The sequence below is a fragment of the Hemitrygon akajei genome, chromosome 7 (genome assembly GCF_048418815.1).
Source record: "Hemitrygon akajei chromosome 7, sHemAka1.3, whole genome shotgun sequence".
In the NCBI taxonomy this organism is placed as follows: Eukaryota; Metazoa; Chordata; class Chondrichthyes; order Myliobatiformes; family Dasyatidae; genus Hemitrygon; species Hemitrygon akajei.
Genome location: NC_133130.1, coordinates 123,439,850 through 123,726,799, shown reverse-complemented (window position 1 = coordinate 123,726,799; position 286,950 = coordinate 123,439,850).

The following is a 286,950-nucleotide window of genomic DNA, read 5'->3' as shown; positions in this document are numbered from 1 at the left end:
CAGTGTTTCATTAGGATTTGGTGTGGGGTATCATTAGGATTTAGTGTGGGATATCATTAGGATTTAGTGCGGGGTAGCATTAGGATTTGGTACGGGGCATCATTAGGATTTGGTGCAGGTTATCATTAGTATTTAGTGTGGGGTTTTATTAGGATTTAGTGTGGGGTATCATTACGATTTAGTGTGGGATATTATTATCACTTGGTGCGGGGTATCATTAGGATTTAGTGCAGTGTATCATTAGGATTTAGTGTTTGGTATGATTAGGATTTAGTGTGGGGTATAATTAGGATTTAGTGTTTGGTATGATTAGGATTTAGTGCAGGGTATCATTAGGATTTAGTGCGGGTTGTGATTAGGATTTAGTGCGGGATGTGATTAGGATTTAGTGTGGGATATCATTAGGATTTAGTGTGGGGAATCGTGAGGACTTATTCTGAGGTATGATTAGCATTTAGTGTGCAGTATCATTAGGATTTAGTGTGGGATATCATTCGGATTTAATGTGGAGTATTATTAGGATATAGTGTGGGGTGTCATTAGGATTTAGTGTGGGAAATTATTATCACTTGGTGCGGGGTATCATTAGGATTTAGTGCGGGGCATCATTATGATTTGGTTTGGGGAATCATTAGGATTTAGTGTGGGGAATCATTAGGACTTATTGTGGGGTATGATTAGCCTTTAGTGTGCAATATCATTCGGATTTAGTGTGGAGTATTATTAGGATATAGGGTTGGGTATCATTAGGATTTAGTGTCGGGTATGATTAGGATTTAGTGTGGGGTGTCATTAGGATTTAGTGTGGGGTATCATTAGGTTTTAGTGCGGGGTATCATTAGGATCTATGGCGGGGTATCATTAGCATTTGGTGCGAGGCATCATTAGGATTTGTTGCAGGTCATCTTTAGGAATTAGTGTGGGGTATCATTACTATTTAGTGTGGGGTATCAGTAGATTTTATTGTGGGGTATTATGAGGATATAGTGCGGGTTACCATGAGGATCTAGTGTGGGGTATCAGTAGGATTTGGTGCGGGGTATCATTACAACTTAGTGTGGGATATTATTATCACTTGGTGCGGGGTATGATTAGGATTTAGTGCGGGATGTGATTAGGATTTAGTGTGGAGTTTCTTTTGGATTTAGTGTGGGGTATCATTAGGATTTAGTGTGGGGTATGAGTAGCATTTAGTGTGTAGTATCATTAGGATTTAGTGTGGGGTATCATTCGGATTTAATGTGGAGTATCATTAGGATATAGTCTGGGGTATGATTATGATTTACTGCAGTGTTTCATTAGGATTTGGTGTGGGGTATCATTAGGATTTAGTGTGGGATATCATTAGGATTTAGTGCGGGGTAGCATTAGGATTTGGTACGGGGCATCATTAGGATTTGGTGCAGGTTATCATTAGTATTTAGTGTGGGGTTTTATTAGGATTTAGTGTGGGGTATCATTACGATTTAGTGTGGGATATTATTATCACTTGGTGCGGGGTATCATTAGGATTTAGTGCAGTGTATCATTAGGATTTAGTGTTTGGTATGATTAGGATTTAGTGTGGGGTATAATTAGGATTTAGTGTTTGGTATGATTAGGATTTAGTGCAGGGTATCATTAGGATTTAGTGCGGGTTGTGATTAGGATTTAGTGCGGGATGTGATTAGGATTTAGTGTGGGATATCATTAGGATTTAGTGTGGGGAATCGTGAGGACTTATTCTGAGGTATGATTAGCATTTAGTGTGCAGTATCATTAGGATTTAGTGTGGGATATCATTCGGATTTAATGTGGAGTATTATTAGGATATAGTGTGGGGTGTCATTAGGATTTAGTGTGGGAAATTATTATCACTTGGTGCGGGGTATCATTAGGATTTAGTGCAGGGCATCATTATGATTTGGTTTGGGGAATCATTAGGATTTAGTGTGGGGAATCATTAGGACTTATTGTGGGGTATGATTAGCATTTATTGTGCAATATCATTAGGATTTAGTGTGGGGTAACTTTCAGATTTGGTGTTGTGGATCATTAGGATTTAGTGTAGAGTATCATTCTGATTTAGTGTGGGGTATCATTCGGATTTAGTGTGGGGTTTCATTAGGTTTTAGTGCGGGGTATCATTAGGATCTATTGCGGGGTATCATTAGGATTTGGTGCGAGGCATCATTAGGATTTGGTGCAGGTTATCTTTAGGAATTAGTGTGGGGTATCATTACAATTTAGTGTGGGGTATCATTACTATTTAGTGTGGGGTATCAGTAGATTTTCTTGTGGGGTATTATGAGGATATAGTGCGGGTTACCATGAGGATATAGTGTGGGGTATCAGTAGGATTTGGTGCCGTGTATCATTAGGATTTTGTGCGGGGTATGATTAGGATTTAGTGCAGTGTTTCATTAGGATTTAGTGCGGGGTATCATTAGGATTTAGTGCGGGGTATCATTAGGATTTAGTGTGGGGTATGATTAGGATTTAGTGTGGGGTATGATTAGGATTTAGTGCGGGGTATCATTAGGATTTAGTGTGGGGTATGATTAGGATTTAGTGTGGGGTATCATTCGGATTTAGTGCGGTTTTATCATTAGGATTTAGTGCGGGGTAGCATTAGGATTTGTTGTGGGGTATCATTAGGATTTAGTGTGGGGCATCATTAGGATTTAGTGCTGGTTATCATTTTGAATTGGTTCCGGGCATCATTACGATTTAGTGTGGAGTATCATTAGGAATTAGTATGGGATGTCTTTAGGATTTAATATGGGATATCATTAGTATTTAGTGTGGCGTACCATTAGGATTTGGTTTGGGGTATCATTAGGATTTAGTGTGGGGTATGATTAGGATTTAGTGCGGGGTATCATTAGGATCTAGTGCGGGGTATCATTAGGATTTAGTGTGGTTGTATCATTAGGATCTATTGAGGGGTATCATTAGGATTTAGTGTAGGGTATCATTAGGATTTAGTGTGGTTGTATCATTAGGATTTAGTGTGGGGTATGATTAGGATTTAGTGTGGGGTATGATTAGGATTTAGTGTGGGGTATCATTAGGATTTAGTGTGGGGTATGATTAGGTTTTAGTGCGGGGCATCATTAGGAATTGGTGCGGGGCATCATTAGGATTTAGTGCGGGGTATCATTATGATTTAGTGCGGGTTATCATTAGGATAGTGTGGGGAATCATTAGGATTTAGTGCGGAGTATCGTTGGGAATTAGTGTGGGATATCATTAGGATTTAGTGTGGTGTATTATTAGGATAGTGTGGGGAATAATTTGGATTTAGTGCAGGGTATCATTAGGATTTAGTGCGGTTGTAACATTAGGATTTATTGCGGGGCATCATTAGGATTTAGTGTGGGGTATCATTAGGATTTGTTGTGGGGTATCATTAGGATTTAGTGTGGGGTATCATTAGGATTTAGTGCGGTTGTATCATTAAGATTTATTGCGGGGTATCATTAGGATTTGTTGTGGGGTATCATTAGGATTTAGTGTGGGGTATCATTAGGATTTGGTGTGGGATATCATTAGGATTTAGTGTGGGGTATGATTAGGGTTTAGTGTGGGGTATCATTCGGATTTAGTGCGGTTTTATCATTAGGATTTAGAATGGGGTAGCATTAGGATTTGTTGTGGGGTATCATTAGGATTTGGTGTGGGATATCATTAGGATTTGGTGTGGGATATGATTAGGATTTAGTGTGGGGTATCATTCGGATTTAGTGCGGTTATATCATTAGGATTTAGTGCGGGGTAGCATTAGGATTTGTTGTGGGGTATTATTAGGATTTAGTGTGGGGCATCATTAGGATTTAGTGCGGGTTATCATTTTGAATTGGTTCCGGGCATCATTACGATTTAGTGTGGAGTATCATTAGGAATTAGTGTGGGATATCTTTAGGATTTAATGCGGGGTATGATTAGGATTTAATATGGGATATCATTAGTATTTAGTGTGGCGTACCATTAGGATTTGGTTTGGGGTATCATTAGGATTTAGTGTGGGGGATGATTAGGATTTAGTGCGGGGCATCATTAGGATTTGGTTTGGGGTATCCTTAGGATTTACTGTGGGGTATCATTAGGATTTAGTGCGGGGTATCATTAGGATTTGTTGTGGGGTATCATTAGGATTTAGTGTGGGGTATCATTAGGATTTGGTGTGGGATATCATTAGGATTTAGTGCGGTTGTATCATTAGGATTTATTGCGGGGTATCATCAGGATTTGTTGTGGGGTATCATTAGGATTTAGTGTGGGGCATCATTAGGATTTAGTGCGGGTTATTATTTTGAATTGGTTCCGGGCATCATTACGATTTAGTGTGGAGTATCGTTATGAATTAGTGTGGGATATCTTTAGGATTTAATGTGGGGTATGATTAGGATTTAATATGGGATATCATTAGTATTTAGTGTGGGGTACAATTAGTATTTGGTTTGGGGTATCATTAGGATTTAGTGTGGGGTATCATTAGGATTTGGTACGGGGCATCATTAGGATTTGGTGCAGGTTATCATTAGTATTTAGTGTGGGGTTTTATTAGGATTTAGTGTAGGGTATCATTACGATTTAGTGTGGGATATTATTATCACTTGGTGCGGGGTATCATTAGGATTTAGTGCAGTGTTTCATTAGGATTTAGTGTTTGGTATGATTAGGATTTAGTGTAGGGTATCATTACGATTTAGTGTGGGATATTATTATCACTTGGTGCGGGGTATCATTAGGATTTAGTGCAGTGTTTCATTAGGATTTATTGCGGGGTATGATTAGGATTTAGTGCAGGGTATCATTAGGATTTAGTGCGGGTTGTGATTAGGATTTAGTGCGGGATGTGATTAGGATTTAGTGTGGGATATCATTAGGATTTAGTGTGGGGAATCGTGAGGACTTATTCTGAGGTATGATTAGCATTTAGTGTGCAGTATCATTAGGATTTAGTGTGGGATATCATTCGGATTTAATGTGGAGTATTATTAGGATATAGTGTGGGGTGTCATTAGGATTTAGTGTGGGAAATTATTATCACTTGGTGCGGGGTATCATTAGGATTTAGTGCAGGGCATCATTATGATTTGGTTTGGGGAATCATTAGGATTTATTGTGGGGAATCATTAGGACTTATTGTGGGGTATGATTAGCATTTATTGTGCAATATCATTAGGATTTAGTGTGGGGTAACTTTCGGATTTGGTGTTGTGGATCTTTAGGATTTAGTGTAGGGTATCATTCTGATTTAGTGTGGGGTATCATTTGGATTTAGTGTGGGGTTTCATTAGGTTTTAGTGCGGGGTATCATTAGGATCTATTGCGGGGTATCATTAGGATTTGGTGCGAGGCATCATTAGGATTTGGTGCAGGTTATCTTTAGGAATTAGTGTGGGGTATTATTACAATTTAGTGTGGGGTATCATTACTATTTAGTGTGGGGTATCAGTAGATTTTCTTGTGGGGTATTATGAGGATATAGTGCGGGTTACCATGAGGATTTAGTGTGGGGTATCAGTAGGATTTGGTGCGGGGTATCATTAGGATTTAGTGCCGGGAATGATTAGGATTAAGTGCGGGATGTCATTAGGATTTAGTGTGGGGTAGCATTAGGATTTGGTACGGGGCATCATTAGGATTTGATGCAGGTTATCATTAGTATTTAGTGTTGGGTTTTATTAGGATTTAATGTGGGGTATGATTACGATTTAGTGTGGGATATTATTATCACTTGGTGCGGGGTATCATTAGGATTTATTGCGGGGTACCATTAGGATTTAGTGTTTGGTATGATTAGGATTTAGTGCAGGGTATCATGAGGATTTAGTGTTTGGTATGATTAGGATTTAGTGCGGGGTATCTTGAGGATTTAGTGTGGGGTATCAGTAGGTTTTGGTGCGGGGTATCATTAGGATTTAGTGCGGGGTATGATTAGGATTTAGTGCGGATTATCATTAGGATTTAGTGCGGGGTATGATTGGGATTAAGTGTGGGGTATCATTAGGATTTAGTGTGGGGTATCATTAGGATTTAGTGTGGATTATCATTAGGATTTAGTGTGGGGTATGATTAGGATTTAGTGCGGGGCATCGTTTGGATTTGGTTTGGGGTATCCTTAGGATTTAGTGTGGGGTATCATTAGGATTTAATGTGGGGTATGATTAGTTTTTAGTGCGTGGCATCATTAGGAATTGGTGCGGGGCATCATTAGGATTTAGTGCGGGGTATCATTAGGATTTAGTGCGGGGTATCAATAGGATATAGTGTGGGGTATCAATAGGATATAGTGTGGAGTATCATTAGGATTTAGTTTGCTGTATCATGAGGATTTAGTGTGGGGTATGATTAGGATTTAGTGCGGGGCATCATTAGGATTTGTTTTGGGGTATCTTTCGGATTTATTGTGGGGTATCAATAGGATTTAGTGTGGGGTATGATTAGGTTTGAGTGCGTGGCATCATTAGGAATTGGTGCGGGGCATCATTAGGATTTAGTGCGGGGTATCAATAGGATTTAGTGCGAGGTATCATTAGGATTTAGTGCGGGGTATCATTTGGTTTTAGTGCGTGGCATCATTTGGAATTGGTGCGGGGCATCATTAGGATTTAGTGCGGGGTATCATTAGGATTTAGTGCGGGGTATCAATAGGATTTAGTGTAGGGTATCTTTCGGATTTGGTGTGGTGGATCATTAGGATTTAGTGTAGGGTATCATTCTGATTTAGTGTGGGGTATCATTCGGATTTAGTGTGGGGTATCATTAGGTTTTAGTGCGGGGTATCATTAGGATCTATTGCAGGGTATCTTTAGGATTTGGTGCGAGGCATCATTAGGATTTGGTGCAGGTTATCTTTAGGAATTAGTGTGGGGTATCATTACAATTTAGTGTGGGGTATCATTACTATTTAGTGTGGGGTATCAGTAGATTTTCTTGTGGGGTATTTTGAGGATATAGTGCGGGTTACCATGAGGATTTAGTGTGGGGTATCAGTAGGATTTGGTGCAGGGTATCATTAGGATTTAGTGTGGGGTATGATTAGGATTTAGTGCGGGGTATCATTAGGATTTAGTGCGGGGTATCATTAGGATTTAGTGCGGGGTGTGATTAGGATTTAGTGCGGGATATTATTAGGATTTAGTGTGGAGTTCCTTTTGGATTTAGTGTGGGGTATCATTAGGATTTAGTGCGGGCTATCATTAGGAGTTGTTGAGGGGCATCATTAGGATTTAGTGCAGAGTATCTTTGGGATTTAGTGTGGGATATCATTAGGATTTAGTGTGGGGTATGATTAGGAATTGTCGAGGGGCATCATTAGGATTTAGTGCGGAGTATCATTGGGATTTAGTGTGGGATATCATTAGGATTTAGTGTGGGGAATCTTTAGGACTTATTCTGGGGTATGATTTACATTTAGTGTGCAGTATCATTAGGATTTAGTGTGGGTTATCATTCGGAATTAATGTGGAGTATCATTAGGATATTGTGTGGGGTATCATTCAGATTCAGTGTGGGGTATCATTTGGATTTAGTGTGGGGTATCAGTAGGATTTAGTGCGGGGTATCATTAGGATTTAGTGCGGGGTATGATTAGGATTTAGTGCAGTGTTTCATTAGGATTTCGTGCGGGGTATCATTAGGATTTAGTATGGGGTATCATTAGGTTTTAGTGTGGGGTATCATTAGGATCTATTGTGGGGTATCATTAGGATTTGGTGCGAGGCATCATTAGGATTTGTTGCAGGTTATCTTTAGGAAGTAGTGTGGGGTATCATTACAATTTACTGTGGGGTATCAGTAGATTTTCTTGTGGGGTATTTTGAGGATATAGTGCGGGTTACCATGAGGATTTAGTGTGGGGTATCAGTAGGATTTGGTGCGGGGTATCATTACAACTTAGTGTGGGATATTATTATCACTTGGTGCGGGGTATGATTAGGATTTAGTGCGGGATGTGATTAGGATTTAGTGCGGGGTATCAATAGGATTTAGTGCGGGGTATCATTAGGATTTATTGCGGGGTGTGATTAGGATTTAGTGCGGGATGTGATTAGGATTTACTGTGGAGTTTCTTTTGGATTTAGTGTGGGGTATCATTAGGTTTTAGTGTGGGGTATCATTTGGATTTAATGTGGAGTATCATTAGGATATAGTCTGGGGTATGATTATGATTTACTGCAGTGTTTCATTAGGATTTGGTGTGGAGTATCATTAGGATTTGGTACGGGGCATCATTAGGATTTGGTGCAGGTTATCATTAGTATTTAGTGTGGGGTTTTATTAGGATTTAGTGTGGGGTATCATTACGATTTAGTGTGGGATATTATTATCACTTGGTGCGGGGTATCATTAGGATTTAGTGCAGTGTTTCATTAGGATTTAGTGTTTGGTATGATTAGGATTTAGTGCGGGGTATCATTAGGATTTAGTGTTTTGTATGATTAGGATTTAGTGCGGGGTATCATTAGGATTTAGTGCGGGTTGTGATTAGGATTTAGTGCGGTATGTGATTAGGATTTAATGTGGGATATCATTAGGATTTAGTGTGGGGAATCATTAGGACTTATTCTGAGGTATGATTAACATTTAGTGTGCAGTATCATTAGGATTTAGTGTGGGATATCATTCGGATTTAATGTGGAGTATTATTAGGATATAGGGTTGGGTATCATTAGGATTTAGTGTCGGGTATGATTAGGATTTAGTGTGGGGTGTCATTAGGATTTAGTGTGGGGTATCATTAGGTTTTAGTGCGGGGTATCATTAGGATCTATGGCGGGGTATCATTAGCATTTGGTGCGAGGCATCATTAGGATTTGTTGCAGGTCATCTTTAGGAATTAGTGTGGGGTATCATTACTATTTAGTGTGGGGTATCAGTAGATTTTATTGTGGGGTATTATGAGGATATAGTGCGGGTTACCATGAGGATCTAGTGTGGGGTATCAGTAGGATTTGGTGCGGGGTATCATTACAACTTAGTGTGGGATATTATTATCACTTGGTGCGGGGTATGATTAGGATTTAGTGCGGGGTTTGATTAGGATTTAGTGCGGGATGTGATTAGGATTTAGTGTGGAGTTTCTTTTGGATTTAGTGTGGGGTATCATTAGGATTTAGTGTGGGGTATGAGTAGCATTTAGTGTGTAGTATCATTAGGATTTAGTGTGGGGTATCATTCGGATTTAATGTGGAGTATCATTAGGATATAGTCTGGGGTATGATTATGATTTACTGCAGTGTTTCATTAGGATTTGGTGTGGGGTATCATTAGGATTTAGTGTGGGATATCATTAGGATTTAGTGCGGGGTAGCATTAGGATTTGGTACGGGGCATCATTAGGATTTGGTGCAGGTTATCATTAGTATTTAGTGTGGGGTTTTATTAGGATTTAGTGTGGGGTATCATTACGATTTAGTGTGGGATATTATTATCACTTGGTGCGGGGTATCATTAGGATTTAGTGCAGTGTATCATTAGGATTTAGTGTTTGGTATGATTAGGATTTAGTGTGGGGTATAATTAGGATTTAGTGTTTGGTATGATTAGGATTTAGTGCAGGGTATCATTAGGATTTAGTGCGGGTTGTGATTAGGATTTAGTGCGGGATGTGATTAGGATTTAGTGTGGGGAATCGTGAGGACTTATTCTGAGGTATGATTAGCATTTAGTGTGCAGTATCATTAGGATTTAGTGTGGGATATCATTCGGATTTAATGTGGAGTATTATTAGGATATAGTGTGGGGTGTCATTAGGATTTAGTGTGGGAAATTATTATCACTTGGTGCGGGGTATCATTAGGATTTAGTGCAGGGCATCATTATGATTTGGTTTGGGGAATCATTAGGATTTAGTGTGGGGAATCATTAGGACTTATTGTGGGGTATGATTAGCATTTATTGTGCAATATCATTAGGATTTAGTGTGGGGTAACTTTCAGATTTGGTGTTGTGGATCATTAGGATTTAGTGTAGGGTATCATTCTGATTTAGTGTGGGGTATCATTCGGATTTAGTGTGGGGTTTCATTAGGTTTTAGTGCGGGGTATCATTAGGATCTATTGCGGGGTATCATTAGGATTTGGTGCGAGGCATCATTAGGATTTGGTGCAGGTTATCTTTAGGAATTAGTGTGGGGTATCATTACAATTTAGTGTGGGGTATCATTACTATTTAGTGTGGGGTATCAGTAGATTTTCTTGTGGGGTATTATGAGGATATAGTGCGGGTTACCATGAGGATATAGTGTGGGGTATCAGTAGGATTTGGTGCCGTGTATCATTAGGATTTTGTGCGGGGTATGATTAGGATTTAGTGCAGTGTTTCATTAGGATTTAGTGCGGGGTATCATTAGGATTTAGTGCGGGGTATCATTAGGATTTAGTGTGGGGTATGATTAGGATTTAGTGCGGGGTATGATTAGGATTTAGTGCGGGGTATCATTAGGATTTAGTGTGGGGTATGATTAGGATTTAGTGTGGGGTATCATTCGGATTTAGTGCGGTTTTATCATTAGGATTTAGTGCGGGGTAGCATTAGGATTTGTTGTGGGGTATCATTAGGATTTAGTGTGGGGCATCATTAGGATTTAGTGCTGGTTATCATTTTGAATTGGTTCCGGGCATCATTACGATTTAGTGTGGAGTATCATTAGGAATTAGTATGGGATGTCTTTAGGATTTAATATGGGATATCATTAGTATTTAGTGTGGCGTACCATTAGGATTTGGTTTGGGGTATCATTAGGATTTAGTGTGGGGTATGATTAGGATTTAGTGCGGGGCATCATTAGGATTTGGTTTGGGGTATACTTAGGATTTAGTGCGGGGTATCATTAGGATCTAGTGCGGGGTATCATTAGGATTTAGTGTGGTTGTATCATTAGGATCTATTGAGGGGTATCATTAGGATTTAGTGTAGGGTATCATTAGGATTTAGTGTGGTTGTATCATTAGGATTTAGTGTGGGGTATGATTAGGATTTAGTGTGGGGTATGATTAGGATTTAGTGTGGGGTATCATTAGGATTTAGTGTGGGGTATGATTAGGTTTTAGTGCGGGGCATCATTAGGAATTGGTGCGGGGCATCATTAGGATTTAGTGCGGGGTATCATTATGAGTTAGTGCGGGTTATCATTAGGATAGTGTGGGGAATCATTAGGATTTAGTGCGGAGTATCGTTGGGAATTAGTGTGGGATATCATTAGGATTTAGTGCGGTGTATTATTAGGATAGTGTGGGGAATAATTTGGATTTAGTGCAGGGTATCATTAGGATTTAGTGCGGTTGTAACATTAGGATTTATTGCGGGGCATCATTAGGATTTAGTGTGGGTTATCATTAGGATTTGTTGTGGGGTATCATTAGGATTTAGTGTGGGGTATCATTAGGATTTAGTGCGGTTGTATCATTAAGATTTATTGCGGGGTATCATTAGGATTTGTTGTGGGGTATCATTAGGATTTAGTGTGGGGTATCATTAGGATTTGGTGTGGGATATCATTAGGATTTAGTGTGGGGTATGATTAGGGTTTAGTGTGGGGTATCATTCGGATTTAGTGCGGTTTTATCATTAGGATTTAGAATGGGGTAGCATTAGGATTTGTTGTGGGGTATCATTAGGATTTGGTGTGGGATATCATTAGGATTTGGTGTGGGATATGATTAGGATTTAGTGTGGGGTATCATTCGGATTTAGTGCGGTTATATCATTAGGATTTAGTGCGGGGTAGCATTAGGATTTGTTGTGGGGTATTATTAGGATTTAGTGTGGGGCATCATTAGGATTTAGTGCGGGTTATCATTTTGAATTGGTTCCGGGCATCATTACGATTTAGTGTGGAGTATCATTAGGAATTAGTGTGGGATATCTTTAGGATTTAATGCGGGGTATGATTAGGATTTAATATGGGATATCATTAGTATTTAGTGTGGCGTACCATTAGGATTTGGTTTGGGGTATCATTAGGATTTAGTGTGGGGGATGATTAGGATTTAGTGCGGGGCATCATTAGGATTTGGTTTGGGGTATCCTTAGGATTTACTGTGGGGTATCATTAGGATTTAGTGCGGGGTATCATTAGGATTTGTTGTGGGGTATCATTAGGATTTAGTGTGGGGTATCATTAGGATTTGGTGTGGGATATCATTAGGATTTAGTGTGGTTGTATCATTAGGATTTATTGCGGGGTATCATCAGGATTTGTTGTGGGGTATCATTAGGATTTAGTGTGGGGCATCATTAGGATTTAGTGCGGGTTATTATTTTGAATTGGTTCCGGGCATCATTACGATTTAGTGTGGAGTATCGTTATGAATTAGTGTGGGATATCTTTAGGATTTAATGTGGGGTATGATTAGGATTTAATATGGGATATCATTAGTATTTAGTGTGGGGTACAATTAGTATTTGGTTTGGGGTATCATTAGGATTTAGTGTGGGGTATCATTAGGATTTGGTACGGGGCATCATTAGGATTTGGTGCAGGTTATCATTAGTATTTAGTGTGGGGTTTTATTAGGATTTAGTGTAGGGTATCATTACGATTTAGTGTGGGATATTATTATCACTTGGTGCGGGGTATCATTAGGATTTAGTGCAGTGTTTCATTAGGATTTAGTGTTTGGTATGATTAGGATTTAGTGTGGGGTATAATTAGGATTTAGTGTTTGGTATGATTAGGATTTAGTGCAGGGTATCATTAGGATTTAGTGCGGGTTGTGATTAGGATTTAGTGCGGGATGTGATTAGGATTTAGTGTGGGATATCATTAGGATTTAGTGTGGGGAATCGTGAGGACTTATTCTGAGGTATGATTAGCATTTAGTGTGCAGTATCATTAGGATTTAGTGTGGGATATCATTCGGATTTAATGTGGAGTATTATTAGGATATAGTGTGGGGTGTCATTAGGATTTAGTGTGGGAAATTATTATCACTTGGTGCGGGGTATCATTAGGATTTAGTGCAGGGCATCATTATGATTTGGTTTGGGGAATCATTAGGATTTAGTGTGGGGAATCATTAGGACTTATTGTGGGGTATGATTAGCATTTATTGTGCAATATCATTAGGATTTAGTGTGGGGTAACTTTCGGATTTGGTGTTGTGGATCTTTAGGATTTAGTGTAGGGTATCATTCTGATTTAGTGTGGGGTATCATTCGGATTTAGTGTGGGGTTTCATTAGGTTTTAGTGCGGGGTATCATTATGATCTATTGCGGGGTATCATTAGGATTTGGTGCGAGGCATCATTAGGATTTGGTGCAGGTTATCTTTAGGAATTAGTGTGGGGTATCATTACAATTTAGTGTGGGGTATCATTACTATTTAGTGTGGGGTATCAGTAGATTTTCTTGTGGGGTATTATGAGGATATAGTGCGGGTTACCATGAGGATTTAGTGTGGGGTATCAGTAGGATTTGGTGCGGGGTATCATTAGGATTTAGTGCCGGGAATGATTAGGATTAAGTGCGGGATGTCATTAGGATTTAGTGTGGGGTATCATTAGGATTTGGTACGGGGCATCATTAGGATTTGGTGCAGGTTATCATTAGTATTTAGTGTGGGGTTTTATTAGGATTTAGTGTAGGGTATCATTACGATTTAGTGTGGGATATTATTATCACTTGGTGCGGGGTATCATTAGGATTTAGTGCAGTGTTTCATTAGGATTTAGTGTTTGGTATGATTAGGATTTAGTGTGGGGTATAATTAGGATTTAGTGTTTGGTATGATTAGGATTTAGTGCAGGGTATCATTAGGATTTAGTGCGGGTTGTGATTAGGATTTAGTGCGGGATGTGATTAGGATTTAGTGTGGGATATCATTAGGATTTAGTGTGGGGAATCGTGAGGACTTATTCTGAGGTATGATTAGCATTTAGTGTGCAGTATCATTAGGATTTAGTGTGGGATATCATTCGGATTTAATGTGGAGTATTATTAGGATATAGTGTGGGGTGTCATTAGGATTTAGTGTGGGAAATTATTATCACTTGGTGCGGGGTATCATTAGGATTTAGTGCGGGGCATCATTATGATTTGGTTTGGGGAATCATTAGGATTTAGTGTGGGGAATCATTAGGACTTATTGTGGGGTATGATTAGCATTTATTGTGCAATATCATTAGGATTTAGTGTGGGGTAACTTTCGGATTTGGTGTTGTGGATCTTTAGGATTTAGTGTAGGGTATCATTCTGATTTAGTGTGGGGTATCATTCGGATTTAGTGTGGGGTTTCATTAGGTTTTAGTGCGGGGTATCATTATGATCTATTGCGGGGTATCATTAGGATTTGGTGCGAGGCATCATTAGGATTTGGTGCAGGTTATCTTTAGGAATTAGTGTGGGGTATCATTACAATTTAGTGTGGGGTATCATTACTATTTAGTGTGGGGTATCAGTAGATTTTCTTGTGGGGTATTATGAGGATATAGTGCGGGTTACCATGAGGATTTAGTGTGGGGTATCAGTAGGATTTGGTGCGGGGTATCATTAGGATTTAGTGCCGGGAATGATTAGGATTTAGTGCAGTGTTTCATTAGGATTTAGTGCGGGGTATCATTAGGATTTAGTGCGGGGTATCATTAGGATTTAGTGTGGGGTATGATTAGGATTTAGTGCGGGGTATGATTAGGATTTAGTGCGGGGTATCATTAGGATTTAGTGTGGGGTATGATTAGGATTTAGTGTGGGGTATCATTCGGATTTAGTGCGGTTTTATCATTAGGATTTAGTGCGGGGTAGCATTAGGATTTGTTGTGGGGTATCATTAGGATTTAGTGTGGGGCATCATTAGGATTTAGTGCTGGTTATCATTTTGAATTGGTTCCGGGCATCATTACGATTTAGTGTGGAGTATCATTAGGAATTAGTATGGGATGTCTTTAGGATTTAATATGGGATATCATTAGTATTTAGTGTGGCGTACCATTAGGATTTGGTTTGGGGTATCATTAGGATTTAGTGTGGGGTATGATTAGGATTTAGTGCGGGGCATCATTAGGATTTGGTTTGGGGTATACTTAGGATTTAGTGCGGGGTATCATTAGGATCTAGTGCGGGGTATCATTAGGATTTAGTGTGGTTGTATCATTAGGATCTATTGAGGGGTATCATTAGGATTTAGTGTAGGGTATCATTAGGATTTAGTGTGGTTGTATCATTAGGATTTAGTGTGGGGTATGATTAGGATTTAGTGTGGGGTATGATTAGGATTTAGTGTGGGGTATCATTAGGATTTAGTGTGGGGTATGATTAGGTTTTAGTGCGGGGCATCATTAGGAATTGGTGCGGGGCATCATTAGGATTTAGTGCGGGGTATCATTATGATTTAGTGCGGGTTATCATTAGGATAGTGTGGGGAATCATTAGGATTTAGTGCGGAGTATCGTTGGGAATTAGTGTGGGATATCATTAGGATTTAGTGTGGTGTATTATTAGGATAGTGTGGGGAATAATTTGGATTTAGTGCAGGGTATCATTAGGATTTAGTGCGGTTGTAACATTAGGATTTATTGCGGGGCATCATTAGGATTTAGTGTGGGGTATCATTAGGATTTGTTGTGGGGTATCATTAGGATTTAGTGTGGGGTATCATTAGGATTTAGTGCGGTTGTATCATTAAGATTTATTGCGGGGTATCATTAGGATTTGTTGTGGGGTATCATTAGGATTTAGTGTGGGGTATCATTAGGATTTGGTGTGGGATATCATTAGGATTTAGTGTGGGGTATGATTAGGGTTTAGTGTGGGGTATCATTCGGATTTAGTGCGGTTTTATCATTAGGATTTAGAATGGGGTAGCATTAGGATTTGTTGTGGGGTATCATTAGGATTTGGTGTGGGATATCATTAGGATTTGGTGTGGGATATGATTAGGATTTAGTGTGGGGTATCATTCGGATTTAGTGCGGTTATATCATTAGGATTTAGTGCGGGGTAGCATTAGGATTTGTTGTGGGGTATTATTAGGATTTAGTGTGGGGCATCATTAGGATTTAGTGCGGGTTATCATTTTGAATTGGTTCCGGGCATCATTACGATTTAGTGTGGAGTATCATTAGGAATTAGTGTGGGATATCTTTAGGATTTAATGCGGGGTATGATTAGGATTTAATATGGGATATCATTAGTATTTAGTGTGGCGTACCATTAGGATTTGGTTTGGGGTATCATTAGGATTTAGTGTGGGGGATGATTAGGATTTAGTGCGGGGCATCATTAGGATTTGGTTTGGGGTATCCTTAGGATTTACTGTGGGGTATCATTAGGATTTAGTGCGGGGTATCATTAGGATTTGTTGTGGGGTATCATTAGGATTTAGTGTGGGGTATCATTAGGATTTGGTGTGGGATATCATTAGGATTTAGTGAGGTTGTATCATTAGGATTTATTGCGGGGTATCATCAGGATTTGTTGTGGGGTATCATTAGGATTTAGTGTGGGGCATCATTAGGATTTAGTGCGGGTTATTATTTTTAATTGGTTCCGGGCATCATTACGATTTAGTGTGGAGTATCGTTATGAATTAGTGTGGGATATCTTTAGGATTTAATGTGGGGTATGATTAGGATTTAATATGGGATATCATTAGTATTTAGTGTGGGGTACAATTAGTATTTGGTTTGGGGTATCATTAGGATTTAGTGTGGGGTATCATTAGGATTTGGTACGGGGCATCATTAGGATTTGGTGCAGGTTATCATTAGTATTTAGTGTGGGGTTTTATTAGGATTTAGTGTAGGGTATCATTACGATTTAGTGTGGGATATTATTATCACTTGGTGCGGGGTATCATTAGGATTTAGTGCAGTGTTTCATTAGGATTTAGTGTTTGGTATGATTAGGATTTAGTGTGGGGTATAATTAGGATTTAGTGTTTGGTATGATTAGGATTTAGTGCAGGGTATCATTAGGATTTAGTGTGGGTTGTGATTAGGATTTAGTGTGGGATATCATTAGGATTTAGTGTGGGGAATCGTGAGGACTTATTCTGAGGTATGATTAGCATTTAGTGTGCAGTATCATTAGGATTTAGTGTGGGATATCATTCGGATTTAATGTGGAGTATTATTAGGATATAGTGTGGGGTGTCATTAGGATTTAGTGTGGGAAATTATTATCACTTGGTGCGGGGTATCATTAGGATTTAGTGCAGGGCATCATTATGATTTTGTTTGGGGAATCATTAGGATTTAGTGTGGGGAATCATTAGGACTTATTGTGGGGTATGATTAGCATTTATTGTGCAATATCATTAGGATTTAGTGTGGGGTAACTTTCGGATTTGGTGTTGTGGATCTTTAGGATTTAGTGTAGGGTATCATTCTGATTTAGTGTGGGGTATCATTCGGATTTAGTGTGGGGTTTCATTAGGTTTTAGTGCGGGGTATCATTAGGATCTATTGCGGGGTATTATTAGGATTTGGTGCGAGGCATCATTAGGATTTGGTGCAGGTTATCTTTAGGAATTAGTGTGGGGTATCATTACAATTTAGTGTGGGGTATCATTACTATTTAGTGTGGGGTATCAGTAGATTTTCTTGTGGGGTATTATGAGGATATAGTGCGGGTTACCATGAGGATTTAGTGTGGGGTATCAGTAGGATTTGGTGCGGGGTATCATTAGGATTTAGTGCCGGGAATGATTAGGATTAAGTGCGGGATGTCATTAGGATTTAGTGTGGGGTAGCATTAGGATTTGGTACGGGGCATCATTAGGATTTGATGCAGGTTATCATTAGTATTTAGTGTTGGGTTTTATTAGGATTTAATGTGGGGTATGATTACGATTTAGTGTGGGATATTATTATCACTTGGTGCGGGGTATCATTAGGATTTAGTGCAGGGTATCATGAGGATTTAGTGTTTGGTATGATTAGGATTTAGTGCGGGGTATCATGAGGATTTAGTGTTTGGTATGATTAGGATTTAGTGCATGGTATCATTAGGATTTAGTGCCGGTTGTGATTAGGATTTAGTGCGGGATGTGATTAGGATTTAGTGTGGGATATCATTAGGATTTAGTGTGGGGAATCATTAGGACTTATTCTGAGGTATGATTAGCATTTAGTGTGCAGTATCATTATGATTTAGTGTGGGATATCATTTGGATTTAATGTGGAGTATTATTAGGATATAGTTTGGGGTGTCATTAGGATTTAGTGTGGGAAATTATTATCACTTGGTGCGGGGTATCATTAGGATTTGGTTTGGGGAATCATTAGGATTTAGTGTGGGGAATCATTAGGACTTATTGTGGGGTATGATTAGCATTTAGTGTGCAATATCATTAGGATTTAGTGTGGGGTATCATTCTGATTTAGTGTGGGGTATCATTCGGATTTAGTGTGGGGTATCATTAGGTTTTAGTGCGGGTATCATTAGGATGTATTGCGGGGTATCATTAGGATTTGGTGCAAGGCATCGTTAGGATTTGGTGCAGGTTATCTTTAGGAATTAGTGTGGGGTATCATTACAATTTAGTGTGGGGTATCATTACTATTTTGTGTGGGGTATCAGTAGATTTTCTTGTGGGGTATTATGAGGATATAGTGTGGGTTACCATGAGGATATAGTGTGGGGTATCAGTAGGATTTGGTGCGGGGTATCATTAGGATTTAGTGCAGTGTTTCATTAGGATTTAGTATGGGGTATGATTAGGATTTAGTGCGTGGTATCATTAGGATTTAGTGCGGGGTGTGATTAGGATTTAGTGCGGGATATTATTAGGATTTAGTGTGGAGTTCCTTTTGGATTTAGTGTGGGGTATCATTAGGATTTAGTGCGGGCTATCATTCAGGAATTGTTTTGGGGCATCATTAGGATTTAGTGCGGAGTATCGTTGGGAATTAGTGTGGGATATCATTAGGATTTAGTGCGGGGTATGATTAGGAATTGTCGAGGGGCATCTTTAGGATTTAGTGCAGTGTATCATTGGGAATTAGTGTGGGATATCATTAGGATTTAGTGTGGGGAATCTTTAGGAATTATTCTGAGGTATGATTAACATTTAGTGTGCAGTATCATTAGGAATTAGTGTGGGTTATCATTCGGATTTAATATGGAGTATCATTAGGATATTGTGTGGGGTATCATTCAGATTCAGTGTGGGGTATCATTTGGATTTAGTGTGGGGTGTCATTAGGATTTAGTGCGAGGTAGCATTACGATTTAGTGTGGGGTATCAGTAGGATTTGGTTTGGGGTATCATTAGGATTTAGTGTGGGGTATCATTATGAGTTAGTGCGGGTTATCATTAGGATAGTGTGGGGAATCATTAGGATTTAGTGCGGAGTATCGTTGGGAATTAGTGTGGGATATCATTAGGATTTAGTGTGGGGTATGATTAGGATTGTGTGGGGAATCATTAGGATTTAGTTTGCTGTATCATGAGGATTTAGTGCGGGGTATGATTAGGATTTTGTGTAGTGTTTCATTAGGACTTAGTTTTGGCCATCATTAGGATTTAGTGCGGGGTATCATTCGGATTTAGTCTGGGGTATCGATAGGATTTATTTTGGGTATCAATAGGACCTCGTGTGAGGTATCATTAGGAATTCGTGTGGGGTATGATTAGGATTTAGTGCGGGTAACCATTAGGATTTAGTGCGGGATATCATTAGGATTTAATGCTGGGTATCATTAGCATTTAGTGTGGTGTATCATTAGAATTAAGTCTGTGGTATCATTCGGATTTAGTGTGGGATATCATTCAAATTTATTTTGGGGTATCATTAGGATTTAGTATGGGATAGCATTAGGATTTAGTGTGGAGTATCATTAGGATATAGTGTGGGGTATCATTAGGAATTGGTGCACGGCATCATTAGGATATAGTGCGGAGTATCGTTAGGAATCAGTGTGGGATATCGTTAGGATTTATTGCGGGGTATGATTAGGATTTAGTGCGGGATATCATTAGGATCTAGTGCGGGGTATCATTAGGATTTAGTGTGGTTGTATCATTAGGATCTATTGAGGGGTATCATTAGGATTTAGTGTAGGGTATCATTAGGATTTAGTGTGGTTGTATCATTAGGATGTAGTGTGGGGTATGATTAGGATTTAGTGTGGGGTATGATTAGGATTTAGTGTGGGGTATGATTAGGATTTAGTGCGGGGTATCATTAGGATTTAGTGTGGGGTATGATTATGTTTTAGTGCGGGGCATCATTAGGATTTGGTGCGGGACATCATTAGGATAGTGTGGGGTATCATTAGGATTTAGTGCGGAGTATCGTTGGGAATTAGTGTGGGATATCATTAGGATTTAGTGTGGTGTATTATTAGGATAGTGTGGGGAATCATTAGGATTTAGTGCAGGGTATCATTAGGATTTAGTGCGGTTGTAACATTAGGATTTATTGCGGGGTATCATTAGGATTTAGTGTGGGGTATCATTAGGATTTGGTTTGGGGTATCATTAGGATTTAGTGTGGGGTATCATTCAGATTTAGTGCGGTTTTATCATTAGGATTTAGTGCGGGGTATCATTAGGATTTGGTGTGGGATATCATTAGGATTTAGTGCAGGGTATCATTAGGATTTATTGCGGGGTATCATTGGTATTTGTTGTGGGGTATCATTAGGATTTAGTGTGGGGTATCATTCGGATTTAATGTGGAGTATCATTAGGATATAGTCTGGGGTATGATTATGATTTACTGCAGTGTTTCATTAGGATTTAGTGCGGAGTATCGTTGGGAATTAGTGTGGGGTATCATTAGGATTTAGTTTGCTGTATCATGAGGATTTAGTGCGGGGTATGATTAGGATTTTGTGTAGTGTTTCATTAGGACTTAGTTTTGGCCATCATTAGGGTTTAGTGCGGGGTATCATTAGGATTTAGTCTGGGGTATCGATAGGATTTATTTTGGGTATCAATAGGACCTAGTGTGAGGTATCATTAGGAATTCGTGTGGGGTTTCATTAGGATTTAGTGTGGGGTATCATTAGGATTTAATGCTGGGTATCATTAGCATTTAGTGTGGTGTATCGTTAGAATTAAGTCTGTGGTATCATTCGGATTTAGTGTGGGATATCATTCAAATTTATTTTGGGGTATCATTAGGATTTAGTATGGGATATCATTAGGATTTAGTGTGGAGCATCATTAGGATATAGTGTGGGGTATCATTAGGAATTGGTGCGCGGCATCATTAGGATATAGTGCGGAGTATCGTTAGGAATCAGTGTGGGATATCGTTAGGATTTATTGCGGGGTATGATTAGGATTTAGTGCGGGGTATCATTAGGATCTAGTGTGGTGTATCATTAGGATTTAGTGTAGGGTATCATTAGGATTTAGTGTGGTTGTATCATTAGGATCTATTGAGGGGTATCATTAGGATTTAGTGTAGGGTATCATTAGGATTTAGTGTGGTTGTATCATTAGGATGTAGTGTGGGGTATGATTAGGATTTAGTGTGGGGTATGATTAGGATTTAGTGTGGGGTATGATTAGGATTTGGAGCGGGGTATCATTAGGATTTAGTGTGGGGTATGATAATGTTTTAGTGCGGGGCATCATTAGGATTTGGTGCGGGGCATCATTAGGATTTAGTGCGGGGTATCATTATGATTTAGTGCGGGTTATCATTAGGATAGTGTGGGGAATCATTAGGATTTAGTGCGGAGTATCGTTGGGAATTAGTGTGGGATATCATTAGGATTTAGTGTGGTGTATTATTAGGATAGTGTGGGGAATCATTAGGATTTAGTGCAGGGTATCATTAGGATTTAGTGCGGTTGTAACATTAGGATTTATTGCGGGGTATCATTAGGATTTAGTGTGGGGTATCATTAGGATTTGGTGTGGGATATCATTAGGATTTAGTGTGGGGTATCATTCAGATTTAGTGCGGTTTTATCATTAGGATTTAGTGCAGGGTATCATTAGGATTTATTGCGGGGTATCATTGGGATTTGTTGTGGGGTATCATTAGGATTTAGTGTGGGGTATCATTCGGATTTAATGTGGAGTATCATTAGGATATAGTCTGGGGTATGATTATGATTTACTGCAGTGTTTCATTAGGATTTGGTGTGGAGTATCATTAGGATTTAGTGTGGGATATCATTAGGATTTAGTGCGGGGTGGCATTAGGATTTGGTACGGGGCATCATTAGGATTTGGTGCAGGTTATCATTAGTGTTTAGTGTGGGGTTTTATTAGGATTTAGTGTGGGATATCATTCGGATTTAATGTGGAGTATTATTAGGATATAGTGTGGGGTGTCATTAGGATTTAGTGTGGGAAATTATTATCACTTGGTGCGGGGTATCATTAGGATTTAGTGCGGGGCATCATTATGATTTGGTTTGGGGAATCATTAGGATTTATTGTGGGGAATCATTAGGACTTATTGTGGGGTATGATTAGCATTTATTGTGCAATATCATTAGGATTTAGTGTGGGGTATCTTTCAGATTTGGTGTGGTGGATCATTAGGATTTAGTGTAGGGTATCATTCTGATTTAGTGTGGGGTATCATTCGGATTTAGTGTGGGGTATCATTAGGTTTTAGTGCGGGGTATCATTAGGATGTATTGCGGGGTATCATTAGGATTTGGTGCGAGGCATCGTTAGGATTTGGTGCAGGTTATCTTTAGGAATTAGTGTGAGGTATCATTACAATTTAGTGTGGGGTATCATTACTATTTAGTGTGGGGTATCAGTAGATTTTCTTGTGGGGTATTATGAGGATATAGTGCGGGTTACCATGAGGATATAGTGTGGGGTATCAGTAGGATTTGTTGCCGTGTATCATTAGGATTTAGTGCAGTGTTTCATTAGGATTTAGTGCGGGGTATCATTAGGATTTAGTGCAGTGTTTCATTAGGATTTAGTGCGGGGTATCATTAGGATTTAGTGCGGGGTATCATTAGGATTTAGTGTGGGGTATGATTGGGATTTAGTGCGGGATGTGATTAGGATTTAGTGCGGGGTATCATTAGGATTTAGTGCGGGGTGTGATTAGGATTTAGTGCGGGATATTATTAGGATTTAGTTTGGAGTTCCTTTTGGTTTTAGTGTGGGGTATCATTAGGATTTAGTGCGGGCTATCATTCAGGAATTGTTTTGGGGCATCATTAGGATTTAGTGCGGAGTATCGTTGGGAATTAGTGTGGGATATCATTAGGATTTAGTGCGGGGTATGATTTGGAATTGTCGAGGGGCATCTTTAGGATTTAGTGCAGTGTATCATTGGGAATTAGTGTGGGATATCATTAGGATTTAGTGTGGGGAATCTTTAGGAATTATTCTGGGGTATGATTAACATTTAGTGTGCAGTATCATTAGGAATTAGTGTGGGTTATCATTCGGATTTAATATGGAGTATCATTAGGATATTGTGTGGGGTATCATTCAGATTCAGTGTGGGGTATCATTTGGATTTAGTGTGGGGTGTCATTAGGATTTAGTGCGAGGTAGCATTACGATTTAGTGTGGGGTATCAGTAGGATTTGGTTTGGGGTATCATTAGGATTTAGTGTGGGGTATCATTATGAGTTAGTGCGGGTTATCATTAGGATAGTGTGGGGAATCATTAGGATTTAGTGCGGAGTATCGTTGGGAATTAGTGTGGGATATCATTAGGATTTAGTGTGGGTTATGATTAGGATTGTGTGGGGAATCATTAGGATTTAGTTTGCTGTATCATGAGGAATTAGTGTGGGGTATGATTAGGATTTAGTGTGGGGTATGATTAGGATTTAGTGCGGGGTATCATTAGGATTTAGTGCGGGGTATGATTAGGATTTAGTGCGGGGTATGATTAGGATTTTGTGTAGTTTTTCATTAGGACTTAGTTTTGGCCATCATTAGGATTTAGTGCGGGGTATCATTAGGATTTAGTCTGGGGTATCAATAGGATTTATTTTGGGTATCAATAGGACCTAGTGTGAGGTATCATTAGGAATTCGTGTGGGGTATGATTAGGATTTAGTGCGGGTAACCATTAGGATTTAGTGCGGGATATCATTAGGATTTAATGCTGGGTATCATTAGCATTTAGTGTGGTGTATCATTAGAATTAAGTCTGTGGTATCATTCGGATTTAGTGTGGGATATCATTCAAATTTAGTTTGGGGTATCATTAGGATTTAGTATGGGATATCATTAGGATTTAGTGTGGAGTATCATTAGGATATAGTGTGGGGTATCATTAGGAATTGGTGCGCGGCATCATTAGGATATAGTGCGGAGTATCGTTAGGAATCAGTGTGGGATATCGTTAGGATATATTGCGGGGTATGATTAGGATTTAGTGCGGGGTATCATTAGGATCTAGTGCGGGGTATCATTAGGATTTAGTGTGGTTGTATCATTAGGATCTATTGAGGGGTATCATTAGGATTTAGTGTAGGGTATCATTAGGATTTAGTGTGGTTGTATCATTAGGATTTAGTGTGGGGTATGATTAGGATTTAGTGTGGGGTATGATTAGGATTTAGTGTGGGGTATGATTAGGATTTAGTGCGGGGTATCATTAGGATTTAGTGTGGGGTATGATTAGGTTTTAGTGCGGGGCATCATTAGGAATTGGTGCGGGGCATCATTAGGATTTAGTGCGGGGTATCATTATGATTTAGTGCGGGTTATCATTAGGATAGTGTGGGGAATCATTAGGATTTAGTGCGGAGTATCGTTGGGAATTAGTGTGGGATATCATTAGGATTTAGTGTGGTGTATTATTAGGATAGTGTGGGGAATCATTAGGATTTAGTGCAGGGTATCATTAGGATTTAGTGCGGTTGTAACATTAGGATTTATTGCGGGGTATCATTAGGATTTAGTGTGGGGTATCATTAGGATTTGGTGTGGGATATCATTAGGATTTAGTGTGGGGTATCATTCAGATTTAGTGCAGTTTTATCATTAGGATTTAGTGCAGGGTATCATTAGGATTTATTGCGGGGTATCATTGGGATTTGTTGTGGGGTATCATTAGGATTTAGTGTGGGGTATCATTAGGATTTGGTGTGGGATATCATTAGGATTTAGTGTGGGGTATCATTCGGATTTAGTGCGGTTTTATCATTAGGATTTAGTGCGGGGTAGCATTAGGATTTGTTGTGGGGTATCATTAGGATTTAGTGTGGGGCATCATTAGGATTTAGTGCTGGTTATCATTTTGAATTGGTTCCGGGCATCATTACGATTTAGTGTGGAGTATCATTAGGAATTAGTGTGGGATGTCTTTAGGATTTAATGCGGGGTATGATTTGGATTTAATATGGGATATCATTAGTATTTAGTGTGGCGTACCATTAGGATTTGGTTTGGGGTATCATTAGGATTTAGTGTGGGGTATGATTAGGATTTAGTGCGGGGCATCATTAGGATTTGGTTTGGGGTATACTTAGGATTTAGTGCGGGGTATCATTAGGATCTAGTGCGGGGTATCATTAGGATTTAGTGTGGTTGTATCATTAGGATCTATTGAGGGGTATCATTAGGATTTAGTGTAGGGTATCATTAGGATTTAGTGTGGTTGTATCATTAGGATTTAGTGTGGGGTATGATTAGGATTTAGTGTGGGGTATGATTAGGATTTAGTGTGGGGTATGATTAGGATTTAGTGCGGGGTATCATTAGGATTTAGTGTGGGGTATGATTAGGTTTTAGTGCGGGTTATCATTAGGATAGTGTGGGGAATCATTAGGATTTAGTGCGGAGTATCGTTGGGAATTAGTGTGGGATATCATTAGGATTTAGTGTGGTGTATTATTAGGATAGTGTGGGGAATCATTAGGATTTAGTGCAGGGTATCATTAGGATTTAGTGCGGTTGTAACATTAGGATTTATTGCGGGGTATCATTAGGATTTAGTGTGGGGTATCATTAGGATTTGGTGTGGGATATCATTAGGATTTAGTGTGGGGTATCATTCAGATTTAGTGCGGTTTTATCATTAGGATTTAGTGCAGGGTATCATTAGGATTTATTGCGGGGTATCATTGGGATTTGTTGTGGGGTATCATTAGGATTTAGTGTGGGGTATCATTCGGATTTAATGTGGAGTATCATTAGGATATAGTCTGGGGTATGATTATGATTTACTGCAGTGTTTCATTAGGATTTGGTGTGGAGTATCATTAGGATTTAGTGTGGGATATCATTAGGATTTAGTGCGGGTTGGCATTAGGATTTGGTACGGGGCATCATTAGGATTTGGTGCAGGTTATCATTAGTGTTTAGTGTGGGGTTTTATTAGGATTTAGTGTGGGATATCATTCGGATTTAATGTGGAGTATTATTAGGATATAGTGTGGGGTGTCATTAGGATTTAGTGTGGGAAATTATTATCACTTGGTGCGGGGTATCATTAGGATTTAGTGCGGGGCATCATTATGATTTGGTTTGGGGAATCATTAGGATTTATTGTGGGGAATCATTAGGACTTATTGTGGGGTATGATTAGCATTTATTGTGCAATATCATTAGGATTTAGTGTGGGGTATCTTTCAGATTTGGTGTGGTGGATCATTAGGATTTAGTGTAGGGTATCATTCTGATTTAGTGTGGGGTATCATTCGGATTTAGTGTGGGGTATCATTAGGTTTTAGTGCGGGGTATCATTAGGATGTATTGCGGGGTATCATTAGGATTTGGTGCGAGGCATCGTTAGGATTTGGTGCAGGTTATCTTTAGGAATTAGTGTGAGGTATCATTACAATTTAGTGTGGGGTATCATTACAATTTAGTGTGGGGTATCATTACTATTTAGTGTGGGGTATCAGTAGATTTTCTTGTGGGGTATTATGAGGATATAGTGCGGGTTACCATGAGGATATAGTGTGGGGTATCAATAGGATTTGGTGCCGTGTATCATTAGGATTTAGTGCAGTGTTTCATTAGGATTTAGTGCGGGGTATCATTAGGATTTAGTGCGGGGTATCATTAGGATTTAGTGTGGGGTATGATTGGGATTTAGTGCGGGATGTGATTAGGATTTAGTGCGGGGTATCATTAGGATTCAGTGCGGGGTGTGATTAGGATTTAGTGCGGGATATTATTAGGATTTAGTGTGGAGTTCCTTTTGGTTTTAGTGTGGGGTATCATTAGGATTTAGTGCGGGCTATCATTCAGGAATTGTTTTGGGGCATCATTAGGATTTAGTGCGGAGTATCGTTGGGAATTAGTGTGGGGTATGATTAGGATTTAGTGTGGGGTATGATTAGGATTTAGTGTGGGGTATGATTAGGATTTAGTGCGGGGTATCATTAGGATTTAGTGTGGGGTATGATTAGGTTTTAGTGCGGGGCATCATTAGGAATTGGTGCGGGGCATCATTAGGATTTAGTGCGGGGTATCATTATGATTTAGTGCGGGTTATCATTAGGATAGTGCGGGATATCATTAGGATTTAATGCTGGGTATCATTAGCATTTAGTGTGGTGTATCATTAGAATTAAGTCTGTGGTATCATTCGGATTTAGTGTGGGATATCATTCAAATTTATTTTGGGGTATCATTAGGATTTAGTATGGGATAGCATTAGGATTTAGTGTGGAGTATCATTAGGATATAGTGTGGGGTATCATTAGGAATTGGTGCACGGCATCATTAGGATATAGTGCGGAGTATCGTTAGGAATCAGTGTGGGATATCGTTAGGATTTATTGCGGGGTATGATTAGGATTTAGTGCGGGGTATCATTAGGATCTAGTGCGGGGTATCATTAGGATTTAGTGTGGTTGTATCATTAGGATCTATTGAGGGGTATCATTAGGATTTAGTGTAGGGTATCATTAGGATTTAGTGTGGTTGTATCATTAGGATGTAGTGTGGGGTATGATTAGGATTTAGTGTGGGGTATGATTAGGATTTAGTGTGGGGTATCATTAGGATTTAGTGTGGGGTATGATTAGGATTTAGTGTGGGGTATCATTAGGATTTAGTGTGGGGTATGATTAGGATTTAGTGCGGGGTATCATTAGGATTTAGTGTGGGGTATGATTATGTTTTAGTGCGGGGCATCATTAGGATTTGGTGCGGGGCATCATTAGGATTTAGTGCGGGGTATCATTATGATTTAGTGCGGGTTATCATTAGGATAGTGTGGGGAATCATTAGGATTTAGTGCGGAGTATCGTTGGGAATTAGTGTGGGATATCATTAGGATTTAGTGTGGTGTATTATTAGGATAGTGTGGGGAATCATTAGGATTTAGTGCGGAGTATCGTTGGGAATTAGTGTGGGATATCATTAGGATTTAGTGTGGTGTATTATTAGGATAGTGTGGGGAATCATTAGGATTTAGTGCAGGGTATCATTAGGATTTAGTGCGGTTGTAACATTAGGATTTATTGCGGGGTATCATTAGGATTTAGTGTGGGGTATCATTAGGATTTGGTTTGGGGTATCATTAGGATTTAGTGTGGGGTATCATTCAGATTTAGTGCGGTTTTATCATTAGGATTTAGTGCGGGGTATCATTAGGATTTGGTGTGGGATATCATTAGGATTTAGTGCAGGGTATCATTAGGATTTATTGCGGGGTATCATTGGTATTTGTTGTGGGGTATCATTAGGATTTAGTGTGGGGTATCATTCGGATTTAATGTGGAGTATCATTAGGATATAGTCTGGGGTATGATTATGATTTACTGCAGTGTTTCATTAGGATTTAGTGCGGAGTATCGTTGGGAATTAGTGTGGGGTATCATTAGGATTTAGTTTGCTGTATCATGAGGATTTAGTGCGGGGTATGATTAGGATTTTGTGTAGTGTTTCATTAGGACTTAGTTTTGGCCATCATTAGGGTTTAGTCCGGGGTATCATTAGGATTTAGTCTGGGGTATCGATAGGATTTATTTTGGGTATCAATAGGACCTAGTGTGAGGTATCATTAGGAATTCGTGTGGGGTATGATTAGGATTTAGTGCGGGTAACCATTAGGATTTAGTGCGGGATATCATTAGGATTTAATGCTGGGTATCATTAGCATTTAGTGTGGTGTATCATTAGAATTAAGTCTGTGGTATCATTCGGATTTAGTGTGGGATATCATTCAAATTTAGTTTGGGGTATCATTAGGATTTAGTATGGGATATCATTAGGATTTAGTGTGGAGTATCATTAGGATATAGTGTGGGGTATCATTAGGAATTGGTGCGCGGCATCATTAGGATATAGTGCGGAGTATCGTTAGGAATCAGTGTGGGATATCGTTAGGATATATTGCGGGGTATGATTAGGATTTAGTGCGGGGTATCATTAGGATCTAGTGCGGGGTATCATTAGGATTTAGTGTGGTTGTATCATTAGGATCTATTGAGGGGTATCATTAGGATTTAGTGTAGGGTATCATTAGGATTTAGTGTGGTTGTATCATTAGGATTTAGTGTGGGGTATGATTAGGATTTAGTGTGGGGTATGATTAGGATTTAGTGTGGGGTATGATTAGGATTTAGTGCGGGGTATCATTAGGATTTAGTGTGGGGTATGATTAGGTTTTAGTGCGGGGCATCATTAGGAATTGGTGCGGGGCATCATTAGGATTTAGTGCGGGGTATCATTATGATTTAGTGCGGGTTATCATTAGGATAGTGTGGGGAATCATTAGGATTTAGTGCGGAGTATCGTTGGGAATTAGTGTGGGATATCATTAGGATTTAGTGTGGTGTATTATTAGGATAGTGTGGGGAATCATTAGGATTTAGTGCAGGGTATCATTAGGATTTAGTGCGGTTGTAACATTAGGATTTATTGCGGGGTATCATTAGGATTTAGTGTGGGGTATCATTAGGATTTGGTGTGGGATATCATTAGGATTTAGTGTGGGGTATCATTCAGATTTAGTGCAGTTTTATCATTAGGATTTAGTGCAGGGTATCATTAGGATTTATTGCGGGGTATCATTGGGATTTGTTGTGGGGTATCATTAGGATTTAGTGTGGGGTATCATTAGGATTTGGTGTGGGATATCATTAGGATTTAGTGTGGGGTATCATTCGGATTTAGTGCGGTTTTATCATTAGGATTTAGTGCGGGGTAGCATTAGGATTTGTTGTGGGGTATCATTAGGATTTAGTGTGGGGCATCATTAGGATTTAGTGCTGGTTATCATTTTGAATTGGTTCCGGGCATCATTACGATTTAGTGTGGAGTATCATTAGGAATTAGTGTGGGATGTCTTTAGGATTTAATGCGGGGTATGATTTGGATTTAATATGGGATATCATTAGTATTTAGTGTGGCGTACCATTAGGATTTGGTTTGGGGTATCATTAGGATTTAGTGTGGGGTATGATTAGGATTTAGTGCGGGGCATCATTAGGATTTGGTTTGGGGTATACTTAGGATTTAGTGCGGGGTATCATTAGGATCTAGTGCGGGGTATCATTAGGATTTAGTGTGGTTGTATCATTAGGATCTATTGAGGGGTATCATTAGGATTTAGTGTAGGGTATCATTAGGATTTAGTGTGGTTGTATCATTAGGATTTAGTGTGGGGTATGATTAGGATTTAGTGTGGGGTATGATTAGGATTTAGTGTGGGGTATGATTAGGATTTAGTGCGGGGTATCATTAGGATTTAGTGTGGGGTATGATTAGGTTTTAGTGCGGGTTATCATTAGGATAGTGTGGGGAATCATTAGGATTTAGTGCGGAGTATCGTTGGGAATTAGTGTGGGATATCATTAGGATTTAGTGTGGTGTATTATTAGGATAGTGTGGGGAATCATTAGGATTTAGTGCAGGGTATCATTAGGATTTAGTGCGGTTGTAACATTAGGATTTATTGCGGGGTATCATTAGGATTTAGTGTGGGGTATCATTAGGATTTGGTGTGGGATATCATTAGGATTTAGTGTGGGGTATCATTCAGATTTAGTGCGGTTTTATCATTAGGATTTAGTGCAGGGTATCATTAGGATTTATTGCGGGGTATCATTGGGATTTGTTGTGGGGTATCATTAGGATTTAGTGTGGGGTATCATTCGGATTTAATGTGGAGTATCATTAGGATATAGTCTGGGGTATGATTATGATTTACTGCAGTGTTTCATTAGGATTTGGTGTGGAGTATCATTAGGATTTAGTGTGGGATATCATTAGGATTTAGTGCGGGTTGGCATTAGGATTTGGTACGGGGCATCATTAGGATTTGGTGCAGGTTATCATTAGTGTTTAGTGTGGGGTTTTATTAGGATTTAGTGTGGGATATCATTCGGATTTAATGTGGAGTATTATTAGGATATAGTGTGGGGTGTCATTAGGATTTAGTGTGGGAAATTATTATCACTTGGTGCGGGGTATCATTAGGATTTAGTGCGGGGCATCATTATGATTTGGTTTGGGGAATCATTAGGATTTATTGTGGGGAATCATTAGGACTTATTGTGGGGTATGATTAGCATTTATTGTGCAATATCATTAGGATTTAGTGTGGGGTATCTTTCAGATTTGGTGTGGTGGATCATTAGGATTTAGTGTAGGGTATCATTCTGATTTAGTGTGGGGTATCATTCGGATTTAGTGTGGGGTATCATTAGGTTTTAGTGCGGGGTATCATTAGGATGTATTGCGGGGTATCATTAGGATTTGGTGCGAGGCATCGTTAGGATTTGGTGCAGGTTATCTTTAGGAATTAGTGTGAGGTATCATTACAATTTAGTGTGGGGTATCATTACAATTTAGTGTGGGGTATCATTACTATTTAGTGTGGGGTATCAGTAGATTTTCTTGTGGGGTATTATGAGGATATAGTGCGGGTTACCATGAGGATATAGTGTGGGGTATCAATAGGATTTGGTGCCGTGTATCATTAGGATTTAGTGCAGTGTTTCATTAGGATTTAGTGCGGGGTATCATTAGGATTTAGTGCGGGGTATCATTAGGATTTAGTGTGGGGTATGATTGGGATTTAGTGCGGGATGTGATTAGGATTTAGTGCGGGGTATCATTAGGATTCAGTGCGGGGTGTGATTAGGATTTAGTGCGGGATATTATTAGGATTTAGTGTGGAGTTCCTTTTGGTTTTAGTGTGGGGTATCATTAGGATTTAGTGCGGGCTATCATTCAGGAATTGTTTTGGGGCATCATTAGGATTTAGTGCGGAGTATCGTTGGGAATTAGTGTGGGGTATGATTAGGATTTAGTGTGGGGTATGATTAGGATTTAGTGTGGGGTATGATTAGGATTTAGTGCGGGGTATCATTAGGATTTAGTGTGGGGTATGATTAGGTTTTAGTTGCGGGGCATCATTAGGAATTGGTGCGGGGCATCATTAGGATTTAGTGCGGGGTATCATTATGATTTAGTGCGGGTTATCATTAGGATAGTGCGGGATATCATTAGGATTTAATGCTGGGTATCATTAGCATTTAGTGTGGTGTATCATTAGAATTAAGTCTGTGGTATCATTCGGATTTAGTGTGGGATATCATTCAAATTTATTTTGGGGTATCATTAGGATTTAGTATGGGATAGCATTAGGATTTAGTGTGGAGTATCATTAGGATATAGTGTGGGGTATCATTAGGAATTGGTGCACGGCATCATTAGGATATAGTGCGGAGTATCGTTAGGAATCAGTGTGGGATATCGTTAGGATTTATTGCGGGGTATGATTAGGATTTAGTGCGGGGTATCATTAGGATCTAGTGCGGGGTATCATTAGGATTTAGTGTGGTTGTATCATTAGGATCTATTGAGGGGTATCATTAGGATTTAGTGTAGGGTATCATTAGGATTTAGTGTGGTTGTATCATTAGGATGTAGTGTGGGGTATGATTAGGATTTAGTGTGGGGTATGATTAGGATTTAGTGTGGGGTATCATTAGGATTTAGTGTGGGGTATGATTAGGATTTAGTGTGGGGTATCATTAGGATTTAGTGTGGGGTATGATTAGGATTTAGTGCGGGGTATCATTAGGATTTAGTGTGGGGTATGATTATGTTTTAGTGCGGGGCATCATTAGGATTTGGTGCGGGGCATCATTAGGATTTAGTGCGGGGTATCATTATGATTTAGTGCGGGTTATCATTAGGATAGTGTGGGGAATCATTAGGATTTAGTGCGGAGTATCGTTGGGAATTAGTGTGGGATATCATTAGGATTTAGTGTGGTGTATTATTAGGATAGTGTGGGGAATCATTAGGATTTAGTGCGGAGTATCGTTGGGAATTAGTGTGGGATATCATTAGGATTTAGTGTGGTGTATTATTAGGATAGTGTGGGGAATCATTAGGATTTAGTGCAGGGTATCATTAGGATTTAGTGCGGTTGTAACATTAGGATTTATTGCGGGGTATCATTAGGATTTAGTGTGGGGTATCATTAGGATTTGGTTTGGGGTATCATTAGGATTTAGTGTGGGGTATCATTCAGATTTAGTGCGGTTTTATCATTAGGATTTAGTGCGGGGTATCATTAGGATTTGGTGTGGGATATCATTAGGATTTAGTGCAGGGTATCATTAGGATTTATTGCGGGGTATCATTGGTATTTGTTGTGGGGTATCATTAGGATTTAGTGTGGGGTATCATTCGGATTTAATGTGGAGTATCATTAGGATATAGTCTGGGGTATGATTATGATTTACTGCAGTGTTTCATTAGGATTTAGTGCGGAGTATCGTTGGGAATTAGTGTGGGGTATCATTAGGATTTAGTTTGCTGTATCATGAGGATTTAGTGCGGGGTATGATTAGGATTTTGTGTAGTGTTTCATTAGGACTTAGTTTTGGCCATCATTAGGGTTTAGTCCGGGGTATCATTAGGATTTAGTCTGGGGTATCGATAGGATTTATTTTGGGTATCAATAGGACCTAGTGTGAGGTATCATTAGGAATTCGTGTGGGGTTTCATTAGGATTTAGTGTGGGGTATCATTAGGATTTAATGCTGGGTATCATTAGCATTTAGTGTGGTGTATCGTTAGAATTAAGTCTGTGGTATCATTCGGATTTAGTGTGGGATATCATTCAAATTTATTTTGGGGTATCATTAGGATTTAGTATGGGATATCATTAGGATTTAGTGTGGAGCATCATTAGGATATAGTGTGGGGTATCATTAGGAATTGGTGCGCGGCATCATTAGGATATAGTGCGGAGTATCGTTAGGAATCAGTGTGGGATATCGTTAGGATTTATTGCGGGGTATGATTAGGATTTAGTGCGGGGTATCATTAGGATCTAGTGTGGTGTATCATTAGGATTTAGTGTAGGGTATCATTAGGATTTAGTGTGGTTGTATCATTAGGATCTATTGAGGGGTATCATTAGGATTTAGTGTAGGGTATCATTAGGATTTAGTGTGGTTGTATCATTAGGATGTAGTGTGGGGTATGATTAGGATTTAGTGTGGGGTATGATTAGGATTTAGTGTGGGGTATGATTAGGATTTAGTGTGGGGTATGATTAGGATTTAGTGTGGGGTATGATTAGGATTTGGTGCGGGGTATCATTAGGATTTAGTGTGGGGTATGATTAGGTTTTAGTGCGGGGCATCATTAGGATTTGGTGCGGGGCATCATTAGGATTTAGTGCGGGGTATCATTATGATTTAGTGCGGGTTATCATTAGGATAGTGTGGGGAATCATTAGGATTTAGTGCGGAGTATCGTTGGGAATTAGTGTGGGATATCATTAGGATTTAGTGTGGTGTATTATTAGGATAGTGTGGGGAATCATTAGGATTTAGTGCAGGGTATCATTAGGATTTAGTGCGGTTGTAACATTAGGATTTATTGCGGGGTATCATTAGGATTTAGTGTGGGGTATCATTAGGATTTGGTGTGGGATATCATTAGGATTTAGTGTGGGGTATCATTCAGATTTAGTGCGGTTTTATCATTAGGATTTAGTGCAGGGTATCATTAGGATTTATTGCGGGGTATCATTGGGATTTGTTGTGGGGTATCATTAGGATTTAGTGTGGGGTATCATTCGGATTTAATGTGGAGTATCATTAGGATATAGTCTGGGGTATGATTATGATTTACTGCAGTGTTTCATTAGGATTTGGTGTGGAGTATCATTAGGATTTAGTGTGGGATATCATTAGGATTTAGTGCGGGGTGGCATTAGGATTTGGTACGGGGCATCATTAGGATTTGGTGCAGGTTATCATTAGTGTTTAGTGTGGGGTTTTATTAGGATTTAGTGTGGGATATCATTCGGATTTAATGTGGAGTATTATTAGGATATAGTGTGGGGTGTCATTAGGATTTAGTGTGGGAAATTATTATCACTTGGTGCGGGGTATCATTAGGATTTAGTGCGGGGCATCATTATGATTTGGTTTGGGGAATCATTAGGATTTATTGTGGGGAATCATTAGGACTTATTGTGGGGTATGATTAGCATTTATTGTGCAATATCATTAGGATTTAGTGTGGGGTATCTTTCAGATTTGGTGTGGTGGATCATTAGGATTTAGTGTAGGGTATCATTCTGATTTAGTGTGGGGTATCATTCGGATTTAGTGTGGGGTATCATTAGGTTTTAGTGCGGGGTATCATTAGGATGTATTGCGGGGTATCATTAGGATTTGGTGCGAGGCATCGTTAGGATTTGGTGCAGGTTATCTTTAGGATTTAGTGTGGGGTATCATTACTATTTAGTGTGGGGTATCAGTAGATTTTCTTGTGGGGTATTATGAGGATATAGTGCGGGTTACCATGAGGATATAGTGTGGGGTATCAGTAGGATTTGTTGCCGTGTATCATTAGGATTTAGTGCAGTGTTTCATTAGGATTTAGTGCGGGGTATCATTAGGATTTAGTGCGGGGTGTGATTAGGATTTAGTGCGGGGTATCATTAGGATTTAGTGTGGGGTATGATTGGGATTTAGTGCGGGATGTGATTAGGATTTAGTGCGGGGTATCATTAGGATTTAGTGCGGGGTATCATTAGGATTTAGTGCAGTGTTTCATTAGGATTTAGTGCGGGGTGTGATTAGGATTTAGTGCGGGGTATCATTAGGATTTAGTGTGGGGTATGATTGGGATTTAGTGCGGGATGTGATTAGGATTTAGTGCGGGGTATCATTAGGATTTAGTGTGGGGTATCATTAGGATTTAGTGTGGGGTATGATTGGGATTTAGTGCGGGATGTGATTAGGATTTAGTGCGGGGTATCATTAGGATTTAGTGCGGGGTGTGATTAGGATTTAGTGCGGGATATTATTAGGATTTAGTTTGGAGTTCCTTTTGGTTTTAGTGTGGGGTATCATTAGGATTTAGTGCGGGCTATCATTCAGGAATTGTTTTGGGGCATCATTAGGATTTAGTGCGGAGTATCGTTGGGAATTAGTGTGGGATATCATTAGGATTTAGTGCGGGGTATGATTTGGAATTGTCAAGGGGCATCTTTAGGATTTAGTGCAGTGTATCATTGGGAATTAGTGTGGGATATCATTAGGATTTAGTGTGGGGAATCTTTAGGAATTATTCTGGGGTATGATTAACATTTAGTGTGCAGTATCATTAGGAATTAGTGTGGGTTATCATTCGGATTTAATATGGAGTATCATTAGGATATTGTGTGGGGTATCATTCAGATTCAGTGTGGGGTATCATTTGGATTTAGTGTGGGGTGTCATTAGGATTTAGTGCGAGGTAGCATTATGATTTAGTGTGGGGTATCAGTAGGATTTGGTTTGGGGTATCATTAGGATTTAGTGTGGGGTATCATTATGAGTTAGTGCGGGTTATCATTAGGATAGTGTGGGGAATCATTAGGATTTAGTGCGGAGTATCGTTGGGAATTAGTGTGGGATATCATTAGGATTTAGTGTGGGTTATGATTAGGATTGTGTGGGGAATCATTAGGATTTAGTTTGCTGTATCATGAGGAATTAGTGTGGGGTATGATTAGGATTTAGTGTGGGGTATGATTAGGATTTAGTGCGGGGTATCATTAGGATTTAGTGCGGGGTATGATTAGGATTTAGTGCGGGGTATGATTAGGATTTTGTGTAGTTTTTCATTAGGACTTAGTTTTGGCCATCATTAGGATTTAGTGCGGGGTATCATTAGGATTTAGTCTGGGGTATCAATAGGATTTATTTTGGGTATCAATAGGACCTAGTGTGAGGTATCATTAGGAATTCGTGTGGGGTATGATTAGGATTTAGTGCGGGTATCCATTAGGATTTAGTGCGGGATATCATTAGGATTTAATGCTGGGTATCATTAGCATTTAGTGTGGTGTATCATTAGAATTAAGTCTGTGGTATCATTCGGATTTAGTGTGGGATATCATTCAAATTTAGTTTGGGGTATCATTAGGATTTAGTATGGGATATCATTAGGATTTAGTGTGGAGTATCATTAGGATATAGTGTGGGGTATCATTAGGAATTGGTGCGCGGCATCATTAGGATATAGTGCGGAGTATCGTTAGGAATCAGTGTGGGATATCGTTAGGATATATTGCGGGGTATGATTAGGATTTAGTGCGGGGTATCATTAGGATCTAGTGCGGGGTATCATTAGGATTTAGTGTGGTTGTATCATTAGGATCTATTGAGGGGTATCATTAGGATTTAGTGTAGGGTATCATTAGGATTTAGTGTGGTTGTATCATTAGGATTTAGTGTGGGGTATGATTAGGATTTAGTGTGGGGTATGATTAGGATTTAGTGTGGGGTATGATTAGGATTTAGTGCGGGGTATCATTAGGATTTAGTGTGGGGTATGATTAGGTTTTAGTGCGGGGCATCATTAGGAATTGGTGCAGGGCATCATTAGGATTTAGTGCGGGGTATCATTATGATTTAGTGCGGGTTATCATTAGGATAGTGTGGGGAATCATTAGGATTTAGTGCGGAGTATCGTTGGGAATTAGTGTGGGATATCATTAGGATTTAGTGTGGTGTATTATTAGGATAGTGTGGGGAATCATTAGGATTTAGTGCAGGGTATCATTAGGATTTAGTGCGGTTGTAACATTAGGATTTATTGCGGGGTATCATTAGGATTTAGTGTGGGGTATCATTAGGATTTGGTGTGGGATATCATTAGGATTTAGTGTGGGGTATCATTCAGATTTAGTGCAGTTTTATCATTAGGATTTAGTGCAGGGTATCATTAGGATTTATTGCGGGGTATCATTGGGATTTGTTGTGGGGTATCATTAGGATTTAGTGTGGGGTATCATTAGGATTTGGTGTGGGATATCATTAGGATTTAGTGTGGGGTATCATTCGGATTTAGTGCGGTTTTATCATTAGGATTTAGTGCGGGGTAGCATTAGGATTTGTTGTGGGGTATCATTAGGATTTAGTGTGGGGCATCATTAGGATTTAGTGCTGGTTATCATTTTGAATTGGTTCCGGGCATCATTACGATTTAGTGTGGAGTATCATTAGGAATTAGTGTGGGATGTCTTTAGGATTTAATGCGGGGTATGATTAGGATTTAATATGGGATATCATTAGTATTTAGTGTGGCGTACCATTAGGATTTGGTTTGGGGTATCATTAGGATTTAGTGTGGGGTATGATTAGGATTTAGTGCGGGGCATCATTAGGATTTGGTTTGGGGTATACTTAGGATTTAGTGCGGGGTATCATTAGGATCTAGTGCGGGGTATCATTAGGATTTAGTGTGGTTGTATCATTAGGATCTATTGAGGGGTATCATTAGGATTTAGTGTAGGGTATCATTAGGATTTAGTGTGGTTGTATCATTAGGATTTAGTGTGGGGTATGATTAGGATTTAGTGTGGGGTATGATTAGGATTTAGTGTGGGGTATGATTAGGATTTAGTGCGGGGTATCATTAGGATTTAGTGTGGGGTATGATTAGGTTTTAGTGCGGGTTATCATTAGGATAGTGTGGGGAATCATTAGGATTTAGTGCGGAGTATCGTTGGGAATTAGTGTGGGATATCATTAGGATTTAGTGTGGTGTATTATTAGGATAGTGTGGGGAATCATTAGGATTTAGTGCAGGGTATCATTAGGATTTAGTGCGGTTGTAACATTAGGATTTATTGCGGGGTATCATTAGGATTTAGTGTGGGGTATCATTAGGATTTGGTGTGGGATATCATTAGGATTTAGTGTGGGGTATCATTCAGATTTAGTGCGGTTTTATCATTAGGATTTATTGCGGGGTATCATTGGGATTTGTTGTGGGGTATCATTAGGATTTAGTGTGGGGTATCATTCGGATTTAATGTGGAGTATCATTAGGATATAGTCTGGGGTATGATTATGATTTACTGCAGTGTTTCATTAGGATTTGGTGTGGAGTATCATTAGGATTTAGTGTGGGATATCATTAGGATTTAGTGCGGGTTGGCATTAGGATTTGGTACGGGGCATCATTAGGATTTGGTGCAGGTTATCATTAGTGTTTAGTGTGGGGTTTTATTAGGATTTAGTGTGGGATATCATTCGGATTTAATGTGGAGTATTATTAGGATATAGTGTGGGGTGTCATTAGGATTTAGTGTGGGAAATTATTATCACTTGGTGCGGGGTATCATTAGGATTTAGTGCGGGGCATCATTATGATTTGGTTTGGGGAATCATTAGGATTTATTGTGGGGAATCATTAGGACTTATTGTGGGGTATGATTAGCATTTATTGTGCAATATCATTAGGATTTAGTGTGGGGTATCTTTCAGATTTGGTGTGGTGGATCATTAGGATTTAGTGTAGGGTATCATTCTGATTTAGTGTGGGGTATCATTCGGATTTAGTGTGGGGTATCATTAGGTTTTAGTGCGGGGTATCATTAGGATGTATTGCGGGGTATCATTAGGATTTGGTGCGAGGCATCGTTAGGATTTGGTGCAGGTTATCTTTAGGAATTAGTGTGAGGTATCATTACAATTTAGTGTGGGGTATCATTACTATTTAGTGTGGGGTATCAGTAGATTTTCTTGTGGGGTATTATGAGGATATAGTGCGGGTTACCATGAGGATATAGTGTGGGGTATCAGTAGGATTTGTTGCCGTGTATCATTAGGATTTAGTGCGGGGTATCATTAGGATTTAGTGCGGGGTATCATTAGGATTTAGTGTGGGGTATGATTGGGATTTAGTGCGGGATGTGATTAGGATTTAGTGCGGGGTATCATTAGGATTTAGTGCGGGGTGTGATTAGGATTTAGTGCGGGATATTATTAGGATTTAGTTTGGAGTTCCTTTTGGTTTTAGTGTGGGGTATCATTAGGATTTAGTGCGGGCTATCATTCAGGAATTGTTTTGGGGCATCATTAGGATTTAGTGCGGAGTATCGTTGGGAATTAGTGTGGGATATCATTAGGATTTAGTGCGGGGTATGATTTGGAATTGTCGAGGGGCATCTTTAGGATTTAGTGCAGTGTATCATTGGGAATTAGTGTGGGATATCATTAGGATTTAGTGTGGGGAATCTTTAGGAATTATTCTGGGGTATGATTAACATTTAGTGTGCAGTATCATTAGGAATTAGTGTGGGTTATCATTCGGATTTAATATGGAGTATCATTAGGATATTGTGTGGGGTATCATTCAGATTCAGTGTGGGGTATCATTTGGATTTAGTGTGGGGTGTCATTAGGATTTAGTGCGAGGTAGCATTACGATTTAGTGTGGGGTATCAGTAGGATTTGGTTTGGGGTATCATTAGGATTTAGTGTGGGGTATCATTATGAGTTAGTGCGGGTTATCATTAGGATAGTGTGGGGAATCATTAGGATTTAGTGCGGAGTATCGTTGGGAATTAGTGTGGGATATCATTAGGATTTAGTGTGGGTTATGATTAGGATTGTGTGGGGAATCATTAGGATTTAGTTTGCTGTATCATGAGGAATTAGTGTGGGGTATGATTAGGATTTAGTGTGGGGTATGATTAGGATTTAGTGCGGGGTATCATTAGGATTTAGTGCGGTGTATGATTAGGATTTAGTGCGGGGTATGATTAGGATTTTGTGTAGTTTTTCATTAGGACTTAGTTTTGGCCATCATTAGGATTTAGTGCGGGGTATCATTAGGATTTAGTCTGGGGTATCAATAGGATTTATTTTGGGTATCAATAGGACCTAGTGTGAGGTATCATTAGGAATTCGTGTGGGGTATGATTAGGATTTAGTGCGGGTAACCATTAGGATTTAGTGCGGGATATCATTAGGATTTAATGCTGGGTATCATTAGCATTTAGTGTGGTGTATCATTAGAATTAAGTCTGTGGTATCATTCGGATTTAGTGTGGGATATCATTCAAATTTAGTTTGGGGTATCATTAGGATTTAGTATGGGATATCATTAGGATTTAGTGTGGAGTATCATTAGGATATAGTGTGGGGTATCATTAGGAATTGGTGCGCGGCATCATTAGGATATAGTGCGGAGTATCGTTAGGAATCAGTGTGGGATATCGTTAGGATATATTGCGGGGTATGATTAGGATTTAGTACGGGGTATCATTAGGATCTAGTGCGGGGTATCATTAGGATTTAGTGTGGTTGTATCATTAGGATCTATTGAGGGGTATCATTAGGATTTAGTGTAGGGTATCATTAGGATTTAGTGTGGTTGTATCATTAGGATTTAGTGTGGGGTATGATTAGGATTTAGTGTGGGGTATGATTAGGATTTAGTGTGGGGTATGATTAGGATTTAGTGCGGGGTATCATTAGGATTTAGTGTGGGGTATGATTAGGTTTTAGTGCGGGGCATCATTAGGAATTGGTGCGGGGCATCATTAGGATTTAGTGCGGGGTATCATTATGATTTAGTGCGGGTTATCATTAGGATAGTGTGGGGAATCATTAGGATTTAGTGCGGAGTATCGTTGGGAATTAGTGTGGGATATCATTAGGATTTAGTGTGGTGTATTATTAGGATAGTGTGGGGAATCATTAGGATTTAGTGCAGGGTATCATTAGGATTTAGTGCGGTTGTAACATTAGGATTTATTGCGGGGTATCATTAGGATTTAGTGTGGGGTATCATTAGGATTTGGTGTGGGATATCATTAGGATTTAGTGTGGGGTATCATTCAGATTTAGTGCAGTTTTATCATTAGGATTTAGTGCAGGGTATCATTAGGATTTATTGCGGGGTATCATTGGGATTTGTTGTGGGGTATCATTAGGATTTAGTGTGGGGTATCATTAGGATTTGGTGTGGGATATCATTAGGATTTAGTGTGGGGTATCATTCGGATTTAGTGCGGTTTTATCATTAGGATTTAGTGCGGGGTAGCATTAGGATTTGTTGTGGGGTATCATTAGGATTTAGTGTGGGGCATCATTAGGATTTAGTGCTGGTTATCATTTTGAATTGGTTCCGGGCATCATTACGATTTAGTGTGGAGTATCATTAGGAATTAGTGTGGGATGTCTTTAGGATTTAATGCGGGGTATGATTAGGATTTAATATGGGATATCATTAGTATTTAGTGTGGCGTACCATTAGGATTTGGTTTGGGGTATCATTAGGATTTAGTGTGGGGTATGATTAGGATTTAGTGCGGGGCATCATTAGGATTTGGTTTGGGGTATACTTAGGATTTAGTGCGGGGTATCATTAGGATCTAGTGCGGGGTATCATTAGGATTTAGTGTGGTTGTATCATTAGGATCTATTGAGGGGTATCATTAGGATTTAGTGTAGGGTATCATTAGGATTTAGTGTGGTTGTATCATTAGGATTTAGTGTGGGGTATGATTAGGATTTAGTGTGGGGTATGATTAGGATTTAGTGTGGGGTATGATTAGGATTTAGTGCGGGGTATCATTAGGATTTAGTGTGGGGTATGATTAGGTTTTAGTGCGGGTTATCATTAGGATAGTGTGGGGAATCATTAGGATTTAGTGCGGAGTATCGTTGGGAATTAGTGTGGGATATCATTAGGATTTAGTGTGGTGTATTATTAGGATAGTGTGGGGAATCATTAGGATTTAGTGCAGGGTATCATTAGGATTTAGTGCGGTTGTAACATTAGGATTTATTGCGGGGTATCATTAGGATTTAGTGTGGGGTATCATTAGGATTTGGTGTGGGATATCATTAGGATTTAGTGTGGGGTATCATTCAGATTTAGTGCGGTTTTATCATTAGGATTTAGTGCAGGGTATCATTAGGATTTATTGCGGGGTATCATTGGGATTTGTTGTGGGGTATCATTAGGATTTAGTGTGGGGTATCATTCGGATTTAATGTGGAGTATCATTAGGATATAGTCTGGGGTATGATTATGATTTACTGCAGTGTTTCATTAGGATTTGGTGTGGAGTATCATTAGGATTTAGTGTGGGATATCATTAGGATTTAGTGCGGGGTGGCATTAGGATTTGGTACGGGGCATCATTAGGATTTGGTGCAGGTTATCATTAGTGTTTAGTGTGGGGTTTTATTAGGATTTAGTGTGGGATATCATTCGGATTTAATGTGGAGTATTATTAGGATATAGTGTGGGGTGTCATTAGGATTTAGTGTGGGAAATTATTATCACTTGGTGCGGGGTATCATTAGGATTTAGTGCGGGGCATCATTATGATTTGGTTTGGGGAATCATTAGGATTTATTGTGGGGAATCATTAGGACTTATTGTGGGGTATGATTAGCATTTATTGTGCAATATCATTAGGATTTAGTGTGGGGTATCTTTCAGATTTGGTGTGGTGGATCATTAGGATTTAGTGTAGGGTATCATTCTGATTTAGTGTGGGGTATCATTCGGATTTAGTGTGGGGTATCATTAGGTTTTAGTGCAGGGTATCATTAGGATGTATTGCGGGGTATCATTAGGATTTGGTGCGAGGCATCGTTAGGATTTGGTGCAGGTTATCTTTAGGAATTAGTGTGGGGTATCATTACAATTTAGTGTGGGGTATCATTACTATTTAGTGTGGGGTATCAGTAGATTTTCTTGTGGGATATTATGAGGATATAGTGCGGGTTACCATGAGGATATAGTGTGGGGTATCATTAGGATTTGGTGCCGTGTATCATTAGGATTTAGTGCAGTGTTTCATTAGGATTTAGTGCGGGGTATCATTAGGATTTAGTGTGGGGTATCATTAGGATTTAGTGCGGGGTATCATTAGGATTCAGTGCGGGGTGTGATTAGGATTTAGTGCGGGATATTATTAGGATTTAGTGTGGAGTTCCTTTTGGATTTAGTGTGGGGTATCATTAGGATTTAGTGCGGGCTATCATTCAGGAATTGTTTTGGGGCATCATTAGGATTTAGTGCGGAGTATCGTTGGGAATTAGTGTGGGGTATGATTAGGATTTAGTGTGGGGTATGATTAGGATTTAGTGTGGGGTATGATTAGGATTTAGTGCGGGGTATCATTAGGATTTAGTGTGGGGTATGATTAGGTTTTAGTGCGGGGCATCATTAGGAATTGGTGCGGGGCATCATTAGGATTTAGTGCGGGGTATCATTATGATTTAGTGCGGGTTATCATTATGTTAGTGTGGGGAATCATTAGGATTTAGTGCGGAGTATCGTTGGGAATTAGTGTGGGATATCATTAGGATTTAGTGTGGTGTATTATTAGGATAGTGTGCGGAATCATTTGGATTTAGTGCAGGGTATCATTAGGATTTAGTGCGGTTGTAACATTAGGATTTATTGCGGTGCATCATTAGGATTTAGTGTGGGGTATCATTAGGATTTGGTGTGGGATATCATTAGGATTTAGTGTGGGGTATCATTCAGATTTAGTGCGGTTTTATCATTAGGATTTAGTGCAGGGTATCATTATTATTTAATGCGGTTGTATCATTAAGATTTATTGCGGGGTATCATTAGGATTTGTTGTGGGGTATCATTAGGATTTAGTGTGGGGTATCATTAGGATTTGGTGTGGGATATCATTAGGATTTAGTGTGGGGTATGATTAGGGTTTAGTGTGGGGTATCATTCGGATTTAGTGCGGTTTTATCATTAGGATTTAGTGTGGGGTAGCATTAGGATTTGTTGTGGGGTATCATTAGGATTTGGTGTGGGATATCATTAGGATTTGGTGTGGGATATGATTAGGATTTAGTGTGGGGTATCATTCGGATTTAGTGCGGTTATATCATTAGGATTTAGTGCGGGGTAGCATTAGGATTTGTTGTGGGGTATTATTAGGATTTAGTGTGGGGCATCATTAGGATTTAGTGCGGGTTATCATTTTGAATTGGTTCCGGGCATCATTACGATTTAGTGTGGAGTATCATTAGGAATTAGTGTGGGATATTTTTAGGATTTAATGCGGGGTATGATTAGGATTTAATATGGGATATCATTAGTATTTAGTGTGGCGTACCATTAGGATTTGGTTTGGGGTATCATTAGGATTTAGTGTGGGGGATGATTAGGTTTTAGTGCGTGGCATCATTTGGAATTGGTGCAGGGCATCATTAGGATTTAGTGCGGGGTATCATTAGGATTTAGTGCGGGGTATCATTAGGATTTGTTGTGGGGTATCATTAGGATTTAGTGTGGGGTATCATTAGGATTTGGTGTGGGATATCATTAGGATTTAGTGCGGTTGTATCATTAGGATTTATTGCGGGGTATCATCAGGATTTGTTGTGGGGTATCATTAGGATTTAGTGTGGGGCATCATTAGGATTTAGTGCGGGTTATTATTTTTAATTGGTTCCGGGCATCATTACGATTTAGTGTGGAGTATCGTTATGAATTAGTGTGGGATATCTTTAGGATTTAATGTGGGGTATGATTAGGATTTAATATGGGATATCATTAGTATTTAGTGTGGGGTACAATTAGTATTTGGTTTGGGGTATCATTAGGATTTAGTGTGGGGTATCATTAGGATTTGGTACGGGGCATCATTAGGATTTGGTGCAGTGTTTCATTAGGATTTAGTGTTTGGTATGATTAGGATTTAGTGTGGGGTATCATTAGGATTTAGTGTTTGGTATGATTAGGATTTAGTGCAGGGTATCATTAGGATTTAGTGCGGGTTGTGATTAGGATTTAGTGCGGGATGTGATTAGGATTTAGTGTGGGATATCATTAGGATTTAGTGTGGGGAATCGTGAGGACTTATTCTGAGGTATGATTAGCATTTAGTGTGCAGTATCATTAGGATTTAGTGTGGGATATCATTCGGATTTAATGTGGAGTATTATTAGGATATAGTGTGGGGTGTCATTAGGATTTAGTGTGGGAAATTATTATCACTTGGTGCGGGGTATCATTAGGATTTAGTGCAGGGCATCATTATGATTTGGTTTGGGGAATCATTAGGATTTAGTGTGGGGAATGATTAGGACTTATTGTGGGGTATGATTAGCATTTATTGTGCAATATCATTAGGATTTAGTGTGGGGTAACTTTCGGATTTGGTGTTGTGGATCATTAGGATTTAGTGTAGGGTATCATTCTGATTTAGTGTGGGGTATCATTCGGATTTAGTGTGGGGTTTCATTAGGTTTTAGTGCGGGGTATCATTAGGATCTATTGCGGGGTATCATTAGGATTTGGTGCGAGGCATCATTAGGATTTGGTGCAGGTTATCTTTAGGAATTAGTGTGGGGTATCATTACTATTTAGTGTGGGGTATGAGTAGATTTTCTTGTGGGGTATTATGAGGATATAGTGCGGGTTACCATGAGGATTTAGTGTGGGGTATCAGTAGGATTTGGTGCGGGGTATCATTAGGATTTAGTGCCGGGAATGATTAGGATTAAGTGCGGGATGTCATTAGGATTTAGTGTGGGGTAGCATTAGGATTTGGTACGGGGCATCATTAGAATTTGATGCAGGTTATCATTAGTATTTAGTGTTGGGTTTTATTAGGATTTAATGTGGGGTATGATTACGATTTAGTGTGGGATATTATTATCACTTGGTGCGGGGTATCATTAGGATTTATTGCGGGGTATCATTAGGATTTAGTGTTTGGTATGATTAGGATTTAGTGCGGGGTATCATTAGGATTTAGTGCCGGTTGTGATTAGGATTTAGTGCGGGATGTGATTAGGATTTAGTGTGGGATGTGATTAGGATTTAGTGTGGGTTATCATTAGGATTTAGTGTTTGGTATGATTAGGATTTAGTGCAGGGTATCATTAGGATTTAGTGCCGGTTGTGATTAGGATTTAGTGCGGGATGTGATTAGGATTTAGTGTGGGATATCATTAGGATTTAGTGTGGGGAATCATTAGGACTTAATCTGAGGTATGATTAGCATTTAGTGTGCAGTATCATTATGATTTAGTGTGGGATATCATTTGGATTTAATGTGGAGTATTATTAGGATATAGTTTGGGGTTTCATTAGGATTTAGTGTGGGAAATTATTATCACTTGGTGCGGGGCATCATTAGGATTTAGTGCGGGGCATCATTATGATTTTGTTTGGGGAATCATTAGGATTTAGTGCGGGGTATCATTATGATTTGGTTTGGGGAATCATTAGGATTTAGTGTGGGGAATCATTAGGACTTATTGTGGGGTATGATTAGCATTTAGTGTGCAATATCATTAGGATTTAGTGTAGGGTATCATTCTGATTTAGTTTGGGGTATCATTCGGATTTAGTGTGGGGTATCATTCGGTTTTAGTGCGTGGTATCATTAGGATTTGGTGCAGGTTATCTTTAGGAATTAGTGTGGGGTATCATTACAATTTAGTGTGGGGTATCATTACTATTTAGTGTGGGGTATCAGTAGATTTTCTTGTGGGTTATTATGAGGATATAGTGCGGGTTACCATGAGGATTTAGTGTGGGGTATCAGTAGGATTTGGTGCGGGGTATCATTAGGATTTAGTGTGGGGCATCATTAGGATTTAGTGCGGGTTATTATTTTGAATTGGTTCCGGGCATCATTACGATTTAGTGTGGAGTATCGTTATGAATTAGTGTGGGATATCTTTAGGATTTAATGTGGGGTATGATTAGGATTTAATATGGGATATCATTAGTATTTAGTGTGGGGTACCATTAGGATTTGGTTTGGGGTATCATTAGGATTTAGTGTGGGGTATCATTAGGATTTGGTACGGGGCATCATTAGGATTTGGTGCAGGTTATCATTAGTATTTAGTGTGGGGTTTTATTAGGATTTAGTGTGGGGTATCATTACGATTTAGTGTGGGATATTATTATCACTTGATGCGGGGTATCATTAGGATTTAGTGCAGTGTTTCATTAGGATTTAGTGTTTGGTATGATTAGGATTTAGTGCATGGTATCATTAGGATTTAGTGCGGGTTGTGATTAGGATTTAGTGCGGGATGTGATTAGGATTTAGTGTGGGATATCATTAGGATTTAGTGTGGGGAATTGTGAGGACTTATTCTGAGGTATGATTAGCATTTAGTGTGCAGTATCATTAGGATTTAGTGTGGGATATCATTCGGATTTAATGTGGAGTATTATTAGGATATAGTGTGAGGTGTCATTAGGATTTAGTGTGGGAAATTATTATCACTTGGTGCGGGGTATCATTAGGATTTAGTGCAGGGCATCATTATGATTTGGTTTCGGGAATCATTAGGATTTAGTGTGGGGAATCATTAGGACTTATTGTGGGGTATGATTAGCCTTTAGTGTGCAATATCATTCGGATTTAGTGTGGGGTATCTTTCGGATTTGGTGTGGTGGATCATTAGGATTTAGTGTAGGGTATCATTCTGATTTAGTGTGGGGTATCATTCGGATTTAGTGTGGGGTTTCATTAGGTTTTAGTGCGGGGTATCATTAGGATCTATTGCGGGGTATCATTAGGATTTGGTGCGAGGCATCATTAGGATTTGGTGCAGGTTATCTTTAGGAATTAGTGTGGGGTATCATTACAATTTAGTGTGGGGTATCATTACTATTTAGTGTGGGGTATGAGTAGATTTTCTTGTGGGGTATTATGAGGATATAGTGCGGGTTACCATGAGGATTTAGTGTGGGGTATCAGTAGGATTTGGTGCGGGGTATCATTAGGATTTAGTGCCGGGAATGATTAGGATTAAGTGCGGGATGTCATTAGGATTTAGTGTGGGGTAGCATTAGGATTTGGTACGGGGCATCATTAGGATTTGATGCAGGTTATCATTAGTATTTAGTGTTGGGTTTTATTAGGATTTAATGTGGGGTATGATTACGATTTAGTGTGGGATATTATTATCACTTGGTGCGGGGTATCATTAGGATTTACTGCAGTGTTTCATTAGGATTTAGTGTTTGGTATGATTAGGATTTAGTCCGGTTGTATCATTAGGGTTTAGTGTGGGGTATCATTAGGATTTAGTGCGGGGTATCATTAGGATTTAGTGTGGGGTATGATTAGGATCTAGTGCGGAATATCATTAGGATTTAGTGCGAGGTACCATTAGGATTTAGTGCAGTTGTATCATTAGGATTTATAGCGGGGTATGATTAGGATTTAATATGGGATATCATTAGGATTTAGTGTGGGGTACCGTTAGGATTTGGTTTGGGGTATCATTAGGATTTAGTGCGGGTTATCATTAGGAATTTTTGCGGGGCATCATTAGGATTTAGTGTGGGGTATCTTTAGGATTTAGTGCGGAGTATCGTTGGGAATTAGTGTGGGATATCATTAGGATTTAGTGCTGGGTATGATTAGGATTTAGTGTGGGGTATCAATAGGATCTAGTGTCTGGTATCATTAGGATTTAGTGCGGGATATCATTAGGATTTAGTGCGGGGTATCATTAGCATTTAGTGTGGTGTATCAATAGAATTTAGTGTGGGGTTTCATTCGGATTTAGTTTGGTGTATCATTAGGATTTAGTTTGGGATATCATTAGGATTTACTGTGGAGTATCATTCGGTTTCAGTGTGGGGTATCTTTAGGATTTATTGCGGGGTATGATTAGGATTTAGTGCGTAGTATCATAATGATTTAGTGCGGGGTATCATTAGGATTTAGTGCGGTTGTATCATTAGGATTTATTGCGTGGTATCATTAGGATTTGTTGTGGGTTATCATTAGGATTTAGTGTGGAGTATCATTAGGATTTAGTGCGGTTGTATCATTAGGATTTAGTGTGGGGCATGATTAGGATTTAATATGGAATATCATTGGGATTTGGTGTGGGGTATCATTAGGATTTAGTGTGGGGTATCATTAGGAATTGGTGCGGGACATCATTAGGATTTAGTGTGGTGTGTCATTAGGATTTTGTGCGGTGTATCAATAGGATTTAGTGATGGGTATCAATAGGACCTAGTGTGAGGCATCATTAGGATTTAGTGTGAGGTATCATTAGGATTTAGTGTGGGTTGTCATTAGGATTTAGCGCGGGGTATCATTAGGATTTGGTGCAGGTTATCATTAGGATTTAGTGTGGGGTATTATTAGGATTTAGTGTGGGGAATCATTACGATTTAGTGTATGATATTATCACTTGGTGCAGGGTATCATTAGGATTTTGTGCGGGGTATCATTAGGATTTATTGCGGGGTTGCAGTAGGATTTGGTGCGGGTTTCATTAGGATTTGGGGCAGGTTATCATTAGGAATTAGTGTGGGGTATCGTTAGGAATTAGTGTGGGGTATCATTACAATTTAGTGTGGGGTATCAGTAGGGTTTAGTGTGGGGTATAATTCTGATTTACTGTGGGGTATAATTAGGATTTAGTGCTGTGTTTCATTCGGATTTAGTGCGGGGTATCATTAGGTTTTAGTGTGGTGTATGATTAGGATTTAGTGTGGGGAATCTTTAGGATTTAGTGTGGGGTGTGATTATGATTTAGTGCGTGGTATCATTAGGATTTAGTGTGGGGTATCATTCTGATTTAGTTTGGGGTTTCATTAGGATTTATTGCGTGGTATCATTAGGATTTGTTGTGGGTTATCATTAAGATTTAGTGGGGAGTATCATTAGGATTTAGTGCGGTTGTATCATTAGGATTTAGTGTGGGGCATGATTAGGATTTAATATGGGATATCATTGCGATTTGGTGTGGGGTATCATTAGGATTTAGTGTGGGGTATCATTAGGATTTAGTGCGGTGTATCAATAGGATTTAGTGATGGGTATCAATAGGACCTAGTGTGAGGCATCATTAGGATTTAGTGTGGGGTATCATTAGGATTTAGTGTGGGGTATTATTAGGATTTAGTGTGGGGAATCATTACGATTTAGTGTATGATATTATTATCACTTGGTGCGGGGTATCATTAGGATTTAGTGCGGGGTAGCAGTAGGATTTGTTGCGGGCATCAATTAGGATTTGGGGCAGGTTATCATTAGGAATTAGTGTGGGGTATCGTTAGGAATTAGTGTGGTGTATCATTACGATTTAGTGTGGGGTATCAGCAGAATTTGTTGATGGTGTATTTTGAGGATATAGTGCGGGGTATCATGAAGATTTAGAGTGGGCTATCAGTAGGATATGTTTCGGGGTATCATTAGGACTTAGTGAGGGGCATAATTAGGATTAGGTGCTGTGTTTCATTCGGATTTAGTGTGGGGTATCATTAGGATTTAGTGCGGGGTATCATTAGGATTTAGTGCGGGGTTTCATTAGGATTTAGTGCGGGATATCATTAGGATTTAGTGCGGGGTATCATTAGGATTTAGTGCGGGGTATTATTAGCATTTAGTGTGGTGTATCATTAGAATTTAGTTTTCGGTATCATTCGGATTTAGTTTGGGGTATTATTAGGATTTAGTGTGGGATATCATTAGGATTTAGTGTGGAGTATCATTAGGATTTAGTGCGGGTTATCATTAGGAATTGTTGCCGGGTATCATTAGGATTTAGTGTGGCGTATGATTAGGATAGTGTGGGGAATCATTAGGATTTAGTGCTGTTGTATCATTAGGATTTATTGCGGGGTATCATTAGGATTTGGTGTGGGGTATCATTAGGATTTAGTGTGGGGTATCATTAGGATTTAGTGCGGTTTTATCATTAGGATTTAGTGCGGGGTATCAATAGGAATTTGTGTGGTGTATGATTATGATTTAATATGGGATATCATTAGGGTTTAGTGTGGGGTATCATTAGGAATTGGTGCAGGGCATCATTAGGATTTAGTATGGGGTATAATTAGGATTTAGTGCGTGGTATCAATAGGAATTAGTGTGGGGTATCAATAGGATCTAGTGTCTGGTATCATTAGGATTTAGTGTGGGACATCATTAGGATTTAGTGCGGGGTATTATTAGCATTTAGTGTGGTGTATCATTAGAATTTAGTGTGGGGTATCATTCGGATTTAGTGTGGGGTATCATTCGTATTTAGTTTGGTGTATCATTAGGATTTAGTGTGGGGTATCATTAGGATTTAGTGTGGGGTATCAATAGGATCTATTGTCTGGTATCATTAGGATTTAGTGCGGTATATCATTAGGATTTAGTGCGGGGTATCATTAGCATTTAGTGTGGTGTATCAATAGAATTTAGTGTCTGGTATCATTAGGATTTAGTGTGGGGTATCATTACGATTTAGTGTGGGGTATCAGTAGAATTTCTTGTGGGGTATTATGAGGATATAGTGCGGGGTATCATGAGGAGTTACTGTGGGGAATCAGTAGGAATTAGTGTGGGGTATCATTAGGATTTAATGTGGGGTATCATTAGGATTTAATGCGGGGTGTCAATAGGAATTAGTGTGGGGTATCAATAGGATCTAGTGTCTGGTATCATTAGGATTTAGTGCAGGATATCATTAGGATTTAATGTGGGGTATCATTAGCATTTAGTGTGGTGTATCATTAGAATTTAGTGTGGGGTATCTTTCGGATTTAGTGTGGGGTATCATTCGGATTTAGTTTGGTGTATCACTAGGATTTACTGTGGAGTATCATTCAGATTTAGTGTGGTGTATCATTAGAATTTAGTGTGGTGTATCATTCGGATTTAGTGTGGGGTATCATTTGGTTTCAGTGTGGGGTATCATTAGGATTTATTGCGGGGTATGATTAGGATTTAGTGCGGCGTATCATTAGGATTTAGTGTGGGGCATCATTAGGATTTGTTGTGGGTTATCATTAGGATTTAGTGTGGGGTAGGATTAGGATTTAGTGCGGGGCATCATTAGGAATTGGTGCGGGACATCATTAGGATTTAGTGTGGTGTGTCATTAGGATTTAGTGCAGTGTATCAATAGGATTTAGTGATGGGTATCAATAGGACCTAGTGTGAGGCATCATTAGGATTTAGTGTGAGGTATCATTAGGATTTAGTGTGGGTTGTCATTGGGATTTAGTGCGGGGTATCATTAGGAATTCGTGCAGGTTATCATTATGATTTAGTGTGGGGTATTATTAGGATTTAGTGTGGGGAATCATTACGATTTAGTGTGGGATATTATTATCACTTGGTGCGGGGTATCATTAGGATTTAGTGCGGGGTATCATTAGGATTTATTGCGGGGTAGCAGTTGGATTTGGTGCGGGCATCATTAGGATTTGGGGCAGGTTATCATTAGAATTAGTGTGGGGTATCATTAGGAATTAGTGTGGGGTATCATTACGATTTAGTGTGGGGTATCAGCAGAATTTTTTGTGTGGGTATTTTGAGGATATAGTGCGGGGTATCATGAGGATTTAGAGTGGGGTATCAGTAGGATATGGTGCGGGGTATCATTAGGACTTAGTGTGGGGTATATTTAGGATTTAGTATGCGGTATCATTAGGATTTAGTGTGGGGTATGATTAGGATTCAGTGCGAGGAATCTTTAGGATTTAGTGTGGGGTGTTTTTATGATTTAGTGCGGGGTATCATTAGGATTTAGTGTGGGGTTTCATTAGGACTTAGTGCGGGATATCATTATGATTTAGTGCGGGGTATCATTAGGATTTAGTGCGGGGTATTATTAGCATTTAGTGTGGAGTATCTTTAGGATTTAGTGCGGGTTATCATTAGGAATTGTTGCCGGGTATCATTAGGATTTAGTGCGGGGTTTGATTAGGATTTGTTTTATGGTATCATTAGGATTTAGTGCAGGGTATCATTAGGATTTAGTGCGGTTGTATCATTAGGATTTATTGCGGGGTATGATTAGGATTTGTTTTATGGTATCATTAGGATTCAGTGCGGGGTATCATTAGGATTTGGTGTGGGATTTGATTAGGATTTAGTGTGGGGTATCATTCGGATTTAGTGCGGTTTTATCATTAGGATTTAGTGCAGGATATCATTAGGATTTAGTGTGGTGTATGATTAGGATTTAGTGCGGGGAATCTTTAGGTTTTAGTGTGGGGTGTGATTATGATTTAGTGCGTGGTATCATTAGGATTTAGTGTGGGGTATCATTCTGATTTAGTTTGGGGTTTCATTAGGATTTAGTGCGGGATATCATTAGGATTTAGTGCGGGGTATTATTAGCATTTAGTGTGGTGTATCATTAGAATTTAGTTTTGGGTATCATTCTGATTTAGTTTGGGGTTTCATTAGGATTTGGTGCGGGATATCATTAGGATTTAGTGCGGGGTATTATTAGCATTTAGTGTGGTGTATCATTAGAATTTAGTTTTGGGTATCATTCGGATTTAGTTTGGGGTATTATTAGGATTTAGTGTGGGATATCATTAGGATTTAGTGTGGAGTATCATTAGGATTTAGTGCAGGTTATCATTAGGAATTGTTGCCGGGTATCATTAGGATTTAGTGTGGGGTTTGATTAGGATAGTGTGCGGAATCATTAGGATTTAGTGCTGTTGTATCATTAGGATTTATTGCGGGGTATCATTAGGATTTGCTGTGGGGTATCATTAGGATTTAGTGTGGGGTATCATTAGGATTTAGTGCGGTTTTATCATTAGGATTTAGTGCGGGGTATTATTAGGATTTAATATGGGATATCATTAGGGTTTAGTGTGGGGTATCATTAGGAATTGGAGCAGGGCATCATTAGGATTTAGTATGGGGTATAATTAGGATTTAGTGCGGGGTATCAATAGGAATTAGTGTGGGGTATCATTAGGATTTAGTGTGGGGTATCATTAGGATTTAGTGTGGGGTATCAATAGGATCTAGTGTCTGGTATCATTAGGATTTAGTGCGGGATATCATTAGGATTTAGTGCGGGGTATCATTAGCATTTAGTTTGGTGTATCATTAGGATTTAGTTTGGGATATCATTAGGATTTACTGTGGATTATCATTTGGTTTCAGTGTGGGGTATCATTAGGATTTATTGCGGTTGTATCATTAGGATTTAGTGCGTGGTATCATTAGGATTTATTGCGGGGTATCATTAGGATTTGTTGTGGGGTATCATTAGGATTTAGTGTGGAGTATCATTAGGATTTAGTGCGGTTGTATCATTAGGATTTAGTGTGGGGCATGATTAGGATTTAATATGGGATATCATTGCGATTTGGTGTGGGGTATCATTAGGATTTAGTGTTGTGTGTCATTAGGATTTAGTGCGGTGTATCAATAGGATTTAGTGATGGGTATCAATAGGACCTAGTGTGAGGCATCATTAGGATTTAGTGTGAGGTATCATTAGGATTTAGTGTGGGTTGTCATTAGGATTTAGCGCGGGGCATCATTAGGATTTGGTGCAGGTTATCATAAGGATTTAGTGTGGGGTATTATTAGGATTTAGTGTGGGGAATCATTACGATTTAGTGTATGATATTATTATCACTTGGTGCGGGGTATCATTAGGATTTAGTGCGGGGTAGCAGTAGGATTTGTTGCGGGCATCAATTAGGATTTGGGGCAGGTTATCATTAGGAATTAGTGTGGGGTATCGTTAGGAATTAGTGTGGGGTATCATTACGATTTAGTGTGGGGTATCAGCAGAATTTCTTGTGGGTGTATTTTGAGGATATAGTGCGGGGTATCATGAAGATTTATAGTGGGGTATCAGTAGGATATGGTGCGGGGTATCATTAGGACTTAGTGAGGGGCATAATTAGGATTAGGTGCTGTGTTTCATTCAGATTTAGTGTGGGGTATCATTAGGATTTAGTGCGGGATATCATTAGGATTTAGGGCGGGGAATCTTTAGGATTTAGTGCGGGGCATCATTAGGATTTAGTGCGGGGTATCATTAGGATTTAGTGTGGGGTATCAATCGGATTTATTGTGGGGTATCATTCTGATTTAGTTTGGGGTTTCATTAGGATTTAGAGTGGGATATCATTAGGATTTAGTGCGGGGTATCATTAGGATTTAGTGCGGGGTATCATTAGCATTTAGTGTGGTGTATCATTAGAATTTAGTTTTTGGTATCATTCGGATTTAGTTTGGGGTATCATTAGGATTTAGTGTAGGGTATCATTAGGATTTAGTGTGGGGCATGATTAGGATTTAATATGGAATATTATTGGGATTTGGTGTGGGGTATCATTAGGATTTAGTGCGGGTTATCATTAGGAATTGGTGCCGGGTATCATTAGGATTTAGTGTGGGGTATCATTAGGATTTAGTGCTGTTGTATCATTAGGATTTATTGCGGGGTATCATTAGGATTTGGTGTGGGGTATCATTAGGATTTAGTGTGGGGTATCATTAGGATTTAGTGCGGTTTTATCATTAGGATTTAGTGCGGGGTATGATTATGATTTAATATGGGATATCATTAGGGTTTAGTGTGGGGGATCATTAGGAATTGGTGCAGGGCATTGTTAGGATTTAGTATGGGGTATAAAGGATTTAGTGCGGGGTATCAATAGGAATTAGTGCGGGGTATTATTAGCATTTAGTGTGGTGTATCATTAGAATTTAGTGTGGGGTATCATTCGTATTTAGTTTGGTGTATCATTAGGATTTAGTGTGGGGTATCATTAGGATTTAGTGTGGGGTATCAATAGGATCTAGTGTCTGGTATCAGTAGGATTTAGTGCGGTATATCATTAGGATTTAGTGCGGGGTATCATTAGCATTTAGTGTGGTGTATCAATAGAATTTAGTGTCTGTTATCATTAGGATTTAGTGTGGGGTATCAGTAGAATTTCTTGTGGGGTATTATGAGGATATAGTGCGGGGTATCATGAGGAGTTACTGTGGGGAATCAGTAGGAATTAGTGTGGGGTATCATTAGGATTTAATGTGGGGTATCATTAGGATTTAATGCGAGGTATCAATAGGAATTAGTGTGGGGTATCAATAGGATCTAGTGTCTGGTATCATTAGGATTTAGTGCGGGATATCATTAGGATTTAGTGTGGGGTATCATTAGCTTTTAGTGTGGTGTATCATTAGAATTTAGTGTGGGGTATCTTTTGGATTTAGTGTGGGGTATCATTCGGATTTAGTTTGGTGTATCATTCGGATTTAGTGTGGGGTATCATTAGGATTTAGTGTGGGGTATCATTTGGTTTCAGTGTGGGGTATCATTAGGATTTATTGCGTGGTATCATTAGGATTTGTTGTGGGTTATCATTAGGATTTAGTGTGGAGTATCATTAGGATTTAGTGCGGTTGTATCATTAGGATTTAGTGTGGGGCATGATTAGGATTTAATATGGAATATCATTGGGATTTGGTGTGGGGTATCATTAGGATTTAGTGTGGTGTGTCATTAGGATTTAGTGCTGTGTATCAATAGGACCGAGTGTGAGGCATCATTAGGATTTAGTGTGAGGTATCATTAGGATTTAGTGTGGGTTGTCATTGGGATTTAGTGCGGGGTATCATTAGGAATTCGTGCAGGTTATCATTAGGATTTAGTGTGGGGTATTATTAGGATTTAGTGTGGGGAATCATTACGATTTAGTGTGGGATATTATTATCACTTGGTGCGGGGTATCATTAGGATTTAGTGCGGGGTATCATTAGGATTTATTGCGGGGTAGCAGTTGGATTTGGTGCGGGCATCATTAGGATTTGGGGCAGGTTATCATTAGAATTAGTGTGGGGTATCGTTAGGAATTAGTGTGGGGTATCATTACGATTTAGTGTGGGGTATCAGCAGAATTTTTTGTGTGGGTATTTTGAGGATATAGTGTGGGGTATCATAAGGATTTAGAGTGGGGTATCAGTAGGATATGGTGCGGGGTATCATTAGGACTTAGTGTGGGGTATATTTAGGATTTAGTATGCAGTATCATTAGGATTTAGTGTGGGGTATGATTAGGATTTAGTGCGAGGAATCTTTAGGATTTAGTGTGGGGTGTTTTTATGATTTAGTGCGGGGTATCATTAGGATTTAGTGTGGGGTATCATTGTGATTTAGTTTGGGGTTTCATTAGGATTTAGTGCGGGGTATCAATAGGACCTAGTGTCTGGTATCATTACTTTTTAGTGTGGGGTATCATTACGATTTAGTGTGGGGTATCAGTACAATTTCTTGTGGGGTATTATGAGGATATAGTGCAGGGTATCATGAGGATTTAGTGTGGGGTATCAGTACGATTTGGTGCGGGGTATCATTAGGATTTAGTGTGGGGTATGATTAGGTTTTAGTGCGGGGTATCATTAGGATTTAGTGCAGGGTATGATTAGGATTTAGTGCGGGGTATCATTAGCATTTAGTGTGGTGTATCATTATAATTTAGTGTGAGGTATCATTCGGATTTAGTGTGGGGTATCATTCTGAGTTAGTTTGGGGTATCTTTAGGATTTAGTGTGGGATATCTTTAGTATTTACTGTGGAGTATCATTATGTTTTAGTGTGGGGAATTATTAGGATTTAGTGTGGGGTATCATTCTGATTTAGTTTGGGGTTTCATTAGGATTTAGTGCGGGATATCATTAGGATTTAGTGCGGGGTATCATTAGGATTTAGTGCGGGGTATCATTAGGAATTGTTGCCGGGTATCATAAGGATTTAGTGCGGGGTTTGATTAGGATAGTGTGGGGAATCATTAGGATTTTGTGCTGTTTTATCATTAGGATTTAGTGCGGGGCATCATTAGGATTTGGTTTGGGGTATCATTAGGATTTGGTGTGGGGTATCATTAGGATTTAGTGCGGGGTATGATTAGGATTTAATATGGGATATCATTAGGGTTTAGTGTGGGGTATCATTAGGAATTATGCGGGGTATCAATAGGAATTAGTGTGGGGTATCAATAGGACCTAGTGTCTGGTATCATTAGTTTTTAGTGTGGGGTATCATTACGATTTAGTGTGGGGTATCAGTAGAATTTCTTGTGGGGTATTATGAGGATATAGTGCAGGGTATCATGAGGATTTAGTGTGGGGTATCAGTACGATTTGGTGCGGGGTATCATTAGGATTTAGTGTGGGGTATAATTAGGTTTTAGTGCGGGGTATCATTAGGATTTAGTGCAGGGTATGATTAGGGTTTAGTGCGGGGTATCATTAGCATTTAGTGTGGTGTATCATTATAATTTAGTGTGGGGTATCATTCGGATTTAGTGTGGGGTATCATTCTGAGTTAGTTTGGGGTATCTTTACGATTTAGTGTGGGATATCTTTAGTATTTACTGTGGAGTATCATTATGTTTTAGTGTGGGGAATCATTAGGATTTAGTGCGGAGTATCGTTAGGAATTAGTGTGGGATATCATTAGGATTTATTGCGGGGTATCATTAGGATTTATTGCGGGGTATCATTTGGATTTGGTGTGGGTTCTCATTAGGGTTTAGTGTGGGGTATCATTAGGATTTAGTGTGGGGCATCATTAGGATTTGTTGTGGGTTATCATTAGGATTTAGTGTGGAGTATCATTAGGATTTAGTGCGGTTGTATCATTAGGATTTAGTGTGGGCATGATTAGGATTTAATATGGGACATCATTGGGATTTGGTGTGGGATATCATTAGGATTTAGTGTGGGGTAGGATTAGGATTTAGTGCGGGGCATCATTAGGAATTGGTGCGGGACATCATTAGGATTTAGTGTGGTGTGTCATTAGGATTTAGTGCAGTGTATCAATAGGATTTAGTGATGGGTATCAATAGGACCGAGTGTGAGGCATCATTAGGATTTAGTGTGAGGTATCATTAGGATTTAGTGTGGGTTGTCATTGGGATTTAGTGCGGGGTATCATTAGGAATTCGTGCAGGTTATCATTAGGATTTAGTGTGGGGTATTATTAGGATTTAGTGTGGGGAATCATTACGATTTAGTGTGGGATATTATTATCACTTGGTGCGGGGTATCATTAGGATTTAGTGCGGGGTATCATTAGGATTTATTGCGGGGTAGCAGTTGGATTTGGTGCGGGCATCATTAGGATTTGGGGCAGGTTATCATTAGAATTAGTGTGGGGTATCATTAGGAATTAGTGTGGGGTATCATTACGATTTAGTGTGGGGTATCAGCAGAATTTTTTGTGTGGGTATTTTGAGGATATAGTGTGGGGTATCATGAGGATTTAGAGTGGGGTATCAGTAGGATATGGTGCGGGGTATCATTAGGACTTAGTGTGGGGTATATTTAGGATTTAGTATGCAGTATCATTAGGATTTAGTGTGGGGTATGATTAGGATTTAGTGCGAGGAATCTTTAGGATTTAGTGTGGGGTGTTTTTATGATTTAGTGCGGGGTATCATTAGGATTTAGTGTGGGGTATCATTCTGATTTAGTTTGGGGTTTCATTAGGATTTAGTGCGGGATATCATTAGGATTTAGTGCGGGGTATCATTAGGATTTAGTGCAGGTTATCATTAGGAATTGTTGCCGGGTATCATTAGGATTTAGTGTGGTGTTTGATTAGGATAGTGTGCGGAATCATTAGGATTTAGTGCTGTTGTATCATTAGGATTTATTGCGGGGTATCATTAGGATTTGCTGTGGGGTATCATTAGGATTTAGTGTGGGGTATCATTAGGATTTAGTGCGGTTTTATCATTAGGATTTAGTGCGGGGTATTATTAGGATTTAATATGGGATATCATTAGGGTTTAGTGTGGGGTATCATTAGGAATTGGAGCAGGGCATCATTAGGATTTAGTATGGGGTATAATTAGGATTTAGTGCGGGGTATCAATAGGAATTAGTGTGGGGTATCAATAGGATCTAGTGTCTGGTATCATTAGGATTTAGTGCGGGATATCATTAGGATTTAGTGCGGGGTATTATTAGCATTTAGTGTGGTGTATCATTAGAATTTAGTGTGGGGTATCATTAGGATTTAGTGTGGGGTATCATTAGGATTTAGTGTGGGGTATCAATAGGATCTAGTGTCTGGTATCATTAGGATTTAGTTTGGTGTATCATTAGGATTTAGTTTGGGATATCATTAGGATTTACTGTGGATTATCATTTGGTTTCAGTGTGGGGTATCATTAGGATTTATTGCGGTTGTATCATTAGGATTTAGTGCGTGGTATCATTAGGATTTATTGCGGGGTATCATTAGGATTTGTTGTGGGGTATCATTAGGATTTAGTGTGGAGTATCATTAGGATTTAGTGCGGTTGTATCATTAGGATTTAGTGTGGGGCATGATTAGGATTTAATATGGGATATCATTGCGATTTGGTGTGGGGTATCATTAGGATTTAGTGTTGTGTGTCATTAGGATTTAGTGCGGTGTATCAATAGGATTTAGTGATGGGTATCAATAGGACCTAGTGTGAGGCATCATTAGGATTTAGTGTGAGGTATCATTAGGATTTAGTGTGGGTTGTCATTAGGATTTAGCGTGGGGTATCATTAGGATTTGGTGCAGGTTATCATAAGGATTTAGTGTGGGGTATTATTAGGATTTAGTGTGGGGAATCATTACGATTTAGTGTATGATATTATTATCACTTGGTGCGGGGTATCATTAGGATTTAGTGCGGGGTAGCAGTAGGATTTGTTGCGGGCATCAATTAGGATTTGGGGCAGGTTATCATTAGGAATTAGTGTGGGGTATCGTTAGGAATTAGTGTGGGGTATCATTACGATTTAGTGTGGGGTATCAGCAGAATTTCTTGTGGGTGTATTTTGAGGATATAGTGCGGGGTATCATGAAGATTTATAGTGGGGTATCAGTAGGATATGGTGCGGGGTATCATTAGGACTTAGTGAGGGGCATAATTAGGATTAGGTGCTGTGTTTCATTCAGATTTAGTGTGGGGTATCATTAGGATTTAGTGCGGGATATCATTAGGATTTAGGGCGGGGAATCTTTAGGATTTAGTGCGGGGCATCATTAGGATTTAGTGCGGGGTATCATTAGGATTTAGTGTGGGGTATCAATCGGATTTATTGTGGGGTATCATTCTGATTTAGTTTGGGGTTTCATTAGGATTTAGTGTGGGATATCATTAGGATTTAGTGCGGGGTATCATTAGGATTTAGTGCGGGGTATTATTAGCATTTAGTGTGGTGTATCATTAGAATTTAGTTTTCGGTATCATTCGGATTTAGTTTGGGGTATTATTAGGATTTAGTGTGGGATATCATTAGGATTTAGTGCGGGGTATCATTAGGATTTAGTGCGGGGTATTATTAGCATTTAGTGTGGTGTATCATTAGAATTTAGTTTTCGGTATCATTCGGATTTAGTTTGGGGTATTATTAGGATTTAGTGTGGGGTATCATTAGGATTTAGTGTGGAGTATCATTAGGATTTAGTGCGGTTGTATCATTAGGATTTAGTGTGGGGCATGATTAGGATTTAATATGGAATATCATTGGGATTTGGTGTGGGGTATCATTAGGATTTAGTGCGGGTTATCATTAGGAATTGGTGCCGGGTATCATTAGGATTTAGTGTGGGGTATCATTAGGATTTAGTGCTGTTGTATCATTAGGATTTATTGCGGGGTATCATTAGGATTTGGTGTGGGGTATCATTAGGATTTAGTGTGGGGTATGATTAGGATTTAGTGTGGGGTATCATTAGGATTTAGTGCTGTTGTATCATTAGGATTTAGTGCGGGGTATCATTAGGATTTAGTGTGGGGTATCATTAGGATTTAGTGCGGTTTTATCATTAGGATTTAGTGCGGGGTATCATTAGGATTTATTGCGGGGTATCATTAGGATTTGGTGTGGGGTATCATTAGGATTTAGTGCGGGGTATCATTAGGATTTAGTGTGGGGTATCATTAGGATTTAGTGCGGTTTTATCATTAGGATTTAGTGCGGGGTATCATTAGGATTTAGTGTGGGGTATCATTAGGATTTGGTGTGGGGTATCATTAGGATTTAGTGTGGGGTATCATTAGGATTTAGTGCGGTTTTATCATTAGGATTTAGTGCGGGGTATCATTAGGATTTAGTGCGGGGTATCATTAGGATTTGGTGTGGGGTATCATTAGGATTTAGTGCGGGGTATCATTAGGATTTAGTGTGGGGTATCATTAGGATTTAGTGCGGTTTTATCATTAGGATTTAGTGCGGGGTATCATTAGGATTTAGTGTGGGGTATCATTAGGATTTAGTGCTGTTGTATCATTAGGATTTATTGCGGGGTATCATTAGGATTTGGTGTGGGGTATCATTAGGATTTAGTGCGGGGTATCATTAGGATTTAGTGTGGGGTATCATTAGGATTTAGTGCGGTTTTATCATTAGGATTTAGTGCGGGGTATGATTATGATTTAATATGGGATATCATTAGGGTTTAGTGTGGGGGATCATTAGGAATTGGTGCAGGGCATTATTAGGATTTAGTATGGGGTATAAAGGATTTAGTGCGGGGTATCAATAGGAATTAGTGCGGGGTATTATTAGCATTTAGTGTGGTGTATCATTAGAATTTAGTGTGGGGTATCATTCGTATTTAGTTTGGTGTATCATTAGGATTTAGTGTGGGGTATCATTAGGATTTAGTGTGGGGTATCAATAGGATCTAGTGTCTGGTATCAGTAGGATTTAGTGCGGTATATCATTAGGATTTAGTGCGGGGTATCATTAGCATTTAGTGTGGTGTATCAATAGAATTTAGTGTCTGTTATCATTAGGATTTAGTGTGGGGTATCATTACGATTTAGTGTGGGGTATCAGTAGAATTTCTTGTGGGGTATTATGAGGATATAGTGCGGGATATCATGAGGAGTTACTGTGGGGAATCAGTAGGAATTAGTGTGGAGTATCATTAGGATTTAATGTGGGGTATCATTAGGATTTAATGCGAGGTATCAATAGGAATTAGTGTGGGGTATCAATAGGATCTAGTGTCTGGTATCATTAGGATTTAGTGCGGGATATCATTAGGATTTAGTGTGGGGTATCATTAGCTTTTAGTGTGGTGTATCATTAGAATTTAGTGTGGGGTATCTTTTGGATTTAGTGTGAGGTATCATTCGGATTTAGTTTGGTGTATCATTCGGATTTAGTGTGGGGTATCATTAGGATTTAGTGTGGGGTATCATTTGGTTTCAGTGTGGGGTATCATTAGGATTTATTGCGTGGTATCATTAGGATTTGTTGTGGGTTATCATTAGGATTTAGTGTGGAGTATCATTAGGATTTAGTGCGGTTGTATCATTAGGATTTAGTGTGGGGCATGATTAGGATTTAATATGGAATATCATTGGGATTTGGTGTGGGGTATCATTAGGATTTAGTGTGGGGTATCATTAGGAATTGGTGCGGGACATCATTAGGATTTAGTGTGGTGTGTCATTAGGATTTAGTGCTGTGTATCAATAGGACCGAGTGTGAGGCATCATTAGGATTTAGTGTGAGGTATCATTAGGATTTAGTGTGGGTTGTCATTGGGATTTAGTGCAGGGTATCATTAGGAATTCATGCAGGTTATCATTAGGATTTAGTGTGGGGTATTATTAGGATTTAGTGTGGGGAATCATTACGATTTAGTGTGGGATATTATTATCACTTGGTGCGGGGTATCATTAGGATTTAGTGCGGGGTATCATTAGGATTTATTGCGGGGTAGCAGTTGGATTTGGTGCGGGTATCATTAGGATTTGGGGCAGGTTATCATTAGAATTAGTGTGGGGTATCGTTAGGAATTAATGTGGGGTATCATTACGATTTAGTGTGGGGTATCAGCAGAATTTTTTGTGTGGGTATTTTGAGGATATAGTGTGGGGTATCATAAGGATTTAGAGTGGGGTATCAGTAGGATATGGTGCGGGGTATCATTAGGACTTAGTGTGGGGTATATTTAGGATTTAGTATGCAGTATCATTAGGATTTAGTGTGGGGTATGATTAGGATTTAGTGCGAGGAATCTTTAGGATTTAGTGTGGGGTGTTTTTATGATTTAGTGCGGGGTATCATTAGGATTTAGTGTGGGGTATCATTGTGATTTAGTTTGGGGTTTCATTAGGATTTAGTGCGGGGTATCAATAGGACCTAGTGTCTGGTATCATTACTTTTTAGTGTGGGGTATCATTACGATTTAGTGTGGGGTATCAGTACAATTTCTTGTGGGGTATTATGAGGATATAGTGCAGGGTATCATGAGGATTTAGTGTGGGGTATCAGTACGATTTGGTGCGGGGTATCATTAGGATTTAGTGTGGGGTATGATTAGGTTTTAGTGCGGGGTATCATTAGGATTTAGTGCAGGGTATGATTAGGATTTAGTGCGGGGTATCATTAGCATTTAGTGTGGTGTATCATTATAATTTAGTGTGAGGTATCATTCGGATTTAGTGTGGGGTATCATTCTGAGTTAGTTTGGGGTATCTTTAGGATTTAGTGTGGGATATCTTTAGTATTTACTGTGGAGTATCATTATGTTTTAGTGTGGGGAATCATTAGGATTTAGTGTGGGGTATCATTCTGATTTAGTTTGGGGTTTCATTAGGATTTAGTGCGGGATATCATTAGGATTTAGTGCGGGGTATTATTAGCATTTAGTGTGGAGTATCTTTATGATTTAGTGCGGGTTATCATTAGGAATTGTTGCCGGGTATCATAAGGATTTAGTGCGGGGTTTGATTAGGATAGTGTGGGGAATCATTAGGATTTTGTGCTGTTTTATCATTAGGATTTAGTGCGGGGCATCATTAGGATTTGGTTTGGGGTATCATTAGGATTTGGTGTGGGGTATCATTAGGATTTAGTGCGGGGTATGATTAGGATTTAATATGGGATATCATTAGGGTTTAGTGTGGGGTATCATTAGGAATTATGCGGGGTATCAATAGGAATTAGTGTGGGGTATCAATAGGACCTAGTGTCTGGTATCATTAGTTTTTAGTGTGGGGTATCATTACGATTTAGTGTGGGGTATCAGTAGAATTTCTTGTGGGGTATTATGAGGATATAGTGCAGGGTATCATGAGGATTTAGTGTGGGGTATCAGTACGATTTGGTGCGGGGTATCATTAGGATTTAGTGTGGGGTATAATTAGGTTTTAGTGCGGGGTATCATTAGGATTTAGTGCAGGGTATGATTAGGGTTTAGTGCGGGGTATCATTAGCATTTAGTGTGGTGTATCATTATAATTTAGTGTGGGGTATCATTCGGATTTAGTGTGGGGTATCATTCTGAGTTAGTTTGGGGTATCTTTACGATTTAGTGTGGGATATCTTTAGTATTTACTGTGGAGTATCATTATGTTTTAGTGTGGGGAATCATTAGGATTTAGTGCGGAGTATCGTTAGGAATTAGTGTGGGATATCATTAGGATTTATTGCGGGGTATCATTAGGATTTATTGCGGGGTATCATTTGGATTTGGTGTGGGTTCTCATTAGGGTTTAGTGTGGGGTATCATTAGGATTTAGTGTGGGGCATCATTAGGATTTGTTGTGGGTTATCATTAGGATTTAGTGTGGAGTATCATTAGGATTTAGTGCGGTTGTATCATTAGGATTTAGTGTGGGCATGATTAGGATTTAATATGGGACATCATTGGGATTTGGTGTGGGATATCATTAGGATTTAGTGTGGGGTAGGATTAGGATTTAGTGCGGGGCATCATTAGGAATTGGTGCGGGACATCATTAGGATTTAGTGTGGTGTGTCATTAGGATTTAGTGCAGTGTATCAATAGGATTTAGTGATGGGTATCAATAGGACCGAGTGTGAGGCATCATTAGGATTTAGTGTGAGGTATCATTAGGATTTAGTGTGGGTTGTCATTGGGATTTAGTGCGGGGTATCATTAGGAATTCGTGCAGGTTATCATTAGGATTTAGTGTGGGGTATTATTAGGATTTAGTGTGGGGAATCATTACGATTTAGTGTGGGATATTATTATCACTTGGTGCGGGGTATCATTAGGATTTAGTGCGGGGTATCATTAGGATTTATTGCGGGGTAGCAGTTGGATTTGGTGCGGGCATCATTAGGATTTGGGGCAGGTTATCATTAGAATTAGTGTGGGGTATCATTAGGAATTAGTGTGGGGTATCATTACGATTTAGTGTGGGGTATCAGCAGAATTTTTTGTGTGGGTATTTTGAGGATATAGTGTGGGGTATCATGAGGATTTAGAGTGGGGTATCAGTAGGATATGGTGCGGGGTATCATTAGGACTTAGTGTGGGGTATATTTAGGATTTAGTATGCAGTATCATTAGGATTTAGTGTGGGGTATGATTAGGATTTAGTGCGAGGAATCTTTAGGATTTAGTGTGGGGTGTTTTTATGATTTAGTGCGGGGTATCATTAGGATTTAGTGTGGGGTATCATTCTGATTTAGTTTGGGGTTTCATTAGGATTTAGTGCGGGATATCATTAGGATTTAGTGCGGGGTATCATTAGGATTTAGTGCAGGTTATCATTAGGAATTGTTGCCGGGTATCATTAGGATTTAGTGTGGTGTTTGATTAGGATAGTGTGCGGAATCATTAGGATTTAGTGCTGTTGTATCATTAGGATTTATTGCGGGGTATCATTAGGATTTGCTGTGGGGTATCATTAGGATTTAGTGTGGGGTATCATTAGGATTTAGTGCGGTTTTATCATTAGGATTTAGTGCGGGGTATTATTAGGATTTAATATGGGATATCATTAGGGTTTAGTGTGGGGTATCATTAGGAATTGGAGCAGGGCATCATTAGGATTTAGTATGGGGTATAATTAGGATTTAGTGCGGGGTATCAATAGGAATTAGTGTGGGGTATCAATAGGATCTAGTGTCTGGTATCATTAGGATTTAGTGCGGGATATCATTAGGATTTAGTGCGGGGTATTATTAGCATTTAGTGTGGTGTATCATTAGAATTTAGTGTGGGGTATCATTAGGATTTAGTGTGGGGTATCATTAGGATTTAGTGTGGGGTATCAATAGGATCTAGTGTCTGGTATCATTAGGATTTAGTTTGGTGTATCATTAGGATTTAGTTTGGGATATCATTAGGATTTACTGTGGATTATCATTTGGTTTCAGTGTGGGGTATCATTAGGATTTATTGCGGTTGTATCATTAGGATTTAGTGCGTGGTATCATTAGGATTTATTGCGGGGTATCATTAGGATTTGTTGTGGGGTATCATTAGGATTTAGTGTGGAGTATCATTAGGATTTAGTGCGGTTGTATCATTAGGATTTAGTGTGGGGCATGATTAGGATTTAATATGGGATATCATTGCGATTTGGTGTGGGGTATCATTAGGATTTAGTGTTGTGTGTCATTAGGATTTAGTGCGGTGTATCAATAGGATTTAGTGATGGGTATCAATAGGACCTAGTGTGAGGCATCATTAGGATTTAGTGTGAGGTATCATTAGGATTTAGTGTGGGTTGTCATTAGGATTTAGCGTGGGGTATCATTAGGATTTGGTGCAGGTTATCATAAGGATTTAGTGTGGGGTATTATTAGGATTTAGTGTGGGGAATCATTACGATTTAGTGTATGATATTATTATCACTTGGTGCGGGGTATCATTAGGATTTAGTGCGGGGTAGCAGTAGGATTTGTTGCGGGCATCAATTAGGATTTGGGGCAGGTTATCATTAGGAATTAGTGTGGGGTATCGTTAGGAATTAGTGTGGGGTATCATTACGATTTAGTGTGGGGTATCAGCAGAATTTCTTGTGGGTGTATTTTGAGGATATAGTGCGGGGTATCATGAAGATTTATAGTGGGGTATCAGTAGGATATGGTGCGGGGTATCATTAGGACTTAGTGAGGGGCATAATTAGGATTAGGTGCTGTGTTTCATTCAGATTTAGTGTGGGGTATCATTAGGATTTAGTGCGGGATATCATTAGGATTTAGGGCGGGGAATCTTTAGGATTTAGTGCGGGGCATCATTAGGATTTAGTGCGGGGTATCATTAGGATTTAGTGTGGGGTATCAATCGGATTTATTGTGGGGTATCATTCTGATTTAGTTTGGGGTTTCATTAGGATTTAGTGTGGGATATCATTAGGATTTAGTGCGGGGTATCATTAGGATTTAGTGCGGGGTATTATTAGCATTTAGTGTGGTGTATCATTAGAATTTAGTTTTCGGTATCATTCGGATTTAGTTTGGGGTATTATTAGGATTTAGTGTGGGATATCATTAGGATTTAGTGCGGGGTATCATTAGGATTTAGTGCGGGGTATTATTAGCATTTAGTGTGGTGTATCATTAGAATTTAGTTTTCGGTATCATTCGGATTTAGTTTGGGGTATTATTAGGAATTAGTGTGGGGTATCATTACGATTTAGTGTGGGGTATCAGCAGAATTTCTTGTGGGTGTATTTTGAGGATATAGTGCGGGGTATCATGAAGATTTATAGTGGGGTATCAGTAGGATATGGTGCGGGGTATCATTAGGACTTAGTGAGGGGCATAATTAGGATTAGGTGCTGTGTTTCATTCAGATTTAGTGTGGGGTATCATTAGGATTTAGTGCGGGATATCATTAGGATTTAGGGCGGGGAATCTTTAGGATTTAGTGCGGGGCATCATTAGGATTTAGTGCGGGGTATCATTAGGATTTAGTGTGGGGTATCAATCGGATTTATTGTGGGGTATCATTCTGATTTAGTTTGGGGTTTCATTAGGATTTAGTGTGGGATATCATTAGGATTTAGTGCGGGGTATCATTAGGATTTAGTGCGGGGTATTATTAGCATTTAGTGTGGTGTATCATTAGAATTTAGTTTTCGGTATCATTCGGATTTAGTTTGGGGTATTATTAGGATTTAGTGTGGGATATCATTAGGATTTAGTGCGGGGTATCATTAGGATTTAGTGCGGGGTATTATTAGCATTTAGTGTGGTGTATCATTAGAATTTAGTTTTCGGTATCATTCGGATTTAGTTTGGGGTATTATTAGGATTTAGTGTGGGATATCATTAGGATTTAGTGTGGAGTATCATTAGGATTTAGTGCGGTTGTATCATTAGGATTTAGTGTGGGGCATGATTAGGATTTAATATGGAATATCATTGGGATTTGGTGTGGGGTATCATTAGGATTTAGTGCGGGTTATCATTAGGAATTGGTGCCGGGTATCATTAGGATTTAGTGTGGGGTATCATTAGGATTTAGTGCTGTTGTATCATTAGGATTTATTGCGGGGTATCATTAGGATTTGGTGTGGGGTATCATTAGGATTTAGTGTGGGGTATCATTAGGATTTAGTGCGGTTTTATCATTAGGATTTAGTGCGGGGTATGATTATGATTTAATATGGGATATCATTAGGGTTTAGTGTGGGGGATCATTAGGAATTGGTGCAGGGCATTATTAGGATTTAGTATGGGGTATAAAGGATTTAGTGCGGGGTATCAATAGGAATTAGTGCGGGGTATTATTAGCATTTAGTGTGGTGTATCATTAGAATTTAGTGTGGGGTATCATTCGTATTTAGTTTGGTGTATCATTAGGATTTAGTGTGGGGTATCATTAGGATTTAGTGTGGGGTATCAATAGGATCTAGTGTCTGGTATCAGTAGGATTTAGTGCGGTATATCATTAGGATTTAGTGCGGGGTATCATTAGCATTTAGTGTGGTGTATCAATAGAATTTAGTGTCTGTTATCATTAGGATTTAGTGTGGGGTATCATTACGATTTAGTGTGGGGTATCAGTAGAATTTCTTGTGGGGTATTATGAGGATATAGTGCGGGATATCATGAGGAGTTACTGTGGGGAATCAGTAGGAATTAGTGTGGGGTATCATTAGGATTTAATGTGGGGTATCATTAGGATTTAATGCGAGGTATCAATAGGAATTAGTGTGGGGTATCAATAGGATCTAGTGTCTGGTATCATTAGGATTTAGTGCGGGATATCATTAGGATTTAGTGTGGGGTATCATTAGCTTTTAGTGTGGTGTATCATTAGAATTTAGTGTGGGGTATCTTTTGGATTTAGTGTGAGGTATCATTCGGATTTAGTTTGGTGTATCATTCGGATTTAGTGTGGGGTATCATTAGGATTTAGTGTGGGGTATCATTTGGTTTCAGTGTGGGGTATCATTAGGATTTATTGCGTGGTATCATTAGGATTTGTTGTGGGTTATCATTAGGATTTAGTGTGGAGTATCATTAGGATTTAGTGCGGTTGTATCATTAGGATTTAGTGTGGGGCATGATTAGGATTTAATATGGAATATCATTGGGATTTGGTGTGGGGTATCATTAGGATTTAGTGTGGGGTATCATTAGGAATTGGTGCGGGACATCATTAGGATTTAGTGTGGTGTGTCATTAGGATTTAGTGCTGTGTATCAATAGGACCGAGTGTGAGGCATCATTAGGATTTAGTGTGAGGTATCATTAGGATTTAGTGTGGGTTGTCATTGGGATTTAGTGCAGGGTATCATTAGGAATTCATGCAGGTTATCATTAGGATTTAGTGTGGGGTATTATTAGGATTTAGTGTGGGGAATCATTACGATTTAGTGTGGGATATTATTATCACTTGGTGCGGGGTATCATTAGGATTTAGTGCGGGGTATCATTAGGATTTATTGCGGGGTAGCAGTTGGATTTGGTGCGGGTATCATTAGGATTTGGGGCAGGTTATCATTAGAATTAGTGTGGGGTATCGTTAGGAATTAATGTGGGGTATCATTACGATTTAGTGTGGGGTATCAGCAGAATTTTTTGTGTGGGTATTTTGAGGATATAGTGTGGGGTATCATAAGGATTTAGAGTGGGGTATCAGTAGGATATGGTGCGGGGTATCATTAGGACTTAGTGTGGGGTATATTTAGGATTTAGTATGCAGTATCATTAGGATTTAGTGTGGGGTATGATTAGGATTTAGTGCGAGGAATCTTTAGGATTTAGTGTGGGGTGTTTTTATGATTTAGTGCGGGGTATCATTAGGATTTAGTGTGGGGTATCATTGTGATTTAGTTTGGGGTTTCATTAGGATTTAGTGCGGGGTATCAATAGGACCTAGTGTCTGGTATCATTACTTTTTAGTGTGGGGTATCATTACGATTTAGTGTGGGGTATCAGTACAATTTCTTGTGGGGTATTATGAGGATATAGTGCAGGGTATCATGAGGATTTAGTGTGGGGTATCAGTACGATTTGGTGCGGGGTATCATTAGGATTTAGTGTGGGGTATGATTAGGTTTTAGTGCGGGGTATCATTAGGATTTAGTGCAGGGTATGATTAGGATTTAGTGCGGGGTATCATTAGCATTTAGTGTGGTGTATCATTATAATTTAGTGTGAGGTATCATTCGGATTTAGTGTGGGGTATCATTCTGAGTTAGTTTGGGGTATCTTTAGGATTTAGTGTGGGATATCTTTAGTATTTACTGTGGAGTATCATTATGTTTTAGTGTGGGGAATCATTAGGATTTAGTGTGGGGTATCATTCTGATTTAGTTTGGGGTTTCATTAGGATTTAGTGCGGGATATCATTAGGATTTAGTGCGGGGTATCATTAGGATTTAGTGCGGGGTATCATTAGGATTTAGTGCGGGGTATTATTAGCATTTAGTGTGGAGTATCTTTAGGATTTAGTGCGGGTTATCATTAGGAATTGTTGCCGGGTATCATAAGGATTTAGTGCGGGGTTTGATTAGGATAGTGTGGGGAATCATTAGGATTTTGTGCTGTTTTATCATTAGGATTTAGTGCGGGGTATCATTAGGATTTGGTTTGGGGTATCATTAGGATTTGGTGTGGGGTATCATTAGGATTTAGTGCGGGGTATGATTAGGATTTAATATGGGATATCATTAGGGTTTAGTGTGGGGTATCATTAGGAATTATGCGGGGTATCAATAGGAATTAGTGTGGGGTATCAATAGGACCTAGTGTCTGGTATCATTAGTTTTTAGTGTGGGGTATCATTACGATTTAGTGTGGGGTATCAGTAGAATTTCTTGTGGGGTATTATGAGGATATAGTGCAGGGTATCATGAGGATTTAGTGTGGGGTATCAGTACGATTTGGTGCGGGGTATCATTAGGATTTAGTGTGGGGTATAATTAGGTTTTAGTGCGGGGTATCATTAGGATTTAGTGCAGGGTATGATTAGGATTTAGTGCGGGGTATCATTAGCATTTAGTGTGGTGTATCATTATAATTTAGTGTGGGGTATCATTCGGATTTAGTGTGGGGTATCATTCTGAGTTAGTTTGGGGTATCTTTACGATTTAGTGTGGGATATCTTTCGTATTTACTGTGGAGTATCATTATGTTTTAGTGTGGGGAATCATTAGGATTTAGTGCGGAGTATCGTTAGGAATTAGTGTGGGATATCATTAGGATTTATTGCGGGGTATCATTAGGATTTATTGCGGGGTATCATTTGGATTTGGTGTGGGTTCTCATTAGGGTTTAGTGTGGGGTATCATTAGGATTTAGTGTGGGGCATCATTAGGATTTGTTGTGGGTTATCATTAGGATTTAGTGTGGAGTATCATTAGGATTTAGTGCGGTTGTATCATTAGGATTTAGTGTGGGCATGATTAGGATTTAATATGGGACATCATTGGGATTTGGTGTGGGATATCATTAGGATTTAGTGTGGGGTAGGATTAGGATTTTGTGCGGGGCATCATTAGGAATTGGTGCGGGACATCATTAGGATTTAGTGTGGTGTGTCATTAGGATTTAGTGCAGTGTATCAATAGGATTTAGTGATGGGTATCAATAGGACCTAGTGTGAGGCATCATTAGGATTTAGTGTGAGGTATCATTAGGATTTAGTGTGGGTTGTCATTGGGATTTAGTGCGGGGTATCATTAGGAATTCGTGCAGGTTATCATTAGGATTTAGTGTGGGGTATTATTAGGATTTAGTGTGGGGAATCATTACGATTTAGTGTGGGATATTATTATCACTTGGTGCGGGGTATCATTAGGATTTAGTGCGGGGTATCATTAGGATTTATTGCGGGGTAGCAGTTGGATTTGGTGCGGGCATCATTAGGATTTGGGGCAGGTTATCATTAGAATTAGTGTGGGGTATCGTTAGGAATTAGTGTGGGGTATCATTACGATTTAGTGTGGGGTATCAGCAGAATTTTTTGTGTGGGTATTTTGAGGATATAGTGTGGGGTATCATGAGGATTTAGAGTGGGGTATCAGTAGGATATGGTGCGGGGTATCATTAGGACTTAGTGTGGGGTATATTTAGGATTTAGTATGCAGTATCATTAGGATTTAGTGTGGGGTATGATTAGGATTTAGTGCGAGGAATCTTTAGGATTTAGTGTGGGGTGTTTTTATGATTTAGTGCGGGGTATCATTAGGATTTAGTGTGGGGTATCATTCTGATTTAGTTTGGGGTTTCATTAGGATTTAGTGCGGGATATCATTAGGATTTAGTGCGGGGTATCATTAGGATTTAGTGCGGGGTATTATTAGCATTTAGTGTGGAGTATCTTTAGGATTTAGTGCGGGTTATCATTAGGTATTGTTGCCGGTTATCATTAGGATTTAGTGTGGGGTTTGATTAGGATAGTGTGGGGAATCATTAGGATTTTGTGCTGTTTTATCATTAGGATTTATTGCGGGGTATCATTAGGATTTGGTGTGGGTTATCATTAGGATTTAGTGCGGGGTATGATTAGGATTTAATATGGGATATCATTAGGGTTTAGTGTGGGGTATCATTAGGAATTATGCAGGGTATCAATAGGAATTAGTGTGGGGTATCAATAGGACCTAGTGTCTGGTATCATTAGTTTTTAGTGTGGGGTATCAGTACGATTTGGTGCGGGGTATCATTAGGATTTAGTGTGGGGTATGATTAGGTTTTAGTGCGGGGTATCATTAGGATTTAGTGCAGGGTATGATTAGGATTTAGTGCGGGGTATCATTAGCATTTAGTGTGGTGTATCATTATAATTTAGTGTGGGGTATCATTCGGATTTAGTGTGGGGTATCATTCTGAGTTAGTTTGGGGTATCTTTACGATTTAGTGTGGGATATCTTTAGTATTTACTGTGGAGTATCATTATGTTTTAGTGTGGGGAATCATTAGGATTTAGTGCGGAGTATCGTTAGGAATTAGTGTGGGATATCATTAGGATTTATTGCGGGGTATCATTAGGATTTATTGCGGGGTATCATTAGGATTTATTGCGGGTATCATTTGGATTTGGTGTGGGTTCTCATTAGGGTTTAGTGTGGGGTATCATTAGGATTTATTGCTAGGTATCATTAGGATTTAGTTTGGGGTATCATTCGGATTTAGTGTGGGGTATCATTAGGATTTAGTGCGGGTTATCATTAGGATTTAGTGCGGGGTAAGATTAGGATTTAGTGTGGGGTATCATTAGGAATTCATGTGGGGTATCATTAGGATTTAGTGCGGGTATCATTATGATTTAGTGCAGCGTATCTTTATCATTTAGTTTGGGGTATCATTGGGATTTAGTTTTGGGGTATCATTAGGATTTAGTGTGGGGTATCATTAGGATTTAGTGCGGTGTATCATTAGGATTTAATGTGGTGTAACATTCCAATATTTTTCAGGTCAGATCAAGAATCTAATGGCAGTGCGGAAGAAGCTGTTGCTGCACCTTGAGGTTTGGTGTCTTTTGGCTCTGTTTCTTCTTGTCTGATGACAGCATGCAGAGGAATCTGTACGTGGTGATCCCTGGTGGGTTAGGGTTAGGGTTAGGGTTAGTGTTAGGGTTAGGGTTAGTTTTATGGTTATCCCTAACCCTGATGGCAGCATGCAGAGGAATCTGTACGTGGTGATCCCTGGTGGGTTAGTGTTAGGGTTAGGGTTAGGGTTAGTGTTAGGGTTAACCCTAACCCTGATGGCAACATGCAGAGGAATCTGTACGTGGTGATCCCTGGTGGGTTAGGGTTAGGGTTAGGGTTAGGGTTAACCCTAACCCTGATGGCAGCATGCAGAGGAATCTGTACGTGGTGATCCCTGGTGGGTTAGGGTTAGGGTTAGGGTTAGGGTTATGGTTAACCCTAACCCTGATGGCAGCATGCAGAGGAATCTGTACGTGGTGATCCCTGGTGGGTTAGTGTTAGGGTTAGGGTTAGGGTTAGTGTTAGGGTTAACCCTAACCCTGATGGCAACATGCAGAGGAATCTGTACGTGGTGATTCCTGGTGGGTTAGTGTTAGGGTTAGGATTAGGGTTAGTGTTAGCGTTAACCCTAACCCTGATGGCAGCATGCAGAGGAATCTGTACGTGGTGATCCCTGGTGGGTTAGGGTTAGGGTTAGGGTTAGGGTTAGGGTTAGTGTTAGGGTTAACCCTAACCCTGATGGCAACATGCAGAGGAATCTGTACGTGGTGATTCCTGGTGGGTTAGTGTTAGGGTTAGGATTAGGGTTAGTGTTAGCGTTAACCCTAACACTGATGGCAGCATGCAGAGGAATCTGTACGTGGTGATCCCTGGTGGGTTAGGGTTAGGGTTAGTGTTAGGGTTAACCCTAACCCTGATGGCAACATGCAGAGGAATCTGTACGTGGTGATTCCTGGTGGGTTAGTGTTAGGGTTAGGATTAGGGTTAGTGTTAGCGTTAACCCTAACCCTGATGGCAGCATGCAGAGGAATCTGTACGTGGTGATCCCTGGTGGGTTAGGGTTAGGGTTAGGGTTAGGGTTAGTGTTAGGGTTAACCCTAACCCTGATGGCAACATGCAGAGGAATCTGTACGTGGTGATCCCTGGTGGGTTAGGGTTAGGGTTAGGGTTAGGGTTAACCCTAACCCTGATGGCAGCATGCAGAGGAATCTGTACGTGGTGATCCCTGGTGGGTTAGGGTTAGGGTTAGGGTTAGGGTTAACCCTAACCCTGATGGCAGCATGCAGAGGAATCTGTACGTGGTGATCCCTGGTGGGTTAGGGTTAGGGTTAGGGTTAGGGTTATGGTTAACCCTAACCCTGATGGCAGCATGCAGAGGAATCTGTACGTGGTGATCCCTGGTGGGTTAGTGTTAGGGTTAGGATTAGGGTTAGTGTTAGCGTTAACCCTAACCCTGATGGCAGCATGCAGAGGAATCTGTACGTGGTGATCCCTGGTGGGTTAGGGTTAGGGTTAGGGTTAGGGTTAACCCTAACCCTGATGGCAGCATGCAGAGGAATCTGTACGTGGTGATCCCTGGTGGGTTATTGTTAGGGTTAGGGTTAGGGTTAGGGTTAGGGTTAGTGTTAGGGTTAACCCTAACCCTGATGGCAGCATGCAGAGGAATCTGTACGTGGTGATCCCTGGTGGTGGAAATCATCTATCTGAGGCATTCCTTCCTGTCATTGCCCCCGATAGTGGGAAAGGCTGAACCCATGATGGAACACTGTGAGTACAACAATCTCTGTCGCTTTTTGCGATCCTGTGCATCCTTCATTAAGGACCCCACCACCCAGGACATGCCTTCTTCTCATTGCTGCCATCTGGGAGGAGTTACAGGAGCCTGAACACACACACTCAATGATTCAGGAACAGACTCTTCCCCTTTGCCATCCGATTTCTGAATGGACATTGAACTCATGAACACTACCTCACTTCTTTTTATTTCTATTTTTGCACTACTTATTTCATTTATCTATTATATATATATATATATATATATATATATATATATATATATATAATTACTGTAATTCACAATTCTTTTAATATGTGTTGCGTTGTAGTGCTGGTGCAAAACCACAAATTTCAGGACAAATGTTGATGATATTAAACCTGATTCTGATTCTGACATGGAGAGCATTCTGACTGGCTGCATCACTATCTGCTTTGGGGGTTGGTGGAGGGTTACCGTACAGGAATGACACAAGCTGCAGACAGTCGTAAGCTTAGTCAGCTCCATCATAGGCACTCGCCTCCGTAACATCCAGAGCATCTTCAAGGAGTGATGCCTCCAAAAGGCGGCGTCCATTATTAAGGATCCGCACCCCACAGGTCATGCCCTCTTCTCATTGCTATCATCAGGAAGGAGGTACAGGAGCCTGAAGACACACACTCAATGATTCAGGAACAGCTTCATCCCCTCTGTCAACTGATTTCTGAATGGACATTGAAATTCACTACTTCTTATTTCTCTTTTTACACTACTTACTTAATTTAACTTTTTAACTACATATACAACCCTGACTGCAGTTTAGTTTTCATTATTATAAATTGCATGGTGCCACTGCCGCATGGCAACAAATTTCAGGATAAATGCCGGTGATATTAAACCTGACTCAGATTCTGATCATTAGACATTGGAGCAGAATAAGTCCATTCAGCTCATTTATCTTTTTAAAATACTATAAAATAAAGGGGCATTGAGCAGAAACCTCAGCTCTCCTCCCCTCCGCACAGTCTGACTGACTTGCTGGGTCTTTGCGTCATTTTCTGGTTTTATTTTGTCATGAACAAAACCTCAAACAGGAGAGATTCTGCAGATGCTGGAAATCCAAATCAACTCACACAGAACACTGGAGCAACTCAGCAGGCCAGGCAGCATCTATGGAAAAGAGTAACTGGTCGATATTTTGGGCTGAGACCCTTCTTCAGGACTTTATATTTTTTAATCGCCTGAAAAGTGTCTCAATGGGTTTGTGAAGTCTCCAGATGTGTCTAGTCAGAAAAAAAGCCTTCAAATGGCGATATAATGTCCTCCTCCCTATCAATGAATTTCAGGTGTCCACGGACTTGACTTGTGACAGTGCAAGACAAATGGTTCCCATTTATCTTCTGGAAGCCACTTTTTGCTACCGCCCCCTCTTCTTTCCCTCTCACTGTCTCTCTCTTTCCACCCCCTCAATCTGTCTTGACTTCCTTGCAATAATAAGCTAAACTGCTTTGACATCAAGGTAGGAAGAGGAAGCAGAAAGCGGGGAGTGTGAGTGATAAGATAACCTGCGTCTGTGATGGCAGTAACAGGCAGTGATGGAAGGCCCCCAGAGCAGCGACAGGGGAGTCAGAGAAGTGACCTTCTATCTCTTCCAGGTCGATCCCTTTCCAGGCTGTGGAATTCCACAGTGACATGATGTCTAATGAGATTTTCAATAAACCCCTCCCCCAAACTTTGTAGGGTTGTGCCCCCCCCACCCCGCAAACATCCACTTTGTAGAGCTGTGCTTGGTGAGCCTGTTCCATGAGCTGAAAGGTTGTTGGGAGGGTTGTCACTATGGATAATCCCGACTAGAAGCGGCTTGAATCCCCTCTTCTCATTATTACTGGGGAGGGGGTACACTCAGCATTTGATTTACAGTTTCTTCCCCTCCGCCAACGGAATTCTGAATGGTCCACAAATGCATGATCCCTACCTCACTAATTTTGTTATTTCTGAACTACTTATTTAATTAAAATTTATATTTACATATATATCAGGAATCTGTCAGCTGAGGGGAAGAAGCTGCTAATCAAACATAGAGAGCATGCCTTCAGGCTCCTGTATCTCCTCCCTGATAGTGGAAATGAGAATTATACATATGTGCGGGCGCACACACACACACACACACACACACACACACACACACACACACACACACACACACACACACACACACACACACACACACACACACACACACACACACACACACACACACACACACACACACCTGTGTGAAAAGTCCAGTATATATATGTATGTATGTGTGTGTGTGTATATATAGGTCATTTGATTCCAAACAATTGGTTTATTGATCATTACAGAATGTCTCTGTCTCTGGTCCTTCTCTCTCCCTTCCCCTTTTCCCAACCATGATTCCCCTCTCCCTGCCCCCTTTCCCACTCTCAGTCCACAATAGAGACCCATATCAGAAACAGGTTTATCATCATATGTCATGAAATTTGTTTTTGTTTTGCAGCAAAACACCAAATTTCACAACATACTGTTTGTCAGTGATAATAATCCAGAGCAACAGACACAAAATGCTGGAGGAACTCAGCAGATCAGGCAGCATCTATGGACAGGAATCTGTTTTCAGATTGGTCCAAAATGCTGGCTCTTTATTCCACTCCATAGATGCTGCCTGACCTGCTGAGCTCCTCCAGTGTTTTGTGTGCATTGCTCTGGATTTCCAGCATCTGCAGAATCTCACGTTTACAAAGCAATGTTGACTGTGCATCATAAATATCAACAGTTTATTCCCCTCTGTAGATCCTGCCCAATCTGCTGAGTTTATTTATTTTTTAAAGTTTATTTGATTGATTTAAATACAACTCGGAATAGGCCGTTCCAGCTCTTTGAGTTACAGTGGCCAGCAATCCCCCAGTTTAACCCCAGCCTAATCACAGAACAATTTACAAAGACCAATTAACCTACCAACCAGCACATCTTTGGACTGTGGGAGGAAATCAGAGCACCCACATGTTCATGGGGAGAATGTGGCAGGAATTGAACCCGGGCCCCCTGTACTGTTCAGTGTTGTGCTGACCACTACGTTACTGCACTGACCCAGTGCCTCCAGCAGTTAGATATTCAGCACCTGCGAAACCTCTTGTGTTTATAATAAACCTGATTTTGATTCTGATTCTGAATGAAAGCAGTCTTCGTGTTCAGTTTTCAGAGTAAAGATGTTGCTCCAGAGAGGCTCCCCAGAAATGAGTCAACCTTCCGACGGTGTCTGCGGAGTGACCATCAGAAGAAGGACAGCAGCTGGATGCCTGTTTGCCTCACGAGAGGAGAGAGAGCTCAAGAGGTTTAAGGAAAGAAATAGAGAGTTGACAGCCCAGTTAGCTGAAGAGAGCACCACTGATGACGGAGTGACAGCAGGTTAAAAAATGGATAGGAGGAAGGAGAGATCTCAGCTGGGGTGGAGGGTGCGGGGGGCCTCTCATCAATCATTAGCCTGCGGAGGCAAGCAATGGCATGGGAAACAAGACCATGGATACAGAGGGAAAGCTTCCAACTCAAGGTTCACAAGCACAAGAGATCCTGGAAATCCAGAGGAACACACACAAAATGCTGGAAGAGTTCAGCAAGTCAAGGATTTATGGAGGGGAATAAACAGCTGACGTTTCAGGCCCAGACCCTTGATCAGGACTGGAAAGGAAGGAGGAAGCCAAATTTCTGAGTATTCAGTCCTGTTAAAGGGTCTCAGCCCAAAACGCTGACTGTTTATTCCCTTTCATAGGTGCTGCCTGACCTGCAGAGTTCCTCCAGAAATTTGACCTGCAGAGTTCCTCCAGAAATTTGCAAGGTTCAACCTGCAACCTGCAATCATGGTATCAAGTCAATCAGATACCTCAATGACTTATACATGATTTTACAACTCTTCCATTTATTGACGGAAGTGTTGACATCAGGGCAAACCTGACAGGCTGGAAGTTGTTGGAAAGGGAAGGGTTAGAGTGACACCTGATGACATCACCCATTTGCATTGCATCATGGTCATTTCAGCCTCTATCAATAGAGTGTGTGGGCACATTTGCTGTTGTGGTTTTCCCTGTCACCCCAGTTGCACAAGATACACTTCAGAAGTAAACTTGAAAAGTAGAAGATAACCAATGGGTGCATAGAGGCCGAGAGTCTTACAAACACAGAAACAGGGTCTTTGACTAACTGGTCTCAGTCAGCCAACATTCCAATCCAAGATAATCCAATTTGTCTGTGCTTAGCCCACACCCACCTAAACCTTTCCTTTACAAGTACCTTAAGGCACTTCTTCCCTTCATTAGCCTGCAGGTCACCCATGGGCAAGGTGTAGCACCTGCTTAGCAACACCACACCCACCTCCTGATCAGGGTCACGTGAAGCCATGAGAGCAATTGGTGGATTATCGTATGAGCAGCTGGTGCATATCCTGGTCCTGGTTATGTAACCACTGACGCCAGGCAGACAATCTCAATGGCTGGGGTCACCCGTCTTGTAAAGACACTGCCCAGAAGAAGACAATGGCAGACCACTTCTTTAGAAAATTTGCCAAGAACAATCATGATCATGGAAAGACCATGATCACCCATGTCATATGACATGGCACAGAATGAACAAACAGGTTTCTATTAAATCTCTTCCTTGTCACCTTAAACATGCGCCGTCTCGTATTTTATTGTCCAATCCTGAGGAAAAGACTGTGTGCATTCACCCTATCTATGCACCCTGATGATTTTATACACCTCCTTACACTGCTAACACATGACTGTGCAGCCAGATTCAAGGGGAACTTGATCATTAAATTTGCTGATGATACCACAGTGCTGGGGCTCATCAGCAAAAATGATGAAACAATGTACAGGGAGGAGGTCAAACACCTAGAGAGCTGGTGCAGTGACAACAACTTGATGCTTAATGTCACCAAAACCAAGGAGACGATCGTCGATTTCAGACGGTCTCAGCCTAAGCACACACCCCTCAGCATCAGCGGCTCCACAGTGGAGAGAGTGGAAAACATCAAATTCCTTTGGGTGCAGATCTCGGACAATCTCACCTGGTCCAGGAACACCATTGGGATTGTGAAACGGGCCCAGCAGAGATTGCACTTTCTGAGGAAGCTTAAACAAGCATCGCTCCCCACTAACATCTTAACTACATTCTACAGAGACGTGGTTGAGAGTGTGCTGACCTTTTGCATCACAACCTGGCACTCCAGCTGCAGAGCTGCCGACAAAAAAGCCTTGCAGAGGGTGGTTAGGGGAGCAGAGAAGGTTATTGGGGTCTCTCTACCTTCTGTCCAAGACATCTTCCAGAGTCAATGCCTCCAGAAGACACGGTACATCATTAAAGACCCCTCACACCCTCTCCATGAACTGTTTGTTCTTCTGCCATCAGGTAAACGTTACAGGAGCATCAAAACTAAAACCACAAGGCTGTTAAACAGCTTCCTCCCACAGGCAGTCAGACTGCTAAATAGCTGCTCTACCTGACTCTGCTTTGGACACTTATAACTTGCACTGGACACTTATAACTTGTTTTTAACTGACATGTGGCTGTTGTGTTTTACTATTTATTGTTATGTTTATTATTTAGTGTTGCGTTTGTTATGTTATGATTGCACTGCTCCTGGGAAACGCTGTCTCATTCTGCCCTGCAGAGCTGACGTACGGTTAGAATGACAATAAAGTTTTTGAATCTTGAATCTTGAATCCACAAGACCACCCTCTGTTCTGCACTCCAATGAAAAGGTCCCAAGCTGTTCAACCTCTTCAAATCTCAATTCCTCGAGTCTAAATCTCCTCTGCACTCTACCCAGCTTAATGGCATCTTCCCTACAGTAGGGGGGATGAAAGCTGAAAACAATATTCCATACGTGTGCCCACTACTGTCTTGTACAACAGAGTCTCTGCAGAGCAGCTCAACTTCAACACTCAGTTCACCTGCCGATGAAGGCCAGTGACCCAAAAGCCTCTTCGCTGCTTTGTCTACCCATGATGTCGCTCTCAGGGAGCCATGTTGGAATGGTTGCTTAATAGCCCAAGGTTGTCTGTTGTATCCAACAATTCAGGAAACCTGTGCAGGAGAGATTTAGAAGTTGCACTGGGGCAGTTCCACTCTCTCGAACTCAGGAATCTGGGGTCAGTGGTATGAGCAGTTAACACAAACTGCATTTTTCCGTGTTTGCAGTGGGTGACCATGACATCAAGTCCTGTGCTCTCCACAGTGTTGCAGAACCATCTTCCTGGTCATTGGATCTCACTGTAGATCTCATCTACCCAGTCTGCCGAGGGTAACTTCGCCTGCCAGGGCAGGCTACTCCCACGTGGTTCACCCCCCCTGTCGAAGCGGTGTTCTGGGGTGTGGCCACCGTCACATGCAAACAGCTACTTGGAGCCACTGGTGAGAGCTGAGTGTCCGGTGGGGACCAAAGGTGGGTGAGCTGCCCCTGAAATGGACATGACAAGCCCCTTCTCCAGAGGTTCTGTCCCTTCCTGGACACTCCAACATGAGGGGGCATGTTATGGATGATTGGATTGGGGTGGGGGAGATGTTGGAGGTATGTTTTTTACACAGAGAGTGGTGGATACATGAAGCACACTGCTGGGGTAGTGGTGGAGGCAGATACATGGCAGATATCTATGAGATTCTTAGAAAGGCACACAGATGAAAGAAAAATGGAGGCTATTTGGGAGGGTTGATCTTAGAGCAGGTTAAAAGATTGCAGTGATGTTGTGGGCCAAAGTCCTGTACTGGCCTATGTTATGTGTAACCCTTGGTGGTTACAGCTGTTTATTAAGTGTTAGAAGAGCAAAGAACAAACACAGACACTCTCACCTTTTCTAGCCTACCTGTTGTCTTTAAGAGGTAACAAAGCTCAAAGGTATCATGGGCTTAAAGGTCCTTCGCCAAATAGGATCTGTCCCCATTGATTATAAACTCTGAGGTCCCGCCGGGCTTCGGAGACGGGATTTGGAAAGAGGAAGCTTTTGCTGAGGGTCTTTCCTGTGCAGCCAGTTAGTGAGTGCCATAATGGATCTCCCTGCTCCTTATTGTCACTGTGTCCACAGTGTTTCTTCAATCGTGAAGAAATAAATAGATGGTGTGGGCCCTTGACTTCCTGTCTGTGGGGCAGGAACTTGCTGTCAACAGCTGCATGATGAAGGAAACCAAAATCCCAATGACTCTGACCCAGGCTAGGAGAGGGCGACCCACCTCCATCATCAGAACATGGCTCACTGATAGGAAGTGACCAACCCATTCTTCCACATTTAGAATCCAAGTGCAGAGAATTTAAAAATAAAATCTAACGTCTAATTGCTTGGTTTCCTATTCTGGAACTTAAAGGATGATTGTTTGTTGGAGTAAGTACTTCTGGGTCACGTTTGAGGCTTTGATTGGGGTTAAGAGTTGTTATGTTTACAAGGAGTTCAAGCCATTTGAAATATGTCATATTATGTGGTTGTCACACTGTTGGGCTTTGATGAGCGTCACGAGCCCTTATGAAAGTGTGGACTTTAAAACTCATACGGCAGGCCGTAATAGCCCATTCAGGGCAAAAGTGTTTATCGTGTGCCAGAGGTGAAAACTTATTGAAAACGTGCAAAAGTATTTACCGTGCGAAAAATGGCAAAATAACAAAAATGACAAAAAGAGAAATTGCAGGTATTTACAATTTACACCTCCAAAGCATCTGCCCGAGGTAATACACCTCGCCTTACCTCATCCCCTCTCCCTGCCCCACCTACACCAAAATCAGCCTTTGAGTAAGGGTCTCCTTCCTCTTGGGGGAAAAGGACAGTCCAACCCCTGAATGCAGACGGAGGGGGCTGTTGTTACCATGTGCCTGAACAATTAGAGAGAAAGAAAAGAAGGAATTCACATCCAATCACAGGTGTTCACAAGTAAACTCGTCACAATGACGTTGTGCAGCAAATTCAATCAACACCTAACCATTTTCCAGCAGCCAGCGCTCTTCCCCAGAGGGAAAACTCTTCCACAGAACCAGCACAGAGTACGACAACAAACCACAAACAGGCACCTTTTTATCAGACACCCCACCCTCCCTGAAACTGGAAGCAACAATAGACGGGATCCATCAAAAAATTTTACTGTCCTGCAGCGTGCAGGTACAAACCAAAGCGTCCATGTTGAACTTTGGCCCAGAGTGTGCACCCGAGAAGCATAACGTCAGCACTGCCAAATAGGGACAATGAGAATTACTGGGGGGAGTGGGGATTAGGAAGGAATTACTCATGGTAGACCTGCTCTGTCACAGTGATCAGACTCCTCAATACCCGAAGCCTGGACCGACACCTTGCCTTACTGTCCTGTTTATTATTTATTGTAATGCCTGCACTGTTTTTGTGCACTTTATGCATTCCAGTGTAGGTCTGTAGTCTAGTGTAGCTTTCTCTGTGTTTTTTTATTACATAGTTCAGTCTAGTTTTTGTACTGTGTCATGTAAACCATGCTCCTGAAAAACGTTGTCTCATTTTTACTATGCACTGTACCAGCAGTTATGGTCGAAATGACAATAAAAGTTGACTTGACTTGACTTGACTTGATAGAACACCTCTCAAAGTCCAACCCTATGTTCCCATAGTGAGAGATGCGAATGGATAAGGGCAGTCAACAGGCTCTAGTGAAGCTGTAGAGGCCAATCCCCTGTACAGTGGATACAATGGATTACAGAAACTCCTACCATACCGTTGACTTGGGCTGATGGAAATGGAAGGTCATCAGTGACCTGTGTTCCACTGGGTGCTAAGAAGGAGATGGGGTAGAACAAGACTAACGAGGAGATGTGCCAGGAAGAAGGTGGGGTAGAACAAGACTAACGAGGAGATGTGCCAGGAAGAAGGTGGGGTAGAACAAGACTAACGAGGAGATGTGCCAGGAAGAAGGTGGGGTAGAACAAGACTAACGAGGAGATGTGCCAGGAAGAAGGTGGGGTAGAACAAGACTAACGAGGAGATGTGCCAGGAAGAAGGTGGGGTAGAACAAGACTAACGAGGAGATGTGCCAGGAAGAAGGTGGGGTAGAACAAGACTAACGAGGAGATGTGCCAGGAAGAAGGTGGGGTAGAACAAGACTAACGAGGAGATGTGCCAGGAAGAAGGTGGGGTAGAACAAGACTAACGAGGAGATGTGCCAGGAAGAAGGTGGGGTAGAACAAGACTAACGAGGAGATGTGCCAGGAAGAAGGTGGGGTAGAACAAGACTAACGAGGAGATGTGCCAGGAAGAAGGTGGGGTAGAACAAGACTAACGAGGAGATGTGCCAGGAAGAAGGTGGGGTAGAACAAGACTAACGAGGAGATGTGCCAGGAAGAAGGTGGGGTAGAACAAGACTAACGAGGAGATGTGCCAGGAAGAAGGTGGGGTAGAACAAGACTAACGAGGAGATGTGCCAGGAAGAAGGTGGGGTAGAACAAGACTAACGAGGAGATGTGCCAGGAAGAAGGTGGGGTAGAACAAGACTAACGAGGAGATGTGCCAGGAAGAAGGTGGGGTAGAACAAGACTAACGAGGAGATGTGCCAGGAAGAAGGTGGGGTAGAACAAGACTAACGAGGAGATGTGCCAGGAAGAAGGTGGGGTAGAACAAGACTAACGAGGAGATGTGCCAGGAAGAAGGTGGGGTAGAACAAGACTAACGAGGAGATGTGCCAGGAAGAAGGTGGGGTAGAACAAGACTAACGAGGAGATGTGCCAGGAAGAAGGTGGGGTAGAACAAGACTAACGAGGAGATGTGCCAGGAAGAAGGTGGGGTAGAACAAGACTAACGAGGAGATGTGCCAAGAAGAAGGTGGGGTAGAACAAGACTAACGAGGAGATGTGCCAGGAAGAAGGTGGGGTAGAACAAGACTAACGAGGAGATGTGCCAGGAAGAAGGTGGGGTAGAACAAGACTAACGAGGAGATGTGCCAGGAAGAAGGTGGGGTAGAACAAGACTAACGAGGAGATGTGCCAGGAAGAAGGTGGGGTAAAACAAAACTAGCGAGATGTGCCAGGTTTCACACAATGTTACAGACTGTGTGGAGTTTGCACATTCTCTTTCTGACTGTGTGGCTTTCCCCCAGGTCTTCATTCACCCGCCCTTGAGTGAATGGGGTCACTGTTAGCCTCCTTTAAGGTAAACTTGGTGATTAAAGCAATCTCGTGCGGATAATAGAAATATAGGAAGCTACAACATCTGAACGAGAGCTCAAGAGTCCTAACAAGTCTATTCCACCATTCAATGAGATTGTGGCTGGCTTTCCCCGTATCGTTAAACACATTTGATCAACAAAATTCTGATGGGCAGCGTGGTGACGTACATGGTTAACAAAATGGTTTATAGTACCGACAGGGGGTTCAATTCCTGCCGCGTGGGTTTCCTCCGGGTGCTCCAGTTTCCTCCCACAGTCCAAAGACCCACTGGTTGGTAGGTTAATTGATCATTGTAAATTGTCCCATGATTAAAGGTTCAATGGTGTATTTATTATCAAAGTGTGTATGTAGCATATAACTTTGAGATTCGTCTTCTCCAGTTAGCCATGAAACGAAGAAAACTATAGAAATCGTTCAAAGAAAAACATCAACCCCCCTCAAAACAGATTGTGCAAGCAGCAAGACCATCAAACCCAAACACAAAAATGAACTAACAAATCGTGCCAAACAAGATTTGTCTTGTAGTTTGCTGGGCTGGAAGGGCCTGCACCATGCTGCATCTCAATAAATAACTAAAACTCAAATTGTGGGAAGAGGTACAGGAGCCTGAAGACACACACTCAATGATTTAGGAACAGCTTTTTCCATCTGATTTCTGAATGGACATTGAATCCATGAGCACTACCTCACTATTCCTCATTTCCATTATATATTTACAATACTGTGCAAAAGTCTTAGGCATTTATATATTATATATAGCAAGGATGTCTAAGACTTTTGCACAGTACTGCAGTAATTTTATGCATTGCACTGTACTGCTGCCACAAAAGAAAAGCATATTTCATGACATATGTGAGTGATGATAAACCTGATTCTGATATGGGTCTCTATTGTGGACTGAGTGTGGGAAGGGGGCAGGGAGAGGGGAATCATGGTTGGAAAAAGGGAAAGGGAGAGGGGAGGGAGTGGGAAGCACCAGAGAGACATTCTGTAATGATCAATAAACCAATTGTTTGAAATCAAATGACCTTGCCTGGAGTCTCAGGACTGGGTGAGTCTGCAGCCATGCCCAACAAACCCCCCGCCCTGCTCTGGCACTCCTTCTCTGCCACCTGTCCCACACCCCTCCCGCGGCACTCCATTCTCACCATTCCCAACATCCTTTGCTTCTGCCAAATTTACAAACGCGTCCTCCACTCTATGTTAGCAAATACAGTACTGCAGCTCCCTATATGTGTGCCTGCGAACTTAGCACAGTATTATATTTTCATTATTACTGAAACATATAGTAATTTCTATGCACTGTACTGCAGCCCCAAAACAACAAATTTCACAGCATATGTCAGTGATAATAACCCTGATTCTGAGATTTAGAATCAACATCGGGCTCAATTTGCCTCTGCAGTAGAGTTCCACATCCTCAGTGATCTGAAAATGTTGGGCTCTGTTGCTAGTTATAAAGACTGCAACCATTAGTTATCAGCACCCCTCTTCCAATTCCTCCAAAAAACTAAATTTCCCCGGAATACTGTTTGTGGCAACTGGCTATGTATGTTGCTGTTGCTTCATACAGTAGAGTGGTACCTGTTAGGGAACAGTCTGGAGTTGTGGTATACAGTACAGACAGACAGACAGACAGACAGACATACTTTATTGATCCCGAGGGAAAGTGGGTTTCGTTACAGTCGCAACAACCAAGAATAGTGAAGAAATACAGCAATATAAAACCATAAATAATTTAATAATAATAATAATAATAATAATAATAATAATAATAATAATAATAATAATAATAATAATAATAATAATAATAATAATAATAATAATAAAATTATGACAAGTGGAAATAAGTCCAGGACCAGCCTATTGGCTCAGGGTGTCTGACACTCCGAGGGAGGAGTTGTAAAGTTTGATGGCCTCAGGTAGGAATGACTTCCTATGACTCTCAGTGTTACATCTCAGTGGAATGAGTCTCTGGCTGAATGTACTCCTGTGCCTAACCAGTACATAATGGAGTGGATGGGAGACATTGTCCAAGATGGCATGCAACTTGGACAGCATCCTCTTTTCAGACACCACTGTCAGAGAGTCCAGTTCCACCCCCACAACATCACTGGCCTTACGAATGAGTTTGTTGATTCTGTTGGTGTCTGCTACCCTCAGCCTGCTGCCCCAGCACACAACAGCAAACATGATAGCACTGGCCACCACAGACTTGTAGAACATCCGCAGCATCATCTGGTAGATGTTAAACAGTCTCCTCAGGAAATAGAGATGGCTCTGACCCTTCTTGTAGACAGCCTCAGTGTTCTTTGACCAGTCCAGTTTATTGTCAATTCGTATCCCCAGGTATTTGTAATCCTCCACCATGTCCACACTAACCCCTTGGATGGAAACAGGGGTCACCGGTGCCTTAGCCCTCCTCAGGTCCACCACCAGCTCCTTAGTCTTTTTCACATTAAGCTGCAGATGATTCTGCTCACACCATGTGACAAAGTTTCCCACCGTAGCCCTGTACTCAGCCTCATCTCCCTTGCTGATGCATCCAACTATGGCAGAGTCATCAGAAAACTTCTGAAGATGGCAAGACTCTGTGCAGTAGTTGAAGTCTGAGGTATAGATGGTGAAGAGAAAGGGAGACAGGACAGTCCCCTGTGGAGCCCCAGTGCTGCTGACCACTCTGTCTGACACACAGTGTTGCAAGCGCACGTACTGTGGTCTGCCAGTCAGGCCATCAATAATCCATGACACCAGAATCAATAATCCATGACACCAGGGAAGCATCCACCTGCATCACTGTCAGCTTCTCACCCAGCAGAGCAGGGCGGATATTAATCTCAACTTCAAATCTATCCTGTGATGCCCGCCAGTATGGACATCCGTGATATCGAGGTACGCAAGCTTCCAAACCATGACGAGGTTGTGGACCTTTGGGTGTTCGTTCCGTATACCACCAATAGGGTAAGTGCAAGCAGGCTTTTTCCACAGAGGTCATGGGTTAAGGGTGAAAGGTGAAAAGTTTAAGGGGAGCATGAGGAGAAACTTTTTCATTCAGAGGTGGTGAGAGTGTGGAATGAGCTGCCAGCACAAGTGGTGCATGCAAGCTGGATTTCAATGTTTTTGAGGTTTGGATAGGCACATGGATGCAGGGGTATGGAGGGCTGTGGTCCTGGTGCAGGTCAATGGGAGTAGGCAGTTTCAATGTACCGGCATGGACTAGATGGGTCGAAGGGCTTGTTTCTGTGTTGTACTGTTCTATTCTATGACTCTGTCCTTTGAGAGTAAGAGTTACCCTCAGGTTCTTCTTAACTCTCTCTATCTCATCTTCATCCATTACTCCCCAACCTGGAGAAAACGTCTGTGTGCATTTACCCCTGTCTGTGCCCCTTGTACGTGCCTGTCTATTTTAAAGATTGCCCCTCATGATTTTGAATGGTATGTTTTCCTGAGATTGCTCAGGTCCACCGTGCCTCTCAAATCCCACTTACACAAAGAAGACAGAAATACAGAGAGTGGGCAATGAAACAAGTAAACAAACATTTACTTAGGGAGCACAATAACATCTGATGTCAAAACTGGAAGAAAGACTGGGATTGCCAAATGCGTTTGAGCAGGATACCAAAGTTCTAAGTCAGAGCTTTGTGGTGCTACGTTTAATCAGAATCAGGTTTAATATCACCGACATGACGTGAAATTTGTTAACTTTGTGGCAGCAGTACGTTAATATACAGAACAATGGAAAAAAAGAATGACAGTAAATATATATAAAATACCTTAATTAAATAAGTAGTGCAGAAACAGTGAGGAAGTGTTCATGGGTTCAATGTCCATTCAGAAATCGGATGGCAGAGAGGAAAAAGCTGTTCCTGAATCGCTGAGCGTGTGCCTTCAGGCTTCTGTACCTGCCCCGATGGTAACAGTGAGGAGGCATGTGGTGGGAAATGGGGGGCATCACCTTCTTGAGGCATTGTTCTTTGAAGATGTGCTGGATTCTACAGATACTAGTGCCCTAGCTGAGTTTACAACTCTCTGCAGCTTATATTAATCCTGTGCAGTAGCCCACCCCAATCCCCACTCCCACCTCCCTCCCAAACCAGATGGTGATGCAGCTCTCTGTGGTACATCTGTAGAAATTTGCGAGTGCCTTTGGTGACATGCCAAATCTCCTGAAACTCCTAATCAAATATAGCCACTGTCATGCTTTTTTTGTAACTGCATCGATATGTAGAGTCCAGCAGAGATCCTCAGAGATAATGGCACTCAGGAACTTGAAATTGCTCACAAGTGAATGTTGGACAATATCAAAGCACAATGAGGGAAGAGTCAAAGCTCAGGAACGTGATTTCTGAGAAGAATGCTGAAAATACTGCGGAAGGACAGAGTAACGAATGAGGAAGTGTGGTGAAAAGCCAGAATAAGAAGAGCACTCGTATCATCAATCAGGAAATGGCCGCTGGAATTTATGGGACATGTGCTGAGGAAAGCGAAGCTCAAACATCTTGTAGTGAGAGGAAAAACTGATGGAAGAAAAAGTTGTGGTCATGAGTTACATCAAGGGATGGACAGGCAAAAGTTTTGAAGAATGTATAGAACTTCTCAAATTAAAGACATATGGAAAAACATGAACGCCCATGTCATACGATACGACATGTAATTATGATGATTATGATGATACTGTGATATAATAAATCCTGTCTGATTAGATTTTTCTTCTTGGGCCCTTAGCACCCAGTGGTCCAGAGGTCACTGATGACCTCCCATTTCCATTGTCCAAAGGCGATGGTATGGTAGGAGTTTCTGTAATCCATTGTATCCACTGTACAGGGGATTGGCCTCTACAGCTTCTCCAGAGCCCTGTTGTCCAGCCTTTCCCGTTTCCACCTCTCACATTGGGGATGTAGGGTTGGACTTTGAGAGACTCTGATTAGATTAGATTAGCTTTATTTGTCACACTTACATCAAAAAATACAGTGAAATGCATTGTTTTCTGACAAATTAAATCAGTGAGGACTATCTGGGCAGCCGGCCTAACACTAACCTGTACATCTTTGGAATGTGTGAGGAAACCAGAGCACTTGACAGAAACCCATGTGGTCACAGGGAGAACATACAAACTCTTTACAGGCAGTGGTGGGAATTGAAGTGTCAAGATCTCTGAGAATCTAACCTGGTCCCAACATATCGATGTAGTTCTAAAGAAGGCAAGGCAGCGACTATACTTCATTAGGAGTTTGAAGAGATTTAACGTGTCAACAAATACACGCAAAAACTTCTATAGATGTACCGTGGAGAGCATTCTGACAGGCTGCATCACTGTCTGGTATGGGGAGGGGGCCTACTGCTCAGGACCAAAAGAAGCTGCAGAGGGTCGTAAACCTAGTCGGCTCCATCTTGGGTACTAGCCTACAAAGGGCCCAGGACATCTTTAAGAAGTGTCTCAGAAATGCAGTGTCCATTATTAAGGACCCCTACCACTAAGGGCATGCCCTTTTCTCACTGTTGCCATCAGGTAGGAGGTACAGAAGCCTGAAGGCACACACTCAGTGTTCAGGAACAGCTTCTTCCCCTCTGCCATCCGATTCCTAAATGGACATCGAACCCATGAACACTACCTCACTTTTTAAATATATATTATTTCTGTTTTTGAACAATTTTTAATCTATTCAATATTCATATGCTGTAATCAATTTATTTATTTATTTATCATTACTCTTTTTCTCCTTCTATATTATGTATTGCATTGAACTGCTGCTGCTAAGTTAACAAGTTTCACATCACATGCCGGTGATAATAAACCTGATTCTGATTCTGAACGCGGATTGGCGTCTGCTGGCACTGTAATAGTGTTATACGTACTGCTACGCTATGGTACCACACGTCATTGAGGTCGCATGGAGAAATTTGCCTGCATCGTATGTACCTCTGACACTGCCCAGTAACATCAGCAGATGCTCTGCACATGAGCTGAGTATTAACAGGTCACCAGAATCACTGATGTACCATGGAGAGCATTCTAACTGGCTGCCTCACCATCTGGTATGGTGGGGGTGGTGTTACTGTACAGGAATGAAGTCAGTTGCAGAGAGTTGTAAACTCAGTCAGCTCCATCATGGGCACTAGTCTCCATAACATCCAGGACATCTTCATGGAGCGATGCCTCAAAAAGGCAGCGTCCATCATTAAGGACCGCCATCACCCAGGACATGTCCTCTTCTCATTGCTACCATCAGGGAGGAGGTACAGGAGACTGAAGACACACACTCAATGATTCAGGAACAGCTTCTTCCCCCCCTGACATCTGATTTCTGAATGGACATTGAACCCGTGAACACTACCTCACTACTTTATTTATCTATTTTTGCACTAGAAACGTAGAAAACCTACAGCACAATACAGGCCCTTTGGCCCACAAAGTTGTGCTGAACATGTCCCTACCTTAGAAATTACTAGGGTTACCCATAGCCCTCGATTTTTCTTAGCTCCATGTACCTATCCAAAAGTCTCTTAAAAGACCCTATCGTATCCACCTCCACCACCGTTGTCGGCAGCCCATTCCATGTGCTTACCACTTTCTGAGTGAAAACTTACCTCTGATATTTCCTCTGTACCTACTCCCCAGCACCTTAAACCTGTGTCCTCTTGTGGCCACCATTTCAGCCCTGGGGAAAAGGCTCTGACTATCTACACGATCAATGCCTCTCATCATCTTATACACCTCTATCAGGTCACCCCTCATCCTCCGTTGCTCCAAGGAGAAAAGGCCGAGTTCACTCAACTTATTCTCATAAGGCATGCTCCCCAATCCAGGCAACATCCTTGTAAATCTCCTCTGCACCCTTTCTATGGTTTCCACATCCTTCCTGTAGTGAGGCAACCAGAATTGAGCACAGTACTCCAAGTGTGGTCTGACCAGGGTCCTGTATAGCTGTAACATTACCTCTCGGCTCCTAAATTCAATTCCATGATTGATGAAGGCCAATACACCGTATGCCTTCTTAACCACAGAGTCAGTCTGTGCAGCTGCTTTGAGTGTCCTGTGGACTCGGACAGCGCTTCTCCCTATAGATGCTGCCTGACCTGCTGTGTTCCACCAGCGTTTTGTGTGTGTTGATTGAATTTCCAGCATCTGCAGATTTCCTCGTGTTTGCCTTTTAATCTCACACTTATCTGGGTTGAACTCCATCTGCCACTTCTCAGCCCAGTTTTGCATCCTATCAATGTCCCGCTGTAACCTCTGACAGCCCTCCACACTATCCACAATACCTCCAACCTTTGTGTCATCAAAAAACTTACTAACCCATCCCTCCACTTCCTCATCCAGGTCATTTATAAAAATCTATAAAATGTATTAAAATGTATAATGGTCCCAGAACAGATCCCTGAGGCACACCGCTGGTGACCGACCTCCATGCCGAATGTGACTTGTCTACAACCACTCTTTGCCTTCTGTGGGCAAGCCAGTTCTGGATTCACAAAGCAATGTCCCCTTGGATCAAATGCCTTGCTGAAATCCATATACACTACATCTACTGCTCTTCCTTCATCAATGTGTTTAATCACATCCTCAAAAAATTCAACTAGGCTCGTAAGGCATGACCGGCCCTTGACAAAGCCATGCTGACTATTCCTGATCACATTATACCTCTCCAAATGTTCATAAATCCTGCCTCTCAGGATCTTTTCCATCAACTTACCAACCACTGAGGTAAGACTCACAGGTCTATAATTTCCTGGGCTAGCTCTACTCCCTTTCTTGAATAAAGGAACAACATCCGCAACCCTCCAATCCTCTGGAACCTCTCCCATCCCTATTGATGATGCAAAGATCATCGCCAGAGGCTCAGCAATCTCCTCCCTCACCTCCCACAGTAGCCTGGGGTATATCTTATCTGGTCCCAGCGACTTATCCAACTTGATGCTTTCCAAAAGCTCCAGCACATCCTCTTTCTTAATATCTACATGCTCAAGCTTTTCAGTCCACTGCAAGTCATCACTACAATCACCAAGATCCTTTTCCATAGTGAATACTGAAGGAATGTATTCAATAAGTACCTCTGCTATTTCCTCTGGTTCCATACACACTTTCCCCCATCACACTTGATAGGTCCTATTCTCTCACGTCTTATCCTCTTGCTCTTCACATACTTGTAGAATGCCTTGGGGATTTCCTTAATCCTGCCCGCCAAGGCCTTCTCATGGTCCCTTCTGGCTCTCCTAATTTCCTTCTTAAGCTCCTTCCTAGTCGCCTTATAATCTTCTAGATCGCTAACATTACCTAGCTCTCTGAACCTTTTGTAAGCTTTTCTTTTCTTCTTGACTAGATTTATTACAGCCTTTGTACACCATGGTTCCTGTACCCTACCATAACTTCCTTGTCTCACTTCGTCATTACTTATTTAACTATTTTATATATATATATATATATATATATATATATACACCCACACACACACACATGCACTGTAGTTCTCAAGTGTTTTTCCTGATTATTATGTATTGCATTGTACAAATTTCATGCCATATGCCAGTGATATTCAACCTGATTCTGATTTGATACGGTGAAGGCCAGTGTCCAAGTAACTCTCTGCGTGCAAGGCATCTGCAGCTTGACAATAAAACGAAGCAGTCGGGCAAGGCATCGCGAGCATTCCTCAGCCCACAAGGGGAGGAAGCTTGCATCGTAACTCACCGCAACAGCAGCACTCCCCAGGGCCAGCGCTCACAGCAGGTGGGATCCCTTTACTGATTCACTAATGCAAGGCAGCCTGATACTTGACATGCAATTCTTCTTCCTTGATGTGATCTTTGGCTTTTGGAAAGCTCTCCTCCTACTGCTCCAGCCCTCCCCCCACCCCCAGTAACTCAGCTCCCTCTCCTGGGCCTTTGCTACCTCTCAGACCTCTGACAGTGCCGAGCTCCCACCTGGATTCTGTCCCGTCCTGTGGCCTGGACCTCTTGTGTCCCAGGCTAATTTATTGCCAGCTGATGTATGTCATTAGTCCAGGCCCCATGCCCTGCATGTGCTCAATCCTAACCAGCAAGTGAGCAGGGCGTGAAAAATGGGGTTAATGTATTTACCCCCTGGCCTCGCACCCTCACAGTAGAACAGTCCACAGCATCCAGTGGAAGGCTGGGGAGTGATACAAACACAGTATTGTTACGGTACAGAAACCACTCAAAATACAAAATACATTTTATTATCAGAGTACATACAACCCCGAGATTCATTTTCCTGCGGGAGTACTCGGCAAATCTGTGGAACAGTAACTATAACAGGATCAATGAAAGATCAGCCAGAATGCAGCAAAGAATAAACTGTGCAAATGCAAATATAAATAAGTAGCAATAAATAATGAGAACTTGAAATCACAAAATAAACAGTCCTTTAAGTGAGATCATTGCTTGTGGGGTGGACAAGTCAGTGCAGTCATCCCCTTTTGTTCGAGGGTCTGATGGTGGAGGGGTAGTAACAGTTCCTGAGCCTGGTGCTGTGTTCAGCCTACCAGAATCAGGTTTATAATCACTGACTTATGCCGTGAAAATGTTGTTGTTTTGTGGCAGCATTGCAGATTACAGATAAAAATCAAATTTATTTGTCACGTACAGTATTGTGCAAACATCTTAGGCACACACATATATAGCTAGTGTGCTTTAGACATCTGCACAGTACTGTAGTAATTTTATGAATTGCACTGTACTGCTGCTTCAAAAAACAAATTTCATGACATATGTGAGTGATGATAAACCTGATTCAGATATGGGTCTCTATTGTGGACTGAGAGTGGGAAGGGGGCAGGGAGAGGGGAATCATGGCTGGGGAAAGGGGAAGGGAGTGGGAAGCTCCAGTTAGACATTCTATAATGATCAATAAACCGATTGTTTGGAATTAAATTACCTTGCCTGATGTCTCAGGACTGGGTGTGTCTGCACCCCTGCCACTCCTTCCCCCTGCCCCGGCACTCCTTTTCTGCCACCTGTCGAGATTTACAAACTTGCTCCCCGCTCCACGTTGACAAATCTAGCTCTATATATTTATATATATATATATATATATATATATATATATATATATATATATATATATGTGCCTAAGACTTTGTAGAGTACTGTACAGGGATGGGAGAGGTTTGGAGGGATATTGTCTGGACCAGGTAGATGGGACTGGGTCAATGTACAGACTGGTATAGACTAGATGGGCTGAAGGGCACGCTTCTGTGCTGTCATGCTCCGTGGCTCTGCATGTTGTCACATCCCTCTGTGCATCTCTGGCTACTTTCAAAGAGGTGCAGTTGGTCAGCCAGTCAGAGAGGACTGCACGCCTTGGAAGCACATGTGTCACACACGGTCTATGTTCACGTTGATGCCTAATGATACAGTGTGGGTGAGGTGTTTCTTATTTGGTCATTTCCCTCATGGTACCAGCCGAACGCTTTGATGTGGTAACTCAAAACTCAAAGTTGAAAGTACATTTATTATCAAAGTGTGTATATGTTATACAACCTTGAGATCCATCTCCTTACAGGCAGCCACAAAACAAAGAACCCAGAATGAATCCATTAAAAAAAGACCAACAAACACCAAGTGTGGGGAGTGAAATAAACAAATTGTGCAAACAATAAAAGCAAGGAAATGGCATTTGGAATGAAAGTGAGTCCTCAGACATGAAGCCCAAAGCAGACGGAGCAGGCCACAGGCTCAGACATGAAGCCCGGAGCAGCCGGAGCAGGCCACAGGCTCAGACACGAAGCCCAGAGCAGCCGGAGCAGGCCACAGCCACAGATACGAAGCCCGGAGCAGCTCGAGCAGGCCACAGCCACAGATACGAAGCCCGGAGCAGCCGGAGCAGGCCACAGGCTCAGACACGAAGCCCGGAGCAGCTCGAGCTGGCCACAGCCACAGATACGAAGCCCAAAGCAGCCGGAGCAGGCCACAGGCTCAGACACGAAGCCCGGAGCAGCTCGAGCTGGCCACAGCCACAGATACGAAGCCCGGAGCAGCCGGAGCAGGCCATAGCCTCAGATACGAAGCCCAAAGCAGCCAGAGCAGGCCACAGGCTCAGACACGAAGCCCAGAGCAGACGGAGCAGGCCATAGCCTCAGACGCGAAGCCCAGAGCAGCCAGAGCAGGCAACAGCCTCAGATACAAAGCCCGGAGTAGCCAGAGTGTGGTGAACTACATATACCTGTCTGGACACGCCCCCTGCTGACTGCTCCTGTGGCTCCGCCCACAGACCCCTGTATAAAGGCGATTGAGGCCTGAGCCCGGCCTCATTCTCCAGGATGTAGTATGGTGGTCAACTACTGCTTGTTCTTTCTTCCAGTCAATAAAAGCCGATATCTCGACTTCACATCTCAGAGAGAGTTATTGATGGTGCATCAATTTTATTGACTGGAAGTTTTAAAACATGGAAAGCGTTTTACGTCCGGAAAGATTGAATTTGGACCCCCAAGACCCTGAAGCAGCTCTTGCCTTTGAACTCTGGCTTGCATGCTTCCAATCATACTTGGAGGAGGTTAGTGCAACTGAACCCGCTGTTATGCACAGAATTCTCCTCTCGAGAGTCACCCCGAAAGTTTACTCACTTATCAGAGGCTTGCCGACCTACGAAGGGGCACTGGACGTCCTCAAAAGACAGTACCTGCGGCCGGTGAACACCGTCTACACAAGACTTCGCTTAGCGACGCGGCGACAGCGACCCGATGAGTCGAGTGCCGTGTTTCTCCGAGCCCTACAGACACTCGTGCGAACTTGCGACTGCAAAACTCTCATGGCGGAACAGCATGCGGAGCTGCTAGTACGAGACGCCTTAGTTACAGGAATCAGGTCAGTGTACGTACGCCAACGGCTGCTAGAAAATGCCGATCTTACCTTACGCTCGGCGATCAAGACGGCCGACACGCTGGAGGCTGCTCTGCACAACACTGACGCTGTCCAGCCGTGCAATCCCCCGCCGGTTCCGTGGACACCTCAGACCCCGCCGCTGCCAGTTCCCGCGAGCGAATTCGCCAACGCCGCTGCCAGTTGCGATTCCACGAACTCCCCGAACCCGACCACAGCTGCTGCCAGTCACTAGCCTGCGCAGTGTTACTTTTGCGGACTTGAAAAGCACCCCCGAAAACGCTGCCCGGCCCGAGGAGCGACCTGCTCCAGCTGTGGAAAGAAGGGCCATTTCGCCAAGGTCTGTAAGTCTGAACCACGAGCGGGGTCGGGCAGCGCTGCGTGTGAGGCATGGGGGCCGCCATCTTGCCTACCCGCCTCGTGTGAGGCATGGGGGCCACCATCTTGCATGCCCGGATGGGGGCGGCCATCTTTGTTGGCGCCAACATGCCCCGCCCCCTACCCACCGGTGCTTACCGGGCACCAAGACGGCAGTTCAACTCTGGCCACCGTAACCCTCGACCAAAGCGCCCCACACCAGCTTGCAAGGTCAATGATGGACATCCTGGTGGAGGGGCACAGGACTAGCTGCCTGTTTGACACGGGCAGCACTGAGAGTTTTATTGACCCGGACACAGTGCAACGCTGCGGACTCGTGACACGGCCGGTAAGCCAGAGGGTCACCATGGCTTCTGGGTCGCATTCCACAGACATCCGGGTGGGTTGTGTAGCGACATTGGTGGTGCAGGGCACAGAATATCGGAACTTTGCGCTACTGGTCATGCCTCAACTGTGTGCCCCTGTGCTATTGGGGCTGGACTTCCAGAGCCATCTCAAAAGTGTGACTATGGCATATGACGGGCCCCTCCCACCACTCACTGTCAGGAATCCTCAGTTTGGTGGGTCTTCGCCATATACCCCGCTACTGACCACACACACACACCAACCCACACATCCCACCCACACCATGCCGACAGCTGCGCTACTGACACCACTTGCAGCCTCTCCACCCTCAAGATCCCTCCCCCACCGCTGTTCGCCAACCTGACCCCCGACTGTAAACCTGTGGCAACTAAAAGCAGGAGGTACAGCGTGGGGGACAGGGCCTTCATTCAGTCAGAGGTGCAGCGGCTGCTCAGGGAGGGGATCATTGAGCCAAGCACAAGTCCTTGGAGGGCCCAGGTGGTCGTTGTTCAGACCAGGCAGAAAAATAGGATGATCGTGGACTATAGTCAAACCATCAATAGGTTCACGCATCTTGACGCGTATCCCCTACCCCGCATCGCGGATATGGTCAACCAGATAGCTCAGTACAAGGTGTACTCGACAATAGATCTGAAATCCGCTTATCACCAGCTCCCCATCCGCCCAGAGGACCGCCCCTACACCGCCTTCGAGGCGGGCGGCAGGCTCTATCACTTCCTGCGCGTCCCCTTCGGTGTCACAAATGGTGTCTCGGTCTTCCAGAGGGAAATGGACCAGATGGTGGACCAGTGCCAACTGAAGGCCACATTTCCCTATCTGGATAACATCACCATCTGTGGTCACGACTGGCCGGATCACAACGCCAACCTCCAATGATTTTTCCAAGTGGCCAAAGCCCTGAACCTTACTTATAACAGGGACAAGTGTGTGTTCGGAACCACCCAACTCGCTATCCTTGGGTATGTCATGGAAAACGGGGTCATTGGCCCTGATCCCGACCGTATGCGCCCCCTGTTAGAACTCCCTCTTCCCACCACCCTCAGAGCCCTCAGACGGTGCCTGGGCTTCTTTTCCTATTACGCCCAATGGGTCCCCCATTACGCAGACAAGGCCCGCCCCCTGGTCAAGTCTACCGCATTTCCCCTCTCTGCTGAGGCCTGCGCGGCCTTCAGCCGCATTAAAGGGGACATTGCCAAAGCAACGATGCATGTGGTGGACGAGACCATTCCCTTCCAAGTAGAGAGTGATGCCTCCGATTTCGCGCTTGCCGCTACCCTCAATCAGGCAGGCAGGCCGGTAGCATTCTTTTCTCGTACCCTTCAAGGCTCTGAACTTCGGCACTCCGCAGTAGAGAAAGAAGCCCAGGCCATAGTGGAAGCTATTAGGCACTGGAGGCACTATCTCGCCGGCAAAAGGTTCACCTTGCTGACCGACCAGCGCTTGGTTGCGTTCATGTTCAGAAACCAACAGCGGGGCAAAATCAAAAATGATAAAATTTTGCGGTGGAGAATAGAACTCTCCACCTACAACTATGATATCCTGTACCGGCCTGGAAGGCTCAATGAGCCCCCTGATGCCCTATCCCGGGGAGCGTGTGCCAGCGCACAGCTCGACCAGCTATACGCTCTCCATGCACATCTTTGCCACCCGGGGGTCACCCGATTTTACCATTTCGTGAAGGCCCGGAACCTGCCGTACTCCCTGGAGGACATCAGGACGATGACCAGGGACTGCCAAATCTGCGCTGAGTGCAAACCGCACTTCTACCGTTCTGAAAAGGCGCAACTTATCAAGGCCACCTGCCCCTTTGAGTGACTGAGTGTTGACTTTAAGGGCCCCCTTCCCTTCACCGACCGCAATGTCTATTTTCTCAATATTATCGACGAGTACTCGCGGTTCCCCTTTGCCATCCCCTGCCCCGACACCACTGCCACGTCTGTCATAAAAGCCCTGCGCCAGCTCTTCACTCTGTTCGGATATCCCTGCTATGTCCACAGTGATAGAGGGTCCTCCTTTATGAGTGATGAGCTGCGCCGGTACCTGCTGGCTAGGGGCATTGCTACTAGTCGGACCACGAGTTATAATCCCCGGGGAAATGGACAGGTGGAGAGGGAGAATGCCACAGTGTGGAAGGCCACACTTTTAGCCCTTAAGTCAAAAGGGTTGCCGGTCTCTCGATGGCAGGAAGTCCTCCCTGAGGCACTCCACTCCATCCGCTCCCAGTTATGTACGTCCACCAATGCCACCCCTCATGAGCGACTCTTTTCTTTTCCCAGGAAGTCTGTCACTGGAACCACCCTACCGGCTTGGCTGACGTCCCCGGGGCCAGTGCTGCTCCGGAAACATGCGAGGAGCAATAAATACTCCCCGCTGGTCGAGAGGATTCACCTTCTACATGCAAACCCCCCAGTATGCCTACGTGGTCTTACCTGATGGGCGGGAGGACACGGTCTCCGTCCGTGACCTGGTGCCCGCAGGAGCAGCAGACCACTACCCCGAACACTCCACAGTAACTATGAACTCTGTACCCGAGGTGACACCGCGCACACCGAGCCCTACACTCACCCCTCACGACACTCCTATACCAGGCGCCTCGCACACACATGAGGGATCACTGACGCCAAGTGGGCTGACACCTCCAGTTAGGCCGGAACCAGCACAACCACCGTCTCCGGTGCAATCACCACCGTCTCCGGTGCAATCACCACCACCGGCACCTGTGCAATCACCACCACTGGCACCTGTGCAATCACCACCACCGTCACCTGTGCAATCATCACCACCGGCACCTGTGCAATCACCACCACCAGCACCTGTGCAATCACCACCACCGGCACCTGTGCAATCACCACCACCAGCACCTGTGCAATCATCACCACCGGCATCTGTGCAATCACCGCCACCAGCACCTGTGCAATCACCACCACCGGCACCTGTGCAATCACCACCACTGGCACCTGTGCAATCACCACCACTGGCACCTGTGCAATCACCACCACCGGCACCTGTGCAATCACCACCACCGGCACCTGTGCAATCATCACCACCGGCACCTGTGCAATCACCACCACCGGCACCTGTGCAATCACCACCACCAGCACCTGTGCAATCATCACCACCGGCACCTGTGCAATCACCACCACCAGCACCTGTGCAATCACCACCACCGGCACCTGTGCAATCATCACCACCGGCATCTGTGCAATCACCGCCACCAGCACCTGTGCAATCACCACCACCGGCACCTGTGCAATCACCACCTCCGGCACCTGTGCAATCACCTCCTCCGGCACCTGTGCAATCACCGCCACCAGCACCTGTGCAATCACCACCACCGGCACCTGTGCAATCACCACCTCCGGCACCTGTGCAATCACCACCACCGGCATCTGTGCAATCACCAGCACCAGCACCTGTGCAATCACCACCACCGGCACCTGTGCAATCACCACCACTGGCACCTGTGCAATCACCACCACTGGCACCTGTGCAATCACCACCACCGGCACCTGTGCAATCACCACCACCAGCACCTGTGCAATCATCACCACCGGCACCTGTGCAATCACCACCACCGGCACCTGTGCAATCACCACCACCAGCACCTGTGCAATCATCACCACCGGCATCTGTGCAATCACCACCACCAGCACCTGTGCAATCATCACCACCGGCACCTGTGCAATCACCACCACCGGCACCTGTGCAATCACCACCACCAGCACCTGTGCAATCATCACCACCGGCACCTGTGCAATCACCACCACCAGCACCTGTGCAATCACCACCACCGGCACCTGTGCAATCACCACCACCAGCACCTGTGCAATCATCACCACCGGCATCTGTGCAATCACCGCCACCAGCACCTGTGCAATCACCACCACCAGCACCTGTGCAATCACCACCACTGGCACCTGTGCAATCACCACCACCGGCACCTGTGCAATCACCACCACCAGCACCTGTGCAATCATCACCACCGGCACCTGTGCAATCACCACCACCGGCACCTGTGCAATCACCACCACCAGCACCTGTGCAATCATCACCACCGGCACCTGTGCAATCACCACCACCAGCACCTGTGCAATCACCACCACCGGCACCTGTGCAATCACCACCACCAGCACCTGTGCAATCATCACCACCGGCATCTGTGCAATCACCGCCACCAGCACCTGTGCAATCACCACCACCGGCACCTGTGCAATCACCACCTCCGGCACCTGTGCAATCACCTCCTCCGGCACCTGTGCAATCACCACCACCGGCACCTGTGCAATCATCACCACCGGCACCTGTGCAATCACCACCACCGGCACCTGTGCAATCACCACCTCCGGCACCTGTGCAATCACCTCCTCCGGCACCTGTGCAATCACCACCTCCGGCACCTGTGCAATCACCTCCTCCGGCACCTGTGCAATCACCGCCACCAGCACCTGTGCAATCATCACCACCGGCATCTGTGCAATCACCACCTCCGGCACCTGTGCAATCACCACCACCAGCACCTGTGCAATCACCACCTCCGGCACCTGTGCAATCACCACCACCGGCACCTGTGCCATCACCTCCTCCGGCACCTGTGCAATCACCGCCACCAGCACCTGTGCAATCACCGCCGGAGCTACGTAGATCGCAGGGACAGATTCGACCACCTGATAGACTTAACCTGTAAATATGCTTGTAAGAAACTTCACCACATGGGGACTCTCTTTTAAAACAAAGGGGGGTGAATGTGGTGAACTATATATACCTGTCTGGACACGCCCCCTTATAACTGCTCCTGTGGCTCCTCCCACAGACCCCTGTATAAAGGTGATGGAGGTCTGAGCCCGGCCTCTCTGTCTCCAGGATGTAGTATGGTGGTCACTCACTGCTTGTTCCTTCTTCCAGTCAATAAAAGCCGATATCTCGCCTTTATGTCTCAGAGTGAGTTATTGATGGTGCATCAGATGCGAAGCCCAAAGCAGCCAGAGCAGGCCACAGACTCAGACATGAAGCCTGGAGCAGCCGGAGCTGGCCACAGCCTCAGACACGAAGCCCGGAGCAGGCCACAGCCTCAGACACAAAGCCCAGAGCAGCCAGAGCTGGCCACAGCCTCAGATACGAAGCCTGGAGCAGCCGGAGCTGGCCACAGCCTCAGACACGAAGCCCGGAGCAGGCCACAGCCTCAGACACAAAGCCCAGAGCAGCCAGAGCTGGCCACAGCCTCAGATACAAAGCAGCCAGAGCAGGCCACAGGCTCAGACATGAAGCCCGGAGCAACCGGAGCTGGCCACAGCCTCAGACACAAAGCCCAGAGCAGGCCATAGCCTCAGACACGAAGCCCGCAGCAGGCCACAGCCTCAGACACGAAGCCCAGAGCAGGCCACAGCCTCAGACACGAAGCCTGGAGCAGGCCACAGCCTTGGCGACAAATGCTGGGAAAATCCACGTAAACATGGCGGAGCAGAACTGGCCTGACCCTCGCCTCTGGTCCTGACACCACCTTTTCAATTGATCTGGCCCAACATTTAAATCATCCAAACAGTCTGTTCTTGACTGTAGAGAAGCCTTGTTCCTGGAAGTCCTAAAATTACTTAAACTAGTCAATACTAGTCCAGCGTGGAGGTGTGTCTTCCAGTGTCAAATCCCATCCAGATGAACTCCTTGACTTCCCTGCTACTTAAGCTGCTGGCCACATGAGCTCGATTCTCTCTTCATCAGCGCCATTTGGTTTGGAAGCTGAGAATCCCATTAAGAGGTGTTAACTAGCGTGTCAGACATCAGAAGGGGAAGGGACTTGGAGCTTCAGGCAGCTGTGCTTGGTGGGTCAGGGAATTGTGGAAGTGCTGGAACTGTGAATTAGTTACTGTAATTCCACATGGCTAAGGCAAAGGTTCGGCCACTAGTCAGTGCTCAGCTGCATCGCAGGAGTTGCCAGTCAGTGCTGAACTCAACGTAGGACTGTCTTGGGGATTCCAGTTCTGGATTTTTCCCTTGACTTTGCTTCTGAAGCCTTCCCCATGAGTGGGTACAGCCGCAAGGTAGCAGAGGTTTGAGATCAGGGTTTTCCTTCTCCAAAATGAGCTGCCAACCACAGCTGATGAGTCCCATCTACCCGAAGCGACTGGTTTTATGGCACCAGTGACCCACCACTGGGCCTAGCAGCTGACAGGAGCTAGACTTGGTTGTCAGAGGCTGTTGGAGATGCACGGCATTTAATGGGTAATGGGAGCTTGTCCTCATTACGACTCCCAGCTATAGCAACCTTAAGGAATCATTCAAACTCCAGTTTCCCGCTGGGGTTGGAAGTTGTCACCTAGAAATAAATGGTTAAAGCTAGCAAAATTCGATTATTTTTGTCAGATTTGCATGAAAAAGGAGACACTCTGCACTCCAATTCCTGCATGTTGTCACTTTAATAAGTTACCATTCTTGTTTTGAAGATGAAGGAGGTTTAAAGACAGATGATTAATTAAAAAGATCAGCTTTATTGGTGACATGTGCATTGAAACATCGAAACATACAGTGAAATGCGTTGTTTGCTTCAGTTTGAGGAGTCCTGCAAGTATTGGCATGCTTCGGCACCAACATATCGTGTTTGGTAACATAACTACTAACCCGAGCCAGCACATCTTTGGAATGTGGGAGGAAACTAGAGCACTGGGAGAAAACCTATGGGATCTTACGGAAACCCATTCCTTACAAACAGCAGGGAAATTGAACCCTGATTGCCAGTTCAGTAATGTGTTACACTGTCTGCTACACCACCATGCTGCCCTATTTAAATAATTTCAATAAATCCAGAATAAAGCCCTGGAATCAGTAACAGTGGCTCTGACCCCGAATCCACCCAATCAAAGCACCCAGAGCAAGTTCATGTCCGTTTAACTGAAATTCAACCAAACATATGAATACAGCCAAACAAAACATTTCCTTTTCATCTATTTGTGCAGCCGCAGATGAACATGCTCCAGCTTGTCTTCCCTCAAACGAACACTGGAGGGCAGCACCTATGGGAGAGGCCAGCCCCCAACCCAGTGCAGACACCAGTGTACCTACTGTCTCCTACACCACCTCCGACATTGCCTCCCCCAGAGACCCCATGAAATGAGGGCCTGGTCTGCACAAAAACTGAGGCTGTGCAGCTTCCCCACCATCGGACTTGCCATTGAACCAGTGCAGTCACTGGGAGATCATACAGACCCCTAATCTCTTCTGTGGTGAGGATCCTATCCACTCCTCTCTGCCTCTCCTTCTAAGCCCATTGGACATGACTTTCCAGAGGAGTTGATTCTGGCACCCAGTACCCTGTCCGTAACAGGTATCCAGCTTACTGGGCACTGGGCACCATCTTCGATGACCCATTGTGCGGACCATGGTTTAAATGGTTCAATTTAATGTCAGAGAATGTATACAGTATACAACGTGTTGGACCTGGTTTACACAAACATCCCCGACGCGTACCGGGCACAGCCCTGCCCCCACCTCGGATACTCAGACCACATCTCTGTTATGCTAATCCCAGCATACAGACCGCGGAGGGTGCGTGCACTGCTGAGGACCCGTGACTCTGCTTCAGAGCAGGCGACAAGGCAGCCCTAACAACAGCAAGGGCCAAACTGTCCCGAGTCATCAGAGGGGCAAAGCGTGCACATGCCCAGCGAATCCACAGTTACTTCCAGGACAGCGGTGACACGCGGCACATGTGGAAGGTCATCCAGGACATCACCAATTACAAGACAACATCACCTGACTGTGCAGGTGATGCCTCCCTCCCAGATGCGCTGAACAATTTCTATACCCATTTTGAGGCGGAAAATGACGTGGCGGCGAGGAAGTCCACCCCTCCTGCGAATGACCGGGTGCTGTGTCTCTCCGTGGCCGACGTGAGAAGAACCTTGTGCAGGGTCAATCCACGGAAGGCTGCTGGACCAGACAACATCCCTGGTAGAGTGCTCAGAGGATGTGCAGACCAGCTAGCAGATGTTCTCACTGACATCTTCAACATCTCCCTGAGCAACGCCATCGTTCCAACATGCTTTAAGGCCACCACCATCGCCCCGTGCCAAAGAAGTCTTCAGTGTCCTGCCTAACTGTCTACCGTCCTGTTGCACTTACATCCATCATCATGAAGTGTTTCGAGAGGCTCGTCATGAGGCATATCAAGACCCTGCTGCCCCCCTCACTGGACCCCCTGCAGTTTGTGTACCGTCCCAACCGCTCAACAGACGACGCCATCGCCACCACCCTCCACCTGGCCCTAACCCACCTGGACAAAAAAGACACATACGTTCGGATGCTGTTCATAGACTTCAATTCAGCATTCAACACAATCATCCCTCAGAAACTGATTGGAAAGCTGAGCCTACTGGGCCTGAACACCTCCCTCTGCAACTGGATCCTAGACTTCCTGATTGGGAGACCTCAGTCAGTCCGGATCGGGAGCAGCATCTCCAACACCATCACAGTGAGCACGGGGGGCCCCCCAGGGCTGTGTGCTCAGTCCACTGCTGTTCACTCTGCTGACCCACGACTGTGCTGCAACACACAGCTCGAACCACATCATCAAGTTCGCCGATGACACCACCGTGGTGGGTCTCATCAGCAAGAATGACGAGTCAGCTTACAGTGAGGAGGTGCAGCGGCTAACAGACTGGTGCAGAGCCAACAACCTGCCTCTGAATGTGAACAAAACAAAAGAGATGGTTGTTGACTTCAGGAGGGCACGGAGCGACCACTCCCTGCTGAACATCAACGGCTCCTCGGTAGAGATCGTAAAGAGCACCAAATTTCTTGGTGTTCATCTGGTGGAGAATCTCACCTGGTCCCTCAACACCAGCTCCATAGCAAAGAAAGCCCAGCAGCGTCTCTACTTTCTGCGAAGGCTGAGGAAAGTCCGTCTCCCACCCCCCATCCTCATCACATTCTACAGGGGTTGTATTGAGAGCATCCTGAGCAGCTGCATCACTGCCTGGTTTGGAAATTGCACCATCTCGGATCGCAAGACCCTGCAGCGGATAGTGAGGTCAGCTGAGAAGATCATCTTCTCACCATTACAGACATTTACACTACACACTGCATCCGCAAAGCAAACAGCATTATGAAGGACCCCACGCACCCCTCATACAATCTCTTCTCCCTCCTGCCATCTGGGAAAAGGCACCGAAGCATTCGGGCTCTCATGATCAGACTATGTAACAGTTCTTCCCCTTACTGCCCTATTGTCTTGTTTATTATTTATTGTAAATGCCTGCACTGTTTTTGTGCACTTTATGCAGTCCTGTGTAGGTCTGTAGTCTAGAGTAGTTTTTTTCTGTGTTTTTTTTTACGTAGTTCAGTCTAGTTTTTGTACTGTGTCATGTAACACCATGGTCCTGAAAAACGTTGTCTCATTTTTACTATGTACTGTACCAGCAGTTACGGTCGAAATGACAATAAAAGTGACTTGACTTGTCTTCTCAGACATCCACAAAACAAAAGCCCCATAGAATGAATGATAGAAGTATCAAAAGCTTATAAACCTCCTGTGGTGAACTACATATCCCTGTCTGGACTGCTCCTGTGGCTCCTCCCACAGACCCACTGCTCCTGTGGCTCCTCCCACAGACCCCTGTATAAAGGCGATTGAGGCCTGAGCCTGGCCTCATTCTCCAGGATGTAGTGTTGTTCATTCTTCCAGTCAATAAAAGCTGATATCTCGCTTCTTACGTCTCAGAGTGAGTTATTGATGGTGTATCACCTCCCTCTCCCCACCCATCACACAAGCAGCAACAGAAGCATTGGCCCTCCCTCCCCCCCACCAAATGCACCAACAGAAACACGCCCCCCCACCTTGCAAGCAGCAGCAAAAGTCCTTGATCAAAGAGACCTTGATCCAGAGTCCATCAAAAACTGCAGTCCATAACCCAGCACCTGGCTGTCTCAGACAGGCCCTCTCTCTCCAGCCAGGGACAGACTGAAACAAGGGCAGAGTTCCAACGTTACAATCTTCCCTGTTGTTTCCTCAAGCCCTTCTGACCAACAGGTTCTCATTCACCATGAGAGAATGAGAGAGAGACAGAGAGAGAGAGACAGTGAGAGAGTGTGTGTGTGAGAGAGAGAGAGAGAGAGAGAGAGAGAGAGAGAGAGAGAGAGAGAGAGAGAGAGAGAGAGAGAGAGAGAGAGGGACGGGGAGAGAGAGACAGAGAGGGAGAGAGAGAGAGAGAGAGAGAGACAGAGAGTGAGAGAGACAGAGAGAGAGAGAGAGGGACGGGGAGAGAGAGAGAGTGAGAGAGTGTGGTGAACTAGATATACCTGTCTGACTGCTCCTGTGGCTCCTCCCACAGACCCCTGTATAAAGGCGACTGTGGTCTGCTGCTCTCCCTCATTTTCCCAGGATGTAGTGTTGTTTGTTCTTCCAGTCAATAAAAGCCGATATCTCACTTCCTAAGTCTCAGCGTGAGTTATTGATGGTGCATCAGAGAGAGAGAGAGAGAGAGAGAGGGAGGGGGAGGATCGCTCGAACACAGAGGCCTTCTTCTGGCAACAGCACACACTGCCTGTTGTCCTAACGTTTCAGTCTCCCGTAAGGCTTCAGTCAGCAAATTTGTTGAGGAACCGGGTCGTCTAGGGGACTGCTCCCCGAGGGCAGACATCTTCCAGGCCGCTGCTGGGGATAGCAGAGTACTGGGCTGCACGGCTGGTCCGAAAACCCACTGCTTGTGAAGAGCCGCAGTTTGAACTGTAGATCACAGACTCTGGCAGAACCCCAACCTCCCTGAAAAGGAAAGAAAGACATGAGTAGAAGAACACGTTCTTCCGTGGACGAACTGGAAGTTGTTGCCTGGGTCTGCAAAAGTGGCTGGCAGGGCGCCATGCTCAGTAATGCCACGCCCTGAGGAGATTGTCCAATGCAGTTTACACTGACGCCATTAACTGTTCTTTCCCGACCTATGCAGGGTTGTCTGCCACTGGCCAGCCCACTCCCAAAACTCAACTCATGTGGCCTTTATTGGTGCTCTGCAGAGAAACCTGTCGTGCAAGTTGACGGGGGGAAATGCCACCTCCCCTCAGTCCCCCTGCTGGAGTCATTGGATCAAGCCAGGAACCGAGTTCTCTCAGATTCACATTTACAGCATATCGCAGCAACGACACCGAGCACAACGAAGCAGAACGTACCGAGCGACAAAGCGAACAATGAGAATCAAACGCCGTTGCTCCCACCCCACCCACCCACATACAGTACAGTACTGTGCAGAAGTCTTAGGCACATACGTAGAAATGGAGAGGCTAAGACTTTTCCACAGCACTGTATCTGTCAACGTGGAGCAGAGAGCAAGTTTATAAATCTGGTGGGAAGCAAAGAATGTTGGGAATGGTGAGGGTGGAGCGTTGAGGGAGGGGTGTGGGACAGGTGACAGAGGAGTGCCGGGGGCTGGGTGTAGTTGTGGTGAACTAGATATACCTGTCTGGACTGCTCCTGTGGCTCCTCCCACAGACCCCTGTATAAAGGCGTCTGTGGCCTGTTGCTCTGGCTCATTCCCCAGGATGTAGTGTTGTTCATTCTTCCAGTCAATAAAAGCCGATACCTAGCTTCCTACGTCTCAGCGTGAGTTATTGATGGTGCATCAGTAGTGTCAGTGTTGACACACCCAGCCCTGAGACACCAGCAAAGCTTGTTTGATTCCAAACAATTGGTTTGTTGATCATTACAGAATGTCTCTCTGGTGTGTCCCTCTCCCTTCCCCTTTTCCCAACCATGATTCCCCTCTCCCTGCCCCCTTCCCACTCTCAGTCCACAATAGAGACCCATATCAGAATCAGGGTTATCCTCACTCACATATGTCATGAAATTTGGTTTTGCACAGCACTGTATGTACGTGGGAGGGTGGGAGGCAGGAACGGGCCTTGTTTTCCATTGTTTGCTTTCTCACTCAGTATGAGTATTTTTTGCAGTAGCAGTACAGTGCAATACATAAAATTACCACAGTACTCTGTAAAAGTCTTACGCACCCTCACTACAGAGCCCTAACAAAAGTTTGGGCACCCCTGGTCAAAATATCTGTTACTGTGAATAGTTAAGTGAGTAGAAGATGAACTGATCTCCAAAAGTCATAAAGTTAAAGATGAAACATACTTTTCAACACTTTAAACAAGATTAGTGTATTATTTTTGTTTTGTACAATTTTAGGAGTGAAAAAAAGGAAAGGAGCACCATACAAAAGTTTGGGCACCCCAAGAGATTTGAGTTCTCAGGTAACTTTTACCAAGGTCTCAGACCTTAATTAGCTTGTTAGGGCTATGGCTTGTTCACAGTCATCATTAGGAAAGGCCAGGTGATGCAAATTTCAAAGCTTTATAAATACCCTGACTCCTCAAACCTTGTCCCAACAATCAGCAGCCATGGGCTCTTCTGAGCAGCTGCCTAGCACTCTGAAAATTAAAATAAATGATGCCCACAAAGCAGGAGAAAGCTATAAGAAGATAGCAAAGTGTTTTCAGGTAGCCATTTCTGCAGTTTGTAATGCAATTAAAAAATGGCAGTTAACAAGAACAGTGGAGGTCAAGTTGAGATCTGGAAGACCAAGAAAACTTTCCGAGAGAACTGCTCATAGGATTGCTAGAAAGGCAAATCAAAACTCCCGTTTGACTGCAAAAGACCTTCAGGAAGATTTAGCAGACTCTGGAGTGGTGGTGCACTGTTCTACTGTGCAGTGACACCTGCACAAATATGACCTTCATGGAAGAGTCATCAGAAGAAAACCTTTCCTGCACCGTCACCACAAAATTCAGTGCCAGAAGTTTGCAAAGGAACATCTAAACAAGCCTGATGCATTTTGGAAACAAGTCCTGTGGACTGATGAAGTTAAAATAGAACCTTTTGGCCGCAATGAGCAAAGGTATGTTTGGAGAAAAAAGGGTGCAGAATTTCATGAAAAGAACACCTCTCCAACTGTTAAGCACGGGGCTGGATCGATCATGCTTTGGGCTTGTGTTGCAGCCAATGGCACGGGGAACATTTCACTGGTAGAAGGAAGAATGAATTCAACTAAATACCAGCAAATTCTGGAAGCAAACATCACACCGTCTGTAAAAAAGCTGAAGATGAAAAGAGGATGGCTTCTCCAACAGGATAATGATCCTAAACACACCTCAAAATCCACAATGGACTACCTCAAGAAGTGCAAGCTGAAGGTTTTGCCATGGCCCTCACAGCCCCCCAACCTAAACCCCATCGAAAATCTGTGGATAGACCTCAAAAGAGCAGTGCAAGCAAGACGGCCCAAGAATTTCACAGAACTAGAAAACTTTTGCAAGGAAGAATGGGCGAAAATCCCCCAAACAAGAATTGAAAGACTCTTAGCTGGCTACAGAAAGCGTTTACAAGCTGTGATACTTGCCAAAGGGGGTGTTCTCTAAGTACTGACCATGCAGGGTGCTCAAACTTTTGCTTCAGGCCCTTTTTCTTTTTTGTTATTTTGAAACTGTAAAAGATGGAAATAAAGAAGTAATCTTGCTTAAAATGTTAAAGAAATGTGTCATCTTTAACTTTATGCCTTTTGGAAATCAGGTCATCTCTTACTCGCTTAGCTATTCACAGTAACAGAAATTTTGACATGGGGTGCCCAAACTTCTGCATGCCACTGTATATATATGTGGGTAAGACTTCTGCGCTGTACTGTAGATAGATAGATAGATAGATAGATAGATAGATAGATAGATAGATACTTTATTCATCCCCATGGGGAAATTCAACATTTTTTTTCCAATGTCCCATATATATACAGTCTGTATACAGTACTCAAGACTTTTGCACGGTACTGTATGTGCCTAAGACTTTTGCACAGAACTGAACGCAGGCTACCGCCGACTAGTGGATTCACAGGCAACTGCACTTCGACTCGCAGAGATTTGCAGAGTGGGGGTCGGGCCGCTGGGCTTCGGAGCAGACCCAGGACTCTCTGTTGGACAGTAGGCCAATGCCCACTCCATTCCCTTTGAGAAGAGGAGGGAAACCTGCAGCAAGCTTTGGAATAATTGCAGGATTGAAAGCAGACCTGTAAATACCATCCCTTCCTCTCCAATCTAACAAAACAACAGGATGTGTTGTGGCACACAGTAGTCGACTGCGACACCAAGGTCATCATTTCTGGAGTAGAAGTGGAAAGAAGAAAGACTTAAAGGAAAGGGTCCTCATTAATTATCCAGAATCATTCCTTAACCTTTCGGACAGCTTTATCACATGATCATGCGTTTCCATAGCAACCTTGATACTATAAGTTGGACAGCTTCACTCTTTCCTTTTCAAAGTGGGATATGAAGGCAATCATCTTGTGTGACCTTTAGAGTGGTGATAAGGATTGACAGGGAGCAGTGACTGCCTGTGAAGGAAAGCAGACAACGTAGCAAGAAGCAACATTGGCCTTCATAAATCAAACTATTGTCTACAGGAGATGGGATGTTATGTTGAAGTTGTATAAGACATCGGTGAGGCCTAATATGGAGTATTGTGTGCAGTTTTGGTCACCGACCTACAGGAAAGGTGTAAACAAGGTTGAAAGGGTGCAGGGAAAATTTACAAGGATGTTGTCGGGACTGGAGCACCCGAGTTATGAAAGATTGAACAGGTTAGGACTTTATTCCTTAGAAAGTATAAGACTGAGGGGAGATTTGATAGTGGTATACAAAATTCTGAGGAGTATAGACAGGGGAAATGGAAGCAGGCTTTTTCCACTGAGGTTGGGTGGGACTACAACCAGAGGTCATGGGTTAAGGGTGTGTAACTCTCGGTTCGGCTAGAGGCTTAAGCTAGGGGCAGACAGCCCCCGGCCCAGCCAAACTTAAGAAATCTCGTTTGGGTGGATGCTGTGCAAAGTGTCCCCTGTTACAAATCAGTAGCACAAAATAACAAACAGTACACAATATGTGATTAAACGATTGAGCTTTATAATTCTTAATTTAGCTATCTGGTTAGTAAAGAAAGAAAACAAAGGGCCCATTCTCGTGAAACAGTCTAATGCACAATGTTGGAGCTCACGGTTCAGTCCACTGGTTTCCCGTCGACCTCCGAGCATAGCCGACCCTCGCTCCAAGTCCACTCCTTCCAGCGGTCTACCAACTCTCTCCATTCACGTCTTCTCTCCTCATCTCTACCCGGCAAAAAATGGTGAAATCCCTACTCACAGACCCTCAAGAATGAACAACATGTCTCTCATTGGATGGCGCACATTCCAAACCCTCGTTATCTCTCGTCATAACCCAAACATTGCTGCTACAGAGAAACTATTACATTAGCAGTGAAACCTCACAGCGCATTTACAGGTGAAAGGTGAAAAGTTTAAGGGAAACATCAGGGGAAACTTCTTCACTCAGAGGGTGATGAGAGTGTGGACTGAGCTGTCAGTGCAAGTGGTGCATGTGAGGTCGATTTCAACGTTTAAAAGAAGTTTGGATAGGTACGTGGATGGTAGGGGTATGGAGGACTGTGGTCTCTATGCAAGTCAATGGGCGAAGGCTCTTTAAATGTTTCGGCACAGACTAGATGGGCCAAATAGCCTATTTCTGTGCTGTACTTTCCTATGACTCTATTATCTGTGATTAATACGAGCCTAGAGTTAGGCCGCTATGTGGCTTTCCCCATTTGCTAAACTTCCCCGCTCTGTTTTCAGCCGACATGTTCCTGGAAAAATGAGACTGTAGCAACAGGGGCGGAGCGGAGGAGCTCTGAGGTCTTGGTAAGCAATGGAGTTGGAATTAGTTGATCATTGTCACATAATACAGTGAGATAGTGGAGATAGGTCTCCACTAAAGGAGGTGAATAGCGCTCCTTCCCTCTGCTCACCTGCAGTTCACCCTTGGACAAGGTGTGGCACCTGCTTAGCCCCCCCACCCCAAAATCAGGGTCACATGAAGCTCTAGGAGCAGGTGGTGGATGGTCGTTTGTGCAGATCACACGTCCTTGTTATGTGACGACTGACACTAGGCAGACAACCTCTGAAGAGTATTGATAATGGCTGGGGTCACCTGTCCTGTAAAGACACTGCCCAGAAGAAGGCAATGGCAAACCACTTCTGTAGCAGCACAGGTAGTGTAGTGGTTAACACAACGTTTTACAGTACCAGCGACCCGGGTTCAATTCCCATCACACGGTAGTGTAGTGGTCAGCACAACGCTTTACAGTACCAGTGACCCGGGTTCAATTCCCATCACATGGTAGTGTAGTGGTTAGCACAACACTTTACAGTACCAGTGACCCGGGTTCAATTCCCATCGCACGGTAGTGTAGTGGTTAGCACAACGCTTTACAGTACCAGTGACCCGGGGTTCAATTCCCATCACACGGTAGTGTAGTGGTTAGCACAACGCTTTACAGTACCAGTGACACGGGTTCAATTCCCATCACACGGTAGTGTAGTGGTTAACACAACACTTTACAGTACCAGTGACCCGGGTTCAATTCCCATCACACGGTAGTGTAGTGGTTAGCACAACACTTTACAGTACCAGTGACCCAGGTTCAATTCCCATCACACGGTAGTGTAGTGGTTAGCACAACGCTTTACAGTACCAGCGACCCGGGTTCGATTCCCATCACACGGTAGTGTAGTGGTTAGCACAACGCTTTACAGTACCAGTGACACGGGTTCAATTCCCATCACACGGTAGTGTAGTGGTTAGCACAACACTTTACAGTACCAGTGACCCAGGTTCAATTCCTGCCACTGTCTATAAGGAGTTTGTATGTTCTTCCCGTGACCGTGTGAGTTTCCTCCGGTGCTCCAGTTCCCTGCCTCAGTCCAAAGACCTACCAGTTGGTAGATGAATTGGTCACGGTAAATTATCCCGTGATTAGGCTCGGGTTAAATCAGTGATTGCTGGGTGATGTGGCTCAAAGGGCTGGAAGGACATATTCTCAATGATTAAAAAAAACTTGCCAGGAACAAGTGTGGCAATGAAGCCATGATTGGCCACATCACACAACACGGCACTTAACAAACGAATGACTGAGATACACTGAAAAGCGTTTGTGTTCAGATTTAGTTGTTTATTACGTGCGCGTTGAAGCTTTCAGTGAAATGCGTCATTTGCGTTAATAGCCACACACCGAAGGATGTACTGGGGCAAGTGTCACCACACACTCCGGAACTAACAGATGTAGCATGGTCCACAACTTTCAGCAATCAACACAAGCAACAGCAATGGCAAAACAACAACAAAACCAGCCCCTTTTCAAACCATCTATTCTCTCTCACACACACATTCACACACTAACACACACGTTCACACACACACACACACACACACACACACACACACACACACACACACACACACACACACACACACACACACACACACACACACACACACACACACACACACACACACACACACACACACACACACACACACACCAGCCTCTGAGCCTTCAGTCTCAGGCACATATATACAGCTAGGGCGCCTAAGACCTTTGCTCAGTACTGCAGTAATTTTATGTATTGCACTGTACTGCTGACATAAAAAAAACAAATTTCATGACATGTGTGAGTGATGATAAACCTGATTCTGAGATGGGTCTCTATTGTGGACTGAGAGTGGGAAGGGGGCAGGGAGAGGGGAATCATGGTTGGGAAAAGGGGAAGGGAGAGGGGAGGGAGCGGGAAGCACCAGGGAGACATTCTGTAATGATCAATAAACCAATTGTTTGAATCAAATGACCTTGCCTGGTGTCTCGGGGTTGGGTGTGTCTGCAACCTCGCCACCCTCCCCCTTTCCTACCCCCAGCACTTCTTCTCTGCCACCTGTCTCACACCCCTTTCACCTCTCCCCATTGCCATTCTCAATAACCTTTGCTCCCCTCAGATTTACAACTCACTCTCTGCTCCACATTGACTAATACAGTACTGTGTGAAAGTTTTAGGCACCCTGATTTTATATATATACACACACACACACACTTATATATATGCCGAAGTCTTATAGACAGTACTGGAGATAGATATTTTGGGTTAAGATGGGTCTGGTGAGCCACAGCGATGTTTTACTGGCAGCAAACAAAGGAACTAACTATTCTATTGATCACACTTTTTCTGGACAACGATCACTGCAATCTGTAACTTCCTTTTCGGATTTGACCTTCTGAACCACTTGTAAGGCCCGGCAATCTTGTGCTGGGAACCGGAGCCACGAAGGAGCAGTTTGCAGCGTGGTGGGTAAAGGGTGGTGCAGCCCAGGTCTGAGATCGAGGAATGAGCTGATGTTTTGCCAATTTAAACACCCGCCAGGTTGTGTATGGGCTGAATCCAGGCAGCAGGCCCTAGTCCCTGGTGCAAGCATGAGCTGTATTTGGCTGCTGCTGAAGTGGACTTGGGGCCGCATTAAAGTAGCAGGGGCCTGAGTCCCAGAGTGAAGATGGAGCTGATGTCTGGCTGATTTAAATGCTAGGCCAGTTTGAAACGGTGGGGGTGTCGAGGTCGGAGGTGAAGGACGGGCCAGTGTTCAGCTTGCTGCTCTGAAAAGATTACTTACCTCTGCGCTGAACTGAGACTGTGGCCTGTATCTAACGGGCTCCTGGACAGGCAGCAGTGACAACGGGCTTCAGGGCTGTGCACTTCAGTTCTGAGCTTTAACTTTTGTTGTTTGCACAATTTGTTCTTTTTTTCATACATTGAGTTTTTGACAGCATTTTTAATGGGTTCCTTTGGGTTTCTTTGTTTTGTGGCTGCCTGTAAGAAGACAAATCTTGAGGGAGTATAAAGTATCCATACTTAGACAATATCGTACTTTGAAATTTGATAGAGTACAGACAATATCTTTTCCCCAGATCTAATATCAGGAGAGAGTAAAAGAGGGAACATTAACAGGATATGTGCAGGGTGAGTTTTTTACACAGACAGTGCTGGGTACTGGGAATGCAGTTCCTGGATTGATGGCTGAAGCAAATATGACAGAGGTATTTAAGATGGCCTCAGAGAGGTGATTATTTTTGTGTGTGTCGCACCAGACAGTCAGCCATTCTTGCCTGGCGCATGGTGTCAGGAGAGGTGACTGAGCCTGCAGAGAACAGAGAACATGGACAATGGATGGACAGAAGAGATTTCCTACATTCCGACCAAATATCTTGAAGCCCCTCAAGCTGTATGTACCTGTCCGAGAACTTCTAAACCAATACTGACAACCTGTCTCAACCACTTCCCTGTCAGCTCAGTCCATACAATCACCACCCACTCTGTGAAAAAGTCTCCCCTCAGGTTCTGTATAAATCTTTTCTCGCTTACCCTAAATCATGGCTTCATAACATTTTTTATGCCATGGACTCCTTTGTCAGTCTGGTGAAGCCAATGGGCCCCTTTATCAGCCCAGTGAAGCCTATGGGCCCCTTTATCAATCCGGTGAAGCCTATGGGCCCCTTTGTCAGTCTGGTGAAACCTATGGACCCTTTTGTCAGTCAGTGAAGCCTATGGACCCCTTTGTCAGTCCAGTGAGGCCTATGGGCCCCTTTATCAGTCCAGTGAAGCCTATGGACCCATTTGTCAGTCCAGTGAGGCCTATGGGTCCCTTTATCAGTCCAGACAAGCCTATGGACCCATTTATCAGTACGGTGAAGCCTATGGACCCCTTTGTCAGTCTGGTAAAGCCTATGGACTCCTTTGTCAGTCCGGTGAAGCCTATGGGCTCCTTTGTCAGTCCGGTGAAGCCTATAGGCTCCTTTGTCAGTCCAGTGAAGCCTATGGACCCCTTTGTCAGTCCGGTGAAGACTAGGGGCCCCTTTGTCAGTGCAGTGAAGCCTATGGACCCCTTTGTCAGTCCGGTGAAGACTAGGGGCCCCTTTGTCAGTGCAGTGAAGCCTATGGACGCCTTTGTCAGTCCGGTGAAGCTATGGACCCCTTTGTCAGTCCAGTGAAGCCTATGGACCCCTTTGTCAGTCCAGTGAAGCCTATAGGCTACTTTGTCAGTCCAGTGAAGCCTATGGGTCCCTTTGTCAGTCCGGTGAAGACTAGGGGCCCCTTTGTCAGTGCAGTGAAGCCTATGGGTCCCTTTGTCAGTCCAGTGAAGCCTAGGGGCCCCATTGTCAGTCCAGTGAAGCCTATGGACCCCTTTGTCAGTCCGGTGAAGCTTATGGGCTCCTTTGTCAGTCCGGTGAAGCCTATGGACCCCTTTGTCAGTCGGGTGAAGCCTATGGACCCCTTTGTCAGTCTGGTCAAGCCTATAGACCCCTTTGTCAGTCTGGTGAAGCCTATGGACCCCTCTGTCAGTCCGGTGAAGCCTATGGACCCCTTTGTCAGTCCAGTGAAGCCTATGGGCTCCTTTGTCAGTCCAGTGCAGCCTATGGACCCCTCTGTCAGTCCGGTGAAGCCTATGGACGCCTTTGTCAGTCCAGTGAAGCCTATGGACCCCTTTGTCAGTCCGGTGAAGCCTATGGACTCCTTTGTCAGTCCAGTGAAGCCTATAGACCCCTTTGTCTGTCCAGTGAAGCCTATGGACACCTTTGTCAGTCTGGTGAAGCCTATGGACCCCTTTGTCAGTCTGGTGAAACCTATGGACACCTTTGGCAGTCCGGTGAAGCCTATGGACCCCTTTGTCAGTCTGGTCAAGCCTATAGACCCCTTTGTCAGTCTGGTGAAGCCTATGGGCTCCTTTGTGAGTCCAGTGCAGCCTATGGACCCCTCTGTCAGTCCGGTGAAGCCTATGGACCCCTTTGTCAGTCCAGTGAAGCCTATGGGCTCCTTTGTCAGTCCAGTGCAGCCTATGGACCCCTCTGTCAGTCCGGTGAAGCCTATGGACTCCTTTGTCAGTCCAGTGAAGCCTATGGACCCCTTTGTCAGTCCGGTGAAGCCTATGGACTCCTTTGTCAGTCCAGTGAAGCCTATAGACCCCTTTGTCTGTCCAGTGAAGCCTATGGACACCTTTGTCAGTCTGGTGAAGCCTATGGACCCCTTTGTCAGTCTGGTGAAACCTATGGACACCTTTGGCAGTCCGGTGAAGCCTATGGACCCCTTTGTCAGTCTGGTCAAGCCTATAGACCCCTTTGTCAGTCTGGTGAAGCCTATGGGCTCCTTTGTGAGTCCAGTGCAGCCTATGGACCCCTCTGTCAGTCCGGTGAAGCCTATGGACCCCTTTGTCAGTCCAGTGAAGCCTATCGGTCCCTTTGTCAGTCCAGTGAAGCCTATGGACTCCTTTGTCAGTCCAGTGAAGCCTATGGACCCCTTTGTCAGTCCGGTGAAGCCTATGGGCTCCTTTGTCAGTCTGGTGAAGCCTATGGACCCCTTTGTCAGGCCGGTAAAGCCTATAGACCCCTTTGTCAGTCCGGAGAAGCCTATGGACCCCTTTGTCAGTCCAGTGAAGCCTATGGACCCGTTTGTCAGTCCGGTGAAGCCTATGGACCCCTTTGTCAGACCGGTGAATCCTATGGAAACCTTTGTCAGTCTGGGGAAGCCTATGAGCCCCTTTGTCAGTCCGGTGAAGCCTATGGGCCCCTTTGTCAGTCCGGTGAAGCCTATGGACCCCTTTGTCAGTCCAGTGAAGCCTATGGGTCCCTTTGTCAGTCCAGTGAAGCCTATGGGTCCCGTTGACAGTCTGGTGAACCATGGACCCCTTTGTCAGTCTGGTGAAGCCTATAGACACCTTTGTCAGTCCAGTGAAGCCTATGGGTCCCTTTGTCAGTCCGGTGAAGCCTATGGGTCCCTTTGTCAGTCCGGTCATGCCTATGGACCCCTTTGTCAGTCTGGTGAAGCCTATGGACCCCTTTGTCAGTCTGGTGAAGCCTATGGGTCCCTTTGTCAGTCTGGTGAAGCCTATGGACCCCTTTGTCAGTCCAGTGAAGCCTATGGGTCCCTTTGTCAGTCTGGTGAAGCCTATAGACCCCTTTGTCATTCTGGTGAAGCCTATGGGCTCCTTTGTCAGTCTGGTGAATCCTATGGACCCCTTTGTCAGTCTGGTGAAGCCTATGGACCCCTTTGTCAGTCCAGTGAAGCCTATGGGTCCCTTTGTCAGTCTGGTGAAGCCTATAGACCCCTTTGTCATTCTGGTGAAGCCTATGGGCTCCTTTGTCAGTCTGGTGAATCCTATGGACCCCTTTGTCAGTCTGGTGAAGCCTAGGGACCCTTTTGTCAGTCTGGTGAAGCCTATGGGTCCCTTTTTCAGTCCGGTGAATCCATGGACTCCTTTGTCAGTCTGGTGAAGCCTATGGGTCACTTTGTCAGTCTGTTGAAGGCTATGGACCCCTTTGTCAGTCCAGTGATGCCTATGGGTCCCTTTGTCAGTCTGGTGAAGCCTATAGACCCCTTTGTCATTCTGGTGAAGCCTATGGGCTCCTTTGTCCGTCTGGTGAATCCTATGGACCCCTTTGTCAGTCTGGTGAAGCCTATGGACCCCTTTGTCAGTCCAGTGAAGCCTATGGGTCCCTTTGTCAGTCTGGTGATGCCTATGGACCCTTTTGTCAGTCTGGTGAAGCCTATGGGTCCCTTTTTCAGCCCGGTGAATCCATGGACTCCTTTGTCAGTCTGGTGAAGCCTATGGGTCCCTTTGTCAGTCCGGTGAAGCCTATGGGTCCCTTTTTCAGTCCGGTGAATCCATGGACTCCTTTTTCAGTCTGGTGAAGCCTATGGGTCCCTTTGTCAGTCTGGTGAAGCCTATGGACCCTTTTGTCAGTCTGGTGAAGCCTATGGGTCCCTTTTTCAGTCCGGTGAATCCATGGACTCCTTTGTCAGTCTGGTGAAGCCTATGGGTCCCTTTGTCAGTCTGGTGAAGCCTATGGGCTCCATTGTCAGTCTGGTGAAGCCTATGGGTCCCTTTGTCAGTCTGGTGAATCCATGGACCCATTTGTCAGTCTGGTTAATCCATGGTCTCCTTTGTCAGTCCGGTGAATCCATGGACCCCTTTGTCGGTCTGGTGAAGTCTATGGGTCCCTTTGTCAGTCCGGTGAATCCATGAACACTTTTGTCAGTCCGGTGAAGCCTATGGGTCCCTTTGTCAGTCCAGTTAATCCATGGACTCCTTTGTCAGTCCGGTGAATCCATGGAACCCTTTGTCGGTCTGGTGAAGCCTATGGGACCCTTTTTCAGCCTGGTGAAGCCTATAGACCTCTTTGTCAGTCTGGTTAATCCATGGACTCCTTTGTCAGTCCGGTGAATCCATGGACCCCTTTGTCGGTCTGGTGAATCCATGGACCCCTTTGTCGGTCTGGTGAAGCCTATGGGTCCCTTTGCAGTCTGGTGAAGCCTATGGACTCCTTTGTCAGTCTGGTGAAGCCTATGGGCTCCTTTGTCAGTCCAGTGCAGCCTATGGACCCCTTTGTCAGTCCGGTGAAGCCTATGGGCTCCTTTGTCAGTCTGGTGAAGCCTATAGACCCCTTTGTCAGTCTGGTGAAGCCTATGGACCCCTTTGTCAGTCTGGTGAAGCCTATGGGCTCTTTTGTCAGTCTGGTGAAGCCTATAGACCCCTTTGTCAGTCTGGTGAAGCCTATGGGCTCCTTTGTCAGTCTGGTGAAGCCTATAGACCCCTTTGTCAGTCTGGTGAAGGCTATGGACCCCTTTGTCAGTCTGGTGAAGCCTATGGGTCCCTTTGTCAGTCCGGTCAAGCCTATGGACCCCTTTGTCAGTCTGGTGAAGCCTATGGACCCCTTTGTCAGTCTGGTGAAGACTATGGGTCCCATTGTCAGACTGGTGAAGCCTATGGACCCCTTTGTCAGACCAGTGAAGCCCATGGGTCCCTTTGTCAGTCTGGTGAAGCCTATAGACCCCTTTGTCATTCTGGTGAAGCCTATGGGCTCCTTTGTCAGTCTGGTGAATCCTATGGACCCCTTTGTCAGTCTGGTGAAGCCTATGGACCCCTTTGTCAGTCCAGTGAAGCCTATGGGTCCCTTTGTCAGTCTGGTGAAGCCTACAGACCCCTTTGTCATTCTGGTGAAGCCTATGGGCTCCTTTGTCAGTCTGGTGAATCCTATGGACCCCTTTGTCAGTCTGGTGAAGCCTATGGACCCTTTTGTCAGTCTGGTGAAGCCTATGGGTCCCTTTTTCAGTCCGGTGAATCCATGGACTCCTTTGTCAGTCTGGTGAAGCCTATGGGTCCCTTTGTCAGTCCGGTGAAGCCTATGGGTCCCATTTTCAGTCCGGTGAATCCATGGACTCCTTTGTCAGTCTGGTGAAGCCTATGGGCTCCATTTTCAGTCTGGTGAAGCCTATGGGTCCCTTTGACAGTCTGGTGAATCCATGGACCCATTTGTCAGTCTGGTTAATCCATGGTCTCCTTTGTCAGTCCGGTGAATCCATGGACCCCTTTGTCGGTCTGGTGAAGTCTATGGGTCCCTTTGTCAGTCCGGTGAAGCCTATGGGTCCCTTTGTCAGTCCAGTGAAGCCTATGGACTCCTTTGTCAGTCCAGTGAAGCCTATAGATCCCTTTGTCAGTCTGGTGAAGCCTATGGATCCCTTTGTCAGTCTGGTGAAGCCTATGGGCTCCTTTGTCAGTCCAGTGCAGCCTATGGACCCCTTTGTCAGTCCGGTGAAGCCTATGGGCTCCTTTGTCAGTCTGGTGAAGCCTATAGACCCCTTTGTCAGTCTGGTGAAGCCTATGGACCCCTTTGTCAGTCTGGTGAAGCCTATGGGCTCTTTTGTCAGTCTGGTGAAGCCTATAGACCCCTTTGTCAGTCTGGTGAAGCCTATGGGCTCCTTTGTCAGTCTGGTGAAACCTATGGACCCCTTTGTCAGTCTGGTGAAGGCTATGGACCCCTTTGTCAGTCCAGTGAAGCCTATGGGTCCCTTTGTCAGTCTGGTGAAGCCTATAGACACCTTTGTCATTCTGGTGAAGCCTATGGGCTCCTTTGTCAGTCTGGTGAATCCTATGGGCTCCTTTGTCAGTCTGGTGAAGCCTATGGACCCCTTTGTCAGGCCGGTAAAGCCTATAGACCCCTTTGTCAGTCCGGAGAAGCCTATGGACCCCTTTGTCAGTCCAGTGAAGCCTATGGACCCGTTTGTCAGTCCGGTGAAGCCTATGGACCCCTTTGTCAGTCCGGTGAATCCTATGGAAACCTTTGTCAGTCTGGGGAAGCCTATGAGCCCCTTTGTCAGTCCGGTGAAGCCTATGGGCCCCTTTGTCAGTCCGGTGAAGCCTATGGACCCCTTTGTCAGTCCAGGGAAGCCTATGGGTCCCTTTGTCAGTCCAGTGAAGCCTATGGGTCCCGTTGACAGTCTGGTGAATCCATGGACCCCTTTGTCAGTCTGGTGAAGCCTATAGACACCTTTGTCAGTCCAGTGAAGCCTATGGGTCCCTTTGTCAGTCCGGTGAAGCCTATGGGTCCCTTTGTCAGTCCGGTCATGCCTATGGACCCCTTTGTCAGTCTGGTGAAGCCTATGGACCCCTTTGTCAGTCTGGTGAAGCCTATGGGTCCCTTTGTCAGTCTGGTGAAGCCTATGGACCCCTTTGTCAGTCCAGTGAAGCCTATGGGTCCCTTTGTCAGTCTGGTGAAGCCTATAGACCCCTTTGTCATTCTGGTGAAGCCTATGGGCTCCTTTGTCAGTCTGGTGAATCCTATGGACCCCTTTGTCAGTCTGGTGAAGCCTATGGACCCCTTTGTCAGTCCAGTGAAGCCTATGGGTCCCTTTGTCAGTCTGGTGAAGCCTATAGACCCCTTTGTCATTCTGGTGAAGCCTATGGGCTCCTTTGTCAGTCTGGTGAATCCTATGGACCCCTTTGTCAGTCTGGTGAAGCCTAGGGACCCTTTTGTCAGTCTGGTGAAGCCTATGGGTCCCTTTTTCAGTCCGGTGAATCCATGGACTCCTTTGTCAGTCTGGTGAAGCCTATGGGTCACTTTGTCAGTCTGTTGAAGGCTATGGACCCCTTTGTCAGTCCAGTGATGCCTATGGGTCCCTTTGTCAGTCTGGTGAAGCCTATAGACCCCTTTGTCATTCTGGTGAAGCCTATGGGCTCCTTTGTCCGTCTGGTGAATCCTATGGACCCCTTTGTCAGTCTGGTGAAGCCTATGGACCCCTTTGTCAGTCCAGTGAAGCCTATGGGTCCCTTTGTCAGTCTGGTGATGCCTATGGACCCTTTTGTCAGTCTGGTGAAGCCTATGGGTCCCTTTTTCAGCCCGGTGAATCCATGGACTCCTTTGTCAGTCTGGTGAAGCCTATGGGTCCCTTTGTCAGTCCGGTGAAGCCTATGGGTCCCTTTTTCAGTCCGGTGAATCCATGGACTCCTTTTTCAGTCTGGTGAAGCCTATGGGTCCCTTTGTCAGTCTGCTGAAGCCTATGGACCCTTTTGTCAGTCTGGTGAAGCCTATGGGTCCCTTTTTCAGTCCGGTGAATCCATGGACTCCTTTGTCAGTCTGGTGAAGCCTATGGGTCCCTTTGTCAGTCTGGTGAAGCCTATGGGCTCCATTGTCAGTCTGGTGAAGCCTATGGGTCCCTTTGTCAGTCTGGTGAATCCATGGACCCATTTGTCAGTCTGGTTAATCCATGGTCTCCTTTGTCAGTCCGGTGAATCCATGGACCCCTTTGTCGGTCTGGTGAAGTCTATGGGTCCCTTTGTCAGTCCGGTGAATCCATGAACACTTTTGTCAGTCCGGTGAAGCCTATGGGTCCCTTTGTCAGTCCAGTTAATCCATGGACTCCTTTGTCAGTCCGGTGAATCCATGGAACCCTTTGTCGGTCTGGTGAAGCCTATGGGACCCTTTTTCAGCCTGGTAAAGCCTATAGACCTCTTTGTCAGTCTGGTTAATCCATGGACTCCTTTGTCAGTCCGGTGAATCCATGGACCCCTTTGTCGGTCTGGTGAATCCATGGACCCCTTTGTCGGTCTGGTGAAGCCTATGGGTCCCTTTGCAGTCTGGTGAAGCCTATGGACTCCTTTGTCAGTCTGGTGAAGCCTATGGGCTCCTTTGTCAGTCCAGTGCAGCCTATGGACCCCTTTGTCAGTCCGGTGAAGCCTATGGGCTCCTTTGTCAGTCTGGTGAAGCCTATAGACCCCTTTGTCAGTCTGGTGAAGCCTATGGACCCCTTTGTCAGACCAGTGAAGCCCATGGGTCCCTTTGTCAGTCTGGTGAAGCCTATAGACCCCTTTGTCATTCTGGTGAAGCCTATGGGCTCCTTTGTCAGTCTGGTGAATCCTATGGACCCCTTTGTCAGTCTGGTGAAGCCTATGGACCCCTTTGTCAGTCCAGTGAAGCCTATGGGTCCCTTTGTCAGTCTGGTGAAGCCTACAGACCCCTTTGTCATTCTGGTGAAGCCTATGGGCTCCTTTGTCAGTCTGGTGAATCCTATGGACCCCTTTGTCAGTCTGGTGAAGCCTATGGACCCTTTTGTCAGTCTGGTGAAGCCTATGGGTCCCTTTTTCAGTCCGGTGAATCCATGGACTCCTTTGTCAGTCTGGTGAAGCCTATGGGTCCCTTTGTCAGTCCGGTGAAGCCTATGGGTCCCATTTTCAGTCCGGTGAATCCATGGACTCCTTTGTCAGTCTGGTGAAGCCTATGGGCTCCATTTTCAGTCTGGTGAAGCCTATGGGTCCCTTTGACAGTCTGGTGAATCCATGGACCCATTTGTCAGTCTGGTTAATCCATGGTCTCCTTTGTCAGTCCGGTGAATCCATGGACCCCTTTGTCGGTCTGGTGAAGTCTATGGGTCCCTTTGTCAGTCCGGTGAAGCCTATGGGTCCCTTTGTCAGTCCAGTGAAGCCTATGGACTCCTTTGTCAGTCCAGTGAAGCCTATAGATCCCTTTGTCAGTCTGGTGAAGCCTATGGATCCCTTTGTCAGTCTGGTGAAGCCTATGGGCTCCTTTGTCAGTCCAGTGCAGCCTATGGACCCCTTTGTCAGTCCGGTGAAGCCTATGGGCTCCTTTGTCAGTCTGGTGAAGCCTATAGACCCCTTTGTCAGTCTGGTGAAGCCTATGGACCCCTTTGTCAGTCTGGTGAAGCCTATGGGCTCTTTTGTCAGTCTGGTGAAGCCTATAGACCCCTTTGTCAGTCTGGTGAAGCCTATGGGCTCCTTTGTCAGTCTGGTGAAACCTATGGACCCCTTTGTCAGTCTGGTGAAGGCTATGGACCCCTTTGTCAGTCCAGTGAAGCCTATGGGTCCCTTTGTCAGTCTGGTGAAGCCTATAGACACCTTTGTCATTCTGGTGAAGCCTATGGGCTCCTTTGTCAGTCTGGTGAATCCTATGGGCTCCTTTGTCAGTCTGGTGAAGCCTATGGATCCCTTTGTCAGTCTGGTGAAGCCTATGGGCTCCTTTGTCAGTCCAGTGCAGCCTATGGACCCCTTTGTCAGTCCGGTGAAGCCTATGGGCTCCTTTGTCAGTCTGGTGAAGCCTATAGACCCCTTTGTCAGTCTGGTGAAGCCTATGGACCCCTTTGTCAGTCTGGTGAAGCCTATGGGCTCTTTTGTCAGTCTGGTGAAGCCTATGGGCTCCTTTGTCAGTCCAGTGCAGCCTATGGACCCCTTTGTCAGTCCGGTGAAGCCTATGGGCTCCTTTGTCAGTCTGGTGAAGCCTATAGACCCCTTTGTCAGTCTGGTGAAGCCTATGGACCCCTTTGTCAGTCTGGTGAAGCCTATGGGCTCTTTTGTCAGTCTGGTGAAGCCTATAGACCCCTTTGTCAGTCTGGTGAAGCCTATGGGCTCCTTTGTCAGTCTGGTGAAGCCTATGGACCCCTTTGTCAGTCCAGTGAAGCCTATGGGTCCCTTTGTCTGTCTGGTGAATCCTATGGACCCCTTTGTCAGTCTGGTGAAGCCTATGGACCCCTTTGTCAGACCAGTGAAGCCTATGGGTCCCTTTGTCAGTCTGGTGAAGCCTATAGACCCCTTTGTCATTCTGGTGAAGCCTATGGGCTCCTTTGTCAGTCTGGTGAATCCTATGGATCCCTTTGTCAGTCTGGTGAAGCCTATGGACCCTTTTGTCAGTCTGGTGAAGCCTATGGGTCCCTTTTTCAGTCCGGTGAATCCATGGACTCCTTTGTCAGTCTGGTGAAGCCTATGGGTCCCTTTGTCAGTCCGGTGAAGCCTATGGGTCCCTTTTTCAGTCCGGTGAATCCATGGACTCCTTTGTCAGTCTGGTGAAGCCTATGGGCTCCATTGTCAGTCTGGTGAAGCCTATGGGTCCCTTTGTCAGTCTGGTGAATCCATGGACCCATTTGTCAGTCCAGTGAAGCCTATGGGTCCCTTTGTCAGTCTGGTGAAGCCTATAGACCCCTTTGTCATTCTGGTGAAGCCTATGGGCTCCTTTGTCAGTCTGGTGAATCCTATGGACCCCTTTGTCAGTCTGGTGAATCCATGGACCCATTTGTCAGTCTGGTTAATCCATGGTCTCCTTTGTCAGTCCGGTGAATCCATGGACCCCTTTGTCGGTCTGGTGAAGTCTATGGGTCCCTTTGTCAGTCCGGTGAAGCCTATGGGTCCCTTTGTCAGTCCAGTGAAGCCTATGGACTCCTTTGTCAGTCCAGTGAAGCCTATAGATCCCTTTGTCAGTCTGGTGAAGCCTATGGATCCCTTTGTCAGTCTGGTGAAGCCTATGGGCTCCTTTGTCAGTCCAGTGCAGCCTATGGACCCCTTTGTCAGTCCGGTGAAGCCTATGGGCTCCTTTGTCAGTCTGGTGAAGCCTATAGACCCCTTTGTCAGTCTGGTGAAGCCTATGGACCCCTTTGTCAGTCTGGTGAAGCCTATGGGCTCTTTTGTCAGTCTGGTGAAGCCTATAGACCCCTTTGTCAGTCTGGTGAAGCCTATGGGCTCCTTTGTCAGTCTGGTGAAACCTATGGACCCCTTTGTCAGTCTGGTGAAGGCTATGGACACCTTTGTCAGTCCAGTGAAGCCTATGGGTCCCTTTGTCAGTCTGGTGAAGCCTATAGACACCTTTGTCATTCTGGTGAAGCCTATGGGCTCCTTTGTCAGTCTGGTGAATCCTATGGGCTCCTTTGTCAGTCTGGTGAAGCCTATGGGCTCCTTTGTCAGTCCAGTGCAGCCTATGGACCCCTTTGTCAGTCCGGTGAAGCCTATGGGTCACTTTGTCAGTCTGTTGAAGGCTATGGACCCCTTTGTCAGTCTGGTGAAGCCTATGGGTCCCTTTGTCAGTCTGGTGAAGCCTATGGACCCCTTTGTCAGTTCAGTGAAGCCTATGGGTCCCTTTGTCAGTCTGGTGAAGCCTATAGACCCCTTTGTCATTCTGGTGAAGCCTATGGGCTCCTTTGTCAGTCTGGTGAATCCTATGGACCCCTTTGTCAGTCTGGTGAAGCCTATGGACCCCTTTGTCAGTCCAGTGAAGCCTATGGGTCCCTTTGTCAGTCTGGTGAAGCCTATAGACCCCTTTGTCATTCTGGTGAAGCCTATGGGCTCCTTTGTCAGTCTGGTGAATCCTATGGACCCCTTTGTCAGTCTGGTGAAGCCTAGGGACCCTTTTGTCAGTCTGGTGAAGCCTATGGGTCCCTTTTTCAGTCCGGTGAATCCATGGACTCCTTTGTCAGTCTGGTGAAGCCTATGGGTCACTTTGTCAGTCTGTTGAAGGCTATGGACCCCTTTGTCAGTCCAGTGATGCCTATGGGTCCCTTTGTCAGTCTGGTGAAGCCTATAGACCCCTTTGTCATTCTGGTGAAGCCTATGGGCTCCTTTGTCCGTCTGGTGAATCCTATGGACCCCTTTGTCAGTCTGGTGAAGCCTATGGACCCCTTTGTCAGTCCAGTGAAGCCTATGGGTCCCTTTGTCAGTCTGGTGATGCCTATGGACCCTTTTGTCAGTCTGGTGAAGCCTATGGGTCCCTTTTTCAGCCCGGTGAATCCATGGACTCCTTTGTCAGTCTGGTGAATCCTATGGACCCCTTTGTCAGTCTGGTGAAGCCTATGGACCCCTTTGTCAGTCCAGTGAAGCCTATGGGTCCCTTTGTCAGTCTGGTGATGCCTATGGACCCTTTTGTCAGTCTGGTGAAGCCTATGGGTCCCTTTTTCAGCCCGGTGAATCCATGGACTCCTTTGTCATTCTGGTGAAGCCTATGGGCTACTTTGTCAGTCTGGTGAATCCTATGGACCCCTTTGTCAGTCTGGTGAAGCCTAGGGACCCTTTTGTCAGTCTGGTGAAGCCTGTGGGTCTCTTTTTCAGTCCGGTGAATCCATGGACTCCTTTGTCAGTCTGGTGAAGCCTATGGGCTCCTTTGTCAGTCTGGTGAAGCCTATAGACCCCTTTGTCAGTCCAGTGCAGCCTATGGACCCCTTTGTCAGTCCGGTGAAGCCTATGGGCTCCTTTGTCAGTCTGGTGAAGCCTATAGACCCCTTTGTCAGTCTGGTGAAGCCTATGGACCCCTTTGTCAGTCTGGTGAAGCCTATGGGCTCTTTTGTCAGTCTGGTGAAGCCTATAGACCCCTTTGTCAGTCTGGTGAAGCCTATGGGCTCCTTTGTCAGTCTGGTGAAGCCTATGGACCCCTTTGTCAGTCCAGTGAAGCCTATGGGTCCCTTTGTCTGTCTGGTGAATCCTATGGACCCCTTTGTCAGTCTGGTGAAGCCTATGGACCCCTTTGTCAGACCAGTGAAGCCTATGGGTCCCTTTGTCAGTCTGGTGAAGCCTATAGACCCCTTTGTCATTCTGGTGAAGCCTATGGGCTCCTTTGTCAGTCTGGTGAATCCTATGGATCCCTTTGTCAGTCTGGTGAAGCCTATGGACCCTTTTGTCAGTCTGGTGAAGCCTATGGGTCCCTTTTTCAGTCCGGTGAATCCATGGACTCCTTTGTCAGTCTGGTGAAGCCTATGGGTCCCTTTGTCAGTCCGGTGAAGCCTATGGGTCCCTTTTTCAGTCCGGTGAATCCATGGACTCCTTTGTCAGTCTGGTGAAGCCTATGGGCTCCATTGTCAGTCTGGTGAAGCCTATGGGTCCCTTTGTCAGTCTGGTGAATCCATGGACCCATTTGTCAGTCCAGTGAAGCCTATGGGTCCCTTTGTCAGTCTGGTGAAGCCTATAGACCCCTTTGTCATTCTGGTGAAGCCTATGGGCTACTTTGTCAGTCTGGTGAATCCTATGGACCCCTTTGTCAGTCTGGTGAAGCCTAGGGACCCTTTTGTCAGTCTGGTGAAGCCTGTGGGTCTCTTTTTCAGTCCGGTGAATCCATGGACTCCTTTGTCAGTCTGGTGAAGCCTATGGGTCACTTTGTCAGTCTGTTGAAGGCTATGGACCCCTTTGTCAGTCCAGTGATGCCTATGGGTCCCTTTGTCAGTCTGGTGAAGCCTATAGACCCCTTTGTCATTCTGGTGAAGCCTATGGGCTCCTTTGTCCGTCTGGTGAATCCTATGGACCCCTTTGTCAGTCTGGTGAAGCCTATGCACCCCTTTGTCAGTCCAGTGAAGCCTATGGGTCCCTTTGTCAGTCTGGTGAAGCCTATAGACCCCTTTGTCATTCTGGTGAAGCCTATGGGCTCCTTTGTCAGTCTGGTGAATCCTATGGACCCCTTTGTCAGTCTGGTGAAGCCTATGGACCCTTTTGTCAGTCTGGTGAAGCCTATGGGTCCCTTTTTCAGTCCGGTGAATCCATGGACTCCTTTGTCAGTCTGGTGAAGCCTATGGGCTCCATTGTCAGTCTGGTGAAGCCTATGGGTCCCTTTGTCAGTCTGGTGAATCCATGGACCCATTTGTCAGTCTGGTTAATCCATGGTCTCCTTTGTCAGTCCGGTGAATCCATGGACCCCTTTGTCGGTCTGGTGAAGTCTATGGGTCCCTTTGTCAGTCCGGTGAATCCATGAACACTTTTGTCAGTCCGGTGAAGCCTATGGACCCCTTTGTCAGTCCAGTGAAGCCTATGGGTCCCTTTGTCAGTCCAGTGAAGCCTATGGGTCCCGTTGACAGTCTGGTGAATCCATGGACCCCTTTGTCAGTCTGGTGAAGCCTATAGACACCTTTGTCAGTCCAGTGAAGCCTATGGGTCCCTTTGTCAGTCCGGTGAAGCCTATGGGTCCCTTTGTCAGTCCGGTCATGCCTATGGACCCCTTTGTCAGTCTGGTGAAGCCTATGGACCCCTTTGTCAGTCTGGTGAAGCCTATGGGTCCCTTTGTCAGTCTGGTGAAGCCTATGGACCCCTTTGTCAGTTCAGTGAAGCCTATGGGTCCCTTTGTCAGTCTGGTGAAGCCTATAGACCCCTTTGTCATTCTGGTGAAGCCTATGGGCTCCTTTGTCAGTCTGGTGAATCCTATGGACCCCTTTGTCAGTCTGGTGAAGCCTATGGACCCCTTTGTCAGTCCAGTGAAGCCTATGGGTCCCTTTGTCAGTCTGGTGAAGCCTATAGACCCCTTTGTCATTCTGGTGAAGCCTATGGGCTCCTTTGTCAGTCTGGTGAATCCTATGGACCCCTTTGTCAGTCTGGTGAAGCCTAGGGACCCTTTTGTCAGTCTGGTGAAGCCTATGGGTCCCTTTTTCAGTCCGGTGAATCCATGGACTCCTTTGTCAGTCTGGTGAAGCCTATGGGTCACTTTGTCAGTCTGTTGAAGGCTATGGACCCCTTTGTCAGTCCAGTGATGCCTATGGGTCCCTTTTTCAGTCCGGTGAATCCATGGACTCCTTTGTCAGTCTGGTGAAGCCTATGGGTCCCTTTGTCAGTCTGGTGAATCCTATGGACCCCTTTGTCAGTCTGGTGAAGCCTATGGACCCCTTTGTCAGTCCAGTGAAGCCTATGGGTCCCTTTGTCAGTCTGGTGATGCCTATGGACCCTTTTGTCAGTCTGGTGAAGCCTATGGGTCCCTTTTTCAGCCCGGTGAATCCATGGACTCCTTTGTCAGTCTGGTGAAGCCTATGGGTCCCTTTGTCAGTCCGGTGAAGCCTATGGGTCCCTTTTTCAGTCCGGTGAATCCATGGACTCCTTTTTCAGTCTGGTGAAGCCTATGGGTCCCTTTGTCAGTCTGGTGAAGCCTATGGACCCTTTTGTCAGTCTGGTGAAGCCTATGGGTCCCTTTTTCAGTCCGGTGAATCCATGGACTCCTTTGTCAGTCTGGTGAAGCCTATGGGTCCCTTTGTCAGTCTGGTGAAGCCTATGGGCTCCATTGTCAGTCTGGTGAAGCCTATGGGTCCCTTTGTCAGTCTGGTGAATCCATGGACCCATTTGTCAGTCTGGTTAATCCATGGTCTCCTTTGTCAGTCCGGTGAATCCATGGACCCCTTTGTCGGTCTGGTGAAGTCTATGGGTCCCTTTGTCAGTCCGGTGAATCCATGAACACTTTTGTCAGTCCGGTGAAGCCTATGGGTCCCTTTGTCAGTCCAGTTAATCCATGGACTCCTTTGTCAGTCCGGTGAATCCATGGAACCCTTTGTCGGTCTGGTGAAGCCTATGGGACCCTTTTTCAGCCTGGTGAAGCCTATAGACCTCTTTGTCAGTCTGGTTAATCCATGGACTCCTTTGTCAGTCCGGTGAATCCATGGACCCCTTTGTCGGTCTGGTGAATCCATGGACCCCTTTGTCGGTCTGGTGAAGCCTATGGGTCCCTTTGCAGTCTGGTGAAGCCTATGGACTCCTTTGTCAGTCTGGTGAAGCCTATGGGCTCCTTTGTCAGTCCAGTGCAGCCTATGGACCCCTTTGTCAGTCCGGTGAAGCCTATGGGCTCCTTTGTCAGTCTGGTGAAGCCTATAGACCCCTTTGTCAGTCTGGTGAAGCCTATGGACCCCTTTGTCAGTCTGGTGAAGCCTATGGGCTCTTTTGTCAGTCTGGTGAAGCCTATAGACCCCTTTGTCAGTCTGGTGAAGCCTATGGGCTCCTTTGTCAGTCTGGTGAAGCCTATAGACCCCTTTGTCAGTCTGGTGAAGGCTATGGACCCCTTTGTCAGTCTGGTGAAGCCTATGGGTCCCTTTGTCAGTCCGGTCAAGCCTATGGACCCCTTTGTCAGTCTGGTGAAGCCTATGGACCCCTTTGTCAGTCTGGTGAAGACTATGGGTCCCATTGTCAGACTGGTGAAGCCTATGGACCCCTTTGTCAGACCAGTGAAGCCCATGGGTCCCTTTGTCAGTCTGGTGAAGCCTATAGACCCCTTTGTCATTCTGGTGAAGCCTATGGGCTCCTTTGTCAGTCTGGTGAATCCTATGGACCCCTTTGTCAGTCTGGTGAAGCCTATGGACCCCTTTGTCAGTCCAGTGAAGCCTATGGGTCCCTTTGTCAGTCTGGTGAAGCCTACAGACCCCTTTGTCATTCTGGTGAAGCCTATGGGCTCCTTTGTCAGTCTGGTGAATCCTATGGACCCCTTTGTCAGTCTGGTGAAGCCTATGGACCCTTTTGTCAGTCTGGTGAAGCCTATGGGTCCCTTTTTCAGTCCGGTGAATCCATGGACTCCTTTGTCAGTCTGGTGAAGCCTATGGGTCCCTTTGTCAGTCCGGTGAAGCCTATGGGTCCCATTTTCAGTCCGGTGAATCCATGGACTCCTTTGGCAGTCTGGTGAAGCCTATGGGCTCCATTTTCAGTCTGGTGAAGCCTATGGGTCCCTTTGACAGTCTGGTGAATCCATGGACCCATTTGTCAGTCTGGTTAATCCATGGTCTCCTTTGTCAGTCCGGTGAATCCATGGACCCCTTTGTCGGTCTGGTGAAGTCTATGGGTCCCTTTGTCAGTCCGGTGAAGCCTATGGGTCCCTTTGTCAGTCCAGTGAAGCCTATGGACTCCTTTGTCAGTCCAGTGAAGCCTATAGATCCCTTTGTCAGTCTGGTGAAGCCTATGGATCCCTTTGTCAGTCTGGTGAAGCCTATGGGCTCCTTTGTCAGTCCAGTGCAGCCTATGGACCCCTTTGTCAGTCCGGTGAAGCCTATGGGCTCCTTTGTCAGTCTGGTGAAGCCTATAGACCCCTTTGTCAGTCTGGTGAAGCCTATGGACCCCTTTGTCAGTCTGGTGAAGCCTATGGGCTCTTTTGTCAGTCTGGTGAAGCCTATAGACCCCTTTGTCAGTCTGGTGAAGCCTATGGGCTCCTTTGTCAGTCTGGTGAAACCTATGGACCCCTTTGTCAGTCTGGTGAAGGCTATGGACCCCTTTGTCAGTCCAGTGAAGCCTATGGGTCCCTTTGTCAGTCTGGTGAAGCCTATAGACACCTTTGTCATTCTGGTGAAGCCTATGGGCTCCTTTGTCAGTCTGGTGAATCCTATGGGCTCCTTTGTCAGTCTGGTGAAGCCTATGGATCCCTTTGTCAGTCTGGTGAAGCCTATGGGCTCCTTTGTCAGTCCAGTGCAGCCTATGGACCCCTTTGTCAGTCCGGTGAAGCCTATGGGCTCCTTTGTCAGTCTGGTGAAGCCTATAGACCCCTTTGTCAGTCTGGTGAAGCCTATGGACCCCTTTGTCAGTCTGGTGAAGCCTATGGGCTCTTTTGTCAGTCTGGTGAAGCCTATGGGCTCCTTTGTCAGTCCAGTGCAGCCTATGGACCCCTTTGTCAGTCCGGTGAAGCCTATGGGCTCCTTTGTCAGTCTGGTGAAGCCTATAGACCCCTTTGTCAGTCTGGTGAAGCCTATGGACCCCTTTGTCAGTCTGGTGAAGCCTATGGGCTCTTTTGTCAGTCTGGTGAAGCCTATAGACCCCTTTGTCAGTCTGGTGAAGCCTATGGGCTCCTTTGTCAGTCTGGTGAAGCCTATGGACCCCTTTGTCAGTCCAGTGAAGCCTATGGGTCCCTTTGTCTGTCTGGTGAATCCTATGGACCCCTTTGTCAGTCTGGTGAAGCCTATGGACCCCTTTGTCAGACCAGTGAAGCCTATGGGTCCCTTTGTCAGTCTGGTGAAGCCTATAGACCCCTTTGTCATTCTGGTGAAGCCTATGGGCTCCTTTGTCAGTCTGGTGAATCCTATGGATCCCTTTGTCAGTCTGGTGAAGCCTATGGACCCTTTTGTCAGTCTGGTGAAGCCTATGGGTCCCTTTTTCAGTCCGGTGAATCCATGGACTCCTTTGTCAGTCTGTTGAAGCCTATGGGTCCCTTTGTCAGTCCGGTGAAGCCTATGGGTCCCTTTTTCAGTCCGGTGAATCCATGGACTCCTTTGTCAGTCTGGTGAAGCCTATGGGCTCCATTGTCAGTCTGGTGAAGCCTATGGGTCCCTTTGTCAGTCTGGTGAATCCATGGACCCATTTGTCAGTCCAGTGAAGCCTATGGGTCCCTTTGTCAGTCTGGTGAAGCCTATAGACCCCTTTGTCATTCTGGTGAAGCCTATGGGCTCCTTTGTCAGTCTGGTGAATCCTATGGACCCCTTTGTCAGTCTGGTGAATCCATGGACCCATTTGTCAGTCTGGTTAATCCATGGTCTCCTTTGTCAGTCCGGTGAATCCATGGACCCCTTTGTCGGTCTGGTGAAGTCTATGGGTCCCTTTGTCAGTCCGGTGAAGCCTATGGGTCCCTTTGTCAGTCCAGTGAAGCCTATGGACTCCTTTGTCAGTCCAGTGAAGCCTATAGATCCCTTTGTCAGTCTGGTGAAGCCTATGGATCCCTTTGTCAGTCTGGTGAAGCCTATGGGCTCCTTTGTCAGTCCAGTGCAGCCTATGGACCCCTTTGTCAGTCCGGTGAAGCCTATGGGCTCCTTTGTCAGTCTGGTGAAGCCTATAGACCCCTTTGTCAGTCTGGTGAAGCCTATGGACCCCTTTGTCAGTCTGGTGAAGCCTATGGGCTCTTTTGTCAGTCTGGTGAAGCCTATAGACCCCTTTGTCAGTCTGGTGAAGCCTATGGGCTCCTTTGTCAGTCTGGTGAAACCTATGGACCCCTTTGTCAGTCTGGTGAAGGCTATGGACACCTTTGTCAGTCCAGTGAAGCCTATGGGTCCCTTTGTCAGTCTGGTGAAGCCTATAGACACCTTTGTCATTCTGGTGAAGCCTATGGGCTCCTTTGTCAGTCTGGTGAATCCTATGGGCTCCTTTGTCAGTCTGGTGAAGCCTATGGGCTCCTTTGTCAGTCTGGTGAATCCTATGGATCCCTTTGTCAGTCTGGTGAAGCCTATGGACCCTTTTGTCAGTCTGGTGAAGCCTATGGGTCCCTTTTTCAGTCCGGTGAATCCATGGACTCCTTTGTCAGTCTGTTGAAGCCTATGGGTCCCTTTGTCAGTCCGGTGAAGCCTATGGGTCCCTTTTTCAGTCCGGTGAATCCATGGACTCCTTTGTCAGTCTGGTGAAGCCTATGGGCTCCATTGTCAGTCTGGTGAAGCCTATGGGTCCCTTTGTCAGTCTGGTGAATCCATGGACCCATTTGTCAGTCCAGTGAAGCCTATGGGTCCCTTTGTCAGTCTGGTGAAGCCTATAGACCCCTTTGTCATTCTGGTGAAGCCTATGGGCTCCTTTGTCAGTCTGGTGAATCCTATGGACCCCTTTGTCAGTCTGGTGAATCCATGGACCCATTTGTCAGTCTGGTTAATCCATGGTCTCCTTTGTCAGTCCGGTGAATCCATGGACCCCTTTGTCGGTCTGGTGAAGTCTATGGGTCCCTTTGTCAGTCCGGTGAAGCCTATGGGTCCCTTTGTCAGTCCAGTGAAGCCTATGGACTCCTTTGTCAGTCCAGTGAAGCCTATAGATCCCTTTGTCAGTCTGGTGAAGCCTATGGATCCCTTTGTCAGTCTGGTGAAGCCTATGGGCTCCTTTGTCAGTCCAGTGCAGCCTATGGACCCCTTTGTCAGTCCGGTGAAGCCTATGGGCTCCTTTGTCAGTCTGGTGAAGCCTATAGACCCCTTTGTCAGTCTGGTGAAGCCTATGGACCCCTTTGTCAGTCTGGTGAAGCCTATGGGCTCTTTTGTCAGTCTGGTGAAGCCTATAGACCCCTTTGTCAGTCTGGTGAAGCCTATGGGCTCCTTTGTCAGTCTGGTGAAACCTATGGACCCCTTTGTCAGTCTGGTGAAGGCTATGGACACCTTTGTCAGTCCAGTGAAGCCTATGGGTCCCTTTGTCAGTCTGGTGAAGCCTATAGACACCTTTGTCATTCTGGTGAAGCCTATGGGCTCCTTTGTCAGTCTGGTGAATCCTATGGGCTCCTTTGTCAGTCTGGTGAAGCCTATGGGCTCCTTTGTCAGTCCAGTGCAGCCTATGGACCCCTTTGTCAGTCCGGTGAAGCCTATGGGCTCCTTTGTCAGTCTGGTGAAGCCTATAGACCCCTTTGTCAGTCCAGTGCAGCCTATGGACCCCTTTGTCAGTCCGGTGAAGCCTATGGGCTCCTTTGTCAGTCTGGTGAAGCCTATAGACCCCTTTGTCAGTCTGGTGAAGCCTATGGACCCCTTTGTCAGTCTGGTGAAGCCTATGGGCTCTTTTGTCAGTCTGGTGAAGCCTATAGACCCCTTTGTCAGTCTGGTGAAGCCTATGGGCTCCTTTGTCAGTCTGGTGAAGCCTATGGACCCCTTTGTCAGTCCAGTGAAGCCTATGGGTCCCTTTGTCTGTCTGGTGAATCCTATGGACCCCTTTGTCAGTCTGGTGAAGCCTATGGACCCCTTTGTCAGACCAGTGAAGCCTATGGGTCCCTTTGTCAGTCTGGTGAAGCCTATAGACCCCTTTGTCATTCTGGTGAAGCCTATGGGCTCCTTTGTCAGTCTGGTGAATCCTATGGATCCCTTTGTCAGTCTGGTGAAGCCTATGGACCCTTTTGTCAGTCTGGTGAAGCCTATGGGTCCCTTTTTCAGTCCGGTGAATCCATGGACTCCTTTGTCAGTCTGGTGAAGCCTATGGGTCCCTTTGTCAGTCCGGTGAAGCCTATGGGTCCCTTTTTCAGTCCGGTGAATCCATGGACTCCTTTGTCAGTCTGGTGAAGCCTATGGGCTCCATTGTCAGTCTGGTGAAGCCTATGGGTCCCTTTGTCAGTCTGGTGAATCCATGGACCCATTTGTCAGTCCAGTGAAGCCTATGGGTCCCTTTGTCAGTCTGGTGAAGCCTATAGACCCCTTTGTCATTCTGGTGAAGCCTATGGGCTACTTTGTCAGTCTGGTGAATCCTATGGACCCCTTTGTCAGTCTGGTGAAGCCTAGGGACCCTTTTGTCAGTCTGGTGAAGCCTGTGGGTCTCTTTTTCAGTCCGGTGAATCCATGGACTCCTTTGTCAGTCTGGTGAAGCCTATGGGTCACTTTGTCAGTCTGTTGAAGGCTATGGACCCCTTTGTCAGTCCAGTGATGCCTATGGGTCCCTTTGTCAGTCTGGTGAAGCCTATAGACCCCTTTGTCATTCTGGTGAAGCCTATGGGCTCCTTTGTCCGCCTGGTGAATCCTATGGACCCCTTTGTCAGTCTGGTGAAGCCTATGCACCCCTTTGTCAGTCCAGTGAAGCCTATGGGTCCCTTTGTCAGTCTGGTGAAGCCTATAGACCCCTTTGTCATTCTGGTGAAGCCTATGGGCTCCTTTGTCAGTCTGGTGAATCCTATGGACCCCTTTGTCAGTCTGGTGAAGCCTATGGACCCTTTTGTCAGTCTGGTGAAGCCTATGGGTCCCTTTTTCAGTCCGGTGAATCCATGGACTCCTTTGTCAGTCTGGTGAAGCCTATGGGCTCCATTGTCAGTCTGGTGAAGCCTATGGGTCCCTTTGTCAGTCTGGTGAATCCATGGACCCATTTGTCAGTCTGGTTAATCCATGGTCTCCTTTGTCAGTCCGGTGAATCCATGGACCCCTTTGTCGGTCTGGTGAAGTCTATGGGTCCCTTTGTCAGTCCGGTGAATCCATGAACACTTTTGTCAGTCCGGTGAAGCCTATGGGTCCCTTTGTCAGTCCAGTTAATCCATGGACTCCTTTGTCAGTCCGGTGAATCCATGGAACCCTTTGTCGGTCTGGTGAAGCCTATGGGACCCTTTTTCAGTCTGGTGAAGCCTATAGACCTCTTTGTCAGTCTGGTTAATCCATGGACTCCTTTGTCAGTCCGGTGAATCCATGGACCCCTTTGTCGGTCTGGTGAATCCATGGACCCCTTTGTCGGTCTGGTGAAGCCTATGGGTCCCTTTGCAGTCTGGTGAAGCCTATGGACTCCTTTGTCAGTCTGGTGAAGCCTATGGGCTCCTTTGTCAGTCCAGTGCAGCCTATGGACCCCTTTGTCAGTCCGGTGAAGCCTATGGGCTCCTTGACAGTCTGGTGAAGCCTATAGACCCCTTTGTCAGTCTGGTGAAGCCTATGGACCCCTTTGTCAGTCTGGTGAAGCCTATGGGCTCTTTTGTCAGTCTGGTGAAGCCTATAGACCCCTTTGTCAGTCTGGTGAAGCCTATGGGCTCCTTTGTCAGTCTGGTGAAGCCTATAGACCCCTTTGTCAGTCTGGTGAAGGCTATGGACCCCTTTGTCAGTCTGGTGAAGCCTATGGGTCCCTTTGTCAGTCCGGTCAAGCCTATGGACCCCTTTGTCAGTCTGGTGAAGCCTATGGACCCCTTTGTCAGTCCAGTGAAGCCTATGGGTCCCTTTGTCTGTCTGGTGAATCCTATGGACCCCTTCGTCAGTCTGGTGAAGCCTATGGACCCCTTTGTCAGTCCAGTGAAGCCTATGGGTCCCTTTGTCAGTCTGGTGAAGCCTATAGACCCCTTTGTCATTCTGGTGAAGCCTATGGGCTCCTTTGTCAGTCTGGTGAATCCTATGGATCCCTTTGTCAGTCTGGTGAAGCCTATGGACCCTTTTGTCAGTCTGGTGAAGCCTATGGGTCCCTTTTTCAGTCCGGTGAATCCATGGACTCCTTTGTCAGTCTGGTGAAGCCTATGGGTCCCTTTGTCAGTCCGGTGAAGCCTATGGGTCCCTTTTTCAGTCCGGTGAATCCATGGACTCCTTTGTTAGTCTGGTGAAGCCTATGGGCTCCATTGTCAGTCTGGTGAAGCCTATGGGTCCCTTTGTCAGTCTGGTGAATCCATGGACCCATTTGTCAGTCCAGTGAAGCCTATGGGTCCCTTTGTCAGTCTGGTGAAGCCTATAGACCCCTTTGTCATTCTGGTGAAGCCTATGGGCTCCTTTGTCAGTCTGGTGAATCCTATGGACCCCTTTGTCAGTCTGGTGAAGCCTAGGGACCCTTTTGTCAGTCTGGTGAAGCCTGTGGGTCTCTTTTTCAGTCCGGTGAATCCATGGACTCCTTTGTCAGTCTGGTGAAGCCTATGGGTCACTTTGTCAGTCTGTTGAAGGCTATGGACCCCTTTGTCAGTCCAGTGATGCCTATGGGTCCCTTTGTCAGTCTGGTGAAGCCTATAGACCCCTTTGTCATTCTGGTGAAGCCTATGGGCTCCTTTGTCCGTCTGGTGAATCCTATGGACCCCTTTGTCAGTCTGGTGAAGCCTATGGACCCCTTTGTCAGTCCAGTGAAGCCTATGGGTCCCTTTGTCAGTCTGGTGAAGCCTATAGACCCCTTTGTCATTCTGGTGAAGCCTATGGGCTCCTTTGTCAGTCTGGTGAATCCTATGGACCCCTTTGTCAGTCTGGTGAAGCCTATGGACCCTTTTGTCAGTCTGGTGAAGCCTATGGGTCCCTTTTTCAGTTGGTGAATCCATGGACTCCTTTGTCAGTCTGGTGAAGCCTATGGGCTCCATTGTCAGTCTGGTGAAGCCTATGGGTCCCTTTGTCAGTCTGGTGAATCCATGGACCCATTTGTCAGTCTGGTTAATCCATGGTCTCCTTTGTCAGTCCGGTGAATCCATGGACCCCTTTGTCGGTCTGGTGAAGTCTATGGGTCCCTTTGTCAGTCCGGTGAATCCATGAACACTTTTGTCAGTCCGGTGAAGCCTATGGGTCCCTTTGTCAGTCCAGTTAATCCATGGACTCCTTTGTCAGTCCGGTGAATCCATGGAACCCTTTGTCGGTCTGGTGAAGCCTATGGGACCCTTTTTCAGTCTGGTGAAGCCTATAGACCTCTTTGTCAGTCTGGTTAATCCATGGACTCCTTTGTCAGTCCGGTGAATCCATGGACCCCTTTGTCGGTCTGGTGAATCCATGGACCCGTTTGTCGGTCTGGTGAAGCCTATGGGTCCCTTTGCAGTCTGGTGAAGCCTATGGACTCCTTTGTCAGTCTGGTGAAGCCTATGGGCTCCTTTGTCAGTCCAGTGCAGCCTATGGACCCCTTTGTCAGTCCGGTGAAGCCTATGGGCTCCTTGACAGTCTGGTGAAGCCTATAGACCCCTTTGTCAGTCTGGTGAAGCCTATGGACCCCTTTGTCAGTCTGGTGAAGCCTATGGGCTCTTTTGTCAGTCTGGTGAAGCCTATAGACCCCTTTGTCAGTCTGGTGAAGCCTATGGGCTCCTTTGTCAGTCTGGTGAAGCCTATAGACCCCTTTGTCAGTCTGGTGAAGGCTATGGACCCCTTTGTCAGTCTGGTGAAGCCTATGGGTCCCTTTGTCAGTCCGGTCAAGCCTATGGACCCCTTTGTCAGTCTGGTGAAGCCTATGGACCCCTTTGTCAGTCTGGTGAAGACTATGGGTCCCATTGTCAGTCTGGTGAAGCCTATGGACCCCTTTGTCAGACCAGTGAAGCCTATGGGTCCCTTTGTCAGTCTGGTGAAGCCTATAGACCCCTTTGTCATTCTGGTGAAGCCTATGGGCTCCTTTGTCAGTCTGGTGAATCCTATGGACCCCTTTGTCAGTCTGGTGAAGCCTATGGAACCCTTTGTCAGTCCAGTGAAGCCTATGGGTCCCTTTGTCAGTCTGGTGAAGCCTATAGACCCCTTTGTCATTCTGGTGAAGCCTATGGGCTCCTTTGTCAGTCTGGTGAATCCTACGGACCCCTTTGTCAGTCTGGTGAAGCCTATGGACCCTTTTGTCAGTCTGGTGAAGCCTATGGGTCCCTTTTTCAGTCCGGTGAATCCATGGACTCCTTTGTCAGTCTGGTGAAGCCTATGGGTCCCTTTGTCACTCCGGTGAAGCCTATGGGTCCCTTTTTCAGTCCGGTGAATCCATGGACTCCATTGTCAGTCTGGTGAAGCCTATGGGGTCCATTGTCAGTCTGGTGAAGCCTATGGGTCCCTTTGTCAGTCTGGTGAATCCATGGACCCATTTGTCAGTCTGGTTAATCCATGGTCTCCTTTGTCAGTCCGGTGAATCCATGGACCCCTTTGTCGGTCTGGTGAAGTCTATGGGTCCCTTTGTCAGTCAGGTGAAGCCTATGGGTCCCTTTGTCAGTCCAGTGAAGCCTATGGACTCCTTTGTCAGTCCAGTGAAGCCTATAGATCCCTTTGTCAGTCTGGTGAAGCCTATGGATCCCTTTGTCAGTCTGGTGAAGCCTATGGGCTCCTTTGTCAGTCCAGTGCAGCCTATGGACCCCTTTGTCAGTCCGGTGAAGCCTATGGGCTCCTTTGTCAGTCTGGTGAAGCCTATAGACCCCTTTGTCAGTCTGGTGAAGCCTATGGACCCCTTTGTCAGTCTGGTGAAGCCTATGGGCTCTTTTGTCAGTCTGGTGAAGCCTATAGACCCCTTTGTCAGTCTGGTGAAGCCTATGGGCTCCTTTGTCAGTCTGGTGAAACCTATGGACCCCTTTGTCAGTCTGGTGAAGGCTATGGACCCCTTTGTCAGTCCAGTGAAGCCTATGGGTCCCTTTGTCAGTCTGGTGAAGCCTATAGACCCCTTTGTCATTCTGGTGAAGCCTATGGGCTCCTTTGTCAGTCTGGTGAATCCTATGGACCCCTTTGTCAGTCTGGTGAAGCCTATGGACCCCTTTGTCAGTCCGGTGAAGCCTATGGGTCCCTTTGTCAGTCTGGTGAATCCTATGGACCCCTTTGTCAGTCTGGTGAAGCCTATCGACCCCTTTGTCAGTCCAGTGAAGCCTATGGGTCCCTTTGTCAGTCTGGTGAAGCCTATAGACCCCTTTGTCATTCTGGTGAAGCCTATGGGCTCCTTTGTCAGTCTGGTGAATCCTATGGACCCCTTTGTCAGTCTGGTGAAGCCTATGGACCCTTTTGTCAGTCTGGTGAAGCCTATGGGTCCCTTTTTCAGTCCGGTGAATCCATGGACTCCTTTGTCAGTCTGGCGAAGCCTATGGGTCCCTTTGTCAGTCCAGTGAAGCCTATGGGTCCCTTTTTCAGTCCGGTGAATCCATGGACTCCTTTGTCAGTCTGGTGAAGCCTATGGGCTCCATTGTCAGTCTGGTGAAGCCTATGGGTCCCTTTGTCAGTCTGGTGAATCCATGGACCCATTTGTCAGTCTGGTTAATCCATGGTCTCCTTTGTCAGTCCGGTGAATCCATGGACCCCTTTGTCGGTCTGGTGAAGTCGATGGGTCCCTATGTCAGTCCGGTGAATCCATGAACACTTTTGTCAGTCCGGTGAAGCCTATGGGTCCCTTTCTCAGTCCAGTTAATCCATGGACTCCTTTGTCAGTCCGGTGAATCCATGGAACCCTTTGTCGGTCTGGTGAAGCCTATGGGACCCTTTTTCAGTCTGGTGAAGCCTATAGACCTCTTTGTCAGTCTGGTTAATCCATGGACTCCTTTGTCAGTCCGGTGAATCCATGGACCCCTTTGTCGGTCTGGTGAATCCATGGACCCCTTTGTCGGTCTGGTGAAGCCTATGCGTCCCTTTGTCAGTCTGGTGAAGCCTATGGACTCCTTTGTCAGTCCAGAGAAGCCTATGGGTCCCTTTGTCAGTCCAGTGAAGCCTATGGACGCCTTTGTCAGTCTGGTGAAGCCTATGGGCTCCTTTGTCAGTCCAGTGCAGCCTATGGACCCCTTTGTCAGTCCGGTGAAGCCTATGGGCATCCTTTGTCTGTCTGGTGAAGCCTATAGACCCCTTTGTCAGTCTGGTGAAGCCTATGGACCCCTTTGTCAGTCCGGTGAAGCCTATGGGCTCCTTTGTCAGTCTGGTGAAGCCTATAGACCCCTTTGTCAGTCTGGTGAAGCCTATGGACCCCTTTGCCAGTCTGGTGAAGCCTATGGGCTCTTTTGTCAGTTTGGTGAAGCCTATAGACCCCTTTGTCAGTCTGGTGAAGCCTATGGGCTCCTTTGTCAGTCTGGTGAAGCCTATAGACCCCTTTGTCATTCTGGTGAAGCCTATGGGCTCCTTTGTCAGTCTGGTGAATCTTATGGACCCCTTTGTCAGTCTGGTGAAGCCTATGGACCCCTTTGTCAGTCCAGTGAAGCCTATGGGTCCCTTTGTCAGTCTGGTGAAGCCTATAGACCCCTTTGTCATTCTGGTAAAGCCTATGGGCTCCTTTGTCCGTCTGGTGAATCCTATGGACCCCTTTGTCAGGCTGGTGAAGCCTATGGACCCCTTTGTCAGTCCGGTGAATCCATGAACACTTTTGTCAGTCCGGTGAAGCCTATGGGTCCCTTTGTCAGTCCAGTTAATCCATGGACTCCTTTGTCAGTCCGGTGAATCCATGGAACCCTTTGTCGGTCTGGTGAAGCCTATGGGACCCTTTTTCTGTCTGGTGAAGCCTATAGACCTCTTTGTCAGTCTGGTTAATCCATGGACTCCTTTGTCAGTCCGGTGAATCCATGGACCCCTTTGTCGGTCTGGTGAATCCATGGACCCCTTTGTCGGTCTGGTGAAGCCTATGGGTCCCTTTGCAGTCTGGCGAAGCCTATGGACTCCTTTGTCAGTCTGGTGAAGCCTATGGGCTCCTTTGTCAGTCCAGTGCAGCCTATGGACCCCTTTGTCAGTCCGGTGAAGCCTATGGGCTCCTTTGTCAGTCTGGTGAAGCCTATAGACCCCTTTGTCAGTCTGGTGAAGCCTATGGACCCCTTTGTCAGTCTGGTGAAGCCTATGGGCTCTTTTGTCAGTCTGGTGAAGCCTATAGACCCCTTTGTCAGTCTGGTGAAGCCTATGGGCTCCTTTGTCAGTCTGGTGAAGCCTATAGACCCCTTTGTCAGTCTGGTGAAGGCTATGGACCCCTTTGTCAGTCTGGTGAAGCCTATGGGTCCCTTTGTCAGTCCGGTCAAGCCTATGGACCCCTTTGTCAGTCTGGTGAAGCCTATGGACCCCTTTGTCAGTCTGGTGAAGACTGTGGGTCCCATTGTCAGTCTGGTGAAGCCTATGGACCCCTTTGTCAGACCAGTGAAGCCTATGGGTCCCTTTGTCAGTCTGGTGAAGCCTATAGACCCCTTTGTCATTCTGGTGAAGCCTATGGGCTCCTTTGTCAGTCTGGTGAATCCTATGGACCCCTTTGTCAGTCTGGTGAAGCCTATGGACCCCTTTGTCAGTCCAGCGAAGCCTATGGGTCCCTTTGTCAGTCTGGTGAAGCCTATAGACCCCTTTGTCATTCTGGTGAAGCCTATGGGCTCCTATGTCAGTCTGGTGAATCCTATGGACCCCTTTGTCAGTCTGGTGAAGCCTATGGACCCTTTTGTCAGTCTGGTGAAGCCTATGGGTCCCTTTTTCAGTCCGGTGAATCCATGGACTCCTTTGCCAGTCTGGTGAAGCCTATGGGTCCCTTTGTCACTCCGGTGAAGCCTATGGGTCCCTTTTTCAGTCCGGTGAATCCATGGACTCCTTTGTCAGTCTGGTGAAGCCTATGGGCTCCATTGTCAGTCTGGTGAAGCCTATGGGTCCCTTTGTCAGTCTGGTGAATCCATGGACCCATTTGTCAGTCTGGTTAATCCATGGTCTCATTTGTCAGTCCGGTGAATCCATGGACCCCTTTGTCGGTCTGGTGAAGTTTATGGGTCCCTTTGTCAGTCCGGTGAATCCATGAACACTTTTGTCAGTCAGGTGAAGCCTATAGGTCCCTTTGTCAGTCCAGTTAATCCATGGACTCCTTTGTCAGTCCGGTGAATCCATGGAACCCTTTGTCGGTCTGGTGAAGCCTATGGGACCCTTTTTCAGTCTGGTGAAGCCTATAGACCTCTTTGTCAGTCTGGTTAATCCATGGACTCCTTTGTCAGTCCGGTGTATCCATGGACCCCTTTGTCGGTCTGGTGAATCCATGGACCCCATTGTCGGTCTGGTGAAGCCTATGGGTCCCTTTGTCAGTCTGGTGAAGCCTATGGACTCCTTTGTCAGTCCAGTGAAGCCTATGGGTCCCTTTGTCAGTCCAGTGAAGCCTATGGACTCCTTTGTCAGTCCAGTGAAGCCTATAGATCCCTTTGTCAGTCTGGTGAAGCCTATGGATCCCTTTGTCAGTCTGGTGAAGCCTATGGGCTCCTTTGTCAGTCCAGTGCAGCCTATGGACCCCTTTGTCAGTCCGGTGAAGCCTATGGGCTCCTTTGTCCATCTGGTGAATCCATGGACCCCTTTGTCGGTCTGGTGAATCCATGGACCCCATTGTCGGTCTGGTGAAGCCTATGGGTCCCTTTGTCAGTCTGGTGAAGCCTATGGACTCCTTTGTCAGTCCAGTGAAGCCTATGGGTCCCTTTGTCAGTCCAGTGAAGCCTATGGACTCCTTTGTCAGTCCAGTGAAGCCTATAGATCCCTTTGTCAGTCTGGTGAAGCCTATGGATCCCTTTGTCAGTCTGGTGAAGCCTATGGGCTCCTTTGTCAGTCTGGTGAAGCCTATAGACCCCTTTGTCAGTCTGGTGAAGCCTATGGACCCCTTTGTCAGTCTGGTGAAGCCTATGGGCTCTTTTGTCAGTCTGGTGAAGCCTATAGACCCCTTTGTCAGTCTGGTGAAGGCTATGGACCCCTTTGTCAGTCCAGTGAAGCCTATGGGTCCCTTTGTCAGTCTGGTGAAGCCTATAGACCCCTTTGTCATTCTGGTGAAGCCTATGGGCTCCTTTGTCAGTCTGGTGAATCCTATGGACCCCTTTGTCAGTCTGGTGAAGCCTATGGACCCCTTTGTCAGTCCAGTGAAGCCTATGGGTCCCTTTGTCAGTCTGGTGAATCCTATGGACCCCTTTGTCAGTCTGGTGAAGCCTATGGACCCCTTTGTCAGTCCAGTGAAGCCTATGGGTCCCTTTGTCAGTCTGGTGAAGCCTATAGACCCCTTTGTCATTCTGGTGAAGCCTATGGGCTCCTTTGTCAGTCTGGTGAATCCTATGGACCCCTTTGTCAGTCTGGTGAAGCCTATGGACCCTTTTGTCAGTCTGGTGAAGCCTATGGGTCCCTTTTTCAGTCCGGTGAATCCATGGACTCCTTTGTCAGTCTGGTGAAGCCTATGGGTCCCTTTGTCAGTCCGGTGAAGCCTATGGGTCCCTTTTTCAGTCCGGTGAATCCATGGACTCCTTTGTCAGTCTGGTGAAGCCTATGGGCTCCATTGTCAGTCTGGTGAAGCCTATGGGTCCCTTTGTCAGTCTGGTGAATCCATGGACCCATTTGTCAGTCTGGTTAATCCATGGTCTCCTTTGTCAGTCCGGTGAATCCATGGACCCCTTTGTCGGTCTGGTGAAGTCTATGGGTCCCTATGTCAGTCCGGTGAATCCATGAACACTTTTGTCAGTCCGGTGAACCCTATGGGTCCCTTTGTCAGTCCAGTTAATCCATGGACTCCTTTGTCAGTCCGGTGAATCCATGGAACCCTTTGTCGGTCTGGTGAAGCCTATGGGACCCTTTTTCAGTCTGGTGAAGCCTATAGACCACTTTGTCAGTCTGGTTAATCCATGGACTCCTTTGTCAGTCCGGTGAATCCATGGACCCCTTTGTCGGTCTGGTGAATCCATGGACCCCTTTGTCGGTCTGGTGAAGCCTATGCGTCCCTTTGTCAGTCTGGTGAAGCCTATGGACTCCTTTGTCAGTCCAGTGAAGCCTATGGGTCCCTTTGTCAGTCCAGTGAAGCCTATGGACTCCTTTGTCAGTCCAGTGAAGCCTATAGATCCCTTTGTCAGTCTGGTGAAGCCTATGGATCCCTTTGTCAGTCTGGTGAAGCCTATGGGCTCCTTTGTCAGTCCAGTGCAGCCTATGGACCCCTTTGTCAGTCCGGTGAAGCCTATGGGCTCCTTTGTCAGTCTGGTGAAGCCTATAGACCCCTTTGTCAGTCTGGTGAAGCCTATGGACCCCTTTGTCAGTCTGGTGAAGCCTATGGGCTCTTTTGTCAGTCTGGTGAAGCCTATAGACCCCTTTGGCAGTCTGGTGAAGCCTATGGGCTCCTTTGTCAGTCTGGTGAAGCCTATAGACCCCTTTGTCAGTCTGGTGAAGGCTATGGACCCCTTTGTCAGTCCAGTGAAGCCTATGGGTCCCTTTGTTAGTCTGGTGAAGCCTATAGACCCCTTTGTCATTCTGGTGAAGCCTATGGGCTCCTTTGTCAGTCTGGTGAATCTTATGGACCCCTTTGTCAGTCTGGTGAAGCCTATGGACCCCTTTGTCAGTCCAGTGAAGCCTATGGGTCCCTTTGTCAGTCTGGTGAAGCCTATAGACCCCTTTGTCATTCTGGTAAAGCCTATGGGCTCCTTTGTCAGTCTGGTGAATCCTATGGACCCCTTTGTCAGTCTGGTGAAGCCTATGGACCCTTTTGTCAGTCTGGTGAAGCCTATGGGTCCCTTTTTCAGTCCGGTGAATCCATGGACTCCTTTGTCAGTCTGGTGAAGCCTATGGGTCCCTTTGTCAGTCCGGTGAAGCCTATGGGACCCTTTTTCAGTCCGTGAATCCATGGACTCCTTTGTCAGTCTGGTGAAGCCTATGGGCTCCATTTCAGTCTGGTGAAGCCTATGGGTCCCTTTGTCAGTCTGGTGAATCCATGGACCCATTTGTCAGTCTGGTTAATCCATGGTCTCCTTTGTCAGTCCGGTGAATCCATGGACCCCTTTGTCGGTCTGGTGAAGCCTATGGGTCCCTTTGTCAGTCCAGTTAATCCATGGACTCCTTTGTCAGTCCGGTGAATCCATGGAACCCTTTGTCGGTCTGGTGAAGCCTATGGGTCCCTTTGTCAGTCTGGTGAAGCCTATGGACTCCTTTGTCAGTCCAGTGAAGCCTATGGGTCCCTTTGTCAGTCCAGTGAAGCCTATGGACTCCTTTGTCAGTCCAGTGAAGCCTATAGATCCCTTTGTCAGTCTGGTGAAGCCTATGGATCCCTTTGTCAGTCTGGTGAAGCCTATGGGCTCCTTTGTCAGTCCAGTGCAGCCTATGGACCCCTTTGTCAGTCCGGTGAAGCCTATGGGCTCCTTTGTCAGTCTGGTGAAGCCTATAGACCCCTTTGTCAGTCTGGTGAAGCCTATGGACCCCTTTGTCAGTCTGGTGAAGCCTATGGGCTCTTCTGTCAGTCTGGTGAAGCCTATAGACCCCTTTGTCAGTCTGGTGAATCCTATGGACCCCTTTGTCAGTCTGGTGAAGCCTATGGACCCCTTTGTCAGTCCAGTGAAGCCTATGGGTCCCTTTGTCAGTCTGGTGAATCCTATGGACCCCTTTGTCAGTCTGGTGAAGCCTATGGACCCTTTTGTCAGTCTGGTGAAGCCTATGGGTCCCTTTTTCAGTCCGGTGAATCCATGGACTCCTTTGTCAGTCTGGTGAAGCCTATGGGTCCCTTTGTCAGTCCGGTGAAGCCTATGGGTCCCTTTTTCAGTCCGGTGAATCCATGGACTCCTTTGTCAGTCTGGTGAAGCCTATGGGCTCCATTGTCAGTCTGGTGAAGCCTATGGGTCCCTTTGTCAGTCTGGTGAATCCATGGACCCATTTGTCAGTCTGGTTAATCCATGGTCTCCTTTGTCAGTCCGGTGAATCCATGGACCCCTTTGTCGGTCTGGTGAAGTCTATGGGTCCCTATGTCAGTCCGGTGAATCCATGAACACTTTTGTCAGTCCGGTGAACCCTATGGGTCCCTTTGTCAGTCCAGTTAATCCATGGACTCCTTTGTCAGTCCGGTGAATCCATGGAACCCTTTGTCGGTCTGGTGAAGCCTATGGGACCCTTTTTCAGTCTGGTGAAGCCTATAGACCACTTTGTCAGTCTGGTTAATCCATGGACTCCTTTGTCAGTCCGGTGAATCCATGGACCCCTTTGTCGGTCTGGTGAATCCATGGACCCCTTTGTCGGTCTGGTGAAGCCTATGCGTCCCTTTGTCAGTCTGGTGAAGCCTATGGACCCCTTTGTCAGTCCGGTGAATCCATGGACTCCTTTGTCAGTCTGGTGAAGCCTATGGGTCCCTTTGTCAGTCCGGTGAAGCCTATGGGTCCCATTTTCAGTCCGGTGAATCCATGGACTCCTTTGTCAGTCTGGTGAAGCCTATGGGCTCCATTGTCAGTCTGGTGAAGCCTATGGGTCCCTTTGTCAGTCTGGTGAATCCATGGACCCATTTGTCAGTCTGGTTAATCCATGGTCTCTTTTGTCAGTCCGGTGAATCCATGGACGCCTTTGTCGGGCTGGTGAAGTCTATGGGTCCCTTTGTCAGTCCGGTGAATCCATGAACACTTTTGTCAGTCCGGTGAAGCCTATGGGTCCCTTTGTCAGTCCAGTTAATCCATGGACTCCTTTGTCAATCCGGTGAATCCATGGAACCCTTTGGCGGTCTGGTGAAGCCTATGGGACCCTTTTTCAGTCTGGTGAAGCCTATAGACCTCTTTGTCAGTCTGGTTAATCCATGGACTCCTTTGTCAGTCCGGTGAATCCATGGACCCCTTTGTCGGTCTGGTGAAGCCTATGGATCCCTTTGTCAGTCTGGTGAAGCCTATGGGCTCCTTTGTCAGTCCAGTGCAGCCTATGGACCCCTTTGTCAGTCCGGTGAAGCCTATGGGCTCCTTTGTCAGTCTGGTGAAGCCTATAGACCCCTTTGTCAGTCTGGTGAAGCCTATGGACCCCTTTGTCAGTCTGGTGAAGCCTATGGGCTCTTTTGTCAGTCTGGTGAAGCCTATAGACCCCTTTGTCAGTCTGGTGAAGCCTATGGGCTCCTTTGTCAGTCTGGTGAAGCCTATAGACCCCTTTGTCAGTCTGGTGAAGGCTATGGACCTCTTTGTCAGTCTGGTGAAGCCTATGGGTCCCTTTGTCAGTCCGGTCAAGCCTATGGACCCCTTTGTCAGTCTGGTGAAGCCTATGGACCCCTTTGTCAGTCTGGTGAAGACTGTGGGTCCCATTGTCAGTCTGGTGAAGCCTATGGACCCCTTTGTCAGACCGGTGAAGCCTATGGGTCCCTTTGTCAGTCTGGTGAAGCCTATAGACCCCTTTGTCATTCTGGTGAAGCCTATGGGCTCCTTTGTCAGTCTGGTGAATCCTATGGACCCCTTTGTCAGTCTGGTGAAGCCTATGGACCCTTTTGTCAGTCTGGTGAAGCCTATGGGTCCCTTTTTCAGTTGGTGAATCCATGGACTCCTTTGTCAGTCTGGTGAAGCCTATGGGCTCCATTGTCAGTCTGGTGAAGCCTATGGGTCCCTTTGTCAGTCTGGTGAATCCATGGACCCATTTGTCAGTCTGGTTAATCCATGGTCTCCTTTGTCAGTCCGGTGAATCCATGGACCCCTTTGTCGGTCTGGTGAAGTCTATGGGTCCCTTTGTCAGTCCGGTGAATCCATGAACACTTTTGTCAGTCCGGTGAAGCCTATGGGTCCCTTTGTCAGTCCAGTTAATCCATGGACTCCTTTGTCAGTCCGGTGAATCCATGGAACCCTTTGTCGGTCTGGTGAAGCCTATGGGACCCTTTTTCAGTCTGGTGAAGCCTATAGACCTCTTTGTCAGTCTGGTTAATCCATGGACTCCTTTGTCAGTCCGGTGAATCCATGGACCCCTTTGTCGGTCTGGTGAATCCATGGACCCGTTTGTCGGTCTGGTGAAGCCTATGGGTCCCTTTGCAGTCTGGTGAAGCCTATGGACTCCTTTGTCAGTCTGGTGAAGCCTATGGGCTCCTTTGTCAGTCCAGTGCAGCCTATGGACCCCTTTGTCAGTCCGGTGAAGCCTATGGGCTCCTTGACAGTCTGGTGAAGCCTATAGACCCCTTTGTCAGTCTGGTGAAGCCTATGGACCCCTTTGTCAGTCTGGTGAAGCCTATGGGCTCTTTTGTCAGTCTGGTGAAGCCTATAGACCCCTTTGTCAGTCTGGTGAAGCCTATGGGCTCCTTTGTCAGTCTGGTGAAGCCTATAGACCCCTTTGTCAGTCTGGTGAAGGCTATGGACCCCTTTGTCAGTCTGGTGAAGCCTATGGGTCCCTTTGTCAGTCCGGTCAAGCCTATGGACCCCTTTGTCAGTCTGGTGAAGCCTATGGACCCCTTTGTCAGTCTGGTGAAGACTATGGGTCCCATTGTCAGTCTGGTGAAGCCTATGGACCCCTTTGTCAGACCAGTGAAGCCTATGGGTCCCTTTGTCAGTCTGGTGAAGCCTATAGACCCCTTTGTCATTCTGGTGAAGCCTATGGGCTCCTTTGTCAGTCTGGTGAATCCTATGGACCCCTTTGTCAGTCTGGTGAAGCCTATGGAACCCTTTGTCAGTCCAGTGAAGCCTATGGGTCCCTTTGTCAGTCTGGTGAAGCCTATAGACCCCTTTGTCATTCTGGTGAAGCCTATGGGCTCCTTTGTCAGTCTGGTGAATCCTACGGACCCCTTTGTCAGTCTGGTGAAGCCTATGGACCCTTTTGTCAGTCTGGTGAAGCCTATGGGTCCCTTTTTCAGTCCGGTGAATCCATGGACTCCTTTGTCAGTCTGGTGAAGCCTATGGGTCCCTTTGTCACTCCGGTGAAGCCTATGGGTCCCTTTTTCAGTCCGGTGAATCCATGGACTCCTTTGTCAGTCTGGTGAAGCCTATGGGGTCCATTGTCAGTCTGGTGAAGCCTATGGGTCCCTTTGTCAGTCTGGTGAATCCATGGACCCATTTGTCAGTCTGGTTAATCCATGGTCTCCTTTGTCAGTCCGGTGAATCCATGGACCCCTTTGTCGGTCTGGTGAAGTCTATGGGTCCCTTTGTCAGTCAGGTGAAGCCTATGGGTCCCTTTGTCAGTCCAGTGAAGCCTATGGACTCCTTTGTCAGTCCAGTGAAGCCTATAGATCCCTTTGTCAGTCTGGTGAAGCCTATGGATCCCTTTGTCAGTCTGGTGAAGCCTATGGGCTCCTTTGTCAGTCCAGTGCAGCCTATGGACCCCTTTGTCAGTCCGGTGAAGCCTATGGGCTCCTTTGTCAGTCTGGTGAAGCCTATAGACCCCTTTGTCAGTCTGGTGAAGCCTATGGACCCCTTTGTCAGTCTGGTGAAGCCTATGGGCTCTTTTGTCAGTCTGGTGAAGCCTATAGACCCCTTTGTCAGTCTGGTGAAGCCTATGGGCTCCTTTGTCAGTCTGGTGAAACCTATGGACCCCTTTGTCAGTCTGGTGAAGGCTATGGACCCCTTTGTCAGTCCAGTGAAGCCTATGGGTCCCTTTGTCAGTCTGGTGAAGCCTATAGACCCCTTTGTCATTCTGGTGAAGCCTATGGGCTCCTTTGTCAGTCTGGTGAATCCTATGGACCCCTTTGTCAGTCTGGTGAAGCCTATGGACCCCTTTGTCAGTCCGGTGAAGCCTATGGGTCCCTTTGTCAGTCTGGTGAATCCTATGGACCCCTTTGTCAGTCTGGTGAAGCCTATCGACCCCTTTGTCAGTCCAGTGAAGCCTATGGACCCCTTTGTCAGTCCAGTGAAGCCTATGGGTCCCTTTGTCAGTCTGGTGAAGCCTATAGACCCCTTTGTCATTCTGGTGAAGCCTATGGGCTCCTTTGTCAGTCTGGTGAATCCTATGGACCCCTTTGTCAGTCTGGTGAAGCCTATGGACCCTTTTGTCAGTCTGGTGAAGCCTATGGGTCCCTTTTTCAGTCCGGTGAATCCATGGACTCCTTTGTCAGTCTGGCGAAGCCTATGGGTCCCTTTGTCAGTCCAGTGAAGCCTATGGGTCCCTTTTTCAGTCCGGTGAATCCATGGACTCCTTTGTCAGTCTGGTGAAGCCTATGGGCTCCATTGTCAGTCTGGTGAAGCCTATGGGTCCCTTTGTCAGTCTGGTGAATCCATGGACCCATTTGTCAGTCTGGTTAATCCATGGTCTCCTTTGTCAGTCCGGTGAATCCATGGACCCCTTTGTCGGTCTGGTGAAGTCGATGGGTCCCTATGTCAGTCCGGTGAATCCATGAACACTTTTGTCAGTCCGGTGAAGCCTATGGGTCCCTTTCTCAGTCCAGTTAATCCATGGACTCCTTTGTCAGTCCGGTGAATCCATGGAACCCTTTGTCGGTCTGGTGAAGCCTATGGGACCCTTTTTCAGTCTGGTGAAGCCTATAGACCTCTTTGTCAGTCTGGTTAATCCGTGGACTCCTTTGTCAGTCCGGTGAATCCATGGACCCCTTTGTCGGTCTGGTGAATCCATGGACCCCTTTGTCGGTCTGGTGAAGCCTATGCGTCCCTTTGTCAGTCTGGTGAAGCCTATGGACTCCTTTGTCAGTCCAGTGAAGCCTATGGGTCCCTTTGTCAGTCCAGTGAAGCCTATGGACGCCTTTGTCAGTCTGGTGAAGCCTATGGGCTCCTTTGTCAGTCCAGTGCAGCCTATGGACCCCTTTGTCAGTCCGGTGAAGCCTATGGGCATCCTTTGTCTGTCTGGTGAAGCCTATAGACCCCTTTGTCAGTCTGGTGAAGCCTATGGACCCCTTTGTCAGTCCGGTGAAGCCTATGGGCTCCTTTGTCAGTCTGGTGAAGCCTATAGACCCCTTTGTCAGTCTGGTGAAGCCTATGGACCCCTTTGCCAGTCTGGTGAAGCCTATGGGCTCTTTTGTCAGTTTGGTGAAGCCTATAGACCCCTTTGTCAGTCTGGTGAAGCCTATGGGCTCCTTTGTCAGTCTGGTGAAGCCTATAGACCCCTTTGTCATTCTGGTGAAGCCTATGGGCTCCTTTGTCAGTCTGGTGAATCTTATGGACCCCTTTGTCAGTCTGGTGAAGCCTATGGACCCCTTTGTCAGTCCAGTGAAGCCTATGGGTCCCTTTGTCAGTCTGGTGAAGCCTATAGACCCCTTTGTCATTCTGGTAAAGCCTATGGGCTCCTTTGTCCGTCTGGTGAATCCTATGGACCCCTTTGTCAGGCTGGTGAAGCCTATGGACCCCTTTGTCTGTCTGGTGAAGCCTATGGGACCCTTTTTCTGTCTGGTGAAGCCTATAGACCTCTTTGTCAGTCTGGTTAATCCATGGACTCCTTTGTCAGTCCGGTGAATCCATGGACCCCTTTGTCGGTCTGGTGAATCCATGGACCCCTTTGTCGGTCTGGTGAAGCCTATGGGTCCCTTTGCAGTCTGGCGAAGCCTATGGACTCCTTTGTCAGTCTGGTGAAGCCTATGGGCTCCTTTGTCAGTCCAGTGCAGCCTATGGACCCCTTTGTCAGTCCGGTGAAGCCTATGGGCTCCTTTGTCAGTCTGGTGAAGCCTATAGACCCCTTTGTCAGTCTGGTGAAGCCTATGGACCCCTTTGTCAGTCTGGTGAAGCCTATGGGCTCTTTTGTCAGTCTGGTGAAGCCTATAGACCCCTTTGTCAGTCTGGTGAAGCCTATGGGCTCCTTTGTCAGTCTGGTGAAGCCTATAGACCCCTTTGTCAGTCTGGTGAAGGCTATGGACCCCTTTGTCAGTCTGGTGAAGCCTAGGGGTCCCTTTGTCAGTCCGGTCAAGCCTATGGACCCCTTTGTCAGTCTGGTGAAGCCTATGGACCCCTTTGTCAGTCTGGTGAAGACTGTGGGTCCCATTGTCAGTCTGGTGAAGCCTATGGACCCCTTTGTCAGACCAGTGAAGCCTATGGGTCCCTTTGTCAGTCTGGTGAAGCCTATAGACCCCTTTGTCATTCTGGTGAAGCCTATGGGCTCCTTTGTCAGTCTGGTGAATCCTATGGACCCCTTTGTCAGTCTGGTGAAGCCTATGGACCCCTTTGTCAGTCCAGCGAAGCCTATGGGTCCCTTTGTCAGTCTGGTGAAGCCTATAGACCCCTTTGTCATTCTGGTGAAGCCTATGGGCTCCTATGTCAGTCTGGTGAATCCTATGGACCCCTTTGTCAGTCTGGTGAAGCCTATGGACCCTTTTGTCAGTCTGGTGAAGCCTATGGGTCCCTTTTTCAGTCCGGTGAATCCATGGACTCCTTTGCCAGTCTGGTGAAGCCTATGGGTCCCTTTGTCACTCCGGTGAAGCCTATGGGTCCCTTTTTCAGTCCGGTGAATCCATGGACTCCTTTGTCAGTCTGGTGAAGCCTATGGGCTCCATTGTCAGTCTGGTGAAGCCTATGGGTCCCTTTGTCAGTCTGGTGAATCCATGGACCCATTTGTCAGTCTGGTTAATCCATGGTCTCATTTGTCAGTCCGGTGAATCCATGGACCCCTTTGTCGGTCTGGTGAAGTTTATGGGTCCCTTTGTCAGTCCGGTGAATCCATGAACACTTTTGTCAGTCAGGTGAAGCCTATAGGTCCCTTTGTCAGTCCAGTTAATCCATGGACTCCTTTGTCAGTCCGGTGAATCCATGGAACCCTTTGTCGGTCTGGTGAAGCCTATGGGACCCTTTTTCAGTCTGGTGAAGCCTATAGACCTCTTTGTCAGTCTGGTTAATCCATGGACTCCTTTGTCAGTCCGGTGTATCCATGGACCCCTTTGTCGGTCTGGTGAATCCATGGACCCCATTGTCGGTCTGGTGAAGCCTATGGGTCCCTTTGTCAGTCTGGTGAAGCCTATGGACTCCTTTGTCAGTCCAGTGAAGCCTATGGGTCCCTTTGTCAGTCCAGTGAAGCCTATGGACTCCTTTGTCAGTCCAGTGAAGCCTATAGATCCCTTTGTCAGTCTGGTGAAGCCTATGGATCCCTTTGTCAGTCTGGTGAAGCCTATGGGCTCCTTTGTCAGTCCAGTGCAGCCTATGGACCCCTTTGTCAGTCCGGTGAAGCCTATGGGCTCCTTTGTCCGTCTGGTGAATCCATGGACCCCTTTGTCGGTCTGGTGAATCCATGGACCCCATTGTCGGTCTGGTGAAGCCTATGGGTCCCTTTGTCAGTCTGGTGAAGCCTATGGACTCCTTTGTCAGTCCAGTGAAGCCTATGGGTCCCTTTGTCAGTCCAGTGAAGCCTATGGACTCCTTTGTCAGTCCAGTGAAGCCTATAGATCCCTTTGTCAGTCTGGTGAAGCCTATGGATCCCTTTGTCAGTCTGGTGAAGCCTATGGGCTCCTTTGTCAGTCTGGTGAAGCCTATAGACCCCTTTGTCAGTCTGGTGAAGCCTATGGACCCCTTTGTCAGTCTGGTGAAGCCTATGGGCTCTTTTGTCAGTCTGGTGAAGCCTATAGACCCCTTTGTCAGTCTGGTGAAGCCTATGGGCTCCTTTGTCAGTCTGGTGAAACCTATGGACCCCTTTGTCAGTCTGGTGAAGGCTATGGACCCCTTTGTCAGTCCAGTGAAGCCTATGGGTCCCTTTGTCAGTCTGGTGAAGCCTATAGACCCCTTTGTCATTCTGGTGAAGCCTATGGGCTCCTTTGTCAGTCTGGTGAATCCTATGGACCCCTTTGTCAGTCTGGTGAAGCCTATGGACCCCTTTGTCAGTCCAGTGAAGCCTATGGGTCCCTTTGTCAGTCTGGTGAATCCTATGGACCCCTTTGTCAGTCTGGTGAAGCCTATGGACCCCTTTGTCAGTCCAGTGAAGCCTATGGGTCCCTTTGTCAGTCTGGTGAAGCCTATAGACCCCTTTGTCATTCTGGTGAAGCCTATGGGCTCCTTTGTCAGTCTGGTGAATCCTATGGACCCCTTTGTCAGTCTGGTGAAGCCTATGGACCCTTTTGTCAGTCTGGTGAAGCCTATGGGTCCCTTTTTCAGTCCGGTGAATCCATGGACTCCTTTGTCAGTCTGGTGAAGCCTATGGGTCCCTTTGTCAGTCCGGTGAAGCCTATGGGTCCCTTTTTCAGTCCGGTGAATCCATGGACTCCTTTGTCAGTCTGGTGAAGCCTATGGGCTCCATTTTCAGTCTGGTGAAGCCTATGGGTCCCTTTGTCAGTCTGGTGAATCCATGGACCCATTTGTCAGTCTGGTTAATCCATGGTCTCCTTTGTCAGTCCGGTGAATCCATGGACCCCTTTGTCGGTCTGGTGAAGTCTATGGGTCCCTATGTCAGTCCGGTGAATCCATGAACACTTTTGTCAGTCCGGTGAACCCTATGGGTCCCTTTGTCAGTCCAGTTAATCCATGGACTCCTTTGTCAGTCCGGTGAATCCATGGAACCCTTTGTCGGTCTGGTGAAGCCTATGGGACCCTTTTTCAGTCTGGTGAAGCCTATAGACCACTTTGTCAGTCTGGTTAATCCATGGACTCCTTTGTCAGTCCGGTGAATCCATGGACCCCTTTGTCGGTCTGGTGAATCCATGGACCCCTTTGTCGGTCTGGTGAAGCCTATGCGTCCCTTTGTCAGTCTGGTGAAGCCTATGGACTCCTTTGTCAGTCCAGTGAAGCCTATGGGTCCCTTTGTCAGTCCAGTGAAGCCTATGGACTCCTTTGTCAGTCCAGTGCAGCCTATGGACCCCTTTGTCAGTCCGGTGAAGCCTATGGGCTCCTTTGTCAGTCTGGTGAAGCCTATAGACCCCTTTGTCAGTCTGGTGAAGCCTATGGACCCCTTTGTCAGTCTGGTGAAGCCTATGGGCTCTTTTGTCAGTCTGGTGAAGCCTATAGACCCCTTTGGCAGTCTGGTGAAGCCTATGGGCTCCTTTGTCAGTCTGGTGAAGCCTATAGACCCCTTTGTCAGTCTGGTGAAGGCTATGGACCCCTTTGTCAGTCCAGTGAAGCCTATGGGTCCCTTTGTTAGTCTGGTGAAGCCTATAGACCCCTTTGTCATTCTGGTGAAGCCTATGGGCTCCTTTGTCAGTCTGGTGAATCTTATGGACCCCTTTGTCAGTCTGGTGAAGCCTATGGACCCCTTTGTCAGTCCAGTGAAGCCTATGGGTCCCTTTGTCAGTCTGGTGAAGCCTATAGACCCCTTTGTCATTCTGGTAAAGCCTATGGGCTCCTTTGTCAGTCTGGTGAATCCTATGGACCCCTTTGTCAGTCTGGTGAAGCCTATGGACCCTTTTGTCAGTCTGGTGAAGCCTATGGGTCCCTTTTTCAGTCCGGTGAATCCATGGACTCCTTTGTCAGTCTGGTGAAGCCTATGGGTCCCTTTGTCAGTCCGGTGAAGCCTATGGGTCCCTTTTTCAGTCCGTGAATCCATGGACTCCTTTGTCAGTCTGGTGAAGCCTATGGGCTCCATTTCAGTCTGGTGAAGCCTATGGGTCCCTTTGTCAGTCTGGTGAATCCATGGACCCATTTGTCAGTCTGGTTAATCCATGGTCTCCTTTTTCAGTCCGGTGAATCCATGGACTCCTTTGTCAGTCTGGTGAAGCCTATGGGTCCCTTTGTCAGTCTGGTGAAGCCTTTGGGCTCCTTTGTCAGTCTGGTGAAGCCTATAGACCCCTTTGTCAGTCTGGTGAAGGCTATGGACCCCTTTGTCAGTCTGGTGAAGCCTATGGGTCCCTTTGTCAGTCCGGTCAAGCCTATGGACCCCTTTGTCAGTCTGGTGAAGCCTATGGACCCCTTTGTCAGTCTGGTGAAGACTATGGGTCCCATTGTCAGACTGGTGAAGCCTATGGACCCCTTTGTCAGACCAGTGAAGCCCATGGGTCCCTTTGTCAGTCTGGTGAAGCCTATAGACCCCTTTGTCATTCTGGTGAAGCCTATGGGCTCCTTTGTCCGTCTGGTGAATCCTATGGACCCCTTTGTCAGTCTGGTGAAGCCTATGCACCCCTTTGTCAGTCCAGTGAAGCCTATGGGTCCCTTTGTCAGTCTGGTGAAGCCTATAGACCCCTTTGTCATTCTGGTGAAGCCTATGGGCTCCTTTGTCAGTCTGGTGAATCCTATGGACCCCTTTGTCAGTCTGGTGAAGCCTATGGACCCTTTTGTCAGTCTGGTGAAGCCTATGGGTCCCTTTTTCAGTCCGGTGAATCCATGGACTCCTTTGTCAGTCTGGTGAAGCCTATGGGCTCCATTGTCAGTCTGGTGAAGCCTATGGGTCCCTTTGTCAGTCTGGTGAATCCATGGACCCATTTGTCAGTCTGGTTAATCCATGGTCTCCTTTGTCAGTCCGGTGAATCCATGGACCCCTTTGTCGGTCTGGTGAAGTCTATGGGTCCCTTTGTCAGTCCGGTGAATCCATGAACACTTTTGTCAGTCCGGTGAAGCCTATGGACCCCTTTGTCAGTCCAGTGAAGCCTATGGGTCCCTTTGTCAGTCCAGTGAAGCCTATGGGTCCCGTTGACAGTCTGGTGAATCCATGGACCCCTTTGTCAGTCTGGTGAAGCCTATAGACACCTTTGTCAGTCCAGTGAAGCCTATGGGTCCCTTTGTCAGTCCGGTGAAGCCTATGGGTCCCTTTGTCAGTCCGGTCATGCCTATGGACCCCTTTGTCAGTCTGGTGAAGCCTATGGACCCCTTTGTCAGTCTGGTGAAGCCTATGGGTCCCTTTGTCAGTCTGGTGAAGCCTATGGACCCCTTTGTCAGTCCAGTGAAGCCTATGGGTCCCTTTGTCAGTCTGGTGAAGCCTATAGACCCCTTTGTCATTCTGGTGAAGCCTATGGGCTCCTTTGTCAGTCTGGTGAATCCTATGGACCCCTTTGTCAGTCTGGTGAAGCCTATGGACCCCTTTGTCAGTCCAGTGAAGCCTATGGGTCCCTTTGTCAGTCTGGTGAAGCCTATAGACCCCTTTGTCATTCTGGTGAAGCCTATGGGCTCCTTTGTCAGTCTGGTGAATCCTATGGACCCCTTTGTCAGTCTGGTGAAGCCTAGGGACCCTTTTGTCAGTCTGGTGAAGCCTATGGGTCCCTTTTTCAGTCCGGTGAATCCATGGACTCCTTTGTCAGTCTGGTGAAGCCTATGGGTCACTTTGTCAGTCTGTTGAAGGCTATGGACCCCTTTGTCAGTCCAGTGATGCCTATGGGTCCCTTTGTCAGTCTGGTGAAGCCTATAGACCCCTTTGTCATTCTGGTGAAGCCTATGGGCTCCTTTGTCCGTCTGGTGAATCCTATGGACCCCTTTGTCAGTCTGGTGAAGCCTATGGACCCCTTTGTCAGTCCAGTGAAGCCTATGGGTCCCTTTGTCAGTCTGGTGATGCCTATGGACCCTTTTGTCAGTCTGGTGAAGCCTATGGGTCCCTTTTTCAGCCCGGTGAATCCATGGACTCCTTTGTCAGTCTGGTGAAGCCTATGGGTCCCTTTGTCAGTCCGGTGAAGCCTATGGGTCCCTTTTTCAGTCCGGTGAATCCATGGACTCCTTTTTCAGTCTGGTGAAGCCTATGGGTCCCTTTGTCAGTCTGGTGAAGCCTATGGACCCTTTTGTCAGTCTGGTGAAGCCTATGGGTCCCTTTTTCAGTCCGGTGAATCCATGGACTCCTTTGTCAGTCTGGTGAAGCCTATGGGTCCCTTTGTCAGTCTGGTGAAGCCTATGGGCTCCATTGTCAGTCTGGTGAAGCCTATGGGTCCCTTTGTCAGTCTGGTGAATCCATGGACCCATTTGTCAGTCTGGTTAATCCATGGTCTCCTTTGTCAGTCCGGTGAATCCATGGACCCCTTTGTCGGTCTGGTGAAGTCTATGGGTCCCTTTGTCAGTCCGGTGAATCCATGAACACTTTTGTCAGTCCGGTGAAGCCTATGGGTCCCTTTGTCAGTCCAGTTAATCCATGGACTCCTTTGTCAGTCCGGTGAATCCATGGAACCCTTTGTCGGTCTGGTGAAGCCTATGGGACCCTTTTTCAGCCTGGTGAAGCCTATAGACCTCTTTGTCAGTCTGGTTAATCCATGGACTCCTTTGTCAGTCCGGTGAATCCATGGACCCCTTTGTCGGTCTGGTGAATCCATGGACCCCTTTGTCGGTCTGGTGAAGCCTATGGGTCCCTTTGCAGTCTGGTGAAGCCTATGGACTCCTTTGTCAGTCTGGTGAAGCCTATGGGCTCCTTTGTCAGTCCAGTGCAGCCTATGGACCCCTTTGTCAGTCCGGTGAAGCCTATGGGCTCCTTTGTCAGTCTGGTGAAGCCTATAGACCCCTTTGTCAGTCTGGTGAAGCCTATGGACCCCTTTGTCAGTCTGGTGAAGCCTATGGGCTCTTTTGTCAGTCTGGTGAAGCCTATAGACCCCTTTGTCAGTCTGGTGAAGCCTATGGGCTCCTTTGTCAGTCTGGTGAAGCCTATAGACCCCTTTGTCAGTCTGGTGAAGGCTATGGACCCCTTTGTCAGTCTGGTGAAGCCTATGGGTCCCTTTGTCAGTCCGGTCAAGCCTATGGACCCCTTTGTCAGTCTGGTGAAGCCTATGGACCCCTTTGTCAGTCTGGTGAAGACTATGGGTCCCATTGTCAGACTGGTGAAGCCTATGGACCCCTTTGTCAGACCAGTGAAGCCCATGGGTCCCTTTGTCAGTCTGGTGAAGCCTATAGACCCCTTTGTCATTCTGGTGAAGCCTATGGGCTCCTTTGTCAGTCTGGTGAATCCTATGGACCCCTTTGTCAGTCTGGTGAAGCCTATGGACCCCTTTGTCAGTCCAGTGAAGCCTATGGGTCCCTTTGTCAGTCTGGTGAAGCCTACAGACCCCTTTGTCATTCTGGTGAAGCCTATGGGCTCCTTTGTCAGTCTGGTGAATCCTATGGACCCCTTTGTCAGTCTGGTGAAGCCTATGGACCCTTTTGTCAGTCTGGTGAAGCCTATGGGTCCCTTTTTCAGTCCGGTGAATCCATGGACTCCTTTGTCAGTCTGGTGAAGCCTATGGGTCCCTTTGTCAGTCCGGTGAAGCCTATGGGTCCCATTTTCAGTCCGGTGAATCCATGGACTCCTTTGTCAGTCTGGTGAAGCCTATGGGCTCCATTTTCAGTCTGGTGAAGCCTATGGGTCCCTTTGACAGTCTGGTGAATCCATGGACCCATTTGTCAGTCTGGTTAATCCATGGTCTCCTTTGTCAGTCCGGTGAATCCATGGACCCCTTTGTCGGTCTGGTGAAGTCTATGGGTCCCTTTGTCAGTCCGGTGAAGCCTATGGGTCCCTTTGTCAGTCCAGTGAAGCCTATGGACTCCTTTGTCAGTCCAGTGAAGCCTATAGATCCCTTTGTCAGTCTGGTGAAGCCTATGGATCCCTTTGTCAGTCTGGTGAAGCCTATGGGCTCCTTTGTCAGTCCAGTGCAGCCTATGGACCCCTTTGTCAGTCCGGTGAAGCCTATGGGCTCCTTTGTCAGTCTGGTGAAGCCTATAGACCCCTTTGTCAGTCTGGTGAAGCCTATGGACCCCTTTGTCAGTCTGGTGAAGCCTATGGGCTCTTTTGTCAGTCTGGTGAAGCCTATAGACCCCTTTGTCAGTCTGGTGAAGCCTATGGGCTCCTTTGTCAGTCTGGTGAAACCTATGGACCCCTTTGTCAGTCTGGTGAAGGCTATGGACCCCTTTGTCAGTCCAGTGAAGCCTATGGGTCCCTTTGTCAGTCTGGTGAAGCCTATAGACACCTTTGTCATTCTGGTGAAGCCTATGGGCTCCTTTGTCAGTCTGGTGAATCCTATGGGCTCCTTTGTCAGTCTGGTGAAGCCTATGGATCCCTTTGTCAGTCTGGTGAAGCCTATGGGCTCCTTTGTCAGTCCAGTGCAGCCTATGGACCCCTTTGTCAGTCCGGTGAAGCCTATGGGCTCCTTTGTCAGTCTGGTGAAGCCTATAGACCCCTTTGTCAGTCTGGTGAAGCCTATGGACCCCTTTGTCAGTCTGGTGAAGCCTATGGGCTCTTTTGTCAGTCTGGTGAAGCCTATGGGCTCCTTTGTCAGTCCAGTGCAGCCTATGGACCCCTTTGTCAGTCCGGTGAAGCCTATGGGCTCCTTTGTCAGTCTGGTGAAGCCTATAGACCCCTTTGTCAGTCTGGTGAAGCCTATGGACCCCTTTGTCAGTCTGGTGAAGCCTATGGGCTCTTTTGTCAGTCTGGTGAAGCCTATAGACCCCTTTGTCAGTCTGGTGAAGCCTATGGGCTCCTTTGTCAGTCTGGTGAAGCCTATGGACCCCTTTGTCAGTCCAGTGAAGCCTATGGGTCCCTTTGTCTGTCTGGTGAATCCTATGGACCCCTTTGTCAGTCTGGTGAAGCCTATGGACCCCTTTGTCAGACCAGTGAAGCCTATGGGTCCCTTTGTCAGTCTGGTGAAGCCTATAGACCCCTTTGTCATTCTGGTGAAGCCTATGGGCTCCTTTGTCAGTCTGGTGAATCCTATGGATCCCTTTGTCAGTCTGGTGAAGCCTATGGACCCTTTTGTCAGTCTGGTGAAGCCTATGGGTCCCTTTTTCAGTCCGGTGAATCCATGGACTCCTTTGTCAGTCTGGTGAAGCCTATGGGTCCCTTTGTCAGTCCGGTGAAGCCTATGGGTCCCTTTTTCAGTCCGGTGAATCCATGGACTCCTTTGTCAGTCTGGTGAAGCCTATGGGCTCCATTGTCAGTCTGGTGAAGCCTATGGGTCCCTTTGTCAGTCTGGTGAATCCATGGACCCATTTGTCAGTCCAGTGAAGCCTATGGGTCCCTTTGTCAGTCTGGTGAAGCCTATAGACCCCTTTGTCATTCTGGTGAAGCCTATGGGCTCCTTTGTCAGTCTGGTGAATCCTATGGACCCCTTTGTCAGTCTGGTGAATCCATGGACCCATTTGTCAGTCTGGTTAATCCATGGTCTCCTTTGTCAGTCCGGTGAATCCATGGACCCCTTTGTCGGTCTGGTGAAGTCTATGGGTCCCTTTGTCAGTCCGGTGAAGCCTATGGGTCCCTTTGTCAGTCCAGTGCAGCCTATGGACCCCTTTGTCAGTCCGGTGAAGCCTATGGGCTCCTTTGTCAGTCTGGTGAAGCCTATAGACCCCTTTGTCAGTCTGGTGAAGCCTATGGACCCCTTTGTCAGTCTGGTGAAGCCTATGGGCTCTTTTGTCAGTCTGGTGAAGCCTATAGACCCCTTTGTCAGTCTGGTGAAGCCTATGGGCTCCTTTGTCAGTCTGGTGAAGCCTATGGACCCCTTTGTCAGTCCAGTGAAGCCTATGGGTCCCTTTGTCTGTCTGGTGAATCCTATGGACCCCTTTGTCAGTCTGGTGAAGCCTATGGACCCCTTTGTCAGACCAGTGAAGCCTATGGGTCCCTTTGTCAGTCTGGTGAAGCCTATAGACCCCTTTGTCATTCTGGTGAAGCCTATGGGCTCCTTTGTCAGTCTGGTGAATCCTATGGATCCCTTTGTCAGTCTGGTGAAGCCTATGGACCCTTTTGTCAGTCTGGTGAAGCCTATGGGTCCCTTTTTCAGTCCGGTGAATCCATGGACTCCTTTGTCAGTCTGGTGAAGCCTATGGGTCCCTTTGTCAGTCCGGTGAAGCCTATGGGTCCCTTTTTCAGTCCGGTGAATCCATGGACTCCTTTGTCAGTCTGGTGAAGCCTATGGGCTCCATTGTCAGTCTGGTGAAGCCTATGGGTCCCTTTGTCAGTCTGGTGAATCCATGGACCCATTTGTCAGTCCAGTGAAGCCTATGGGTCCCTTTGTCAGTCTGGTGAAGCCTATAGACCCCTTTGTCATTCTGGTGAAGCCTATGGGCTACTTTGTCAGTCTGGTGAATCCTATGGACCCCTTTGTCAGTCTGGTGAAGCCTAGGGACCCTTTTGTCAGTCTGGTGAAGCCTGTGGGTCTCTTTTTCAGTCCGGTGAATCCATGGACTCCTTTGTCAGTCTGGTGAAGCCTATGGGTCACTTTGTCAGTCTGTTGAAGGCTATGGACCCCTTTGTCAGTCCAGTGATGCCTATGGGTCCCTTTGTCAGTCTGGTGAAGCCTATAGACCCCTTTGTCATTCTGGTGAAGCCTATGGGCTCCTTTGTCCGTCTGGTGAATCCTATGGACCCCTTTGTCAGTCTGGTGAAGCCTATGCACCCCTTTGTCAGTCCAGTGAAGCCTATGGGTCCCTTTGTCAGTCTGGTGAAGCCTATAGACCCCTTTGTCATTCTGGTGAAGCCTATGGGCTCCTTTGTCAGTCTGGTGAATCCTATGGACCCCTTTGTCAGTCTGGTGAAGCCTATGGACCCTTTTGTCAGTCTGGTGAAGCCTATGGGTCCCTTTTTCAGTCCGGTGAATCCATGGACTCCTTTGTCAGTCTGGTGAAGCCTATGGGCTCCATTGTCAGTCTGGTGAAGCCTATGGGTCCCTTTGTCAGTCTGGTGAATCCATGGACCCATTTGTCAGTCTGGTTAATCCATGGTCTCCTTTGTCAGTCCGGTGAATCCATGGACCCCTTTGTCGGTCTGGTGAAGTCTATGGGTCCCTTTGTCAGTCCGGTGAATCCATGAACACTTTTGTCAGTCCGGTGAAGCCTATGGGTCCCTTTGTCAGTCCAGTTAATCCATGGACTCCTTTGTCAGTCCGGTGAATCCATGGAACCCTTTGTCGGTCTGGTGAAGCCTATGGGACCCTTTTTCAGTCTGGTGAAGCCTATAGACCTCTTTGTCAGTCTGGTTAATCCATGGACTCCTTTGTCAGTCCGGTGAATCCATGGACCCCTTTGTCGGTCTGGTGAATCCATGGACCCCTTTGTCGGTCTGGTGAAGCCTATGGGTCCCTTTGCAGTCTGGTGAAGCCTATGGACTCCTTTGTCAGTCTGGTGAAGCCTATGGGCTCCTTTGTCAGTCCAGTGCAGCCTATGGACCCCTTTGTCAGTCCGGTGAAGCCTATGGGCTCCTTGACAGTCTGGTGAAGCCTATAGACCCCTTTGTCAGTCTGGTGAAGCCTATGGACCCCTTTGTCAGTCTGGTGAAGCCTATGGGCTCTTTTGTCAGTCTGGTGAAGCCTATAGACCCCTTTGTCAGTCTGGTGAAGCCTATGGGCTCCTTTGTCAGTCTGGTGAAGCCTATAGACCCCTTTGTCAGTCTGGTGAAGGCTATGGACCCCTTTGTCAGTCTGGTGAAGCCTATGGGTCCCTTTGTCAGTCCGGTCAAGCCTATGGACCCCTTTGTCAGTCTGGTGAAGCCTATGGACCCCTTTGTCAGTCCAGTGAAGCCTATGGGTCCCTTTGTCTGTCTGGTGAATCCTATGGACCCCTTCGGCAGTCTGGTGAAGCCTATGGACCCCTTTGTCAGTCCAGTGAAGCCTATGGGTCCCTTTGTCAGTCTGGTGAAGCCTATAGACCCCTTTGTCATTCTGGTGAAGCCTATGGGCTCCTTTGTCAGTCTGGTGAATCCTATGGATCCCTTTGTCAGTCTGGTGAAGCCTATGGACCCTTTTGTCAGTCTGGTGAAGCCTATGGGTCCCTTTTTCAGTCCGGTGAATCCATGGACTCCTTTGTCAGTCTGGTGAAGCCTATGGGTCCCTTTGTCAGTCCGGTGAAGCCTATGGGTCCCTTTTTCAGTCCGGTGAATCCATGGACTCCTTTGTTAGTCTGGTGAAGCCTATGGGCTCCATTGTCAGTCTGGTGAAGCCTATGGGTCCCTTTGTCAGTCTGGTGAATCCATGGACCCATTTGTCAGTCCAGTGAAGCCTATGGGTCCCTTTGTCAGTCTGGTGAAGCCTATAGACCCCTTTGTCATTCTGGTGAAGCCTATGGGCTCCTTTGTCAGTCTGGTGAATCCTATGGACCCCTTTGTCAGTCTGGTGAAGCCTAGGGACCCTTTTGTCAGTCTGGTGAAGCCTGTGGGTCTCTTTTTCAGTCCGGTGAATCCATGGACTCCTTTGTCAGTCTGGTGAAGCCTATGGGTCACTTTGTCAGTCTGTTGAAGGCTATGGACCCCTTTGTCAGTCCAGTGATGCCTATGGGTCCCTTTGTCAGTCTGGTGAAGCCTATAGACCCCTTTGTCATTCTGGTGAAGCCTATGGGCTCCTTTGTCCGTCCGGTGAATCCTATGGACCCCTTTGTCAGTCTGGTGAAGCCTATGGACCCCTTTGTCAGTCCAGTGAAGCCTATGGGTCCCTTTGTCAGTCTGGTGAAGCCTATAGACCCCTTTGTCATTCTGGTGAAGCCTATGGGCTCCTTTGTCAGTCTGGTGAATCCTATGGACCCCTTTGTCAGTCTGGTGAAGCCTATGGACCCTTTTGTCAGTCTGGTGAAGCCTATGGGTCCCTTTTTCAGTTGGTGAATCCATGGACTCCTTTGTCAGTCTGGTGAAGCCTATGGGCTCCATTGTCAGTCTGGTGAAGCCTATGGGTCCCTTTGTCAGTCTGGTGAATCCATGGACCCATTTGTCAGTCTGGTTAATCCATGGTCTCCTTTGTCAGTCCGGTGAATCCATGGACCCCTTTGTCGGTCTGGTGAAGTCTATGGGTCCCTTTGTCAGTCCGGTGAATCCATGAACACTTTTGTCAGTCCGGTGAAGCCTATGGGTCCCTTTGTCAGTCCAGTTAATCCATGGACTCCTTTGTCAGTCCGGTGAATCCATGGAACCCTTTGTCGGTCTGGTGAAGCCTATGGGACCCTTTTTCAGTCTGGTGAAGCCTATAGACCTCTTTGTCAGTCTGGTTAATCCATGGACTCCTTTGTCAGTCCGGTGAATCCATGGACCCCTTTGTCGGTCTGGTGAATCCATGGACCCGTTTGTCGGTCTGGTGAAGCCTATGGGTCCCTTTGCAGTCTGGTGAAGCCTATGGACTCCTTTGTCAGTCTGGTGAAGCCTATGGGCTCCTTTGTCAGTCCAGTGCAGCCTATGGACCCCTTTGTCAGTCCGGTGAAGCCTATGGGCTCCTTGACAGTCTGGTGAAGCCTATAGACCCCTTTGTCAGTCTGGTGAAGCCTATGGACCCCTTTGTCAGTCTGGTGAAGCCTATGGGCTCTTTTGTCAGTCTGGTGAAGCCTATAGACCCCTTTGTCAGTCTGGTGAAGCCTATGGGCTCCTTTGTCAGTCTGGTGAAGCCTATAGACCCCTTTGTCAGTCTGGTGAAGGCTATGGACCCCTTTGTCAGTCTGGTGAAGCCTATGGGTCCCTTTGTCAGTCCGGTCAAGCCTATGGACCCCTTTGTCAGTCTGGTGAAGCCTATGGACCCCTTTGTCAGTCTGGTGAAGTCTATGGGTCCCATTGTCAGTCTGGTGAAGCCTATGGACCCCTTTGTCAGACCAGTGAAGCCTATGGGTCCCTTTGTCAGTCTGGTGAAGCCTATAGACCCCTTTGTCATTCTGGTGAAGCCTATGGGCTCCTTTGTCAGTCTGGTGAATCCTATGGACCCCTTTGTCAGTCTGGTGAAGCCTATGGAACCCTTTGTCAGTCCAGTGAAGCCTATGGGTCCCTTTGTCAGTCTGGTGAAGCCTATAGACCCCTTTGTCATTCTGGTGAAGCCTATGGGCTCCTTTGTCAGTCTGGTGAATCCTACGGACCCCTTTGTCAGTCTGGTGAAGCCTATGGACCCTTTTGTCAGTCTGGTGAAGCCTATGGGTCCCTTTTTCAGTCCGGTGAATCCATGGACTCCTTTGTCAGTCTGGTGAAGCCTATGGGTCCCTTTGTCACTCCGGTGAAGCCTATGGGTCCCTTTTTCAGTCCGGTGAATCCATGGACTCCTTTGTCAGTCTGGTGAAGCCTATGGGGTCCATTGTCAGTCTGGTGAAGCCTATGGGTCCCTTTGTCAGTCTGGTGAATCCATGGACCCATTTGTCAGTCTGGTTAATCCATGGTCTCCTTTGTCAGTCCGGTGAATCCATGGACCCCTTTGTCGGTCTGGTGAAGTCTATGGGTCCCTTTGTCAGTCAGGTGAAGCCTATGGGTCCCTTTGTCAGTCCAGTGAAGCCTATGGACTCCTTTGTCAGTCCAGTGAAGCCTATAGATCCCTTTGTCAGTCTGGTGAAGCCTATGGATCCCTTTGTCAGTCTGGTGAAGCCTATGGGCTCCTTTGTCAGTCCAGTGCAGCCTATGGACCCCTTTGTCAGTCCGGTGAAGCCTATGGGCTCCTTTGTCAGTCTGGTGAAGCCTATAGACCCCTTTGTCAGTCTGGTGAAGCCTATGGACCCCTTTGTCAGTCTGGTGAAGCCTATGGGCTCTTTTGTCAGTCTGGTGAAGCCTATAGACCCCTTTGTCAGTCTGGTGAAGCCTATGGGCTCCTTTGTCAGTCTGGTGAAACCTATGGACCCCTTTGTCAGTCTGGTGAAGGCTATGGACCCCTTTGTCAGTCCAGTGAAGCCTATGGGTCCCTTTGTCAGTCTGGTGAAGCCTATAGACCCCTTTGTCATTCTGGTGAAGCCTATGGGCTCCTTTGTCAGTCTGGTGAATCCTATGGACCCCTTTGTCAGTCTGGTGAAGCCTATGGACCCCTTTGTCAGTCCGGTGAAGCCTATGGGTCCCTTTGTCAGTCTGGTGAATCCTATGGACCCCTTTGTCAGTCTGGTGAAGCCTATCGACCCCTTTGTCAGTCCAGTGAAGCCTATGGGTCCCTTTGTCAGTCTGGTGAAGCCTATAGACCCCTTTGTCATTCTGGTGAAGCCTATGGGCTCCTTTGTCAGTCTGGTGAATCCTATGGACCCCTTTGTCAGTCTGGTGAAGCCTATGGACCCTTTTGTCAGTCTGGTGAAGCCTATGGGTCCCTTTTTCAGTCCGGTGAATCCATGGACTCCTTTGTCAGTCTGGCGAAGCCTATGGGTCCCTTTGTCAGTCCAGTGAAGCCTATGGGTCCCTTTTTCAGTCCGGTGAATCCATGGACTCCTTTGTCAGTCTGGTGAAGCCTATGGGCTCCATTGTCAGTCTGGTGAAGCCTATGGGTCCCTTTGTCAGTCTGGTGAATCCATGGACCCATTTGTCAGTCTGGTTAATCCATGGTCTCCTTTGTCAGTCCGGTGAATCCATGGACCCCTTTGTCGGTCTGGTGAAGTCGATGGGTCCCTATGTCAGTCCGGTGAATCCATGAACACTTTTGTCAGTCCGGTGAAGCCTATGGGTCCCTTTCTCAGTCCAGTTAATCCATGGACTCCTTTGTCAGTCCGGTGAATCCATGGAACCCTTTGTCGGTCTGGTGAAGCCTATGGGACCCTTTTTCAGTCTGGTGAAGCCTATAGACCTCTTTGTCAGTCTTGTTAATCCATGGACTCCTTTGTCAGTCCGGTGAATCCATGGACCCCTTTGTCGGTCTGGTGAATCCATGGACCCCTTTGTCGGTCTGGTGAAGCCTATGCGTCCCTTTGTCAGTCTGGTGAAGCCTATGGACTCCTTTGTCAGTCCAGTGAAGCCTATGGGTCCCTTTGTCAGTCCAGTGAAGCCTATGGACGCCTTTGTCAGTCTGGTGAAGCCTATGGGCTCCTTTGTCAGTCCAGTGCAGCCTATGGACCCCTTTGTCAGTCCGGTGAAGCCTATGGGCATCCTTTGTCTGTCTGGTGAAGCCTATAGACCCCTTTGTCAGTCTGGTGAAGCCTATGGACCCCTTTGTCAGTCCGGTGAAGCCTATGGGCTCCTTTGTCAGTCTGGTGAAGCCTATAGACCCCTTTGTCAGTCTGGTGAAGCCTATGGACCCCTTTGCCAGTCTGGTGAAGCCTATGGGCTCTTTTGTCAGTTTGGTGAAGCCTATAGACCCCTTTGTCAGTCTGGTGAAGCCTATGGGCTCCTTTGTCAGTCTGGTGAAGCCTATAGACCCCTTTGTCATTCTGGTGAAGCCTATGGGCTCCTTTGTCAGTCTGGTGAATCTTATGGACCCCTTTGTCAGTCTGGTGAAGCCTATGGACCCCTTTGTCAGTCCAGTGAAGCCTATGGGTCCCTTTGTCAGTCTGGTGAAGCCTATAGACCCCTTTGTCATTCTGGTAAAGCCTATGGGCTCCTTTGTCCGTCTGGTGAATCCTATGGACCCCTTTGTCAGGCTGGTGAAGCCTATGGACCCCTTTGTCAGTCCGGTGAATCCATGAACACTTTTGTCAGTCCGGTGAAGCCTATGGGTCCCTTTGTCAGTCCAGTTAATCCATGGACTCCTTTGTCAGTCCGGTGAATCCATGGAACCCTTTGTCGGTCTGGTGAAGCCTATGGGACCCTTTTTCTGTCTGGTGAAGCCTATAGACCTCTTTGTCAGTCTGGTTAATCCATGGACTCCTTTGTCAGTCCGGTGAATCCATGGACCCCTTTGTCGGTCTGGTGAATCCATGGACCCCTTTGTCGGTCTGGTGAAGCCTATGGGTCCCTTTGCAGTCTGGCGAAGCCTATGGACTCCTTTGTCAGTCTGGTGAAGCCTATGGGCTCCTTTGTCAGTCCAGTGCAGCCTATGGACCCCTTTGTCAGTCCGGTGAAGCCTATGGGCTCCTTTGTCAGTCTGGTGAAGCCTATAGACCCCTTTGTCAGTCTGGTGAAGCCTATGGACCCCTTTGTCAGTCTGGTGAAGCCTATGGGCTCTTTTGTCAGTCTGGTGAAGCCTATAGACCCCTTTGTCAGTCTGGTGAAGCCTATGGGCTCCTTTGTCAGTCTGGTGAAGCCTATAGACCCCTTTGTCAGTCTGGTGAAGGCTATGGACCCCTTTGTCAGTCTGGTGAAGCCTATGGGTCCCTTTGTCAGTCCGGTCAAGCCTATGGACCCCTTTGTCAGTCTGGTGAAGCCTATGGACCCCTTTGTCAGTCTGGTGAAGACTGTGGGTCCCATTGTCAGTCTGGTGAAGCCTATGGACCCCTTTGTCAGACCAGTGAAGCCTATGGGTCCCTTTGTCAGTCTGGTGAAGCCTATAGACCCCTTTGTCATTCTGGTGAAGCCTATGGGCTCCTTTGTCAGTCTGGTGAATCCTATGGACCCCTTTGTCAGTCTGGTGAAGCCTATGGACCCCTTTGTCAGTCCAGCGAAGCCTATGGGTCCCTTTGTCAGTCTGGTGAAGCCTATAGACCCCTTTGTCATTCTGGTGAAGCCTATGGGCTCCTATGTCAGTCTGGTGAATCCTATGGACCCCTTTGTCAGTCTGGTGAAGCCTATGGACCCTTTTGTCAGTCTGGTGAAGCCTACGGGTCCCTTTTTCAGTCCGGTGAATCCATGGACTCCTTTGCCAGTCTGGTGAAGCCTATGGGTCCCTTTGTCACTCCGGTGAAGCCTATGGGTCCCTTTTTCAGTCCGGTGAATCCATGGACTCCTTTGTCAGTCTGGTGAAGCCTATGGGCTCCATTGTCAGTCTGGTGAAGCCTATGGGTCCCTTTGTCAGTCTGGTGAATCCATGGACCCATTTGTCAGTCTGGTTAATCCATGGTCTCATTTGTCAGTCCGGTGAATCCATGGACCCCTTTGTCGGTCTGGTGAAGTTTATGGGTCCCTTTGTCAGTCCGGTGAATCCATGAACACTTTTGTCAGTCAGGTGAAGCCTATAGGTCCCTTTGTCAGTCCAGTTAATCCATGGACTCCTTTGTCAGTCCGGTGAATCCATGGAACCCTTTGTCGGTCTGGTGAAGCCTATGGGACCCTTTTTCAGTCTGGTGAAGCCTATAGACCTCTTTGTCAGTCTGGTTAATCCATGGACTCCTTTGTCAGTCCGGTGTATCCATGGACCCCTTTGTCGGTCTGGTGAATCCATGGACCCCATTGTCGGTCTGGTGAAGCCTATGGGTCCCTTTGTCAGTCTGGTGAAGCCTATGGACTCCTTTGTCAGTCCAGTGAAGCCTATGGGTCCCTTTGTCAGTCCAGTGAAGCCTATGGACTCCTTTGTCAGTCCAGTGAAGCCTATAGATCCCTTTGTCAGTCTGGTGAAGCCTATGGATCCCTTTGTCAGTCTGGTGAAGCCTATGGGCTCCTTTGTCAGTCCAGTGCAGCCTATGGACCCCTTTGTCAGTCCGGTGAAGCCTATGGGCTCCTTTGTCCGTCTGGTGAATCCATGGACCCCTTTGTCGGTCTGGTGAATCCATGGACCCCATTGTCGGTCTGGTGAAGCCTATGGGTCCCTTTGTCAGTCTGGTGAAGCCTATGGACTCCTTTGTCAGTCCAGTGAAGCCTATGGGTCCCTTTGTCAGTCCAGTGAAGCCTATGGACTCCTTTGTCAGTCCAGTGAAGCCTATAGATCCCTTTGTCAGTCTGGTGAAGCCTATGGATCCCTTTGTCAGTCTGGTGAAGCCTATGGGCTCCTTTGTCAGTCTGGTGAAGCCTATAGACCCCTTTGTCAGTCTGGTGAAGCCTATGGACCCCTTTGTCAGTCTGGTGAAGCCTATGGGCTCTTTTGTCAGTCTGGTGAAGCCTATAGACCCCTTTGTCAGTCTGGTGAAGCCTATGGGCTCCTTTGTCAGTCTGGTGAAACCTATGGACCCCTTTGTCAGTCTGGTGAAGGCTATGGACCCCTTTGTCAGTCCAGTGAAGCCTATGGGTCCCTTTGTCAGTCTGGTGAAGCCTATAGACCCCTTTGTCATTCTGGTGAAGCCTATGGGCTCCTTTGTCAGTCTGGTGAATCCTATGGACCCCTTTGTCAGTCTGGTGAAGCCTATGGACCCCTTTGTCAGTCCAGTGAAGCCTATGGGTCCCTTTGTCAGTCTGGTGAATCCTATGGACCCCTTTGTCAGTCTGGTGAAGCCTATGGACCCCTTTGTCAGTCCAGTGAAGCCTATGGGTCCCTTTGTCAGTCTGGTGAAGCCTATAGACCCCTTTGTCATTCTGGTGAAGCCTATGGGCTCCTTTGTCAGTCTGGTGAATCCTATGGACCCCTTTGTCAGTCTGGTGAAGCCTATGGACCCTTTTGTCAGTCTGGTGAAGCCTATGGGTCCCTTTTTCAGTCCGGTGAATCCATGGACTCCTTTGTCAGTCTGGTGAAGCCTATGGGTCCCTTTGTCAGTCCGGTGAAGCCTATGGGTCCCTTTTTCAGTCCGGTGAATCCATGGACTCCTTTGTCAGTCTGGTGAAGCCTATGGGCTCCATTGTCAGTCTGGTGAAGCCTATGGGTCCCTTTGTCAGTCTGGTGAATCCATGGACCCATTTGTCAGTCTGGTTAATCCATGGTCTCCTTTGTCAGTCCGGTGAATCCATGGACCCCTTTGTCGGTCTGGTGAAGTCTATGGGTCCCTATGTCAGTCCGGTGAATCCATGAACACTTTTGTCAGTCCGGTGAACCCTATGGGTCCCTTTGTCAGTCCAGTTAATCCATGGACTCCTTTGTCAGTCCGGTGAATCCATGGAACCCTTTGTCGGTCTGGTGAAGCCTATGGGACCCTTTTTCAGTCTGGTGAAGCCTATAGACCACTTTGTCAGTCTGGTTAATCCATGGACTCCTTTGTCAGTCCGGTGAATCCATGGACCCCTTTGTCGGTCTGGTGAATCCATGGACCCCTTTGTCGGTCTGGTGAAGCCTATGCGTCCCTTTGTCAGTCTGGTGAAGCCTATGGACTCCTTTGTCAGTCCAGTGAAGCCTATGGGTCCCTTTGTCAGTCCAGTGAAGCCTATGGACTCCTTTGTCAGTCCAGTGAAGCCTATAGATCCCTTTGTCAGTCTGGTGAAGCCTATGGATCCCTTTGTCAGTCTGGTGAAGCCTATGGGCTCCTTTGTCAGTCCAGTGCAGCCTATGGACCCCTTTGTCAGTCCGGTGAAGCCTATGGGCTCCTTTGTCAGTCTGGTGAAGCCTATAGACCCCTTTGTCAGTCTGGTGAAGCCTATGGACCCCTTTGTCAGTCTGGTGAAGCCTATGGGCTCTTTTGTCAGTCTGGTGAAGCCTATAGACCCCTTTGGCAGTCTGGTGAAGCCTATGGGCTCCTTTGTCAGTCTGGTGAAGCCTATAGACCCCTTTGTCAGTCTGGTGAAGGCTATGGACCCCTTTGTCAGTCCAGTGAAGCCTATGGGTCCCTTTGTTAGTCTGGTGAAGCCTATAGACCCCTTTGTCATTCTGGTGAAGCCTATGGGCTCCTTTGTCAGTCTGGTGAATCTTATGGACCCCTTTGTCAGTCTGGTGAAGCCTATGGACCCCTTTGTCAGTCCAGTGAAGCCTATGGGTCCCTTTGTCAGTCTGGTGAAGCCTATAGACCCCTTTGTCATTCTGGTAAAGCCTATGGGCTCCTTTGTCAGTCTGGTGAATTCTATGGACCCCTTTGTCAGTCTGGTGAAGCCTATGGACCCTTTTGTCAGTCTGGTGAAGCCTATGGGTCCCTTTTTCAGTCCGGTGAATCCATGGACTCCTTTGTCAGTCTGGTGAAGCCTATGGGTCCCTTTGTCAGTCCGGTGAAGCCTATGGGTCCCTTTTTCAGTCCGTGAATCCATGGACTCCTTTGTCAGTCTGGTGAAGCCTATGGGCTCCATTTCAGTCTGGTGAAGCCTATGGGTCCCTTTGTCAGTCTGGTGAATCCATGGACCCATTTGTCAGTCTGGTTAATCCATGGTCTCCTTTGTCAGTCCGGTGAATCCATGGACCCCTTTGTCGGTCTGGTGAAGTCTATGGGTCCCTTTGTCAGTCCGGTGAATCCATGAACACTTTTGTCAGTCAGGTGAAGCCTATGGGTCCCTTTGTCAGTCCAGTTAATCCATGGACTCCTTTGTCAGTCCGGTGAATCCATGGAACCCTTTGTCGGTCTGGTGAAGCCTATGGGTCCCTTTGTCAGTCTGGTGAAGCCTATGGACTCCTTTGTCAGTCCAGTGAAGCCTATGGGTCCCTTTGTCAGTCCAGTGAAGCCTATGGACTCCTTTGTCAGTCCAGTGAAGCCTATAGATCCCTTTGTCAGTCTGGTGAAGCCTATGGATCCCTTTGTCAGTCTGGTGAAGCCTATGGGCTCCTTTGTCAGTCCAGTGCAGCCTATGGACCCCTTTGTCAGTCCGGTGAAGCCTATGGGCTCCTTTGTCAGTCTGGTGAAGCCTATAGACCCCTTTGTCAGTCTGGTGAAGCCTATGGACCCCTTTGTCAGTCTGGTGAAGCCTATGGGCTCTTCTGTCAGTCTGGTGAAGCCTATAGACCCCTTTGTCAGTCTGGTGAATCCTATGGACCCCTTTGTCAGTCTGGTGAAGCCTATGGACCCCTTTGTCAGTCCAGTGAAGCCTATGGGTCCCTTTGTCAGTCTGGTGAAGCCTATAGACCCCTTTGTCATTCTGGTGAAGCCTATAGGCTCCTTTGTCAGTCTGGTGAATCCTATGGACCCCTTTGTCAGTCCGGTGAATCCATGGACTCCTTTGTCAGTCTGGTGAAGCCTATGGGTCCCTTTGTCAGTCCGGTGAAGCCTATGGGTCCCATTTTCAGTCCGGTGAATCCATGGACTCCTTTGTCAGTCTGGTGAAGCCTATGGGCTCCATTGTCAGTCTGGTGAAGCCTATGGGTCCCTTTGTCAGTCTGGTGAATCCATGGACCCATTTGTCAGTCTGGTTAATCCATGGTCTCTTTTGTCAGTCCGGTGAATCCATGGACGCCTTTGTCGGTCTGGTGAAGTCTATGGGTCCCTTTGTCAGTCCGGTGAATCCATGAACACTTTTGTCAGTCCGGTGAAGCCTATGGGTCCCTTTGTCAGTCCAGTTAATCCATGGACTCCTTTGTCAATCCGGTGAATCCATGGAACCCTTTGGAGGTCTGGTGAAGCCTATGGGACCCTTTTTCAGTCTGGTGAAGCCTATAGACCTCTTTGTCAGTCTGGTTAATCCATGGACTCCTTTGTCAGTCCGGTGAATCCATGGACCCCTTTGTCGGTCTGGTGAAGCCTATGGATCCCTTTGTCAGTCTGGTGAAGCCTATGGGCTCCTTTGTCAGTCCAGTGCAGCCTATGGACCCCTTTGTCAGTCCGGTGAAGCCTATGGGCTCCTTTGTCAGTCTGGTGAAGCCTATAGACCCCTTTGTCAGTCTGGTGAAGCCTATGGACCCCTTTGTCAGTCTGGTGAAGCCTATGGGCTCTTTTGTCAGTCTGGTGAAGCCTATAGACCCCTTTGTCAGTCTGGTGAAGCCTATGGGCTCCTTTGTCAGTCTGGTGAAGCCTATAGACCCCTTTGTCAGTCTGGTGAAGGCTATGGACCCCTTTGTCAGTCTGGTGAAGCCTATGGGTCCCTTTGTCAGTCCGGTCAAGCCTATGGACCCCTTTGTCAGTCTGGTGAAGCCTATGGACCCCTTTGTCAGTCTGGTGAAGACTGTGGGTCCCATTGTCAGTCTGGTGAAGCCTATGGACCCCTTTGTCAGACCGGTGAAGCCTATGGGTCCCTTTGTCAGTCTGGTGAAGCCTATAGACCCCTTTGTCATTCTGGTGAAGCCTATGGGCTCCTTTGTCAGTCTGGTGAATCCTATGGACCCCTTTGTCAGTCTGGTGAAGCCTATGGACCCTTTTGTCAGTCTGGTGAAGCCTATGGGTCCCTTTTTCAGTTGGTGAATCCATGGACTCCTTTGTCAGTCTGGTGAAGCCTATGGGCTCCATTGTCAGTCTGGTGAAGCCTATGGGTCCCTTTGTCAGTCTGGTGAATCCATGGACCCATTTGTCAGTCTGGTTAATCCATGGTCTCCTTTGTCAGTCCGGTGAATCCATGGACCCCTTTGTCGGTCTGGTGAAGTCTATGGGTCCCTTTGTCAGTCCGGTGAATCCATGAACACTTTTGTCAGTCCGGTGAAGCCTATGGGTCCCTTTGTCAGTCCAGTTAATCCATGGACTCCTTTGTCAGTCCGGTGAATCCATGGAACCCTTTGTCGGTCTGGTGAAGCCTATGGGACCCTTTTTCAGTCTGGTGAAGCCTATAGACCTCTTTGTCAGTCTGGTTAATCCATGGACTCCTTTGTCAGTCCGGTGAATCCATGGACCCCTTTGTCGGTCTGGTGAATCCATGGACCCGTTTGTCGGTCTGGTGAAGCCTATGGGTCCCTTTGCAGTCTGGTGAAGCCTATGGACTCCTTTGTCAGTCTGGTGAAGCCTATGGGCTCCTTTGTCAGTCCAGTGCAGCCTATGGACCCCTTTGTCAGTCCGGTGAAGCCTATGGGCTCCTTGACAGTCTGGTGAAGCCTATAGACCCCTTTGTCAGTCTGGTGAAGCCTATGGACCCCTTTGTCAGTCTGGTGAAGCCTATGGGCTCTTTTGTCAGTCTGGTGAAGCCTATAGACCCCTTTGTCAGTCTGGTGAAGCCTATGGGCTCCTTTGTCAGTCTGGTGAAGCCTATAGACCCCTTTGTCAGTCTGGTGAAGGCTATGGACCCCTTTGTCAGTCTGGTGAAGCCTATGGGTCCCTTTGTCAGTCCGGTCAAGCCTATGGACCCCTTTGTCAGTCTGGTGAAGCCTATGGACCCCTTTGTCAGACCAGTGAAGCCTATGGGTCCCTTTGTCAGTCTGGTGAAGCCTATGGACCCCTTTGTCAGACCAGTGAAGCCTATGGGTCCCTTTGTCAGTCTGGTGAAGCCTATAGACCCCTTTGTCATTCTGGTGAAGCCTATGGGCTCCTTTGTCAGTCTGGTGAATCCTATGGACCCCTTTGTCAGTCTGGTGAAGCCTATGGAACCCTTTGTCAGTCCAGTGAAGCCTATGGGTCCCTTTGTCAGTCTGGTGAAGCCTATAGACCCCTTTGTCATTCTGGTGAAGCCTATGGGCTCCTTTGTCAGTCTGGTGAATCCTACGGACCCCTTTGTCAGTCTGGTGAAGCCTATGGACCCTTTTGTCAGTCTGGTGAAGCCTATGGGTCCCTTTTTCAGTCCGGTGAATCCATGGACTCCTTTGTCAGTCTGGTGAAGCCTATGGGTCCCTTTGTCACTCCGGTGAAGCCTATGGGTCCCTTTTTCAGTCCGGTGAATCCATGGACTCCTTTGTCAGTCTGGTGAAGCCTATGGGGTCCATTGTCAGTCTGGTGAAGCCTATGGGTCCCTTTGTCAGTCTGGTGAATCCATGGACCCATTTGTCAGTCTGGTTAATCCATGGTCTCCTTTGTCAGTCCGGTGAATCCATGGACCCCTTTGTCGGTCTGGTGAAGTCTATGGGTCCCTTTGTCAGTCAGGTGAAGCCTATGGGTCCCTTTGTCAGTCCAGTGAAGCCTATGGACTCCTTTGTCAGTCCAGTGAAGCCTATAGATCCCTTTGTCAGTCTGGTGAAGCCTATGGATCCCTTTGTCAGTCTGGTGAAGCCTATGGGCTCCTTTGTCAGTCCAGTGCAGCCTATGGACCCCTTTGTCAGTCCGGTGAAGCCTATGGGCTCCTTTGTCAGTCTGGTGAAGCCTATAGACCCCTTTGTCAGTCTGGTGAAGCCTATGGACCCCTTTGTCAGTCTGGTGAAGCCTATGGGCTCTTTTGTCAGTCTGGTGAAGCCTATAGACCCCTTTGTCAGTCTGGTGAAGCCTATGGGCTCCTTTGTCAGTCTGGTGAAACCTATGGACCCCTTTGTCAGTCTGGTGAAGGCTATGGACCCCTTTGTCAGTCCAGTGAAGCCTATGGGTCCCTTTGTCAGTCTGGTGAAGCCTATAGACCCCTTTGTCATTCTGGTGAAGCCTATGGGCTCCTTTGTCAGTCTGGTGAATCCTATGGACCCCTTTGTCAGTCTGGTGAAGCCTATGGACCCCTTTGTCAGTCCGGTGAAGCCTATGGGTCCCTTTGTCAGTCTGGTGAATCCTATGGACCCCTTTGTCAGTCTGGTGAAGCCTATCGACCCCTTTGTCAGTCCAGTGAAGCCTATGGGTCCCTTTGTCAGTCTGGTGAAGCCTATAGACCCCTTTGTCATTCTGATGAAGCCTATGGGCTCCTTTGTCAGTCTGGTGAATCCTATGGACCCCTTTGTCAGTCTGGTGAAGCCTATGGACCCTTTTGTCAGTCTGGTGAAGCCTATGGGTCCCTTTTTCAGTCCGGTGAATCCATGGACTCCTTTGTCAGTCTGGCGAAGCCTATGGGTCCCTTTGTCAGTCCAGTGAAGCCTATGGGTCCCTTTTTCAGTCCGGTGAATCCATGGACTCCTTTGTCAGTCTGGTGAAGCCTATGGGCTCCATTGTCAGTCTGGTGAAGCCTATGGGTCCCTTTGTCAGTCTGGTGAATCCATGGACCCATTTGTCAGTCTGGTTAATCCATGGTCTCCTTTGTCAGTCCGGTGAATCCATGGACCCCTTTGTCGGTCTGGTGAAGTCGATGGGTCCCTATGTCAGTCCGGTGAATCCATGAACACTTTTGTCAGTCCGGTGAAGCCTATGGGTCCCTTTCTCAGTCCAGTTAATCCATGGACTCCTTTGTCAGTCCGGTGAATCCATGGAACCCTTTGTCGGTCTGGTGAAGCCTATGGGACCCTTTTTCAGTCTGGTGAAGCCTATAGACCTCTTTGTCAGTCTGGTTAATCCATGGACTCCTTTGTCAGTCCGGTGAATCCATGGACCCCTTTGTCGGTCTGGTGAATCCATGGACCCCTTTGTCGGTCTGGTGAAGCCTATGCGTCCCTTTGTCAGTCTGGTGAAGCCTATGGACTCCTTTGTCAGTCCAGTGAAGCCTATGGGTCCCTTTGTCAGTCCAGTGAAGCCTATGGACGCCTTTGTCAGTCTGGTGAAGCCTATGGGCTCCTTTGTCAGTCCGGTGCAGCCTATGGACCCCTTTGTCAGTCCGGTGAAGCCTATGGGCATCCTTTGTCTGTCTGGTGAAGCCTATAGACCCCTTTGTCAGTCTGGTGAAGCCTATGGACCCCTTTGTCAGTCCGGTGAAGCCTATGGGCTCCTTTGTCAGTCTGGTGAAGCCTATAGACCCCTTTGTCAGTCTGGTGAAGCCTATGGACCCCTTTGCCAGTCTGGTGAAGCCTATGGGCTCTTTTGTCAGTTTGGTGAAGCCTATAGACCCCTTTGTCAGTCTGGTGAAGCCTATGGGCTCCTTTGTCAGTCTGGTGAAGCCTATAGACCCCTTTGTCATTCTGGTGAAGCCTATGGGCTCCTTTGTCAGTCTGGTGAATCTTATGGACCCCTTTGTCAGTCTGGTGAAGCCTATGGACCCCTTTGTCAGTCCAGTGAAGCCTATGGGTCCCTTTGTCAGTCTGGTGAAGCCTATAGACCCCTTTGTCATTCTGGTAAAGCCTATGGGCTCCTTTGTCCGTCTGGTGAATCCTATGGACCCCTTTGTCAGGCTGGTGAAGCCTATGGACCCCTTTGTCAGTCCGGTGAATCCATGAACACTTTTGTCAGTCCGGTGAAGCCTATGGGTCCCTTTGTCAGTCCAGTTAATCCATGGACTCCTTTGTCAGTCCGGTGAATCCATGGAACCCTTTGTCGGTCTGGTGAAGCCTATGGGACCCTTTTTCTGTCTGGTGAAGCCTATAGACCTCTTTGTCAGTCTGGTTAATCCATGGACTCCTTTGTCAGTCCGGTGAATCCATGGACCCCTTTGTCGGTCTGGTGAATCCATGGACCCCTTTGTCGGTCTGGTGAAGCCTATGGGTCCCTTTGCAGTCTGGCGAAGCCTATGGACTCCTTTGTCAGTCTGGTGAAGCCTATGGGCTCCTTTGTCAGTCCAGTGCAGCCTATGGACCCCTTTGTCAGTCCGGTGAAGCCTATGGGCTCCTTTGTCAGTCTGGTGAAGCCTATAGACCCCTTTGTCAGTCTGGTGAAGCCTATGGACCCCTTTGTCAGTCTGGTGAAGCCTATGGGCTCTTTTGTCAGTCTGGTGAAGCCTATAGACCCCTTTGTCAGTCTGGTGAAGCCTATGGGCTCCTTTGTCAGTCTGGTAAAGCCTATAGACCCCTTTGTCAGTCTGGTGAAGGCTATGGACCCCTTTGTCAGTCTGGTGAAGCCTATGGGTCCCTTTGTCAGTCCGGTCAAGCCTATGGACCCCTTTGTCAGTCTGGTGAAGCCTATGGACCCCTTTGTCAGTCTGGTGAAGACTGTGGGTCCCATTGTCAGTCTGGTGAAGCCTATGGACCCCTTTGTCAGACCAGTGAAGCCTATGGGTCCCTTTGTCAGTCTGGTGAAGCCTATAGACCCCTTTGTCATTCTGGTGAAGCCTATGGGCTCCTTTGTCAGTCTGGTGAATCCTATGGACCCCTTTGTCAGTCTGGTGAAGCCTATGGACCCCTTTGTCAGTCCAGCGAAGCCTATGGGTCCCTTTGTCAGTCTGGTGAAGCCTATAGACCCCTTTGTCATTCTGGTGAAGCCTATGGGCTCCTATGTCAGTCTGGTGAATCCTATGGACCCCTTTGTCAGTCTGGTGAAGCCTATGGACCCTTTTGTCAGTCTGGTGAAGCCTATGGGTCCCTTTTTCAGTCCGGTGAATCCATGGACTCCTTTGCCAGTCTGGTGAAGCCTATGGGTCCCTTTGTCACTCCGGTGAAGCCTATGGGTCCCTTTTTCAGTCCGGTGAATCCATGGACTCCTTTGTCAGTCTGGTGAAGCCTATGGGCTCCATTGTCAGTCTGGTGAAGCCTATGGGTCCCTTTGTCAGTCTGGTGAATCCATGGACCCATTTGTCAGTCTGGTTAATCCATGGTCTCATTTGTCAGTCCGGTGAATCCATGGACCCCTTTGTCGGTCTGGTGAAGTTTATGGGTCCCTTTGTCAGTCCGGTGAATCCATGAACACTTTTGTCAGTCAGGTGAAGCCTATAGGTCCCTTTGTCAGTCCAGTTAATCCATGGACTCCTTTGTCAGTCCGGTGAATCCATGGAACCCTTTGTCGGTCTGGTGAAGCCTATGGGACCCTTTTTCAGTCTGGTGAAGCCTATAGACCTCTTTGTCAGTCTGGTTAATCCATGGACTCCTTTGTCAGTCCGGTGTATCCATGGACCCCTTTGTCGGTCTGGTGAATCCATGGACCCCATTGTCGGTCTGGTGAAGCCTATGGGTCCCTTTGTCAGTCTGGTGAAGCCTATGGACTCCTTTGTCAGTCCAGTGAAGCCTATGGGTCCCTTTGTCAGTCCAGTGAAGCCTATGGACTCCTTTGTCAGTCCAGTGAAGCCTATAGATCCCTTTGTCAGTCTGGTGAAGCCTATGGGCTCCTTTGTCAGTCCAGTGAAGCCTATGGGTCCCTTTGTCAGTCCAGTGAAGCCTATGGATGCCTTTGTCAGTCTGGTGAAGCCTATGGATCCCTTTGTCAGTCTGGTGAAGCCTATGGGCTCCTTTGTCAGTCCAGTGCAGCCTATGGACCCCTTTGTCAGTCCGGTGAAGCCTATGGGCTCCTTTGTCCGTCTGGTGAATCCATGGACCCCTTTGTCGGTCTGGTGAATCCATGGACCCCATTGTCGGTCTGGTGAAGCCTATGGGTCCCTTTGTCAGTCTGGTGAAGCCTATGGACTCCTTTGTCAGTCCAGTGAAGCCTATGGGTCCCTTTGTCAGTCCAGTGAAGCCTATGGACTCCTTTGTCAGTCCAGTGAAGCCTATAGATCCCTTTGTCAGTCTGGTGAAGCCTATGGATCCCTTTGTCAGTCTGGTGAAGCCTATGGGCTCCTTTGTCAGTCTGGTGAAGCCTATAGACCCCTTTGTCAGTCTGGTGAAGCCTATGGACCCCTTTGTCAGTCTGGTGAAGCCTATGGGCTCTTTTGTCAGTCTGGTGAAGCCTATAGACCCCTTTGTCAGTCTGGTGAAGCCTATGGGCTCCTTTGTCAGTCTGGTGAAACCTATGGACCCCTTTGTCAGTCTGGTGAAGGCTATGGACCCCTTTGTCAGTCCAGTGAAGCCTATGGGTCCCTTTGTCAGTCTGGTGAAGCCTATAGACCCCTTTGTCATTCTGGTGAAGCCTATGGGCTCCTTTGTCAGTCTGGTGAATCCTATGGACCCCTTTGTCAGTCTGGTGAAGCCTATGGACCCCTTTGTCAGTCCAGTGAAGCCTATGGGTCCCTTTGTCAGTCTGGTGAATCCTATGGACCCCTTTGTCAGTCTGGTGAAGCCTATGGACCCCTTTGTCAGTCCAGTGAAGCCTATGGGTCCCTTTGTCAGTCTGGTGAAGCCTATAGACCCCTTTGTCATTCTGGTGAAGCCTATGGGCTCCTTTGTCAGTCTGGTGAATCCTATGGACCCCTTTGTCAGTCTGCTGAAGCCTATGGACCCTTTTGTCAGTCTGGTGAAGCCTATGGGTCCCTTTTTCAGTCCGGTGAATCCATGGACTCCTTTGTCAGTCTGGTGAAGCCTATGGGTCCCTTTGTCAGTCCGGTGAAGCCTATGGGTCCCTTTTTCAGTCCGGTGAATCCATGGACTCCTTTGTCAGTCTGGTGAAGCCTATGGGCTCCATTTTCAGTCTGGTGAAGCCTATGGGTCCCTTTGTCAGTCTGGTGAATCCATGGACCCATTTGTCAGTCTGGTTAATCCATGGTCTCCTTTGTCAGTCCGGTGAATCCATGGACCCCTTTGTCGGTCTGGTGAAGTCTATGGGTCCCTATGTCAGTCCGGTGAATCCATGAACACTTTTGTCAGTCCGGTGAACCCTATGGGTCCCTTTGTCAGTCCAGTTAATCCATGGACTCCTTTGTCAGTCCGGTGAATCCATGGAACCCTTTGTCGGTCTGGTGAAGCCTATGGGACCCTTTTTCAGTCTGGTGAAGCCTATAGACCACTTTGTCAGTCTGGTTAATCCATGGACTCCTTTGTCAGTCCGGTGAATCCATGGACCCCTTTGTCGGTCTGGTGAATCCATGGACCCCTTTGTCGGTCTGGTGAAGCCTATGCGTCCCTTTGTCAGTCTGGTGAAGCCTATGGACTCCTTTGTCAGTCCAGTGAAGCCTATGGGTCCCTTTGTCAGTCCAGTGAAGCCTATGGACTCCTTTGTCAGTCCAGTGCAGCCTATGGACCCCTTTGTCAGTCCGGTGAAGCCTATGGGCTCCTTTGTCAGTCTGGTGAAGCCTATAGACCCCTTTGTCAGTCTGGTGAAGCCTATGGACCCCTTTGTCAGTCTGGTGAAGCCTATGGGCTCTTTTGTCAGTCTGGTGAAGCCTATAGACCCCTTTGGCAGTCTGGTGAAGCCTATGGGCTCCTTTGTCAGTCTGGTGAAGCCTATAGACCCCTTTGTCAGTCTGGTGAAGGCTATGGACCCCTTTGTCAGTCCAGTGAAGCCTATGGGTCCCTTTGTTAGTCTGGTGAAGCCTATAGACCCCTTTGTCATTCTGGTGAAGCCTATGGGCTCCTTTGTCAGTCTGGTGAATCTTATGGACCCCTTTGTCAGTCTGGTGAAGCCTATGGACCCCTTTGTCAGTCCAGTGAAGCCTATGGGTCCCTTTGTCAGTCTGGTGAAGCCTATAGACCCCTTTGTCATTCTGGTAAAGCCTATGGGCTCCTTTGTCAGTCTGGTGAATCCTATGGACCCCTTTGTCAGTCTGGTGAAGCCTATGGACCCTTTTGTCAGTCTGGTGAAGCCTATGGGTCCCTTTTTCAGTCCGGTGAATCCATGGACTCCTTTGTCAGTCTGGTGAAGCCTATGGGTCCCTTTGTCAGTCCGGTGAAGCCTATGGGTCCCTTTTTCAGTCCGTGAATCCATGGACTCCTTTGTCAGTCTGGTGAAGCCTATGGGCTCCATTTCAGTCTGGTGAAGCCTATGGGTCCCTTTGTCAGTCTGGTGAATCCATGGACCCATTTGTCAGTCTGGTTAATCCATGGTCTCCTTTGTCAGTCCGGTGAATCCATGGACCCCTTTGTCGGTCTGGTGAAGTCTATGGGTCCCTTTGTCAGTCCGGTGAATCCATGAACACTTTTGTCAGTCAGGTGAAGCCTATGGGTCCCTTTGTCAGTCCAGTTAATCCATGGACTCCTTTGTCAGTCCGGTGAATCCATGGAACCCTTTGTCGGTCTGGTGAAGCCTATGGGTCCCTTTGTCAGTCTGGTGAAGCCTATGGACTCCTTTGTCAGTCCAGTGAAGCCTATGGGTCCCTTTGTCAGTCCAGTGAAGCCTATGGACTCCTTTGTCAGTCCAGTGAAGCCTATAGATCCCTTTGTCAGTCTGGTGAAGCCTATGGATCCCTTTGTCAGTCTGGTGAAGCCTATGGGCTCCTTTGTCAGTCCAGTGCAGCCTATGGACCCCTTTGTCAGTCCGGTGAAGCCTATGGGCTCCTTTGTCAGTCTGGTGAAGCCTATAGACCCCTTTGTCAGTCTGGTGAAGCCTATGGACCCCTTTGTCAGTCTGGTGAAGCCTATGGGCTCTTCTGTCAGTCTGGTGAAGCCTATAGACCCCTTTGTCAGTCTGGTGAATCCTATGGACCCCTTTGTCAGTCTGGTGAAGCCTATGGACCCCTTTGTCAGTCCAGTGAAGCCTATGGGTCCCTTTGTCAGTCTGGTGAAGCCTATAGACCCCTTTGTCATTCTGGTGAAGCCTATAGGCTCCTTTGTCAGTCTGGTGAATCCTATGGACCCCTTTGTCAGTCCGGTGAATCCATGGACTCCTTTGTCAGTCTGGTGAAGCCTATGGGTCCCTTTGTCAGTCCGGTGAAGCCTATGGGTCCCATTTTCAGTCCGGTGAATCCATGGACTCCTTTGTCAGTCTGGTGAAGCCTATGGGCTCCATTGTCAGTCTGGTGAAGCCTATGGGTCCCTTTGTCAGTCTGGTGAATCCATGGACCCATTTGTCAGTCTGGTTAATCCATGGTCTCTTTTGTCAGTCCGGTGAATCCATGGACGCCTTTGTCGGTCTGGTGAAGTCTATGGGTCCCTTTGTCAGTCCGGTGAATCCATGAACACTTTTGTCAGTCCGGTGAAGCCTATGGGTCCCTTTGTCAGTCCAGTTAATCCATGGACTCCTTTGTCAATCCGGTGAATCCATGGAACCCTTTGGCGGTCTGGTGAAGCCTATGGGACCCTTTTTCAGTCTGGTGAAGCCTATAGACCTCTTTGTCAGTCTGGTTAATCCATGGACTCCTTTGTCAGTCCGGTGAATCCATGGACCCCTTTGTCGGTCTGGTGAATCCATGGACCCCTTTGTCGGTCTGGTGAAGCCTATGGGTCCCTTTGTCAGTCTGGTGAAGCCTATGGACTCCTTTGTCTGTCCAGTGAAGCCTATGGACTCCTTTGTCTGTCCAGTGAAGCCTATGGGTCCCTTTGTCAGTCCAGTGAAGCCTATGGACGCCTTTGTCAGTCCAGTGAAGCCTATAGATCCCTTTGTCAGTCTGGTGAAGCCTATGGATCCCTTTGTCAGTCTGGTGAAGCCTATGGGCTCCTTTGTCTGTCCAGTGCAGCCTATGGACCCCTTTGTCAGTCCGGTGAAGCCTATGGGTCCCTTTGTCAGTCCAGTGCAGCCTATGGACCCCTTTGTCAGTCCGGTGAAGCCTATGGGCTCCTTTGTCAGTCTGGTGAAGCCTATGGGCTCTTTTGTCAGTCTGGTGAAGCCTATAGACCCCTTTGTCAGTCTGGTGAAGCCTATGGGCTCCTTTGTCAGTCTGGTGAAGCCTATAGACCCCTTTGTCAGTCTGGTGAAGGCTATGGGCCCCTTTGTCAGTCTGGTGAAGCCTATGGGCTCCTTTGTCAGTCTGGTGAAGCCGATAGACACCTTTGTCAGTCTGGTGAAGCCTATGGACCCCTTTGTCAGTCTAGTGAAGCCTATGGGCTCCTTTGTCAGTCCAGTGAAGCCTATGGGTCCCTTTGTCAGTCCGGTGAAGCCTATGGGCTCCTGTGTCAGTCCAGTGAAGCCTATGGGTCCCTTTGTCAGTCTGGTGAAGCCTATGGGTCACTTTGTCAGTCCGGTGAAGCCTATGGACCCCTTTGTCAGTCTGGTGAAGCCTATGGGCTCCTTTGTCAGTCTGGTGAAGCCTATAGAACCCTTTGTCAGTCTGGTGAAGCCTATGGACCCCTTTGTCAGTCTGGTGCAGCCTATGGACCCCTCTGTCAGTCCTGTGAAGCCTATGGACCCCTTTGTCAGTCCAGTGAAGCCTATGGGCTCCTTTGTCAGTCCAGTGCAGCCTATGGACCCCTCTGTCAGTCCGGTGAAGCCTATGGACCCCTTTGTCTGTCCAGTGAAGCCTATGGACTCCTTTGTCAGTCCAGTGAAGCCTATAGACCCCTTTGTCTGTCCAGTGAAGCCTATGGACAGCTTTGTCAGTCTGGTGAAGCCTATGGACCCCTTTGTCAGTCCGGTGAAACCTATGGACACCTTTGGCAGTCCGGTGAAGCCTATGGACCCCTTTGTCAGTCTGGTGAAGGCTATGGACCCCTTTGTCAGTCCAGTGAAGCCTATGGACCCCTTTGTCAGTCCAGTGAAGCCTATGGGCTCCTTTGTCAGTCCGGTGAAGACTATAGACCCCTTTGTCTGTCCAGTGAAGCCTATGGACCCCTTTGTCAGTCCGGTGAAGCCTATGGGCTCCTTTGTCAGTCTGGTGAAGCCTATGGACCCCTTTGTCAGGCCGGTAAAGCCTATAGACCCCTATGTCAGTCCGGAGAAGCCTATGGACCCCTTTGACAGTCCAGTGAAGCCTATGGACCCTTTTGTCAGTCCGGTGAAGCCTATGGACCCCTTTGTCAGTCCGGTGAATCCTATGGACCCCTTTGTCAGTCTGGGGAAGCCTATGGGCCCCTTTGTCAGTCCGGTGAAGCCTATGGGCCCCTTTGTCAGTCCGGTGAAGCCTATGGACCCCTTTGTCAGTCCAGTGAAGCCTAGAGGCAACTTTGTCAGTCTGGTGAAGCCTATGGGCTCCTTTGTCAGTCCGGTGAAGCCTATGGGTCCCTTTGTCAGTCCAGTGAAGCCTATGGGTCCCTTTGTCAGTCTGGTGAATCCATGGACCCCTTTGTCAGTCTGGTGAAGCCTATAGACACCTTTGTCAGTCCAGTGAAGCCTATGGGTCCCTTTGTCAGTCCGGTGAAGCCTATGGGTCCCTTTGTCAGTCCGGTCAAGCCTATGGACCCCTTTGTCAGTCTGGTGAAGCCTATGGACCCCTTTGTCAGTCTGGTGAAGCCTATGGGTCCCTTTGTCAGTCTGGTGAAGCCTATGGACCCCTTTGTCAGTCCAGTGAAGCCTATGGGTCCCTTTGTCAGTCCAGTGAAGCCTATGGGTCCCTTTGTCAGTCTGGTGAAGCCTATAGACCCCTTTGTCATTCAGGTGAAGCCTATGGGCTCCTTTGTCAGTCTGGTGAATCCTATGGACCCCTTTGTCAGTCTGGTGAAGCCTATGGACCCCTTTGTCAGTCCAGTGAAGCCTATGGGCTCCTTTGTCAGTCTGGTGAAGCCTATGGGCTCCTTTGTCAGTCTGGTGAAGCCTATGGACCCCTTTGTCAGTCCAGTGAAGCCTATGGGTCCCTTTGTCAGTCTGGTGAAGCCTATGGACCCTTTTGTCAGTCTGGTGAAGCCTATGGGTCCCTTTTTCAGTCCGGTGAATCCATGGACTCCTTTGTCAGTCTGGTAAAGCCTATGGGCTCCTTTGTCAGTCTGGTGAATCCTATGGACCCCTTTGTCAGTCTGGTGAAGCCTATGGACCCTTTTGTCAGTCTGGTGAAGCCTATGGGTCCCTTTTTCAGTCCGGTGAATCCATGGACTCCTTTGTCAGTCTGGTGAAGCCTATGGGTCCCTTTGTCAGTCCGGTGAAGCCTATGGGTCCCTTTTTCAGTCCGTGAATCCATGGACTCCTTTGTCAGTCTGGTGAAGCCTATGGGCTCCATTTCAGTCTGGTGAAGCCTATGGGTCCCTTTGTCAGTCTGGTGAATCCATGGACCCATTTGTCAGTCTGGTTAATCCATGGTCTCCTTTGTCAGTCCGGTGAATCCATGGACCCCTTTGTCGGTCTGGTGAAGTCTATGGGTCCCTTTGTCAGTCCGGTGAATCCATGAACACTTTTGTCAGTCAGGTGAAGCCTATGGGTCCCTTTGTCAGTCCAGTTAATCCATGGACTCCTTTGTCAGTCCGGTGAATCCATGGAACCCTTTGTCGGTCTGGTGAAGCCTATGGGTCCCTTTGTCAGTCTGGTGAAGCCTATGGACTCCTTTGTCAGTCCAGTGAAGCCTATGGGTCCCTTTGTCAGTCCAGTGAAGCCTATGGACTCCTTTGTCAGTCCAGTGAAGCCTATAGATCCCTTTGTCAGTCTGGTGAAGCCTATGGATCCCTTTGTCAGTCTGGTGAAGCCTATGGGCTCCTTTGTCAGTCCAGTGCAGCCTATGGACCCCTTTGTCAGTCCGGTGAAGCCTATGGGCTCCTTTGTCAGTCTGGTGAAGCCTATAGACCCCTTTGTCAGTCTGGTGAAGCCTATGGACCCCTTTGTCAGTCTGGTGAAGCCTATGGGCTCTTCTGTCAGTCTGGTGAAGCCTATAGACCCCTTTGTCAGTCTGGTGAATCCTATGGACCCCTTTGTCAGTCTGGTGAAGCCTATGGACCCCTTTGTCAGTCCAGTGAAGCCTATGGGTCCCTTTGTCAGTCTGGTGAAGCCTATAGACCCCTTTGTCATTCTGGTGAAGCCTATAGGCTCCTTTGTCAGTCTGGTGAATCCTATGGACCCCTTTGTCAGTCCGGTGAATCCATGGACTCCTTTGTCAGTCTGGTGAAGCCTATGGGTCCCTTTGTCAGTCCGGTGAAGCCTATGGGTCCCATTTTCAGTCCGGTGAATCCATGGACTCCTTTGTCAGTCTGGTGAAGCCTATGGGCTCCATTGTCAGTCTGGTGAAGCCTATGGGTCCCTTTGTCAGTCTGGTGAATCCATGGACCCATTTGTCAGTCTGGTTAATCCATGGTCTCTTTTGTCAGTCCGGTGAATCCATGGACGCCTTTGTCGGTCTGGTGAAGTCTATGGGTCCCTTTGTCAGTCCGGTGAATCCATGAACACTTTTGTCAGTCCGGTGAAGCCTATGGGTCCCTTTGTCAGTCCAGTTAATCCATGGACTCCTTTGTCAATCCGGTGAATCCATGGAACCCTTTGGCGGTCTGGTGAAGCCTATGGGACCCTTTTTCAGTCTGGTGAAGCCTATAGACCTCTTTGTCAGTCTGGTTAATCCATGGACTCCTTTGTCAGTCCGGTGAATCCATGGACCCCTTTGTCGGTCTGGTGAATCCATGGACCCCTTTGTCGGTCTGGTGAAGCCTATGGGTCCCTTTGTCAGTCTGGTGAAGCCTATGGACTCCTTTGTCTGTCCAGTGAAGCCTATGGGTCCCTTTGTCAGTCCAGTGAAGCCTATGGACGCCTTTGTCAGTCCAGTGAAGCCTATAGATCCCTTTGTCAGTCTGGTGAAGCCTATGGATCCCTTTGTCAGTCTGGTGAAGCCTATGGGCTCCTTTGTCTGTCCAGTGCAGCCTATGGACCCCTTTGTCAGTCCGGTGAAGCCTATGGGTCCCTTTGTCAGTCCAGTGCAGCCTATGGACCCCTTTGTCAGTCCGGTGAAGCCTATGGGCTCCTTTGTCAGTCTGGTGAAGCCTATGGGCTCTTTTGTCAGTCTGGTGAAGCCTATAGACCCCTTTGTCAGTCTGGTGAAGCCTATGGGCTCCTTTGTCAGTCTGGTGAAGCCTATAGACCCCTTTGTCAGTCTGGTGAAGGCTATGGACCCCTTTGTCAGTCTGGTGAAGCCTATGGGCTCCTTTGTCAGTCTGGTGAAGCCGATAGACACCTTTGTCAGTCTGGTGAAGCCTATGGACCCCTTTGTCAGTCTAGTGAAGCCTATGGGCTCCTTTGTCAGTCCAGTGAAGCCTATGGGTCCCTTTGTCAGTCCGGTGAAGCCTATGGGCTCCTGTGTCAGTCCAGTGAAGCCTATGGGTCCCTTTGTCAGTCTGGTGAAGCCTATGGGTCACTTTGTCAGTCCGGTGAAGCCTATGGACCCCTTTGTCAGTCTGGTGAAGCCTATGGGCTCCTTTGTCAGTCTGGTGAAGCCTATAGAACCCTTTGTCAGTCTGGTGAAGCCTATGGACCCCTTTGTCAATCTGGTGCAGCCTATGGACCCCTCTGTCAGTCCGGTGAAGCCTATGGACCCCTTTGTCAGTCCAGTGAAGCCTATGGGCTCCTTTGTCAGTCCAGTGCAGCCTATGGACCCCTCTGTCAGTCCGGTGAAGCCTATGGACCCCTTTGTCTGTCCAGTGAAGCCTATGGACTCCTTTGTCAGTCCAGTGAAGCCTATAGACCCCTTTGTCTGTCCAGTGAAGCCTATGGACACCTTTGTCAGTCTGGTGAAGCCTATGGACCCCTTTGTCAGTCCGGTGAAACCTATGGACACCTTTGGCAGTCCGGTGAAGCCTATGGACCCCTTTGTCAGTCCGGTGAAGGCTATGGACCCCTTTGTCAGTCCAGTGAAGCCTATGGACCCCTTTGTCAGTCCAGTGAAGCCTATGGGCTCCTTTGTCAGTCCGGTGAAGACTATAGACCCCTTTGTCTGTCCAGTGAAGCCTATGGACCCCTTTGTCAGTCCGGTGAAGCCTATGGGCTCCTTTGTCAGTCTGGTGAAGCCTATGGACCCCTTTGTCAGGCCGGTAAAGCCTATAGACCCCTATGTCAGTCCGGAGAAGCCTATGGACCCCTTTGACAGTCCAGTGAAGCCTATGGACCCTTTTGTCAGTCCGGTGAAGCCTATGGACCCCTTTGTCAGTCCGGTGAATCCTATGGACCCCTTTGTCAGTCTGGGGAAGCCTATGGGCCCCTTTGTCAGTCCGGTGAAGCCTATGGGCCCCTTTGTCAGTCCGGTGAAGCCTATGGACCCCTTTGTCAGTCCAGTGAAGCCTAGAGGCAACTTTGTCAGTCTGGTGAAGCCTATGGGCTCCTTTGTCAGTCCGGTGAAGCCTATGGGTCCCTTTGTCAGTCCAGTGAAGCCTATGGGTCCCTTTGTCAGTCTGGTGAATCCATGGACCCCTTTGTCAGTCTGGTGAAGCCTATAGACACCTTTGTCAGTCCAGTGAAGCCTATGGGTCCCTTTGTCAGTCCGGTGAAGCCTATGGGTCCCTTTGTCAGTCCGGTCAAGCCTATGGACCCCTTTGTCAGTCTGGTGAAGCCTATGGACCCCTTTGTCAGTCTGGTGAAGCCTATGGGTCCCTTTGTCAGTCTGGTGAAGCCTATGGACCCCTTTGTCAGTCCAGTGAAGCCTATGGGTCCCTTTGTCAGTCCAGTGAAGCCTATGGGTCCCTTTGTCAGTCTGGTGAAGCCTATAGACCCCTTTGTCATTCAGGTGAAGCCTATGGGCTCCTTTGTCAGTCTGGTGAATCCTATGGACCCCTTTGTCAGTCTGGTGAAGCCTATGGACCCCTTTGTCAGTCCAGTGAAGCCTATGGGCTCCTTTGTCAGTCTGGTGAAGCCTATGGGCTCCTTTGTCAGTCTGGTGAAGCCTATGGACCCCTTTGTCAGTCCAGTGAAGCCTATGGGTCCCTTTGTCAGTCTGGTGAAGCCTATGGACCCTTTTGTCAGTCTGGTGAAGCCTATGGGTCCCTTTTTCAGTCCGGTGAATCCATGGACTCCTTTGTCAGTCTGGTGAAGCCTATGGACTCCTTTGTCAGTCCGGTGAAGCCTATGGGCCCCTTTGTCAGTCCAGTGAAGCCAATGGGTCCCTTTGTCAGTCTGGTGAAGCCTATGGGCTCCTTTGTCAGTCTGGTGAAGCCTATGGACCCCTTTGTCAGTCCAGTGAAGCCTATGGGTCCCTTTGTCAGTCTGGTGAAGCCTATGGACCCTTTTGTCAGTCTGGTGAAGCCTATGGGTCCCTTTTTCAGTCCGGTGAATCCATGGACTCCTTTGTCAGTCTGGTGAAGCCTATGGACTCCTTTGTCAGTCCGGTGAAGCCTATGGGCCCCTTTGTCAGTCCAGTGAAGCCAATGGGTCCCTTTGTCAGTCTGGTGAAGCCTATGGTCCCCTTTGTCAGTCTGGTGAAGCCTATGGACCCCTTTGTCAGTCTGGTGAAGCCTATGGGTCCCTTTGTCAGTCTGGTGAAGCCTATGGACCCCTTTGTCAGTCTAGTGAAGCCTATGGGCTCCTTTGTCAGTCCAGTGAATCCTATGGGCTTCTTAGTCAGTCCAGTGAAGCCTATGGGCACCTTTGTCAGTCCGGTGAAGCCTATGGACCCTTTGTCAGTCTGGTGAAGCCTATGGGTCCCTTTGTCAGTCTGGTGAAGCCTATGGACCCCTTTGTCAGTCTGGTGAATCCTATGGGTCCCTTTGTCAGTCTGGTGAAGCCTATGGACCCCTTTGTCAGTCTAGTGAAGCCTATGGGCTCCTTTGTCAGTCCAGTGAATCCTATGGGCTTCTTAGTCAGTCCAGTGAAGCCTATGGGCACCTTTGTCAGTCCAGTGACGCCTATGGACCCCTTTGTCAGTCTGGTGAAGCCTATGGACCCCTTTGTCAGTCTAGTGAAGCCTATGGGCTCCTTTGTCAGTCCAGTGAAGCCTATGGGCTCTTTTGTCAGTCCAGTGAATCCTATGGGCACCTTTGTCAGTCCGGTGAAGCCTATGGGCTCCTTTTTCAGTCCAGTGAAGCCTATGGACCTCTTTGTCAGTCCAGTGAAGCCTATAGACCCCTTTGTCAGTCTGGTGAACCCTATGGACCCCTTTGTCAGTCCGGTGAAGCCTATGGACTCTTTGTCAGTCCAGTGAAGGTTATAGACCCCTTTGTCAGTCTGGTGAAGCCTATGGACCCCTTTGTCAGTCCGGTGAAGCCTATGGACCCCTTTGTCAGTCCGGTGAAGCCTATAGACCCCTTTGTCTGTCTGGTGAAGCCTATGGACCCCTTTGTCAGTCCGATGAAGCCTATGGGTCCCTTTGTCAGTCTGGTGAAGCCTATGGACCCCTTTGTCAGTCCAGTGAAGCCTATGAAACCCGTTGTCAGTCCAGTGAAGCCTATGGACCCCTTTGTCAGTCCAGTGAAGCCTATGGAACCCTTTGTCAGTCCGGTGAAGCCTATGGGCCCCTTTGTCAGTCCTGTGCAGCCTATGGGCACCTTTGTCAGTCCAGTGAAGCCTATGGACCCATTTGTCAGTCTGGTGAAGCCTATGGACCCCTTTGTCAGTCCAGTGCAGCCTATGGGTCCCTTTGTCAGTCCGGTGAAGCCTATGGGCTCCTTTGTCAGTCCAGAGAAGCCTATAGACCCCTTTGTCAGTCTGGTGAAGCCTATGGACCCATTTGTCAGTCCAGTGAAGCCTATGGAACCCTTTGTCGGTCTGGTGAAGCCTCTGGACAACTTTGTCAGTCTGGACCCTTATGTGTTTAAATATATATAGTAAAATAGACACGGTTTAACCTCCTTCTACACATTGATCATCGAGCAGTTGTAGATGGGGAATAAGGGAGGTCTGGGTGACAAACGTGAGAACACACTTTGTGGTGGTGGATGACCACTGGGCCCAGAGCTGCCCAGCTACATTACCCCAGTATTTGCCAACAGGAAGACAGCAATCATGTTCGATCCAGCGGCAGCTCTAATAATGTAATGAATTTCGATATTTTCTGATATTTGTAACAACTGTAATGTGAGTTGAAAATATTTATTGGTGCAAAGTCTCAATACTTCTGTGGGAGAAGGCGTTTGGTGTGTTGTCCTTCTGAGTTCAAGAGCCATGAGGTAACGTTACAGCTATACAAGCCCTTGGTCAGATCGCACTCGGAGTACTGTGTTCAGTTCTGGTCGCCTCACTACGGGGAGGATGTTGATACTATAGAGAGAGTGCAGAGGATATTTACAAGGACGTTACCTGGATTGGAGGGTGTACCTTATTAGAATAGGTTGAGTGGACTTGGCCTTTTCTCCTTGGAGCGACGGAGGATGAGAGGTGACCTGATAGAAGTCATATAGTGGGGCACTGATCGTGTAGACAGCTGGAAGCTTTTTCCCAGGGCTGAAATGGCTAACACAAAGGGACATAGTTTTAAGGTGCTTGAAATAGGTACTGAGGGGATGTCAGGGGTAAATGTTTTACACAGAGAGTGATAGGTGCATGGAATGGACTGCTGGTGGTGATAGTGGAAGCGGATACAATAGGATCTTTTAAGAACCTCTTAGATAGATACATGGAGCTTAGTAAAATAGAGGGCTATATGCTGTGGGGATTCTAGGCGGTTTCTAGAGTAGGTTACATGGTCGGCCAAAAGGCCTGTAATGTGCCGTAGGTTTCTACGTTCTGTGTGTTCAATGCACTGTGGTTTGTTGCCTACACTCCTCCTTGATGGAAATGCTAAATTTCAGTTAGAGGTTAGTGAAAAGAAAGGAGTAATTTTTTCCCCATTCAAGTTCATGGATCCCCTGGAATTTATCCACAGACCCTTACCTCAGACAGGACGTGCTGTCATTGGACAGGCTTCAGAGGAGGTACATGAAAATAATTCCGGGATTGAAAGATGTGTGATTTGAGGAGCATTTAAGGCTCTGGGCCTATACTCACTGGAATTCAGACGAATGAGTGGTGACCTCATTGAAATCTATCAAATGTTGAAAGGTCTTGATAGATTAGATGTGGAGATGTTTCCCATAGTGGGGGAGTCAGTTTCAGAGGTGAGGGATGTCCATTTGGAACGGAGATGAAGAGTAATTTCTTTAGCCAGGGACTGGTGAACCTGTGGAATTCGTTGCCACAGGCAGCTGAGGAGGTCCAGTCAATGGGTGTGCTTTATAGAACATAGAATAGTACAGCACATTACAGGCCCTTCGGCCCACAATGTTGCGCTGACCCTCAAACCCTGCCTCCGATATAACCCCCCACCTTAAATTCCTCCATATACCTGTCTAATAGTCTCTTGAACTTCACTAGTGTATCTTTTAGGCAGAGGTTGATATATTCTTGATTAGTCAGGGCATGAAAGGAAATGGAGAGGAGACTGGGGCTGAGAGGGAAAATGGATCAGCCATGATGAAATGCCAGAGCAGACTCGATGGGCCAAATGGTCTAATTCTGCTCCTCTGTCTTATGGACCACCAAGGGCTTCTGTGGACCCCAAGTTTATAACCCTTGCCCTTTGCCTCAGGCTTGTGATTCCCTTAGACCAGGAAAATTTGCAATATCTGACTCTCTCATGACCTTAATCATTTCTACAAGGCCTTCCCACATTCTCCTGGATTCCAGGGGATAAAGGCGTGGACTGGACAACCTCTCCCCATAACTCAGGCCCTCTAGTCTTGACAACATTCTCATCAATCTCTCCTTGCACTCTTTCCAGCTTAACCATATCCTTCCTATGAAATTGTGACCGTTGGACCTCTGTTATTTTTCTGAGGAGTTTTAATTGCTAATGATAGGTGATTTTAAAGTTCAAACAAGCACACATATACTGAGCAAGTTACATGAAGAGCTGAGAGGGAAGGCAGAGATTCAATGGAAAGCAAAGCTGAAGAGGCAAAAAAGAAACGAAGATGAAGAGGATGCCTCTGAAAAATCCATCCCCTTTACACGAGATGACAGAAAAATCCTTGGGTAAGAATAATCCAATCAACAGTTACACCGTTGCAACACATGAGTGAAGTGCTGACTCTGAGCCAATGAAAAATGAGAAAGGTTGATAAACAGTTATATGACTTCCATACTGCTTTCAGCCAGTAAGAGGGGATGAACCAGTGCATTTGCCCAGTTATATGATGAACTGAGACAAAGGCAATCGGCCTACACCGGCTGCTCTGGGGATTTGGCTCGAGGAACACAATCTGTGTTTGGAATGCTGTTGCTGTCGTTTCTTGTCTGCGCGATCTGTGTGCTGTTACCTCTCCCTGTGCACTGCGAGCCCGGAGCAGGTTCTTCTGGGTTTCCTGCATTGTGGCTGCCTGTAAACAGATAAATCACAAGACTGTATAACTTACACATACTTTGATAATAAATGTAGTTTAACTTTGAACATACAGTGATAGATGGACGAGTTTGTTAAAAAAGTACAAATTATGATTCATTTATGACTTTAGTTTTACATTAGTTAATCTAATCTCTTGTAAAAACGAGCTTAAAAAATAGTGGATTCCCGTGGGTCAGTGTGAGTGAGTGAGTGAATGAGTCTGTGGGCGAGTGTGTCAATGGGTGAGTGTGTCAGTGGGTGAGTGGGTGAGTGGATGAGCGGTGAGTCGATGGTGGGTAGCTGAGTTGGTGAGTTTCAGGTTGAGTGAGTGAGTGGGTGAGTCTGTGGGCGAATGGGTGAGTGGGTGAGTGTGTGGATGCATGATTGGGTGAGTCTGTGGGTGAGTGGGTGACTGGGTGGGTGGGTGAGTGGGTGAGTGGGTGAGCCTGAAGGTGAGTGGGTGAGTGGGTGAGTGGGTGAGTGTGTGAGTCTGTGGGTGGGTGAGTGGGTGAGTCTGTGAGTCTGTGGGTGGGTGAGTGGGTGAGTGTGTGAGTCTGTGGGTGGGTGAGTGGGTGAGTGGGTGAGTGGGTGGGTGAGTGGGTGGGTGAGTGGGTGAGTGGGTGAGTGTGTGAGTCTGTGGGTGGGTGAGTGGGTGAGTGGGTGAGTGTGTGAGTGTGTGAGTCTGTGGGAGGGTGAGTGGGTGAGTGGTTGGGTGAGTGGGTGGGTGAGTGGGTGAGTGTGTGAGTCTGTGGGTGGGTGAGTGGGTGAGTGTGTGAGTGTGTGAGTGTGTGGGTGGGTGAGTGTGTGAGTGTGTGAGTCTGTGGGTGGGTGAGTGGGTGAGTGGGTGAGTGGTTGGGTGAGTGGGTGGATGAGTGGGTGAGTGTGTGAGTCTGTGGGTGGGTGAGTGGGTGAGTGGGTGAGTGTGTGAGTGTGTGGGTGGGTGAGTGTGTGAGTGTGTGAGTCTGTGGGTGGGTGAGTGGGTGAGTGGGTGAGTGGGTGAGTGGGTGGGTGAGTGGGTGAGTGGGTGAGTCTGTGGGTGGGTGAGTGGGTGAGTGGGTGAGTGTGTGAGTGTGTGGGTGGGTGAGTGTGTGAGTGTGTGAGTCTGTGGGTGGGTGAGTGGGTGAGTGGGTGAGTGGTTGGGTGAGTGGATGGGTGAGTGGGTGAGTGTGTGAGTCTGTGGGTGGGTGAGTGGGTGAGTGTGTGAGTGTGTGGGTGGGTGAGTGGGTGGGTGAGTGGGTGAGTGTGTGAGTCTGTGAGTGGGTGAGTATGTGAGTCTGTGGGTGGGTGAGTGGGTGAATGTGTGAGTCTGTGGGTGGGTGAGTGGGTGGGTGAGTGGGTGAGTGGGTGAGTGGGTGAGTGGGTGTGTTTGTGAATCTGTGGGTGGGTGAGTGGGTGAGTCTGTGAGTCTGAAGGTGAGTGGGTGAGTGGGTGAGTGGGTGAGTGTGTGAGTCTGTGGGTGGGTGAGTGGGTGAATGTGTGAGTCTGTGGGTGGGTGAGTGGGTGAGTGGGTGAGTCTGTGGGTGGGTGAGTGGGTGAGTGTGTGAGTCTGTGGGTGGGTGAGTGGGTGAGTGGGTGATTGTGTGAGTCTGTGGGTGGGTGAGTGTGTGAGTGTGTGAGTCTGTGGGTGGGTGAGTGGGTGGGTGAGTGGGTGAGTGGGTGAGTGTGTGAGTCTGTGGGTGGGTGAGTGGGTGAGTGGGTGGGTGAGTGGGTGGGTGAGTGGGTGAGTGTGAGTCTGTGGGTGGGTGAGTGGGTGAGTGTGTGAGTGTGTGGGTGGGTGAGTGGGTGGGTGAGTGGGTGAGTCTGTGAGTCTGTGGGTGGGTGAGTGGGTGAGTGTGTGAGTCTGTGGGTGGGTGAGTGGGTGAGTGGGTGAGTGTGTGAGTCTGTGGGTGGGTGAGTGGGTGAGTGTGTGAGTGTGTGGGTGGGTGAGTGGGTGGGTGAGTGGGTGAGTGTGTGAGTCTGTGAGTGGGTGAGTATGTGAGTCTGTGGGTGGGTGAGTGGGTGAATGTGTGAGTCTGTGGGTGGGTGAGTGGGTGGGTGAGTGGGTGAGTGGGTGAGTGGGTGAGTGGGTGTGTTTGTGAATCTGTGGGTGGGTGAGTGGGTGAGTCTGTGAGTCTGAAGGTGAGTGGGTGAGTGGGTGAGTGGGTGAGTGTGTGAGTCTGTGGGTGGGTGAGTGGGTGGGTGAGTGGGTGAGTGTGTGAGTCTGTGAGTGGGTGAGTATGTGAGTCTGTGGGTGGGTGAGTGGGTGAATGTGTGAGTCTGTGGGTGGGTGAGTGGGTGGGTGAGTGGGTGAGTGGGTGAGTGGGTGAGTGGGTGTGTTTGTGAATCTGTGGGTGGGTGAGTGGGTGAGTCTGTGAGTCTGAAGGTGAGTGGGTGAGTGGGTGAGTGGGTGAATGTGTGAGTCTGTGGGTGGGTGAGTGGGTGAGTGGGTGAGTCTGTGGGTGGGTGAGTGGGTGAGTGTGTGAGTCTGTGGGTGGGTGAGTGGGTGAGTGGGTGATTGTGTGAGTCTGTGGGTGGGTGAGTGTGTGAGTGTGTGAGTCTGTGGGTGGGTGAGTGGGTGGGTGAGTGGGTGAGTGGGTGAGTGTGTGAGTCTGTGGGTGGGTGAGTGGGTGAGTGGGTGGGTGAGTGGGTGGGTGAGTGGGTGAGTGTGAGTCTGTGGGTGGGTGAGTGGGTGAGTGTGTGAGTGTGTGGGTGGGTGAGTGGGTGGGTGAGTGGGTGAGTCTGTGAGTCTGTGGGTGGGTGAGTGGGTGAGTCTGTGGGTGGGTGAGTGGGTGAATGTGTGAGTCTGTGGGTGGGTGAGTGGGTGGGTGAGTGGGTGAGTGGGTGAGTGGGTGAGTGGGTGTGTTTGTGAATCTGTGGGTGGGTGAGTGGGTGAGTCTGTGAGTCTGAAGGTGAGTGGGTGAGTGGGTGAGTGGGTGAGTGTGTGAGTCTGTGGGTGGGTGAGTGGGTGAATGTGTGAGTCTGTGGGTGGGTGAGTGGGTGAGTGGGTGAGTCTGTGGGTGGGTGAGTGGGTGAGTGTGTGAGTCTGTGGGTGGGTGAGTGGGTGAGTGGGTGATTGTGTGAGTCTGTGGGTGGGTGAGTGGGTGAGTGGGTGATTGTGTGAGTCTGTGGGTGGGTGAGTGTGTGAGAGTGTGAGTCTGTGGGTGGGTGAGTGGGTGAGTGGGTGATTGTGTGAGTCTGTGGGTGGGTGAGTGTGTGAGTGTGTGAGTCTGTGGGTGGGTGAGTGGGTGGGTGAGTGGGTGAGTGGGTGAGTGTGTGAGTCTGTGGGTGGGTGAGTGGGTGAGTGGGTGGGTGAGTGGGTGGGTGAGTGGGTGAGTGTGAGTCTGTGGGTGGGTGAGTGGGTGAGTGTGTGAGTGTGTGGGTGGGTGAGTGGGTGGGTGAGTGGGTGAGTCTGTGAGTCTGTGGGTGGGTGAGTGGGTGAGTGTGTGAGTCTGTGGGTGGGTGAGTGGGTGAGTGGGTGAGTGTGTGAGTCTGTGGGTGGGTGAGTGGGTGAGTGGGTGAGTCTGTGGGTGGGTGAGTGTGTGAGTGGGTGAGTGTGTGAGTCTGTGAGTCTGTGGGTGGGTGAGTGGGTGAATGTGTGAGTCTGTGAGTCTGTGGGTGGGTGAGTGGGTGAGTGGGTGAGTGGGTGAGTGTGTGAGTCTGTGAGTCTGCGGGTGGGTGAGTGGGTGAATGTGTGAGTCTGTGGGTGGGTGAGTGGGTGAGTGGGTGAGTGTGTGAGTCTGTGGGTGGGTGAGTGGGTGAGTGGGTGGGTGAGTGGGTGGGTGAGTGGGTGAGTGTGAGTCTGTGGGTGGGTGAGTGGGTGAGTGTGTGAGTGTGTGGGTGGGTGAGTGGGTGGGTGAGTGGGTGAGTCTGTGAGTCTGTGGGTGGGTGAGTGGGTGAGTGTGTGAGTCTGTGGGTGGGTGAGTGGGTGAGTGGGTGAGTGTGTGAGTCTGTGGGTGGGTGAGTGGGTGAGTGGGTGAGTCTGTGGGTGGGTGAGTGTGTGAGTGGGTGAGTGTGTGAGTCTGTGAGTCTGTGGGTGGGTGAGTGGGTGAATGTGTGAGTCTGTGGGTGGGTGAGTGTGTGAGTGGGTGAGTGTGTGAGTCTGTGAGTCTGTGGGTGGGTGAGTGGGTGAATGTGTGAGTCTGTGGGTGGGTGAGTGGGTGAGTGGGTGAGTGTGTGAGTATGTGGGTGGGTGAGTAGGTGAGTGTGTGAGTCTGTGGGTGGGTGAGTGGGTGAGTGGGTGATTGTGTGAGTCTGTGGGTGGGTGAGTGTGTGAGTCTGTGGGTGGGTGAGTGTGTGAGTGTGTGAGTCTATGGGTGGGTGAGTGGGTGGGTGAGTGGGTGAGTGGGTGAGTGTGTGAGTCTGTGGGTGGGTGAGTGGGTGAGTGGGTGGGTGAGTGGGTGGGTGAGTGTGTGAGTGGGTGAGTGGGTGAGTGGGTGAGTGGGTGAGTGTGTGAGTCTGTGGGTGGGTGAGTGGGTGAGTGGGTGAGTGTGTGAGTCTGTGGGTGGGTGAGTGGGTGAGTGGGTGGGTGAGTGTGTGAGTGTGTGAGTCTGTGGGTGGGTGAGTGGGTGAGTGTGTGAGTGTGTGGGTGGGTGAGTGGGTGGGTGAGTGGGTGAGTCTGTGAGTCTGTGGGTGGGTGAGTGGGTGAGTGTGTGAGTCTGTGGGTGGGTGAGTGGGTGAGTGGGTGAGTGTGTGAGTCTGTGGGTGGGTGAGTGGGTGAGTGGGTGAGTGTGTGAGTCTGTGGGTGGGTGAGTGGGTGAGTGGGTGTGTTTGTGAGTGTGTGGGTGGGTGAGTGGGTGAGTGGGTGAGCCTGAAGGTGAGTGGGTGAGTGGGTGAGTGGGTGAGTGTGTGAGTCTGTGGGTGGGTGAGTGGGTGAGTATGTGAGTCTGTGGGTGGGTGAGTGGGTGAGTGGGTGGGTGAGTGGGTGAGTATGTGAGTCTGTGAGTGGGTGAGTGGGTGAGTGTGTGAGTCTGTGGGTGGGTGAGTGGGTGAGTGTGTGAGTCTGTGGGTGGGTGAGTGGGTGAGTATGTGAGTCTGTGGGTGGGTGAGTGGGTGAGTGTGTGAGTCTGTGGGTGGGTGAGTGGGTGGGTGACTGGGTGAGTGTGTGAGTCTGTGGGTGGGTGAGTGGGTGAGTGGGTGAGTGTGTGAGTCTGTGGGTGGGTGAGTGGGTGAGTGGGTGTGTTTGTGAGTCTGTGGGTGGGTGAGTGGGTGAGTGTGTGAGTCTGTGGGTGGGTGAGTGGGTGAATGTGTGAGTCTGTGGGTGGGTGAGTGGGTGAGTGGGTGAGTGTGTGAGTCTGTGGGTGGGTGAGTGGGTGAGTGGGTGAGTGTGTGAGTGGGTGAATGTGTGAGTCTGTGGGTGGGTGAGTGGGTGAGTGGGTGAGTGTGTGAGTCTGTGGGTGGGTGAGTGGGTGAGTGGGTGGGTGAGTGGCTGGGTGAGTGTGTGAGTGTGTGAGTCTGTGGGTGGGTGAGTGGGTGAGTGTGTGAGTGTGTGGGTGGGTGAGTGGGTGGGTGAGTGGGTGAGTCTGTGAGTCTGTGGGTGGGTGAGTGGGTGAGTGTGTGAGTCTGTGGGTGGGTGAGTGGGTGAGTGGGTGAGTGTGTGAGTCTGTGGGTGGGTGAGTGGGTGAGTGAGTGAGTGGGTGAGTCTGTGGGCGAATGGGTGAGTGGGTGAGTGTGTGGATGCATGATTGGGTGAGTCTGTGGGTGAGTGGGTGACTGGGTGGGTGGGTGAGTGGGTGAGTGGGTGAGCCTGAAGGTGAGTGGGTGAGTGGGTGAGTGGGTGAGTGTGTGAGTCTGTGGGTGGGTGAGTGGGTGAGTGGGTGAGTGGGTGAGTGGGTGAGTGTGTGAGTCTGTGGGTGGGTGAGTGGGTGAGTGGGTGAGTGTGTGAGTCTGTGGGTGGGTGAGTGGGTGAGTGGGTGAGCCTGAAGGTGAGTGGGTGAGTGGGTGAGTGGGTGAGTGTGTGAGTCTGTGGGTGGGTGAGTGGGTGAGTCTGTGAGTCTGTGGGTGGGTGAGTGGGTGAGTGTGTGAGTCTGTGGGTCGGTGAGTGGGTGAGTGGGTGAGTGGGTGGGTGAGTGGGTGGGTGAGTGGGTGAGTGGGTGAGTGTGTGAGTCTGTGGGTGGGTGAGTGGGTGAGTGGGTGAGTGTGTGAGTGTGTGGGTGGGTGAGTGTGTGAGTGTGTGAGTCTGTGGGTGGGTGAGTGGGTGAGTGGGTGATTGTGTGAGTCTGTGGGTGGGTGAGTGTGTGAGTCTGTGGGTGGGTGAGTGGGTGAGTGTGTGAGTGTGTGAGTGTGTGGGTGGGTGAGTGTGTGAGTGTGTGAGTCTGTGGGTGGGTGAGTGGGTGAGTGGGTGAGTGGTTGGGTGAGTGGGTGGGTGAGTGGGTGAGTGTGTGAGTCTGTGGGTGGGTGAGTGGGTGAGTGGGTGAGTGTGTGAGTGTGTGGGTGGGTGAGTGTGTGAGTGTGTGAGTCTGTGGGTGGGTGAGTGGGTGAGTGGGTGAGTGGGTGGGTGAGTGGGTGAGTGGGTGAGTCTGTGGGTGGGTGAGTGGGTGAGTGTGTGAGTGTGTGGGTGGGTGAGTGTGTGAGTGTGTGAGTCTGTGGGTGGGTGAGTGGGTGAGTGGGTGAGTGGTTGGGTGAGTGGGTGAGTGTGTGAGTGTGTGAGTCTGTGGGTGGGTGAGTGGGTGAGTGGGTGAGTCTGTGGGTGGGTGAGTGGGTGAGTGTGTGAGTGTGTGGGTGGGTGAGTGGGTGGGTGAGTGGGTGAGTGTGTGAGTCTGTGAGTGGGTGAGTATGTGAGTCTGTGGGTGGGTGAGTGGGTGAATGTGTGAGTCTGTGGGTGGGTGAGTGGGTGAGTGTGTGAATCTGTGGGTGGGTGAGTGGGTGAGTCTGTGAGTCTGAAGGTGAGTGGGTGAGTGGGTGAGTGGGTGAGTGTGTGAGTCTGTGGGTGGGTGAGTGGGTGGGTGAGTGGGTGAGTGGGTGAGTGTGTGAGTCTGTGGGTGGGTGAGTGGGTGAGTGGGTGAATGTGTGAGTCTGTGGGTGGGTGAGTGGGTGAGTGGGTGAGTCTGTGGGTGGGTGAGTGGGTGAGTGTGTGAGTCTGTGGGTGGGTGAGTGGGTGAGTGGGTGATTGTGTGAGTCTGTGGGTGGGTGAGTGGGTGAGTGGGTGATTGTGTGAGTCTGTGGGTGGGTGAGTGTGTGAGTGTGTGAGTCTGTGGGTGGGTGAGTGGGTGAGTGGGTGAGTCTGTGGGTGGGTGAGTGGGTGAGTGGGTGATTGTGTGAGTCTGTGGGTGGGTGAGTGGGTGAGTGGGTGATTGTGTGAGTCTGTGGGTGGGTGAGTGTGTGAGTGTGTGAGTCTGTGGGTGGGTGAGTGGGTGAGTGGGTGATTGTGTGAGTCTGTGGGTGGGTGAGTGTGTGAGTCTGTGGGTGGGTGAGTGGGTGGGTGAGTGGGTGAGTGGGTGAGTGTGTGAGTCTGTGGGTGGGTGAGTGGGTGAGTGGGTGGGTGAGTGGGTGGGTGAGTGGGTGAGTGTGAGTCTGTGGGTGGGTGAGTGGGTGAGTGTGTGAGTGTGTGGGTGGGTGAGTGGGTGGGTGAGTGGGTGAGTCTGTGAGTCTGTGGGTGGGTGAGTGGGTGAGTGTGTGAGTCTGTGGGTGGGTGAGTGGGTGAGTGGGTGAGTGTGTGAGTCTGTGGGTGGGTGAGTGGGTGAGTGGGTGAGTGTGTGAGTCTGTGGGTGGGTGAGTGGTTGAATGTGTGAGTCTGTGGGTGGGTGAGTGTGTGAGTGGGTGAGTGTGTGAGTCTGTGAGTCTGTGGGTGGGTGAGTGGGTGAATGTGTGAGTCTGTGGGTGGGTGAGTGGGTGAGTGGGTGAGTGTGTGAGTCTGTGGGTGGGTGAGTAGGTGAGTGTGTGAGTCTGTGGGTGGGTGAGTGGGTGAGTGGGTGATTGTGTGAGTCTGTGGGTGGGTGAGTGTGTGAGTCTGTGGGTGGGTGAGTGTGTGAGTGTGTGAGTCTGTGGGTGGGTGGGTGAGTGGGTGAGTGGGTGAGTGTGTGAGTCTGTGGGTGGGTGAGTGGGTGAGTGGGTGGGTGAGTGGGTGGGTGAGTGGGTGAGTGGGTGAGTGTGTGAGTCTGTGGGTGGGTGAGTGGGTGAGTGGGTGGGTGAGTGTGTGAGTGTGTGAGTCTGTGGGTGGGTGAGTGGGTGAGTGTGTGAGTGTGTGGGTGGGTGAGTGGGTGAGTGGGTGAGTGTGTGAGTCTGTGGGTGGGTGAGTGGGTGAGTGGGTGAGTGTGTGAGTCTGTGGGTGGGTGAGTGGGTGAGTGGGTGTGTTTGTGAGTGTGTGGGTGGGTGAGTGGGTGAGTGGGTGAGCCTGAAGGTGAGTGGGTGAGTGGGTGAGTGGGTGAGTGTGTGAGTCTGTGGGTGGGTGAGTGGGAGAGTATGTGAGTCTGTGGGTGGGTGAGTGGGTGAGTGGGTGGGTGAGTGGGTGAGTATGTGAGTCTGTGAGTGGGTGAGTGGGTGAGTGTGTGAGTCTGTGGATGGGTGACTGGGTGAGTGTGTGAGTCTGTGGGTGGGTGAGTGGGTGAGTCTGTGGGTGGGTGAGTGTGTGAGTGTGTGAGTCTGTGGGTGGGTGAGTGGGTGAGTATGTGAGTCTGTGGGTGGGTGAGTGGGTGATTGTGTGAGTCTGTGGGTGGGTGAGTGTGTGAGTGTGTGAGTCTGTGGGTGGGTGAGTGGGTGAGTGGGTGAGTGTGTGAGTCTGTGGGTGGGTGAGTGGGTGAGTGGGTGTGTTTGTGAGTCTGTGGGTGGGTGAGTGGGTGAGTCTGTGAGTCTGTGGGTGGGTGAGTGGGTGAGTGTGTGAGTCTGTGGGTGGGTGAGTGGGTGAGTGTGTGAGTCTGTGGGTGGGTGAGTGGGTGAGTGGGTGTGTTTATGAGTCTGTGGGTGGGTGAGTGGGTGAGTGTGTGAGTCTGTGGGTGGGTGAGTGGGTGAATGTGTGAGTCTGTGGGTGGGTGAGTGGGTGAGTGGGTGAGTGTGTGAGTCTGTGGGTGGGTGAGTGGGTGAGTGGGTGAGTGTGTGAGTCTGTGGGTGGGTGAGCGGGTGAGTGGGTGAGTGGGTGTGTTTGTGAGTCTGTGGGTGGGTGAGTGGGTGAGTATGTGAGTCTGTGGGTGGGTGAGTGGGTGAGTGGGTGAGTGTGTGAGTCTGTGGGTGGGTGAGTGGGTGAGTGGGTGAGTGTGTGAGTCTGTGGGTGGGTGAGTGGGTGAGTGTGTGAGTCTGTGGGTGGGTGAGTGGGTGAGTGGGTGAGTGTGTGAGTCTGTGGGTGGGTGAGTAGGTGAGTGGGTGTGTTTGTAAGTCTGTGGGTGGGTGAGTGGGTGAGTGTGTGAGTCTGTGGGTGGGTGAGTGGGTGAATGTGTGAGTCTGTGGGTGGGTGAGTGGGTGAGTGGGTGAGTGTGTGAGTCTGTGGGTGGGTGAGTGGGTGAGTGGGTGAGTGTGTGAGTCTGTGGGTGGGTGAGTGGGTGAGTGGGTGAGTGGGTGTGTTTGTGAGTCTGTGGGTGGGTGAGTGGGTGAGTATGTGAGTCTGTGGGTGGGTGAGTGGGTGAGTGGGTGAGTGTGTGAGTCTGTGAGTGGGTGAGTGGGTGAGTGGGTGTGTTTGTGAGTCTGTGGGTGGGTGAGTGGGTGAGTATGTGAGTCTGTGGGTGGGTGAGTGGGTGAGTGGGTGAGTGGTTGGGTGAGTGGGTGGGTGAGTGGGTGAGTGTGTGAGACTGTGGGTGGGTGAGTGGGTGAGTGGGTGAGTGTGTGAGTCTGTGGGTGGGTGAGTGGGTGAGTATGTGAGTCTGTGGGTGGGTGAGTGGGTGAGTGTGTGAGTCTGTGGGTGGGTGAGTGGGTGAATGTGTGAGTCTGTGGGTGGGTGAGTGGGTGAGTGGGTGAGTGTGTGAGTCTGTGGGTGGGTGAGTGGGTGAGTGGGTGAGTGTGTGAGTCTGTGGGTGGGTGAGTGGGTGAGTGGGTGAGTGCGTAAGTCTGTGGGTGGGTGAGTGGGTGAGTGGGTGAGTGCGTGAGTCTGTGGGTGGGTGAGTGGGTGAGTGGGTGAGTCTGTGGGTGGGTGAGTGGGTGAGTGGGTGAGTGCGTGAGTCTGTGGGTGGGTGAGTGGGTGAGTGGGTGAGTGCGTAAGTCTGTGGGTGGGTGAGTGGGTGAGTGGGTGAGTGCGTGAGTCTGTGGGTGGGTGAGTGGGTGAGTGGGTGAGTGCGTGAGTCTGTGGGTGGGTGAGTGGGTGAGTGGGTGAGTGTGTGAGTCTGTGGGTGGGTGAGTGGGTGAGTGGGTGAGTGGGTGAGTGGGTGAGTGTGTGAGTCTGTGGGTGGGTGAGTGGGTGAGTGGGTGAGTGCGTGAGTGTGTGAGTCTGTGGGTGGGTGAGTGGGTGAGTGGGTGAGTGCGTGAGTCTGTGGGTGGGTGAGTGGGTGAGTGGGTGAGTGGGTGAGTGGGTGAGTGTGTGAGTCTGTGGGTGGGTGAGTGGGTGAGTGGGTGAGTGCGTGAGTCTGTGGGTGGGTGAGTGGGTGAGTGGGTGAGTGGGTGAGTGTGTGAGTCTGTGGGTGGGTGAGTGGGTGAGTGGGTGAGTGTGTGAGTCTGTGGCTGGGTGAGTGGGTGAGTGGGTGAGTGCGTGAGTCTGTGGGTGGGTGAGTGGGTGAATGTGTGAGTCTGTGGGTGGGTGAGTGGGTGAGTGGGTGAGTGTGTGAGTCTGTGAGTCTGTGGGTGGGTGAGTGGGTGAATGTGTGAGTCTGTGGGTGGGTGAGTGGGTGAGTGGGTGAGTGTGTGAGTCTGTGGGTGGGTGAGTAGGTGAGTGTGTGAGTCTGTGGGTGGGTGAGTGGGTGAGTGGGTGATTGTGTGAGTCTGTGGGTGGGTGAGTGTGTGAGTGTGTGAGTCTGTGGGTGGGTGAGTGGGTGAGTGGGTGATTGTGTGAGTCTGTGGGTGGGTGAGTGTGTGAGTGTGTGAGTCTGTGGGTGGGTGAGTGGGTGGGTGAGTGGGTGAGTGGGTGAGTGTGTGAGTCTGTGGGTGGGTGAGTGGGTGAGCGGGTGGGTGAGTGGGTGGGTGAGTGGGTGAGTGTGTGAGTCTGTGGGTGGGTGAGTGGGTGAGTGTGTGAGTGTGTGGGTGGGTGAGTGGGTGAGTCTGTGAGTCTGTGGGTGGGTGAGTGTGTGAGTGTGTGAGTCTGTGGGTGGGTGAGTGGGTGAGTGGGTGAGTGTGTGAGTCTGTGGGTGGGTGAGTGGGTGAGTGGGTGAGTGTGTGAGTCTGTGGGTGGGTGAGTGGGTAACTAGGTGTGTTTGTGAGTGTGTGGGTGGGTGAGTGGGTGAGTGTGTGAGTCTGTGGGTGGGTGAGTGGGTGAATGTGTGAGTCTGTGGGTGGGTGAGTGGGTGAGTGGGTGAGTGTGTGGGTGGGTGAGTGGGTGAGTGGGTGAGTGTGTGAGTCTGTGGGTGGGTGAGTGGGTGAGTGGGTGAGTGCGTGAGTCTGTGGGTGGGTGAGTGGGTGAGTGGGTGAGTGGGTGAGTGGGTGAGTGTGTGAGTCTGTGGGTGGGTGAGTGGGTGAGTGGGTGTGTTTGTGAGTCTGTGGGTGGGTGAGTGGGTGAGTGTGTGAATCTGTGGGTGGGTGAGTGGGTGAGTGGGTGAGTGGGTGAGTGGGTGAGTGTGTGAGTCTGTGGGTGGGTGAGTGGGTGAGTGGGTGAGTGGGTGAGTGGGTGAGTGTGTGAGTCTGTGGGTGGGTGAGTGGGTGAGTGGGTGAGTGTGTGAGTCTGTGGGTGGGTGAGTGGGTGAGTGGGTGAGTGGGTGAGTGGGTGAGTGTGTGAGTCTGTGGGTGGGTGAGTGGGTGAGTGGGTGAGTGGGTGAGTGTGTGAGTCTGTGGGTGGGTGAGTGGTTGAATGTGTGAGTCTGTGGGTGGGTGAGTGTGTGAGTGGGTGAGTGTGTGAGTCTGTGAGTCTGTGGGTGGGTGAGTGGGTGAATGTGTGAGTCTGTGGGTGGGTGAGTGGGTGAGTGGGTGAGTGTGTGAGTCTGTGGGTGGGTGAGTAGGTGAGTGTGTGAGTCTGTGGGTGGGTGAGTGGGTGAGTGGGTGATTGTGTGAGTCTGTGGGTGGGTGAGTGTGTGAGTCTGTGGGTGGGTGAGTGTGTGAGTGTGTGAGTCTGTGGGTGGGTGGGTGAGTGGGTGAGTGGGTGAGTGTGTGAGTCTGTGGGTGGGTGAGTGGGTGAGTGGGTGGGTGAGTGGGTGGGTGAGTGGGTGAGTGGGTGAGTGTGTGAGTCTGTGGGTGGGTGAGTGGGTGAGTGGGTGGGTGAGTGTGTGAGTGTGTGAGTCTGTGGGTGGGTGAGTGGGTGAGTGTGTGAGTGTGTGGGTGGGTGAGTGGGTGAGTGGGTGAGTGTGTGAGTCTGTGGGTGGGTGAGTGGGTGAGTGGGTGAGTGTGTGAGTCTGTGGGTGGGTGAGTGGGTGAGTGGGTGTGTTTGTGAGTGTGTGGGTGGGTGAGTGGGTGAGTGGGTGAGCCTGAAGGTGAGTGGGTGAGTGGGTGAGTGGGTGAGTGTGTGAGTCTGTGGGTGGGTGAGTGGGAGAGTATGTGAGTCTGTGGGTGGGTGAGTGGGTGAGTGGGTGGGTGAGTGGGTGAGTATGTGAGTCTGTGAGTGGGTGAGTGGGTGAGTGTGTGAGTCTGTGGATGGGTGACTGGGTGAGTGTGTGAGTCTGTGGGTGGGTGAGTGGGTGAGTCTGTGGGTGGGTGAGTGTGTGAGTGTGTGAGTCTGTGGGTGGGTGAGTGGGTGAGTATGTGAGTCTGTGGGTGGGTGAGTGGGTGATTGTGTGAGTCTGTGGGTGGGTGAGTGTGTGAGTGTGTGAGTCTGTGGGTGGGTGAGTGGGTGAGTGGGTGAGTGTGTGAGTCTGTGGGTGGGTGAGTGGGTGAGTGGGTGTGTTTGTGAGTCTGTGGGTGGGTGAGTGGGTGAGTCTGTGAGTCTGTGGGTGGGTGAGTGGGTGAGTGTGTGAGTCTGTGGGTGGGTGAGTGGGTGAGTGTGTGAGTCTGTGGGTGGGTGAGTGGGTGAGTGGGTGTGTTTATGAGTCTGTGGGTGGGTGAGTGGGTGAGTGTGTGAGTCTGTGGGTGGGTGAGTGGGTGAATGTGTGAGTCTGTGGGTGGGTGAGTGGGTGAGTGGGTGAGTGTGTGAGTCTGTGGGTGGGTGAGTGGGTGAGTGGGTGAGTGTGTGAGTCTGTGGGTGGGTGAGCGGGTGAGTGGGTGAGTGGGTGTGTTTGTGAGTCTGTGGGTGGGTGAGTGGGTGAGTATGTGAGTCTGTGGGTGGGTGAGTGGGTGAGTGGGTGAGTGTGTGAGTCTGTGGGTGGGTGAGTGGGTGAGTGGGTGAGTGTGTGAGTCTGTGGGTGGGTGAGTGGGTGAGTGTGTGAGTCTGTGGGTGGGTGAGTGGGTGAGTGGGTGAGTGTGTGAGTCTGTGGGTGGGTGAGTAGGTGAGTGGGTGTGTTTGTAAGTCTGTGGGTGGGTGAGTGGGTGAGTGTGTGAGTCTGTGGGTGGGTGAGTGGGTGAATGTGTGAGTCTGTGGGTGGGTGAGTGGGTGAGTGGGTGAGTGTGTGAGTCTGTGGGTGGGTGAGTGGGTGAGTGGGTGAGTGTGTGAGTCTGTGGGTGGGTGAGTGGGTGAGTGGGTGAGTGGGTGTGTTTGTGAGTCTGTGGGTGGGTGAGTGGGTGAGTATGTGAGTCTGTGGGTGGGTGAGTGGGTGAGTGGGTGAGTGTGTGAGTCTGTGAGTGGGTGAGTGGGTGAGTGGGTGTGTTTGTGAGTCTGTGGGTGGGTGAGTGGGTGAGTATGTGAGTCTGTGGGTGGGTGAGTGGGTGAGTGGGTGAGTGGTTGGGTGAGTGGGTGGGTGAGTGGGTGAGTGTGTGAGACTGTGGGTGGGTGAGTGGGTGAGTGGGTGAGTGTGTGAGTCTGTGGGTGGGTGAGTGGGTGAGTATGTGAGTCTGTGGGTGGGTGAGTGGGTGAGTGTGTGAGTCTGTGGGTGGGTGAGTGGGTGAATGTGTGAGTCTGTGGGTGGGTGAGTGGGTGAGTGGGTGAGTGTGTGAGTCTGTGGGTGGGTGAGTGGGTGAGTGGGTGAGTGTGTGAGTCTGTGGGTGGGTGAGTGGGTGAGTGGGTGAGTGCGTAAGTCTGTGGGTGGGTGAGTGGGTGAGTGGGTGAGTGCGTGAGTCTGTGGGTGGGTGAGTGGGTGAGTGGGTGAGTCTGTGGGTGGGTGAGTGGGTGAGTGGGTGAGTGCGTGAGTCTGTGGGTGGGTGAGTGGGTGAGTGGGTGAGTGCGTAAGTCTGTGGGTGGGTGAGTGGGTGAGTGGGTGAGTGCGTGAGTCTGTGGGTGGGTGAGTGGGTGAGTGGGTGAGTGCGTGAGTCTGTGGGTGGGTGAGTGGGTGAGTGGGTGAGTGTGTGAGTCTGTGGGTGGGTGAGTGGGTGAGTGGGTGAGTGGGTGAGTGGGTGAGTGTGTGAGTCTGTGGGTGGGTGAGTGGGTGAGTGGGTGAGTGCGTGAGTGTGTGAGTCTGTGGGTGGGTGAGTGGGTGAGTGGGTGAGTGTGTGAGTCTGTGGGTGGGTGAGTGGGTGAGTGCGTGAGTCTGTGGGTGGGTGAGTGGGTGAGTGGGTGAGTGGGTGAGTGGGTGAGTGTGTGAGTCTGTGGGTGGGTGAGTGGGTGAGTGGGTGAGTGCGTGAGTCTGTGGGTGGGTGAGTGGGTGAGTGGGTGAGTGGGTGAGTGTGTGAGTCTGTGGGTGGGTGAGTGGGTGAGTGGGTGAGTGTGTGAGTCTGTGGCTGGGTGAGTGGGTGAGTGGGTGAGTGCGTGAGTCTGTGGGTGGGTGAGTGGGTGAATGTGTGAGTCTGTGGGTGGGTGAGTGGGTGAGTGGGTGAGTGTGTGAGTCTGTGAGTCTGTGGGTGGGTGAGTGGGTGAATGTGTGAGTCTGTGGGTGGGTGAGTGGGTGAGTGGGTGAGTGTGTGAGTCTGTGGGTGGGTGAGTAGGTGAGTGTGTGAGTCTGTGGGTGGGTGAGTGGGTGAGTGGGTGATTGTGTGAGTCTGTGGGTGGGTGAGTGTGTGAGTGTGTGAGTCTGTGGGTGGGTGAGTGGGTGAGTGGGTGATTGTGTGAGTCTGTGGGTGGGTGAGTGTGTGAGTGTGTGAGTCTGTGGGTGGGTGAGTGGGTGGGTGAGTGGGTGAGTGGGTGAGTGTGTGAGTCTGTGGGTGGGTGAGTGGGTGAGCGGGTGGGTGAGTGGGTGGGTGAGTGGGTGAGTGTGTGAGTCTGTGGGTGGGTGAGTGGGTGAGTGTGTGAGTGTGTGGGTGGGTGAGTGGGTGAGTCTGTGAGTCTGTGGGTGGGTGAGTGTGTGAGTGTGTGAGTCTGTGGGTGGGTGAGTGGGTGAGTGGGTGAGTGTGTGAGTCTGTGGGTGGGTGAGTGGGTGAGTGGGTGAGTGTGTGAGTCTGTGGGTGGGTGAGTGGGTAACTAGGTGTGTTTGTGAGTGTGTGGGTGGGTGAGTGGGTGAGTGTGTGAGTCTGTGGGTGGGTGAGTGGGTGAATGTGTGAGTCTGTGGGTGGGTGAGTGGGTGAGTGGGTGAGTGTGTGGGTGGGTGAGTGGGTGAGTGGGTGAGTGTGTGAGTCTGTGGGTGGGTGAGTGGGTGAGTGGGTGAGTGCGTGAGTCTGTGGGTGGGTGAGTGGGTGAGTGGGTGAGTGGGTGAGTGGGTGAATGTGTGAGTCTGTGGGTGGGTGAGTGGGTGAGTGGGTGAGTGTGTGAGTCTGTGGGTGGGTGAGTGGGTGAGTGGGTGAGTGTGTGAGTCTGTGGGTGGGTGAGTGGGTGAGTGGGTGTGTTTGTGAGTCTGTGGGTGGGTGAGTGGGTGAGTGTGTGAATCTGTGGGTGGGTGAGTGGGTGAGTGGGTGAGTGGGTGAGTGGGTGAGTGTGTGAGTCTGTGGGTGGGTGAGTGGGTGAGTGGGTGAGTGGGTGAGTGGGTGAGTGTGTGAGTCTGTGGGTGGGTGAGTGGGTGAGTGGGTGAGTGTGTGAGTCTGTGGGTGGGTGAGTGGGTGAGTGGGTGAGTGGGTGAGTGGGTGAGTGTGTGAGTCTGTGGGTGGGTGAGTGGGTGAGTGGGTGAGTGGGTGAGTGTGTGAGTCTGTGGGTGGGTGAGTGGGTGAGTGTGTGAGTCTGTGGGTGGGTGAGTGGGTGAATGTGTGAGTCTGTGGGTGGGTGAGTGGGTGAGTGGGTGAGTGTGTGAGTCTGTGAGTCTGTGGGTGGGTGAGTGGGTGAATGTTTGAGTCTGTGGGTGGGTGAGTGGGTGAGTGGGTGAGTGTGTGAGTCTGTGGGTGGGTGAGTAGGTGACTGTGTGAGTCTGTGGGTGGGTGAGTGGGTGAGTGGGTGATTGTGTGAGTCTGTGGGTGGGTGAGTGTGTGAGTGTGTGAGTCTGTGAGTGGGTGAGTGGGTGAGTGGGTGATTGTGTGAGTCTGTGGGTGGGTGAGTGTGTGAGTGTGTGAGTCTGTGGGTGGGTGAGTGGGTGGGTGAGTGGGTGTGTTTGTGTGTGTGTGGGTGGGTGAGTGGGTGAGTGTGTGAGTCTGTGGGTGGGTGAGTGGGTGAATGTGTGAGTCTGTGGGTGGGTGAGTGGGTGAGTGGGTGAGTGTGTGAGTCTGTGGGTGGGTGAGTGGGTGAGTGGGTGAGTGTGTGAGTCTGTGGGTGGGTGAGTGGGTGAGTGGGTGAGTGTTTGAGTCTGTGGGTGGGTGAGTGGGTGAGTGGGTGTGTTTGTGAGTGTGTGGGTGGGTGAGTGGGTGAGTGTGTGAGTCTGTGAGTCTGTGGGTGGGTGAGTGGGTGAATGTGTGAGTCTGTGGGTGGGTGAGTGGGTGAGTGGGTGAGTGTGTGAGTCTGTGGGTGGGTGAGTAGGTGAGTGTGTGAGTCTGTGGGTGGGTGAGTGGGTGAGTGGGTGATTGTGTGAGTCTGTGGGTGGGTGAGTGTGTGAGTGTGTGAGTCTGTGGGTGGGTGAGTGGGTGAGTGGGTGATTGTGTGAGTCTGTGGGTGGGTGAGTGTGTGAGTGTGTGAGTCTGTGGGTGGGTGAGTGGGTGGGTGAGTGGGTGAGTGGGTGAGTGTGTGAGTCTGTGGGTGGGTGAGTGGGTGAGCGGGTGGGTGAGTGGGTGGGTGAGTGGGTGAGTGTGTGAGTCTGTGGGTGGGTGAGTGGGTGAGTATGTGAGTCTGTGGGTGGGTGAGTGTGTGAGTGTGTGAGTCTGTGGGTGGGTGAGTGGGTGAATGTGTGAGTCTGTGGGTGGGTGAGTGGGTGAGTGGGTGAGTGTGTGAGTGTGGGTGGGTGAGTGGGTGAGTGTGTGAGTCTGTGGGTGGGTGAGTGGGTGAGTGGGTGAGTGCGTGAGTCTGTGGGTGGGTGAGTGGGTGAGTGGGTGAGTGTGTGAGTCTGTGGGTGGGTGAGTGGGTGAGTGGGTGAGTGTGTGAGTCTGTGGGTGGGTGAGTGGGTGAGTGGGTGAGTGTGTGAGTCTGTGGGTGGGTGAGTGGGTGAGTGGGTGAGTGCGTGAGTCTGTGGGTGGGTGAGTGGGTGAGTGGGTGAGTGGGTGAGTGGGTGAGTGTGTGAGTCTGTGGGTGGGTGAGTGGGTGAGTGGGTGAGTGTGTGAGTCTGTGGGTGGGTGAGTGGGTGAGTGGGTGAGTGCGTGAGTCTGTGGGTGGGTGAGTGGGTGAGTGGGTGAGTGGGTGAGTGGGTGAGTGTGTGAGTCTGTGGGTGGGTGAGTGGGTGAGTGGGTGAGTCTGTGGGTGGGTGAGTGGGTGAATGTGTGAGTCTGTGGGTGGGTGAGTGGGTGAGTGGGTGAGTGTGTGAGTCTGTGAGTCTGTGGGTGGGTGAGTGGGTGAATGTTTGAGTCTGTGGGTGGGTGAGTGGGTGAGTGGGTGAGTGTGTGAGTCTGTGGGTGGGTGAGTAGGTGAGTGTGTGAGTCTGTGGGTGGGTGAGTGGGTGAGTGGGTGATTGTGTGAGTCTGTGGGTGGGTGAGTGTGTGAGTGTGTGAGTCTGTGAGTGGGTGAGTGGGTGAGTGGGTGATTGTGTGAGTCTGTGGGTGGGTGAGTGTGTGAGTGTGTGAGTCTGTGGGTGGGTGAGTGGGTGGGTGAGTGGGTGAGTGGGTGAGTGTGTGAGTCTGTGGGTGGGTGAGTGGGTGAGTGGGTGAGTGTGTGAGTCTGTGGGTGGGTGAGTGGGTGAGTGGGTGAGTGTGTGAGTCTGTGGGTGGGTGAGTGGGTGAGTGGGTGTGTTTGTGAGTGTGTGGGTGGGTGAGTGGGTGAGTGGGTGAGCCTGAAGGTGAGTGGGTGAGTGGGTGAGTGGGTGAGTGTGTGAGTCTGTGGGTGGGTGAGTGGGTGAGTATGTGAGTCTGTGGGTGGGTGAGTGGGTGAGTGGGTGGGTGAGTGGGTGAATATGTGAGTCTGTGGGTGGGTGAGTGGGTGATTGTGTGAGTCTGTGGGTGGGTGAGTGTGTGAGTGTGTGAGTCTGTGGGTGGGTGAGTTGGTGGGTGAGTGGGTGAGTGGGTGAGTGTGTGAGTCTGTGGGTGGGTGAGTGGGTGAGTATGTGGGTGAGTGGCTGGGTGAGTGTGTGAGTGTGTGAGTCTGTGAGTGGGTGAGTGGGTGAGTCTGTGAGTGGGTGAGTGGGTGAGTGTGTGAGTGTGTGGGTGGGTGAGTGGGTGGGTGAGTGGGTGAGTCTGTGAGTCTGTGGGTGGGTGAGTGGGTGAGTGTGTGAGTCTGTGGGTGGGTGAGTGGGTGAGTGGGTGAGTGTGTGAGTCTGTGGGTGGGTGAGTGGGTGAGTGGGTGAGTGTGTGAGTCTGTGGGTGGGTGAGTGGGTGAATGTGTGAGTCTGTGGGTGGGTGAGTGGGTGAGTGGGTGTGTTTGTGAGACTGTGGGTGGGTGAGTGGGTGAATGTGTGAGTCTGTGGGTGGGTGAGTGGGTGAGTGGGTGAGTGTGTGAGTCTGTGGGTGGGTGAGTGGGTGAGTGGGTGAGTGTGTGAGTCTGTGGGTGGGTGAGTGGGTGAGTGGGTGAGTGGGTGTGTTTGTGAGTCTGTGGGTGGGTGAGTGGGTGAGTATGTGAGTCTGTGGGTGGGTGAGTGGGTGGTGAGTGTGTGAGTCTGTGGGTGGGTGAGATGGGGTGAGTGGGTGAGTGTGTGAGTCTGTGGGTGGTGTGTTGTGGGTGAGTGTGTGAGTCTGTGGGTGGGTGAGTGGGTGAGTGGGGTGAGTGTGTGAGTCTGTGGGTGGGTGAGTGGGTGAGTGGGTAGGTGTTTGTGAGTCTGTGGGTGGGTAAGGTGGGTGAGTGTGTTGAGTCTGTGGGTGGGTGAGTGGGAGTTGAGTGTGGTGTGAGGTGGGTGAGTGGGTGATTGGGTAGGATCTGTGGTGAGTGTGTGCTGGGTGGGTGAGTGTGTGGTGGGTGAGTGTGTGAGTCAGTGGGGTGTGTGAGTGGGTGTGTGGGTTGGTTTGTGAGTCTGTGGTGGGTGAGTGGGTGAGTATGTGAGTCTGTGGGTGGGTGAGTGGGTGAGTGGGTGAGTGTGTGAGTCTGTGGGTGGGTGAGTGGGTGAGTGGGTGAGTGTGTGAGTCTGTGGGTGGGTGAGTGGGTGAGTGGGTGAGTGTGTGAGTCTGTGGGTGGGTGAGTGGGTGAATGTGTGAGTCTGTGGGTGGGTGAGTGGGTGAGTGGGTGAGTGTGTGAGTCTGTGGGTGGGTGAGTGGGTGAGTGGGTGAGTGTGTGAGTCTGTGGGTGGGTGAGTGGGTGAGTGGGTGAGTGGGTGTGTTTGTGAGTCTGTGGGTGGGTGAGTGGGTGAGTATGTGAGTCTGTGGGTGGGTGAGTGGGTGAGTGGGTGAGTGTGTGAGTCTGTGGGTGGGTGAGTGGGTGAGTGGGTGAGTGTGTGAGTCTGTGGGTGGGTGAGTGGGTGAGTGGGTGAGTGTGTGAGTCTGTGGGTGGGTGAGTGGGTGAGTGCGTGAGTCTGTGGGTGGGTGAGTGGGTGAGTGGGTGAGTATGTGAGTCTGTGGGTGGGTGAGTGGGTGAGTGGGTGAGTGTGTGAGTCTGTGGGTGGGTGAGTGGGTGAGTGGGTGAGTGTGTGAGTCTGTGAGTGGGTGAGTGGGTGAGTGGGTGAGTGGGTGTGTTTGTGAGTCTGTGGGTGGGTGAGTGGGTGAGTGGGTGGGTGAGTGGGTGAGTGTGTGAGACTGTGGGTGGGTGAGTGGGTGAGTGGTTGGGTGAGTGGGTGGGTGAGTGGGTGAGTGTGTGAGACTGTGGGTGGGTGAGTGGGTGAGTGGGTGAGTGTGTGAGTCTGTGGGTGGGTGAGTGGGTGAATGTGTGAGTCTGTGGGTGGGTGAGTGGGTGAGTGTGTGAGTCTGTGGGTGGGTGAGTGGGTGAGTATGTGAGTCTGTGGGTGGGTGAGTGGGTGAGTGGGTGGGTGAGTGGGTGAGTGTGTGAGTCTGTGGGTGGGTGAGTGGGTGAGTGGGTGAGTGTGTGAGTCTGTGAGTGGGTGAGTGGGTGAGTGGGTGAGTGCGTGAGTCTGTGGGTGGGTGAGTGGGTGAGTGGGTGAGTGTGTGAGTCTGTGGGTGGGTGAGTGGGTGAGTGGGTGAGTGTGTGAGTCTGTGGGTGGGTGAGTGGGTGGGTGAGTGGGTGAGTGGGTGAGTGTGTGAGTCTGTGGGTGGGTGAGTGGGTGAGTGGGTGAGTGTGTGAGTCTGTGGGTGGGTGAGTGGGTGAGTGGGTGAGTGTGTGAGTCTGTGGGTGGGTGAGTGGGTGAGTGGGTGTGTTTGTGAGTGTGTGGGTGGGTGAGTGGGTGAGTGGGTGAGCCTGAAGGTGAGTGGGTGAGTGGGTGAGTGTGTGAGTCTGTGGGTGGGTGAGTGGGTGAGTATGTGAGTCTGTGGGTGGGTGAGTGGGTGAGTGGGTGAGTGGGTGAGTGTGTGAGTGGGTGAGTGGGTGAGTGGGTGAGTGTGTGAGTCTGTGGGTGGGTGAGTGGGTGAGTGTGTGAGTCTGTGGGTGGGTGAGTGGGTGAGTGGGTGAGTGTGTGAGTCTGTGGGTGGGTGAGTGGGTGAGTGGGTGAGTGTGTGAGTCTGTGGGTGGGTGAGTGGGTGAGTGGGTGAGTGTGTGAGTCTGTGGGTGGGTGAGTGGGTGAGTGGGTGTGTTTGTGAGTGTGTGGGTGGGTGAGTGGGTGAGTGGGTGAGCCTGAAGGTGAGTGGGTGAGTGGGTGAGTGTGTGAGTCTGTGGGTGGGTGAGTGGGTGAGTATGTGAGTCTGTGGGTGGGTGAGTGGGTGAGTGGGTGGGTGAGTGGGTGAGTATGTGAGTCTGTGAGTGGGTGAGTGGGTGAGTGTGTGAGTCTGTGGGTGGATGAGTGGGTGAGTATGTGAGTCTGTGGGTGGGTGAGTGGGTGAGTGGGTGAGTGTGTGAGTGTGTGAGTCTGTGGGTGGGTGAGTTGGTGGGTGAGTGGGTGAGTGGGTGAGTGTGTGAGTCTGTGGGTGGGTGAGTGGGTGAGTATGTGGGTGAGTGGCTGGGTGAGTGTGTGAGTGTGTGAGTCTGTGAGTGGGTGAGTGGGTGAGTCTGTGAGTGGGTGAGTGGGTGAGTGTGTGAGTGTGTGGGTGGGTGAGTGGGTGGGTGAGTGGGTGAGTCTGTGAGTCTGTGGGTGGGTGAGTGGGTGAGTGTGTGAGTCTGTGGGTGGGTGAGTGGGTGAGTGGGTGAGTGTGTGAGTCTGTGGGTGGGTGAGTGGGTGAGTGGGTGAGTGTGTGAGTCTGTGGGTGGGTGAGTGGGTGAATGTGTGAGTCTGTGGGTGGGTGAGTGGGTGAGTGGGTGTGTTTGTGAGACTGTGGGTGGGTGAGTGGGTGAATGTGTGAGTCTGTGGGTGGGTGAGTGGGTGAGTGGGTGAGTGTGTGAGTCTGTGGGTGGGTGAGTGGGTGAGTGGGTGAGTGTGTGAGTCTGTGGGTGGGTGAGTGGGTGAGTGGGTGAGTGGGTGTGTTTGTGAGTCTGTGGGTGGGTGAGTGGGTGAGTATGTGAGTCTGTGGGTGGGTGAGTGGGTGAGTGGGTGAGTGTGTGAGTCTGTGGGTGGGTGAGTGGGTGAGTGGGTGAGTGTGTGAGTCTGTGGGTGTGTGAGTGGGTGAGTGTGTGAGTCTGTGGGTGGGTGAGTGGGTGAGTGGGTGAGTGTGTGAGTCTGTGGGTGGGTGAGTGGGTGAGTGGGTGTGTTTGTGAGTCTGTGGGTGGGTAAGTGGGTGAGTGTGTGAGTCTGTGGGTGGGTGAGTGGGTGAATGTGTGAGTCTGTGGGTGGGTGAGTGGGTGAGTGGGTGAGTGTGTGAGTCTGTGGGTGGGTGAGTGGGTGAGTGGGTGAGTGTGTGAGTCTGTGGGTGGGTGAGTGGGTGAGTGGGTGAGTGGGTGTGTTTGTGAGTCTGTGGGTGGGTGAGTGGGTGAGTATGTGAGTCTGTGGGTGGGTGAGTGGGTGAGTGGGTGAGTGTGTGAGTCTGTGGGTGGGTGAGTGGGTGAGTGGGTGAGTGTGTGAGTCTGTGGGTGGGTGAGTGGGTGAGTGGGTGAGTGTGTGAGTCTGTGGGTGGGTGAGTGGGTGAATGTGTGAGTCTGTGGGTGGGTGAGTGGGTGAGTGGGTGAGTGTGTGAGTCTGTGGGTGGGTGAGTGGGTGAGTGGGTGAGTGTGTGAGTCTGTGGGTGGGTGAGTGGGTGAGTGGGTGAGTGGGTGTGTTTGTGAGTCTGTGGGTGGGTGAGTGGGTGAGTATGTGAGTCTGTGGGTGGGTGAGTGGGTGAGTGGGTGAGTGTGTGAGTCTGTGGGTGGGTGAGTGGGTGAGTGGGTGAGTGTGTGAGTCTGTGGGTGGGTGAGTGGGTGAGTGGGTGAGTGTGTGAGTCTGTGGGTGGGTGAGTGGGTGAGTGCGTGAGTCTGTGGGTGGGTGAGTGGGTGAGTGGGTGAGTATGTGAGTCTGTGGGTGGGTGAGTGGGTGAGTGGGTGAGTGTGTGAGTCTGTGGGTGGGTGAGTGGGTGAGTGGGTGAGTGTGTGAGTCTGTGAGTGGGTGAGTGGGTGAGTGGGTGAGTGGGTGTGTTTGTGAGTCTGTGGGTGGGTGAGTGGGTGAGTGGGTGGGTGAGTGGGTGAGTGTGTGAGACTGTGGGTGGGTGAGTGGGTGAGTGGTTGGGTGAGTGGGTGGGTGAGTGGGTGAGTGTGTGAGACTGTGGGTGGGTGAGTGGGTGAGTGGGTGAGTGTGTGAGTCTGTGGGTGGGTGAGTGGGTGAATGTGTGAGTCTGTGGGTGGGTGAGTGGGTGAGTGTGTGAGTCTGTGGGTGGGTGAGTGGGTGAGTATGTGAGTCTGTGGGTGGGTGAGTGGGTGAGTGGGTGGGTGAGTGGGTGAGTGTGTGAGTCTGTGGGTGGGTGAGTGGGTGAGTGGGTGAGTGTGTGAGTCTGTGAGTGGGTGAGTGGGTGAGTGGGTGAGTGCGTGAGTCTGTGGGTGGGTGAGTGGGTGAGTGGGTGAGTGTGTGAGTCTGTGGGTGGGTGAGTGGGTGAGTGGGTGAGTGTGTGAGTCTGTGGGTGGGTGAGTGGGTGGGTGAGTGGGTGAGTGGGTGAGTGTGTGAGTCTGTGGGTGGGTGAGTGGGTGAGTGGGTGAGTGTGTGAGTCTGTGGGTGGGTGAGTGGGTGAGTGGGTGAGTGTGTGAGTCTGTGGGTGGGTGAGTGGGTGAGTGGGTGTGTTTGTGAGTGTGTGGGTGGGTGAGTGGGTGAGTGGGTGAGCCTGAAGGTGAGTGGGTGAGTGGGTGAGTGTGTGAGTCTGTGGGTGGGTGAGTGGGTGAGTATGTGAGTCTGTGGGTGGGTGAGTGGGTGAGTGGGTGAGTGGGTGAGTGTGTGAGTGGGTGAGTGGGTGAGTGGGTGAGTGTGTGAGTCTGTGGGTGGGTGAGTGGGTGAGTGTGTGAGTCTGTGGGTGGGTGAGTGGGTGAGTGGGTGAGTGTGTGAGTCTGTGGGTGGGTGAGTGGGTGAGTGGGTGAGTGTGTGAGTCTGTGGGTGGGTGAGTGGGTGAGTGGGTGAGTGTGTGAGTCTGTGGGTGGGTGAGTGGGTGAGTGGGTGTGTTTGTGAGTGTGTGGGTGGGTGAGTGGGTGAGTGGGTGAGCCTGAAGGTGAGTGGGTGAGTGGGTGAGTGTGTGAGTCTGTGGGTGGGTGAGTGGGTGAGTATGTGAGTCTGTGGGTGGGTGAGTGGGTGAGTGGGTGGGTGAGTGGGTGAGTATGTGAGTCTGTGAGTGGGTGAGTGGGTGAGTGTGTGAGTCTGTGGGTGGATGAGTGGGTGAGTATGTGAGTCTGTGGGTGGGTGAGTGGGTGAGTGGGTGAGTGTGTGAGTGTGTGAGTCTGTGGGTGGGTGAGTGGGTGATTGTGTGAGTCTGTGGGTGGGTGAGTGTGTGAGTGTGTGAGTCTGTGGGTGAGTGGGTGGGTGAGTGGCTGGGTGAGTGTGTGAGTGTGTGAGTCTGTGGGTGGGTGAGTGGGTGAGTGTGTGAGTGTGTGGGTGGGTGAGTGGGTGGGTGAGTGGGTGAGTCTGTGAGTCTGTGGGTGGGTGAGTGGGTGAGTGTGTGAGTCTGTGGGTGGGTGAGTGGGTGAGTGGGTGAGTGTGTGAGTCTGTGGGTGGGTGAGTGGGTGAGTGGGTGAGTGTGTGAGTCTGTGGGTGGGTGAGTGGGTGAGTGGGTGTGTTTGTGAGACTGTGGGTGGGTGAGTGGGTGAGTATGTGAGTCTGTGGGTGGGTGAGTGGGTGAGTGGGTGAGTGTGTGAGTCTGTGGGTGGGTGAGTGGGTGAGTGGGTGAGTGTGTGAGTCTGTGGGTGTGTGAGTGGGTGAGTGTGTGAGTCTGTGGGTGGGTGAGTGGGTGAGTGGGTGAGTGTGTGAGTCTGTGGGTGGGTGAGTGGGTGAGTGGGTGAGTGTGTGAGTCTGTGGGTGGGTGAGTGGGTGAGTGGGTGTTTTTGTGAGTCTGTGGGTGGGTAAGTGGGTGAGTGTGTGAGTCTGTGGGTGGGTGAGTGGGTGAATGTGTGAGTCTGTGGGTGGGTGAGTGGGTGAGTGGGTGAGTGTGTGAGTCTGTGGGTGGGTGAGTGGGTGAGTGGGTGAGTGTGTGAGTCTGTGGGTGGGTGAGTGGGTGAGTGGGTGAGTGGGTGTGTTTGTGAGTCTGTGGGTGGGTGAGTGGGTGAGTGGGTGAGTGTGTGAGTCTGTGAGTGGGTGAGTGGGTGAGTGGGTGAGTGTGTGAGTCTGTGAGTGGGTGAGTGGGTGAGTGGGTGTGTTTGTGAGTCTGTGGGTGGGTGAGTGGGTGAGTATGTGAGTCTGTGGGTGGGTGAGTGGGTGAGTGGTTGGGTGAGTGGGTGGGTGAGTGGGTGAGTGTGTGAGACTGTGGGTGGGTGAGTGGGTGAGTGGGTGAGTGTGTGAGTCTGTGGGTGGGTGAGTGGGTGAATGTGTGAGTCTGTGGGTGGGTGAGTGGGTGAGTGTGTGAGTCTGTGGGTGGGTGAGTGGGTGAGTGGGTGGGTGAGTGGGTGAGTGTGTGAGTCTGTGGGTGGGTGAGTGGGTGAGTATGTGAGTCTGTGGGTGGGTGACTGGGTGAGTGGGTGGGTGAGTGGGTGAGTGGGTGAGTGGGTGAGTGTGTGAGTCTGTGGGTGGGTGAGTGGGTGAATGTGTGAGTCTGTGGGTGGGTGAGTGGGTGAGTGGGTGAGTGTGTGAGTCTGTGGGTGGGTGAGTGGGTGAGTGGGTGAGTGCGTGAGTCTGTGGGTGGGTGACTGGGTGAGTCGATGAGTGTGTGAGTCTGTGGGTGGGTGAGTGGGTGAGTGGGTGAGTCTGTGGGTGGGTGAGTGGGTGAGTGGGTGAGTGGGTGAGTGTGTGAGTCTGTGGGTGGGTGAGTGGGTGAGTGGGTGAATGTGTGAGTCTGTGGGTGGGTGAGTGGGTGAGTGGGTGAGTGTGTGAGTCTGTGGGTGGGTGAGTGGGTGAGTGGGTGAATGTGTGAGTCTGTGGGTGGGTGAGTGGGTGAGTGCGTGAGTCTGTGGGTGGGTGAGTGGGTGAGTGGGTAAGTGGGTGAGTGTGTGAGTCTGTGGGTGGGTGAGTGGGTGAGTGGGTGAGTGTGTGAGTCTGTGGGTGGGTGAGTGGGTGAGTGGGTGAGTGCGTGAGTCTGTGGGTGGGTGAGTGGGTGAGTGGGTGAGTGGGTGAGTGTGTGAGTCTGTGGGTGGGTGAGTGGGTGAGTGCGTGAGTCTGTGGGTGGGTGAGTGGGTGAATGTGTGAGTCTGTGGGTGGGTGAGTGGGTGAGTGGGTGAGTGTGTGAGTCTGTGAGTCTGTGGGTGGGTGAGTGGGTGAATGTGTGAGTCTGTGGGTGGGTGAGTGGGTGAGTGGGTGAGTGTGTGAGTCTGTGGGTGGGTGAGTGGGTGAGTGTGTGAGTCTGTGGGTGGGTGAGTGGGTGAGTGGGTGATTGTGTGAGTCTGTGGGTGGGTGAGTGTGTGAGTGTGTGAGTCTGTGGGTGGGTGAGTGGGTGGGTGAGTGGGTGAGTGGGTGAGTGTATGAGTCTGTGGGTGGGTGAGTGGGTGAGCGGGTGGGTGAGTGGGTGGGTGAGTGGGTGAGTGTGTGAGTCTGTGGGTGGGTGAGTGGGTGAGTGTGTGAGTGTGTGGGTGGGTGAGTGGGTGAGTGGGTGAATGTGTGAGTCTGTGGGTGGGTGAGTGGGTGAGTGGGTGAGTGTGTGAGTCTGTGGGTGGGTGAGTGGGTGAGTGGGTGAATGTGTGAGTCTGTGGGTGGGTGAGTGGGTGAGTGCGTGAGTCTGTGGGTGGGTGAGTGGGTGAGTGGGTAAGTGGGTGAGTGTGTGAGTCTGTGGGTGGGTGAGTGGGTGAGTGGGTGAGTGTGTGAGTCTGTGGGTGGGTGAGTGGGTGAGTGGGTGAGTGCGTGAGTCTGTGGGTGGGTGAGTGGGTGAGTGGGTGAGTGGGTGAGTGTGTGAGTCTGTGGGTGGGTGAGTGGGTGAGTGCGTGAGTCTGTGGGTGGGTGAGTGGGTGAATGTGTGAGTCTGTGGGTGGGTGAGTGGGTGAGTGGGTGAGTGTGTGAGTCTGTGAGTCTGTGGGTGGGTGAGTGGGTGAATGTGTGAGTCTGTGGGTGGGTGAGTGGGTGAGTGGGTGAGTGTGTGAGTCTGTGGGTGGGTGAGTGGGTGAGTGTGTGAGTCTGTGGGTGGGTGAGTGGGTGAGTGGGTGATTGTGTGAGTCTGTGGGTGGGTGAGTGTGTGAGTGTGTGAGTCTGTGGGTGGGTGAGTGGGTGGGTGAGTGGGTGAGTGGGTGAGTGTATGAGTCTGTGGGTGGGTGAGTGGGTGAGCGGGTGGGTGAGTGGGTGGGTGAGTGGGTGAGTGTGTGAGTCTGTGGGTGGGTGAGTGGGTGAGTGTGTGAGTGTGTGGGTGGGTGAGTGGGTGGGTGAGTGGGTGTGTTTGTGTGTGTGTGGGTGGGTGAGTGGGTGAGTGTGTGAGTCTGTGGGTGGGTGAGTGGGTGAATGTGTGAGTCTGTGGGTGGGTGAGTGGGTGAGTGGGTGAGTGTGTGAGTCTGTGGGTGGGTGAGTGGGTGAGTGGGTGAGTGTGTGAGTCTGTGGGTGGGTGAGTGGGTGAGTGGGTGTGTTTGTGAGTCTGTGGGTGGGTGAGTGGGTGAGTATGTGAGTCTGTGGGTGGGTGAGTGGGTGAGTGGGTGGGTGAGTGGGTGAGTGGGTGAGTCTGTGGGTGGGTGAGTGGGTGAGTGGGTGAGCCTGAAGGTGAGTGGGTGAGTGGGTGAGTGGGTGAGTGTGTGAGTCTGTGGGTGGGTGAGTGGGTGAGTATGTGAGTCTGTGGGTGGGTGAGTGGGTGAGTGGGTGGGTGAGTGGGTGAGTGTGTGAGTCTGTGGGTGGGTGAGTGGGTGAATGTGTGAGTCTGTGGGTGGGTGAGTGGGTGAGTGGGTGAGTGTGTGAGTCTGTGGGTGGGTGAGTGGGTGAGTGGGTGAGTGTGTGAGTCTGTGGGTGGGTGAGTGGGTGAGTGGGTGAGTCTGTGGGTGGGTGAGTGGGTGAGTGGGTGGGTGAGTGGGTGAGTGGGTGAGTCTGTGGGTGGGTGAGTGGGTGAGTAGGTGAGCCTGAAGGTGAGTGGGTGAGTGGGTGAGTGGGTGAGTGTGTGAGTCTGTGGGTGGGTGAGTGGGTGAGTATGTGAGTCTGTGGGTGGGTGAGTGGGTGAGTGGGTGGGTGAGTGGGTGAGTGTGTGAGTCTGTGGGTTGGTGAGTGGGTGAATGTGTGAGTCTGTGGGTGGGTGAGTGGGTGAGTGGGTGAGTGTGTGAGTCTGTGGGTGGGTGAGTGGGTGAGTGGGTGAGTGGGTGTGTTTGTGAGTCTGTGGGTGGGTGAGTGGGTGAGTGTGTGAGTCTGTGGGTGGGTGAGTGTGTGAGTCTGTGGGTGGGTGAGTGGGTGAGTGGGTGAGTGTGTGAGTCTGTGGGTGGGTGAGTGGGTGTGTTTGTGAGTCTGTGGGTGGGTGAGTGGGTGAGTATGTGAGTCTGTGGGTGGGTGAGTGGGTGAGTGTGTGAGTCTGTGGGTGGGTGAGTGGGTGAATGTGTGAGTCTGTGGGTGGGTGAGTGGGTGAGTGTGTGAGTCTGTGGGTGGGTGAGTGGGTGTGTTTGTGAGTCTGTGGGTGGGTGATTGGGTGAGTGGGTGTGTTTGTGAGTCTGTGGGTGGGTGAGTGGGTGAGTGGGTGAGACTGTGGGTGGGTGAGTGGGTGAGTGGGTCTGTTTGTGAGTCTGTGGGTGGGTGAGTGGGTGAGTGGGTGTGTTTGTGAGTCTGTGGGTGGGTGAGTGGGTGAGTAGGTGAGTGGGTGTGTTTGTGGGTGAGCCTGTTGGTGTGTGGGTGAGTGGGTGAGTCTGTGGGTGAGTGGGTGAGTGTGTGAGTGTGTGGGTGGGTGAGTGTGTGAGTGTGTGAGTCTGTGGGTGGGTGAGTGGGTGAGTGGTTGGGTGAGTGGGTGGGTGAGTGGGTGAGTGGGTGGGTGAGTGGGTGAGTGTGTGAGTCTGTGGGTGGGTGAGTGGGTGGGTGAGTGGGTGAGTGTGTGAGTCTGTGAGTGGGTGAGTATGTGAGTCTGTGGGTGGGTGAGTGGGTGAATGTGTGAGTCTGTGGGTGGGTGAGTGGGTGAGTGGTTGAGTGTGTGAGTCTGTGGGTGGGTGAGTGGGTGAGTGGGTGATTGTGTGAGTCTGTGGGTGGGTGAGTGTGTGAGTGTGTGAGTCTGTGGGTGGGTGAGTGGGTGAGTGGTTGAGTGTGTGAGTCTGTGGTTGGGTGAGTGGGTGAGTGGGTGAGTATGTGAGTCTGTGGGTGGGTGAGTGGGTGGGTGAGTGGGTGGGTGAGTGGGTGAGTGTGTGAGTCTGTGGGTGGGTGAGTGGGTGAGTGGGTGGGTGAGTGGGTGAGTATGTGAGTCTGTGGGTGGGTGAGTGGGTGAGTGGGTGTGTTTGTGAGTCTGTGGGTGGGTGAGTGGGTGAGTGTGTGAGTCTGTGGGTGGGTGAGTGGGTGAGTGGGTGGGTGAGTGGGTGAGTATGTGAGTCTGTGGGTGGGTGAGTGGGTGGGTGAGTGGGTGGGTGTGTGGGTGAGTGGGTGAGTCTGTGGGTGGGTGAGTGGGTGAGTATGTGAGTCTGTGGGTGGGTGAGTGGGTGAGTGTGTGAGTCTGTGGGTGGGTGAGTGGGTGGGTGAGTGGGTGGGTGTGTGGGTGAGTATGTGAGTCTGTGGGTGGGTGAGTGGGTGAGTGTGTGAGTCTGTGGGTGGGTGAGTGGGTGAATGTGTGAGTCTGTGGGTGGGTGAGTGGGTGGGTGAGTGGGTGAGTATGTGAGTCTGTGGGTGGGTGAGTGGGTGGGTGAGTGGGTGGGTGTGTGAGTCTGTGGGTGGGTGAGTGGGTGGGTGAGTGGGTGAGTGTGTGAGTCTGTGGGTGGGTGAGTGGGTGGGTGAGTGGGTGAGTGTGTGAGTCTGTGGGTGGGTGAGTGGGTTGGTGAGTGGGTGAGTGTGTGAGTCTGTGGGTGGGTGAGTGGGTGGGTGAGTGGGTGAGTGTGTGAGTCTGTGGGTGGGTGAGTGGGTGAATGTGTGAGTCTGTGGGTGGGTGAGTGGGTGGGTGAGTGGGTGAGTATGTGAGTCTGTGGGTGGGTGAGTGGGTGGGTGAGTGGGTGGGTGTGTGGGTGAGTATGTGAGTCTGTGGGTGGGTGAGTGGGTGGGTGAGTGGGTGGGTGTGTGGGTGAGTATGTGAGTCTGTGGGTGGGTGAGTGGGTGAGTGTGTGAGTCTGTGGGTGGGTGAGTGGGTGAATGTGTGAGTCTGTGGGTGGGTGAGTGGGTGGGTGAGTGGGTGAGTATGTGAGTCTGTGGGTGGGTGAGTGGGTGGGTGAGTGGGTGGGTGTGTGGGTGAGTGTGTGATTCTGTGGGTGGGTGAGTGGGTGTGTTTGTGAGTCTGTGGGTGGGTGAGTGGGTGAGTGGGTGAGTGGGTGTGTTTGTGAGTCTGTGGGTGGGTGAGTGGGTGAGCGGGTGAGTATGTGAGTCTGTGGGTGGGTGAGTGGGTGAGTAGGTGAGTGGGTGTGTTTGTGGGTGAGCCTGTTGGTGTGTGGGTGAGTGGGTGAGTTTGTGAGGGAGTGTGTCAGTGGGTGAGTGGGTGAGCGGGTAAGTCAATGGGTGAATGGGTGAGTGTGTGAATCTGTGGGTGGGATGGTGGGTAGGTGAATGGGTGAGTGAGTGAGTCGGTGATTCTGTGGGTGTGCGGGTGAGTCTGTGATGGGTGAGTGGGTGAGTGGGTGAGTGAGTGAGTGTGTGTGTGGGTGGGTGAATGGGTGAGTGGGTGTGTGAGTGGGGGAGTGTGTGAGTGAGTGAGTGTGTGAGTGTGTGAGTGAGTGAGTGTGTGAGTGTGTGAGTGAGTGGGTGAGTGGGGGAGTGTGTGAGTCTGTGGGTTGGTGGGTGAGTTTGTGGTTGAGTAGGTGAGTCTGTGTGTTGGTGGGTGAGTCAGTGAGTGTGTGTGTGTTTGTGTGTGAGGGGGTTAGTGAGTGTGTGAGTGGGTGAGTGGGTGAGTGAGTGGGGGGGTGAGTGAGTGAGTGAGTGTGTGAGTCTGTGGGTTGGTGGGTGACTGGGTGAGTTTGTGGGTGAGTGAGTGGATGGGTGAGTTTGTGGTTGAATAGGTGAGTCTGTGTGTTGGTGGGTGAGTCAGTGAGTGTGTGTGTTTGTGTGTGAGTAGGTTGGTGGGTGAGTCGGTGAGTGTGTGAGTCTGTGGGTGGGTGAGTGAGTGTGTGAATGGGGGAGTGTGTGAGTGGGTGAGTGTGTGTGTGGGTGCGTGAGTCAGTGAATGAGTGAGTTTGTGTGTGAGTGCGTGAGTCAGTGAATGAGTGAGTTTGTGTGTGAGTGGGTGCGTGGGTGAGCGGGTGAGTCTTTGTGTGAATGGGTTTGTGTGTGAGTCTGTGGTTGGGATGGTGGGTGGGTGTGTGAGTGGGCCAGTGTGTGAGTGGCTGAGTGGGTGAGTGGGTGAGTGTTTGAGTGAGTGGGTGGGTGTGTGAGTGGGTGAATGGGTGGGTGTGTCTGTGAGTGACTAGGTGACTGGGTGAGTGGGTGAGTGGGTGAGTCTGTGGGTGAGTATGTGAGTGGGTGAGTGTGTCAGTGAATGAGTGTGTGATTGGGTGACTGGGTGATTTAGTATATCAGCATGCTGTAGTGGACTGGGCAGATTCACCAGGAGCAGTTGATACTTTCTTGCTGCTCTTCACTCAGCCTCATCCAGAATTCTCCTGCCTTGCACTAACTAACGAGGCCATGATGATGATCAAATTGAAGCCACTGACGGAGTAGAGCATGTGAGAACGTGAAATTCTTTTCAATAAGTCCATAAGGCGTAGGAGTCGAGCTAGTCTATTTGGCCCATCGATTCTGCTTTGCCTTTTTATCAGGGCTGATCCATTTTCCCTGTCTGCCCCAGGCTCCTGTCTTTCCCTGTATCCATTCATGCCCTGACTAATCTAGAGTCTATCAGCCTGTCCCTTAAATACACCCAATGACTTGTCCTCCTCTGCTGCCTGTGACAATGAGTTCCACAGATTCACCACTCTCCGTATCTCTGTTCTGAAAGGGTGCTCTATGCTGAGACTGTGTCCTTTGGTCAATCAGGGGTCTGGCAACCTCTGTATCTAATGACCTGTCCTCCTCTGATGCCTGTGGCAGCAAATTCCACAGATTCACTACCCTTTGGTGGAAGGGACATTCTAAAAGGATGCCCCTGTATTCTGAGGCTGTGTCCTCCTGTCTAAGATTCCTGCAAGATCCTCTCCATGTCTACTCTATTGAGGCCTCTCAACATTCAATTCTTTTCAATGAGGTCACCCCTCATTCTTTCAATTCCGGTGAGTACAGGCCCAGAGCCATGAAGCACTCCTCATATGACAGGCCTTTCAATCTGTCTAATTGCCTCACAGATACTTTCCCTGAAGTATCAGTGAAGCAATTAGACAGGGCAGCAGTTCTGGGGCTGGCATTCCCAACACCAGCTTTGGAATTCCACGTTTATTTATTTATTCCAGCAGAAATCCCACTGGGATCGCAGTGGGATTTCCAACTTAGGCAGATGTTTCCAGTCTAGTCCAGTTACGTACAAAGGGAGGGCTGTGAATAGCTGGGAGCGTGAGCCGGCTGTGAGATGGGGGGTTGGGATTGTCCTGGGAGGGGTGCCTTTAGAGTAAGTATCAGAGTGTGTTGCAAGTTTGGGACATGGGGGAGAGGCTGTGACTTTGTTGGGGGTGGTCATTGCAGATTTAGGAACGTCTTCATACCATTATAAGACCATTATAAGAGGAGTGTCTTGTCTTAAGGCTTCTTTTTTTTGTTATTTACTTTTTATTGAAGTTCATCATCAAAGAAACATTTCCGTACGATGTATTTTAGACATTGTACATATATATCATATAGTCATATAGGTCACAAATCTCCACATGACATTTATCTGAGGTATACACTTATAGAAAAGAGTGGAAAGAAAAAACAAGCAAAAGGAAAGAACTATGTACAAGTAGGGAGTGATCTTTTTTTTTACAACATATTCATTGATTTGTGAGAATAAAATCAGGCCTATGAGGCATTATGTAGTTAAACCATTTTTCCCAGTATGAATCAAATTGTTCCAATTTATGATTAACAGATGCTGTTATCTTCTCCATTTTGTAAATGTCCATTGTAATTTCCATCCATGTATTTAAGGTTGGGCTCTCCTGTGCCTTAGTCACTTATACGGTGCCGAAGACTCTCGCACAGTCCTGTACGTGTCAACATGGAGCAGAAAGAGCGAGTTACATCCTTGTGTGGCCACTCTCAGGGAGTTACAGTCATCAGAATCAAAATCAGGTTTAATATCACTGGCACGTCAGGAGATTTGTTGTCTTTGCAGCAGCAACACTTAATAGTAGAAAAAAACATCAATTACAGTGTATATATGTATATATATAAAATAGTTCAGTTAAATAAGTGGTGCAAAACTACAAATTAAAAAGTAGTGATGTAGTGTTCATGGGTTCAATGTCCATTCAGAATGGCCTGTGTCGTTAGGTTGTGCGTAGGATAGATCCTCAGAGATATTGACACCCAGGAATTGAAATTGCTCACTCTCTCCATTTCTGATCCCTCAGTGAGGACTGGTGTGTGTTCCCTCATCTTACCCTTCCTGAACTCCAAGATTCGTTAATGCTCTGGCCATTTATTAGTTCCTCCAGAGAGCAACAACCCTCACTTAATAACAACACAAGAGATTCTGCAGACACTGGAATGCCAGAGGAACACACACAAAATGCTGGAGGAACTCAGCAGTTTCTATGGAGAGGAATAAAGAGTGGATGTTTCTGGCCCAGACTGATGAAGGGTCTTGGCCAAAAATGTCAACTGTTTATTCATCTCCCTAAGTGCTGCCGGATTTGCTGAGCTCCCCCGGTGTGTTGTATGTGTGTGCTCAAAGGTGACACTTGTCTGGATTAAGGTCCATCAGTTCCCATCTGCCCTGGCTTTGTTTCAATACTCTACCTTCCTCTCTGTTCACATTGCACCATCTGCAGCCCTTACGCCTTGCACTGTGATGCCTGTCCATCGTATCCAGCAATGACAAGAGCCCTGAACAGGAGAGTTTCAAAGTGGAAAAGCCGTGGCACCAGGTCAGTTCCCCTCTCTTGACCTCGGAAGTCTGGGTCCAGAGGCACGAACAGTCATCACAAATTGGATGACCATGACGGGTTCTGTGCCTTGTCATGCCCTCTGCTTTCACTGTGGGTCTCATCCGCCCAGTCCGACTTTACGCACTAGGACAGGCGTGCCTCTGTCTGACTGGAATATGAGACCGCCAAGCCCCACTCCACCCTGGCTACCGTTACCTGGTTTAGACTGCTTGTGGCTGTTGTCACATGCGAACAGTGACTCAGAGCCTCAGGTGAGAGCTGTAATCAGAGAGGGAAGGGGGCAGAGAGAGGGGAATCATGGCTGGGAAAAGGGGAAGGGAGAGGGGAGGGAGCAGGAAGCACCAGAGAGACATTCTGTAATGATCAATAAGCCAATTGTTTGGAATCAAATGTCGTTGCCTGGTATCTCAGGGCTGGGTGTGTCTGCACCCGTACCATCTCTCACCCCTACACCCTCTCCCCTGGCACTCCTTCTCTGCCACCTGTCCCACACCCCTCCCGTGGCAGTCCACCCTCACCATTCCCAACATCCTTTGCTCCCGCCAGATCTCCAAACTCGCTCTTTTCGCTCCACGTTGACACATACAGGACTGTGCAAAAACCTTTGGTACCCATACAGTATAAGTGACTAAGACTTTTGGATAGTCCTGTAAGCCAGTGATATTCAACCTGATTCAGATACTGATTTTGTCCTCTCCTCTCTGCCTGTTGTGTTACTCGTACTGGAAATAGGCTGAGGCAGGGGGAAGGGACCGGTGTTGCCAAAATCAGTTCTAGACTAATGTTGATGGTTCGGTTCCTACACTGGAAGTCGGTGTCATCCTCACCGTTCCTTCAAGATAAGTACCCAGCAATAATGAACGGTATCATCACACACAAAATGCTGAAGAAACTCAGCAGGTCAGGCAGCATCCATGGAGAGGAATAAATGGTGGACATTTCAGCCGAGACTGGAAAGGAAGAGGGTTGAAGCCAGAATAGAAAGGGTGGGAGAGTGGGGAGGAGGACAAGCTGGGTGGTGATAGGTGACGGGGAAAGTAGACGGGAGAAGGGAGGTGAAAGGGGGAGCTGGGAGGTGATAGGTGGAAGAGGCAGAGGGCTGGAGAAGAATAAATCTGCTGGGATAGGAATGTTGACCATGGGAGAAAGGGAAGTAGGAGGTTATGGACAGATGAGGAGAAGGTTAGGGGTGACAGCACATCTAGAATGGAGAAAGTACAAAAGAGAGAAGGAGAGGGGTGGGAGAAATCGATGTTCGTGTTATCAGGTTGCCGGATTGTGAGACCCCCCTGAGGTTGGCCTCGTCACTGCCATAGAGGAGGCATGGACAGACATGTTTGAAATGGAATGGAATTAGAATAGAAAATGGTAGCCACCTTCTTCTTCAGCCCTTTACCTCCTCCCAGCTTCTTACATCATCCCACACCTTCCCTCTCACTTGGTCTCACTTGTCACCTGTCCTCCGGTACTTCCTCCTATCAACCCAGCTTCTTATTCTCATTTCTTCCCCCCTCCTTCCCAGTCCTAATGAAGGGTCTTGGCCCGGGACGGTGACACTTCTGAGGCTGCTCGTGTGGGGGGGGGGGGGGGCGGGGGGGCTTTGCGGTTCTGATGTTTCTGTCATTCATTCAACACGGTTTCATGAATATCTGTGAAGAGTACGGATTTCGGGTTGTATACTGTATGCATTCTCTGATATACAATTGAATAACGACCTTCATTGGGTGGAGAGGTGCCTTCAGAGTAGCCTGGGTAATTATTTATGTATTTATTTATTCATTTGTTTATTCAGATACAATGAGGAACAGGCCTTTCTGGCCCCTTGAGCGGAACCGCCCAGCAATCCCGGCCTAATCACGGGACAATTTGCAACGACCAGTTAACCTACCAAGTGGTAGGCCTTTAGACTGTGGGAGGAAACCAGAGCACCTGGCGAGAGCCCACGCAGTCACGGGGACAGTGTACAAACGCCTTACCGGGAATCGAACCTGGGTCGCCTGGACTGTAACGCATTGTGCTAACCACTATGCTGCCATTGCAGCCCTTTTCTATGCCATAGACCGCTACCATTACCCGAGGAGTCTGTGGACCCCAGTTTGGGAAGCCCTGTCTGGAATAAGTTGCTCTTGCACAGGAAGTTGATGTCACCCTCGTGGTACCTTCGAGATAAAAATCCAAAGATGACTGATTGGATGCTTGCTGCCCGATAATAATTGAAACCATTTTGGGTGCGTGGATGGTTCCACAGCGCGCCTGCTGATGTAAAGAAAACAAATGGGTAACATCAGGTGCCGTTATTAATGTAGACAAACCCCAAAGCAGCACGCCCCTGGTGGCATGTCATCTGATATAGCCTGGAACCTGAGGCTCTTTTCACAGCTAGTCATCAGCACTAATTGATGAGAATTTGTTTTCATTGTGCACTTAGTTAGAGTCGAATACATTAGGAGGAATATTTGAACCAGTGTAAACAGATTTGTAAGCCTTTGGCTATTTCACTTCAGCACTTAAGTTACACATGTTGGGCAAGAATGAGGACTGGTGAAAAGGCCTTGGCTCCCGGCCCAGTAGGTTTACAGAAACACGTGTAGGTAGGCGTCGAGCTGCCTCTGAGCACAGGAAATCAGATCAATTTGAGAGCAGCTTTCCATCACACTCAGCTCTTCACATGTGCTCTCACTTTAGATAGCAGGGCTGGAGAACTGCCGGCTCGCAGAAAGCACCGTGTTGGTGATTGGAAGCTGCTTTGATACTAACATGTGCACCAGGAAACAGTGAAAGTTTGAATACACAGAACAGTGTATCACAGAAACCGGCCCTTCAGCCCACTGTGTTGTGCTGAACCAGGTAAAGAGTGAATGAAAAGCACCCGAACACTCACCCCTCCTACCCTCGCCATGTGATGCACCATCAATAACTCACTCTGAGACGTAAAAACGAGGTATCGGCTTTTATTGACTGGAAGAAGGAACAAGCAGTGAGTGACCACTATACTACATCCTGGAGACTGAGAGGCCGGGCTCAGACCTCCATCACCTTTATACAGGAGTCTGTGGGAGGAGCCACAGGAGCAGTCATCGGGGGGCGTGTCCAGACAGGTATATGTAGTTCACCACACCATGTCCATATCCTCCACCTTCCTCACATCCATCTGTCTCTCCAAACGTCTCTTAAAAGCCTCTACCACCATACCAGGCAGAGCATTCCAGGCATCCACCACACTCTGAGTAAAAAACTTACCCCTCACATCCCCTTTGATCCTACCCCCTCTCACCTTCAAAACATTCCCTCTGGTATTAGACATTTCAACCCTGGGAAACAGATCCTCTCTGTCCACTCTATCTATGTCTCTCATAATCTTATAAACCTCTATCAGATCTCCCCTCAGCCTCTGGTGCTCCGAGTTTATTCGGCCTCTGCTGATAGCACGTGCCCTGTGAAGCAGGCAGCATCCTGGTAGACCTCTTCTGCACTCTCCTCCAAAGCCTCACCATCCTTCCTACTGTGAGACAACCAGAACTGTACACAATACTCCAGATGTGGCCTAACCAGAGTTTTATGAAGTTACAACACAAAATACCAGAAGAACTCAGCAGGACAGCAGCGCTTATGTAGAGGAATACACAGTCAATATTCGGGGCTGAGATCCTTCATCAGGATTAGATATGTCCCATCACCCAGGACATGCCACCATCCGGGAGGAGGTACAGGAGCCTGAAGACACACACGCAATGATTCAGGAGCAAACTCTTCCCCTCTGCTGTCCGATTTCTGAATGGACATTGAACCCATGAACACTACATCAATACTTTCTTGCACTACTGATTTAATTTAACTTTTTAATATATATCTATATAGAGGTATAACGGGCAGTAATTAAGTCCTCCAGCTTGAGCTGGGCCTCATTATGGCAGTAGATGAGGCTATGGACAGACATGTCAGATTGGGAAAGGGAAATTAAATTGAAATGGGTGACCAGCTGGAGATCCCGGCCTCTTGCAGTGGACAGAGAAAGCACTTGACGTCACCTCGCAGAAAGGACCAGATTAGTAATGGTAGTTTGTTATTGTCACATTGAGTTCTAGTGTCATAGAAAAGTACAGCACAGAAACAGGCCCTTCGGCCCATCCAGACCCTGTGTGTTACTGAATGTTTTGTGTCATAGAGTGGCTTAGAATGGCTTTGATATTTGGTCAAATGTTTTACTGTTTGCCTGTAAATAAGGAGTTAATGTGCCTATTCACAATCTGAGTCCTCCATTTCACTCATTGGATCTTCGAATCTGTTGGGTTTTTTTTAATTGGGTTCTTTCAAGTTTCTGTTTTGGGGCTGCCTGTAAGCAGACAAATCACAGGTTGTATAATTTATACATACATTGAAAATAAATGAACTATGTAGAAATATAGATGCCTTCTCACTAGCTGCGTTAATATGCAGCTGTCACACTGTTTACTCTCTCCACTGAACTACACTGAAACAACAGTACTGTAGTTACAAAGACAGTGCCCTGCAGGCAGTAAAATACAAAGTCGACTGAGCGATCGAGAGTTGGTCTCCATTGTCCTGTCCTTGAGCCTGGTGGTACAATCTCTCTGATTTTGTATCTTCTACCTCATGGAAGATGTTTTCGAAAACCCAGTACTTCTGAGCTTATTGGTATGGACTGTAGTTTGTAATGGTCTCCTTCGCTTTTCCTTGTTTTCTTTCTTGCTGCCAATTGGCGGGTTGAGGGTTTGGTCTTATTGTCACTGTTTTTTTTCTCCTTGTGGGTGATATGTTAGTTTTTTATCAGGGAGGGGGCTATGGGGTTTGGGGTTGATGTTTCAGCTGCCATTTTCCAAGTGGGCAATCTGCTAGTTTTTGTGCAAGGGAGGGGGCTTGGGGTTTGAGAGTTTTTGTTTCTTCTTCTTTTTCATGCCGGTGTGGGGTGATGAGCTCCGTGGTTTTTCTGTATTTCATGGCTGTCTGGAGAAGACGAATCTCAGGGTTGTATTCTGCGTACATACTTCGATAATCAAATGAACCTTCCAAACTTTAAATCTTTTGAACCTTTGTAGCTATTAGAATTGTCTCATACTATCAGCTGGTACAGGATAGCACGGTCAGACTGGACATTTTACTATCAGCTGGTACAGGACAGCACGGTCAGACTGGACATTTTACTATCAGCTGGTACAGGATAGCACGGTCAGACTGGACATTTTACTATCAGCTGGTACAGGACAGCACGGTCAGACTGGACATTTTACTATCAGCTGGTGCAGGGACAGCACGGTCAGACTGGACATTTTACTATCAGCTGGTACAGGACAGCACGGTCAGACTGGACATTTTACTATCAGCTGGTACAGACAGCACGGTCAGACTGGACATTTTACTATCAGCTGGTACAGGATAGCACGGTCAGACTGGACATTTTACTATCAGCTGGTACAGGACAGCACGGTCAGACTGGACATTTTACTATCAGCTAGTACAGGACAGCACGGTCAGACTGGACATTTTACTATCAGCTGGTACAGGATAGCACGGTCAGACTGGACATTTTACTATCAGCTGGTACAGGACAGCACGGTCAGACTGGACATTTACTATCAGCTGGTACAGGACAGCACGGTCAGACTGGACATTTTACTATCAGCTAGTACAGGACAGCACGGTCAGACTGGACATTTTACTATCAGCTGGTACAGGATAGCACGGTCAGACTGGACATTTTACTATCAGCTGGTACAGGACAGCACGGTCAGACTGGACATTTTACTATCAGCTGGTGCAGGATAGCACGGTCAGACTGGACATTTTACTATCAGCTGGTACAGGACAGCACGGTCAGACTGGACATTTTACTATCAGCTGGTGCAGGACAGCACGGTCAGACTGGACATTTTACTATCAGCTGGTACAGGACAGCACGGTCAGACTGGACATTTTACTATCAGCTGGTGCAGGACAGCACGGTCAGACTGGACATTTTACTATCAGCTGGTACAGGACAGCACGGTCAGACTGGACATTTTACTATCAGCTGGTGCAGGACAGCACGGTCAGACTGGACATTTTACTATCAGCTGGTACAGGACAGCACGGTCAGACTGGACATTTTACTATCAGCTGGTACAGGACAGCACGGTCAGACTGGACATTTTACTATCAGCTGGTACAGGACAGCACGGTCAGACTGGACATTTTACTATCAGCTGGTACAGGACAGCACGGTCAGACTGGACATTTTACTATCAGCTGGTACAGGACAGCACGGTCAGACTGGACATTTTACTATCAGCTAGTACAGGACAGCACGGTCAGACTGGACATTTTACTATCAGCTGGTACAGGATAGCACGGTCAGACTGGACATTTTACTATCAGCTAGTACAGGACAGCACGGTCAGACTGGACATTTTACTATCAGCTGGTACAGGATAGCACGGTCTGACGTATAAGGACTTTGCTGACGTTTTGGGCCGAGAGCCTTCCTTACCATCTGAAATCCCAGTGAGAATGAACCCAGCAGATCCCATCTCTGCTTCTGACCAAAGCCCTCCATTCCTGGCAACATCCTGATGAATCTTTTCTGGATGGGCTAGTAGAGTCATGATGGGCCAGAAGTCCTCCTTGTGGTCTGTTTTACTCTATGATGCGATGAGGTGAGGGATGGGCCGGTGAGCAGGTTGTCATTACATCCAGTGGCAGCAAAGGAAGCCTCTGTCCTCTGAGCTTTCTCCGCTAACTGAACACAGCCACGTCGCGCTTGTTCTTGGATACAACCCTGTCTGGTTGCACGCTACAACTTCACTGTCAGCAAGGACCTGGAGTCATGGAAATCTGAGAGAACATCCCACAGAAGTAAAATGTTTTTGGGATTATTGCAGTGTTCACATCCAATGGGCCAAGAGTTTACACTTCACCGTCGACCAAGGAGATTGTTAATGTTATACTTCCCTCTGGTATTATTCATCGAATTAATGAGTTATAGAACACCACAGCACAAAACAGGCCCTTCAGCCCATCCAGTCCCATGCCAGGTTACTAAGCTGCCTAGTCTCATTGACCTGCACCCGGACCACAGCCCTCCATATCCTTCCCATCCATGTATCTATCCAGATTCCTCTTAAATGCTGCAATTGAACCTGCCGCTGGCAGCTCGTTCCACACTCTCACAACTCTCTGAGTGAAGAAGTTCCTCCTAGGTTCCCTTTAAACATTTCACCTTTCACCCGTAACCCATGACCTCTAGTTCTAGTCTCAGTGGAAAAAGCATGTTTGCATTTACCCTATCTATACCCCTCATAATTTTGTATACAGTTCTGTACTAAAGTCTTAGGCACATATACATAGCAAGGGTGTCTAAGAAATGAACTATTAAAGTGTAATAGGGCCAAATCTTCCAGTAAATTAGAAGTTGTAAGTCAAATTAATTCATTCATTCATTCGTTCATTGAGATACCCAGTGACTACATACTGGCAGCAAAAAAACAAAATGAAGGAAGTTACTCTACACCTTATTAACAACGATCAAAGCTAACAATGGAGATGCGAGCAAGGGGTGGTCAAGGCAAGTGGAGATGAGCGGTGGCAGAGGTGGAGGTGAGGAATGGATAGTGGCAAGTGGAGAAGGAGTCGGGGTCAAAGCAGAATCATGGCAACCCAAGAGTGGAGAGAGTCCCGATGTCTGATCGATTTAAACACCAGGCTGAATTGGAAAGGTTGGCTACGGCTGAATTGTGGTGGTGGGTCCTGGTCCCGGAGCGGTCTGAGAGCGAGGAAGGACCCGATGTTTGGGCAATTTAAACACCAGGCCAGATTGAAAAGGTCAGGGTGTCGGGACAGGAGGTGAGGTGAGGGCTGGTTCTTCTCTCTGCTTCGTGACATTTACTCAGTCTGCGCTGGACCGCAGTGATGCCTGGCTTCATGTCCATGGTCTCACGTTCACTCAGCTTTGTGATGAACTGTGGCTGTTGCCTGCTCCAGCTACAGTGACACCTGGCTTTGTGTCTTTCATAAAAGTCCCGTTCTGAAGCTATTGGCTTACTTTTATTGTTTACACAATTTTGTTTCTTTTTTCTCTCTGTGCATCGGTTGTTTGATGGTCTTTTGTTTAATTTTTTAAATTAGGTTTCTTTGTTTTGTGGTTGCCTGTAAGGAGACGAATCTCAAGGTTGTATAACATATGTGTGTTTTCATAATAAATATACTTTGAACTTTGAGGGGTCACCATGGTTCCGGTGCCAACACAGCACACACACAATTTACTAATCCTATCTCGGCCGTCTTTGGAATCTGGGAAGAAAGCAGAGGAAATCCACAGTCACGGGGAGAGTGTACAAACTTCATACAGACGCTGGTAGAAATGGAACCCTGAATGGTGACTGCAGGCACTGTAAAATGTTATGCTAACTGATACACTAACTGGGAAGGTCTACCCTCCAACCATTAGTGGAGAAGGAGCATTTTGGGATGGTATTAGGTCCTCAAGGCCATGCATCTTGGATATAGAAACAGTGATAAGCAATGATAGAGATGGACCACCCCACTATCTACCCAACTGTCCACCCTGTTAGGTGCCTCGAACCCCCAACCACGTTGTTTCTGCATTGGCTTCGTATCAGTCAATAAACCTGCATCCTCATTTTCATCTCATGTTCTCAATGATTATTGTTCATTTATTTATTATTATTTCTTTTCTTTTGTATTTGCACAGTTTGTAGTATTTTGCACACTGAGTGTCCTCCCTGTTGGGTGAGGTCTTTCACTGATTCCATTAGGTTTATCAGATTTATTGAGATTGCCTAAATCTCAGGGTGTGCAAGGGAGACACATAGTACTGTGCAAATGTCTTATGGACATATATATATAGTCAGGGTGGCTAAGACATTTACGTAGTACTGTTTGTCAGCGTGGAGCAGAGAGCGAGCTTGTAAATCTGGTGGGAGCAAAGGATGTTGGGAATGGCAAGGGTGGAGTGCCACGGGAGTGGCAGAGAAGGAGTACTTGGGGGAGGGGTGACGTGGGCGTAGACATAGCGAGCCCAGATACACCAGGCAAGGCCATTTCATTCCAAACAATTGGTTTATTGATCATTACAGAATGTTTCTCTGGTGCTTCCTGCTCCCTCCCCTCTTCCTTCCCCTTTTCCCCAACCATGATTCCCCTCTCCCTGCCCCCTTCCCACTCTCAGTCCACAATAGAGACCCATATCAGAATCAGGTTTATCATCACTCACATATGTCAATACTCACATCCTGTGATAAGTTTATTAAATATTGTGAGGCAGTTTCCCCAAGCTTGAAAGCTGAGAACAAGGGGACACCATTGCAGGATAAGGGGTGGGTCTGTTTTGGAGCTGAGATAAGGGGAAAGTCTATTGCTGTGAATCTTGCAATATCTCTTCCTCAGAATTTGTTGTTGAGTTCACTTGAAGTTGAAGACCTTTGGGTTAGGAGACAAGCTACTAGTGTGAGGACTAAGTGGGAAAATCACCAAGAACAGAGTTTCATAGTCATAACCATATAACAATCACAGCACGGAAACAGGCCATCTCAGCCCTTCTAGTCCGTGCTGAACGCTTACTCTCACCTAGTCCCACTGGCCCGCACTCAGCCCATGACCCTCCATTCCTTTCCTGTCCATATACCTATCCAATTTTTTTTTAATGACAATATCGAACCTGCCTCTACCACTTCTACTGGAAGCTCGTTCCACATGAAATATAAGAAATATTTCCCAAACCTGGTGTCCGTGGATGTTTTGTTTAATGGTCTTTGGCATAAAAAATGTTAGGAACCACTGAGGTAGATGAAAATCATTCAGCCCACTGAATCTATGTAATCTCATCAGTCTATCTTCATTTTCTTCAGCATTCCCACCATCTCTCTCCAATTCTGGCACCTGCCACCTATACCCGGCACAAGTAACCTTACACCTTTGGGGAGTGGGAGGAACTCAGAGCACAGTCACTGGGAGAACCTGCAAACTCCACACAAACAGCATAGGAGACGAGTGCAGGAATGAGGGGGATTGGACCACTGTCAGTGAGCTTCCCTCTGCACTCACAGTCAACATACTCGGCCCCAGAGCAGAAACTGGAAATTACATTGGACTGATTGTGGACTTCAGAAAGGGTAAGACAAGGGAACACACACCAGTCCTCATTGAGGGATCAGAAGTGGAGAGAGTAAGCATCCTCAAATTCCTGGGTGTCAAGATCTAACCTGGGCCCAACCTACCAGTGCAGCTACAAAGAAGGCACGAGAGTGGCTATATTTCATTAGGAGTTTGAGGAGAATTAGTACGTCACCAAAGACACTTGCAAATTTCTACAGATGTACCATAGAGAGCATTCTAATCGGTTACATTACCATTTGGTATGGGGGTGGGGGGTGGCTAGTGCACAAGATTGAAATAAGCTGCAGAGAGATGTAAACTCAGACAGCTCCATTATGGGCTCTAGCCTCTGTGGTATCCAGGATATCTTCAAGGAGTGATGCCTCAAAAAGGCAGCGTCCATCATTAATGACCCCCATCACCCAGGACATGCCCTCTTCTCATTGCTACCATCAGAAAGGAGGTACAGGAACCTGAAGACACACACTCAGCGATTCAGGAACAGCTTCTTCCACTCCGCAATCAGATTTCTGAATGGACATTGAAACCACAAACACTACCTCACTGCTTTTTTTATTTCTTTTTTATTTCTGTTTTTGCACTACTTTATATATATATATACACTGTAATTTATAGCTTTTTTTCTGTATTCATTGTACCACCGGGAAAGGCAACAAATTTCATGACCTCTCAGAATCAGAATCTGTGTCAGAATCAGGTCTAACGTCACTGGCTTATGTCGCGAAATTTGTTAAACTTTATGGCAGAAAATAAAAGTTAACAAAAAGGGAGCAGAATTAGGTTGGAATGGCCTATTCTGTGCTGTAATCTCAATATATAAATACAAAGTAAATTTACATAGAAATTGTATGTATTACACTGTACTGCTGCCACAAAAAAAAACAAATTTCATGACATATGTGAGTGATGATAAACCTGATTCTGATATGGGTCTCTATTGTGGACTGAGAGTGGGAAGGGGGCAGGGAGAGGGGAATCATGGTTGGGAAAAGGGGAAGGGAGAGGGGAGGGGGTGGGAAGCACCAGAGAGACATTCTGTAATGATCGATAAACCAATTGTTTGGAATCAAAAGATCTGCCCCGATGTAATAATAATATATATAATTGCAGAATTTGTCTTGTTTTGCGCATTGGTTGACAGTCGGTTTTTATGTATAGTTTCTCCATAAATTCTCTCGCATGTCTTTATTTTCCTGGTGTTTACCTGCCAGGAAATGAACCTTCAGATAGTATATGGTTACAGAAAGCATGTCATGAAATTTGTTGTTTTGCAGCACCAGCACAGTGAAGCACATAAAATATACAATAAATTACAAAAAATACAGTATATATAAAAACATTAAATAAGTACTGTTAAAGGACAGCAAAAAATCATGAGATAGTGTTTATGGATTCACTATCCATTCAGAAATCTGATGGCAGAGGGGAAGAAGCTGTTCCTAAAAACAGACTTTTGACAATATCGGGTCATTCCTCGTTTCCCTTGGTATTTCGGAATTTGTTATTGGCAACTGGTACACCGGTGCGGTGTGGAACACTTCTGCAGGGTCACTGTATGAAGACCTTTCTTGTTCAGTTGCCAATAGCGGAAGATGTGACAAACCATCAGCGTTGCTGTGTTGTTTGATACCTTGAACTCTACGTCATACGAGTGGGCTCCTAGGAATAGTGCCCAATGTTGTAACTGGGTAGCAGTCATCACTGGAATTCCCTTCCTGGGATTGAAAATGGATACAATGGGCTGGCGATCTGTCACTAACATAAACCTTTGTCCGTAGAGGTAGTGGTGGAACTTCTTTATTCCCTGTACTAGACTAAAGGACGGTCAATCTGTGCAGAGTAGCGTTCTGTGCTCGTCAGTGATCTTGAAGGAAATGGAATCGGACATTCAGATCCATCTTTCATTGTGTGTGCCAAAACGGCACCGATGCCACAAGGGAACACATCGCATGCCAGTCTGATGGGCAGGGATGGGTCATAATGACTGAGTAGTTCACCTGATGTTATTAGTCACTTTGTTTGCTTGAATACTCTTTCACATCTTTCTGACTATTCCTACTTTGCGCCTGTAGCAATGTCTGGGAGAAACCGGTGGTAGTAGGTTACAGGCCCAAGTATGACCTGAGTTGTGACACATTTTCCAGTTTGGGTGCCTGTAGCACTGCTTCAATCTTCTCTTGTGACTTATGTAAGCCAGGCTTGTCAATGACATGTCCACAATAGGAGATTTCATTCTTGAAAAACTCACATTTCTCTCTCTTTGTGCACAGACCATACTCACGCAGCCTGGTAAGCACTTCACCAAGGTTCTGGAGGTACTCTTCATCATTTTTGCCAGTCACCACATTGTCTTCAAGGTAACACTGTGTTCCTGGGGTATCTTGGAGCACTTGGTCCAGTGCTCTTTGCCAAATTGCTGGAGCTGATGAGACGATTATACTGGCACAGTCCCTTGTGAGTGTTGATTGTGAGGAACTTCATGCTTGACTCCTCAATCGCCATTTGCAGATAGGCTTGTGACAAGTCAATCTTTGAAAACCTCTCAAAGATGCAAAAATGTCTTCTATAGGTGGCAGGGGATACAGGGTTGATGCTCACCTTGACAACCACACAAATGCAAATGCCCTGGCCTTCCCTTTCTTGATCTCCAGGACAACGGGCATGGTCTAATCACTCAACTCAACTTTGGACAGAATTCCAGATGCCCCAAGCTCTGCAGTTCAGCTTGCACTTCAGGATGTTGTGCGTGAGGCACGTGCTTTATGGAATGTTGGTGTTGCTGTTTCATCCAGTTCAATTCTGGCCTTCATGACTTGAGTTTCCCAAACACCTTCTCCTCACCGTTAAGCAGCTGTGCCAGTCTCTGCCTAGTGCTACCATTTGAGCTGCCGTTGTCTAAGAGCTTTAATTGAGTTCCAGTCTAGTTGGATTTTTCTCAACCACTCACATCAGGAAAGTGCTGGCTGTCCACTTCTCAGTACATAAAGCTTGAACTGGGGTGTATGGCCGCCGTACGTCACATTCACTTACAGTTTACCTTTGGAAGATCCTTTTTCACCAGTGTAGGCCTTTAGCGTCACTGAGGTCTTCTCTAATAGTACCACAAAAAATAGTCAGTTGTAGTCAGCCTCTGGAATTAGAGACAATTAGACCCTATATCCAGCTCCATCTTTAGGCATATCTGTTGCGATCCAGACAATTTTGCCACATTGATAACATCTTTGGCTTTTTGCACCATTCAGGGATATTTTGAGCATTTCACATCCTAGCCTCCTTTTCTGTAGTTCTGCTGCATCCTCTGCTGCAGTCTCTAATGATTTTGCAACGGTGAATGCCCACTCTAAGGTTAGGTCTCTTTCGGACAGTAGCCTATTTTGAGTGCTTTGACTATGCATACCCCAAACAAGCCTGTCCCTTAATGCATCAGAAAGTCCATCTCTAAAGTCACAGTGCTGGGAAAGTCTGCGCAGTTCTGCAATCTATTCAGAAATGCTTTCATCCTTTTACTGGTTCCTTTTGTGCAATCTCTCAGCTATTGTCAGCCATTTAGGGCTCAAGTGATTTTGTAAAATTGTAATAATTTTGTCGAACGTCTTGCTTGCTGGCTTTTCAGGTGTTACCAGGCCCACACCCTCTTCCTACCAGCCTCCATTCTCTCTCCTCCCCATCAGGCCTCACTCCTCTCCCTGCCAGGTCTCCTCTACCTTCTCACCTCCATCCACTTTGTCTAACCCTAAATTCCACATCAACACAAACCCTGACTCAGTCAGGCTCCCCCACCAGGCCTCCCTCTCGCCAACAGTCCTCAATCAATTTTCAGCTTTGACATTTTAATGAAGCTGTAGAGAGGTGGGGACGGTGAGATGGGAAGATTTTCCTGATGTCTACCCTCCCTCCATTTACAAAGCTTCCTGCTCTTGCTGCTGAATGGCGTAGCTCTAATTTTGAGGTTGGGGAACCCTTTGTTCTGGGCTCCCCAGGAGAGGAAATGGATTTATCTGTCTGTCTCTGTATTTTCACAGATGCAGAGGATATTAATACACAGAGGATGTTCCTATTGGCCTGGATTCAACTGTTTGGTACGAGTGTGATTCACCATGGACCTTTGTGAGGCAACTTGCTGTCTATTTAAAGACCTGACTGAAGGGGCTTTTCATAGTAGTGAACCAAGGCTCCAGTACGTATCAGTGAGATTAGCAATGGAAATTAGAGTTGTGAATCCTTGAGTCCTTCAAAGTACCAAGTTCAAAATACATTTATAATCAAAGGATGTGTATATTATACAACCTTGAGATTCGCCTCCTACAGGCAGCCATGAAACAAAGAAACCGAAAGAACCCATATATAAAAAAGACCATTGAACACCAAATGTGCTGAGAGAAAAAAAGTCTGACCCCAAATTCAATGTCCATACATGGGGGGGGGACAGTGGGGGGGAGAGAGAGAGTGAGAGAGAGAGAGTGAGAGAGAGAGAGTGAGAGTGTGAGAGTGAGAGTGAGAGAGAGAGTGAGAGTGAGAGAGAGTGAGAGTGTGAGAGAGAGAGAGTGAGAGTGAGAGAGAGAGAGTGAGAGAGAGAGTGAGAGTGTGAGAGAGAGTGAGAGAGTGAGAGAAAGAGTGAGAGAGAGAGAGAAAGAGTGAGAGAGAGGGAGAGAATGAGAGTGAGAGAGTGAGAGAGAGTGAGAGTGAGAGTGTGAGAGTGAGAGGGAGAGAGAGAGGGAGAGAGTGAGAGAGTGAGAGAGAGAGTGTGTGTGAGAGCGAGAGAGAGAGAGAGGGAGAGAGTGAGAGAAAGAGTGAGAGAGAGTGAGAGAGAGAGAGTGAGAGTGAAAGAGTGAGAGTGAGAGAGAGGGAGAGAGAGACAGAGAGAGTGAGAGTGAGAATGAGAGAGAGGGAGAGAGAGAGACAGAGAGAGTGAGAGAGAGTGAGAGTGAGAGAGAGGGAAAGAGTGAGAGAGAGAGAGAGTGAGAGAGAGAGTGAGAGTGAGAGTGTGAGAGTGAGAGGGAGAGAGAGAGGGAGAGAGTGAGAGAAAGAGTGAGAGAGAGAGAGTGAGAGTGTGTGTGAGAGCGAGAGAGAGAGAGAGGGAGAGAGTGAGAGAAAGAGTGAGAGAGAGAGAGAGAGTGAGAGAGTGAGAGAAAGAGTGAGAGAGAGTGAGAGTGAGAGAGAGTGAGAGAGTGAGAGAAAGAGTGAGATAGAGTGAGAGTGAGAGAGAGGGAGAGAATGAGAGTGAGAGGAGTGAGAGAGAGTGAGAGTGAGAGTGTGAGAGTGAGAGGGAGAGAGAGAGGGAGAGAGAGAGAGAGTGTGTGTGAGAGCGAGAGAGAGAGAGAGGGAGAGAGTGAGAGAAAGAGTGAGAGAGAGTGAGAGAGAGAGAGTGAGAGTGAAAGAGTGAGAGTGAGAGAGAGGGAGAGAGAGACAGAGAGAGTGAGAGTGAGAATGAGAGAGAGGGAGAGAGAGAGACAGAGAGAGTGAGAGAGAGTGAGAGTGAGAGAGAGGGAAAGAGTGAGAGAGAGAGAGAGTGAGAGAGAGAGTGAGAGTGAGAGTGTGAGAGTGAGAGGGAGAGAGAGAGAGGGAGAGAGTGAGAGAAAGAGTGAGAGAGAGAGAGTGAGAGTGTGTGTGAGAGCGAGAGAGAGAGAGAGGGAGAGAGTGAGAGAAAGAGTGAGAGAGAGAGAGAGTGAGAGAGTGAGAGAAAGAGTGAGAGAGAGTGAGAGTGAGAGAGAGTGAGAGAGGTGAGAGAAAGAGTGAGATAGAGTGAGGGTGAGAGAGAGGGAGAGAATGAGAGTGAGAGAGTGAGAGAGAGTGAGAGTGAGAGTGTGAGAGTGAGAGGGAGAGAGAGAGGGAGAGAGTGAGAGAGTGAGAGAGAGAGAGTGTGTGTGAGAGCGAGAGAGAGAGAGGGAGAGAGTGAGAGAAAGAGTGAGAGAGAGTGAGAGAGAGAGAGTGAGAGTGAAAGAGTGAGAGTGAGAGAGAGGGAGAGAGAGACAGAGAGAGTGAGAGTGAGAATGAGAGAGAGGGAGAGAGAGAGACAGAGAGAGTGAGAGAGAGTGAGAGTGAGAGAGAGGGAAAGAGTGAGAGAGAGAGAGTGAGAGAGAGAGTGAGAGTGAGAGTGTGAGAGTGAGAGGGAGAGAGAGAGGGAGAGAGGGAGAGAAAGAGTGAGAGAGAGAGTGAGAGTGTGTGTGAGAGCGAGAGAGAGAGAGAGGGAGAGAGTGAGAGAAAGAGTGAGAGAGAGAGGGAGAGAGTGAGAGAGTGAGAGAAAGAGTGAGAGAGAGTGAGAGAGAGAGTGAGAGTGAGAGTGAGAGTGAAAGAGTGAGAGTGAGAGAGAGGGAGAGAGAGACAGAGAGAGTGAGAGTGAGAATGAGAGAGAGGGAGAGAGGGAGAGAGAGGGTGAGAGAGAGACAGAGAGAGTGAGAGAGTGAGAATGAGAGAGAGGGAAAGAGTGAGAGAGAGAGTGAGAGAGAGTGAGAGAGAGAGTGAGAGAAAGAGTGAGAGAGAGAGTGAGAGTGAGAGAGAGGGAGTGAGAGAAAGAGAGAGAGAGAGAGAGAGAGAGGGAGAGAGTGAGAGAGAGAGGGAGGAGAGTGAGAGAGAGTGTGAAAGTGAGAGTGAGAGAGAGGGAGAGAGGGAGAGAGAGAGGGAGAGAGTGAGAGAGAGAGTGAGTGAGAGTTAGAGTGAGAGAGTGAGAGTGAGAGAGAGAGGGAGAGAGTGAGAGAGAGTGAGAGGGAGAGAGAGGGAGAGGGAGAGAGAGAGAGATACTGACTAGCATGGATAAAGGAATGGCTGACAAGCAGGAGGCAGTGAATAGGAATGGGAATTTCTGGTTGGCTGCCGGTGACTAGTGGTGTTCCTTGGGGCAGTACAGGGACAGTTACTTTTCACATTGTATGTCAATGATTTTGATGGCTTTGTGGCAAAGTTTACTGAAGATAGGTGGAGGGTTAGGTAGTGATGAGGAAGCAAAGCAATTGCTGCAGAACTTAGACAAATGGAAGAATGAGGAAAAAGTGGGAGATGGAATACAGTGTTGGGAAATGTACAATAATGCATCTTAGTAAAAGGAACAATAATGCAGACTATTATCTAAATACGGAGAAGGTTCAAACATCAGAGGTGCAGAGGGACTTAGGAGTCCTTGTGGTAAGACTCCCAGAAGGTTAATTTACAGGTTGAGTCTGTGGTAAAGAAGGCAAATGCAATGTTGGCATTTATTTCAAGGGGAATAGAATATAAAAACAAAGAGATAATGCAGAGCCTTTATTAAACATGAGTCAGGCCACACTTGGAGTATTGTCAACAGTTTTGGGCCCCATATCTCAGAAAGGATGTGTTGTCATCGGAGAGAGTCCAGAGGAGGTTCACAAGGATGATTCCAGGAATGAAGGGGTTAACATATGAGGAGTGTTTGGCAGCTTTGGGCCTGTACTCACTGGAATTTAGAAGAATGTGGTGGGGGGGTATCATATTGAATGTTAAAAGGACTAGTTAGGGTGGATGTGGAGAGGATGTTTCTTGTGGTGAGAGTATCCAGAATTAGAGGGCATAGCCTCAACATTGAGGAGAAACCTTTTAAAACAGAGGTAAGAAGAATTTTTTTTAGCCAAAGAATGGTGAATCTGTGGAATGCTCTGCCACAGAGTGCGGTGGAGGCCAAGTCTGTGGGTCTATTTATGGCGAAAGCTGATTGCTTCCTAATTGGTCAGGGCATCAAAGGATATGGTGAGAAGGCAGGTGTTTGGGGTTGAGTGGGATCCAAGAGCAGACTTGAGGGGCTAAATGGCCTAATTCTGCTCCTCTGTCTTATGGTCTCATGGTCTTGTGGTTGAGAAAAGGGGAAGGGAGAGGGGAGGGAGCGGGAAGCACCAAAAAGACATTCTGTAATGATCAATTAACCAATTGTTTGGAATCAGATGACCTTTCCTGGTGTCTCAGGGCTGGGTGTGTTTGTGCCTTCACCAACCACACCCCCCCCCACCCTGGCACTCATTCTCTGCCACTGTCCCACACCCCTCCCGTGGTGCTCTACCCTCACTATTCCCAACATCCTTTGCTCCCACCAGATTTACAAACTCGCTCTCCACTCCACATTGACAAATGTAGTACTGTGCAAGAATCTCAGGCACTCGAGCTATAGCTATGTGCCTAAGACTTTTGCACAGTACTGTAGTTCTGTACTTCTGTAGTTTCATTGTCTGTAAGCCTGTGTCAAGGCAATGTAGATCAAGAATGTCCTTGTTCTTTCACAGGTTGTTCTTATCAGGTGATTCCCTTATCTGTCCAGCTTGATTCGCTTTTCAGTCGAAAGAAAGACCAAGAGGCAGGTTCTTGGTTAGAGTGAGTTGGTTAGAACAGAGAGAGGGAAAGAACTTCTTTAGCCAGAGGATGGTGAATCTGTGGCATTCATTGGCACAGACATCTGTAGAGGCCATGTCATTGGGTATATTTAAAGTGGGGGTTGATCGTTTCCTGATTAGGAACAGGACCTAAGGCAAAGTTATTTCCCATGGTAGGGGAGTCCAGGACAAGACGGTACAACTTCAGGATTGAAGGACATCCATTTAGAACAGAGATGCAGAGAAATTACTTTAGTCAGAGGGTGATAAATCTGTGGAATCTGTTGCCAAGGGCAGCTGTGGGGGCCAAGTCATTGGGTGTATTTAAGGCAGAGATGGATAGGTTCTCGATTAGCCAGGGGATCAAAGGGTATGGGGAGAAGGCAGGGGAGTGGGGATGACTGGATGAATTGGATCCAGCCATGATTGAATGGCAGAGCAGACTTGATGGGCTGAATGGCCTACTTCTGCTCCTATATCTTATGGTCTTATTTGGGGAGAGAGCATCAGAATGGATTGAGAGTGGCAGCACCCAGCCTGGAGGCCATGGACCCCTTGCTCCATGGCATAAGGAAGGTTGAGAAGGAGTCTGCATGTGCCGGTCTTGCTCACTGCTCCTGGAGGAAGGTCCCTGCATTCGAATGGGCCCTCTCTCTCCCCCTCGATGCTGCCGGAAGACTGTGCTGGAGCTCTGGGTCTTGGGTAAAGTTTAATCGACGTGGTTTGTGGACTGGACTCTCGTTCACGTGATGATGTGTTTCTGCTTTCTGAACGCTCCTAGTTTTGTTGCTATTTTAGACGATCTTGATTGGGGTGGCCCGAAGATATCAAAACAACACAGATTGAACTGAATATGCCTGCACTTTTTTGACTTTGTGTTTTATATTCTGCATTTTATGTTCGTCTTTATTGCTGTTTGCACAATTTGGGGTTTTTTTGTGCAAGGGTAGGTTGATATTTTTCTTCGAAGGGTGTTCCATTGCTTCATGGCTGACTGTGGGGAAGACAAATCTCAGGGTTGAATTCTGCAGACTGACTTTGATAACAAATTTTAATAAATCTTGAATGTTTGGAACCCCCTGATTCCATGATGGAATGGCAGAGTAACTCAATGGGCTGAATGGCCTAATTCTGCACCTATGCCTTGTGACCTATTGGCTACAGACAGTTAGTTCCCTGCTCACCGTGCTTTATCATTATTTCATAGCTATGAACATCAGAATCAGAATCACATCAGATCTAATATCACCATCATATGTCATGAAATTTATTGTTATTGTGGCAGAAGTACTCTGCAATACAGAATAATAGAAAAATATCAAATATATATTAAATAGTTAAATTAAATAAGTAGTGTAAAATAGAAATAAAAAAGTAGTGAGATAGTGTTCGTGTGTTCAATGCCCATTGAATCAGATGGCAGAGGGAAGAAGCTGTTCCTGAATCATTGAGTGTGTGTCTTCAGGCTTCTGCACCTCCTTCCTGACTGTAACAATGAGAAGAGAGCATATGCTGGGTGATGAGGGTCCTTAATGATGGACGCTGCCTTTCTGAGACTTTGCTCCTTGAAGATGTCCTGGATACTACGAAGGCTTGTGTCCACGATGGAGCTGACTGAGTTTACAACTCTCTGCAGCTTATTTTGATCCTGTGCAGTAGACACCCTCCACCCCAATACCAGACAGTGACACAGCCAGTTAGACTGCTCTCCATGGCACATCTGTAGAAATTTGCAAGTGTCTTAGTGACATAGCAAATCTCCTCAAACTCCAAATGAAATATAGCTGCTGTTGTGCCTTCTTTGTATCTGCATCAAGATGTTGGGCCCAGGATAGACCATCAGAAGCACTGACACCCAGGAACTTGAATTTGCTCACTCTCTCCACTTCTGATCCCTCGATGAAGACTGGTGTGAGTTCTCTCGACTTACTCTTCCTGAAGTACACAAACAGTTCTTTGGTCTTACTGATGTTGACAGCAAGGTTGTTGCTGCGACACCACTCAGCAAGCTGGTATATCTCACTCCTGTACGCAATCTGAAATTCTGCCATCAATAATTGTATCATCAGCAAATTTATAGATGGCATTTGAGCTGTGCCTAGCCACACAGTCATGGGTGTAGAGAGAGTAGAACAGTGGGCTAAGCACACATCTCTGAGGTGAGCCAGAGTTGTTTATCAGTTAAGGTTTAGATGTAGTTTCCTACCCGCACAGATTGTGGTCTTCTGGTTAGGAAGTCGAGGATCCAGTTGCAGAGGAATGTACAAAGGCCCAGGTTCTGTGTTTTTTTTTTATCAGAACTGTAGGAATGATTGTGTTAAACGCTGAGCTGTAGTTAATATACAGCATCCTAACAGAGGTGTTTATGTTGACTAGGTGATCCAAGCTGTGTGAAGAGCCATTGAGATTGTGTCTGCTGTAGACCTATTGTGGCAATAGGCAAATTGCAGTGGGTCCAGGTGTTTGCTGAGACAGGAGTTAATTCTAATCATAACCAATCTTTCAAGTTGAGTCAAGTCAAGTCACTTTTTATTGTCATTTCAACCGTAACTGCTGGTACAGTACATAGTAAAAATGAGACAATGTTTTTCAGGACCGTGGTGTTGTATGAAACAGTACAAAAACTACACCGAACTATGTAAAAACAACACAGAAAAAAACTACACTAGACCACAGACCTACCCAGGACTGCATAAAGTGCACAAAACAGTGTTGGCATTACAATAAATAATAAACAAGACAATAGGCACAGTAGAGGGCAGTAAATTGGTGTCAGTCCAGGCTCTGGGTATTGAGGAGTCTGATGGCTTGGGGGAAGAAACTGTTACATAGTCTGGTTGTGAGAGCCCGAATGCTTCGGAGCCTTTTCCCAGATGGCAGGAGGGAGAAGAGATTGTATGAGGGGTGCATGGGGTCCTTCATAATGCTGTTTGATTTGCGGATGCAGCGTGCAGTGTAAATGTCTGTAATGGCGGGAAGAGAGACCCCGATGATCTTCTCAGCTGACCTCACTATCCGCTGCAGGGTCTTGCAATCCGAGATGGTGCAATTTCCAAACCAGGCAGTGATGCAGTTGCTCAGGATGCTCTCAATACAACCCCTGTAGAATGTGATGAGGATGGGGGGTGGGAGATGGACTTTCCTCAGCCTTCACAAAAAGTAGAGACGCTGCTGGGCTTTCTTTGCTATGGAGCTGGTGTTGAGGGACCAGGTGAGATTCTCCACCAGGTGAACACCAAGAAATTTGGTGCTCTTAATGATCTTTACCGAGGAGCCATCGATGTTCAGCAGGGAGTGGTCGCTCCGTGCCCTCCTGAAGTCAACAACCATCTCTTTTGTTTTGTTCACATTCAGAGACAGGTTGTTGGCTCTGCAACAGTCTGTTAGCCGCTGCACCTCCTCTCTGTAAGCTGACTCATCGTTCTTGCTGATGAGACCCACCACGGTCGTGTCATCGGCGAACTTGATGATGTGGTTCGAGCTGTGTGTTGCAGCACAGTTGTGGGTCAGCAGAGTGAACAGCAGTGGACTGAGCACACAGCCCTGGGGAGCCCCCGTGCTCAGTGTGATGGTGTTGGAGATGCTGCTCCCGATCCGGACTGACTGAGGTCTCCCAGTCAGGAAGTCTAGGATCCAGTTGCAGAGGGTGGTTTTCAGGCCTAGTAGGCTCAGCTTTCCAATCAGTTTCTGAGGGATGATTGTGTTGAATGCTGAACTGAAGTCTATGAACAGCATTCGAACGTATGTGTCTTTTTTGTCCAGGTGGGTTAGGGCCAGGTGGAGGGTGGTGGCAATGGCATCATCTGTTGAGCGGTTGGGACGGTACGCAAACTGCAGGGGGTCCAGTGAGGTGGGCAGCAAGGTCTTGATGACGAGCCTCTCGAAACACTTCATGATGATGGATGTGAGTGCAACGGGACGGTAGTCATTTAGGCAGGACACTGAAGACTTCTTCGGCACGGGGACAATGGTGGCGGCCTTGAAGCACGTTGGAATGGTGGTGTTGCTCAGGGAGATGTTGAAGATGTCAGTGAGAACATCTGCTAGCTGGTCTGCACATCCTCTGAGCACTCTACCAGGGATGTTGTCTGGTCCAGCAGCCTTCCGTGGGTTGACCCTGCACAGGGTTCTTCTCACATCGGCCACAGTGAGACACAGCACCTGGTCATTTGTAGGAGGGGTGGATTTCCTCGCCGCCACGTCATTTTCTGCCTCAAAACGAGCGTAGAAGTTGTTCAGCGCATCTGGGAGGGAGGCATCACCCACACAGTCAGGTGATGTTGTCCGGTAGTTGGTGATGTCCTGAATGCCCTTCCACATGCATCACCGTAAATGTGAGTATAACTGGCCAATAGCTGTCAAGGCAGTTCACACTACTCTTTTTGGGTACGGGTATAATTGTTGCCCTTTTGGAACAGGTGGGAGCCTCCAACTGTAGCAATGACAAAGTGAAAATGTCTTTGAGCACCAGGCCAGTTGGTTCACATAGGTTTCAGGGCCTGTCTCCTTGTGGAAGTTCACCATCTTGAGAACCTCCGAGACAGGAATTACAGGGTCACCAGATGCCACAGGGATCCTGTAGCCACAATGTCTGTGCCTCATTCTGGGCTTCTGAAGAGCCTTTTGGACAACATCACCTTCTTGTGATGGGTGTAGTGGAGGTGTAGCATTATCTTGAGGAGTAGTCACTGAGTTTCTCATGGTGATATTGACCCGGAGATTCTTCAGCAGTCAAGAATGAAGCACAGGGTGATGAGGCATCGATCAAGTGGAGAGACAGAGACTTTTCCCTGGGTGCTGGTTGTTCATCATATCCAACAAAGATAGGAAACCTGTGCGGGAGAGTTTTTAAAGTGGAAAAGCCTTTGCACTGAGGCAGCTCCGCTCTCTGAACTGCAGAAGTCCTGGTCCAGTGGTACAAACAAACATCACGAACTTGGTTCCAGTGGATGACCGTGACATCTTCTGTGCCTTGTCACACTCCTCACTCTCCACGGAGGGTGGTCGTACTAACTTCCTGGCCGTTGAATCTCACTATAGATCTCTCCCACCCAGTCTGCTGGGGCTGACAGGCATATCCCTAACTCACCAGGGTGTGAGGCCTGCCGACTACCCTCCCCTGCTTTAGCCCGCTTGTCGAAGTGGTGACCCGGGGTGCGGCCACTGTCACATGTAAATAGCTACTTGGAGCCACAGGTGAGAACTGAGTGTCCAGTGAGGACCAAAGATGAACGAGCTGCCCCAGAATGGGCACAACAAGCCCTTTCCACAAAGGTGCTGCCCCTCCCTGGACACCCCCATACACCCCAATATGAGGGACATAATTTTAAGGTGATTGGAGGAAAATTTAGGGGAATGCCAGAGGTAGGTGTTTTACAGAGAGTGGAGGTGTATGGAACACAATGACAGAGGTGATGTAGGGGCAGACACTTGAGGGACATGTGAGAGATTCTTAGATGAGCACATAGACAAAAGAAAAATGGAGGCTAAGGGAGAGAAGCTTTAGATTGATCTTGGAACAGGATAAAAGATTGGCAAGATATTGTGGGCTGAAGGGCCTGGACTGTGCCACGTTATGTGTAAAACTTGGTGGTTACAGCCAAATATTAAGTGTTACTAGAGCAAAGGATGATCAAAGGAAAGTCAAAAAATAAGAAATCTAAGTCATCTGATACTCAGGCTGGAGATAAACAGGTTTCCAGTGATAACAAGGGACATAAAGAAAGCTTCATAAATCAGTGCATTGAATACAGGAGATGGGATGTTATGCTGAAGCTGTATAAGACATTGGTGAGGCCTCATTTGGAGTATTGTGTGCAGTTTTGGTCAGCGACCTACAGGAAAGATGTAAACAAGGTTGAAAGAGTGCAGAGAAAATTCACAAGGATGTTGCCAGGTCTGGAGTATCTGGGTTATAAGGAAAGTTTGAATGGGTTAGGACTTTATTCCTTGGAACATAGAAGATTGAGCGGAGATTTGACAGAGGTATTCAAAATTATGAGGGGTATAGACAGGGCAAATGCAAACAGGCCTTTTCCACCAAAGCTGGGTGGGAATGTAACTAGAGCTCATGGATTAAGGGTGAAGTTGAAAGGTTTAGGGGGAACGTGAGGGGAAACTTCTTCACTCAGAGTGTGGTGAGAGTGTGGAACGAGCTGCCAACACAAGTGGTTCATGTGAGCTCGATTTCAACATTTAGGAGAAGTTTGGTTAGGTACTTTGATGGTAGGGGTATGCAGGGTTATGATTCAGGTGCAGATTGATGGGAGTAAGCAGTTTAAATGGTTCAGCAAGGACTAGATAGGCTGAAAGGCCTGTTTCTGTACATCTCTATGACTCTATAAATTAGCCTGATTCAAGAGGCGTGACATCTGCTGCAGAAAAACTAAGAAGCTGCAAGAGAAATACAAAAGCAACTGTACGACAATGCTGAACAGCTACACGTATGTAGTGATTATGATTTCAAACACTGAAAGGTCCGGGCAGAGTGGATGTGGAGAGGATGGTTCCATTAGTGGGGGAAGTCTAGGGCCATAGGGCACTCAACGTGAAAGTTCAAAGTATATTTTATAATCAAAGTATGCATACTTTATACGACCTTGAGATTAGTCGTTTTACCTTACAGGCAGCCACAAGACAAAAAACCCTATGCAATGCTCCTCAGACAGGATGAAGAGGTCAATACTCCCCAATGCCATTCGGCTTTACAATTCAACCGCCAGGAGTAAGATATGTTAAAGTGCCGGGGTTAGGACTCAATGTATTTAAGTAAACTACTTAAGAACTTTTTAAAAGCTATTATTAATGCTTTTTGAGAGGGTGTTTTTAGATGCATATCATATTTTTACTGAGTTAAGTATTGTATGTAATTAGTTTTGCTACAATAAGTGTATGGGACATTGGAAAAAATGTTGAATTTCCCCATGGGGATGAATAAAGTGTCTATCTATCTATCTATCTATCTATCTATCTATCTATCTATCTATCTAAAAGAAGACTGTCGAACACCCGATGTGTAGAGAGAAGAAAAAACAAATCCATGAGGAAATCCAGTCTAACCTCACCAGAACACAGCACTGTACCACAACAAACTCCACGACATATTCTGGTGATATTAAACCCGACTCTGATGCTGATTTTCTTGCTGGTAGTGCAGTCATGTTCTCAGAATTGTACCTCCCTCGGTTTTCCATCATTGTCCCTTTCACGATTCTTTTTGCACTGGTGACAATCCTTGTATTTATCATCTGTTTTGCTACGCGCACTGTTTACTGTCAGCTTCACATAAGCAAAGGAATTCATTGCGTTCTGGTGTATCTAACTATAAACTAATCTAAATAGAGTAACGCACGCAAAATGCTATAGGAACTCAGCAGGTCAGGCAGCATCTATGGACAGGAGTAAAGAACTGATGTTTCAGGCCGAGATCCTTAAGCAGGACTGGAAGGGAAGGATAAAGAAGCCAGAATGAGAAGATAGCCTTCGTGTCATGGTGTGCACTGATGATGTTGGAACCCAAGGGCGGAGGGAAGATGTGCTCCAACGTAGGGATGGTGACGAAAGATTATTCATAATAATTCCAAAAGAACATCAGTGGCTCGGCCAAGCGACACCACGAGATGTAACATTCTGAAAACTAGGACCCCGCGATTAGTGCTAATCAGGCATCTGCTTAAGTAATACATGTAATACGAAATCCCCAAGCCTATGAAAATAAACTTTACAAGTTTGAACAGAAAGCGCTGGAAGATTGCATTATAAAGGTGTGGTGAACTACATATACCTGTCTGGACACGCCCCGCCCCCCCCCCCCCCCCCCCCCGCTGACTGCTCCTGTGGCTCCTCCCACTGACTGTGGCTCCTCCCACGGACCCCAGTATAAAGGCAATTGAGGCCTGAGCCCTACCCTCAGTCAATAAAAGCCTATATCTCGCCTCACGTCTCGCAGAGTTATTGATGGTGCATCAAAAGGGTGAGTCACTCAAGAAATACATAAGGAACTCAAATAAACAATTAACGATCCTTATTAAACAGCAATTAACCAATTCAGGTGCTTCAAAAACTTTGGAGCTCAACGCTCTCTGGCTCTCCACACAAAACTGAAGAGTTCAGTACAAGGGCCCTGGGCCAAGTGCTGGCTCTTCATTCCTCTCTACATATGTTTCTTGACCTGCTGAAATCCTCCAGCTTTTTGTGTGCTTTACTCTGGATTTCCAGCATTGTAGAATCTCTTGTGTTTATAATTGGCACTGAAAATCAAATAAAGAAACAAAAAGTTAAAAGTTCAAAGTGAATTTAGTATCACAGTACATATATGTCACTGTATACAACCCTGAGATTCATTTTCTTGTGGGCGTACTCAATAAGTCTATCATAGAATAGTAACTATAATAGAGTGGAGACTCTACCAATTTTTGGCTATCTTAGAGAATATTTTAAAGGAGTTATCCTAAATATAAACATCAATTTCTCTAACTTTTGGTAATTTGTCCCCCCTCACTCTTTTCACTTTGTCCATTTCCTATTCTAACTCTCTTCTCACCTCATCTCTTCACCTCACCTGCCCAAAACTTCCCTCTGGTTCCCCTCCTCCTTTCCTTTCTTCCTCTCCTCTCAGATTCCTCCTTCTTCAGCCCTCTACCTCGTCCGCCAATCATCTCACAGCTTCTTACCTTATCTCCCTCACCCACCCCTCCTCTCTTTCTTCCCCCTCCCTTCACCTTCTTATTCTGGCCTCTTCTCTAGGGGTCAACAGGGATAATAAATCAGCCATGATGGAATGACAGAACACACTCATTGGGCCCAATAGCCTAATTCTGCTTATGGTCTTATAGTCCTGATGAAGGTTCTCAGCCCAAAACGATGATTGTTTATTCTCCTCCATAGAAGGACCAGCTGAGTCTCTGGAGCACCTTCCGTGTGTTGCTTAAGATTTCCAGGATCTGCAGAATCTCTTCTATCAGTCCTACGTCTGACACTCTTGGTTTAAGTCTTCACAGCCTCTGGGTTGGAGAACCCAGCCCTCTAGCTGTGTGTGGGTTGTGAGTGTCAGCATGCTTCTCAGGTACAAACTAACTCCTCAGCCTTGGTTGTTCAAATCTCACTGGGCCTGATCTGATTGCCAAAGGAGGGGAGGAACCTTCCTCAGCGTGCAACTCACATTTATTTCAACTTTGTGCCATCGGAATCAGGTTTAATGTCATGGGCGCACGTGGTGAAATTTGTTAGCTTTGTGATGACAGTACAATGCAAAACATAGGAAAAACTGTAAATATATACATAATAAATAGTTCAATTAAATAAGTAATCCAAAAAATAGAAATAAAAAGTAGTGAGGTAGTGTTCATGGGTTCAATGTCCATTCAGAAATCAGATGGCAGAGGGGAAGAAGCTGTTCCTGAATCGCTGAGTGTGTGTCTTCAGGCTCCTGTACCTCCTCCTTGATGATAACAACAAGAACAAGGCCAGACCTGGGTGGTGAGGTCCATAAATGATGGATGTTGCCTTTCTGAGGCATTGCTCCTTGAAGATGTCCTAGATACTATGGAGGTTAGTGCCCATGATGGAACTGACTGAGTCTACAACTTACTTCAATCCTGTGCAGTAGCACCCCCACCCCCGTACAGACGGTGATGCAGCTAGTCAGCGAACTCTCCACAGTACATCTGTAGAAATTTTCAAGTGTGTTAGGTGAAAAACCAAATCTCCTCAAACTCCTAACGAAATATAGCCACTGTCTTGCCTTCTTTACAGCTGCATCGTTATGTTGGGACTAGGCTAGATCCTGAGAGATATTAACACCCAGGAACATAGAATTGCTCACTCTCTCCACTTCCGATCCCTCTATGATGATAGGTGTGTGTCCCCTTGTCTTACCCTTTCTGATGTACACAATGAGCTCTCTGTATACAAATAAACAAAACAATGCTCCTTGTTGGGAATGGTGAGGGTGCAGCGCCTGGGGAGGGGTGTGTGACAGGTGACAGAGAAGGAGTGCCAGGGGCACACAGTGACGTGAGTGCAGACACACCCGACCCTGAGACACCAGTCAAGGCCATTTGACTCCCAACAACTGGTTTGTTGATCATTATAAAATGTCTTTCTGGTGCTTCCCTCTTCCTCCCCTCTCCCTTCCCCTTTTCCCAACCATGATTCCCATCTCCCTGTCCCCTTCCCACTCCCAGTCCACAATGGAGACCCATATCAGAATCAGGTTTATCATCACTCACATATGTCATGAAATTTGTTTTTTTTATGGCAATGTTACAGTGCAATACATAAAATTACTACAGTACTATGCAAAAGTCTTGGGCATCCTAGCTGTATATTGTCAGTCCTGAAGAAGAGTCTCGCCCAAAACATTTACTGTTTACTCTTTTCCTTGGCTGCTGCCTGACCTGCTGAGTTTCTCCAGTGTTCTGTGTTGCTAGCTGTATATGTGTGCTTAAGGCTTTTGTACAGGACATTAGAAAATACTGTAAGTTACAACAAGAAATATGTAACCAAATATAAATAGAGTGAAAAGAGAGCGTAATAGTGAGCTAGTGTTCATGGTCTGCTCAGAAATCTGGCGGTGGAGCAGAAGCTGTTCCAAAAACAAACTCAGAAAAGCATAAATTTGGTGCAAATATTTAGAAGTTTGAAGCTTGGCATGTGCTTTGCTTCATGTTGTGAAATTAACAAATTAATTGATAACACCCGCTGTGGTTTGACAGGACAGCTGGGGAGTGATGAATTGGTTTCCCTGGCGACACTGCTGCCTTCACAGTGCAGCTTACACATGTGCGTCAATTTTGCTTCAATGTAGACTCAAAGAGCCATATGTAGGCCATTTGGTCCATCACATTCATGCTGAGCTTTTTGCTCATCTATGCCAATCCTACCCTGCTGTTCCTAGCTGCCTTTGTGGAGCAACTTGGGAATGTGTTGAAAGTTAGGCCATAAGGACATAGGAACAAAATTAGGCCATTCAGCCCATCGAGTCCATCATGGTTGATTTATTATTCCTGTCAACCCCATTCTCCTGCCTTCTCCACAATCTTTGATGCCCTTACTAATCAAGAACCTATCAAGCGCTGCTTTAAGCTTACCCAGTGACGGCCTCCGCAGCCATCTGTGGCAATGAATTCCACAAATTTACCACTCTCAGGCTAAAGAAATTATTCCTCATCTCCGTTCTAAATAGACACCCCTCTATTCAGAGGCTGTGTCCTCTGGTCTTATACTCTCCCCACCTGGCTTCACTTATCACTTTCTAGCTATTCTTCTTACTCTTCTCCCACCTTTTTACTCCTTCTCAGTCCTGATGAAGTGCCACGGCCTGAAATGTCGACTCTTTACTGTTTTCCATAGTTGCTGCCTGACCTGCTGAGTTCCTCCAGCATTGTGTGTGTTGCTCTGGATTTCCAGCATCTGCAGACTTTCTTGTCATTTAGTGACAGCTTCCGCGTGATGCAGCTGAGCTCAGAGTGGAGGTGCGGGCAGACCAAACTACAGCCGGGCGCTGCGCTCTCACACCTAGACTAGACGTTGCTCAGACTCCCAACGCCCCTCAAGGCTTTGTACGGTGGAAGAAGGCAAACAGCAGAATCAAAGCTCTCCCAGCCGTCGTCGTCATGGATACGGAGCTGGGGCCGCACGTTTAAAAGGAAGCTTAACACAGTGACAGAGATGCAACAGAGTAAAGGCGTTGGATTCACTGACGGACACCAGCTGAAGCTGTTGCTATTTACTGAGCTGGGCAGCTGGTGTCCATTATTACATGTCCATCATTCTTCAGTTTCATATTCAACACAATACCCTGGTGATCAGACTCACGCAGGAGGGTCACAGTGCAGAGGAAGGCCACTCAGACCTCGATGCCCGTGCTAGCTCAGTGCAAGGACCAGGCAGCTAATCCCACCCCTCTCCCCCTTCTTTGTAGCCCAGTTACTTCCTTCCCTCCAAGTACATTGAAAAACAAAGAAATGCCAGAGGCTGGAGGTTGAAGAATATAAGTAGTGGGTTTGGATCGGTACATTAGCTGTAAAGCCCTCCCCACCACTGAGCACGTCTACATGAAACACTGTCACAGGAAAGCAGCATCCATCATCAGAGACCATCACCATCCAGACCATGCCCTCTTCTCACTGCTGCCATCAGGAAGAAGGTACAGGAGCCTCAGGACCCACACCTCCAGGTTCAGGAACAGTTATTACCCCTCAACCATCAGGCTCCTGAACCAGAGGGGAAAACTTCATTCGCCCCATCACTGAATTGTTCCACAACCTTTGGACTCATTTTCAAGGACTCTTCATCGCATGGTCTCAATATTTATTGCTTATTTATTTCTTTATGTATTTGCACAATTTGATGTCATTGCACACTTGTTGAACGGCCGGGATAGGCAGCCTTTCACTGATTCTGTTATAGTTATTATTCTATAGATTTGTTGACCATGCCCACAAGAAAATTAACCTCAGGATTATATATGATGTACTTCGATAATAAATTTACTTTGGACGTTAAATCTTTTCCTTCTCATTTTAAGACTATGCTCTCTAATTTTTTGTTACCCTTCACTGGGAGAAAACCTGAATGTGTTCATCCTGTCCATGGCCCTCTTGCCTTCATACTGTGGTGAACTACATATGCCTGTCTGGACACGTCCCTCTGCTGACTGCTCCTGTGGCTCCTCCCACAGACCCCTGGATAAAGGCGGTTGGAGGCACTGCTCCTCCCTCAGTCTCCAGGATGTTGTGTGGTGGTCTCTTGCTGCTAATCATGGTCTCTTGCAGCTAATAAAAGCCTATCGTTCGCCTCCTGTCTCCGAGAGTTATTGATGGTGCATCACATACCCCTCTCCAAGTTTCTATAATGGGGGAAAGTGCAATCCAATTTCTCTGCAATAGAAGTTAAAGCAGATATAACTGAGGTACATAAAATGATGAGGTATACAGATGGGGGTTCTTCTTTATAAGCCCAACACCCCTACTGGGGCGTTGGCCCTGTCAACAGCTTGCCAGAGTGCTCGGACCTGGGACGTTTGAACGTTGATCGGCTTTGTGACTTCCACATTCAGAATCAGAATCACGTTCAATGTCACTGGCCTGAAATCTGTTATACAGCAGCAGTGCATTGCAATGCATAATAATAAAAATTGTAAATCACAGTAAGAACACATATAAACGAGAGAAAATCTGCAGATGCTGGAAATCCAAGCAAAACGCACAAAATACTGAAGGAACTCAGCAGGTCAGGCAGCATCTGTGGAAATGAATAAACTGTCAACGTTTTGGGCCTAGACCCTTCATCAGGACTGGAAGGGAAGGGGGAAGAAGCTAGAATAAAAAGGTGGGATAACACATGGAAAATGCCAGAGTCAGGTAGCATCTATGGAAAGGAATAAGTTGTCAACATTTCAGGTCAAGCCCGTTCATTCAGCAGACAGTTGGATAAGGGTCTCAACCAGAAACATTGACTGTTTATTCTTCTCCATAGATACCGATTTCCTCCAGCATTATGTATGTGTTACTTATGCCCCTTTTAATGCCCTGGTTAAGATTTCTACTGCTATGCTGTAGACGTTTCATTTCAGCAGTTTTCTGCAAAAGCATTATGTCCTGCTGGTAGAATGTTTTGGTTTTGGCTAGAGTTAAGATGCCACGTTGTTCCACTTAGGAATGTTGTGTCAGCCAATCAGGATGGTGGGATTGGGTGTCATAAGGGGGGCATTGGGAATGGACCCAAATGCAGGGTGTAGACACTGAAGTACTAGGAACAGGATGGGACAGGTCGCAGACAGGGCTGGGGAAGCAGGACCAGGATGAGGGACTGGGAACAAGGAGCCTGGGTCTGGACTCTGAGCCTGAGACTGCACAAAGACCCAGAACCTGGGTGGTGACTCGGGCGAAGACATGACAAGGCCTGGGTTCTTGAGGCTGGGGTCTTGAGACTTGCATAACTGAGAGGCTGGAGCTTGGAGGCAGACAAGGAACTGTACATCAACATAGAGCCAGGGCTTCTCCTTCAACAAGTCAGGACTCATCTTTAACAAGACACTAACAAGAGACTGGACAGTACATAGACATAGAGCCAGGACTTATCCTTCAACAAGCCAGGACTCAACTTCCACTCCACGCCAAGGTGGGGCAGGTCCATCCATCAGGTAACAGCAGAACAGCCTGACTTACCCCACAGGGCAAGGACAGGAAGAGACAAACACTGAAGAACACAGACAGTTCCATCTTTGCATCAGGGTTGTTCCACGTAGCAGTTACAGACAGCAACCTTGGCTGGCTACGGAAACAACCAGATCCCTACCTAGCTTGGAGTGGCTGACGGCCACCCAGCTGGCCCAGTAAACGGCCAAATCCATACCACATTGACAGCTCCAACTACTGTCAGCAAGGCTTCTCCAACACAGCCTAAAGATGGCAAGTGTCCATTCTAGCCTTCCACCAGCCATTTGCTCCCAGAGAGTCTTGACAAGACAACCCCCCAACCACACTCAATCCTAGGGACACTTTTATTCCCAGCCCCAAGATGAGCATCAGGTGCTCATGAATAAGCTCAACGGAAACAAGGGACCCGGAGTGCGGAGTCCGCGGACCGGACCATGACAGTGGGCGAACGTTGCAGAGAGAGTTTGGTGACGGACAGTAGTTTGGTTTGGGAGCTACTGAGAAGACAGGAGGGAAGGTGGCTGAGGATGCTGTGGGAAGGTGCATCCCCATTGCACAAAGTGCTTTGTGCAGGTGAATGGCTCCAAGGAGGAAGGGCCAATACTCCCGAGAGGAAGCCCGTTTGTTGGAGATGGATTTCAAGCGACGTTCGGGATGTGGTGTGTGCTTTCACACGGACCGTGGGTCCGGAGCATGAGTAAACGACAACTCAGGGTTGGCTCGAAATCAATGTGCACATTGGACTGGGTTAACTGTGACGGGTCCTTTTATTTTTATTTTTCTCTCTCCGCCTAACTGCTTGATAAAGCTGAAATTTCTAAACGTACATTCTTTATCATTTTATGTGGTGTACCATCTATTATTTCTTGCCGATCGACAATTGTGTATGGGCAGTATTTACGCAGAACTCATTCCAGTTGAGGTTTCTTTAATCGTAACGCTACTACATTGCTGTTTGGTTGATTCCCAAATCATACCGACCCAAGACGTTTGTGAAAGGTGGCGTTTTCTCCACTGAGCTACGCGGCTGTAGGCAGAGCCGGCTAGCAAGCCACATTTGTATATGAACCCGGTGGGGGGGGGGGGGGGGCAGGCTACACTCTTCATAGATGCTGCCTGACCTGCTGAGGTCCTCCTGTATTTTCTATGTGTTACTCTGGATTTCCAGCTTCTGTAGAATCTCGTGTTTCTGAAAATTGGGGGGAGGGGAGCTTTTAATTGGCTTTTTATTTAGCGTTAATTGGGACATAGATTTAGAGTAGAGTTCAAGAGATATAGAGGGGATCTGGGGGGGACCTCGTTGTCCAGAGGGTGTTGTATCTGGAAATTTATTTATTTATTTATTGAGAGACACGTGGAATATCCCTTTCTGGCCCTTTGAGCCTCACCGCCCAGCAATCCCCTCATTTCATCCTGGTCCAATCACGGGACAACTTACAATGACCAATTCACCTACTAGGCAGTATGTCTTTGGACTGTGGGGTGAAACCGGAGCACCCAGAGGAAACATGGATTACAGAGGACATTGGGATTGAGCTCCAAACTCTGCACTTTGAGCGGTCATAGTATCGCACGAACTGAGACGTTTCCGTGGTGCCCAAGGTACTGCCCGAAGGAGTGATTGAAGCTGCTTTGCTTGCACCAGTTGAAAGTTGTCAAGGTGAGAACATGAATCACCCAGGTATATAAGGCTATGGTTCATAGAGTCAAGATGAGAATTTGTCTCACCCAGACCTAGAAGGCTATGGTTCATAGAGTCAAGATGAGAATTTGTCTCACCCAGACCTAGAAGGCTACGGTTCATAGAGTCAGGATGAGTACCGGAGTCACTCAGACATAGAAAGCTAACGTTCAAAGAGTCAAGATGAGAAGGCCACTGTTGACCTTAGAACAGTAGAAGGCTACAGTTCATAGAGTCAAGATGAGAACTTGTGTCGCCTAGACATAGTTCACAGAGTCAAGTCACAGAATGGTTCAACTGATCTATGCTCGTAAGATTCCTTTCTAGCCTCCTCCTTTCTGCCTGTGTTTGACTCACTTTTCTCCAACCTTTCCAGTGATCCGGTGTTGGAATTTGGGACTATTTAAATATTTATTTTATTTCTAACTGGAGATATAGCACGGGAACAGGCCCTTCAGGGCCGGTGGGCCTATGCCACCCAATGACACCCATCGACCAACTAACCCAGACACCTTTGGAATGTGAGCACCCAGAGGAAACCCACGCGGTCATGGGCAGGAACGTACAAGCTCCTCATAGACAGCAGCAGAAGGTATTTATTTATTTAGAGATCCGGCACGGTTCTTCCTGTGACCGTGTGGGTTTCCTCTGGGTGCTCCAGTTTCCTCTCAGTCCAGAGACATACTGGTGGGTCGGTTGATTGGTCGCTGTAGGCTGGGGTTAAATCAGTGATTGCTGGGTGGCGTGGCTGAAAGGACTGGAAGGATATATTCCACGCTGTTTTTCAATAAATAATAAGTTTAAAACCCTACTGGTCTGAATGTCTTTGGGATGTGAACCCAGTTTACTGGCGCCGCTAGTGTTACACTAGCCTCCACGCTATGGTCAGTATAGAAGTAGTGGGCTGAATGGCCCGCTTCCACTCTGTATATCTGTTTGACATAACATCAGGCAGAAAGGGATACTATTCCTTTCCAGCCTCTGAAGCTCTTTGTTCACCCTGGACTGCTACTCTCATGCAGGGCGTCACCCTGGGTTAGGACATCGATATTACAGATTTTGGAGTTGAATTCTGGTGATGTCTATAAGGAGTCTGTACGATCGTCCCTGTGAAACTGTGGGTTTCCTCTGGGCTCCACTTTCCTCCCACATTCCAAAACATGTGCCATTTGGTAGGTTAATTGGTCATTGTACATTGTACCATGATTGTAAAATTAATTGTACACTCAGGCAGCTCCATCATGGGCACTAGCCTCCGTAGTTTCCAGGACATCTTCAAGAAGTGGTGATTCAGAAAGGCAGCGTCCATCATTAAGGACCCCCACCACCCAGGTCACACCCTCAAGAAGGAGGTACAGGAGCGTGAAGGAACAGCTCCTTCCCCTCTGTCTGGGAGTGTGGGGGCAAGCGGGGGGTTGCCTGGCACCTGATGTCTTGTGTCTGTATTAGGTAAGCATGTCAGAGCAATGCAAAACTAATACCAGAGATTAAGCTGCGTGGAACTGAGCAGAACTGTGTGCGTGACAGCAAAGAAGCCAGGCGTGGGAGAACAGTGTTCGCTCTGGAGCCCTGTTCAAATAATCTCACACATCCCATTGAAAATGTTGTACACCCTTAAACAAAACGATTTCTTTATTTAACCACAGCGATGATTATCAACCCTTTTTTACGGTAGATTTACACGGAACCAGGATCCAAGATTTCTGAAGGACCTCACTGTCCATTTAAAATTCCAGCTGTTTGCATCATATACCATGTCACTTCTTAATGGACCACTTCTAAGTTCACAGTAACTTTTATCGTCACTAATTCTGACAAGGAATCCAGTTAGGCAGCAGAGTCAGACACTTTATGATTGATCACCTGACTGCTCGGGTCAAAGTCCATCAATAACGTCTCTGGGAGTTTATTAATGCAGCATTAAATACTAAGAGCAAACCACAGAGTTTTATCTCCTGGTTTTTGAATGTAAGTCCTTTCTTCATAAAGCCCTGAGATGTCTTTCGGCTTGACGGTGGGCCTTCCTCTGGTGAGAGAGCCTCCGAGACCACCCTCGTTCCTCGTGTCTGATCGTAGACACCTACAGTACTGTGCAAGACTCGTCAGGGCAGTGGTGGTCCGACAGGGCTGTTTAAGTGGCCCTCAGATAGGACTGCCGAGAGAGCTGGGGCTTTTCCTTTGGAGCAAGGGAGGTGACTGGATCGAGGTGTACAAGGTGATAAGGTATTGAAAGAGAGAACAGCTTGGGCAGGAGTGTCTACTCAAGGGCACCAAATTTAAGGGGATTGGAGAAAAGTAACTTGGGTAAAGTTGGGATTTTTTTGGGGCAGCGGAGATCAGGAGAGACCTGACAGAAGTCTATAAGATTACAGATGCGTAGATAGAGTACACAACCCAGATCTTTTTCCCAGAGTCATAAAATCTAATGTTAGGTGGATTGCATTTAAGGTGTGAGGGGGAAAGTCCGATGAAGATGTGCAGAAGTGGTGTTGGAGGCAGCAGTGACAGAGGTGTTTAAGAGGCTCTTCAATAGACACATGAGTGTGCAGAGAATAGAGGGATATGGAGTGTGTAGCAGAAGGGATTAGTTTAATGGGGCACTACAACTATCCAGGAAATGAGCAAATCATTGGAGCTAATGGCTGCAATCTCTCGTGGCCCCATGGACTTCTTCCAAGAGAAATGGCTGATGGGATTCAATAGTTCCGAGTGTGCACTGGCAAGGACTTAACCCCAGTATGGAGGAAAGCCAGACTTTCATGTCAAGACAGCAACAAGAGTTTATACATTGGAATTCCAACAGAACATTGGTGGCTCAACCAAACCACACCCACCGGGAGATAAAACATTCTCAAAACTAGGACCCTGTGGTAAGCACTAAGGAGCGACCTCTAAAATGAGCAAACACAGTGCTTCTCCCTATAGAGAATACCAGCATTTTGTGTGTGACCTCTAAAATGATACAGGTTCATTGGACTCCCTGAGCCAATCAAAGTATTTAACAAGGTAAAACAATTAACGACTCTCGTTATACAACCATTTACCAATTAAGGTGCTCTAGAAACCTCAGAGCCCAACACTTTCCAGCACGGGCTCAGAGAATCACCATGTACTACTTTGAGATGCTCTTTCATGCAGACATTCACAGTAGAACAGAGAAATACAGTAGGATCAATGAAAAACTACACACAAAGACTGACAAACAACCAGTGCACAAAGAGCCCGATGGTTGTAGTGTAATGACTGTTCCCGAACCTGGTGGTGTGGGACCAGAGGCTCCTGTACATCCTTGCTGATGGCAGCAGTTAATGCATTAGCCCTGCTATTCCATAGTCAGAATCAGAATCCAGTTCAATACCATTTTATATATTTATCAAAAAGTTAAATTAAGTAAGTCGTGTAAAGACCGAAAAAACATAGTGAAGTAGTGTTCAAATGTTCAATGTCCATCAGAAATCAGATGGCAGAGGGGAAGAAGCTGTTCCTGAATCACTGAGTATGTGGCTTCTAACCTCCTCCCCAACGAGAAGAGGGCATGTCCTGGGTCATGGGGTTCCTTAATGATGGAAATTGGCTTTCTGACGCATCTCGCCTTAAAGATGTCCTGGATACTATGGAGGCTAGAGCCCATGATGGAGCTGACTGAGTTTACAACTCTCTGCGGCTTATTTCGATCCTGTGCAGTAGCATCCCCCCTCCCCCCCCCCATCTCATTAAATCTCATTAAAAAAAAGACCAACAAACATCCAATGTGCAGACAGAGGAAAGCACAAATCGTGTAAACAATAGAAACAAACAAACAGTATAGACATGAAGCCCAGAGCAGGCAGAGCAGGCCCACGGCCTCGGCCTCTGTTCATCACACAATGAAGGAAAATGTGTGATTTGAGGTACCGACTCAAAACCTGGAGCAGTCGAAGCAGGCCTCAGTTCATCATACAGCGGAGTAAATGTTGTAGAGCTTGTCGACTTGAAGCCCGGACCATTCAGAGCAGGCCAACAGCCTTGGCGTCAGTGCAGAGAAGTGGAGTAAACATCATGGAGCAGCGAGCAGAACCAGCCCGACCCTCCCCTCCAGCCCCAACACCTGGCCCACCCCTCCAGTCCCGAAACCCGGCCCTCACCTCCAGTCCTGACACCCGGCCCTCCCCTCCAGTCCCGACACCCGGCCCTCACCTCCAGTCCCGACACCCGGCCCTCCCCTCCAGCCCCAACACCCGGCCCTCCCCTCCAGTCCCGAAACCCGGCCCTCCCCTCCAGTCCCGACACCCGGCCCTCACCTCCAGTCCCGACACCCGGCCCTCCCCTCTAGTCCCGACACCCGGCCCTCACCTCCAGTCCCGACACCCGGCCCTCCCCTCCAGTCTCGACACCCCGGCCCTCACCTCCAGTCCCGACACCCGGCCCTCCCCTCCAGTCCCGACACCTGGCCCTCACCTCCAGTCCTGACACCCGGCCCTCACCTCCAGTCCCAAAACCCAGCCCTCCCCTCCAGTCCCGACACCTGGCCCTCACCACCAGTCCTGACACCCGGCCCGTCCCTCCAGTCCCGACACCCCGGCCCTCCCCAGTCCCGACACCCGGCCCTCCCCTCCAGTCCCGACACCCGGCCCTCACCTCCAGTCCCAAAACCCAGCCCTCCCCTCCAGTCCCGACACCCAGCCCTCACCTCCAGTCCCAAAACCCGGCCCTCCCCTCCAGCCCCGACACCTGGCCCTCCCCAGTCCCGACACCTGGCCCTCCCCAGTCCCGACACCCGGCCCTCCCCTCCAGTCCCGACACCCGGCCCTCACCTCCAGTCCTGACACCTGGCCCTCACCTCCAGTCCTGACACCCAGCCCTCCCCTCCAGCCCCGACACCCGGCCCTCCCCTCCAGTCCCGACACCTGGCCCTCACCTCCAGTCCTGACACCCAGCCCTCCCCTCCAGCCCCGACACCCAGCCCTCCCCTCCAGTCCCGACACCTGGCCCTCCCCAGTCCCGACACCTGGCCCTCACCACCAGTACTGACACCCGGCCCGTCCCTCCAGTCCTGACACCCAGCCCTCCCCTCCAGTCCCGACACCCGGCCCTCCCCTCCAGTCCCGACACCTGGCCCTCCCCAGTCCCGACACCCGGCCCGTCCCTCCAGTCCTGACACCCAGCCCTCACCTCCAGTCCCGACACCCGGCCCTCCCCTCCAGTCCTGACACCCAGCCCTCCCCTCAGTCCCAAAACCCGGCCCTCCCCTCCAGTCCCGACACCTGGCCCTCCCCAGTCCCGACACCTGGTCCTCCCCAGTCCCGACACCCGGCCCTCCCCTCCAGTCCCGACACCCGGCCCTCACCTCCAGTCCCAAAACCCGGCCCTCCCCTCCAGTCCCGACACCTGACCCTCACCTCCAGTCCCGACACCCGGCCCTCACCTCCAGTCCCAAAACCCGGCCCTCCCCTCCAGTCCCGACACCCGGCCCTCCCCTCCAGTCCCGACACCCGGCCCTCACGTCCAGTCCCAAAACCCGGCCCTCCCCTCCAGTCCCGACACCCGGCCCTCACCTCCAGTCCCAAAACCCGGCCCTCCCCAGTCCCGACACCCGGCCCTCCCCTCCAGTCCCGACACCCGGCCCTCACCTCCAGTCCCAAAACCCGGCCCTCACCTCCAGTCCCGACACCTGGCCCTCCCCTCCAGTCCCAACACCCGGCCCTCCCCTCCAGTCCCAAAACCCGGCCCTCCCCTCCAGTCCTGACACCCGGCCCTCCCCAGTCCCGACACCCGGCCCTCACCTCCAGTCCCAAAACCCGGCCCTCCCCTCCAGTCCTGACACCCAGCCCTCCCCTCCAGCCCCGACACCCGGCCCTCCCCAGTCCCGACACCCGGCCCTCACCTCCAGTCCCGACACCTGGCCCTCCCCTCCAGTCCCGAAACCTGGCCCTCCCCTCCAGTCCCGACACCCGGCCCTCACCTCCAGTCCCAAAACCCGGCCCTCCCCTCCAGTCCCGACACCCGGCCCTCACCTCCAGTCCCAAAACCCGGCCCTCCCCTCCAGTCCCGACACCCGGCCCTCACCTCCAGTCCCAAAACCCGGCCCTCCCCTCCAGTCCCGACACCCGGCCCTCCCCTCCAGTCCCGACACCCGGCCCTCACCTCCAGTCCCAAAACCCGGCCCTCCCCTCCAGTCCCGACACCCGGCCCTCACCTCCAGTCCCAAAACCCGGCCCTCCCCTCCAGTCCTGACACCCGGCCCTCCCCAGTCCCGACACCCGGTCCTCCCCTCCAGTCCCGACACCCGGCCCTCACCTCCAGTCCCAAAACCCGGCCCTCCCCTCCAGTCCCAAAACCCAGCCCTCCCCTCCAGTCCCGACACCCAGCCCTCACCTCCAGTCCCAAAACCCGGCCCTCCCCTCCAGCCCCGACACCTGGCCCTCCCCAGTCCCGACACCTGGCCCTCCCCAGTCCCGACACCCGGCCCTCCCCTCCAGTCCCGACACCCGGCCCTCACCTCCAGTCCTGACACCTGGCCCTCACCTCCAGTCCTGACACCCAGCCCTCCCCTCCAGCCCCGACACCCGGCCCTCCCCTCCAGTCCCGACACCTGGCCCTCACCTCCAGTCCTGACACCCAGCCCTCCCCTCCAGCCCCGACACCCAGCCCTCCCCTCCAGTCCCGACACCTGGCCCTCCCCAGTCCCGACACCTGGCCCTCACCACCAGTCCTGACACCCGGCCCGTCCCTCCAGTCCTGACACCCAGCCCTCCCCTCCAGTCCCGACACCCGGCCCTCCCCTCCAGTCCCGACACCTGGCCCTCCCCAGTCCCGACACCCGGCCCGTCCCTCCAGTCCTGACACCCAGCCCTCACCTCCAGTCCCGACACCCGGCCCTCCCCTCCAGTCCTGACACCCAGCCCTCCCCTCCAGTCCCAAAACCCGGCCCTCCCCTCCAGTCCCGACACCTGGCCCTCCCCAGTCCCGACACCTGGTCCTCCCCAGTCCCGACACCCGGCCCTCCCCTCCAGTCCCGACACCCGGCCCTCACCTCCAGTCCCAAAACCCGGCCCTCCCCTCCAGTCCCGACACCTGGCCCTCACCTCCAGTCCCGACACCCGGCCCTCCCCTCCAGTCCCGACACCCGGCCCTCACCTCCAGTCCCGAAACCCGGCCCTCCCCTCCAGTCCCGACACCCGGCCCTCACCTCCAGTCCCAAAACCCGGCCCTCCCCTCCAGTCCCGACACCCGGCCCTCACCTCCAGTCCCAAAACCCGGCCCTCCCCAGTCCCGACACCTGGCCCTCCCCTCCAGTCCCGAAACCCGGCCCTCACCTCCAGTCCTGACACCCGGCCCTCCCCTCCAGTCCCGACACCCGGCCCTCCCCTCCAGTCCCAAAACCCGGCCCTCCCCTCCAGTCCTGACACCCGGCCCTCCCCAGTCCCGACACCCGGTCCTCCCCTCCAGTCCCGACACCCGGCCCTCACCTCCAGTCCCAAAACCCGGCCCTCCCCTCCAGTCCCGACACCCGGCCCTCACCTCCAGTCCCAAAACCCGGCCCTCCCCTCCAGTCCCGACACCCGGCCCTCACCTCCAGTCCCAAAACCCAGCCCTCCCCTCCAGTCCTGACACCTGGCCCTCCCCAGTCCCGACACCCGGTCCTCCCCTCCAGTCCCGACACCCGGCCCTCACCTCCAGTCCCAAAACCCGGCCCTCCCCTCCAGTCCCGACACCCGGCCCTCACCTCCAGTCCCAAAACCCGGCCCTCCCCTCCAGTCCTGACACCCAGCCCTCCCCTCCAGCCCCGACACCCGGCCCTCCCCAGTCCCGACACCCGGCCCTCACCTCCAGTCCCGACACCTGGCCCTCCCCTCCAGTCCCGAAACCTGGCCCTCCCCTCCAGTCCCGACACCCGGCCCTCACCTCCAGTCCCAAAACCCGGCCCTCCCCTCCAGTCCCGACACCCGGCCCTCACCTCCAGTCCCAAAACCCGGCCCTCCCCTCCAGTCCCGACACCCGGCCCTCACCTCCAGTCCCAAAACCCGGCCCTCCCCTCCAGTCCCGACACCCGGCCCTCCCCTCCAGTCCCGACACCCGGCCCTCACCTCCAGTCCCAAAACCCGGCCCTCCCCTCCAGTCCCGACACCCGGCCCTCACCTCCAGTCCCAAAACCCGGCCCTCCCCTCCAGTCCTGACACCCGGCCCTCCCCAGTCCCGACACCCCGGTCCTCCCCTCCAGTCCCGACACCCGGCCCTCACCTCCAGTCCCAAAACCCGGCCCTCCCCTCCAGTCCCGACACCCGGCCCTCACCTCCAGTCCCAAAACCCGGCCCTCCCCTCCAGTCCCGACACCCGGCCCTCACCTCCAGTCCTGACACCTGGCCCTCCCCAGTCCCGACACCCGGTCCTCCCCTCCAGTCCCGACACCCGGCCCTCACCTCCAGTCCCAAAACCCGGCCCTCCCCTCCAGTCCCGACACCCGGCCCTCACCTCCAGTCCCAAAACCCGGCCCTCCCCTCCAGTCCTGACACCCAGCCCTCCCCTCCAGCCCCGACACCCGGCCCTCCCCAGTCCCGACACCCGGCCCTCACCTCCAGTCCCGACACCTGGCCCTCCCCTCCAGTCCCGACACCCGGCCCTCCCCTCCAGTCCCGACACCCAGCCCGACACCTGGCCCTCCCCAGTCCCGACACCCAGCCCTCCCCTCCAGTCCCGACACCCAGCCCGACACCTGGCCCTCCCCAGTCCTGACACCTGGCCCTCCAGTCCCGACACCCGGCCCTCCCCTCCAGTCCCGACACCCAGCCCGACACCTGGCCCTCCCCAGTCCCGACACCTGGCCCTCCAGTCCCGACACCCGGCCCTCCCCTCCAGTCCCGAAACCCGGCCCTCCCCTCCAGTCCCAACACCCGGCCCTCACCTCCAGTCCCGACACCTGGCCCTCACCTCCAGTCCCAACACCCGGCCTTCCCCAGTCCCGACACCCAGCCCTCCCCAGTCCCGACACCCGGCCCTCACCTCCAGTCCCGACACCCAGCCCTCCCCAGTCCCGACACCCGGCCCTCCCCTCCAGTCCCGACACCCAGCCCTCCCCAGTCCCGACACCCAGCCCTCCCCTCCAGTCCCAACACCCGGCCCTCCCCAGTCCCGACACCCAGCCCTCCCCAGTCCCGACACCCGGCCCTCCCCTCCAGTCCCGACACCCGGCCCTCACCTCCAGTCCCGACACCCAGCCCTCCCCAGTCCCGACACCCAGCCCTCCCCAGTCCCAACACCCGGCCCTCACCTCCAGTCCCGACACCCAGCCCTCCCCTCCAGCCCCGACACCCGGCCCTCCCCTCCAGTCCCGACACCCAGCCCTCACCTCCAGTCCTGACACCCAGCCCTCCCCTCCAGCCCCGACACCCGGCCCTCCCCTCCAGTCCTGACACCCAGCCCTCCCCAGTCCCGACACCCGGCCCTCCCCTCCAGTCCCGACACCCGGCCCTCCCCAGTCCCGACACCCAGCCCTCCCCAGTCCCGACACCCGGCCCTCCCCTCCAGTCCCGACACCCGGCCCTCACCTCCAGTCCCGACACCCAGCCCTCCCCAGTCCCGACACCCAGCCCTCCCCAGTCCCAACACCCGGCCCTCACCTCCAGTCCCGACACCCAGCCCTCCCCTCCAGCCCCGACACCCGGCCCTCCCCTCCAGTCCTGACACCCAGCCCTCCCCAGTCCCGACACCTGGCCCTCCCCTCCAGCCCCGACACCCAGCCCTCCCCAGTCCCGACACCCGGCCCTCCCCTCCAGTCCTGACACCCAGCCCTCACCTCCAGTCCCGACACCCAGCCCTCCCCAGTCCCGACACCCGGCCCTTTCAATCGCCTTCAGCATCTAGGAGAACAAAATGATTGTTACTCCGGATCTGATGAGGCATAAAAAACACAGTAAATATACGTACATAAATTAGCTTATATAATACAGGGAATGATTGTACAGTACCATGTAAAAGTCTTAGGCACATAGAAAAAAAATTATATAAAGCGAAGAAGCTTTCAAAAATAATGAAACAAAAAGTTTCTAATTATCAAAACATTACTACAAAGATCAGTAAACACTAAAAAACTAAATCAAATCACTATTTGGTGTGACCACCGTTTGCCTTTAAATCACTATTTGGTGTGACCACCATTTGCCTTTAAAACTGCATCAATTCTCTCCGGTACAATGTCATGCAGTTTTATCATAAATTCAGCTGAAAGGTTGTTCCAAGCATCTTGTAGAACTTGCCACAGTTCCTCTGCAGAGTTTGGATGCCTCACTTGCTTCTGTCTCTCCAGATAATCCCAGACAGCCTCAATGATGTTGAAATCAGGGCTCTGTGGAGCAAAGTGCAAAGTAAATCTATTATCAAAGTACAAATGTGTCATTATATCCAACTTTGAGATTTATTTTCTCATTGGCATACTCGATAAATCTATAGAATAATAACCATAACAGAATCAATGAAAGACCGCCTAATTGGGGTGTTCAACCAGAGTGCAGAAGGCAACAAACTGTACAAATATGAAAAGAACGAATTCATAATAATAACTAAGCAATAGATATCAAGAACATGAGATGAAGAGTCCTTGAAAGTGAATCAGTTGGATGTGGAAACAGTTCAGTGATAGGGCAAGTGAAGTTGAGTGAGTTTATCCCCTTTGGTTCAAGAGCCTGATGTTTGAGGGGTAATAACTGTTCCTGAACCTGGCAGTATGAGCCCTGAGCCTCCTGTACCTTCTTTCTGATGGCAGCAGAGAGAAGAGAGCATGATCAGGGTAATGGGGGTCCCTGATGATGGATGCTGCTTTCCTGTGACAGTGTTTCATGGATTGGAAAGGGGAATTCCAGGTGAAGCAGACAGTCTCACACAAATGCTCCAGCCTCATTTATTGCAATCAATGCTCCTGGTGTGTTCAACTCTGTGTTGGTAACGCCAGGCACAAACTCAATGATCACTTTGCGAGCACCTCTTTTCCGTCCTGAGCCCAAGCCATGGAGATACCAGCTATTCCAATTCTCCTCCCCATTCCCACACTGACATGTGTGTCCTTGGCCTCTTCCACTGTCAGAGTGAAGCTAAACTCAAACTAGAGGAGCAGCAACAGGAAGAAGAAACAGGAGCCTCAGGACTCACACCACCCCTCAACCATCAGACTCTTGAACCGACAGGGATGAGTTCATTCAACTTCACTTGTCCCAGAATCAGAATCAGGTTTGATATCACCGGCATAAGTTGTGAAATGTGTTGTTTGTGGCAGCAGTACAATGTTATATATATATATATATATATATATATGTAATACTTGAATTAAATCAATAGTGCAAAAGTAAAAATAAAAACGTAGTGAGGTAGTGTTCATGGGTTCATTGTCATTTCAGAAATCAGATGTCAGGGGAGAAGAAGCTGTTACTGAATCACTGAGTGAGTGTCTTCAGGCTCCAGTACCTCCTTCCTGATGGTAACAATGAGAAGAGGGCATGTCCTGGGTGGTGGGGTCCTAAATGATGGACGCTATCTTTCTGAGGCATTGCTTCTTGATGATGTCCTGGATACTGCGAAGGCTAGTTCGTGCCCTTGTTGGAGCTGACTGAGTTTATAACTCTCAGCAACTTATTTCGATCCTGTGCTGTAGCCATCCCCACCAGACCAGACAGTGACGCAGCCAGTTAGAATGCTCTCCACTGTAGAAATTTGTGAGTGTCTTTGGTGACAAACCAAACAAATAAAGGATAATCTTTCAAGGACTCTTTATCTCCTGTTCTTGACACTTATTTATTTATTATTATTATTTCTTTCTTTTTGTATTTGCACAGTTTGTTGTCTTCTGCACTGGCTGAACACCCAAGTTGGATGATCTTTCATTGATTCTGTTATGATTATTATTATTCTATAGGTTTATTGAGTATTCCCACAAGAAAGTGAATCTCAGGGCTGTGTATGGGACATGTATGTACTTTGATAACAAAGTTACTTTGAACTTTGTACCTTGTATTCTGTCAGGATAAACCCAATGTCAGGAAAACAGAGTTCACCAATTTCCAGTAAACTCCACTCACTGTACCCCTTTTCTCTCTCCTCCTAGTCACATTACTAGTCACAATCACCGTGTACTCTCTCCTAACATTTCTCTGCTCACACTCACTGCTCACAATTGTTGTGCTGTCCTGCAGTTCACACCCAACCGCAGTCACTGCAGAACATGTGCTAGTTATCATTCCCAGTAGAATCTCATTGCAGAGAAACTGTGCACAAACACTGCTCCCTTGCACAGCTCCCACTCAGAGTGCACCATCAGTGTGCACAGACATTGCTTCCTTGCACAGCTCCCACTCAGAGTGCACCATCAGTGTGCACAGACACTGTTCTCTTGCACAGCTCCCACTCAGAGTGCACCATCAGTGTGCACAGACATTGCTTCCTTGCACAGCTCCCACTCAGAGTGCACCATCAGTGTGCACAGACACTGTTCTCTTGCACAGCTCACACTCAGAGTGCACCATCAGTGTGCACAGACACTGTTCTCTTGCACAGCTCACACTCAGAGTGCACCATCAGTGTGCACAGACATTGCTTCCTTGCACAGCTCCCACTCAGAGTGCACCATCAGTGTGCACAGACACTGTTCTCTTGCACAGCTCCCACTCAGAGTGCACCATCAGTGTGCACAGACACTGTTCTCTTGCACAGCTCCCACTCAGAGTGCACCATCAGTGTGCACAGACACTGTTCTCTTGCACAGCTCCCACTCAGAGTGCACCATCAGTGTGCACAGACACTGTTCTCTTGCACAGCTCCCACTCAGAGTGCACCATCAGTGTGCACAGACACTGTTCTCTTGCACAGCTCCCACTCAGAGTGCACCATCAGTGTGCACAGACATTGCTTCCTTGCACAGCTCCCACTCAGAGTGCACCATCAGTGTGCACAGACACTGTTCTCTTGCACAGCTCACACTCAGAGTGCACCATCAGTGTGCACAGACACTGTTCTCTTGCACAGCTCACACTCAGAGTGCACCATCAGTGTGCACAGACACTGTTCTCTTGCACAGCTCCCACTCAGAGTGCACCATCAGTGTGCACAGACATTGCTTCCTTGCACAGCTCCCACTCAGAGTGCACCATCAGTGTGCACAGACACTGTTCTCTTGCACAGCTCACACTCAGAGTGCACCATCAGTGTGCACAGACACTGTTCTCTTGCACAGCTCCCACTCAGAGTGCACCATCAGTGTGCACAGACACTGTTCTCTTGCACAGCTCCCACTCAGAGTGCACCATCAGTGTGCACAGACATTGCTTCCTTGCACAGCTCCCACTCAGAGTGCACCATCAGTGTGCACAGACACTGTTCTCTTGCACAGCTCCCACTCAGAGTGCACCATCAGTGTGCACAGACACTGTTCTCTTGCACAGCTCACACTCAGAGTGCACCATCAGTGTGCACAGACACTGTTCTCTTGCACAGCTCACACTCAGAGTGCACCATCAGTGTGCACAGACACTGTTCTCTTGCACAGCTCCCACTCAGAGTGCACCATCAGTGTGCACAGACACTGTTCTCTTGCACAGCTCACACTCAGAGTGCACCATCAGTGTGCACAGACACTGTTCTCTTGCACAGCTCCCACTCAGAGTGCACCATCAGTGTGCACAGACATTGCTTCCTTGCACAGCTCCCACTCAGAGTGCACCATCAGTGTGCACAGACACTGTTCTCTTGCACAGCTCCCACTCAGAGTGCACCATCAGTGTGCACAGACATTGCTTCCTTGCACAGCTCCCACTCAGAGTGCACCATCAGTGTGCACAGACATTGCTTCCTTGCACAGCTCCCACTCAGAGTGCACCATCAGTGTGCACAGACACTGTTCTCTTGCACAGCTCCCACTCAGAGTGCACCATCAGTGTGCACAGACACTGTTCTCTTGCACAGCTCCCACTCAGAGTGCACCATCAGTGTGCACAGACACTGTTCTCTTGCACAGCTCACACTCAGAGTGCACCATCAGTGTGCACAGACATTGCTCCCTTGCACAGCTCCCACTCAGAGTGCACCATCAGTGTGCACAGACATTGCTTCCTTGCACAGCTCCCACTCAGAGTGCACCATCAGTGTGCACAGACACTGTTCTCTTGCACAGCTCACACTCAGAGTGCACCATCAGTGTGCACAGACACTGTTCTCTTGCACAGCTCACACTCAGAGTGCACCATCAGTGTGCACAGACACTGTTCTCTTGCACAGCTCACACTCAGAGTGCACCATCAGTGTGCACAGACACTGTTCTCTTGCACAGCTCACACTCAGAGTGCACCATCAGTGTGCACAGACATTGCTTCCTTGCACAGCTCCCACTCAGAGTGCACCATCAGTGTGCACAGACACTGTTCTCTTGCACAGCTCCCACTCAGAGTGCACCATCAGTGTGCACAGACACTGTTCTCTTGCACAGCTCACACTCAGAGTGCACCATCAGTGTGCACAGACACTGTTCTCTTGCACAGCTCACACTCAGAGTGCACCATCAGTGTGCACAGACATTGCTTCCTTGCACAGCTCCCACTCAGAGTGCACCATCAGTGTGCACAGACACTGTTCTCTTGCACAGCTCACACTCAGAGTGCACCATCAGTGTGCACAGACACTGTTCTCTTGCACAGCTCCCACTCAGAGTGCACCATCAGTGTGCACAGACACTGTTCTCTTGCACAGCTCACACTCAGAGTGCACCATCAGTGTGCACAGACACTGTTCTCTTGCACAGCTCACACTCAGAGTGCACCATCAGTGTGCACAGACATTGCTTCCTTGCACAGCTCCCACTCAGAGTGCACCATCAGTGTGCACAGACACTGTTCTCTTGCACAGCTCACACTCAGAGTGCACCATCAGTGTGCACAGACACTGTTCTCTTGCACAGCTCACACTCAGAGTGCACCATCAGTGTGCACAGACACTGTTCTCTTGCACAGCTCACACTCAGAGTGCACCATCAGTGTGCACAGACACTGTTCTCTTGCACAGCTCCCACTCAGAGTGCACCATCAGTGTGCACAGACACTGTTCTCTTGCACAGCTCACACTCAGAGTGCACCATCAGTGTGCACAGACACTGTTCTCTTGCACAGCTCACACTCAGAGTGCACCATCAGTGTGCACAGACATTGCTTCCTTGCACAGCTCCCACTCAGAGTGCACCATCAGTGTGCACAGACACTGTTCTCTTGCACAGCTCACACTCAGAGTGCACCATCAGTGTGCACAGACACTGTTCTCTTGCGACACAGCACTAAATTGAACTGAACTGAACTAAACGGTACATTCCTGGACTCTTTCAATGCCTCTGAGGTTATATTCTGTGTTTTTCACCATTTGAGTGTGTAATGCCCTGCTTCACATCTTTACTGTTATGCTGTAGGTTTTTCCTTTAGCAGTCCATCTGCATTCACCCTGTGTGGGTAGTTTTGAAGATAAGGGATGGTGAGGAATGTGAGCCATCCAATTAGGATGGTGGAACTGGGGGTAGGTTTTCTTGGTGAGGGACACTGAGGTTAGTCTTGGTGCTTTTGTTCAGTGGGAGATGAAAGGTGAAGACGCTGGAGAGAACCGGTCGTAGGACGTGACCAGGTGGGAGACCGTTTGTTCGAGATGGATTGTGACCGACATTCGGAAGGGGGTGCGTGCTTTCACGTTGACCGAGGGCCCAGCGTGTGAGTGACGTTCGGAAGGGGGTGTGTGCTTTCACGTTGACCAAGGGCCCAGCGTGTGAGTGACAGAGAAGCTCAAGATGAGCTCCAACTGGTGCACATTTGACTGTTTAATTACAATGGGCACTTCTCTTCCTGTTTTCTTTACTAACCCCTAAGTTCAGATTCATAAATATAATTCCTTTAATCGTATGCAGTGTACTATCTGTTATTTCATGGCAGTAAGTTGTAACAGGGCAGCAAATTACACAGCACCCACACAAACCGGGGTTCAGGGTGGGAGACACGTCTCAATCTCGTGAATTTGGCGGGACCGGAGAGCGTCTTCCCTACACTTACACAGCCAGGGAAACCGGGCGGGCTTTCATGTGATTTGTTTTTTATGGCACGTTGGGTGTCTGATGTCTTTCTTGGACGGGTTCCATGGTGTTTCTTTGTTTCGTGGCTGTCTGTGGGGAAGACAAATCTTAGGGTTGTATACTGTATATGTACTTTGACAATAAATGTATTTTGAATCTTTGAATCCTTCAACGTTTGCATCATCAGTGTACAATCCGTAGTCCACTCACACTGCACATGCTTTCTATTTTGACCCAAGTTCCCAGTGCTGAGCTGTCGAGGAAGGGGTGCTCTCTGCCTCTCCTGCTTCTCTCCAAACTCATTCAAACTCTCTAAGTCCTACAGCCCATTCAAGATTCACTTTTATTTATCACTTGTACCAATGTGGATAGAGCATTGGCTGATTGGCAGGAAACAGAGAGTGGGAATAAAGGGATCCCATTCTGGTTGGCTGCCGGTTACCAGTGGTGTTCCACAGGGGTCCGTGTTGGGGCCGCTTCTTTTTACATTGTATATCAACGATTTGGATTATGGAATAGATGGCTTTGTGGCTAAGTTTGCTGGTGATACAAAGATAGGTGGAGGGGCTGGTAGTGCTGAGGAAACAGAGAGTCTGAAGAGAGATTGGATAGATTGGGAGATTGGGCAAAGAAGTGGCAAATGAAATACAATGTTGGAAAATGTATGGTCATGCACTTTGGGAGAAGAAATAAACGGACAGACTATTATTTAAATGGGGAGTTCTGAGATGCAACGGGACTTGGAAGTCCTCATGCAGGATACCCTTAAGGTTAACCTCCATGTTGAGTCGGTGGTGAAGAAGGCGAATACAAAGTTGGCATTCATTTCTAGAGGAATGGAGTATAGGAGCAGGGATGTGATGCTGAGGCTCTAAAAGGCACTTGGAATACTGTGTGCAGTTTTGGGCTCCTTATTTAAGAAAGGATGTGCTGACATTGGAGAGGGTTCAGAAAAGATTCACTAGGATGATTCCAGGAATGAGAGGGTTAACATATGAGGAATGTTTGACCACTCTTGGACTGTACTCCTTGGAGTTTAGAAGTATGAGGGGGGACCTCATAGAAACATTTCGAATGTTGAAAGGCATGGACAGAGTGGATGTAGCAAAGTTGTTTCCCATGGTGGGGGAGTCTAGTACGAGAGGACATGACTTGAGGATTGCAGGGCGCCCATTCAGAACAGAGATGCAAAGAAATTTTTTTAGCCAGAGGGTGGTGAATCTGTGGAATCTGTTGCCACGGGCGGCAGTGGAGGCCAAGTCATTGGGTGTATTTAAGGCAGAGATTGATAGGTATCTGAGTAGTCAGGGCATCAAAGGTTATGGTGAGGAGGCGGGGGAATGGGACTAAAGGGGAGATTGGATCAGCTCATGATAAAATGGCGGAGTAGACTCGATGGCTTCTGCTCCTTTGTCTTATGGTCTTGTACATTGAAGCATGTGAAATGCATCATTTGCGTTAACAACCAACACCACCTAAGAATGTGCTGCGGGCTGCCCTCAAGCGTCAAGTCGAATCAAGTTTATTGCCATTTAACAATATTACTGTCATTATTGTCAGCGCCTATAGAAAACATTCAACCCCTTGGAAATTTTCATGTTTTATTGTTTTACAATATTGAATCAGGATGGATTTAATTTGAACAACACACACAAAATGCTGGTAGAACACAGCAGGCCAGGCAGCATCTATAAGGAGAAGCACTGTCGACGTTTCGGGCCGAGACCCTTCGTCAGGACTTAATTTGGATTTAATTTAGCTTTTTTTTTACACTGATCAACAGAAAAGTCAGCATGGTTTCTGTTAAGGGAAATCTTGCTGACAAATCTGTTAGAGTTCTTTGAGGAAGTAATAAACAGGGTGGACAAAGGAGAGGCAGTGGATGTCATTTACTTGGATTTTCAGAAGGCATTTGATAAAGTGGCACACATGAGGCTGCTTAACAAGATAAAATCCTATGGCATTACAGGAAAGATACTGGAATGGATAGTGGAATGGCTGACAGGCAGGAGGCAGCGAGTGGGAATAAAAGGAGCCTTTTCTAGTTGATTGCCGGTGACTAGTGGCGTTCCTCAAAGGCCAGAGTTGGGACCTCCAGTTTTCACATTGTTTGTCAATGATTTGGATAATGGAATTGATGGCTTTGTGGCAAAGTTTGCAGATGATACAAAGATAGGTGGAGGGGTAGGTAATGCTGAGGAAACAATGCGATTACAGACAAATTGGAAGAATGGGCAAAAAAATGGCGGATGGAATACAGTGTTGGGTAATGTATGATAATGCATTTTGGTAAAAGGAACAATAGTGCAGACTATTATCTAAATGGGGAAAATGTTCAAACATCAGAGGTGCAGAGGGACTTAGGAGTCCTCGTGTAAGACTCCCTGAAGGTTAATTCACAAGTTGAGTCTGTGGTAAAGAAGGCAAATGCAATGTTGGGTATTTATTTCAAGAGGAATAGAATATAAAAGCAAGGAGATAATGCTGAGGCTTTATAAGACACTATTTATGCTGCACGAAGTATTTTAAACTGTTTTGGGCCCCTTACCTCAGAAAGAATGTGTTGTCATCGGAGAGAGTCCATAGGAGGTTCATGAGGATGATTCTGGGAATGAAGGGGTTAACATATGAGAAGTGTTTGGCAGCTTTGA